Below are 247,465 nucleotides of genomic sequence, written 5' to 3'. Positions count from 1 at the left end.
TTACGTCACCTAAAGTGCCATTTTGAAGCCTCAAGATGAGCGTTTTTGCCGTTCCACCATCGTGAGAGGAGAGTTGGGTCTGATTGTGGCACTGAATGCTTGACTATCGATTCATGATTGACTCGTTTGCTAATGAGAAACCACTTTGAGACTGCAGTTTACCCCCCAATTTGAAACATAGTATGACCAAAATTTACAAAATAGATGTAACTTTTTAATTCACTGACCCAAAATTAATGACTGAGCCCATAAACTCATCAGGAAAGTGTTTAGAGGGCTCAAGTTAGAAAGCTGTTTTCACATAGACTTCTATAGGACTGGAAGCCTTTTTGCAAACACAGCTATCGCCATCTGGTGGTATTTAGATAGAATGCAGGTTTAAGACACTTCTGTATTGGCTTCATTTTTCAGACCTGAAGCTACTAGCCCGTCTAATGCTTCCTGTATCTGGGAGCCAATACTCATGTGGCCATTAGAGGAACTGCAGTTAATTTTTCAGCTTGAGAGAAGTTGTTGATTGAAACAAACCAAGTAAACAGCAACAGGAATAACTCAATAGTTAAGAATAAAATCACCTTAAATTTTTAAAAAGAAATATTACAAACACATTCTTATAAAATACGTCTTCAACAATAACTTGAAAGGGTTTATTGATGCAGAAAGCTGGACTTTCTCTTGCAAGTTGTTTCCTTCCTGACGATCTCAGGCTGCGGACTAGTTGGTAAGGGGACAACAGCTTATATTCTGGGGTGAGGGCATGATATAATAATAAAAACACTGTTTAGACAGAAGCTGTGGAATTCAAATTTAGACAATTCTCGAAATATATTTAACTGTATTGCACAATTCCAGTCTGTATGCCAGCCCTTACATGTTTTTCCCATTAGAGCCAGTCTTTAAAGTCAAGCAACAGTCAGTGGAAAAAAAATCAAATCCAAAAAAAATCAAAAACACCCACAACACAATAAATTCATATAAAAAATGTCTATTTTAGATGATTTTACAACAAAACCAGACGAATGCACCCAAACAGGCTATGTTTGACAAGCGTAAGTCCCTGGATCTGTGACTAAGTTCACATATCACTGAGAAGTTCCTTCCATGAAAAATATCCCATCAAACTTCAGCTTAAGGTTCGTCGTGTCTGTGCAAATCTGTCATTTTCAAACGGTTAACAGCAGTAAAATCTGATTTAATGCCACTGCCTCGCCCGAACAGTCACCCCCGTCAGTGTCTGCGGTGAGCCTCTGTCCTAAAGAAGCTGTTCCATAAACTCATTATATTCATATCACTTTATGGAAAAATAAATCAGCAGCAGTAGTGGGGTGAGTGGTATCTATAAAATGTGTGCTCGAACACGCCAGCCATGAATGAGGTCATAAAGAGTGTGTCGGAGGAAGGGCCCCCCAGGGTTTAGCGTAACCGTATTTCACCTCAAACAGGAAAAATCTGACAGAAAACTCAGCGGGTAGCTGACAAGAAGCTGCGCTGTTTTTATCTTCGTAACATAATGACATAACTCAGCTCTCAAGTGAATCAGTCCACTGTCTTCTCATACATCGGTTCACCTGATAAACAGTGACACGCATTAATATATGCAGAATGGATTAGATAGTTTGACGGATTGGAAATTATCCTGTTTCCTTCTTTGCTTGACAGATGAGATGACTCATAACACCTTCATGGCATAAATATATATTTGAATATGAATCTGCTGCATGCAAAGACAGGTTAGATTAAGGTTTGAAGGTTAGTCAACAATCTTAAAAATATGATCAAATAAATGAAATGATTAATGGAGAAAACAAAAAGCTAAGAATAATCAGAATCCACCCAAAACCTTCAGCCCTCAGATAGCCATATGAAAAAGGGTTTTCATAGTTTTCCTCTTAATAAGAAGTGTGTGGTGGGTGATCTTGTCTCCTAATTCCTCCTGGAGATGCGTTAATACTGCAGTATTTATGTTTCTACTTCCCTGTGCCATTCTAGAAATCCAACATAGCATTGACACAGCCTCCAACTGTGACTGGCCAATTCTTACCCAGTTCAAGCTACTTCTTCCTCTGCCATCATTTCTCAAATCAGAGGTTCCCAAAGTGTGGGGCCCGCCCCCTAGGGGGGGACGCAGAGCTATTACAGGGTGGGCGTGGTATGAAAAGAAAAAAATCAAACAGAGAACGCTTGGACACTGCTGGCATAATGGACAGGTTTTTGACAGGGCTCCCACACAAACGCAAAGCAGGAGATGAAGCCAAATATGTTTCCAAAACAACTTCCTTCCAAGTCAAAGACTAGAAAATATGGTGAAGCATATCTTCCCTTTGGCTTCACCTGCACAAGTGCCAAGTGCGACATAATTCGATTTCCCTGCATCGGGAGCACTCGCTAATATCAGGCTGATCCTGCCGTCATTTCTTCCCCCTGTCCAAATCATGTTTTTAAACCCATTTTGCACAGAGAGGGATTTTTGAAAAATTAATTCATAGCAATGTTGAATATTATTACAGAGGAAAAAAAACAACTACACGTAAATAATTACACCATGACGCCTCTGCCTTTCTAAATGGAGGGACAGCAACTGCGTGTGTATGTAAGCGTGTAAAAACTGAAGGTAGTCAGATTAACAGTAACAGTATTTTGTCTCTATCTATTGTAGAAATTCATCTCAAGTAAACAATAATGTGGCGCACAGCATGACGTGAAAAAAGGCACATACCTATGATGTTGCGTGACGAACTCTGTATTCCACGTCCACACGTAAACGCACAAACTGAGTTTTCGATGATTCGAAACGCTGTTTACGTGTGGACGAAAGGCCCAAACGCATAGAAACAGCTGCGTTTTCAAAAATACCCGTGTAGGTGTGGACGTAGCGTAAAAGAGTTAATAGTTTATTTTATTGCTACCTGTAATTTATTGCAGTTTACTTTTATTTGTTTAATTGTTTACTAAATGTTTGAGGTGTGAAATAAACCGCAATGGCGTCTGAAAACAAAATATTTGTGTGTGTGGTTGAAGGATGTGATCTCGGAAGCTAAGCAGGGTTGTGCTTGGTTAGTACTTGGATGGGAGACTGCCTGGGAATACCAGGTGTTGAAGGATGTGTCTGTGCGGGGGGGTGAAGGTTTTTCTTGCAAAACAAACAAAGAACGAAATAATTTCATGTTTCTATGGTGAACGTAATTAAATCATCTAGCATCTGCATGAAATGCAGATGATGATTGCATGATTTATTCTTGTTGAAATGACATGATACAATCTAGTAAGAGTGATTAGTTATCTCACGGGTGTCAAACTTAATTGCACAGGGGGCCAAAACTCAAGGCACACTTTAGGTCGGGGGCCAAACAAGATAAACATTTTTTGAACACACTAAAACAATGTTTTTTAAACATAAATATTAACAAAAACAGACAGGAATATTATTCCAGAATAAATAAACTTAAAAAAATTAACTTTAACTTTAACTATTTTGCTCTCCATAAAAATATATCCTGTCAAAAATATGTAAGTTAGAAACATGAACATGCTGCCAAAAACCCCAGAAAAAAAATAAATGAAAGCATACACAAGGTTTGAGCCGCATGTAGACGGAGCAAAGTGCGCCGACTTTGTTCTACATTACTTGGCAATAGGGAAAGTGAGGCAGGTTGCACTGGCGCATTTGTGACAGCTTCACTTGAAATGCCTTCACCGCATCAAACATGCCATGTTAATGAACTGACAGATTTCCTTGCTTAGCTCAAAAACTCGATTGAGAACTTTTCCCCAACTCAGCCAACGGACCTCTGTATGATAAGGAATGTCAGCAAACTCTGAATCTATTTCCCACATACAAGACTGAAATTGACGGTGATTTAAACCTTTAGTTTAGATAAAATGTACGGTCTGCGTTACAGTGATCATTACATGCTCCATTTTTAGGACTTTACCACACAGCGTTTCCTGGTGTATGATGCAGTGATATGCTGATAACTCACTGGTACATTTCTCCTCCTGCATCTTTACTAGATCCTACATCCTACACAACACCAGCGCCCAATCTGTTGTCTCAGGGCAGTTTCATGTCGGTTACACTTTGAAATACGTTTTAAAAAAATGTCTTACGTAGTGATGATTAAACTTGCTTTCACAACAGCTTCACTTTGTGATTTTGCTCTGGTGACAAACGTCTGCTGAAATGTCAGATTCTTCTTTAGCTCATCTACCTTCTGTAGTTTCTGCTCTGCATTTCAGTTTTTCAGCTTATGTTTTGTCTCCTAGTGCCGTCTTAAATTAAATTCCTTAATTACAGCCACATTAGCTCCACAAATAAGATTCGGGTTTACCAGCAATGTCTGTAAACATATATTCAGCCTCCCGCCGCCGGTGCTGAAAGGCTCTGTTTTCAGAATCAACTTTTCTCTTCGCCATTGTGAGGGGCTAGGTAACAGAAGTTTGCTAATTGACGCGGGAATGTTCCCAGTTAGCCTAGCGTTTGGCAAGGAGGCTGCAGCGCCGCATTATGGGATCTGTAGTTTGTGTTTTATTAGCGCCTCATATCGCCGGGCCATGCATAACAATAATAATAAATCTATATAAAATGATCTTGCGGGCCGGATATAAATGTACGCCGGCCGGATGTGGCCCGCGGGGCTTGACTTTGACACATGTGAGTTACCTGGACTCACAAAATTCACAAGATCACATTAGATGTCAAACAGCAGGAAAATCGCTGGAGTTTTAAGAGGCAGACAACTACACCCACACCACGTGTATGCTATCGCTATTTATTGTGGTTTAACCTGTCAAGGACAAAAACGTACAGAAAATTCTGCATCAAGCCTTGTAATCATGGCTTTCCCAGTTTTGGTAAGCCTGGATTGACAGCGTGGTGGCATGATGGTTAGTGCTGTTGCCTCACAGCAAGAAGAGCCTGGGTTCAAATCCACAATTTGTCTGGTTTGCAGTGTGTAACTAGAAAAAGTTGCATTTCCTGTGTGAATGCCGTGTAGTGGAATCTGAAAAAAGCAGAAGACGGACAACCACCTGCTGAAAACTCTGTGTAGAAGTTGAAAACTGCTTTATTTGAAAGCCTACACTGAAGAGTGTCAAGAACTCAGGGAGAGTGCGAGGAGAGAAGATGTGCGGCAAGAGGCACAGATAGGATTCGAACCTGCGCCTCCTGGTCTCAAGATATAGCAGGCATTAGCAGAAGGAGCAGAACAGTTTAAAGTTTGAATGGTGAAAATCAGCTGAAAACTGAGGGAGGAGTTAACCAGCAAAGGTCTGAGTAACTAGAACACAGGTGTCGAACTCCAGGCTTCGAGGGCCGGTGTCCTGCAGGTTTTAGATGTGTCCTTGATCCAACACAGCTGATTTAAATCACTAAATTACCTCCTCAACATGTCTTGAAGTTCTCCAGCCACCTGGTAATGAACTAATCATTTGTTTCAGGTGTGTTGACCCAGGGTGAGATCTAAAACCTGCAGGACACCGGCCCTCGAGGCCTGGAGTTTGACAGCCCTGAACTAGAATAAGGTAGAATAAACTTTAAAGAGAAACAGGATCACTACATTCACACAATTAGAGTTAGGTTAATTGGTGATTCTAAATTACCCATGAATGTAAGCGCAAATGATTGTTTGTCTCTATGAAATCATCAACCCCCATATTGGTTCATTAAGCAAGACTAGCAGTAATTGCCTTGACTAACAAAGTATACTACGTTGATCCAATGTAATCTGATTACGTTAAACCACCAAATGTCAAATGTGTTGGTTTGACATGGTCAAAAATGGGTTATTGTACTTGGTTAAATCACGTGGAAATAGGTGCCATGATTAAAATGTGTTCATCCAACAACAGATTTTTTGGAGTGTACAATCACTTGTTTTACACTTTGATCGAGCATTTCCTGTAAATGTAAGTTTGGTGATTCATTTTATGTTTTCCTCTTTCTAACAGGTGTAAAATTTGTCAGAAGCTGTTGTGTCTTAAGTTTTAATTTCCTGTTTGGACAACCCAGATCTACATAAATGTTTCTTCCTGCAGCAAACAGTCCTAGTTATCCCTCTTGCTGTTTATGAAATTACAATCAAATGTAATTTAAAAGAAATGAGAAAATGCAATTATCACACACTGTAACACACCTCAAATTGAATTCACGAACTGATATCACATGGATTCGCAAGCGTAATGTGCTTTGATTTGGCAAGTTATTCCATTAAGCTGCGGCTACATGAGCTGAAATAATTGCTTTCTGCCTCTCTCTATCTCTCTCTCTTACACACACACACAGAGAAACACTATGTACGTTATACTCTTGGGGTGCCTGAATGAGCAGGGTCTAAATGGTTTTCCGACAGTATATTGGTGAGGGGGCATTTATCTCTTTCTTTTTAGCGTGGAAAGAATAACCTGTCTCGTTTGAGGCTCATTCGTCCATAAGCAGCAGCAGATTTAGTCAGACTGAGAGTGAATAACACCAGTGTTAATTCTCTGAATAATAATTTCAGGAGGGAAAAGAATGTGACAGGAAAGAATCTATGAATCAGCACAAAGGTGTTTTTAAAGCAGTAACTAAGTATGAAAGTAATCAGGGCTGGTAATCCAGCTTGACGGAGGACGGAGGAATGACTCAGAGGTTTTTTTGGTCAGGTGATGAGAATAGCAACCTCTCAAAGGAAGAAGAGGGTAGTATGAGCTCTAATGATGCACAAATCTACACATTATAGGGTATATAATGATGAACTCCAGACTTGCCCTTACTTTGGAATACTATTCTTGATTACTTTTAGTGCCCTAATTGTTGATACAAGACCCAACCCACACTTCCAGTTCGTTTTCTTTGTTCTCACTTTCTCACTGTAGGTATGGTGTAGGTGAAAGTCAGTGACTTAATAGATTCACCTCACAGGTACAAAAAAGGCCTCATGGGAGATTTAACCGTCATATACACCAGACCAAATTTCTACTTGTTGATTTAAATCCTTCCTGCCTCAAACATAAACATTTTATATCTTCACACAGACTTACAATCTTGTCATCACAAATCTGGCAAAGAACAATCAAACACGCACTGTAGATCCAAAAATAAAGGAAGTTACATCCAACTTTCATAGTTTTTAATATCCATTTTGTTAAATATAAACACATGAAAAAAGGTTAACCAAGATGACAATTCGACTCACCAATTCAACTCACAGTGTTTTAAATACACAGATATGGCAACAGTGAAGTATATAACAACACACCGTTTTGATTGCTGAAATACCTGAAGTGGTTTTCCAACAGTCATGAAAGAGATCAAGAGACGCTGAACACTAGTTGGCCCTTTTGCCTTCACTCTGCAGTCCATCTCTTCCAGACAGGTGGTTCTTCTTCAGTGTCCTCAAGAAAAAGAGGTGCTGATGACTCGACCGGAGGAAGACAAGAAAAACAGGAGAGAAAGAAGAGAGGTTAGATTTAAAGGTAAGTGGAATTTGATAAACTGTCAATTTAAAGCTTACATGTAAGTCCTCATGTTCTTAAGCCAGACATTGGATCTGTACATGTGACAATGTTTTTTGTAATATATTTTGAAACGGGCTGTAAAACAAACTCATGTAGAATAAATGTGCTATTTAAAGACTGCATGAAAATCCTCTGCACATTAGTGCAGGATAAACGGGTTAGTTTGCTCAAGTTAGTTGTTCAATTCAATTCAATTTTATTTATACAGCGCCCACTCACAACAACGGCTGCCTCAAGTCGCTTTATATTATAAGGGGGACCCTACAATAATACATATAGAGAAAAACATATAGACAGTGGAAAGGAAAAACTCCCTTTTAACAGGAAGAAACCACCAGAAGAACGAGGCTCAGGGAGGGGCGGCGATCTGCCGTGACCAGTTGGGGTGAGAGAAGGAAGACAGGACAAAAGACATGCTGTGGAAGAGAGCCAGAGATTAATAACAAGTGCGGTCTCAATCAAAAGTTTATGACCACTTGAAAAATGGTTAAAATAAAATAAATCATAATAATAAAAAATCATATTTTGCATGGTTGGAACTTAACAAAGTTGCAAGGAGAGCTTCAACATGCAACTAGAAGAATTGGGAGTGAGACAAAACATTGTTTTGAGCATGCAATTTAACAGCGCTTAAACTGAAACAGGCTGTTTTCAACCCAAGGTTGTCGAATAACTTTGAACTGTATCTCTTCTTAACTGTATAATGAAGCCTTTTTCTATAGCGTTATGTCTCTGAAATATATTCTGCTTCCCTTGGTCTAGCTGGCGCTTGGAGGCAGGGCAAGACATTGCATGTCTCTGCAGCTTTCAGCGCCAAAAACCAAGATGGGCATGAATCACTTCGAGCCCGGCTCCAGCATTATGAGAGGTTGCATAAGAATATCAGTGTTGTGCACAGAAGGTGGAATTGACATTTAAAAGAAAATGTTCATTATTTCAGTCTCACATCAATTTGTATCTCCTTTACATCACCGTATAAAGACATACCTGGAGAAAACTGGCCTTGAAGGTCAGTCTTTGACCGCTTCTCTCTGTATTATTTATGTATTATAGTTTTCAGTCACACTGTCTTACCTCAATATTTTTTTGACTTCTTTTACAGAGACTGCCTCTCTGGCTGATCCGTTCAAAGGTGACTTGGTCCCAGATACAGGCTCAAAATATTGAGATCAACCTGAGCAAGGTGAGCTCAAACACTTCATGAAGTAGCATGACAAGAAGATTAGGAATCAGAAGACCACTCAGTTTTGTTTGTATGCATCGTAAAGAAAGCACTGTTAAAATAACTGTGTATCAAAGATCTCATAGTCAAGCACACTCAGGGTGTGGCTGTTCAACATATTTATAGGTTTGTAGTTGATGATGCACATGTGCAGTTATAATAGATCTATGACGGCAAATAAAAACGCTATCTTTAAAAAGCCCTACTTGTGCCTGACCTTCCTTTATTTTGCCTCTGTGATATAAAAGCTGTCATATAAAAGCTGAAGCCCCACATAAACAGACCGTACATACCCAACCTGGCCCATCCTGTGTCTGAGATCGGAGCCATAGCTACTGTACAAAATTCTTTACACAATAACACATCACCAAGATCATTCATGTGATATTCCCCAAACACCTGTGGAAAAAAGATTCTCCATATATCCAGATTTTCTATGAATAACAGTATAGCTATTATTCCAGACTGCTGCATTATGTGGTGTGAAATTGTGCCTATAAATCAATTTCCAGTAGACAAGAACCTGTTGATGAAAGTCAGAGAAAGTGGTTGGCAATCTATGAGATTCAAAGTCAAAGCGTACTTAAAAGTCTATTCCTCCAGAATTTAAAAATATTACATGAGGCATAATGAACCAGAATGACTGTTTGCTATAAGGAAAGGACTTTAAGCTTTAAAACACCATGACATCAAAATAACTCGTTAGTTGTATAAAGTGCTTTGAGTGCTCAGATACAATAAAAAACAAAAAGCGCTATATGAGAACCAGACAATTTACCATAGATTAGCCAAGACAAACAGCACATCCTTGTCTTATCCCTTTTTGATTTCAAATATCGGACATGCTCCATGACCTAAAGCTACTGAGCTGTTGATACTGTTATATAGCATCCCAATTACCTGGTTTTAAGGAACGTGTGAATAAATCACTGTCGTCACGCAGATGAGAGGCTTTTTATTAATCTGCACGGATCAGGTAATACTGCTCTTCTTCTCACCTTCTGTCCCCACACACCTAACCTCCTTTAAGAATTCCTCCACCAATCACAGGGCAGGGAACAGAACGCTACCAGGTGCTACTCCGTACATGAACAGGTGTATTTTTTTCCATTACTGTCTTTGTTTGCCATATCTGTGCATCCTTCAAGTTTCCAAAAGCAGCTGTTAGATCAGCTTAGTACAATTCAATATGAGTCCTTAACTACTGCACTGCTGGTTCACAGAATGCAGGTGGTCGCCCTCTGGTGGACTGTGTGGGAACTGCATCTTGTAATTAGATTAACAAGAAAGACGCAAAGGAATAAAGCAGTGAGGTTTAAAATGTTGATGTTAATCTTCATTTTCTGACTTGTTTTTGATCCTGAACTTATATCTCATCTTAGCTGAAAAGAACTAAAATGGACCAGTGCCTGTGACATGCAAGAAGTAAAGCTGTTACTGGAGAATCATCCTTAACAAGCAAATCATCAGTGGAACAAAAAGAAAACAGAAGCAAATCCTTCATCTTTATCTGCTGTGATGATCAATATCTGAGCTACACAAACATAACAGCCACACAAGTAGGATGTTGTTGTTGTTTTTTTATTTAAAAGAAAGAATTACAATTTTTACATCATGAATTAGATCTTTTCTATTAATTCAGTAGTCAAAACATAATATAAATAAAACACACGGTTAAACATAATCAGCATTTTGATTGTAGCTTCGCTTTTAAATACATTTCATTAGCATTATCAGCTTTAAGAGTACAAAGATAATTCTGGAAGTCACCATTTCTATTGCTTACAATCTTTTTAAAGTCACTTTTACGAGTACAGACCAACTCTCCTCAAACAAGCTTAATCAACAGGAACACGAAAAAACATAGTAAAGGAGAAATAAAAGAGAATCTGATCAGGAATGTGTTCAAGTTAAAATACAGTCACGGCAGTTTTGAGCAGCTTCTGGCTCATACAAATTGAGAAGCTGAGTGATACTGTAAGAATGAACAGCAGCTGATTTTGTCTCCACTTTTTAAAAATCGGTACAGTCTGGTTCCCTTGGATGAAGACTCTCTGCTGCACTTGTGTTTAAACCCTCTCAGATCTATAAAAGTAGAATCTGTTACTTGTGCGGCATCACCATCACCTTCACTCCGGTCTCAGTCACTCATCAGGGCCTGATCAATCACCAAGAAGACAGGACAAAAGACATGCTGTGGAAGAGAGCCAGAGATTAATAACAAGTGCGGTCTCAATCAAAAGTTTATGACCACTTGAAAAATGGTTAAAATAAAATAAATCATAATAATAAAAAATCATATTTTGCATGGTTGGAACTTAACAAAGTTGCAAGGAGAGCTTCAACATGCAACTAGAAGAATTGGGAGTGAGACAAAACATTGTTTTGAGCATGCAATTTAACAGCGCTTAAACTGAAACAGGCTGTTTTCAACCCAAGGTTGTCGAATAACTTTGAACTGTATCTCTTCTTAACTGTATAATGAAGCCTTTTTCTATAGCGTTATGTCTCTGAAATATATTCTGCTTCCCTTGGTCTAGCTGGCGCTTGGAGGCAGGGCAAGACATTGCATGTCTCTGCAGCTTTCAGCGCCAAAAACCAAGATGGGCATGAATCACTTCGAGCCCGGCTCCAGCATTATGAGAGGTTGCATAAGAATATCAGTGTTGTGCACAGAAGGTGGAATTGACATTTAAAAGAAAATGTTCATTATTTCAGTCTCACATCAATTTGTATCTCCTTTACATCACCGTATAAAGACATACCTGGAGAAAACTGGCCTTGAAGGTCAGTCTTTGACCGCTTCTCTCTGTATTATTTATGTATTATAGTTTTCAGTCACACTGTCTTACCTCAATATTTTTTTGACTTCTTTTACAGAGACTGCCTCTCTGGCTGATCCGTTCAAAGGTGACTTGGTCCCAGATACAGGCTCAAAATATTGAGATCAACCTGAGCAAGGTGAGCTCAAACACTTCATGAAGTAGCATGACAAGAAGATTAGGAATCAGAAGACCACTCAGTTTTGTTTGTATGCATCGTAAAGAAAGCACTGTTAAAATAACTGTGTATCAAAGATCTCATAGTCAAGCACACTCAGGGTGTGGCTGTTCAACATATTTATAGGTTTGTAGTTGATGATGCACATGTGCAGTTATAATAGATCTATGACGGCAAATAAAAACGCTATCTTTAAAAAGCCCTACTTGTGCCTGACCTTCCTTTATTTTGCCTCTGTGATATAAAAGCTGTCATATAAAAGCTGAAGCCCCACATAAACAGACCGTACATACCCAACCTGGCCCATCCTGTGTCTGAGATCGGAGCCATAGCTACTGTACAAAATTCTTTACACAATAACACATCACCAAGATCATTCATGTGATATTCCCCAAACACCTGTGGAAAAAAGATTCTCCATATATCCAGATTTTCTATGAATAACAGTATAGCTATTATTCCAGACTGCTGCATTATGTGGTGTGAAATTGTGCCTATAAATCAATTTCCAGTAGACAAGAACCTGTTGATGAAAGTCAGAGAAAGTGGTTGGCAATCTATGAGATTCAAAGTCAAAGCGTACTTAAAAGTCTATTCCTCCAGAATTTAAAAATATTACATGAGGCATAATGAACCAGAATGACTGTTTGCTATAAGGAAAGGACTTTAAGCTTTAAAACACCATGACATCAAAATAACTCGTTAGTTGTATAAAGTGCTTTGAGTGCTCAGATACAATAAAAAACAAAAAGCGCTATATGAGAACCAGACAATTTACCATAGATTAGCCAAGACAAACAGCACATCCTTGTCTTATCCCTTTTTGATTTCAAATATCGGACATGCTCCATGACCTAAAGCTACTGAGCTGTTGATACTGTTATATAGCATCCCAATTACCTGGTTTTAAGGAACGTGTGAATAAATCACTGTCGTCACGCAGATGAGAGGCTTTTTATTAATCTGCACGGATCAGGTAATACTGCTCTTCTTCTCACCTTCTGTCCCCACACACCTAACCTCCTTTAAGAATTCCTCCACCAATCACAGGGCAGGGAACAGAACGCTACCAGGTGCTACTCCGTACATGAACAGGTGTATTTTTTTCCATTACTGTCTTTGTTTGCCATATCTGTGCATCCTTCAAGTTTCCAAAAGCAGCTGTTAGATCAGCTTAGTACAATTCAATATGAGTCCTTAACTACTGCACTGCTGGTTCACAGAATGCAGGTGGTCGCCCTCTGGTGGACTGTGTGGGAACTGCATCTTGTAATTAGATTAACAAGAAAGACGCAAAGGAATAAAGCAGTGAGGTTTAAAATGTTGATGTTAATCTTCATTTTCTGACTTGTTTTTGATCCTGAACTTATATCTCATCTTAGCTGAAAAGAACTAAAATGGACCAGTGCCTGTGACATGCAAGAAGTAAAGCTGTTACTGGAGAATCATCCTTAACAAGCAAATCATCAGTGGAACAAAAAGAAAACAGAAGCAAATCCTTCATCTTTATCTGCTGTGATGATCAATATCTGAGCTACACAAACATAACAGCCACACAAGTAGGATGTTGTTGTTGTTTTTTTATTTAAAAGAAAGAATTACAATTTTTACATCATGAATTAGATCTTTTCTATTAATTCAGTAGTCAAAACATAATATAAATAAAACACACGGTTAAACATAATCAGCATTTTGATTGTAGCTTCGCTTTTAAATACATTTCATTAGCATTATCAGCTTTAAGAGTACAAAGATAATTCTGGAAGTCACCATTTCTATTGCTTACAATCTTTTTAAAGTCACTTTTACGAGTACAGACCAACTCTCCTCAAACAAGCTTAATCAACAGGAACACGAAAAAACATAGTAAAGGAGAAATAAAAGAGAATCTGATCAGGAATGTGTTCAAGTTAAAATACAGTCACGGCAGTTTTGAGCAGCTTCTGGCTCATACAAATTGAGAAGCTGAGTGATACTGTAAGAATGAACAGCAGCTGATTTTGTCTCCACTTTTTAAAAATCGGTACAGTCTGGTTCCCTTGGATGAAGACTCTCTGCTGCACTTGTGTTTAAACCCTCTCAGATCTATAAAAGTAGAATCTGTTACTTGTGCGGCATCACCATCACCTTCACTCCGGTCTCAGTCACTCATCAGGGCCTGATCAATCACCAATCATCGACTTTAAACCATTTTCAAAGAAAACAAACAGCTGCCATCACTAACACATTTCATAAGCAGCCTTTGAGTGTTACAGGTTCACGTTCTGCTGATTTTAAGGCACTGTGTGGTGAATCCACAGCTCAAAGTCTCTCATGATTTCTCAGCGTTACTGTTGTCTGTGGTTTGAGTCCCTGAGCTTTTGGAGTTTAACACTTGGAGATAAATGGCTGCAAGTTTCTGAACTCACTGTTGTGGGTCTCACTCACCAGGTGAGATCTCTGTTCACTTGGAGAGTGTCCAGTGCTGCCTTACTGACTGCATGTTAAGCCCATCACCCCCCACTGGCCTGCCCCTGATGCTGATGGGACACACCATTAGTGATCATTAGGGCTGCCACGATTAGTCGACTAGTCACAATTACGTCGACTATCAAAATCATCGAAGACTAATTTAACAGTTGACGCGTCGTTTGAAGCTTTGTAAGATCCCAAAAGACGCAGGAATAAGTAGTAGGATTTAAGAGTGTAATAACGGACTGAAACAGAAGATGGTAGCACTGCATGTACAAGGATGCCAGCTGCCGTTAAACCCCAAAGAAGAAGAAGTAGCTGTGCCCGCATTTGTAGTAGTGATGGGAATTGCGGCTCTTTTTAGAGAACCGGCTCTTTCGGCTCCGAACCGGCTCTTCAGGTTGTTTTGTTGCTTTAATTAATTTATTATTAACAATAATATAAAATTATGCACAAAAGGAATTACTAATGTAAAAAAAAGTGGTTTTATTTATATATGTTTATATATAAATATATACGGTGGCCCCTATAGACACAAACCACGTACAAACTCCAAAACACATTTCTAGCGTTAACTGAACTTCCAAAACAGAGCTACACAGATCACTTAAATTACACAATTGAAAGCATGTGTGTATTATTTGTGTATTTATACACAAGCACTCACCAACATGTTTGTCATGAAGTCTAATTCACTAGTGGTATTTTATTTTTGTTCACATTTCACAAAGATCTCAGCTGCTTGCTTGTTTATCACAGTTTGAGCCCAAAGACACATGCTCAAAGACTCCCTTCATTTACTCCAGCAGCATTTCATTTTACACTAGGGGCGATTCTAGGATCAGAGCTTTGTCCAGCCAGGCAAGATAAACTTTACTCGTCACGATGAGATTTCTTCCCTGTCTCTGTCAGTCCCTGCATCCCTAAATGTCTCCAGTTGTCCCGAGTTCTTTCTGACTGTCGCCTTGGTGCATTTAAACCCCTGTTCTGTCCGCGTCGTCTGTCATTTTCGTCTCCATGATCAGTCGTCATAATTTTACCATCTCTATTCAAGTCTACAAATTCCTTTATTAAATCATAAGATTATTAAATCCATCAAGTCTCTCTGTGCCTGGCTCATCATCACAAAACATGACATCACTGTTCTGTACATTTTAACACAATTTAATCCCCACATTTGTGAAACAAAAGCAAATCACCTGAAAAACACCTGAAAAATCTGTAACAAAACCATCAAATCTCATCAAGGTTATTTAAACGCTGCAAAAGAAGAATGGATTGGAATAAAAAAATGAATATCCTAACCCTAATTACTGGGGGAGAATAATGAATGATGCTCATAGTGAGTTAAAAGTAAACTGAGGGCATTTTTTGGACAGAGATTCACTTTTAATGTGTATGTATAATATAATACAGATACATAAAAATACACTCCAAAATAGAAGAGTCCCTAAAATGTACAAAATATTACTTTTAAAAAATTATTTTAAAAAAACGGAGGCAACTTTGGTACAATGTACACTATGTATGAAAAGATATTTATTACATTATTATTATTATATTATATTATTTTTTATTTTATTTTAACCTATTTCACCTCACCTTGAGGTTGGAAAATCTGTCTATCGCTTTTTGGTGGTCAACTCTCACAAACAGTTTAGCAGTTTCTGTTTTGCTGTCACTAGTCATTGTCAGTCCAAAGAGGGAGAGAGGAAAGAGGGGAACATGAGGAGAAAGTGCAAGGTCAGGAAGCACCAGGTAAGAAAACAGACAAGGAACAGTGACAGGCAAAACAGAAATTGCTAAACTGTGTATGAGAGTTGACCACCAAAAGTATTTGCCAACTTCAAGGTGAGGCGACACAGGTTAAAATGAAAGGAATAAATCAGCAGAGCCATAGTAGTATCTGCAGTAAAGATATTTTCATACATTGTACCATGGGCAAAGTTGCCTCCATTTTTATAATTTGTTTTATCAACAATTTGTACATTTCAAGGACTCTATTTTTGGAGTCTATTTTCATATATCTGTATTGTATTATACATACAGTGTAGCTTGTCATCACCAGTGTGTGAATGTGTGTGTGAATGGGTGGATGACTGGATGTGTAAAATGCTTGGGGGTCCTTAGGGACTAGTAAAGCGCTATACAAATACAGGCCATTTACCATTTACCATACACATTAAAAGTGAATCTCTGTCCAAAAAATGCACTCAGTTTACTTCTTACTCACTATGATCACCATTCATCATTTTCCCCCAGTAAAGTAATTAAGGTTAGGATGTGTGTTTTTCTGTTGTTGTTGTTTTAATTCCAATCCATTCATCTTTTGCAGCATTTAAATAACCTTGATCAGATTTGATGGTTTTGTTACAGACTTTTAAAAAAAGTGTTTTGCTTTTCTTTCACAAATGTGGGGATTAAATTGTGTTAAAATGTACAAAACAATGATGTCATGTTTTGTGACGAGGACTCAGGCACAGAGAGACTTGATGAATTTAAGAATGATTATGATTTAATAAAGAAATTTGCAGACTTGCATAGAGATGGTAAAATTATGACGACTGATAACAGAGATGAAGACAACAGACGATGAGGCCAGGGAGGAACAGGGGTTTAAATGCACCAAGGAGACAGCCAGAGGGAACTCAGGACAACTGGAGACATTTAAGGATGCAGGGACTGACAGAGACAGGGAAGAAGTCTCATCGTGACGAGTAAAGTTTATCTTACCTGGCTGAGCAGCTCTGGGTGCTCAGCACCCCGAAAGCTCTGATCCTAGAATCGCCCCTGCTGTACACATTTCAATCGGAGCAACAGGACGGTCAAATGTCGCTGATTTCACAGAGCAGGACGGATTGTAAGGTAGCAAAAACCATCGGAAAACACGTTTTCAACACTGCAGGTTGCCTTGGTGTAATGTTTTACAGCTAAGAAGAAACATGGTCTGACTCCTACTACTAAATAAAGAGTAGGGGAGACCGGGGATAGTTGTAACATTTTTGACATTTCTGTCTGTAAATTGGAGCTCTTTTAAGGTAGTGGATTCAAAATGTAATGCAAAGTATTTACATGTCTCTGCTATTAAATAGTGCAGCTATTTTCTCTGCAGCACAATTACCCATTGCATGGTATGGCCTCAAACACAAAGAGTGAAATGTTACAATTAACCCCATAGTCTGGGTTAGTTGTAACATATCCTGGGGTGAAATGTAACACAATGAAATAAGGGTACAGACAAAACATTGACATGTAATCTTTGTTTATTCAACACATGAATGCACTTAGAGCCATTTATGTAGCTATGTGTGTGTGTGACAGAATGCAGAAATCTAGCTTTTGAACATATTCCAACCCCCCAAAAAAGACAAATTATGGAATTTTCTGCAACTGAATATTTCATTAATTTTGGTTGGTCTTCCTTGAGTTTGGCCTCATTGGCTCAGTGGGCATTATAACCTACAACTCTTGCACCAATTTTGAACATAACAATGAAGCTGAAAAAATGTAGTTGTTCACCAGCATCGCAATTCCATTACTGTTTATCATGGCTTACCTTGGTGTGGTTTGCAAAGTGCTTCAGAAAGATGAGGAAATCTGTTTCTTGCACCCATCCAGATTCATTTCCACTACCAATACTTCCTACTGGTCCATCTCTGACACAGTGGTCTGCATAATGTATGTGTGGGAACACAAACAGTGGAGGAATTGTGTTGCCAATGGCATTAACCGCATATACAAAAGTGACCAGTGAACCTCTCTCTGCTGATGTCGTTGCCCCAACTTGTTTAATATAAGTTAAAGTAATAGTGTGGTAAGTTTAACATCTGCATTATTGTTACAACTGACCCAGACTGTTGCTGTTACAACTGACCCAGACTCCTATAGCCATGAACTAGCTAACATTACAGCCAACGGCTAAAACATTAGCACTAAATACCTACACAGAATATATCTCCATAGACATACAAATAACATAATTTAAGTTTGATGAGTTTAACTGCAAAGCAGATAATGCTATTAGAAATCGAAATAAAGTAGAAAAACTTACTTTTTGGCATACAAATTACTTTTTTTCATGTTAAATTGTCTGTGTTTGACAAAATGTGCTGATTTTTCACACGTGATAGCAGAACTGAATTGGGCATGCACAGGATGAGTCACATCATTTGAAACTTAGCCCTGATTGGAGAAATTGGAAGTGTTACAACTGACCCACGTTACAACTATCCCCGGTCTCCCCTAACTGCATTTTAAATGCAGCTAACATGTCCTGTTTTAAGCCAGGCACTCACCCCTCCGCTCCGCTGCGTCTCAGCCACGATCGCTCTGCTAATTCGGATTGAGGATTGAACCATTTAACATATAATATTGTTCTATTTTTGGTGCCTATAGACCTTGAGAATTTTAGTTTTGCAAACTTGAAAATTTGATGTGGGAAGTTTTATTCTTCCTGTAAAATGTTGGCTAAATCTTACAATAAAATACAATTTGTTTAGGTGAGATCTTACCTTTTGACTGTCACCGGACTTTTTTACGGTGTGGTTGTCGTCAGGTTTCCGCGTGACAGCAGACTTTCAAGGCGTGTGTTACAACCAGCAGCGCGTCTAGCCGGGCCCAAGCGGATAAATGAAGAGCGCGCACCCCGCGTTAGGTGTCGCGCGCAGAGACGGAGGAGAGGCAGAGTTGATGTTCGAATCTGTTGTTTAAAAGTATACAAGAAGCCGTGGAGCCGATGACGACACAGAACGTGCACGGTGACGTTTAATGACAATCTTTTGTTTTCTTTGATGTACCTAAACCCTTAAGTAGCGGTTCATTTGCGTATTGTTTATTGTATATCATTGTATAGTACTGTTACTGTTGGAGTGATACAGCATTTAAAAAGCAAAAATGAGTTCAAAACTTAAGAAAGAAAGGGATGTTAATATCTTGAAAAAGACTGTTAACCGTTTAAAAGGCAAATCTCAAAAAGAAAAAAACGCGTATGCCAGCCAGTTTGACCAAAGACTGCAACCAATGATCGATGAAGTTGAAAAGCTTAAAACAGAGCTTGAATACTTAAAAAAACAGCACACAATCAAGAACAAGAAGAATCAAGAACGGATCGAGGATCTAACTAAAGAAAACAAAGAACTTTGGCAGATTAATAAGATGCTGTCTTCTGTTGGGGACGACAGGACCAGTATCTGTGACAGGTTAAACTCGATAAAAGATTACCACGAAGCTCTCATAAAGTTCCGCGCAGAGACGGAGAAAACTCTGGCTGAACTTAATAGGAAACATGAAGAAGATGTTGAAGTGCTGCAAGCACTGCTGGAAACGGAAAAAGAAAAATTTGCGCGTCAGCAGTTTCACAACAGCCAAGTCGTTGACTTACTGGTGAAACGCCACAAAGAGGAGAAAAATCAGATGCAGCAATTTTATGACGAAAATGCATCAAAACTCACAGACAAAGCTTATGCTGCAGAAACAACGTTAAAAATCGTCATAGGCATTTATGATAAATATATTGCAAAGCTTGAGAAGAAAATGGAAATTGGCAAAACTGTGACAATCAATGCAATCAAAGAACGTGAGGAGGAACATCAATCCTCGCAGTTTTGGATCGAGGGCCTTTTGACACATAATGCAAAGTTACAGGACGAAAACGAATTAATGGGTAAAACTGTGAAAGATTTAACAGACGAGAAAGATCAAATGGGGAAGACCATCGACGAAAAAACGGCCCAGCAAATGGCGATGAAACAAAAATGTCAGAGAAACATTAGGGCTCTGGCCTTTGAAAAGAAAATGAAGGCTATGGTCGAAAAAGTAGTTGTTTCTCTGACAAAGAAAAATGAAGACCTAAAAAAGGGCATAAGCAAAGAGAAGGAAGAACACAGAAAGACAGCAGTGGACAGGTATAAAGTGAAAACGGCACACAATCAGGCACTGGCTGAAAATATCTCGCTGGAAGAGCAACTGCGCTCCACAATAAAGCAAACAGAAATATTCACACAAAAAACGAATTGCCTGGAAAAGAAAGAGCGCCACTTCCAAGAGGAATTGTACCAGTGCGCTTTGTCCTTTGAAAAGGCATTTCCACATGCAGGTCACTTCATAGAAAAAGAAAAGGTGGAATTTAGGGATGTGTTCCTCAACTTGAAAAAGAAATACGTAGACGGTGTGGAAGGCATCCCCTTTGTTGGAATAACGAAGGAGTTTCTTGAAAAACAGCTGAACTGTCTACGTACCAGATGCAAGGATCTAGAGGGAGCTTTACTAGATAAAAAACGGGAGCTGGAATCATTTGAAAGGAAGTACAATAATATGGTAAAGTCTTCCGAATACGCTTTATTCAAACAAAAACAGGAGCTCATTGGACCAGTGAACCAGATGATCAAAAAGACTTGCAATGAAGAAAAATAGATAGGTCATCTAAAATCTAGAGTGAAAGACGTTCAACTGGAGCTTAAATTAGAAAAACAGAAAGGCCAAAAGCTCGCATCGTTGGTCCATAGAAGCGTGATGGGGAGATGTTATGAGGAGACTCCGACTCCGTCTCAGATCTTTCCACAGATTAAACCTCATCCACCTCCAGTGCAAACTAAATTAATTCAAGTGCCTCCAAAACACCCTGGAAGACGTGTAAGAAGGCCTTCCCCAGTGTATCCCCCTGTAGAGTCTCCATTAACACCACCTTTCCTCAATTCTGATGATGGATTACCATCCATCTTAAGTTGCAGTCCGTTTGGCCTCTCAGGACCACCGTACTAACCTGACAAAAAAAGAAAAGAAAAAATGAATGAATAAATAAAAATCCAATTTAAAAAAAACTTCTGATTTCTGTTGTGTTTTATTCTGTTGTATGAAAGGACTTATATTGCAAGGTAAAATCCCCAATATATCAAAGCAGAAATCCCAGCAAATCATTTCACACTTGCTAGAATTCCAAAAACGTCCAAATCTTTTGTGTCTGTGTGAGTTTTTGATACAATTTTATATCAGCTTCAAAAGAAACCGAGCGATAAAGTTTTTCTCTTGAGTTCTGCATCTCCCTGCCCTTTTACAGCATTTTTGTTTTGGTGGCTGAGTGGCAATTTAGAAAGCTAGCATGTGATTGACAGTTTCCCATTGGCTGAAAGAAAAGATTTAAATTAAGTTTGACAAAACTTTATCTGGTTTACGATGTTTGTCTGTAGATCATAATTTATGCTGCTAGTTTGGTGAGTTAAAGTTTATGACGCACTCATCTGATAATTCATCGAGATAACTTTTGACTTCTTTATTATTATAATTATTATTATAATTTAAAGGAACCTATTAGATCTTTTTTGTAATGAAAATCAATCAATAGTAATTGTCAATAGAATGAAAGTCAAAATGGAATTTCTTTACAGATTTGTCATCTGCTCTTAAGGATTTACGTATTACACGATTTATGACTCATTACATTTTGGTTATGATTTATAATGTATTCATAAAAATTTATTATAAACCCTGTATTGAATTAAGTAGCAGAATGAAACTTTTGCAAATAAATTAAGTTTCAAAATTGAAGCACAGACTTCATATTCAGCTACTCAGCACCCTTACCGTAATCTCGGTAATAAAGTAGCAACCTTATCTGTATGTCGTATGTGTATTTTGACTTTTGTTGCCACAATGCCAGGTTTCTCTTGGAAATGAGATTTTTAGGTTTAAAAAAAGGTTTAATAAAAAACAAATTCAAGGTGACTTTGGTAATTGCACTCAACAGACCAGCTTTTCTGACTTGACTTGACCTTTCTGGACTACACAGCCGGGGCTGAGCAGCCGCCTCCTTCTCAAAAATGCATGTGCTTTTTTCCAGCTCGCTCCCGGCTTGTAACCAGCACGCTCTGCCACATCATGTGCCAGAACCTTTTATTTAGAAAAAAAGGGCGCTTGGGGGATCCAAGAGGAAAGAGGCAGGTGCTCAAGCCCCCTCCACCCCCTCTATACGTGCCTGTACAGACTCCACTATGTTATCACTGGTGGTGTGCACAAAGTGTCCACCAATAGCTCATATTTTAAATACCTCACCTCTGACAAAGACCTAAAACGCTGGCTGTCAGCGTGCACACTTCCCAGGTTGGATATCAGCTGGAGGAGAAAGATAAATTGTGGAGTAAGTTTGATGAAGTGGTAGAGAGTGACCACAGTGGTAAGAGAAGGTTGATGGAGGTAGCATAGGATGACAGGTTGATGTATCATGGTGGGGATATGTATGAGCATGTGGATTCAAGAAAATCAGAAATAAATTCAAACTTGTGCACACAGTCATTAAAGATGTATGCTCTTCCTCCCTAAGAAAAGAACAGTTGAGAGAAATCATTAAAACTCCAAAAATGACCCTGACATTCATGCGCATGATGGATGTAAACATCTGTCCACAGCTTAAGGTTATGTAATAACCAAACCCAGTGAGGAAAAGGGGGAAATAAGTAGCTTAACTTAGTTAAGCTACTTAAGTATAAAAGTTGATAATGACACTGGGGCTGCCATATTTTAATACACATTCTGCAGTTAACCTTCATTTTCCTTATTCTCAATGACACCTCTGTTCATTTCATCATATTGTTCCTGCCCCCACTGCACCAGTTCTCTAAAACAAACCACTTTGTGATTTATATCAAATAAAACAAAAAGAAATCACCAATGTTTTTATGCGTTTTTACATCTAATATATTTACTTATATTAGTAATCAGACTGTAGTGAAGAGGATTTAGGTAGGAGGTTGTATATAAAAAAAGAGAAATGACCTATTTTTGAAGTATCTTTATGACTTATCATGATTGTACTCATATTGTCATCAGTCCAGTCCTTTTTCATCACTTCAAGTAAGTTCATAGAAGTGTGAGGTTATATTTTTTAACAATTTCTGCTGCCCTCTTGGCTAGATCGATCTTGAAAAACACTTTTAAATGTTAATGACACTTTTTACCCAGATAAATAAAGGATATGTAAAAGTCACTTGTCATTTCTGGCTCTACATTACTTGATATTCTTCATGAGAGATATGATTGACCCACTTTTTGACAGATTTGAGGTCAAGTCATTTACAACAGCTTAAATTTCTGCAATCATTTTTTGGCAAATACCGGGAATCGCAGGTCGCACACTGGCACGGATAAGCAGCAGAGGTGCGTCTATTTGTTTTTATAGAAAATTTTTATTCAACATACATTTTCCAGCAAAAAGGCAATATACAGGAATAGTTGTCGTACACTGCTGCTACACTGAGGATTTTAAAGTGGAAAAGATCAAATTAAGGTGTGATTCTGCAGGTCATCTCTGTACTGCACTTCTTAACAAGACAAACCAATGCAGTTAGTTTTTAAAAGAAAAACAATCCAAATGTAACAGAGGGGGAAAAAACCTGTCAATGTGACCTCTCTTTGGAGCTTTGTTGAAATGATCCAACCCTAGCCAGGGGCGCGGGTGGGACATGCTACCTGCACAGGAAGACACATCAGAGAGGCCATTAGGAGGAGTGACAGCGCCACCTGCAGTACAGAAATCACATGAACAGTAACAGGAGCAGTGGAAGTATTTCTGCAGCCCGCGTGACATCGACATTGCAAACTACAATGCAAAAGTTTTGCAATTTCTTTTGCAATTTATGACTGCGTTATTTTACGTACTCTTGTTTTTTACGTTATGATCAATCCTGTCCTGCTCAACAATTTTAGAAAGGTATCTAAGGAAGCTAAAGTTGAATCTTATGGAGGAATGTTCACATTCTCTAGGTCGAGATCATGAATATTTATAACACTTATAGATTTATAATGCTTTTAATTCAGCACTATCAGAATATTTGTATGAAGGTTTGTAATTTGATTAAAAGAAATACACTTGTATTTCCTCTTCAAGTATTATTATTATATTTCTAACCTAGAAGATGATGCTAAAAGAAAAAAAAAGTTCCATACATGTCAAAGCAATTAAAAAAAAAAACTTAAGTATGTTCTGTAAAAATTATAAAAAGAAAAAGAAAAAATATTGGGGGGAAAAGACAAAAAGGCGTATTTCTAATATCACAGTAAATCGAAATAGAACATAATACAATCATTAAAATAATGTATGTATCTGTGTGGGAATTTGAATAAGATGGTACTGATTTAATTACACTTTGAATCTCTGTGTCTGGAAAATTACAGAAAAATTAACAATTTTTTCCCATTAATCGTTCTTAGTGACACTGATGCTGTTACATCCAACCCTTTGCTACAACCAGTTGAAAGGAAAGAGCAGAACGGAAAGAAAAGGAGTCCTACAAGGCTGTGTGGACTGACTAACACTAAAACTACCACTTCATCCAAACAAACAATAAAAAATAACCAAAACATCAAATCTCTTTCACCATGGATCAAACTCGCTCACACCTGTATGAACCTTTATTCCTCTCAGCGTCTTTCCCCACACACCAAACTTCCTTTCAGAATTCCTCCACTAATCACAAGGCAGAGAACAGAACGCTACTCCCTAGATGGATAGGTGTATTGTTTTTCCATTACTATCTACAGTCTTTGTTTGCTATATCTGTGTTTCCAAACCAGCTGTTAGCTTGGTACAATTGACTTCCTTATTTGCTGCACACCACAAAGTGCAGGTGGTGGCCTTCTGGTGGTCTATGTGGGAACTGAGAAGTGGTCTGCTGTCGTAAACTATAAAACTAGAAGGTTTTAGGATGTATAACAAAGCAATAAATAAGTAAACAGCTAAAAAGGTGCATAGTCTGTGTGGAGCGGTCAGGAAGCCGTCTGGACGTGGCCGCGCCATCTTCCAAATCATCAGTGGATCAAAAAGAAAACAGACAGAAGCAAATCCTTCATCTTTATCTGCTGCGATGATCATTGGTGTGGCTAAAGGTCTGCGTGTCTGCAGAAGGTTTCTCACATTTCAAAATGAGTGAAGTGTGGAAATATCTGAGCTACACAAACATAACAGCCACACAAATAGGATGTTTGGGGGCTTTTTATTTAAAAACTGCGATACAAATTTTTCATGTCATGACTTAGATATTTTCTATTAATTCAGTAGTCAAAACATAATAATGATTAAACACATGGTAAAATATAATCAGCATTTTGATTGTAGCATTGCAATTAAATACAAGTATGTCATTAGCATTATCAGCTTTAACAGCGCCAACATAATTCTGAAAGTCACCATTTTTATTGCTTGGAATCTTTTTAAAGTCACGTTTACAAATACAGACAAACTCTCCACAAACAAACTTACTCAACAAAAAAAACAACAACAACAAAGTAAAGCAAAAATAAAAAGAGAATCTGATCAAGAATGTGTTCAAGTTAAAATACAATCACAGCAGTTTTACAGCTTTGAGCGGCTTCTGGCTCACACAAATTGAGAAGCTGAGCTGTAAGAACGAAAAGCAGCTGATTTTGTCTCCACCTTTTAAAGCTTTTTAAATTATGTACAGTCTGGTTCTCTTGGATGAAGACTCATAAGCTGCCTTTGAGTGTTACAGGTTCGTGTTCTGCTGATTTTAAGGCACTGTGTGGTGAATCCCAAAGTCTCTCATGGTTTGCTGTTTTCTGTCTGTGGTTTGAGTCCCTGAGCTTTTGGAGTTTAACACTTGGTGATGATCACTAACCAGGTGAGACTCACAGTAGTTCACTGTGAGAGTGTCCATTGCTGCTTTACTGACTGACCCCAACCGGTCGTAGCAGATGGCCGCCCCTCCCTGAGCCTGGTTCTGCTGGAGGTTTCTTCCTGTTAAAAGGGAGTTTTTCCTTCCCACTGTCCCCAAAGTGCTTGCTCATAGGGGGTCATATGATTCTTGGGGGTTTTCTCTGTATTTATTATTGTAGGATCTACTGTACAATATAAAGTGCCTTGAGGCGACTGTTGTTGTGATTTGGCGCTATATAAATAAAATTGAATTGAATTGCATGTTAAGCCCATCACCCCCCACTGACCTGCCCCTGGTGCTGATGGGACACAGCATTAGTGATCATACAGCAGGACGATAAGATGGTCAGACTGTGGAGACAATCGCTCAGCACTAACATCCCCTTAAATGTCTTCTTGTACCTCAGTTTACAGTTTATTAAGCTACATCTGCGGCAAATAGATAACTCAGTTTTTTGTTTTTTTTTTAAAAAGAAACACTCCTTCTCCTTTTAGCTGAAAGGTTAGATCGATATGCCTGAAACTACCTGCTGTAAAAAAGGACTTTGTGTTTGCAATCTGCAGCCAATCCAGAGCATTATGATGATTAAACCAAAAGATTCATCCATAAAATACTGAGAATTTTACACCTCACACATACTGTATGTCAAAATAAATGCTAAATATGAAATCCATCATTATTCTCACCTCTCTGCCATCTTCTAATGTACTTTATAGCTACAAACAGAACTGCAGTACTCAGAGCTCCACCACAAAATGCTGCTACAACCACACCCACTCCACAGCAGTTCTCAGCTGTTTTCTCTGAAACACATTGAACAAAAAGTTAATGCAGCACAGAACAGTAGACAGAACTACTGTTAAACAGAGTCTATTTAAAACCTGAAAATTCCACCAAGGATGAGAACAGAAGAAGAAATCTTACCACAGTGAGGCACGTAGATCTCATCATCAGTCACATGGCTAATCTCCAGCTGTGTGGCTACACAGCGGAAGACGTTGGTGTCTGTCTTGGTCACAGCGATGAGGAGGGTGACGTAATAGCGGTCTCCTCTGTACGACACCTGCGGCTCCTCAGCTGGAAGGATGTTTCCATCGCTGTCCTTCCACTCCACCGAAGGTTTTGGAAAAGCACCTGGAACCTCACACTTCAGCAGCGCCCCGTCCTCCGTGATGTTCAGGATCCCAACAAAAGGCTTTGGAGCTGCACCTGTGAGCACAGCATGAAGCTACAGCTGCAGCACAAGGTCACGGAGACTAATATACTGTTATATTATATACTCTGTAATGTTATTGTAGTTTTCTTCCATGAAGGTGGATGAAAACAAAATCAGTTTATGAAATTTTCCTTAAATTAATCACCATAAAAAACTAACTCACAGTCAATTAAACCAAATAAATTAAACAACAGTACTATAGTACAGTACTACAGTATACTGCAGTTACAGTACTGTTACAGGTGAGTGTTATCACATGACCGTAACCCACAGCGTCTCAGACTAAAGACAGAGGTGGAGAAATCAACAGGCTGACGATGTCACTGATGTTTACATCTGCCTGTGTGCTACAACTCTGCACCCAGAGGCTGTGCACCATTCACTCATTTACACACAGAACTCTGAATAAAGCTTCAAATTCAGGTGTCACAGAGAGACAAGGCCACACAACAACCTGTTCAGATTCTTCATGTTGCTGCTAACTGTGAGCTGTTCTGATTTGCAGATCTCACAAACCCATATTTCATTCCCAGAAGAACCCAGATTTGATCATTTTGAATTTGATGGCAGTTCCAGAAAATCTGAAAAAATCTCTGTGGGCAAGGGACCTCAATAGAGTAACATATTGTCCAGTCACAGGCCTCTTATACTGTACTTCTCCAAGATCATGCTAAACTGCACACTGGATCTATTAAAAAAAAACATGGCTTCGTAGTGGCAGAGTCTGAATACTGAACTTGGCAACATGCGGTGCAGATGTTTCACCAACATTCCTGTCACAAAGTCCAGCACATGCTATTTATGGACCGCTGTTAAAAGAAGAGAGAATGCTGCACAAGGTAAACCTGATGCTGTCCTTCCATTTTGGAGACATGTTGCTGCCATCAAATTAAAAAAGACCCCTTTTTCTTCTCCTAAAATATAATTTTTTTGTCAGTTTAAACATCTGATATATTTTCTGTGTTCTATTCTGAATGAAATATTTAATGAGACCTGAAAGTCGTGGTATTTTATTTTTATTCACATTTAACACACACTAGGGGTATAGATCAAAAACAGGGTTCAACACCGTTTCTCCTGATCTGTGTTTAACAGCAGAGCATCACAGACTCTGATTTACTGAACTGTTTATGCTGTTCAGTATCAACACTTCTCAAATGATGCTCAGGCCTGCAGAGCTGCAGCACACGTCACGGATATAAACATGACATCATCACTCACCTGTGACATCACCTGATTGGTCCTTAAAGACACGTTCTGAAAGGCAACAACAACACGTTTTCACTCTGCATCATCAGCTTATCTCCTGCTGTTTGCTTCGTAGTTACATTTGTACAATCTAACAGTGAGAGCCACCACATCATAAGTGCAGAACTCAGTTATTGCATTATTGGAGTGAGTAAAGCAGCGATCTTAGTCGTGTTTTCAGGATGTTTTCAAAAATGAAAAACTCACCAACGATGAGTTTAATGTTGAAACTTTGTTGCTTTGGGTGAAGATGTGGAATAATACAGGAGTATTCTCCACTGTCGACCAGCTTGGTGTTTCTGATGACTATGGAGGCGTTACCAAGCTTCAACTCTTCTGGGAAATATGAGACCCGACCTTTGAACTGCTCGTCTTGTCCCGGACGTCCGTTATTGTATTCGTCGCCAGCAGAGTACAGGAACACCTCCTTCTGACCATCTTTCTTCCAGTCAAAGACCTCATGTTGAAGGCTCAGCTTGGTGCTGAGGGAGCAGGGTAAGATGGCATCTCTTCCTTCTGGGACCAAAACTGTGACAACTCCCCATCCTGAAGGATGAAGCATGTTTTAATTCTTATGTTTCAATAAGTCAAAAGTCCTAAATCGCATGTACGTAACCTCCATTACTCTAAAAGCACAGTTTATAAATATGAAAAAGATTTATTCACTGATTTCATGTCATACTTTGTGAAATGAAAAATAATCTAATAATAGAATAATAAAATAAACCAATAATCTTTAAGCATATTTGCACTGCACAAGACACTAAATAATGTGGATTGCACAACACTGGACATTATATTCCTCATTTCCAGTTAATTCTTGTACAGCTGCTGTTATTGTGTGTATTTTATCTTATTCTTTCCCAGTTAAATTTACCCTTCATTCTAATTTGTGTTGTACAGTTATCTCATTCTTAACTTAATTTTTATATTTTATTTTATTCCTTCCTGGTTAAATTTACCCTTTTTAATTTTCATATTTATTTCCTATCTTATTCATAGCCTTTTCTTTTTTTTTCTTTAGGTCAAGAGCAGTTGTCTAAGCATTTCACTGCATATCATACTGTGTATGACTGTGTATGTGACAAATAAAAAAATTTGAATTTGAATTTGAATTTGAAATGACCATGAGACTCGTTTAGTTTTGGTTTTGACAGGTCAGTGTGTCACAATCATCACACATTTTACACTTTTTAATATTGTGTGTTTTACTTGTGTTTACACAAGTCACTCATTAGACCTACAACCTAGACCAATGTCTAAAAGACGTTTTTCAAAAGTAAAAAAGTAGATCCAAGATAATCCCACTTTTTTAATATAAAACAATATTTAAAAAAAAAAACGATTCAATTTGTCGTCACAAAATTGAAAAAAAAATTTAAATCTACTCTTGAAGAGCAGCAGAGTCAGTCGTTAAAAAGATGCTTTTTGCGTTTTTCAGTTTGATGTAATTTCACTTTTTTTCTCAGTCACCTGGTTACCCAGCATGCCTCAGTGGTATAAATTTGTAATATGACATTTGTGTCTGTGGTTCTCCCTCATTCAAGACACAGCAGACTTGAGTGCAGAGGGTTGTTTGTTTGTTTGTTTGTTTGTTTGTTTGTTTGTTTGTTTGTTTCCACTGGCCAAGGGATGAGTTTCCTTCCTCTGACAGAAAGTATTTTTCTATAGTGGAAATACACAGGACTGATACAGTAAACTCTTAATTCACTTAATTCACAGTTAAATTTGTCCAGTTGTATATACTTCTATTATTACTACTACCAATACTACAACAACTAATAATAATAATAATAATAATAATAATAATAATAATAAGAATAATAATAATAAGAAGAAGAAGAAGAAGAAGAAGAAGAAGAAGAAGAAGAACCACTATCCTCTCTTTTCTCCCTAAAACAATAAAGAGAGCTGAGAAACGTTGGAAACTATAAAATCACACATATTGTTGTGGTTGATTAGCTGTTATAGTTTGTTCTTACCTATGCTGCTTCTTCTGACGTACAGTTTTCATTGTGGTTGAAAAGAAATGTTAAACCGCGAGTGAATTTAAGTAGTACAGACTTTACTTTGTTTTGGTCCACAGAAGTGCCACCACCTGTAGGTTGGAAAGGCAAAAACGTCCTCTTTCTGGCACTGTGGAGTACCAGAAACTGATACAGTAAACTCTTAATTCACTTAAAAACTCTTAATTTCTGGACACTGTGGAGTACCAGAAACTGATACAGTAAACTCTTAATTCACTTAAAAACTCTTAATTTCTGGACACTGTGGAGTGCCAGAAAGAGGTTCTGTGATATCCTAGGATTAAGGAACCACGGAGACCATGTTTAACTCACAGTTACTTCTTTATTAAGAGAACCGGGGCATGCGCCCCACAGACTGAAAACTCTCCAACAACTGTTGCCCCCTGGTGGATAAATACATAACAGGTTCTATCCAATAATCTGAATAATCCAGATTCCCTTATCTTTTATATTCTGGATTTATAAAATTAAAATTACACATTCGTAACATTTAGATTAACAGCACTGTATAAATTTAGCTGAAAATAAAATTTATGATTTTTATTTTGGCCAGCACAGGTGTCACTTTTGGCTTCCGACCAAATCGTCTGAGATTTTCCCTGGTGTGGAACATCTTGTATTTTTTAATAATACTTTGTACTGTAGCCACTGGAACTTGAAAACACTTAGATATGGCCTTGTAGCCCTTTCATGACTTTTGAGCAGCCACAATGCACAGCTGCAGGTCCTCACTGAGAGCTGAGAAATGTTTTTTTCCACAATAATGCCTCTTGTACATTGTCTTATTATCTTTCGGGAGACACTTATGTCATTTCCAGTCAAAACAAAACTTGCTGGTTGAATAAAAGTAATTTTAAGTCAAAATTTGCCATGGGTATGAATAATTATGAGCTTGACTGTGTTTAATCATCATGTTTGAAGTACAGTTTTTCACTTCTGGTCAAGAGAAATAGCGCCCCCAATAGGTGTTCATTGTAAGAGGGAAGTGCTTTGCATCTGCATCTTTGCTTATGTTATGTACTTATGTGCTCTCTTGGAAATTAGATTTTTATTCTCAGTTAGTTTTTTTTTACCTAGATAAATAAAGGACTAATAAAACAAACAAACAAACAAACAAACAAACAAACAAAAACTGTCTTTTGAGTAATCCAGATTCCCCATTTTCCTCTACGATCTTTTATATTCTGGACTTGTAAAATCAAAATGACACATTTAAAACATTCAAATTTACACCACAGTATAAATTCTGCCGAAAATCGTATCCGTGATTTTTATTTTAAATTTCTCCGATCGCTAAATGAATGCAGTTATTAGGCTAAGTCTTCTTACCGTTTTCATGTCCTTTCGCAGACGCAGTTACAAGAATAAGGCAGAAATACAGAAACTCCTGAATTTTCATCTTTTTAACAAGTCCATACAGTAAGATGCACATTTCACGAACTGGCGGCTTGCTCTGAAAACTCGCTGAGTAAATGACTGGGCGCTGAAAGTGTGGAACGAGTTCTCCTGCAGTGACTCAACTCGCGCTGGCTCCGTCGTCCCATCAGAGAGTTAATAAGAATCAAGATGTCTCTCTCAAGCCGGATGTTACTTTCTGTTTGGAAGAGTGAGATCTCTTTTTAACATCACATAGACGCGCTGCAAGTGCATGGTGTGGGGCGGGGTGGCAGTGACGCACTGCAAGTGTTCCTCTGCCCCACACCCACATTAAGATCTTTTATTGTGGAAAGGGTTGTTGGAAAGATCTTTTATTGTGAAAGGAGTTGTTGGAAAGATCCTGGCTGTGTCCGCACAGCGACCGCACGCTTTTTTTTTTTTTTAACTTTATTGAGAACATGTATACAGAACATGTATACAACCAGAACAAAATTAACATATGCCAGGGGGTCTAATACAAAGAATTACATACATTCAAATAATTTGTAATTAATAGTAATAGTTTTCATAGCCTTTTTGTTAAGTGATCCACGAATCAATTTTATGTAACATAAAACATCATTATAGTAATGTTTAAAATTAGGCTTTTGGTTACTGTATTTGCATTTGTGAAAATAAAATTTAGCTAAGATAACTAACAAGTTTATTATAAAGTAAACATCTTTTTTTTTTCTTGCCTTCGAAAGAAACAAAATATAACATTTTCCCATTTCACAGTAAAGTCTTTATAGAGATGTCCAGCAATGAATATACTGAAGTCTTTCCAAAATGTTCTAGCGTATGAACAGATCCTGAGGTGCTGCACAGTGTCAGGATGGCTTCCACAAAATCCACAGTTCACATTTATGTCCCTTTTGAACTTTGTCATATAATGATTAGCAGGATAAAATTTATGCAGTATTTTAAATGAGACTTCCTTCACTTTATTCGTTACCAGATACTTGTTTGGAATTGTCCATACTCTTTTCCAGTTAATGTCACTGACAAAGGAATTCCAATAAGAGACCACATGTGCAATAGTTAGAGATTCTGTCTGGAACAAAGCACAAATATTCTTATTACTTTTACTATGGTTTGTTAGACAGATTCTTCCTATGTGTGAATCCAAAGGGTTGGGGAGAAAAACAGATGATATGCAAGGTTGAATACCTTTAAAAAGTATTATAATACCTGTAGGTATTGCATCAAATAATATGGCATATTCTTTGGGTGTGGCTGGAAATGTATAGGTGTTTAAGAATTCTAAAATAAGACATAAGCTGCCCATTAGGATTAAACAGCTGATTCCTTGCTATCTGGGCCTCACTGTGTTTAACTACCATAATAATTCTTAGGGTACTGAGTGCATGCTTAATTAACATACTACTCCATTGCTATGTTTGACAAGCTGAAGTTGTCGGGTCACCTCCTAAATCAACCATCTTTTACAGGTGTTTTGTGCCAGAAAGGGAGTGTCCACTGAAGACTGAAAATATTGAATCTCTACGCCTTGCCATTGATCCCTCTTGTGCCTTCATCTAGACAAGAGACATTAACTTAACCACTCTCACATGCTCTGTACCTACATCACCTTCCCTGACAGTCGTAGCTTGGCTCATCTGAGGGTGAAATTATAAGAATGTGTTATTTTGCAAAGTGCTCTCCGGGTTTCCTAAATAAAATATGGCATTGAGGTCATTTCTTTTGAATTAATCCCTTCTTCTGAAATATAAGAACCTCTCCTGGTTTTAATGGCACTTTGGATTTACTTACTTTCTGTTCCACTCCCAACCCCAAATAGATGCTGACAAGCTGACACAGTAACATGGAAGAGGGAAAGAAGCTGGAAATGACTACTACAAATAAACCTAATGCCTAACAATGAAAAATGTAAAATAAGAACAATAATAATAATAAAGATAAAAGATGAAGTAACAAAGTTTTTAGTTTTTAGTTTATTCCAAATGATCATCCAGATGTCTGTGACATGTGATGACAAACACCATAATGGAAGGCCTTTGTCATCACATGCTTAAACTCATCATATATTTTTGCATATGCTGAACAGGCAGTCAGACATGCTGTAACTGTGGGGTAGAAAACTGCATGAACACCATACGGCAGGGGTCTCAAACTCTAGTCCTCGAGGGCCGCTGTCCTGCAACTTTTCCATGTGTCCCTGTTGCAACACACCTAATAGGTCGTTAGCAAATATAGAACTTGACTACATGCTGAGTTGGCAATTCAGCCATTTGATTCATGTTACAGCAGCTCATGAGTAAATGAACATGGTGCAATAAAAGTATTTTTAGAAGTATGTTTCCAAATACATACATTTACTTAAATTTACTTGAGTGGGGTTAGGGGTTGCCGCCTCAGCATGCAGTCAAGTTCTATACTCTTGCTAATGACCTACTAATTGTATTCAGGTGTGTTGCACCAGGGACCATGTGTCCCTGGTGCAATGACATGACACCGGCTCATGACACCGGCTCTTGAGGACTGGAGTTTAAGACCCCTGTCATACGAAATATGACAGGTGTGGTTGAACTGCATGAAGACTCTGAAGTTTCTCTTCTCTTCTGGCAGGACAGGAATGTAGCCTTGTCATGTGAGCCACCGTAAGGATGTACTTAGAGTAGAACTGGACTGTCACCGGCCTCAGGCTCTTCACCTTTTCAAAGACAAAGCAGTCAATTAGATAAAATATTAGATATTGTTTACCTGTAAATGCACAAAGAGAATTTAGAAATGTGATTATTGTCAAGAGTGAACAAGCACTGATAGTGTAATCTACAGCTGTAGCCAAACATTTAGAGAATAAGAAGTGTTGTTTGTTTAGTTACAAAGTTTGCTGTTTCAGTGATAGTTATATCACTTCAAACAGAGGTGATCCAGTAATGCTGCACTAATGAATTAGACTAACTATTCACTTTAGCTAAAGTTATTAAGTTAGCTAAAGAGTTGGAATGCTGTGTAAGACATAAATAAAGCTAAAATACAAAGGTTTGGACACCGTTTTGCATGTTTCCCTACTGTAGGGGTCTCTGCAAGCATACAGGGCTCTGAGAGGGTACAAGATGACAACTTGGGAATTCTACTAGAAACAGTTGATCATATTTGTTTGTCAAAGCTGACTTAATATATTCTGAGGTAAGTTGATCTATAGTGTTACATCATATTCTATAAGGATGTTATGTGGTTTGACCCATTTAGCAGAAGTCAGCCTGTTTAAGGCTCTGATATCTATTCTGTATGACTGAAAGCAGTTGTGACATGGTCTGATTTTCTCACCCAATAAAGGAATATTTCATATATCAGTCTACTCTTCATTCTGTCAGAAACAGTTATCACAGCTCATACATTTTCTTTTTACACATATATGTAAGCATTGAGCCAAATGTAATAATGCCAACATAATAAACGAACAACATTTGTCTCTTATATATGATACACCTGTATATAAACTGTCACAGATACTTGTCTTTGAGTGAAGATTTAAGGTGATAGCAAATATAAATAACTGCAACTTGAATGTTTACTGAAGCTCAGTATTTGACACAGAGTTCAAGTTCAATGCTGTAATAACTAATAATGATTAATATAATATTAGCCATATTATATTTACATTACCAAAGTGAGATGACTTTAGTCTCATGAACAACATTAGCTAATTGTTATTTACTAACTAATACTAAAATGACTGTTCAGTACAGAAATGAAGCCCAACAATCATTTTTTACTGTCCTGTGGTCTCAGCCTCAGATACTTATCAAATCACACAAAGCTCATGTTGACACAAACAAACAAATGAACAAAATATGTTCTCCTTCATTTCTGTCACACAAAGCTGTATGAAACGTTTCCAGCGTTTGGTTTGGGCAGCGCGACGGAGGCTAGACCGTCCCATTTCACAAGCCTACAAGCCTCGCACTTCCGGCCTTAGCGGTCTTTGAGTACGCGGCCCTTGAGGACCGTTAAGGCTGCAGACCCTGAATTGGGATACAGCCATGGTTACCAACCAGGAACAGCGCACTCTGTCTGCCTTTTTTAGAAAATGATTTCTGTGATGTTAATGTTCATCATGTGACTGATACAAGCCATATCGTTTTATTAAGAAAAAATGTGATTAATAGTGTGATTAATATTTAAATGTTATTGTTGAGGGGCTCAGGCAGGACTCCACAAGCACACGCACATAAAAACAATACCTGAAGAAGAGGGAACTTGAGGGATCCAAGAGGAAAGAGGCAGGTGCTCAAGCCCCCTCCCCATCTGCCCATGCCCGCACAGACTCCACTGTGCGGGCATGTGAGCCATTTTACACACCACTGGTGGTGTGTAAAAAGTGATCACTAATAGCTCCTATTTTAAATATCTCACCTTTGACACAGACCTAAAACGCTTGCTCTCAACTTATATGCCTCACAGGTTGGATATCAGGTGGAGGAGAAAGATGAATTGTGGAGTAAGTTTGATGAAGTAGAGTGACCACAGTGGTGAGTGAAGTAGACTTCAGTGGACATGCATGAAGGGAACAGAGGCAAACATATGCTGCTTCTTCCCCGATCCTCTCACCCCACTGCCCTGTCCCAATAAAAGAAATGAGTACATCAGAGGGACAGCTCAGGTTGAGCACTATGGAGACAAACAGTCTCCTCATCATATTTCTAATATCCTCAATGACACCTCTGTTCATTTCATCATATTGTTCCTGCCCCCACTGCACCAGTTCTCTAAAACAAACCATTTTGTGATTTATATCAAATAAAACAAAAAGAAATAGACCAATGTTTTTATGCGTTTTTACATCTAATATCTTTACTTATATTAGTAATCAGACTGTAGTGAACAGGATTTAGGTAGGAGGTTGTATATAAAAAAAGAGAAATGACCTATTTTTGAAGTATCTTTATGACTTTTCATGATTGTACTCATATTGTCATCAGTCCAGTCCTTTTTCATCACTTCAAGTAAGTTCATAGAAGTGTGAGGTTATATTTTTTAACAATTTCTGCTGCCCTCTTGGCTAGATCGATCTTGAAAAACACTTTTAAATGTTAATGACACTTTTTACCCAGAAAAAAATAAAGGATATGTAAAAGTCACTTGTCATTTCTGGCTCTACATTACTTGATATTCTTCATGAGAGATATGATTGACCCACTTTTTGACAGATTTGAGGTCAAGTCATTTATAACAGCTTAAATTTCTGCAATCATTTTTTGGCAAATACCGGGAATCGCAGGTCGCACACTGGCACGGATAAGCAGCAGAGGTGCGTCTATTTGTTTTTATAGAAAATTTTTATTCAACATACATTTTCCAGCAAAAAGGCAATATACAGGAATAGTTGTCGTACACTGCTGCTACACTGAGGATTTTAAAGTGGAAAAGATCAAATTAAGGTGTGATTCTGCAGGTCATCTCTGTACTGCACTTCTTAACAAGACAAACCAATGCAGTTAGTTTTTAAAAGAAAAACAATCCAAATGTAACAGAGGGGGAAAAAACCTGTCAATGGTACATCAGGAACGCAAAACAAACAAACAAACAAAAAAGAAACCTACACACAAGAAATATGAACACCTGGCTCCTTCTGTACCCAACAACAAAGGCGTGTGTTTCTCTTAAATTTTACACGTTCATATTTTTAAATATACAATTCTTAAATGTTGTCTGTACAGAGCCAGCTATGCGCTATTAGGGGTGCATTCCATCTGTGCTTTAAAAGAAAGAGAAGAAAACAAAACCTGAAATTAACAAAAGAAAAAAGAAATTCATAGGGCTTAAAGTGTTTCTTACAATGCTGGTTTTTTGTCTCCAAACAATCCTCAAACCAGTGGGGCTCTAAGTGTCTGCAGCTCCCTACCAAGCACAGCGCAGTTACTGCTTCCAACCACCAGGGGGCGACAGATTCAATCAAGAAAGAAGAGAGGTTGCAGCTTGTGTGTGTGTGTGTGTGTGTGTTTGTTTTACAAGAGGAATGACTGAGAGGGGGGGGGGGGACAAACCTTTAGCAACCCCCCAGAAAACTAAAAAGGAAGTCATCAGGGAGGTAACACATATCTGTGCGTGTCTGTGTGTGAATGTTACCGAGCAACTCACAATCAGAAAAAAAAGTACTTTTGCCAGACCTGAGAAACTTCTAAGATTAATTTCCAACGTTCAAGAGGAAATACAGACAAATCGTATTTTTCCCCATTTATTTTAAACAGATTCTGTTTTGCAGATTTTTTTGTTTTTAATAATACAAGGTTTGCAGAAAGAGACAAAAAAATTAATTTTTTCCTCCAACCAAACTAAGTGGAAAAGAGAACTTGAGTGTAAACTTGGAAATACTGATTTTTGTTGCTCTATAGGGATGGGAGCAGAAAATATAAGGAAACCTCATCATAAGAGCAAACCAGAGAACTTCAGGGTGGACGCCAGCCCGCAGCTGCTTTTGCAAAAATTATTAATAATTTTAAAACGACTGCATGTCTCCATCATTTTCTGCGAGTCAGTCCTCCAAACAGCACACTCATTGACCTCTGCGCACAGCAGTGTGACGCCCCTTTGAACAACTTTATTTAAAAACAACCCCACAAAAATTGTGAAGGGGAAAAAAAAGCTGTAAATGAGGTGGAAGTGAGAACTAAGCCTAGAAGTTCATATTTATATATGAAAATATTTATATATAGCATACATATTATATGCTATACTGTGTTGTGATTCCTCTTAATTTTTTTTTTTAAACCATAAAATCCAATTACACGTCTCCCATTTCTGAACAGGCAACAAAAAGCAGTCAACAGGCAGACAAGCCAGAAAAAATAACCGAACAGCCTCAAACGTGGAGGGAGACGATTTTTAAAAAAGGGGGAAAAAAGGGAAAAGAAATAAAATGTACAACAAAATAAACAGTCAGTGGTTGGTGCGGTTTATTTTGTGGTTGAATAATCCATCAGCTGCAGCAAGATCCCAATCACTGAAGACATAGTGCCGGTGTAGAGCTGTAGAGGTGTCCAGGCAGGGTGAAGTGATGAACACACACACTCTCTCTCAGTCTTTCTCACGCACAATCACACACACACACGGTTGTTGGTTACAGTCTGTGGTTATGGTTTGTTAAAGTAGGTAGGGATGAAGGCGGAGCAGGAGAGGATGAGGAGGACCAGGGGAGAAGGTGGGGGTGGGGGCTGCTTTAGTTGTGGATCTTGATTGCTTTCTCCAGGTAGGTGTAGCGACCTCTCTTTGGAGCTTTGTTGAAATGATCCAACCCTAGCCAGGGGCGCGGGTGGGACATGTTACCTGCACAGGAAGACACATCAGAGAGGCCATTAGGAGGAGTGACAGCGCCACCTGCAGTACAGAAATCACATGAAGAGTAACAGGAGCAGTGGGAGTATTTCTGTAGCCCGCGTGACATCGACATTAATCTCAGGTGTCGCTGACACACCGGCCAATATTAGGAACGTGTAGAAAATAAAGTCCAGTTTTAATGATTCTGGTGACTGGTTGGGCTACACACATCAAAACTATCGACTGCAGGGGAGCTTTTGGCCATTTTGATGCAGTTACATTACAAATAAGAACCAATCACTGCTGCAGTGAACAAAACACCAGAGGTGCCGTGTCACACTTGTAGAAGAATCACTGGAAAGGCAGTGTGGTAAATACTAGAAATACACTTGCCAGCCGCTTTGTTAGGTACACCTGTGTAACTGTTTGCACACACACACACACACACACACACAGATCTAATTAGTCAATCACATGACAGCAACTCAGTGCATTTTGCCATGCAGACATGATGAAGGTGACCTGCTGAGGTTCAAATTCAAAATCAGGGAAGAAAGGTGATTTAAGGGACTTTGAATGTAGCATGGTTGTTGGTTTCAGACTGAGTGCTTCAGAAACTGTTGATTTGGTGGGATTTTTCCACACAACCATCGCTGGGGTTTACAGAGGACGGTCCGAAAAAGTAAACAGGGGAGCAGTTCTCTCTCAAATAAGCACTCGTTACATCCAAGGTTACAGAAGAGCATCTCTGATTGTCATAGCCTGAAACAGATGGGCTACAGCAGCAGAAGACCAGCCCAGGTGGCACTCCTGTCAGCTAAGAACAGGAAACTGAGACTACAATTTGTAAAGGTTTGCAAAATTTGGACCACAAAAGATCAAACAGTCTTGTCTGAAGTTGATTTCTGCTGTGACATTCAGATGGTATAATGTGGCAAAAACAGAATGAAAGCATGGATCCATTCTGCCTTTTATCTACACCTCAGGCTGTTGGTGGGGGTTTAGTGGTGTGGGGGATATTAGTACCAAATTAGCATCATTTAAACACCACAGCCTCGCCAAGTATTGCTGCCGACCATGTTTATAACCATGTACTCGTCTTCTAATGGCTACTTCCAGCAGGACAGCAAATTATGTCACAAAACTCAAATCACCTCGAACCACTTTACTGAATGTGACGATGAGTTCACTTTACTCAAATAACTCCCACAGTCACCAGATCTCAGTCCAGTAGAGCACCTTTGGGATGTGGTGGAACGGGAGATTCACATCATGGATGTGCAGCCCACAAATCTGCAGCAGCTGTGTGAAGCTGTCATGTCAATGTATCTGAGGAATATCTCCAGCACCTTGTTGAATCTGTGCCATAAAGAATGAAGGCAACTCTGATGGCAAAAGCAGATCCGACCCAGTACTAACACAAGGTGTACCTAACAAGGTGACCAGTGAGTGTACATAAAAGGTCTTTAAAGTTCATTATTAGGTGGATAAACTTGTATAAATATGAGCAGCCGTGACATTGAAGTGGTGGATGACGAGGCACTGTCACAGTTTCATGCTTATGTTTTATTTTTGTGTTTGGCTCTAGCCTGGTGTCGTTCAATCGGTGCAGTATCAGTAACAGCAGCAGTTACACTGGTATCGCTCCCAGTAGCACCGCAGGCAGTAAATACCTGGCTGTGGTTCAAAGTCCTTCAGGTTGACCTCGTACTCATCCTCATTGATGTACTGATGCCGACCCATCATCACAATTGCAAACTTGAACTGAAAACACAGAGACAGATATCTGATGGTTAACTACCCCCCTTGTTAACACTTTAATTATTTCAGCATCAGGAGAACGCTGTTTAAGAAGAAGCAAACCAACGACGACTTACCTTCTCAAACTCTTTCTCCTGGATGTCCAGCATGGTCTGGATCCTCCTCATCACCTCCCGAAACGACTCACCCTGCACAGAGGAGAATGGGACGGCAGTGAGTCAAGAGGAAATAAAATAAATAATAATCCCCACATTATGTGGTACAAGTAAACAAAAAACACACACCTGTCTGATCTTGAGCAAGAAGGGAATCCCAAAGGTGCCAAAGACCTCCTTATGGAAGTGAGCAACAGGGATTAGCATTTCAGTGTCCTTATCCAAGTCCACCTGGTCCAAAGGAATCTCCTGAAAAGCCAAGCAGCACAAGAGAGATGAAGGAAGAAAATAAGCCATTGACTATAAAATTTAAAAATAAACCAACTGTTTTTACCGACACCTGGTGGTCAAAGTTTTTAACGTGATGTAATGACGCAAGAGCTACAGAGAAAACTGAGCCAGAAGCTTGGTATTTAACCTTTAACAAGCATGAAGAAGTAATACTTCTACTGCTAACTGACTGGCTGCGAGGGCAAAAATACAGTGTCGGCCTGACGGCGTGTTAAGTGGAAGTTAAGCGGCTAACATAAAATAAACGACACGGTGAAACGCGCTGCACAGGCAACGCCTCGCATAAACACTCACCTCTATTCTGAAGGTGCGGCTGGCAGCAGGAGATAAACATTCTAGCAGCTCGTCCTCCTGGTGAACTCCGATGATTTTATAGCTTACTATCTCTAACAGCCTGCAGAGGGAGAACGAGGGAGGAGGCATTAACGCTCTGCAGGAGATTCTCAAATGCAGCAAAATCTGATTCGGACATCACACCAGGGAAAACAAGAAATTCAACAAAACTAAAGGGAAAGGTGCCAGTGCAGTCACAGAGAGCAGGTTTACAGAATGAAATGGGGCTGTGCAGGCTGCGGTTGCTGTGAGTGTTGTAATTGTCAGACTATAATTTTGTGAAAAGTGTTTATAAAAAAAAAAAAAAAGGAGAAGCAGCACACATTTTGCACGTGGTTAGGATTAGATAAAAAAACAAATCAAAGGGGTTAAACAAAAGCCAAAATGTTACCTGGATCAAGATCAGAGGAAAACTAAAGTGATAAACTTCACTACAGACGGTCTAGGCCACAACAACAAGCACTCAATCTCTAGTGATTTGCCCAGTGTCAAAGATAATGTTCAAAAAGCTAAAACGGACCATAGTGTGCTCGATTTTTTCATTTTAACTGAGTTTACCATCAGATGCAAACTCCCTGTACGGCAGAACAGCTGGAGCAGCTGTCAAAAAGTTCTGATTGCAACCACTGAGAGGAAGACAAGCAAGCCAAACGCAGATGGATACCTGAGCTTCTCAGAGCCATTTTCAGACAGCTCCACAGCCTTTTTACATTCTTCCAAAAGGTCCCGCACACAGCCGTGCTTGTCAGGGTAAAGAGTAATCTCCTGCAACACAAGAAACAGTTTCATGTCTATGGTTGAATCACAGAAACATTTTTCCTTATGTAAAGGTTTTTGGGTTTTTTGAGTGTCGTACCTCCTCTCTGAACTGGCTGTTGAGCCATATGGATTTAAAACTCCTCCTGTTCTCAAAGTCTGTTATCTTCATTTTTAACTGGGAATACATAATGGAGAAAAAGAGAGAGAGAAAAACAAAGTCACTCCTTTTGTGGACTCGTAGGATGTGGCCTTCGATTTTCTTCTGCTTATCTGGGGCCGGGTCACTGGGCCAGCAGCCTAAGCAGAGAAACCAAGACCTCCCTCTCCCCGAGCCACCTCCTCCAGCTCATCCAGGGGAACTCAAAAGCGTTCCCAGGCCAGTTGAGAAATGTGGTCTCCCCCGTGTGTTGTGGGTCTACCCTGTGTAACATGAACACCTCAATCTGACATCACAGTCAGATGCCCGAACCACCTCAACTAGCTCCTTTCAACATGGAGGAGCAGCGGCTCTATACCCGGTCCCTTTCAAATAGCTGAACCCCTCACCCTTTCTCTCAGGGAGAAATTAGCCAACCTTCAGAGAAAGCAAATTCTGCCTTTTGTATCTATGATCTAATTCTTTTGGTCACTACCCAAAGCTCGTGACGTAGGTGAGAGTAGGGACGTAGATCAAGATACAAATCCCCGTCGCTCATGAACAAGACACTGAGATAAGTCATCCACCTGAGGATGTAACTCGTTCCTGGTTTGCAGGAAAGATTTGAAATAAATAAAAAAATTCTCACAACCGTTTGTGTGTTAAAAGTTTAGGTAGTCAGAAAACATTTTTACCCCAATGACTTTGTTTTCTATCAGACAGCATTTTATATTTTATAACGGAGGAAAGACAAAAAGACATTTAAGATTACCAGAATTATTACCGGCACTATGAAACACTGAGCTCCTTTTCAGGGGAAACGCCAGTTATCTTACTTGAAAGAGAGAACAAAGAAACTTGAAATCCTGTACAGAAAAAGTAGACAAACCAGTCCTACCTGCTGGTAGTAGAGTTTCTTGGGCTGCCGAGGCTTGAAGAATTGCAGCAGGTCCCGCAGCGTTCCCTCATAGTTGTGTCTGAGAGGATTCCCTGGACCGTCCCTGTACCTGGCCACCACACCACCAGGCAGGGGGGGAGGACAACAAAGGGGAGGGAAGAAGGGTGGAAGGAGAAGAGAAAGAAAAATGGGAGGAAAAGAAGCAAAGAAGCAGAGGTGGAGGTGAACAGCAGAGCAAGACGAAAAAAAAAGAAGCACAGAGGGAGAGGGAAGAGTAGGAGGAAAAACAACAGAAGACAGGTGGAGGGGGGACAGGTTATGCAACATTTCTACTGACAACTGCAAGTAATCAAATCAAAGGCAAACCTGACAAAAGCTACGAGTCACAACACCATTCAAACGCAGTCTACACGTTCCTTTCTACATGTCAAACAGAATGACAGGATTTTGAGTTATTTAGGAAAAAACAGCCTTGAAACAACACTGCATTACTCATTAAACTACAGGCCGTCTTTAGCAGATTTTCCTGGCTCCAAATGAGCCTTCTGGGAGATGACTACGCACGTCGGCGAGATCGATCAACGTACAGTGAAGGTGATGAGTCAGTTATTTGGCCCAAATCCATGTGGTTTCCTGTTCTTTCTGACCATCAGATTAAGAAGCAACATAACACGATTCAGTAAATAAAACACCAAAAACAACAAAACTGGTCAGAAACATTTTGTCACAGTCCCTCTATGCAGGAAAAGCCTTTGTTTAGTATAACCTTTTTTTTGTCAAAACCACAAAAAAGGGATAATTATGCTACAGCAAAAGCATAATTACTCAGTTATGTGCAAAGCAAGAACTAAAATTCTCTCCCTTGTAGTTGACTTCATGTTCATTGTTGTTTCAAAGCCCTTAACTGCATTTTTCCTGACTATAAATGCCATATTTTGGCTTACAGTGAGAACAACGGCTTAAGAAGAAAAAAGAAAGAAAGACAATCGCTATTATGCACTGTTATTGTTACTACATTTACAAAGAATGCAGTGTGTTGTGTGTGTGGATGAGACAAGCCTCCTACCCCTGTGACTTGAAGAACTGCAGTAGCATGGGATCTGTGTTCAACCTCTGCGCTACAGTCTTAGCCACCTGACAAACACAAAAACAGACAGTTCATGACGGGCCTGTCAGATTTCACCTGTCAATCAAATTTCATGCTAGCAGGTGGAGGGGGTGGGGGGGCAGCAGAAATCCACTCCTGGATTAACAGTAGCAGCAAAAAATAAATAAATCAGTCTTCGTATAATGACTCGGCAGCTTCACGTGAGTATTTTTGAGTAAATCAATATTCATCCAAAGAACCTCAACCGATCGTACCTGAAAATAGTTCATGCGGTTCGACAGTGTGACCACAAAGCCGGGGTCATTGTGGATGGTCTTGTCGCAGAAAATGACGTCCACCCGGTGGTAGAGATCCCGGAAGTAGTCCTTGGCCGTAGGCAGCTCGCTGCTGTCGTTCTCTGGGTCGTCCCTGTGGTGTTGGAGAAAGGTTGGAAAGACAGTTTGAGGTACGGGTTGTGTTGTAATGACGGGAAAACAGAGATCAATGTGACAGAGATCAATGTGAGTGAAGTGAAGGTAGAGCTCAAGGACAGAAAGAGCAGGTCAAGAAGTAAATGAGGGCACAGACATAACAAGTAAAGCTAACAAGTTCTACAACAATTTCTCAACCAGAGCGTCATCAAAGAGAGACATTTAAAATAAAGGCAACGTGAAGTGTGTCGACCTCGGGAAGTTCTTATAATCTGGCAAAGCTCCCAATGTGAAACGCACCAAGATATCAATTTGGCAGATTTCTCAAAGCACAAAACAACTTCCCCCCCCCAAAACAACTTACTTCTGGAAGACAATGATGTCCCCGTCCATGAGCTCGTCCAGGGCCTTGTCCAGAGAGACATCATAGTCCTGTATCCGCTCTGTTAGATTGGGCTTTACTTCCTGTAACACACCAAGCATCGGGGGTTATGCAGTCAATTTATCTGCTAAGTGCAAGAGAGTATTTATTTTTGTGGCAGATGTATTAACACCAAGGTCTACATATGACAGTGTGCAAGTGTGCACAGGAGAGCCTGACACACAGCTTCTGTGCCAGATAGAGGAGCCTGAGAATGTGAGAGTGTGAGGTAGCAAGTGAGAAAGAGACAGGAGTGTGTCAGCGACTGGGCGTCACAGAAATAGATCACCTCATAGAGGATAAGGCTAGTTTCCTGCTGAAATCCTGCTCTCTCACACATGACTGGCAGCAGGTCTCCTGGTTAGAGGGCAAAAAGAGAAGCAGAGAAAAATCTCAAAATCTTTACGTTCACTGCAGACGAAGAATTCATACACTGCACCTTATGACAGGGTACTGAGGTTATAACAGAGTCACGCTTACTTATTTTGCAGGATATAGGTGTGTAGATATGTCCACAATAATTTAAGCTTCTGGTTTTGGGGTCATACATCTTCAAGAACAACATGACATCATCTAGAAGAGAAAAACAAAACAAAACAGGGCAAGGTGAAATCAGCAGCTATACAACACGCCTGCCAAAGAAGTGGTTGAGGAGCAGTATAGCTTCAATTTGCATAAATATTGTTCAACTGAAACACTAAACAAAGCACAAAACGCCACTTATGGTTCTGCATTTGTGTCTGTTGGTGCAGTTCTCCAGCTATGCAAAGGGAAAGATTGAGCGAACTGAGAAACAAAGAGATGCGTCCAAGCCTTTGCAGTTCTAGTATTTTTAACCTTCGGGTTCACTTAGTTCCACTATGAAAGTTGTTTTTCACAAACCACAAGGATCACCAACACCACGTAAACTACATTTGCGTTTTCCCCGCATGTTTCTGGCGTTGAGCCCAAGTGGCAGCAGGCAGCTACAACATCGCACTACAAACAGTAGCATGCCAGAGCCTTTAATCAGCAGCTAAACACAGTGTTAATAATCATAAACACTCAAAACAGACTCATTAACATTCAAACCGATCAGTAACTATGTTATTGAGTAACTAGTACTCTATGTTTATGACTGTGACCTCTAAGGCATTGTGTCGATTATTCTTATCTACACTGTACCAACGCAGGCAGCTATGTAAGTGGAATCAGAGACTGACACCTGAAGAACAGGTTTTCTACAAAAATAATATTTTAAAAGATTAGAAAAAAGAAAGCGCTAAGACTCAAAGTCTGATGATGAGCGCCGATGGATGGAGAACTTACGGTCTTTATCAAACTTGGGTAACGTGGCCCCACTGGCTGCCATCTCTGGATCTACAGTCTCCAAAAATATTGTCCAGGGGTTCTCATTGTCACTCAAGTCGATCATCTGAAACACAAAAATGTTCAAATCTTTAAAAAAAAAAAGAAAAAAAGAAAGTTTCTTATGTTACATTTAACTGAGTCATAAACTCAGGGGTGGTCCCAGGAATTAAAGTGACATAAAACTGATGCATTATATGGAAAACTTGTAAAGAAAAAAAGAGGATTTTTTTAAATTTAATTTAATTTTTTTTTAAAAGAGAGAGCTTTGACAGGTGATTCCATACATGGAGTAGTTATCCAGGGATTCAAATTAAACTCAATTTAGATAATGATTCATAAAAAAAATAATTCAGGGAGTGATAGTTCCTTCTAGAAGGACCTTGTTTTCCCTGGCAGTTATGCAGTGCACTATTAAGGGATAAAAGCACACCCATGCTCTAAATCTTGCATATTTTTGAACTGATCTTAGCACAGTTGTTCTGGTCCACTGGCAGCTTTCTTTCATTGTTTTAATGCAAAAACTGGCTAAAGTATACAGGAATTTTTGAAGATGTGTGTCACGGCGCAAACACCTACCGACTTGTTGCAATCGGCCTCGTAGTCGAGCATGGCAGGTCGCTTGGTTCCGTTGCTACGGGCCTGCATGGGCCATAGCCTCATCTGGTCCTGTGGAAAACCCTGCGGCACATCAATACACAAGTTTCAATTTGCGTATAAGATGTGGGAAAAGCAGAAACGTGTTGAGAAAAAGACATCAAGACTAAAATTTCCAACTGGTATTTACTGATCAACCGCAGGGAGCCAGAATTTAAGCAAGTGTGTGTACATGTGTGCTCCGCACTGACAAGCTAACAAACCCTCTCTTTCAGCCTGGGGTCAGAGCGTGAACCTGAGACGCAGCATGTGCGTGAATGCGGTTTCTTTCACAAATATTAAACTTCCACCTAGCACAAGTTACTTTGATGAAAGATAAGTTTACTGACTAAACATTTCATGCATCTTGAAATCTACAAACTAAAACTCTCCGCAGTTAATCTTAAATGGTTTATTTTATTCTTTAATAAAAAAAAGTTAGAAATTTCATCCAAATATCCATCACCATCAAAGAGCATACAGTCCCACAGATGCCTCACCATGGTCTGTGAGAGGTTCTGGACAAACTCTTGCAGCGTGGAGCTCTTCAGGACCTTGAAGACCGTGTACTTCACTTTCTCCTCGTCGTACATGTCGTTGCCCTGATGACCGCAAAACTGGTCCTCGGTCACCATCTGCCCAGAGAAGGAAGATGAACAGCATTAGTATAACTGGACCAAGAACCAAAGTGTGAAAAAAAGAGACTAAAGACTTCATGCAATGAAAACTCACTCCCCCACACCCAAGTTATCTCTAGATCTTGACAAAGCAAGAGCTTCATTCTTTGTATCCACACTGGTGGTGACATTTCACTGCAGCAGTCAGTAGCTAACAGCATCAAAAGTCTTTTAAGCTTTTGTCTAAGCAATCTGCTTGTCTCTCACACACACACACAAAAGAAATCATAATTATGTAGAGCTTTCTGTTTAGAGGGGTGCTCCACTGCTAAGACTTTTAATGAGGTGTCAGTTCTGATGGCTTACAGGCAAAGTGCAAAGCAAAGTTTCACACAGCCTCATTACAGCATTTAAATGTTACGCTTATCACCTCTTCAGAGGAAAATAATGAGCGTAATTAGCCTTTGTGCTGCTTTAATACTCGAACAAGTAAGTAAGTCAGAGCTGAAAAGGGTAAACCTTTATCATTTAACAAGCCATTTCCTCATTATCACTGACTGCTCTTCTCCCCATCTCAACCACACAGAGACCGCTAAACCAGAGCAAGAACACCTGCAGTTGTGCGTGCCGCTTGTAGGTTACACAGAGTCCAACAAAACACTCGAACACTTTGCTTGACAGAAAGAAGCAGCTTCCGTTTTCCGGCCCGTCGTTAGCCCGACGAGCCGATCCAACATAAATGTCTGAACGTCATCTACTCGTTTTAAAAAGGCAAAACAGTTCATTCTTATCGCGCTGAAATCCAGCATTCATCCACCTATGAAACATATATGCCTCGTCTAAAGGTGCACGATGTTATACTTTGCATAGCTTCTGACGAACTAAGCTGTTTCTGTCAGGCCTCTTATGGAGGTCGACTTTATTGGGTTCAAGTTCGAGCTTCAACAGAACAAATACACTGATTAATATGAATGAATAATCCTGCACCTTTACACACCTTAAGCAATAAACACCACACCATCCAGATTACAGTATGACGGCGTAAAACGGCACAGGCTGCTAGGTGTGGTGTTTCGACACAAATGTGGCTTTACCTGAAATCCACAAACACAGCTTCAATTTTCTCCTGTACTTCCTACACTGTAGGTTTCTCATGTGCTGTATACTAAATTATTCAGCCACCCAAGTATTTTGATCGCAAAGTATCAAAGCACCACAGAGCGCTTAAATAACCTCCGATTCCCTACCTGGACCTGCATGTAGAGGTGAGCCTCTTGGCGTTCCTTCCTTTTCTGTGCCTCCACCCTTTTCTCCTCCTGCAGACGCTCTACCAGTTGCTGGGGGATGTCCACATCGGTCATCGGCTGGAGCACCTCGCCTGAGTGCGGGTAAAACGGCAGAAGTGATCATTTAGTACAACAGTATTATTCAGTACAGTCACCTCCATGTGAAAGAGGAATTTTATTTGCACTCATCAGCTCAGAGGAACCCTTCATGTGTTGCTGGGACAGTTTCTCATACCGATGTTTTTTAAATGACGAGTGAAGAAGGACGGATGTTTACTTACTGAGCTTGGACTCACGGATGTAGACCAACATGTACGCGTTGGTGCAGTGGCGGACGGAGAGGTCATCGTCGTGTCCGCCGTAGTTGTGTTCTATGGCCTCCTCCTTGGTGCATCGTGACACTACGTCATCATCAAACTTGCACCACTGCAGAAAGAGACAGAATGATAGACGGAGACAGATGGTGATTGCAGGATGGGGTCGCAGCCAGAGATGAGGAAGCCAGAGGAGGATGAGGAGCAGAGGGGAGATAGGGGTGGGGCAACCACCAAGGATTGGAGTGGAGGGGATAAAAGAGAAAAACCAGAGAGCACTTAAGACAATCATTGTCACACAAACCCAAATGCAGAATTAAAGTAACATCACACTCATGTGTGCATATCAGAGGGGTTTACTCGATGAGTATGAGATTAAGAGTCTGACCTGAGCTGAGAGCTCGTGTTTACATCCAACTCTTTACACTAACACATCTTTTCTGACAGCGTTTATTCCACTAAACATCTAAATTGTGAAACATCCCTTTTCTGACATTAAGCGATATCGTCTCACCTGTCAGGAAGCTTGTGTGTTCTGTCATTTTCAGTATAATAATCACTGCAGACCTGGGAAGCACTTATTCTGACTCTCAACCCTTGAATCTTAATGCATGCAGCTGTATGTAATTAATAAACACTTAAGGTCAAGAGCCAAGATAACATAGCTCTGAATTCCTCCATAACATAAACTCATTTTTGTTTTTTACATTGAGTAGCATACAAACCCCAACAAATATGAATCCCAAAGCACACACCCCACAGCATTTTTGGTGAAAAGTGCAGAAAAAAAAATTGTTCTCACTATTGGATCCTTGACACTCACTTTGCCGTCTCCTTTGGGGTTAAGATAGACGACGTAGTGACCGCCATGGTTGTCCCCGCTGTGGACTAGCACAGCATGGAGGATGTAGTTGGCTGGGTCCTTTGAGTCTGGCTTCTGGAGGAACTCGTCCAGAGGCAACTGGTCTGGAAACTCAAATCTAATGAGCACAGAAAGATGGAGAGGCGTTAGAGACAAAGAAATTGAGAAGGAAAAAAAAAGGATGAGGTAAGCAGCAGTATTTTAAAAAATGGAAAGGTAGAAATAAAAAACAAAAAATATGAAAAAACAATGTGTAGATTAATACAAAAAAGGGTCAAATATCAGCCAAAAAGTAGCATAAAATGGAAGAAATCAAGAGTAAACTTGAGCATATTCAAAACTATTGTCATTCCACACCCACACCTGTGTCTCCGTGTACGTATACAAAGACCTCAGGATGCCAGTTGACTGTAGCATCATCACAAGGATGAGTCAGAGCTCATCGAAATGGCACAGCAGAAAGTTAGTACTTCTAAATGGTAGCGTTTGCTAAAAGTGTCACATTATTTCTGCTGGATTTTATTTTGAACACCATTAACTGTACACAGATTGATGGCACAGAAAACAATCTTGGTTCCTTTCTCACCGTCTGAATAAGCGAGGTCAGGGCAAGCTTTTCACGAGTGTAAAGCTCAAGTGACATTCCTCCTTTAACCTATGCTACAAAGGAGCAGACCTTCTCTAAAATTACATTCGAGCAGCACAGTTACTGTCTCATTGTGTGACGGGGAGTGATCTACTTTAAGCAGGGTGCGTTCTGCACAGTAATTCACAAGTAACCTTACTTCAAAAACTATTTTTAAAGCATCAGCTTGTTTTTTCCTTACCTGTCATTGATCTTGATGTTTTGGTCAGTCTGTGGGTCGTACATGAACCTCATCAGCTGCAGATGGAGGATCGGAGGGAAGGTAAGGAACTTCACTCCCTTTTCTGCTTCCTGCGACGCAAAACAAAAATGAGTCAGACATCTGGTGAGGACATCCCACTGACATTAATCCTGCCATTATAAACCCTTTCAGCTTTAGGCTGCTCATTTAAACCATATCAAAACAAGGCAGGTAAACAAGCTCCAGATCTTATTTTTAGAGCTACATATTTCTGTAGCTTGGCAAGAAAAACCGGAAACCTACTGATCCATTTGAGCACGTCTAATTTTTGGAACGCCAAATATTTTTTCACAATGACATATAAAAACTAACATTTTAGTCCAATTTGCTTCAATACCAACAGCATGAAAGCAACAAGAGCCAACAAATTGCATAAATACTTCACCTGCAGCCCGTGTTCTCCTGCGTCATATTTGTTGTCTCCATCTAACTGCTCGGTTGCCACATAATCTTTGAATGACTCAAAGACTGGAAAGAAGCAAAGATTATATTTAGAAAATCGCCGCTTTGATATGTGTGTGAAAATCATGATCATGCAGGACAAATGTGCCACTGATCAATAAAACACCACATTTATGCTACTCACTGTTCTTCTTTCCTTTTATGCTAAGCTGGATGTCATAGTAGTCCTCTATCCGCTCGGACCTGTAGTCCACATGCTTACACTGGATATATGACTGCAGAGTGACACACACACACACACGCAGAGTCAGACTATACGATATGAGAGGCGAGTCAGAAACATTATTTCTCATCGGGTCACGTCTTGATTTACCCTCAGTCTATTCTTAAACTGGCCTTGTTCCAGGCTACATCCTGTGCTGTGTTAGCCTACATCATGTCGCTGTGTTTACAGAATCTACTGTGCGAGACGTGCTGCAGAGACATTACTGAGCAAAATAAACACTATAAATCTCCCCTCATAAGAACAATATTGCACAAAAGATATGCAAAATATGACCATAACTAAAAGGGCGAGTCAGCTAAGAGGAGGAAGAGACGGAGAAAGAGAGATGACATACCACCATCTTTCCTCTGAAGAGCTTTGGGATTGTTCCCTCAACACAAGTGCCTTTCATTTTGTTCTCTACGTTGTCCAGGAGCTGCAGTGCACACACACACACACACACACACACACACACACACACACAGAAACAGTAAATACCGTCAGCTGTTGTCCACCGTGCATACAGGACCTTTTTAAATGTGTATAGGAAACTCACCACTCTGCACAGCTCCTGCACATCATGTTGCATGAAGCTATCTAGTGTTTCCCACCTGCACGTAAAAACACAAACTCAAGTAAAAGAATACGACCAACCGTCACAACACTTATTGTGAAATTCTGATGGTTGACCCACATGTCAAGCATGCAAGGATCTAATAGTTTTGCTTACAACACATAATATTCTAAGCAAGTCCTAACTTACCCAAAGGACTTCGTGAGCTTCTTGGTGCCAACCGGTTTGTCGCTGTGTTGCAGCTCGTAGAAAACCCTCTGCAGTGCCAGGGGGACGCTCTTAGAGGAGTCATCTCCTTCTGTGGGCATCATGTAGACCGCCTGGGAAGGATAAGGATGCTCCAGGATTACAACTTTTATATAAAACTAATCATCTTAGGCTGACTGGACTATTTTTGTGAAAACATTTACTATATTTAAACTCCAGATATGCTACTGGAAAATTTCAAGAAAGCACTTTGATCGTAGAATTAAAAGGGCCAGCATGGGAGCAATGAAACAAAAGCAGCAACTATAGTAGAACGTTACAAATAAATAAATAAATATGCATGTCATAAAAATATATATATTTTTCAATATGTAGACGATGATATTTGAAACTGTTTCAATGCTCATTTCCTCCAGTTTTAGTACTGATTACATTGACGCCTTCTAACCCTCCGACTGTTGACACACACTGCGGTGCCCACATAGCCTGGCCTATTCTCGCTCACAGCGTCGTCTTCTTCCCTTTACTCATCTCATTCGCCCTGGGTCAGTAGCATTTTCTTGGCAGTAGGAAGTTGGCAAGTGCAGAGCTTAACAACTGAGCTTGTTGGCTAAAGAAAACAGCAGGCGTGTCTATTGGAAATATTTCGCATTTGGGGGAAATAAACACAAGAAAGTCGATATACAAGATCCACTCATTTAACCAAGCACCTGAAAGGTGGAACTACTATATCAAGAATTAAGAGCTTTGTTTACCTCATGTCACATTACAACCTGGTTATTCTTACTTGGATGAAAAATTTAAAGCTTTATGACCTTATTGAAAGTGGTGCTGAGAATCAGGGGGTTTAAAGGTATTTTAAATAATCAAATCTATTATGCTTAGAACCCTATAACAGATAAGAAAAACAGCCACAGCCACACAGTCATTAGAAGCTACAAAACAAAACCTTACCCGTCGTAGCTGGTTGGTGAAGAAGAGTGTCTGTAGCAGGCTGTTCATGTAGCAGGTCGCTCCTTGGTTCTTAAGTCCAACATAGCCTGTGTGTTTCTTTGAATCCCAGCTGGTTACAGAGATGAAAAACTTCAGTTAGTTATAAATCATAAACCCTGAACAGAACAGAGAAAATGCACATGGGAAATAGTTTATAAAGACAAAAAGAAACGGCTCAAATAGAACACAACATACGCCACTCCGTGTGGGGCATCCGCCTGGACGTAGACTTCAAATGTAACTTTGTCGTCGTCGATGAAGCCCCTCTCTGGATCAGTCACATCCTGAAATGCATCATTGCAAAACAGTTAATCTTTTTAAGAATAGCAATTTGTAGTAATGAAAGAATACAATCAGGCCCAAACAAAAGGTTAACAAAGTGGTAACTGCTGAGCGAGAAGAAAAAAAGAACCCCACCAACACTCACAGCAAAAATATTCCACTGTTTCTTTGACAAAAGTAACAGTACATTAATTTCTGACAGGTTTATGTACTTACACTCCAGGACATAAAGTTGGAGAAACCCCAATCGTTCTCTTTGTGGAAGAACAGGTGACTGATCCTGCGGCTGAATGACTTCTCGTCGTCTTTGTGGTTAATGATCTTTAGCATGGCCTGTGCGTGGCAAGACCATGACCTGAAACACCAAAGACACGACACCTGAATACTAAAGAACTGTTTAAAAGTTGTATTATTTCCTCAGGAACATTTTGGCAGCACTGAAATCGGCACATTTAGAAAACTGCGTAGGCTGCGACGTTAAACATAGGAGAGCAGGACCAGCAACCTATGCAAACTTATGAGCCAAGTAAGCCATCCAACACTGTTCCACTTCAGCTACTGAAAAACATAAAACAGTGTTGTGCACGGTAACAGGATAAAGCATCAGATGCTAATTTTACATCCTTCCACACCATTAACCAAGATATACCCAAATCACCAACAGCATCTATGCATCTCTCAGAGTGGCGTTACAAACTGAATCAATCTATAAGCCTCACATTTACATCTGTGCCCTCCCACAACCTTCAGTTTACACACCAAAGATATATTATGAAGAGAAAATATAAACCCAAACACACAAGGGTATTTAAAAACAACAACCCCCACCAGGGAAATAGGGCTGACAACACATTTTCTAAATGAAGTTACGCAGCTGAGTTGCACAAAAAAAAGAAAAGGGGAAAAAAAGTGACATTCGATTGTGAAAAATGATATTTAATTGTGGGAACTGGCAGCTGTTTGTCTCAAGAGCAGCACAGAAAACAAAAGCTGAGTTGCCACCAGAGCAGTGGTTAAAACCAGCAGCTGTGACCCCGTTAATGCAGCAATACCCAACCGCAACACAGGACGGCTGGGTTGTAATTTTGGAGCACGAAAGCTGCTCTGGCAGGTATCCTTCTGTATAGGACACGAGTGAAGAAACAGAGCAGAATATTTAAAAGTGGTCTAATTGTGTAGTTAAGTTAACATTAAATACCAGAGCTTTGCTAGTCCCAGCTATTAAGCAGACTGGGAAAGAGGAAGATGCTGCTGAAAAACTAGACATATGGAAGAAGCTTTGACTGTCTAATATGAAGTCGAAAAGCACAGAAACGATGCAGCAGGATTGCCTCTTTACCTTTAATAAATCCAGTTCTAATCTAATTTCACCGGCTCCAAACTTGACTGTGTGCAGTCTTAACAAATATGTTTTCCCATTAGCAGCTGCATTTTGCAAAACAGCAATAAAAAGCATTTCCACTGCAGTCTCACAGTATGGGATAACTGCGCTGAGCTGCTGCGGTCCTGCCAGGTACCAGAGACGACCACAACCACTGTGCGTCAGGCCTCCTGGCTACACACTAAAACCTCACTTTCACTTCATTCACTCAGAACATCATATATCATATGAGATACTTGAGTTTTTACTGCAGCTTTGGCACATCTCAATTCGGGGCTCTAGGTAAACTACATCCCTCGAAGCAGTGTAGTGGATAAGACATCTCCAGGAAGTTCTTCACAGCACCACTAATCCCAACTTACAGTAGAAAAACCTACTGCAACTTTCAAAGCAGCAGAATTTCCAAGAGAGCATAAAGTGAGTTGATAATCACAGCTTATATCAAAAGGCCCACATCCCAAATTCCCTTTTACGTACGTGGAATCTGACTCTGCATTACACTGCAGGAAGAAGCCCACGCTCTTCTGGTGTGGTCGGTCAGGATAGAAGCGCGGCATCACCATTATCTTCCAGGGAAGGTTCCGGACAAAGCAGGACGGGCTGAGCACTGACTCGCTCAGGCGGCTGAAGCGCTCCACCACGAACCGGAAGGTCGCCTCCGACCGCCAGCTAGTGTCTGTGAGAAGACGGGAGGGTGACACGTTAAGAGGGGGATGAGAAGATTTGGTGTGTAACAAATTCCCTCTGATTCACTGAGAACTTTTAATTCGATACAGCACTTCTGCTTTATTTGCCCAGTGATCCAAATAATTGGGGTCAGAACTGTCATTATTCCTGAACACCTGCAATCCGACAACAGAAATTCGAGACAGAGTTCCACCCCACATGTTTTGGCAGTAGACGGTTGCTGCAGTCGAGCAGGGGTTAGCCTAAACTGCCCACTATGATGCAACAGTGGTGCAGCACGGTGCTGCGGCACCATTTGATTTTTATTGACCTCATAAGTTATGTTTAACTCACGCTAAAGAATGTAAAAGACATAATTACAAGTTACTTCAAACAACTTCTGAAAACTGGCAGAAGTAAAAGAGCTTACAATTAAATTAAGTTAGAGAAAATACCGTTTAAATTTAATTCATACACTGCCAATAAATAACAAGGACAAGAGTCTTTATGTTTTCCCACTGACAAGCTGTCAGCATTTGAGTTACTACATATAAAGACATTAACTTCAGGTGTAATTTCAACCAGGCGACCTACAGTTTCTTCTACTCGAAAAGCTTCAAAGAAACTAAAGCGTTTGCAGAGGTGCACATAATCCTCACCATCCTCCATGTCCTCCTCTGTATTGTTGTGTCCGTCTGCCATGGCCACGTTACCATTGATCACTGGGTTGGCGGGGATTCTTGGAGGATCATCTGTATCCCCAGCTACACAGGGAGAGATAAACAACATAATAAGGCTGCATGGATATGGCGTTCCTGGATAGATTAACATGCTAGAGACACTTTTTTTTTCTTTACTTGGGGTAAATGTGGCTGAAAACTCTGCATTCCCAACTCGCAGGTGTCAAAAGGTCAGGAACATGCGATCGAAAATCCCTCTAGGATTAATAAAGCGTGGCAAGTACTTTTATATGTTCATTTTATAATTTTAAACCAAAATAACAAATCTGGACAATGTGAGTAGACAGAGAAGTACAACTTAAGCGTCCTCTTATTCTCCCATTAATGCCATTTTTAGTTTCAGGTTTGGGTCACAACGGATTTTTTATATATATATATATATATATATATATATATATATATATATATATATAGTGGGGGATCCTTCTTTTACCTTTTTCTTCACTTTAATGGGAAAACCCTGCTGACACGGGATTTTAAGCCTCCTTTCTCAGTCTGTGTATGACAGAGTGAGAGCAACAGAAAGTGAATGTGTGAGTGTGTATGTGTGTGTATGAGCATAACAAAGGCCCAGCAACACCAACAGTAGGCTGGGTAATTACGGATACAATGTAGGATTAAGCAGCAAGTCATCATTCAGACAAAACACACGCGTACAGGGGGCAATAATTATCCCAGCTCGGCAGCTCGACGCACAGTCTAATTTACCAAAACACGCCGATGAGGGAATCAGATGCGCGCTGAATCGACTTCAAGGAGTGAGTGAAATCTGCCCGGATCCTGTGATGTCCCAAAATGGGTTGCTTTGTCACCTCGTCTCTCGCACAAAGTTTTGCGTGTGGCACTCCTCTGTGTCGGTCTACAGGTAACGCTGCTGACCGAATCCTCCAGGAGACTGACCTCATTTACCCAAGCAGATTACACCATGCTATTGGGCTCCGTCAGTCAGCTCCATGACAACCTTTTGTCCCGCCCACTGTGTCAATCTATGCTGAAATGTATTTATTAATGCCTCTGTCACCAAAAACTGCAACAGTAAGAGCTGGGTGTTTTACTTATGGGACAAAAATCCACAAAGAGCAAGACTGCAGAGCTTACCCCGACTGGCTTAAACTATAAAGAGAATAAAAATGAACCCCTGTGATTTAGCTGAAGTCTCACTATAGCTGCAGTAACCCTCAAGTGAAAAGTTTTTAGAGAAAAAAAATGCTAATCTTTTCTAATCTTATGAAGCTGAAATCCTTTGGACTAAAAGTAGCAAATGTTTGTCAATAATCACACTCAATCTTCTCCTCTAAAATACAAACTTTATGCTGAGCAAACAGAAAAAACACTCCAGATGTGTGGTTAACCCACACCAAAAAGGTTATAACTACACGGTTGATCTTGTTACAGTGACTTGGCACTAGGAGGCTACAATGCAGTTTGCTGCATCAGGCCACACTGTGTTCCTGTACTTTGAGCAAACTGGCCCAAAATGCCCATAAACAATATTAAGTCATCACCATTGTGCCAATTGTACCCCTTAGTCTTGTATTCCTGAGAACCTTTTGAATATAAAGGCATCAAGATTGTTCAATATTAATTTTTAGAGGGACCCATTTAAAAGTTTGGCCAGCCATGTGACAGCAACAGCCCTGCTTTTAAATTAGAGTGCGGAGACACACAAAAAAACAAAAAAAGGCAAAATGACTTAGCTATGCCAAATGAGTGATGGTGGGGCTGCAACTGCATGGCGCCTCATACCATAACGGAAATGGAGTGTGGGAGTGTGTGTGTGTGTGTGGTGCTTCAGAGAGAAGTCAGAAGCACCAGTGAACAGTTTGTTATGTCAACTTGTCTTCACTGTCCTTGTAAGGCTTCAGTGCACCTAAGGATAAGGTATGATAGGTGAACTACCAAATAAAAGAGGGGGTGGGGAAGTCCGCTAAATGCACCTGCTACTAGTGATTAGTGTTACAATGAATCATCACACAATGCGAATGTTACGCCTGGTCATTTCTTTATTTACTCCACAGCATGCATGTAACTGCTTAAGGTCATTTGTATGATACGTGCTCCCAAATAACAAGCAAAAGCGTGTGAAAACGTAGTAAAACTAAAAGGTTTGAATGACGCAGTGAAAGTGTCCACTGGTCCCTATACTCAGCCCCAAGTTGACATCAGTGTAAACTTAATAAAAATGCTGGTAATGCTGTGTGTGCAGGCTGCTTAAATGACCGCCTCGGACTCCAAACTGGACCCCCAAAACGAAAAAAAAAGAACAAGAAAAAAAAACCAGATCATTAAAAATGGCGAGCTCCATGCCTTTTGGTCTTCCATACAATGAAGCAGCAAATCCCCGCGCTGCTTCTGTGCGGGCCTGGCTTACCGCAGCGGCGACTACCGTTACTTGCCAGCGTTGCTCCACGTTTCACGTAACGACACTAAATACCAGGATATAAATTAACATAAAACGGAATAATGTACGCTTGGTGTTCCACATTGTTATTATTTCAGCAGGATAGCTAAAAATGTAGTATGTTAGCTAACACAGGATTGACGCATCTGCGTTCCCGTTAGCCACCTTAGCAAACACTAGCCACAGATTCACCTCAAGGCCTTTATTAGCCAACATTAGCTGGAGTCAAGAAGTACTAGCTATTGATGTAGATTTACTGTTAGAAGAATCATTTTACCCTCAGCTGCTAAATTATAATCGTGAGATAAAATTTAGACACAAGCTAAAAGCTCGGAGAAAAAAATTCAAGGCCCGGCTCTCGGGCAAAAGGCAAAATCTTAACGATGCAAAATACAAGCCACCATTTTGGAACGCCACACACCCCCTCCGTGCACTAGTTGGCTAGCTAGCTAGCATGCTAGCTAGAGAAAGAACGTAACGAGGTGCGCCTTGGAGCTAATTGACTAGCTCAATATTAGCAGCCGCGCTAGCACCGTTCTTCGCGTTTTACAAGGCGTAACGCGCAAAGTGGATGTTAGTGAAGCAGATACTCTGTTACAATATGGTAACATGTCAAACTTTGGAGATACACCTAACATATTTTTACCCAAATGGTCAACCGATCTCTTTAGCCATTTAGAAACCAGCATTTAATGTACGAGCAATCACACGATGCTAACGCACACGCTCTCTCTTTTAGAGGCTGAACCAACGTCACTTGTCGAACAACAACTAACGGACTAAAGTTTAACGTTATCAGTAAAAAATAAAATCATATATCACTACTTTATTCGCGGGAGAAGTGATGAACGCAGCTAGCGATAGCTGTCAAAATCACCTCAAAAGCCCACACAGCCAAGTCAGAGCAGAGAGATTAATTTACCTTAGCGTTGGATCCGTGTTAATTGCAACACTAAGCAGACTGTTTACAAACACTTGGGCCACGAACAAGCATCGGGCCCGGAATTCTGTGAGTGCAAGCGGATTCTAGACGGCGGTGATTTGGCAATCTCCAAGCAACAAGCCGACGAACTGTTTATTTGGAGATACGGTTGCCGATCAGAATGAATGATTTATGCGGCTAATCTGCGACAATGTGCGGGGAAAATGCCACCGGTTCTGGATAAACCTGCAAACAGCTGAATATCGCAAGCAAACGAAGATCGTTAAGGACTCGGTTTGCTTGTAACGCAAAATGAGGTCAGCTGAATACAAGTATGCTGCATCGGACGCACAATCAGCAAAAAAAACCAACCGGCTATCTCTGCTAGCTGCAGGCCTCCGTGTTTACCGAGATGTTGGGCTCCGTTAATGCGGATAAAATTCCGTGCATTTCTCGTGCAAATGTTAACTTATGGCACAAACCTGGTAAAAAAAAAAGATTAATAAAAAGTCCGTTCACTTTACTCGGGGCCATTACTTACCTTCCATCTCCATGTCCTCCGGTTCACTGAGCTGCTGCTCGCCGGCTTTCTGTTGCTGCTGCTGCTGCGTGTGGTGATGGTGGTTCATGTTGGCAGGCGGCGGTGTTGTTGTTGTAGGTGTGATGCGGTGTTCCCTGTTTTCTCTGTTGCCCTCGACCTTGTCCAGGGTCGACTCGGTGGGGAACCGGGTTCTGGACTGCTGGTGAGGTGTAGTGGGATGCGGAGGTGGGGACAGGTCGAGCCTTGGCGGCCGGGCCTGCTCTGTTGCGAACTCGGCCTTGTCCGCTGTCAGCGCCGGGGAGTGAGGAGGGGAGGTCGGCGGGGGAGCGGGTAGAGAAACGCGGACGTATTTGCTCGCTATTCGCCCAATCTCGGCGCCTTTGGTGGGTGCGAGTCGCTGGTTGACGGCAGGGGTTGCGATGGATGTAATTAGGGGAGGGCGGGGGGACTCCGAAATCGGAGGCCCGCTGAAATTAGCTAAATCAATCCGGGTCTACCCCGGGAAATGTGGGGCAATAAGAGAACTCTGAGCACGACCTGCACCGTCAGGTACAAATACCCTGTTTCAAGCTAGCGCTAAGCTACCTGACACTAGGCAGCCAAATGGTATTAAAGGTACGACAATGAAAACAAAGGCTCATTTGCTATACACACACATTCAACAACTTTGCCTGCGATATCCCCAGTCTGTGTGCTCCTCCGATTGTCCCTCGTCTGGGGGAGAGCGGAGGAAAAAGCTATCCATTCAAACCAGCTTCCCAATACGGAATAGCACTGATGTTAACGTTAATTTAGAAGTTCACGGAGACGAGAGTTTGCGCGGCCCGACATAAACCAAAATCCTCCAAACCGCCCTAACACGACAGACGACGAAACGCTGCAGCAGCTCGTTGCATTTCTAGCTATTCCCCTCGCTTCTCGTGAAGAATGTGCCCGGTCATACAACGCTAGCCTGAGCTGTGCGGCTCCCTCAACCCGCTCCTCCCGTTTGGTTTGTGATGTCTGAGGTAAATCTCAAAATGGCGGTCGCGCTTTTCTCTGAAATGTCACATCCGCATGGAGATCCAAACACGGGCCCATCCCCGAGCCAGCTTCTCCATCCACGCGAAATCACACAGGCCGGGTCGTGTGTGTATTAAAGGGAGAGGAAATATAAGAGCTAACGACAATTATTACACGAGTGGGATTGGTTTAATGGCTGTACGTGGCGTGACATTGATTTGAATGGGAGAAATCGCTGAGCTGTGGGGCTAAACTGTGTAAATACGTGGTAATAGCGTGTGTGTGACGTTTTACCCAGCAAGGTGACAAAACCAAAAGTTTTCATTGAGCACTTCTGAACAGATTTACTTAAAAAAAAATAAATAAATAAATCCGTGCTTTCAGAAACATTGTATGGACACACAACATGATTCAGCCAATAAAACTGTAAAACCACGTGGTTTTCACTGGCATTAAAGACAACCCATTTACACAAGCGGGACTTTTATTTTATAGTGAACACGAATATTTTTTTTCCAACTATTGTGCCTGCACAGCTGTGTTAAATTAACTTTTAATATCACACCATGGACAGCTCGAGTCATTACCAGTTATTTTATTTATTCAATTTTGTATTTTAATTTGTGTTTACCTGGTTATCAGTTTCATTCAAAATGTGTGTTAACTTTATGGACTTGGGTTTTCAAGAACTTGCGTGCACTTTCATGCTTGGATGCACTATATTACTCGAGATTTAACTAAAACAGGACAATTAAAAAAACTGAAATGGAAAAACAACAACAACTGCGCAATGTATTTAGAATATAATATCATATCCACCAAATAAAATCTACTGCCTTCCAAGGTTATTATAATAAGAAGTCCAAAGTAAACTCGATTCCAGTGAAACATTTTAGTTAACTAAAAGTATAAAATAAACTTTTGAAGAAAAGTAACTAAAATCACATTTTAAAAAATGAGGAAATATCCTTAGCTTTAATAGTTTGATTATAACAACAACAATACTACTACTACTAATAATAATAAAGACTCTTTGTTTATTCAGACTCTTGATGCCTGCAACAGTGGGTCAAATGAGTCAGATTTTCCTAGGTTGTGCCTGGCAGTTGCCCTTCATGCAATAGTAATGAAAAAAGACTAAAACTAACACTGAAACTAGTAAAAACTAAACTACAACATTTTCAAACAATAAAAACTAAACTAAAACAGGAAAATCAGCCGACGTGAACTAAATTGAATTTAAAACAAAAGTCAAAAACTAATTGGAAAATACAATACTATAGTAAAACTGCTGCCTTCCTGCTCTAAGACCATGTGATTTACTTAAGAGCTGATCGCCTGCCGGGTCAGGAACGCGTTAATAAAGTAAACGCACATTTTGGATTAATTTCCAGATTTTACTATTAACAAGTATCTTTTCCTTCTTCTTCTTTTGGCTGCTTGCTTCTCCATGTCACCTGTAACCCCCATCATTCTCCTCCACCCATCTTCCTTTGTGACAGATATGATATGCACCAACCTTCTGCATATCATCCTTCACAGCATCCACGAATCTTCTCTGAGGTTTTTCTCTTTTCCTCCAACATCTTCTATCCAAGGCATCCCAAACCCCCTCAGCCTTGGCTCTTTAACTTTGTCTTCTGTGCTCAATCTAGCATGTCCTCCTGATATACTCAACCAACCTATATTACAAACTATTACATTCTTTCAACAAATGAAAGAACATTGTCAAAAAGCAACAATATTTTTAATGCACACATAACTGTGTGGGACAATACGGGTTCCACTAATCATACATTCTTTTTTTTCTTGTAGCTGGTTCTTCTCAGAGCAGCAGGTCTGAAGAAGAGTTTCATGAAATGGCGCCATCTAGTGGACATATGTCAGTCCTACATTCAGCTTCGTCTAATGAACTTGAACGGGTTTAGAAAAGTCTATTTTTTGTTGTTGACGTATATATTTTAATATACTTACAATGCAACAGTTCATATATTATAAGTCTGTAACTTATGCCTAGATTAATAGGTGATAATTCGCTATATCTAATGCTATAGAAATGATCAACTATAATATAATATAATATAATATAATATAATATAATATAATATAATATAATATAATATAATATAATATAATATAATGTGTTTGCTCTCTGAGCTCTGTGTCTCTTGCTAGCTTAATAAATTTGCCAGCGAGCACTTAAAGTAAGTGAATTTTCACTGAGCTTCTTTTGTGTCAGCGGTGTGAGGGACGTGTCTGAAAGCCAATTAAACTGCGTGCACAGACCCAGAGCCCACCCTGCAGCGTTCATGTGGCCATTTGTCGCTGACATGTAGAGTAATGGGGCGGGAGGAAGTGCATAACAGGATAGTCTGTGGTGCATATATCCCGACGTCGGCAACTAGGAAAAATAGTTAGCTAGGTTTATGATGGCAGGAGTAGGTGGCGACGCAGTATCGTAGTACGAAATAGAAAAGAAAAAAAATAACAAAAACATAAAAGTACTCATGATTTCCCCTCATATAACTCTTTAGACGGCGTCGAAACGGCCATCTTTTCAAGCTAAAAATCGAATTTCCCTCGAGTTTTTGGCGTATTAAATGGAGGAGAAGAAGGAAGACGGCGACTCGGAGATACAGGAACACGGACCCGAGCACTGGTTCTCAAAATGGGAGCGACAGTGTTTGGCCGAAGCGGAGCAGAGGGAGCCGAGCGAGGAGGACGTCGACAACGAGCAGGATAAACTGTGGCATCTCTTCCAGAACTCCGCCACTGCCGTGGCACAGTTATACAAAGGTCCAGCCCAGCGCTCTCCTTTTTGCTTGTCCGTCTAACGGTGCCTGCATCCCCTTTGGCTTGTTTGTTAGCAGCCTGACTGTACGCCGAGCCCTATAAACTAACATTAACGGCAGTGTAGCTAGCTCTTTAGGAAACTCCTCGTCTAGCCGGGTACTGGGGAAACTATCGTTTACAGGTGAATTTTGCAATGCTACATTTTTTTTCTAGCTAGTCCGGGCTAGCTGGTGACAAAGAATTGTGAGCTATAACCTGGCGTTGTGTAGCTACACCGAGCACCAAATAGCAGTGGCCACATCGACGAAGCGATGAGGTAGTTCGAGTTAACGCGAATACTTTGACACTAAAGTTTGACAGCCGCTATCGTCAGGTTAGCCAGGCTAGTTACAAAATGGCGATGGCAACAACAATCGTAGCTACGCGACATTCCCAGATGACAGTCTGCTGTGTGCTGTCAGTGTTAACATCTGCTACACCGGTATCGATTGGTTGTAGACGTTGTCCCCCAAACGCGTTGAAATAAGAGCCCGCACATACGTGTCCACTGGCTTTGTTTTGTTTTTTTAAACAGCCGACTAGCTGGCGAGTTGAGCCGATGCGAAACGTTATAATCACAAGATGGCGAGGATAATATTGGTTTGTCTACAATCTGCTGTAGCTTGGCTCTTATCGGTCGGGATAAATCCCCGGCACGTAGAAACAGGAGTTTGGCTTAAGTCTTTACTAGTGTGTGTGTTTGACTGGGCTCTGCAACTTTACTGCTGAGAGGGCAGTTAAGTTCGTGTGTCGGCACTCTACTGCTAAACAAGCTGCTGCCAAGCTGGCCATCTAGCGCTGACTGCCAGTTATTTTTACGCCAAACCCTGTCCCCCTTGCAGTTGTAGATGCAAGACAAAATGGCGAATGAAAATGATCCTCAACTTCAACCCCTTTGCTGTCATTTGACCACCACTAGTATGGCACCATGGTATTTGCTTTAAATTACAAGTGTTTTAAATTATTCCTCTCTCACCTTCAGACAGAGTATGCCATCAGCAGGGCCTGTCATTGTGGGTGCCATTTCAGAACGCTGCTACAGCAGTCACCAACCTTTACAAAGGTAACCAACCACATCCTCCTCCATCCTTGTTCCTTGACTACCAGGTTCTACACTTCCTGTTGTGTCTGTGCGTTAAGCCAGCGGTGTAGACTCTGGCTGTAACTTTGTTAGTTTTGGGAAAAGTTTTTGATCTGTCCCCCCACGTGAAAAGGTAAACAGAAGTGGTTATTATCGCTGATCAACTCTGTGTTGATCGGCTTGTCACATGGTTTAAGGGACCAAAACCAAACAAAAAACGCACAGCACAATGTCAGATATTCACTAGTGAAACAAAGCCTGTCTCTTAGTAGAGCATCTCCACTTCTAAATACATAATAAATAGCGTACAACATGAGAAATGTTAAATAGAGATACATATTTGGTTGGCTTTGTTATATATAATAGTGAACAGCTGTTGTTGTCTTTCACTCTCACAGAGAGTGTCGAGGCCCATCAGAGAAGCTTCGATCGGGGCATCCAGATAGGACACCAACGTCGTAATAAGGTGGGTCTTGTTCCTCTTGCTTGTGACTAATTGTGACTTTACAGTTTCCTGTCATAGGCTGTCGTTTAGGAAACCAAAATTGGCTATGCACGACAGGGTCAATGAAGGATATTACAAAAAAAAAAAAGACTGGATCGGTGTTTGTTGATAACAGATGCCTGACTATAGAGCCTTCCCTACTCTAAGTGACCAACGTCTTTGCTGACATTTATGCTTTTACTGGTGCATTATGTGTTAATTACCATGCGGTTGTCTCCCAGTGTTTTTGCAGTGGCACACATGATAGAGAGAAATTAAAATGTTGGGACTTTCACCCTCCTGGGTCCCTTTTCATTGTTAAACAAAGAGTAAACATTTGTCCCTGTAGTTTTTCCACTTCTTTGTTGAAACTGTTGGAGTAGACCTGAGGGAATTGACTATCTCCCTCCAGGAATTTACAGACATTTGTGAGTCCTTATATTGATGCTGCGATTAATATTCCTTATGTTGAGATGATGAGTGTTATTCTTACTGATAAATTCAAAAAACGCAATGGAAAAAGTAGCTGGAAATGTAACCGTACTGAACAATCTCAACAGTCGCCGCCTGCTTCAAGCTGACGTGTAGTTAAATTTCTCAGGAGATGTGCGTCAGGTTGTGCTGTAGGGTTTCAGTATACGCTTCCTTTTGAAGCATAAATTCTCAGCTTTTTATAATGTGCATTGGATTACAGGACATGTTGGCCTGGGTGAAAAAGCGCCGGAGAACCATCCGCAGGGAGGATCTGATCAGCTTTTTATGCGGCAAAGCACCACCGCACAGAAGTAGCAGGGCCAACCCTCGGCTGGCCATGGTGGCCCCCAGCCGCGCTAATTCACCAGCAGAGACTGGCTCATCTGTAGAAGCGGACCTCCAGCCCTTCAGGGAGGCCATAGCACTGCATGGTGAGGACATTTAAGTGCAAGGCTGACTCGAATGCCAACTCCATACCAAAGAATCAGAATTGACTTACACCCCCTCAGTGGCAGCTACAACGTTAAATAACTTGTGTGTGTGTTATTTATGCTCGTAAACGTATGTGTGTGGCCTCCTGGTTCCTAACTTTGATAGATAAATGGTTAATGTACCACAGTGACTGTGAGATGAGGTCTTTCATAGGAGACCTTTTAAACAGGTCTGTCATGTCTGAGCATTACAGTGCTGTGTTTAAGGCCTCTCATGTGTTCACGAGAGAGGCCTTCTGTGTTTACGCTTGTGAGAGATTGGAGGCTTGTCCTTCTGCTACATGTGGCTCAGAGATAAGGGTATTTTTGTGAAAGCACTTTTTTTTTTTTTTTTCTCTCTTCCTTTTTTTCCCCCAGGTCAATTCCTGTCATTTGTGTTTGCAAGACACTATTTGACTAATCGAAAGACAGATTGTTTCCTATTACTCACCTTTCTATAATTAAGTTCCATTTGAATATGCTGGTATTTTTTGCTGTGCTGTACCACAAATAAATACTCAGAACTCGACGGGCGTCACATTGCGGGTGCATCTGAGGTCAGACTGGGTCAGATTACAGAAACGGAAGTCTGTGACATTTCACAGTTTGTCACCTGTTTGTATTTTGCTGTGATCATCAGACCTGATAGATTAACTTTAACTTGGTTGAAATTACGGACATGGTGATTAACTGCAAGCCTTCTCTTTTTGTATATCTCTGTCAGATTGGATCATGCACTATTGGTGTTTTTTTTTTTGTTTTGTTTTTTTAACATGAACAATGTGCTGAGTGTTTCATTCCTTTTTAAAATGATGAATTCAGCCTGAAATTATTTCATTTGTTGCATTAGAAATGAGAAAATGGCAATATTACTCAGTGCTGTCACCTTTCTCCTGAAATAGCTGCGTAATCAGGAGCTGATAGTTAGAGGAGCTTCCTTTTGAGGGGAACAGATGCTGATGTGATTTATTTATTTATTAATTTATTTTTTATGTTGACTTTTATGAAAAATGAGCTTGTCCATCAACCATTTAAAAGATAAAGTTGATTTTTTTTAAATTATTATTATTATTATTTTTTTTTTTTAATAAGCCTAATGGAAGCTTTCTTCTTATCAGAGGCTGTAAATGAGACGTAGACGTCTACCTGCTGCTAAACTTCCTGTTCTTTTGTCTCCTTCTTCAGGTCTGAGTGGTGCCATGGCGAGCATCAGCGTGCGCTCCGGTGCTCCGGGTTCTCCTACACATGTCAGTGGGAGTAGCAGTAACGGAGGTGGTGCGAGCGGAGGTGCTTCTTCCGGCTCTGGGCCGGTGTGCCGCAGCAGGCGTAACGGGCTCCAAGATGTCGACCTAAACACTTTCATCTCAGAGGAGATGGCGCTGCATCTGGACTCTACTGGCACCGCCTCTGCCGGAGGGGGGGGAGGAACCAGGAAACGAAACTCCACCCAATGTAGTGATGTCATCACAGACTCCCCAACGCACAAACGCAACAGGATGATTTGATCTGCCCCCTGCCTACATGCGAGGCGAGGGGATGGTGGGTGGGTTAGCCTTCAAAGCCAAGGCTAGGAGAGGGGGCGGGGGGGATGGATGGGCTCGTGTGGGACATGTGCAGATGTACAGACACGTGCACTCGGATGCTTCGGCTGAAGATGAAAACGAGGACTGAAAGCTCCCGAATTCTAGTCCTTGTCTCCTTTCCCAGCTCTTATACTACAAATCATCGATCTACAATCAAGAACACTTAACGAGTGGGCGTGAGTGTGCGCGCACGTGACCAGGAAGCCACATCGCACATTCCTCAAACACCGCCCTGGAAAGGAGACAACGAAGAAAGTTCCCGACTTATCCTGGGATCCACACAGTTCTTGAGGGGGGCAATAACGCTCCGTGCTGCTCGACAAGTAAAAGCCACTTTGATCTTTGACACATTTGTGCCCTTCCCTCCCTTAACCTCACTCATCCTCACCCGCCACCTTAATAAGGAAGTGAGGGCCATGATCAAATCGCTTCACTCAGTGGATTGTGTCGCTCGCCAAACGTTGGACCCGAGTCACCCCTGCGTTAACCCCACCCCCTTCTTTTTGTTACTTCATCATTGCAGCTCTTAGTTGGCGTAGCCTGTCAGTGGTGGAGCTAAATCGCCTAGTAGGAGTACGGGTGTGTGTTTGTGGCATCGCGCTGCCTCATCTGCCACTTTGTAAGCAGTTCAGTTTGTCTGGCTACTAGGTTGACGGCGTCTAACTACAACAGCAGGCTGTCAGTGTTTGGACATTCAGACTTTATTCTCTGCTAAGTGCTCTGCTTCTACGGTGGCTCGATTTGTACTTCAGGCCGTCACCTTTTCTTTGTTTTTAGTTGTTCAACCACCAGTGTTAAAATTCTAGGTTTGTTGCCACTGTTTGCAGCAGCTATAGCCAAGTTAATTTTCTGTTCTTTTTCCACTTTTTTTTTCCTGTTGTTGTTGCTGTTGAGGATAATGGAAAAGGAATTGTATTCTCTTTGTTTATGCAGCTTCTCCAACAGCCCCTTACCCCTCTGCTCTGGTCTTATTATGAAAGCAGCTGCTGTTTTCCCGTGGTCGTGGGATGATTCTGATGAGTTGCAATAAGGATTTTTTTGCACTTAGTTTTCACTTCTAACTCATGCAAATAAATCGGCTCTTCCATTTTTATTCCAGCTGTACCTTTGTCCGGCCCTAAACGTGCACACTTATGAGTTGTCCACACACTACATTCACCTCTTTTCTACAAATGGCGGCGCTGATCTAATCATGCATTTCAGCCAGGCGCCACAGCACCGCTCATCAAAATTAGAACCACTCGTGCTGATGGCAGTCGTCAGATTCTGTGTCCACCGTGCTTTTCAAGATGCTCGATAACATTTAGCCCTCTAACTTGATTAAAAACGTGGGCAGTTTCCCAGGAAAAACCGGCTCGGCGCCGCTTTTGTGGAATAGAGGTTTAAGTGTGGGGATGCTTAGAAATAAAACAGGAGCTCTCGCACTCACTTGATTTTTGTCACTTCTTCAAAATTATTTGAACATGTCGCAGAGACTGTTTGACATATGGTGTAAGATATTGGAAGAAAAAGCCGAACTTAATCTTTTAGGCTTTAGGAGTGGTGGCACGCTCAAAAACAACCACCAAACATGCCACCCAGCGCACACGAGGTAACTGGGCCAGCGTGTCGGATGGGAAGATGGATGCTGTCTGTATTTTGTGAAAGGGGTGTGTGCATTAATAAAATGTGGATGGGTTTGTTTTTTGTTTTGTTTTTTTAAACTTGGTACAGAACGAAGTAACATGGGGTTGAGTTTCATTCCTAAAATGGTTGTTTACTTCCAACATTCAGTGAGGGAGCAGAGCAGGAGACATTAATGGCACATGAGTCAATAAACGGGGTAAAACAAAGCAATATGAATCGGTTTGTTTTAGGATGTTAACGTGATGTTATCAGAGCTAAACCTGAGCATGTTTGTGGGTGTAAATGATTAAAGAAATCTTGAGTTGTCTCAGTATTAAACCAGCCCTGCCGTGTTAATGATACAGTGCGCTGTTCTACCTGTATTACGCACAGGAAGTGACCAGTGTGGTGTTAATGTTTCCTGCTTTCTTCTCCGTTTGTTCCTCATGTTGACTCCAGTTCTCTCCCTTTCACATTTTATGGCCTGTGAAGTGGCCTTTATTTAGTTGTATAAAGCATGCCAGTTTGGTTTTTTTATTTTTTTTTTGTTTTTTTAACTTAAATTCTGGTCACCGATTTCATTTTGCGTTTTCTTTTTTTGTGCTCTAGGTTGCCTTTTATATTCCTATGATTTCAGGCTTTTCAGTAGGAAAAAGAACCCGGGTGATGTTTGGCAATCTGTCAAAGTCCTGGATCTGTGAAACCGCTGAGACTCAAAATGTAAGCTTGGTATTGAACACCTCAGCTTTGCCTGCAGAGGGCGGAGGGGAGGTGGGGTTTAAGTGTCTGGTAAGCTGAGCTGCTTCAGCCATCACTGATTCAGTGAATAATCTTAACATAGGACCCAACCTTGATTCTTGAACAGACAAATGTGCCGTAAAGTCACATTTCAGGTCGTATGCAGTTAAACCTCTGGGTTTAAACTTTGGCAAAAAAAAAAAAAGTATTTAAATTTATTTTGTTTTAGGTGGTGTAGCTCCCGAGGACTGACTGGTCTGCTTGTCCACACGCTTTTCATTAAAGCAGAGGAATGCGTTTTGAAATGTTCTAGTTTTCTTCTCTTAGACGCTTTGGCTCGCTGTTCTGTGTCTAACACTCCACTTCGGCAGTATTGTTTCTGAGACGAAACGAGGTGTTCGGCTACAAACTAGTAGCTTCACCCGCCTGCTGTTTCTGTTGCACGTCATGTCATTTACAGGGAAGTGTGTGTGTTGACAGGAAAAGCACTTAAAGATTGAGCCTATCAAAGGATGTCTCCTTCCCAAAGGTTTGACTGAAGAGTTTGATAAGAGCAGGATTGTGTCGTCTTTGCAGTCCCACTGTTAAACCTGCGGAGTTGACCCCCGCTCCCCCTCCTCAGATCAGCTTGGGGTCACCCTGTGTTTTCTGTTTCTTCCCTGAGCCAGTCGCAGCCTTCATCCACATTGTTTCATCAGGGTGACTCATGCCACAAAGTCTCTGGAGCCAACACTATCATCAGCTGTTTCTTATTTGTTTAAAAAGGTAATAAATGGCTAATCTATATACTGAACATTTAATTGTTGGTATGATATATGTGGTTCACATTGTAAAGGAAATAAAACCATTGAATCGCAATCGGATCGGCTATGTTTCATTTTAAAAATAAGGACAGCGTTTTCAGAAAGAAGATGCTGTAAAATGGGAATAAAGACAAAACATAAACGTTAAAAACAGGCAGTAAGGCCTCTTTGTGCCATTTCCTGTTCTAAACAGTGTGTTCTGTTTTAGTCATGTTTCACAGCAGCACAGCTCTTCTGCTTCAGATGATCTTCACGTCAAACTCATTGCTACTTTTCCCTGTCATTTTGCAGTTCTTTAACTTCGTCAGTAAATAAGCAAAGTATCGAAACTGTTTTTTCTTCTCAAGCATAAATGAGGAGCAGGTTAACAGTATTAAAAGTTTGGAGACTTAGAAATGTTTCTGTTAACAAAGCTAACTTGTCATTTAGCTCACCAGGTTGAGCAGATGACTTGCATGCTGTGAGAAATACGCAGCTACCGGAGTTAAAGTCCATGCTGGGTCATTTCCTGAATCTCTTCCTGCTTTCTTGTTTTAATAAAGCAATAATGACCAGAGGCATCCCTGAAACTTCACGCCTAAAAAGCCACTGGATACAAACCACTACGGGCAGCCAGAGGACAGCGGTAGAATAAACATTTCTACTAGATCAGTGACATCAAATAAATGATTACATCATATAGAGACAACTTTGATCCTGAGTGGGCTGAACTAGTGAAAACCTAAAAACTTCACATTTAATTTGTGAGATATCTTAATATAAGAAAAATAAGGCAATATTCAACAGTGTGTCTCAGTTTTTATACATGACAAAAAAGGCCTTTCTTAATTTAAAACTAAAAAAAAAGTAGTTTTTATATTATAAACTGAAAAAGAGGAACTTGTCTGTAATGTAACCATTTATTGCTTAATTATGTTGTTGTAATATGAAAGAAAGCTGTAAAACTGACAGAAATACAGTCTAATATGTATGCTCTCCTTTGCATTTCCAAAGCAGTCCAGTGGGCCAGATTAGAGTCTTTGCTGGGCCAATCCTGGCACCCAGGCCTTAAGTTTGACACCCCTGTTAATAGATGACCAGCAGGAAACCTTTACAGATTCTAAATCAGCAGATTGCACATTCTCAGGAACATCAGTAAATAAATAACATTACTGTGGTAAAAAAACTATTATCTTATAATCCAAAGTAAATGATCCTAGATAAAGTTAACACCTTTGAGACGTTTGTAGGGTTTTCAGTCATTTACATTTATTCATATGCTTCACTATTTCAGATTTTGTCTCACAGAAAACGGCAGAAGCGAAGCAATGAGGGCCGTCCCCCAAACATAAAAACAATATTAAATACTTGAACAGTTTACAATGTCCAGCAAGGGACAAAAAAAAGCAAACAATGAAGAAAATTACAGCCATAGTAAAATGAATGTGTCTTCTGCTGATATGAATGATACACACATTCAGCCAACATCCTCAAAGGACTAGTGTTGCTACTGTTTGGTCCGTGGGTGTTCAATATTAAAAGCCGTGTTCTTGCGTCCTTCGTAGCTCCTCCACCTCTTCATCCTCATCTGCAGCTGCTCTCAGAGAGCCATCGGGTAAAGACGGCGATGATCAGAGGCCACACAGGGGGTCCACGAGTTTTTCTCCGTGATGCAGTGACAGGGCAAAGCATCAGAATGACATCTAACGGGATTTCATTTTATTTCTCAGAAATTTGGAGCTGCCAACACATGGTAGCTTTGTGCAACTGAATCTGACTTTAACACGTGATGTTTTTTTTCTTGGGAAATTAAACTCAAGGCCTCGGGTCGATGACAGATAAAAGGTGATCTCTTAAGAGTCTGATGAGAGCCCCCAACGTGTGGCTGGCTGAGAGTTTAAGAGTGCGACTCATATCTGGCTGAGGGGCATGAACTTCTGGTAGTAACTCTTGGTTACATCAATCATGAGGTCCTGTGTACACTCTGGGAGCTCTCCTGAAAACAGACCTGAGAGAGAGCGAGACAAACGCAGGTAAAGACCAGACAGCGAGGAGAACGAAGACAGAAAAGTAGAAAGATGCTGGTCTACTGATTAGTTGTGTGCGTTTTGCTCACCTGGGCATCCAGAGAAAACGGTGAAAGGTGGCACTACTGTCTCAGGAGGAAGCACGGTGTTGTCTAAGATCTTGCAGCAATCCTTTAGCACACAACGGCGACCCTGCACACATAATGGGAAAAAGAAATTTAAACATCATCAAACATCACAAAGTCATGCACTTTCATATCTCTCTCTCTATATCTATCTATATATATCTATATATATCTATATCTATATCTATATCTATCTATATATATCTATATCTATCTATATATATATATCTATCTATATATATATATCTATCTATATATATATCTATCTATCTATCTATATATATCTATCTATATATCTATATCTATCTATATCTATATCTATATATATCTATATCTATATATATATATATATATATATATATATATATATATATATATATATACATACATATATACACACACACACACATACATACACACACACATATACACACATAATGACTAATTTGTGATTAAGTGAAGTCCCCATTTCTGTGATCCAGATCAACAGTGTGAAAAAAAAATGCCAGCTTGTGTTTTTTGTTTATTAATTCAGCCTTCGACTGCCAGCAGAAGGTTGCATGACTGCCATGTGACTCGTTCACCACAGGCAATAAAGACATGCTTTCTGTCTATACCCCCGCCCCACCCCTTCACAGCGATGTCCTTTCACTGCCAGCTAGCTGTGTGCGTGTGTGAGATTTTATTTCACTCACTATGACACAGTTCTTCCCAATGTGGACGTAGGAACCAATCTGTGCTGCGTTGACCACGCAGTCCTCCTCAATGAAGACGTGGTCTCCAATGTGCAGCGGGAAGAAAGCCACCCTGCAGGGGGGGACAGGGCAGTGATGAGACAATATGCTTTTTCTACTTACCATATTCTCTCCTTTATTCATTTGTACAGTGACTTTAAATATATTTTGAGTGACAATAACTAAAAACAATCTCAAAGCATCTTCATCTTTATCTAGAACATAAAAGCACATGGCTGGCCTGAACGTGTGTCAAAAATACTTTACCCTTTGCTGAACTTTTTGAAAGGTGGTCGAATAACACTCCGGCTTTTCACCACGCAGTGTCTGCCCACCCTGACGTTAGCCAGGTCCCCCCTGATGATGCAGTCATTCATAACAATAGTCTGCAAGAGAGAACATCCAAAGACTAAGCTTTAGCACAGATGGACACTTTCTATTCACAGCGTCATTTCCAGGTGTGTGTTTTCCTTACTTTGCCGTTCAAGACTATGTTTTGACTCCCACATAGTACCGACTGTCTGCTCACTTTGTTGCCAGAAGCCTGAAATAAAACAACAACCACTGTTAATAATCGTGTCTGTGTCTGTCCACATAAATGAGCACAAACAACCGTCTCTGCTATCCGCCCAACGCCCCGTTCACTTTCTGCTTGGACAGATAGCAGGCTACGTTAGCTTAAGCAGCGGTGATTAAAATCCCACACAGTACCGTCTCAATGTACTCCGCTTTGTTGTACAGTATTTCAGACAACTCCATGGCTGGAAACCCGCTGAACTATCAAACGGCGTTTACTATTCTGCGATACTATCTAAAGCATCGATACGGATTTTCTCTATGGGAAGCTCCTTCTCCTTCTTCTCGTCTTCTGCGCAAGCCCGGACGTGACGCCATCAAATAACTTTATTTAAAATATCAGAAATCGAACAAAAAACAGACATAATAAATGTGCGCGTGTAAAGCTAAAATAATAATAATAATAATAATAATAATAATAATAATAATAATAATAATAATAATAATAATAATAATAAGTAAAGATTTTATAAACCCTGGAATAATTGTCTGTATATTTTGTGATAGTGTCAGGGATTTTTTCTTTTTTGCTGTTTTTCTTCTTTTTTAATGGTATGGACTAATCTTGTCTGACATTTTTAAAAAATAGGGAGCCACAAATTGGTTCTTTGAAAAAAAAACAACAACTTACAAATTGTATTATTATTTTATCACAGATATACATATCCATATGTAAGTTTTGTTGTGTTTTCTTTTTAACGAACCCTGAGACAAACAGAAAGGCGGCTCCTCTGTGAAACAGCTCCACGCCGTGGAGGATTGTGATAAAGACTCTGGAGTATCTTCAATGAGACTAAAGACACTGAGAGGGTTAAGCTGGGTTTAACTGAAGTGGTCGCATGAAAAGCTACATGCGCTGTGCAGCACTGATGAGCAAAGTTAAAAACAAGAGTTTTTTTAAGCAGCTGGAACATTTAGAGAGAGGAAGAGCACTTTGGTGTGATTGTGGACACTCGAGGGTTTTCGTCCAAGGATGTTATTCAGGCAGGTGGGACGGATGTAGAAGAAACAGGAGGATGAAAAGGACTGTCGCTCTTACAAACTGAAGTGTAATCTGCCTGAAACCCTGGAGACATTACTGCTACCTGGATCTAGCAATCAAGCAGTCAAAACTACCAGAGGAGTCAGAGAAAAGGCCGACACAGGGAAAAACACAGAAACACAGCTTAATCCATGTCAGAGAAACTGAGAATAAAAGTTTGTCTTTGTCCATTTTTATTGTCTAATTTGTGTAGACTTTATTATTTTTTATTTAACTTCATTTTAGCAGGAGCTCTTATTGTACACCTAAAGGGCTGAAAGCAACTTCTATACTTGTTTTTGTTTCATATGCACAATCAACGTGTTGTTTTATGAATGTGAAAGTTCATTTTTATTTTCCAGTTAAATCAAAGTCATTGGCAGTTTCTCAATGCCCATGTGCTCGTGGTGAGAAATGGACGGTGTTTAAATAGTTTTTTTAAAAAAAGCGCAGATAAAGCGACAAATTAGAAATAAACACAAGTTTGCACTGTGCGCATGCGCAACACGGAGCCCTTGACCCGCTTTTCTTCTTCTTCGCCTCGCACGCTGGTAGCTCTCAGTAACTGCTTTCCGTCATGGCGGCTCGTGTCCTGCAGCAGTGTGTTCGCTCCTTTGCTCGGCCCTCGCTGAGGCTTTGCTCCAGTAACCTCGCATTAAGAGTCACTGCCGTCCAGGCAGTGGCCGTCCACCGACCTCTCTCCTTCGCAGCAGACAGCCGGAGGACGCGGTGGCTCGTCCAGAGCCGGGTGAGTCTCCGGTAACATTGAACCATCGCGGCCTAGCCGCTGTGACCTACCGATGTCTTTCAGACCTGCGGGGCCAGCCTAGCCGGCTGAGAGTTCACGGTGTCACACGAGCAGCTTATTTCGCTTTGAACGACTCTGTGTTGTTGTGGCAGAGAAACACGAAACACGGAGGCGTTAGATTTTAAAAACGGGACAGCCATGTTTGCCCTGTTGGTTAGCTAGTTAGTTAGCAAAGTCGGTGATTTCATTGACAGACTTGTGTTGTTGCACTTGCAACTTCATTCTCTAACTCGGCATTGCACGGCTGATTCTGGCTAAACATCGGGTATTAATGTGCAGAAAGGTAAAAGACTGTTGTAGTGCGGATGTTACTGTGTATTACGATAAGTGTGTTTGTATAACACAGAAAAAATGTTACAGGTGTTTTAGCAAGCTGCGTGCAGAGTTGTAAGTGAACACTAATGCGCTGATAAATGCGTTTAATTGCAAATTTAGTCAAATGAAACCATAACGCAGTAATTACAGACGAGATAGTAAAATCAGCCACACATTAAAAGCTTCAGAAGCAGCGCAGATTTCTTCTTGGTCAAAGTTCCGTAAGATTTAAGTTTTATTTTGAAACTTGGATAAACTTTTTCAGCCTTTACATCTGTACTGTTGCAGTGTACTGGAAGATATTGCATCTTTTCACACTGTAATACACACTCACTTGAGGAAAGCTAATGTACAGGCTGCATGATCACAAACCCCCACTCCCCTCTGCACTAATAAACTCTTTCTTCTTCTTGGCAATCCTTAGATCCCCTCGGTGGGTGTGCTGTGCCGACAGTACGGAGACCTGCCCCCCCTCACTCTAGAAACCATCAAAGAACGAGTCATGTATGTACTCAAGCTCTACGACAAGATCAACCCAGAGAAGGTGAGAACAACAAGAGACCTTCAGTGAATTCCAGCTGAAACATGTATGAATATAATACATTCGCAGGCATCTGTGAGGGGAAATTAGGCAATCGTGACTCATCCCTGTCCAGAATGGGTCATGGAAATTGTTTTTGAAAAGTTTACTGATTTTAATGAAGTGAATTTAATAACAATTCGATTTTTAACTTGAAAAAACAATCTAAAATTAATACTATCATTCCTCATGTAGATTTGGTTTTGTTTTTATTTTAAAGCACCCTCAAATGCCTGTAGTGTTTGTAAGTTTTTGTATAAGTAAGCTTGAATTTCTAACCCTCGGGTTGGTTTCTGTTCCACAGCTGCAGACGAGCTCTCACTTCATGAAAGATTTGGGTTTGGACAGCTTGGACCAGGTGGAGATCATCATGGCCATGGAAGATGAGTTTGGTGAGAGCAAACCTCTTTATACTGCATAGAAAACTATTCCAAACTGTGGCTCTAGGCATTAAGTCAGCAAAAGAGATGTTTCTGACTCCTACGATGCCTGAAGTGCAGAATGTGACTGCTGTTGTACAGCCACAGTGGGAGTATGTGGATATGAAACATCAGTCTTGCAGTCTTCCTGCCTGTTGAGCGTCTGCAGTGTCAAAGTGCTGTCAAGTTTGTCTTCAGAGGGTAAATGCGACACTCTGTGTGGACGTCCCACATAAAGCAGGATATGCTCAGATTATATCCTGTGGTAGAAACACTGTAGTACACATCATTCTACAGCATTTATTTGTTGGATTTATTTTGAAAATTGATTGAGAAGGTTAATGAAGGTTGCAGTTTGTTGCTTTTTAATTTTTGACTTGTAATAATTCAGCTGATTTATATAATCTGTTTGGGAAGTAAATTTTAAACAGGGGTGGCTGTGGATCAGCAGATGGAGCAGGCATTCTGCTAATTGGTTGGTGGTTTGATCCGAAGCATCTTTGGGCAAGATACTAAACCCAAAACTTCAGTGTGTTTATTGGAACGTGAATGAGGCGTGCTGTATATACAGTGCTGTTGGTGCTTTGAGAGAGAAGAAGAGTGCTCTATAAGAATCAGTCCATTTAGCATGAGTGCTTGCAGGAGTGTCAGTGGTGACTTCTTAGTCAAATTGCAGATTTGATAACTACATCAGGACTAATGCACTTCCATACAAGGTCAGGTGTTCTTCAACAGGTTACAGGAAGTCCTTTCAGAGCCTTTATTTGTCTAAACCTATGATGTCCTGGGCGGGTCTGAAGTATGCTGAGAACAGGGTTCTTAGATCATTTTTGGCAGTTAGCAGAAAGTTTAAATCGGACTCAGAGGACTTTTTTTTTTCTTATTTTGATCAGTGAAGTTAATAGACTAACAGCTTTTAATATGTGTGACCTACAGTTGAGGACGTAGTACCAGCGAGATGTTTGTGACCATCTGTGCAGAAAGCTGCTTATTCGTCCAGCATTATCGATGCATGTCACATGGCTACTTTAGCACACGCCGTAACCAATAACTTGTTTGTGCCGCAGGCTTTGAGATCCCAGATGCAGAAGCAGAGAAGTTGATGACTCCTGAGGAGATCGTACAGTACATCGCAGACAAGAAAGACGTTTATGAGTAATATGCTCTGTAGCACACCAGAGGCAAGTCATCATCAGGCCCCGTTTTCTGTCTTTGGTCACACGTTGTTGTGTCGGTGCTCAATTTATATTCCTTTGTGCCCAGATAGGGTCACCTCCACCCACCCAACAGGAAGTTCTTGTAAAGCAGATGGGCGCCAAACAGTTTCCTACTTCAACTCGTGTCCATTATGGCGACGTTGGCTTCAGCTGTCTCGTGTTTGACTGTATTTAAATGAACATGTTCAGGAGAGCTTGGAGATAAAAAAAAAAAATCAATATTAAACAAGATTATATCACTGGTTTGATTTGTTCTCATTTCAGCTCTGCCCTGTGGTCCCATGTACAATTTGTCATTAATAGATCAATAAAGACACATTGTACACTTCTGTGTCTGCTGTTACTCCGCTTTGGGTCCAGTAAAAAGGAAGGACCCAGATTCAGCTGCAGTTCTTTTAGTTGATGTCTCCACTGGCTGGGATTTGCGATAACTATCAATCTATTTTCATTTCTCATCTACTTTGGGTTGTAGGTAGACTGAAGCTTGATGCTGGGAGGCTCACCTACACCACCTGCATCCACTACTGACCTGTCAAAGGAAAAAAGCTCCCAAAAATACAGCTTAAGTATATAAGCCTGTGGTTTCTAGACTGTATATAAAGCTGAAATAGCGCCACATCATTAATCAGTAAATACTTTAAACATACAAAGAGCTTTCATCTGCAGAACCAGAAGATTAACTTTAGCTCCATCCACCAGCAGCTCAAATAAATCTGTCTTCTCCAGGCCAGGGGTCTCCAACTCCAGTCCTCGAGAGCTACTGTCTGGAGACCCCCGTTGGGACTGGGACTGAAGTGTTTTTATTTCAGTACCCGACCTGAGCCCTAACAAATGCACCTTTACAAATATAAATAAAAAATGTAACCCTTTAAAACCTGGCCAATTAAATAATTGCCAGAAAATTCTATTGTGGGCTTTGTAAACCTGATGAAAAATGAAAATAAAGTAAAAAAAAAAAAAGTAATTTTATCATATTTGCTACATCGGGTATGTTTTTGTGGTGCAACTTTTTTTTTTAAAGGGAAAAAACAAAAATGTAGAAGTCTCAAAAACTTGTGTATAAAATATGATACTTTGGTTTAAAGGGTCAAAAATAAACTCACAACTAACACGTTTACACAATAATAAAATTAGCAAACCCAGCGTTGGAGTTTACCGAAACTGAATTCTTTCAATCTAAGACAGATTTCTATAAACCAGACCAAATTAAAAGCTTTTCTTTGAGTAACCAAAGCATTCAGAGGGCTTTAAAATCCTGATGTCACAGGAAACATAACCTTGTCTTGAGAGGTTGTCCAAGCAAACAAAAGCAGCAGCTACTTTCAGCTGCTCCCTCCTTTACAGCAGCATGTCTGCGTCTCCTGAAGTCAGAGATGTTGTTGGGAACACGAAGCAGAAGTTTTCAGTCACACGGAGAGAAATAAAGACTCTGGGAGGCGGCCGCTGTGTATTAGTCTTTTATTGAGGGTTGTACCCAAGTTATACAGCTTTGTATGCTGGCTGCAGAAGCCAGCGGGTTACAAACAGTAATTCAGTATACGAGTACAGCCAACAGAAGACCTACTACTCACTACTCTACACCTTAGTACAGATTCTCTTAAGAGCAGTAAAATCCAGAAAGAAATAAAGAGGGAAAAAAATACAGAACAAACCAAGCAACAAGGAAGGAGAATAAAAGGATTAAAATGAAACCAAACAAGTAGACAGCATCAGAGGAGACATTCATTATTAGAGCACACTGGAGTTGGTTTTTTATACCATTAATATCAGGCGACTTCGTTTATTTTGTCAATTTTTATACCCATACAAATAAAGATTGTCCTTCAAAAAGTGCAGATTCCACCGAAGTTTAAAGATAAAATCCTTTGATGACCCGAGGAAGACGTTTGAAAATAAAAAGGTACTTCCTGTTTTTGTTTGCAAGAGAGGAAGACGCCCCCTCGTTGATTATAGACACTGTACGATTATATTCTCATATATATATTTTATATATAGTTTCAACAGTCTCCCAAAGCGATGTGCATAATAGGTTTACAGGTGATCCAACTACACACTGGATTGATAGAATCTCTATAAAAAGAAAAAAAAGCACTGTAGTCGTGTAAAATTTGCAGTTTCACCGGCCTCGCTCGAGCTGCGAGAAAAATCGACAAAAATGGACTTTTGCAAATCTTAACCTGTCCTCCTCCTCCTGCTACAACTGGCCCACCGTTTGCTAGGTAATAAAGGTTTTTCAGTTTGTATTATTATTATTAGTAGCTGTACTAGCTGTACAATTTAACGATGGCACGACACGTTTGAGGAATATTAGTGGGAATCCCATTTCAGCGGTGTTTACTCATTTTTTTGGGAATTATTTTTTTGTTTTATTTAAAGACAGGGAAAAAAAGAAGAAGAAAAACCCAAGGTGGACATGTAAGCCTGGGTTCAAACACTCCACTGCATAGTCTCTCTGAGCGACACCCACCCTTTTCCCCCTGATAAACCCACCCTTCCCTCCCCACCCGCCCACATCTTTGTGCTGGTTAGACTAAAGCTTTTCAGGGTTTGTTTGTGTGTTCATACTAAATGTAAAACGACAAAAAAAAAAGAAAAAAAAGACAGCAGATTCTCACAGTTTTTGTATTTTTTCTTTTTTGTTTTTTTTTGTTTGTTTTTTTCTGTTTTTCCTGTCAAAAAAATAAGCCTTAGCGCTTTTTGATCGACTGTAGGAGCCGTCAGGTGTGTTATGATATAATATAGCATTTACTCACAGGATATTTAAGTCAAGAGAAACACAAAAAAGTCACATTATTTTTTTTCTTAAACATTAAAAAGTAGTAGAGTATCACCAGCCAGCTTCCCTCCTGCCCGCTACTTCCTTTTCCTTTCCTTCCCCTCGTCTGGCCCTGTCGGGAAGCTGCTTGGCAGCCCTGGGGATTGTACATTGCTCGTGGTGGTTTTCACTTTACTAAAAAGGTTTTCCTCACATCATCCTTTTGCAAATGACTTTTTTAATTTTTTTTTTTTTTTTTTTTAAATCTTCAAGCATTTAATATTGTCCAGCTTTTTAAGTACACGTATGCACACGTACACAACTACAACCAAACAACAACAATAAAGGATTTATCCCTTTCCTTCCCTCCCTCCTCGATTTGGCATGATGATGTATTCACTCACACACACACAAACACTCTCACAAACAGTCTCACGCAGGCTGACAGTAGATACAAATACGATTATGGAACCAAAACAGTAACAACATTATTGAGAGGCGTTTTCCAGACGTTGCTTGTCCCTTCTCTAACAGCACAGCAATGCTGCCACCTGAGCTGCTGATCTGGGGTCAGCCTTTGTCCCGGTAAAAAGTTAAAAGAAAAAAGGATACTGAGGATGGACAAAGCTGCTCTCAAATCAGCGCCAGGAACGACAGCGCTGCCAAAAATCAGAATGAACAAAGTGTAAAGTAATGTCATTGAGCAGTAAGGGAATATAGACAGTTTAGAGCCCACCCTCCCCTCCCCCCCGCCTCAGACCTCCTGTCAGTTATGAGTCTCCTCTCCCTGTAGTTAAGCTTAGGAGTTGGAGAGGAGGAGCTGATCCTGGATAAGCCGGCGAGGAGGCAAAAGTGCAACCCTTTATCCCTGAAAAGCCAGGAAGAAGCAGCCAATCGCGAGTCCCGTCCCCTCCTCGCCTCGTTTCAGTCAAGCGACACCACGGCAGCAGTGACTGCTGCTCAATTTCTCAAAAAACAAAAAAATTTACAAATTTTTTTGTTGCCCCTCATGCACATTTGAGGCTGCGCTGTCTTTTATACTTTTAAAAACCGTTTCAGCTACATTCAGGCCCAGCTCAGAGCCGGAGGTGCACCAACCAAGGGAGACCAATAAAGCACCATCTTCTCGAATCACAGTACACACACACGCGCGTGCGTGCGCGCGCACACACTCTACCCTGTCGAATACTCACAGGCGCACCTTTTCCATCAGAGAGACCTGAAAATCTAAACATCTGTCTCAGCTTTGCTTTCGGCCTTTTTCCTCTAGAATCCACCCAAGTGCAAAATCCAAGTCTCCTCAGTTCAACGTGTCAGACTAAAACTAACAACAACAACAAAAAAAAAGCTCAGATGTTCCACTTGATAACAACTGTTCAACACAACGACAACAAATACAAATAAGAGATATATGTAAGTATGTATTTATATATATATTTATAAGCAAAGAGATCTGGAATTAAGTAAACTAATTTTTTTGTATGATTGAATTATTTGGTAGAGAGCGGTTCAATACTGGCACACATCACTGTCAAGTCTGGCTAATACTCAAGGTTCTGTCTCACTGCATTTGCTTTGAAGTTGTTAAATATTCACGGGCTAAGCTTAAAAAATAAAAGACTAAAGCTTCTAGTACTTCTGAAATAAAAACCTACATGAGAGAAGAGAACTAGGGAGGAGGGGGGGGTGACACGCACAAACACGATGAAGAAAAGATAATTAAGGTCCATGGCTTCGCTAATGCTGACTCGTCGTTCATGCACCCCTCTGACACTTCTCTCCCCCCCCATGACCCTAACAAACAAATTGTGCATCAAAGTAACTAAACAGTCACTGGTAGATAAATCTGTTATTCTCTTGTTGTGAAGAAAAACGCCACTGGTGGATTTTACATTCACGCTGTTCTCACACAAAACCTCCACAATTCACATTCACACACACACACGTACGTCAGGAACTTCAGATGAATACCCCACCTTCCCCCCCTTTGCCCCAAAGGAAAGAAAATAAAACAGTACAATACAATCATATTCATTTTGTAAACAGGTAGAAGCCACTTGACTTGTTGCATCTTCGGACACAATTAGGATCAAGGCAATGAAATGTGGACGACTTTTTTTACTGTTAAAATATTTTCTTCAACCAAAACGAGAGTTTTTTTGTTGTTTTTTTTCTGACTTTTGTTTTTGTTTTTCTCTTCGTTCCATTTTTTTTCAAAACACCATTTGTGGCAATGAGAGAAATTTTAAAAAAAAGGAAAAGCGAGTAATGTTTGTTAAACAGCTAAAACATTGTGACACATGGTCGAAGAGGGAGTAAAAAATAAAAATAAACGCCTCTCAGTAGGCCATGTGAATGCGAGAGGCTACAGTATGCATAGATACAGAGTCGCCTTTCTCTTGGTTTATAAGTCTGACGAGACACGACGATTTCCCCGCTCACAGTCACGCGCTCACGCATTAAACGATCCCCACTCTTGATTTTTTTTTAAACATCAGTGGAGTGGAGGAGGAGGAAGAGTAGGAGGAGAGGGAATGCCGGGAGTGTCCTCGACCTCCCCCTCCCCGCACACCTCACCTCCCTCCCTCAAAAGACAGCATATTGAAAGCAGTGTGTTGAGCTTCTCCAGCTTAAAGCAGTTATTTGGCAGAGAGAAAGAGAGAAAGAGAGAACAAAAACAAAAACTTACAGACCTTTACATAGTTTTCAGTGCTAGAAGTTGTATTTTCCTTTCCTACAAGGAGTAGTAGTTTTTTTCTTTAATTCAAACTACAAGGGGGGAAAACTGGCTTGATTTCCTGAGAACCATTGCTGGTTATTTAGCAGACAAAAAGAGGAATAGTTCAAAATAACCAACGCCATGGCCAAAAAACACTGATCCGAATTCCCAGAGTTACAAAGCATCGTCTTCATCCTCAGTAAGAGTTGTTTGTTTTTTTTAAACTTTTTCTGTTTTTAAAAATTTTTTATCTTTTTTTTAAAAGCGTTTTTAAAATTTTTTTGTGCATTTTTTAAAATTTTATTCCATCTTCTCTTTAAAATGAAGAATGAACACACTTTCTGCCTCCCAAGTCTTGTAAACAAGAGGTTGCAGTGTGGCACCTCCAAAACATTGAAAGCCTATTCTGAAAGTGCTGTTCCCCCCCCTCCCTCCCACTAAAACCTGCCTGCCAGGGGGCTAATGAGAAAGGGAGGGAGGGGGAGGGGCTTGCTAGATATCCCCCGCCTCCCTATATTAGGGTGGGCGGGGCTTACTAGTCCCAGCTGCGGCTACAGTCCTTTGCACTGCAGAGCTCAACTTTCTTTAGTTTTAAAACAATTGGTGCAATACTTTTAATGTCACTTGAACTATCACCAGATAATCATCCTAAGTCAGGTTTAATTTTTTAACTATCTGTTGATCTTGAACTCCACGACAACGCAGTAAGGTAGGCGTGCCAAGGCAGAGAGGAGCGCACACGTACTCATTCACAGCTCGCGCGGACACACACATAGTAATTCTCACAAACACACACAGTAAGGACCTCAATGAGTAAACAGCTACACTGGAAAAAACTGGCTGCTCCCTCTATATTGCAGATTATACTGAGAAAAAAAACAACACATTCAGTGCAAAGTTAAAAAAGCTCATACTCCAACATTGTCAGCAAACAAATGCAAAAAAAAAAAGTAAAACAAAAATAAAATGTTAAAAAGAATTGGAATTCAAATAAACATGACGAATGAAACAAAAATATATATAATAATAATGAGCTCGATTGAAGCTTTTTTTCGGTCTGAAAGAGCACTACCTGGAGGCAAATATCCATCCGTTCACATTATAGAATTGGCCTGCATGATTCAAGTATTCCGACTGATATGTTTTTGGGCTAAAACAAAGTGGACATATGTGCAGAGAGAGAAACGTAACTTGTTTTCCACAGGGGAGACCCCGTTTTGTTGAATATCTTGTAAATGAGAAAGAGTCCAACTAGTGCCATTGCATTTATAGAACTACATTTGTGTCTCTATTCTGCTGATTATTGATAATTCTCTACTGACCCTTCCCCGAGCCTGTTTCACTGGCAGGCAGCTCACATGGAGTCCCCACCCCCTGTCAGGTGATCAACTGGGAGGAAGGAGGTGATTGGAGAAGGGCTGCTGATCCTCCCTGCCTCGGTGCCACTGGGGGTCCCCCACAGGCTACTGGAATAGTTGGGCCCACCCCAGAGGGAGGAGCTGTGGAGGTCGCTGCTGTTCCACTGGTTGGGTTCAGAAGCGCGGCTTGGAAAGGGGTGAGACTGATCCATTCTGCTCTGAGAGGAGCCGAGGGTCTGCCAGCCAGAGGAGGGAGTGGCCATTGACTGCCCTTGTGCAAAGAAACGGCTGATTTCCTCCTCGCTGGCAAACTCAGCCAGAATAGTAGTGTTCCCCAAAACACACCTGTAGAAACAGAGCAGGTTAGACTTTTTGTCTGTACACAACATCATATGGCTCTTTTTCCATCCATTTAAAAAGCCAACTGTCCACTACTGAAATTCCCCACTTAATTTTGGGAGTATTTTAGGGGGGTAATATGCCTGGAAGAATGCATGGGTTATCTGTAAAGGGGACATCTGACTGAGTGTCAAAAAAATCTGTGATTAATCTGTCTATGACAAGTTAATTTGGCATCAACAGCCTGTTTTTATTCAAGGTCATCTGCTCTAAGAGAAGCCGAATAAATAAAAGTAAGAAGTGCCCGTATTTGCGTGTGATAGTCTTACATGTGCAGGCTCTTCTGGGCCTTAGCGGCCTCATCCTTGGAGCTGTAGCATACCACAGCGTTACCATGTGGCAGGTTGAGGTGGAATGTGATCAGAGGGCCGTGCTGCATGCACAGAGTCCTCAATGTAGAGCCGTCAATCTGGAAGAAGGGGAAAGAAAAGTTGAGTTAAACAGGGGAAGTGATAAGAGGTGAAAAATATGTGAAAAACATGGAAGTAATGATTGTGATAACGTTAACAGAATGAAAGTACAACTACCTGAGGTGTGAGATTTTTCAGAACGAGCCACTGGGTTCTCCCTGAGCTGCTGCTGTCACCCCAACTGGAACCTGTCAATACATACACCATAGTCAATCATCAGCTGGGATAGGATGCTAAAGCTGGTTTTGTGGTCAAGTTGAGGCTGCACAGGAGAGGAGCCGTGCATTTTAAAATTTATCACAAGCTTCTCTATACAGTCTTGAAATCTTTTGAAAACAAACAAACAAACAAAAAAAAAAACAACAACCCCAAAGTCTGTTCTGCTCATTTCGCAGATGGAATTAAGGTTAAAGGATGTGCTTCTCTTACCAGGTGTGTATCTGGACTCAGCGGTGCTCCAGCCCCCCAGCCTCAGGGCAGAGCCATCCCAGCCAGAGGAGGCAGGGCTGGGCTTCTGGCTGGTTAGGCCAGGCGGTGGTCTGGAGGGGGCCGCCACAGACAGCGCCTTGGGAGGCAGGGGGACCTTCCAAAGCTCATGAGCTAGGGAGGAGTTTGACACACTGCTGCCGGGAGACCACTTTGACTCACTGGGTCTGGCTGCAAGGCGAGAGCAGAAAAACAAAACCCGTTTAACAAATTTTTTCAAGTTTACAATAAATAAATAAGGTAAAGAAAACATTTAAACTTCACTAAAGCAGAGCCAAACTACACACCTGAAGTGCTTTGTGCTGTACTGGTGAGGGAACCGCTGTGGCTGGAGGCACGAATGGATGACCAGGCACTGTTAGAAGGCATCGTGGTGTTCAGTGATGAGGATGGCCCTAGAAACATCAGCAGGAGGGGTCAGTGTGGGTCTGTGCTACCATTACAGTTATTGGGAGGGATCTGGCATGTGCGCAGCCTACCGTTGTTCCTGTCCCTGAGGTGGTCTGTGTCGCGGACGGTGTTGATGGAGAGGTTGTTGATGACACTGCCGGGGGTCACATAAGGGTCAGTCTCAGGGTCAATGTTGGGGTAACCTTTCCAAGGCTCCCCGGGCCGGAACTCTGAGAACAAAAAACACATGCAGACATCAGCAGGGTTCAAAGCAAACACTTCGGGGATTCTGGTGGATTTAAAGGTGTCTGTACCTGGGGGCCAGGTGACAGTGTTTCCATGGGGCGGGGGGGAGTTGGCACGAGGTGGCCAGCCATCGCCCACCGAGCCCATTGATTGGCCGGGAGGACTCAGGGGAGAGGGGCCAGGAGAAATTAAGTCATAGAAGGAGGAGTCCTCCAGACGCAGCCCAGACGACATAGCACCTGTGGGACAAACACAAACATATAAACCATTAAAGCCAGAGTTTAAAGTATGCAGTGAGAAAAAGTGTGGGGATGCTTTAGTCACTTTAAAAAACAATGTTTTTTTTCACTGTTTACATAGTAAACACCTCATGGATACCTCCCCCAGAAAGCCAAACAATACCACAGCATGCAGTGTGACAAACTATAAATGCTTTGTCTGTACCAGGTTTGCTGGTCTGCTCCGGAGGGTCGGTAGCCCAAAGTTTCTTCAGTCTGGACTGGGGTGGCTCTTTATAGCTCACTCCACCACCACCACCAACACCCATGTCCAGGGGTACATTCAGGTTAGAATTCAAGTCTGAGAAACAGGACAGAAGAGTACATGTCAACAGATAATCAAGAACACTCTGCATATTTTAAAAGGTAAAACTAAAATGTAATCCCCAAGATCTATCCTGCTCATGATCATCTTCTTACAAATCTGAGGTCTTAAGTGTAAAATAAAAAGTATCACCTCACTTCTCCACACAGTCAAACTAGTTTATGATTAGGGTGCCTAATCTGTAATAACAGCAGTAGCAGTTGACTTACTTAAAGGGAAGTTGCTGAAGGATCCAAGAGTGGCAGCATCCTTCAGCATCTCGGGGGTGCTGTGGGACATGTAGTTATCCAGGTACGGCTTGAGGGGCGCGGCCGGCTTCAGCAGCGAGGGGTCCATGTGTCGTGGTGGCTGCATCGGTGATGGAGAGGAACCAATTGGACGTGTCTAAGGACAGAAGGTGCACAGTTAGAGAAAGCAACTAAGGAGCTAACACCACTGGGACAACTAATGCAATTTAGTAGCACCCAGACACACACCTGTTCAGTCTGACGTCCCATAGGCATGGGTCTCTGGCTTTGAACCTTCTGCTGTTGCTGCTGGAGGAGAAGACGCTGCAGAGAAATAGAATAATGTAAACCCATCATGTTGATAATGTTACAGTTAGGAATTATGGCTCCATTTCTGTCATGTTATTTTCATGTTAAAACTAGAAATAAAAATCTAAAGCTATACACTTCTTTTCTGTCGGTATTCACCTGTAATTGGTTGATCTGGTTGATCTGGTTTAGCTGTGACAGCTGGTTGAGAACAGCCATCTGCTGAGGGCCAAACAGAGGGTTCAGACCGCCATTGCCTCCCGGGTACTTCAACAGGGATGAAGGAACCTGAACAACAACAATAATTTGGGACTGAGTGTTGGAAAACAATCAGGAGTAATAGAGACAAGAACTCACTCTGAGTGCGACCTTTTGTGCGTTTTATTTTTATGTGGGGTACCTGAGCGGGCAGGATGGGTGGAGGCACTTGATTACGAAGATTGGGTTGAGGAGGGGGCTGGGACTGGGGGCCACCTCGGCCCTGTGCTACGGTATTGCCGCCCAACATTGGGTTTACATTCTAATCGGGGGGGGGGGGGGGGGCAACAACAGAGAAGAAAAATGTAAAACAGTGTAGAAACAACCCTGATAAACAATGAGAATGAATCACACAAGGTTAGACGCTTGTGTGCAGTCAAAGCTTGCCATAAGAAAGACAAACAAAAAACCTCCCCCACCATTTGAATATCCCATGACGTCCACTAGAGGGCACACCATTACAACAAGACAGCTATTTTTATGGATGAGGCTCAGAGCCAACATCAGTTTCTCTGGAGCAGAGTTAAAGTGGGAATTCTCCACCACTATTACCACGGTTGTTGAAATATTCCAGCCATAAATAGAGCCCATGCTGTGCATAAACATAATTTTTAAACAGGCTACAATCGTTAAAGTTACTAATAAAGCAGCCTGCTGTGGGCATTTTCTTAACCATAACTGCCTGAAAAGGTAGTCACCCCCCAATCATCTCTCTCTGATGTCTTTGGTTAGGACTTCATCACACAGCTGTCCCACACCATAAGCAGTACTGCGGGAGAACAGAGCATCATTAACCCCCCAGCAATGCTTGGTGTACACTTTTCTGGTGGAAACACAGCTTTGTATTCTTTGCTGCTCAAAAGGAAGACTGCCACCGGTAGTCTTGCCCCTACTTAAAAGTAATGGCAAAGCTTTGGTATTACCCATGTGACCAGGAGAAAATCACTGATTTAATTCTTTCTTCGCATCAAGTGAAAAATCTTCATATCAAACAGGGAATTTCTAACGTCTCAAGATAACTCTCTCTTCATTCTTCTTCACTCACCTGCCCAGCAGCCCCAGAACTAGAGTGGGAAGCAGACGGCCCAGAATTGAGACAAGAGACAGACCGAGCAGAATTGGAGGGGGAAAGGCTCATGCTTTGATTGGAGGAGAGTTCATCAGAAGCTGGGATATCGTAAGCAGAGGGTGAAAGCTGCAGAAGCAAGGCCAGGTGCACAGCAGATGGACGGTAAGCACACAGGGACAGGAAGCACACCAGCAGCAAAAGAAGCACAGAGAGGGAAGAAGAAAAAGAAGAAAGTTAATTTTTTTTTTTTTTTCCGAAACCAAAGACAAGTTGAAGGTCGAGGAAAGAGAATCAAATGTGTAGAAACAAAGGAAATAATTGCAGGGAGTGGACAGTGTGGGGAGCAAAAGAGGTACGAGAAGAATGAGAAGCTAAAAATAAGGACGTGATGGTAGAAACGAGATAGCAGGATGAAATAAGAGTTAATAAGAAGGAGCACACTGTGCTAAAGGAAACGCAGCAAGCCAAACTGAGCGGGAACAGTTTGTACTGACATGTGCTTGCTTCTAGTGATAATGATACATGATGAGGAAAGAATCAAATAAAACACTAGTTTTAGACCAGCAAGCTGCACTGTATTAAAACCCCCACTGTGAGGCACTGTACAGCCAGAGGCACACTTCAATTCAATTTTATTTATATAGCGCCAAATCACAACAAATGTCGCCTCAAGGCGCTTCATAGATACAGAGAAAAGCCCAACAATCATATGACCCCCTATGAGCAAGCACTTTGGCGACAGTGGGAAGGAAAAACTCCCTTTTAACAGGAAGAAACCTCCGAAACCTTCATTCTACACCTACCCCACCATAACAGCAGACTAAGACATTGCCCGACCCTTTATGAGAATCAGTTATTTACCTCAAGCCTGCATATACAGCACAGCTCCGGAAAGAATACACCTTGTACATGTAACTCTGCTCATGCTTCTCCATACCTTGTCATAGTAAGAACTGCGATCCATGGTGGAGTCCTTGTGGAGGTGGTGCCGAGACCCAGAATTCTTCCCCATAACTCCATTGAAGTCCCCAATACTGCCCATGTCCATACGCTTGTCCTGCACCATCCCTGCTCCAGTCTTAATGGAGTCATCAGGGGAGTCCCTCTGCAAGAACGAAGCCAAGAAAATGTGATTATGGAGACGGAACAGCATAAATCTTGCATTCTTTGAATCAGGGCTTATTACATTTGAAAAACCAAACACTTCAGCATGCTTTAACGTACACATGAGTCATCTGTAGGGCTGTTCGATGTAACGAGATATATCGGATGACGATATAAAAACGTCTATTGTTTCATTTTACACTATCGTTTGTTTCGTGGTGTCGCAAAATAAACTGTTTTATGGCAATATTTTTTCATCGTTTTGATGGTCACTGTAGTGGCTATATTAATTTCTTAAAGTTCTCTCTTTCTCTTTTTATGCATTGTGGTTAGCAACAACGACGGTAACGCCATTGTGTGTCCGCTTGTTTATTTTCCACATAAACCTTTCACAACAAAGCTCAAGATCCTGTTGAGACTTTTCAAAATAAACGGAATCACGTGAAAGAGCAGATTATTTACGGATGAGAAGTAAAGCCGCCAGGTGCTAAAAAAAGAAACCTTAGACTCAAACGTTAGAACAGGCTTTTTCCTGCAGCACGCCGTGTAATAAATACAAAGAAAACGGCGGCCTTTACAACTTCTGTCTAAAAATGTAGTTTCTTGCATCTGTTAAAACACTCGACTCCAGCTACATGACGCGCAGCTGGAAACACTTCCCACAAGTCGAGCTGCCCGAGATTCACAGAATTTACAGAAAATGTTACATTTTTGTGATTTATATCGTTATCGGGACGATAGAATACTTATATCTGGATATGAGATTTTGGTCATATTGCACAGCCCTAGTCATCTGGTGGAAAACTAACTTAACGAGTGTCTCATAGTGAATGGAAAGCATTCCTCTGTACTTACAGCTTCTGTTTTTGCTTCCGAAACACTACTTTCATTAAGAAAGTTATCAATAGCTCCGTGTGTGCTAGAGGGACACAAACACAGGGAATATTTAACTGACTGATTAATAATATTTACAGAGAAGTTCATGCTGCTGAACTGGCCGATGAAGGGTTTCATCCAGGGATCATCCTGTTTGTTGACTGGTTTGTTCATCTGAAACAGAGTGGACAGAGGGGAGCACTGTTAGGACTGCTTTAAAAACTTCTAAAATAAATAAATAAATAAAACTCCCTCCCTTTATTAAATGGCCTCATTTCAAATAGAAAAAAAGTGCAAAGATGAGATAAATGTACCTTAGTAGAGCTTTTATGCTTGTAGTTCCAGCTGACTTGGTCATGGGATCTGCTGTCCTGTTGATTGTTGCTCCACATGCCGATCTCCACTTCCTCTTCCTGGTCCCAGCTATTTCCCATCTCGTCACTACACCATGTGTCCATGCGCTTGGGACCTGGAGCTATCATGACGGGAGGGAGAGATGTAGAAACTGATTATCAGCAAGTAAATTCACCTCTTTTCTGGCACACTTTAGTCACACCAGACTGCTTATTATTTACAGATGTTGCAATCAGATGTTTGTAGGGTTTGCTTTGTGCACATACCAGACTTATGCTGACTGCCCCATCCTGACCCAGACTCCCTGCTATCCCTGCCGTCACCCCAACTGTAGTTCTTGTCATTGGGCTTTCCCCAGGCAGACGTCCCGTTGTCCACAGTCACAGGCGGAGCAGCACTAGGCTCCCCCCATGATGAGGACTCCTTCTGTTGGGGGTATGGCTCACCCCAACCTGAAGGAACAAAGGAGATGATCACTATGAGGGTACAGTTTCTGTGGTTTAATCTACTTGATGTACTTAAACACTATTTAACATTTGTACAATTCCAATGTTAGGCCAGTGGGAAAGTGGGCTGCATCACATTAAAGGTGGCAAGACCCAACCTGTTTTCCAAATGTACAATAATGCTGCAATTCATGTAGATTTCCCCCCACTTAGCTGAAACTGGAGACCAGAGCAACACTCCCTGGGGAACCCTATATCCACTCACTTATGTAAGCAGTGTTTTTCTTCACGCTTGTGGATGTGCATGTGTCATTGCAGGACATTATACCCTTTGAAATGTAACAGAATGCATGCTCAAGAAAGTAACGTATGAGTTCAAAAGGCTCTTGTTACAGCCAACCACCCAGGCCCGTTACTTTCTCCCTGCACAGGAGACGTTTGGGGAGATGCCAGGGATACCTCCCTGTAAAAATAGGACAGATCATGGGGTGGCCTCTGGCACTGATATCCTGCAATTGACTTGGCTTGTTCACCACATATGCGCGTATACACACAAGAGGACAGACTGACACAAACAGGTAGATACATATAGCCACAAACGAGCACATCACACAAATACACACAAACTGCCAATCAATAACCCCCAATCTATCACTCCATCCTGTCCACTTGAGTGCATCAGCTGACTCAAGGACCCAGAGAAAATTTTAACCACAGTGTGTGTTTGCAAGTGTGTATGAATAAGTCTGAGCATCTGTTTTTGTTTGATTACATGTACATTTTGCAACACCATGAAAGTCTAATTTAGCTACATTTATTGATCATATCCTTTAAGTGACCCAGACTTTTTACTTCACTAGGTAATAACTGAAATTAAGATGAATCAAGACCCATAAATTAATTTTCTCAATGCAGTAGCTAGGGAGAGGGTCCCACCCTTCCCAGACATCCACTTAGCGCCGCCAGTTAGCTCACTAAACCAGAAACCTTGAATAACCCTAACAGCCCCCTCCTTTTCTCCTCCTCCGGCCCCTTCCACAGAATAGCTCTCCTACTCGTTTTAGTTTTCCCATCTCACATTGGAACCTGTCCTATTTCCAAGTCAGCAGACCATCTCCTGTGCTACTCACGGTCTCTCTAACTCTCTTTTCCTGAAACCTATCAAAAGCCTGTGTTTCTACAGCAAGCACAATTGGCGGGTGAAAAAGAAGAGGGGGGAGGGAATGGGAAAAAAAAGGCGAATGAGAGAAGAGAAAAATCGATGCTCTTAGCATTCCAAAGAGATGACTCAACTGGCTTTTCAAAAAGCCTTCAACACAGACAACACTGTAGGGAAAATGGGAGGGAATGACTGTACGTGTTTGGTCTCCAGCCATGCTTCTGTGTAAATTGGTGTATGCCTTTGTATACATTTGTGAGTGCGTGTATTCACACTGGCTTTGCTTGCACTTTCTCAACCCTTTTAGGACTTCATTTCTATCCATCTTAATCAGAGTCTGGGTTAGCCTTGTTCCTCTCTTACAGACTCCATGACGAGGTTTGCACTTCTACCATTTTAAATACTGCCCCAGGCTCCTGACGTAGGTGTTAAATCACATTAATATATTTTTTTAAAAACTCTTCAGCATGCTTTAACGTAGACAATCTGTGCAAGAATCTGCACAACATTTTGATGAGAAGTTTCCACTCTGGCTAAAATAAAGTGGAATATGTGATTAATAATACATGCTGTAACCTGGCAAACCACATTTTTGTGTGAATAGACGACACAATGAAAAAGTGCGAGTCTGTGGTGTACCGATGTTTCCACCTGTTTTAATGTTGTCTGGGCATGTGCATGCATTCTTCTATGCACAGTCCTTTCCTGTTTTCACAGTCAGGAATATAAAAGCCACAACCGTGCGTGAGTATTCATACGGTGTGCAAACATTATCCAACCTACCAGAACCGGAGCTTTTGTCCTGGTTAACATGCTGCATTGACATGTGGGTTGGGTGGGACTGGTGCTGAGGGGAGGGGCCCACAGCTTCCTGGTCTGGTTGACCAGTCCTGTTCCACATGTTGACAGACCCACCGCTGTATTTGCCTAGAAGGGAAAATAAATACAGTTTTATCAGCTGAATTTATTTATTTATTTATTTTTAAGTTGAAACAAAGCTAAAGTCTCCGTTTCAACTTGTGTCAAAAGTGCAGACTTGAAACTATAAATCAGTTTAAATTGTGCTAAACCAGACTTGCGGCAAATAATTCCCATGGCAACACATGGCATTTGGTTGTTTAGGAAGAAGGGAAAGGTGTGGGAGCGAAAGAGCTATATCGATTTCGAGTGTTGAAATGTGAGATTTCTGACATTTTGAGTGTTTGGAGTGTACAGTTAGTGTGCATGTTCTGTGCTTGGTGTGTAGTCTACTTGTTTGATTTTGTTGTGCGTCAAAACAATGAGGCAACTACTAAATGTCACAGATGCTTGCCAAAAAGCCACCAAAGGCAGATTGAAGATAAGACACACCCTGGAACTGGATGGGAAATGTTTCTTTTGGAGTGGCACAAATAATTTGTGTGGCATGTTTTTTTGACACCTGGTTGTTTTGTAAATAGTTGTACACAACAACAAATGCCTGAGACACTGCCTGCAATTTAATGCAAATAGTTGCATTGAATTTTGTTATTTGCAAAATTTGTACACAAGTTTTTGAAATTTACTGTTTATATTTGAATTTCAAGTCATAAAAACAGATAAACATGCTTGTGGTTATTACAGTAAAAAAACAAACAAACAAACAACTTTCTTACTTGGATTTTGTGTTTTTACTTGCGCTTTTAGGTCCAGGTTAGGATAGTGTCAAAAACAGAAAAACTACAGTTAGATGTGAGGTTTGATGAAAAGACTGATCACAAACAAGGGAAGTAAAACACTTTTAAAAGGTGAAATATAAATCTAACAATCAAAAGTAATCAGTCATCAATTATAGCCTCGAACCCAGCGGGTTGGGCAAACTTGCTGTAAAGTGAGTGTCTACCTGGGTCTCCCCAAGCTGCAGTTCCATCATCAATCTCCATTTTTCGGCGGATGGACTCTGGAGAAGGTTCTTCCCACCCAGTCGACACTTCCTCCTTCTGACCTACTGTGGGCATGGGGCCTCCCAGCCAGCCTGTGATACGAATAAATGAGTGAGTCATCAACCTTTGGTCCTTCCACTGAAAAGTCTTTTCTAAACAGTGTCAAATCTCTTCCAAAGTTAGCATTAGATGCGATAACTACCTGTGGGCTTGTTTTGACCATGGCTGCCTCTGGACATGTTGGATTCAGGACCTTTTCCCCACTCGTTAGAGGGTTTAGGATTGGGCTCACCCCAGTTCTGGGCTCCAGTGTTGTTCTTCGATGGCTCAGCCCAGCCCTGAGTGGTACTCTGAGGTTTGGGTTTGAGGACTGGCTCTCCCCAGGTGGAGCCTGGATTTGGAGTGCTCACGTCTGGAGTATTTGATCCACCGCTCCCCACCCAGGTGTTACTGCTGCTGGTGTTGGTACGGCTCGGCTCGCTCCAACATCCAGAACCAGACCGGTCACTGTCGCTATCCCAACCTACTGAGCCTGCGCTTTTTTGGGGCTCTCCCCAGTGGTTGTTGGAGCTTGGTCTGGTGGTTTCTCCACTGGCACCCCAGGTGTCACTTACATTTGCACTGCTGGAACCCCAGCCCTGCTGTGGTTTGGAGGTATTACTCCAGGTACTGGATCTAAAACAAACAAAAACATGGGTTTACCTGAAGCCTTTAAAAATATGCCAAGCTTTGAAGCTCCCTCGCTCTCTTTCTTGTATATTTATTTAATTTGATCAATTACCTGTCATCTTTGTTAATGTTGTTGCTCCAGGTGTTGCTGCTGCTGTTATTACCCTTGCAGCTGGCTCCATCATCCCAGCCGCTATGCCCAGCTCCTCCGTTCAGTGGGCTTTTGCTGTCCCAGCCAGAAGTTGGTTTCTGCTCTCCCCAGCCAGAACTTCCTGTATCTATGCCTGAGCTGCCTGGCCCACCACCCCAGCCTGCAAATACAGGAAAGATGCATCACTTTCTGTCCTTGTATTATCTAATTTTATTCTTAATAATATATATATATATATTTTTAAATTCATGCAAATTACCTCCAGATGTCTGGGAGGGAGCTGCCGGTGTCGTTTTGCCCCAGCCGGAGCTTCCACTACTAAGCTTTCTCTCATCTCCCCTGGTGCCCTGGTTCTGATTGTTATTTGGAGAATTGACATCCCAGGCAGTGTTCTGCCGTATGGGCGTCTGTCCCCATCCAGTGTTGGACAGGACCCTCGGGTCCACTTCAGCCCGGACCAGAAGTGATAGTACTGATGCAGGATTGGGACTTTTTCTGCTCCTTCCCCCCTTTGTCTGGATGCTCTCTCTGTCTGAGCTAGAACGGCCTCCGGAGCTCTCACCACTTCCCTCGCTTCCCCCAGAGCGACCCCAGCCTCCTGTGACACTCCCCAAGCCATGGCTTCCACTGCCTCCCACTGCTCCTCCCATTCCCATGGCGTCATCCTCCAGGCTTTTCCAGCCATTGTTAGAAGAGCTTCCTTTGTGACTTCCAGCATCTGACGGGTTGTTACTAGGCGTTGCGGAAGACGACGATGAGGACAAGGACACACTGCTCCCCCAGGGGCGAGGTATTGCTGCTGGGGGACCCATCGTCGTTTGGTTTCCATTTCCTGCTGTTTGGCCTGTAGAGCCAAGGATTTGATTTGAGCCAGTGCCACAGGACAAGTTGCTCTGGGGCTGGTTTGGGGTGTTGGTGGGCCCCTGGTCCCAGCGTGGGGCCCCAGTGTTATTGTGGTTATTATTACTCTTATAAGCAGCAGTAGAGGGGATTTGGGGGTTCACAGTGTCTGCATTTGGGGGGCCCTTGTCTACAGGGTAGGTAGCTGCGCCCCAAGGCGTACCGAATGCCCCACTGCCCCCCAATTCTCCTTGGGGGTGCTGGGGTGCTGACGAGGGGTTTCCATTGGCCAGCGGACCCCCGGTCCCTCCTCCAATGGAACCCCAAGAACAATCCCCGCTGAGTTGGGGTGAGGCGGTAGAGTTTGGTGGACTAGAGGTCATTGTGGCATTAGTAGTAGTAGTAGTAGTATTCATTGTGATAGTGTTATTTGGTCCATTGGATTCAGTGTTAAGGTTGGTAGGCTTTAGGCCACCATTTCCACTGTTGCTGCTTAATGTACCATTATTCACCTCGGTGTCTTGCATCATACTGCTGTTGTCTGGAGCTGCCATGCCGCCCCAGCCCAGCAAGGGGGCCTGCTGGGGAACCATACCTAGTTTGGAACCTATCCCCTGAGCCTGTAGAGGCCGTTGGCCCTGGGATGCTGGATTTGGGATTGAATTTTGTGGCCAGGCACCATGGTTGGCATTTGGGTTTAAAGTGTTTGGGTTTAACCCTCCATTGATGCAGGGGGTGCTTCCGCCAGTGGGGATCACATTGCTGCCTGAAGGGGTGCCCCATACACTGCCGTTATTGACAAGCTTGTTGTTGTGGTTGCTCATGTTATTGCTGCCAATACTGTTGGACCCAGCCATGGAGTACTGTGAGGGCTCAGACATGTTATTTCCATTATTTGCACTGCTGATGGTTTCCATACCTGCGCCAACCACCTGATGACTGTTGCCATTGCCATCTCCGTTCATTGAAACGTTGACCATCATGGCAGCATTCCCCAAAGAAGAGGTGGGGGAAGAAGTTGCAGATGACGAAGAAGCATTTGCTGACATCATCATCACCGTTGTAGCAGCAAGATTCCTCTCTGAGCCGATTGAGGAACTAGAGTCTGCGTCCATGCATTCTGATGCTGACTCGGGGTCTGATCCTGATCCACAGCCAGAAGAGGAAGAAGAGGATGAGCAAGAAAAAGATGAGGGAGGCCAGACGGAAGAGCTGGTTGAAGAAGGGTTATTGGGGGTGTCGGTGCTTCCGTCTACTAGGGCTTTGCCCCAGTTGCTGTTGCCGTCACTGCTGCAGGGAGAGCCAGACGACCAGGGGGGAGGCTCATACTGCGAATCCAAGCCAGGATGATCCAGACCTGGTGAGCGATTGGAAACAGAAGATATTGTTTGACCACAGAAAAAATAAAGTTAAAATCACAACATTAGTAACATTTACCAAATTTAAAAAACTGATGATAATTAAATCCCTCAAAGTTGCCTATATTTTTTTTTATTATTTATTTATTTTAATTTCCCTCCAAGCTTCAGCTGCCCTACTGTTCTGGATGTGCTCACTGCCAGGGCTGAGCTTGGACACAGCTGCCACCATTTTGTAACCACAGCAGGAGCCAAAAGCGTGCCAAAGCAATAAAACTTGGATTCAGTGAGGTGGAGGATGAGCATCAGCAGGAGAGAAGTGATGGAGGGAATAGGGGAGATGGCAACAGAGTGTGAAAAAAGGAAATATGGAGGAAGAAAGAGGGGAGCAGTTGGCAAAGGAAATGAAGTGGTGGCAACTTCAATTATTCAGACTTTTAAACCCTTTTCTCACCCAAAATATAATAAAAAAATAAAATTAGACCTGGCATGTTTCTATAATTAGACTGCATAGAAAAATGCTATACAGATTTCTGTACAAACACCCATTGAGTCTCAGATGTGAGTGGAAAAGCAACAGAAAGTAACTTTACTGTGCAAAGAAGTATCAAAGGAAAATTTTATTTAGACAGCCACAACCAGGCTACCACAGATTTTGCTCACTTTTTTTTTGCGATGGCACACGAGGCCCACGGCATCGGCTCAACGAGGCACCGTTTTACAATCTGAATCAGAGCTTACAACATTCTTCATTTAAAACAGCAGCTGCCCTTTTCTAGCCATGTTTCTTCACCAGATGCCTGAACCTAACCTGGTAATGTGCGAGTCTCTTTAACCACTTGGTCCCAACTTAAAAGTCTCTCACACATAAAATGGTTGCCAGCTCTCGCTGCTTATCGCATTTGCTTGCCAAGTCTTCTTTTCCACCCTTTGACACCCACTTTCTCTCTCATTCATCTCCCTCTCTGTCTCTCGTATGTTAGAAATAAAATTATCAGCCAAGGTCAAGTCAGACCGAGTCTAACTCATCTGATGACTGCTCAGAGACTAAAGAAGGTACTTGAAGGAGGACTGAATTGCAGAACACTGAGAGTATCAAAGAAGACCATGTGTAGTCACCTGTTTGATTAGGGGAGTGGCTGACGGAATCCCGAATGGGAGCCATGCCTGGAAACAGAGAGGAAAGACTGTCAAAAAGGCTGAGGGGCAGAAAACAGAGCAGAGAAAATGTTAGAAACAGTCATGGCAAAAAAAGGAAAAAAAAGAGAAGAGGCAAGCAAAGAGAAAAGAAAACAAGAGCGTGAAAGTAAGAGCTTAAAGACGAGTGCAGAGGGTTTAGTGGTGAGATGCTGTTTTCTGAATCTAAGTTAGCAGGTAAAGGTGGTTATCCAGCTCAAATGAATTAAAAACCAATTAAAACTCCCCATTCAGCATCTTAACAAAGATAAGCAATTATTTTTTATTTTTTTTTAAATAATACTCAGGATGTTTTCCTTTTAGCGCTGGTAACAGAATGACTGCCGACATCTAAGTAGCAACAAATAATCTTATAACATACATTTTTGTTGGATTATAACCATTTTTTAGAAATGAACCATCATTTGGGATGCAGATGAGGACAGCTGCCACTGTGAATCAATTATAGCCTCATACAAATTTCACAAATCCTCACTTTGGCAGAACAAGAGCTAAGACATCAGGAGCTATGAGCGAGAACATACCTACACATTAATGTTCAGTGCCATTTAAATATAACAGCATAATCGTTTTCTTGCTTTATTATCTTGTGTGTTAAGCAAGTCACATCTGCTCCCTTTTCCTTCTCTTCACAGGTTACCTATAAGTGCCGCTGGTGGCTGTGACACCTGGCTGGGCAGGAGGGCGTCCCCGGGCTGACTGGAGAACAGGTGACCTCTGGATCCCAGGTCGAAACAGGGGAGGTCAAACGTCAGAGCTCAGAGAGCACAGCCTCAAGGGTCTGAGGTGAAGAGGCAGGGCTTGTCAGAGCGGGCAGCAGGCTGATCAGCCCCCCTTGGCATCGCTGAGGACTGTACGTGTGTGCGTGTATGCAATGTGTGGGGAGGGGAAAAGGGGGGAGGTTGAGTAGAATAAGGACTCTGTCTTGACTTGGTATGCTCTGGCACTGCAGGAACAGAAAGAGAGAAGAGGAGAGAGAAAAAAAATATGTGAATGCTACAGGATATATCCATTTTAAATCATTTCAAAAAGAGTCAGCAACTGGTAGGGATGGGAACCGATTATCAATATATTGATATGATAAATTAGTCATTCAGATTTTATATCGATATCTATTTTTGATTGCCATTGGATTCTCATTGGCTCCTTTTTGAGAGTAACCACCATCGCAAAGCAGCAATAAAGAAATTCATGCACGTTAATTGCATGTTGTGGGTCAAATGTTTGTACATGTTTGTTGAGCTACTCTTTGTTGTGATCAGTGATGGAGTCATTACTCAAAAAAGTAATTTTTACACATATTACACAGAACACTTTTCTTTAAAGTAAAAAGTTTATTTATTTACTCCCAGGCAAAAGCAATTAGTTACACTACTTGTTACATTACTTTCACGTTACTCTGTAAAATAACAGAAACAGACCATCTCATATTTACCATTTAACAATATAAACCTGAGGCTCCAATCCCCCACATACACCGACAAAAATCCTTAATGAAGACACATCTCTAAGACCTTTCTCTGGGTTTTTGGCTAGCTTAGTGTTAGCATGCTTGGCAGATGCTTACAAAGAACTAAACTTGTGTTAGCAGCATAATGCGGTCGTTTCTGTCCGGGATGCAGTTTTCCACTCCATTATTTATCTTGTCCTGTTGTGCAATAAAAATAAGTGTCTGTATCTCTAGACTGCATCGCTATTTTCTGGAAACCGGTTTCCTACAAGAGCCTGTTCTCGATTCCCATGCCTACCAACCACTAAACCACAACGTGCTTAAGGCACATGATAACTACCAGAAATCCACTGCTCCTACAGTCAAAGCCTCAAGAGGTATCGTTCTGGTCAAGCACAGGTGTAGAGGAAACATGGTGGCTACCACTTTCCCTTGAGCCACTGTATTTATTTAAGGGATTGAACGAAGACTACTTTGTTTGGGTTCTGTGTCACTAACATATGAAGATGGCATTATCCTTTTCCTTTCTCCTGTCGAGAGACTATGGAGCAGGTGGAGTCAGCCAGGTTAGTCAGAAATCCACTACCAACAAGCAGACAAACACACACGCGCACCCTCTCTTGGTGAAGGGCGGGGTAGGGTGAACATCTACAGGGAAGACTAGATTAGGGTTATACAACAAGCTTAAAGCAGCTCTGCACTAGGACACCAAGGCAAGGAAAACCTCTTACCTCGAGCAAAGCAAAAGGACGAGTAAAGGGACAAATACAATACTAGACGTTGAGATATGGGGATACAAATAAAGCCAGAAATCAACAAAGGGGAGTGGGACATAGGCAACCTTCATTGAAAAAGGCCCAGTGCATTTGACAGGAATAAGTAAAGTGTGTGCGTGTCTCCTGACATTTTTCTTGGTGCAGGATAGAGTGCGTTAGCTTTCTGCCTGCTGCAAGCAGTATACAGGTCTATTTATAAATCTCCAGTTCAAATAGCAACCAGTCTGTTCACAAGCCAACATGATAAAAGAACAAACAAACCCATGTGTGCACACGAGCAAATGCGCTGGCAAAAATGAAGCAATGGAAATACGTTTTTACAATTTAAGTATTCACTGGCAGCTGGGGTGCTTTTTGTGGCGAGAATAACCTCAAATAAGATGCATCCTACAGCAATTCACACCAGGAAAAAGATTCAACCAGACCAGCAACCAGTGTTCTGAGACAACACGCTGACCAGAAACACTTAGAGGCTTAATCCCACCTTTATTAACTCTCAGCTCACTAGTTTAAACTGGGCACACAGCCAGCATCTAGACATACACCCTGCCAGAAGCTGCTTAAGCACCCTCTGGAACCAATCAAAAACACATACAACAATGATATCATGATTACCAAAACTCTTTCCTTTCTCCTTTCCCAGGAAAGTGACACAAAAATATTTTAAAGAGAGAGCGCTATCCAAAAGAGAGAACAAAGTTAAACAAAACAAGTCAGAGCAGAAATACAGAGCCTTTACTGTGGAATAGACCTGCTCCCTCCGGCAGCCATGGCACTCAAAGGGCAAGATCCTTCCAGCAAACTGAGCTGTTTACTTCCCTGAGTCTTGGCTCAACCTTCCTACATGGAAAGACTTCTGTCAACTCCGAAGCATCTGCTTCAAAGCAGGTATGCAGGGAAAACCGCTTATATCCTTATAAGGCAGTGAAATCCAAATTAATGACATTGAACATCACTAACTGAGCTACTAGAACAATATTTTATCTATATATCCATTTATAAATATATTTATATATAAATTACACAACTTTTCATCAGATTATCCACAGTGTTGTTCATGTGTACCAACATGTGCCTGGCTTTTGGTGTCCACACACGCTTAGATATACTCTGACAAAGCCTACCTACTTATCTGTGTAAGGTATGAAAGCACTTTGTGTTTTTCTGAAATGCACGTCACCATTTTCTTTGAGACAGCTCACACTGTTTTGAAATCAGCTACATTGTTGAGGCGAATAGTTGCAATGACTAATGTTGTATAAATTCTCAAGATAACATAATGTAACCAGATGAATGTATAAAAGATGCCTGAAGCTTCCACGCGTGAAAAGCGGCTCAACCTTTCATTCTTTTTTATGGTCACCAGGGGGCAATGCCAGAGATTGCAAAATAACTCCCAGCGCTATAGAAGTTTATAGAAGAAACAAGGTTTCTAATGCCTGAATTATCCTTCAGCGGAAAATCTACTTCATAATCCGGAATTTAACTGGAAGCCCATCTTAACCCTGCGCTGTAACCTTCCACGTAAAATCAGAAGCACTTCCCGAGAAATGCAACTGTACTTCAGGTCAGCGCAGTTCGCAATGACCGATTGGTGTGGAAATTTACAGCTTAAGGTTGAGAGGGGTGTCCAGATACATCATATATCACAGCGTCGATTTCCTGCTAAAGCATAATTCAGGCATAACTCTACCTATATAAAAACTGTTCTATAGCATTTTTACAGGAAGGAGGATTACCTGGTGTATGTTTACTAAATTAGCAGGTCAGTGTGCAGATTCACAGTCAGACCCCCCACCCCTCCCTCCTCTTCGTCATATCCATTTTTAAAAGACAAGGATAGCAACAGTAGAAACTTATCTCCAGGCTGCAAAACACAACTTTAGAAGTTAATGGGTGAGGTCATGGTAGCTACAGCCGATGTTTATACTGTCAAATTTAACAGATGTAACATTAGTAGGCATCTTGGTACCATTCCAACATTTGAGTCTGTTATGTTAATAAAAATAAAAAAACACCATCATGACAGTGGGTTTAAACTTAGTTGGTTCCAGTTACAAATAAAGACTGGGAGAAACTGGTGAGGCACCTTTACTATTGTGTAATACTTTCTGACTTTACATCTAAAAGATCTGTAGAATAATATAATATATGCACGCCTCTAAATCCAAACCCTTTAATGCCAAGTAATTTTCTAAACTTGCAGTTTTCACTTATTAAAATGGCCTTTTCCCACTGTACCCAGTTTTATTTTTACTGGAAAAAACAAAACGTCAGCATCACCAAGGTGTATAAGCTTTGTTACTGCTGCTGCTCAGAACATCAAGTACAGTTTGTTCCTATTTGCTTCCATCTGAGTAAGGCTTTTGTAGGGGCCCCTGGAGTTGGCATCAACTTAAGTGCTGCTATCACCTTACAGACAGAAAGTTAAGAGCGGAGGAGAGTTTAGGGACAAGATACAGGATTAGAAAGAACTGAATAACACAATGAAAACCTTTTTTTCCCTCAACGGTAAGGAGGAGAAAACAAAAGGCAGGAGAAGTGAAATTTGAGAGGCAGAAACCTGTCACTGAGGCTGATGGGCCAGGAATGCAGCTGCAGCTTCTAACATGTATAAGTAACTTCCTCAATTCAGTGGCACATGAATAGAGCACAGTGAACACGTTTGCTGCTTCACAGACAGAGTCAAATTAAACAATGTGAAAGAGACAATGAGGCCTTGAATGGAGAAGATCAGCAAAATCTACCAATTAATGCAAATACATTTAAAACATGAAGGAGAAAGGGATTAAAGCCAAGGGACATCTGAATATTTAAAAGCCTCCTTTTGTTCTTAATTTCTTTTTAAAAAGCAACACATTGTAATGAATCTGATGCTATTCGAAAGTCTTTTGTTTAATCCCAAATCGTTAAACTGCAGATGGGATAGTATAAATCTAAAACTAATAAAATGTTTTCCTGTAACATGTAAAACATTTAACTGGTTGTGAAATTCTGGAAGACCTAAATGTTAAGTCATCGCCAAAGTTCTGCATTTTTCTGACATGTTAGAGACGTTCATTAGCCTGAACGCATAGTTTTTTAGATGACTGCTCTGTGTTTAATTCGACTCTTGAGCGACTGTCAGCTCAACATTTCTTTTAACTAAAGGCCCTCTTCATGTGTCCTGCTGTTGCTATGCAACTGCAAATCTATTTGAAGCATGGTGCTTTGCTGCCAAAAGCGGACACATTTTTTAGACATCATCTGCATCCCAGTAAAGCACAACAGGCCCTCAGAAATAAAAGTTAAGATATTAATAGTTGCACTAAGAGGGTGGCGGGAGAGATACACACAGGTAGATATACATTGCAGGATGGATTCAACTATATAGCTTTGTCTAGTGTTAATAACTTGAGATGCACTAAAGGCTTTAGCACACTTCAATTCAATACTTAAGCAATTCTGCCAGTGTATATCATATATCATTAGCTCATTTGATATTTGCTTTTATCAAACATGACAGACTAGCAGCTATCTGAGCTGTGACATCATCTGTGACCTCGCTGATGGGCATGAATCTCTCTCCAGCTGATATTTTGTTTTGGATTTTGTTTTTGAGACCGTGCATCCTCATGTGGGGACATGACATTCTGGATTTTCTGCATCCTATACATTATTAAGCAATGCTGACCTTCTTGTTTTCTTCTAAAATAAAGGGATTGTCCCACCATACGAGGACATACTTTTAAGTGTCCAACAACTACATACCAAAGCAAAGACTACCTACTTAAAGATATAGTAGTTTATATATTTGCGGTCCAATCACAAATATGCAGTAGAGATGAAAATGCAAACCAAACAAGTGCTCGGGTCACGAGAGGTTATGATATGAGCACAAGTCTCTTTCACTCTTTAGAATTAGTATTGCTGAAAAGGGTCGATAGAGATCATTACTCCTGAGCTTTGAGTGGTGTTCAGTGTCCCAGGCATGCTCTGCATTATCAGATACAATGAGCTGAGATTTAATTACAGAACGATAATTTCATTCATCTTCTTGTTTAACAGCAGATGTAACATAAATACTACACGGTGCATTATTACAGACTGGAAAATTATTTTCCATTTGAAATCTGTGTTCAGGGATTATTTTCAGGTGAAATCCTCCCAAATTTCTTGGAGCTCAAAACTCTTCTGTTAGGGAAGACCCTGTTGTCGTGGCAACATTCTTCAAAACACTCCCAGTCCCTCTGGGCTTGTCCGAGCAAGATGACGCCAGTGCTGGGAGCACATGCCCTTGTCTCTCAACTCCCAACAGCCCTTGTTAATAAATAGCCTAGAGACCCAGCAAATGCAAGCGAGCAATCTGCATCTTTCCTGCTTCAATTCCCCCATTTGGCGTAAGGTAAGCATGACAGACGTGAGGTGAGGTGAGCATGAGAGGGACTGAGCAAATAAGTGCAGATGTGACTGAGTCGTGTTCGTCCATATTTTTTTCAAAACAACATGTAGTGTGTGAGATTGCCATGTGCAGCAGGAGTGTGTGCAGAAGCAGATAAGGACAGTCGTCACAATCCACTAGTACTTCAACTTTGGGAGGAGTTTGGAGGGGCACCCACTCTCATCAAGGTCAGACCAACAGCAAACTAAAACAGCTTCAGGTTTTGCATATGACTCAGTCATTCTGTCCATAATTTAGTCATCCAATTGATTTTACTCTAACATATCCACCCACACCCAGGGTTTATCTACACTACAAACAGCATAAAATTAGTCAACAGTGTTTGATTTTCCCTTTCAAGCTCATGTTTGAACCTCGGCAGTGAGGAGACTTTCTTCAGTCTTCTGGAAGCTCGGCATGATTTGCTTTATCATCTTGTGCCAAGTCGTGTCTCAAAACTAAACTCCTGCAGTGTTCTGAAACTGTAGGATCTTTGTCCATCTGGTGCAACAGCAGCCATTGCAATATACCAAAGAGCAATCATGGGCTTAATCATACCAATTACAATACTGCACTAGCATCTGGTTACATTTTCATGTCGATTATTACACAGGGTTTTTCCAGAGTTAAAATGGGCCTTTGGGAGCCACCAGACATGCAAACACGACTAGTTCATATTTAGTTAATTTAAAAAACTCTGTTAGCCTATATATTTTTCCTGTTATTTTTGGCTGCATTATAAACCAAAATGTATTTAAGCCTCAGTAAATCTGGTTAAAAACATTTAGTCACAGTACTGGTGATTTTTTTGGGGGGGGAAACCAAAAACCACTGTTGTGGGTGGCACAATTTAAAAAAAAAAAAAAAATCTATCTATCTATGCAGTAAAAAGCCTGTCATGAGAACTGGAAAGTGCTTAAGGTACGCAGTCAAACCACTAAACACAGGGTTACACACAATTAGCCCAAGCAACATGAGCACATGGCTAATTAGCATAACATTACATAAAGGCACTACCCAAGCTATTTTTCCCCAACCATTACAAAATAGTACAACCTATATTTAGCTTCACAACACACATACACAAAACTATAACACAAGACCTTGTCATTTATATTGTCATTTCAGCGATGTTACACCCCTGATATTTGGTGATTAACCTGGCAAGTCAGGGCCAGTCATCCTACAGACTCCAGTTACAGCAAGGCAATGTGCTCAAAGTGAGTCCCCCCTCTCTGTGTCATCAACGCATGGCCTTTATTTAGGAACAACAAGTGGCGGCACCTTTACAGAGCATGCCATTACAGAGCTTAAATTCTGAACTAAATACTTTTTGTACTGCATCTACTATACAAAGAAACAGAGGGAACTACATATCCAGGATGGCAGAGGGGAGTGAAAACTAATAGAGAGAGACGCACTGATAAAGTGATAGTCAAGGTCACAGACTGACACTATCAAACTTCCTGCCTACAGTAGCCATGACAGTAGTTTTACTTGTAACAGTAGTAGACCCGTACTAACAGGAGTCAGTGGAAACTAAAAGCAATTCAAATGGAAAACACACCGACGTCACAAGTCAAAGTACACCAGCACTGTCACTGGAGTAAAGCACTACACAGCAAGGACAGAAAAACCTTTAGAACCCAGAGCAGGCAGGGAAATGTGGGGGAAATAAGGCTAAAATTTAATTATTAACTTTGAAACAATTTTAGAAATGAACAGCAAGTGGGTTAGATCTTGTCTGAGCTGATATTTGCTTATTTCTATTATCTCCTGACAGGAGACAACCACACAGAACTGCAGCACTCGGGGTTGTGAAACTATTAAGTTTATGGTGAACCTTTTCTACTATCTGAAGTAGAATTCTGTTGATATGCAATATCAATCATACTACGCATAATTGCATTGGGTGCTTAGGAAAAATTTGCCTATTGAGCACAGAGAGCTTGCTTCTTTTTAATGGTACATTGCTCAATACAGATAAATGTCTCTATGCGAGCTTTCAGAAGAAGCAGGCACTGATAAATCACACATGGGCTCCTAACAGAGAACATACTTCTGCAATATCAAATCAATACAAATTGGCCTGGCAGTGGGAAACTGCAATACTTTCAGTGGAAATGTCTCGTAATTTTACAGATATCCTTTATACAAATGAATGATTAAGCAGACGGTAAATAAATTATCAGCTGGTTTTGGTTATTTTTATTTTGAAATCAATTTTTTAAAAAAAGGAAAGAATTCCTGACACCATGCCTCACCTTTTGTCCAGTCCTGTACCTTATCCTCCTTCCTTTTCACACTCTCCGTCTCTCTCTCTCTTCCATCCACTGTTCTTCCCTCTGTGGGTGTGTTCCCTGTCGACAACAAAAGACATTGTTTCTCTGTCAATGATTTATTTAACACAAAAAAGGGTTATTTTATTACACAAAAATCTATAATCCCAGGTTCCCAAATGTACAAATAACAAAACTGTCATCCTTAGTTTTATATCACTTCAAAAGGATCATCTAAAAATAGAAACCCTGATGTTGGGACATCTTTTAATTAGTATAGTTTGTGTTGTAGTTTTGTAGTCAGCCTGGTTTCCTGCTCAGCGAGTGTTAAGTTAAGCAGCACTGGCCCTGGTGGGTGTGCCATTTAGGCCGCAGGAGAAAGCTACAGGCTTCAGTCTAATCCAATAATGAGATTAGCGCACAGCACTTACCTCCGCTTTACACAGACGGGCACACACAAACAAGACCGATGCATTGATATACAATATAGTTTGGCACCTCGTTTCCGATTTAATCGCAAATTTTTAAAAAAGTGAAATCTGTAAAATAATTTAAAAAGCATTAAATCACCATGTTTACTAAAAGAAAATTTTAAATTGTAGATTTTCAGTTAAAGTATGTCACATTTACAGTGATGCCAAGCCCATTAAGGTATATTTTGTAATGTAATTTTTTGTATATATATATATATGATAGTTCAGTGACTGCTAACCAGCCACCACCACCTTCCAGTCTTGTGTCCCATGGTTGGACGTATTCCAATGCCACGGTCTTACACTGCAGTTGCTGACTGTAGCGTCCTACTGCAAGCCTGGGCCGCTCTAACCAGAAGCTGCAGCAGAAACTGGTACTGCTCTGCTGTAGCTTTCTGAGACTGCAAACCAAACCGTCTACCTTCCCCAGATGCGGTCCAACACGTTGGCGCTGGAGCTTTTCCATACAATGACACACTCATTGGAGATGTGACTGGTTCATTCTCCTTTATTTACTCTTGCCACGTATAGGCTATATGGTGTTATTTAATGTATGAAAGCGTGGGCGCACATGCACCTAGCCGCGCTACTACTGAGACCGATTCTGTGGCAAACACTGCTACTGCTGGGAGCAGAATCTGATCTGTATAACATCTTCATGACATGCACACAGTGTTGAGTGTTTTAGAGGCTGGTGTGGAATTACACTAGTCTGAACGGCATGTATTCATCTTGTACATGACAGAACTTCAAATCCTAAATGTGAGACTTCTCCTGAACTTTTCTTTTTAGCACATTTAAATGAAATCAATTGTCTACTCTAACCTTTTCTAATCAAGTTAACTGACCTAAGGATTTTGAGGGGGGTTGTGTTTGCTCCCATCTTCACCCACAACCCCTTCCTCTCTGCTCCCACACTTCCCCCTCTCCTTCCTTCACTTATTTCTAACCATCAAGTGCTTCAGCAGATGGCTCTAGGTTCAATAACAACAGCAGCAGCGGCGCATGGTGGGGGCCCTCCTGGAGAGCACACATAGACCCTACAGACAGCATCTGTTTATGAATGGGCCAACAATTGCCCATCCCCCCCGACGGCTACAGCTGACAGAGGGAGGCGGCGCGACAAGTCACCGAATCAGAAGAAGAGATAAAGAAGAACAGGCAGTCAGAAGAAGAGGAGGGAAAGAAAAAGGCAAAAAGTTTGAACAAGATGTTTTATTAACATAGCAAAGACAACACAGACTGCATTCAAAGGCTGACACATTACCACAGAAACATTTCCTAAATGTTGTTCATTTTATTTGACCAATAGTGTAGAAACACGAGCCAAGCGAGGATTTAACAAAAAAAGAAAAACAAACATCTTATTTCTGACTTTAACAAAACTGCAGCATTCTTCGGTTAGATCAGTCTTCCACAACAACTGCTGAGAAAATACCCTAATGTGTCATAAATTGCACCTCTTCCTTACTTCAGCACACTGACCACGTGCTTTCAGTTTCCTTTAATGAGTCTGTTAATGTAAAACTGTAATAAATCAGGACAGCTACAGGAGAATCATCCTCCTGTTGTTTTTGTCATCGGTCCATCTTTATAAAGTTAATCATATGCAAACTGCAACTGGAATGATTTTAGGTGCTTGAAGAATGTTTTAAACTCTGTTTAATAAAGAAATTACTGGAAGGCTGTGAATAAGCCAGTCCAACTCGTTCTGACTTGAAGGACTTCATACGCTATAATAAAACCACAATGTCAGGATTCTTTTGAGTCTGAAAAGATCAACATTTACTTTGTTTTGTCCACAAAATACACTTTAGAGCTATTTTCATTCTGTGCCACAAACAATTTCAGACAGAAAAGGCTCTAATTTTTACTGTAACGTACACGTCAGCCGACTGCTGAAGCAGGACTGCTCTCCCAAAATATCTGACCTCTAAATATGGTCTTTTTTTGTTTTTTTCCCTTCAAGTGGATAAGATAAGTTGGAGAGCTCATTCCATTAATAAGCACACACTTTTCGTTTTTTCCATATTGAGAAAAACAAAGGAAGGAAGCCAAGAGATTAAAAAGTAGCAGTCAGATGAAAAGATGTACAAAACTGCAATAGCTGTAATTCAGTAACTAAAACAGATACACGTTTTATTTAACTACGGAAATGTACACAAGACAGTGGAAGTGTTTTTTTTTTTTAGTTTTTACTACATGTCCTTATTCAACTTCCATTTCATGAATTTCTCTGTTAACCATAAGAGGAAGTGCTACATTGAGTTGTTTTCAAAGGATGAAAGCCACTTTTACTCCTGTGAGCTTCACTGTAAAGCACAAATTTTGCTGCCACCCACTTGCCCTCACAGTGAACTCCTTCACGCCTGCTATCAAATAAAGCTGTAACACTAAAAATAATCAAACTATATCTGGGTTTTTGAGGAGGAAGAGATCAAAAATTGGATTTTAGCTTTAGACTACTGCATCCTAATATATGGAAGTCGTCACGCAGTAAAGCTGGAGTAGACAGTATTGAGTGCATGTGAAGCCTTAAAACAGCAGAGATGAATCCGAGCACACACCCACACCTCTGTCCCTTAAGAACAAAAGCCAGAAGGTGGTCGCGTGGCTAATTTACATGGACATCATTTGCATCAATTTGCATTAGTATGTTCTCACAGAGGCTCGACACTGGAGGCTCCCTGCAGGAAAACCATCACTCAATTAGGGAATGAAAATGAGCAAGTCTCCATCACAAACAGGCCAACTGCAGAGGCTTTGTGAGGGGGCCGGTGTGGCACTTCCAGCCAAGCTGATTTAAATCTGTAGTTTTATGCAGTCAAAATGAGGCCGGGTTCATTTCAGGTCAGGGTAACTTGAGAGAGAGGAATATGATATTAAATCAAGCTGCTGGTAACGGGAGGGCGAGTTTCAGATTTAAGGGTTGTTTTTCATTGTAATCAGGCAAATATTTAAGTTTAAAATGAGAAAAACTGAGTTCTTGCCTTTTTTGGAAATAGGTGAAATCAGTAAAACTGATCATTTCTAACTAATATATTAAGTTAAGGAATTTGGTTAGGAAGTTTTAAAAGCTCAAAGTGAGTCTAAAAATAAAATGAGACCCGCGGTTTTATAAAAACACTGTCTCGTTTCTAATAACCTACAATGCAAGTTATACTAGTGTGACTCAAACTTCACTGATGCAGCTCAACAGCTTGTTTATGTAAAACTGTCTTTGAGTGGCTGCCACCCTGTCTGAGCCTGCACGCGTCAAATTCATGAAATGCTCCGTTTCGGTCCTTTCGCTTCTCATGACCATCTACAGGTGTGGCTTTATTGCTCAGAGGTCCAATGGTCAACTACCTGAGCTTCCACCACTACAGCAACAATGTAGCAATGTTGCAACCTCATGGGACTTCATAGCTCTGCCATATTAAATTCCAAACATGACAGTCTAAACTTGGCCATTTCAGCAGTGACTCATTTTGAGCGCTCCCGCTTTAACACTTCTTAAACCTCTTGTGAAACTCTTTTAGACAACAGTGAAACATATTTATAGAATAACTTGGATAAGGGACCCAGACAGCCAAAAATAAAGAGAAGCGAGACAGCAGATCCAAAGGAAATAACACTACTCACAACCAATTACACATTGTGTTAAGATTACAAATACAAAAAAGGATAAATGCAGTGAGGTGGACTTATAAATATCCCAGACTTGTATGGGATGTCTGTGTATAGAAACTCTCTCAGTCGAGTTATGCTCATACATAACTAAGGGGCTCTAAAGTGAAAGTGCTTCACAGTCTTTATTCAGTCTTTCCTTGAGGGATGTAATCCCCACCGGAGCCTCAAAAGTATCAACTGTTCATACTCCTCCTTTTCTTTCTAGAAAGAAAGATCCAACACCAGCTGTAAACTTGAGGCTATTGTTCAGGACATTGAAGCAAAACTGCCTTGACAAACACTCCTCAGTTGTCAAGTTAAAAGTTGACACCATTTTAAAGACGCTTAACAGGATCTTCGGTCCATGTAGATTCATTCAAATGAGCTTATATTTAAGTGGATGAATTATTTCCACTTCCATGCCTTCAGTAGGAGTCACTCCCACATACACAGCTGGAAAATATGCTTCATTGCTGGGAAAATGTGAAACATCATCAACAAGCTTTAGCAACCATCTCCAAACAATCCACCTAACAAAGCTATGAGACCATTGTGGAGGGTGGAGAATTTACAGTGTAAATGTAAAACAAGACGCCCCCAAACAAGACCTCAACCTAAAAAACAGAAAACATGAAGCACGGCCACTGGGACGCATTGATGACCACCAGTTGTGGTCCACAGCTCTATTGTGTGTCTGCATGTAGACCAGCACAATGAGCTGCACAAACACCTCTCCACACACAAAACATCGGGACTCTGGCTTCTCATTTAGCGATTTTAAAACAGCAAAGCTTACTCAGCACAATGCGGCCTAGACCAACCCAGACCCTCCAATTCAATTCAAACGGAACTGCATGTGCTTGCATAAGCAGGAGCTGCCCATCCAGTGTCCCCCTGACCCACCCACCCATGCACAACCCGCTAATATCCCACCACACAGAGGTAGGACCTGTGTCATCCAAAGAGAAGTGCCTAGAAAGCCGACTAACCGTCACCCTTGCATTTGTACACTGAAACGCTGCGTTCTAAAAAAAAAAAGAAAGAAAAAAAGAAGAAAGAAAGAAGAAGAAAATGGAAAAAAAAATGAAAAAGCTAAAAGCACTTGTGTGATGGTCAGTGAACAGAGAGGCATTTACACTCACTTGCTGTGAATTCTGTTGACATTATACAAGACTTTGGGCCAGCAGTCTGAACAGACAATTAATGTCTGTTTAGATATACAGGTCCTTTATTTAGTGTCAAGAAACATGCAGGGATACACTGCAACCGTGAAAACAGCCCAATTCCCGCAATAAGTACACTTAAGAGGCCACACCTCCTAATCTTGGAATCCAGATGTTTCAGTCTCATTTCAACAGGCACATAAAAATCACGCACCTAGCTAGGGCTGTGCGATATGACCAAAATCTCATATCCCAATATAAAACATCTATCGTCCGATAACGATATAAATCACAAAACATTGAATATTTTCTGTAAATTCTGTGAATCTCGGGTAGGTGAAGTGTTTCCAGCTGGGCGTCGTGTACCTGGAGTCGAGTGTTTTAACCGATGCATGAAACTACACATTTTTAGACATAGGTTGTAACGGGCCGCTGTTTTCTTTGTGAGTATTTATTACACGGCGTGCTCTGGGGAAAAGCCTGTTCTAACGTTTGAGTCTAAGGTTTATTTATTACTTTTTCACGTGATTCGGTTTATTTTGAAAAGTCTCACCAGGATCTTGAGCTTTATTGTGAAAGGCTTATGTGGAAAATAAACAAGCGGACATGCGATGGTCTTACCGTCGTTGTTGCTAACGACAACCCATAAAAACAGGCGCTTGTCCGTCTGTAGTGTAATAAAATATTGCCGTAAACAGTTTATTTTGCGACACCAAACGATAGCGTAAAATGAAACGATAGACGTTTTTATATCGTCATCTGATATATATCGTTATACAGGGTAAAACCTTCATGAAAGTAGCATTTAAAGCGCCACCAAATCTAGTTTTAGATTATGTTTTGAGGGATTTTTTTGGCATTTTGTGTGTACATCTAATGGCAAAGGTAGACTAATAGGATACATTAGCTATGGCTGTAGCATTTGTAATCTAGTGCTTGGGCCTAGCACAACTGGTTCAGTTTTGCACCTTTGATCCAGGAGGACGATATTTCGTCCCACTGTATATTGTTGAGATGGCTATAAAACTATATTTGACTTGCACCGATGTCATGTCTCATTTTCCCTAAAAAGAGGTTTTGGATAGTAAGGCACTGATTATGGTTCCCATTTGCAAGTTCACACTGACTGATGTCAATTTTGTCATCAGACGGCAACTATGAGGGTCTATGAGTATGCCTGAAGATTTTTATTACTATTATTTTTATTTTATTTTTTAAACAGACCACATAGAGTTGTCCTTGAAGTATACATGACAATACAGCAACTGCACATGCACCCAGACAGTGGACTTTAACTAACATGACAGAGAAGACCACTCAAATGTTGTCTCTCATTGTTGTCGGGGAGAAGGCATAAGTTTACACTGTGTCTGTTTTCACAGTTATTTTACTGCTAATTTACAGATTTTGGTAAGATGAGGTTTTCAGGGGGAAAAAAAGGAAAAAGAAATATTTCTTGCTTTCAAATTTCACCACTTCGCCTGCTATACCAGTGCTGGTGTGAAGATTTCGCCTGAGTGGTGACACCTACAGTTCAGCAAAATACTGCTGCAGGTAGTCACCCCATCTACATTGGTGTAAAAGGTACGGCGCTGTGGCAATGTCGCAGTTTGTGTGCAAATGCGACCAACACAACAACCATAAATGGGCATTTCTACTTCAGCTTCTTTCATGAGTTAACCTTGAGCACTCCACATGTTTGATGGGCAAATAAATAGCAGACCTGAACAGGATCAAAAATTCTCCTGTTAAGCTTTTGAACTGTCCTCATTTTCAGGCACTGTTTCGAGACACCCATTAATGTGTTTATATAGGGTATAAACGGTATTACACACAACATAAAACCATTCAACAGCACCATAAACTGAGAAAACACATTCAAAGAACACCCATTTATTTTCCATGCTTTCAAAATCCAAAGATCTTTATGATGTCGTTTTTATTGCAGGGCTATTATAATATACTTTACTGCAATTGAATATGAAATGTGTGTCTAAAGGTGCCACACTGACCTGTTAAGATGCTTCAGTTTCTTTGGTGGCAACAGCTTCCAATTCCGAATCTATGAAAGAGAGAGAGGAGAGATAAGAAAAGCCTAATCACTTGCACGCCATAGCCATAAAATAAACCCCCCAGCGACTGATAAAATCTAACCTGGATATGTGTGCTGTGTGTGTGTTACAATTTGTTTATTATCAGTAAAGCAACAGCTTTAAAAGACAACATTAGGACGCTACCACAACAGGTCTGCGTCAGCCCTGAAAATGCAAACATTATTCAATTAAAGCCACAAACTTCAAACGACTATTTGGCACTAATCATATGAAAAGCATTTCAACTAGCTGATGTTGAAATGCAGGTCGAGCTGCATAACAAGGCGATGCATGGCCAGCCCCCCTCCCTCCGCCGCTCCACGAAGCTGGGGCCCCACAGGAGAACATGTGAAAAAAGACAAACACACAAATTGTGTGTGGGTGTGCGCGCGCCTGTAGGTCAAAGTTGCACCTCGGGTCCTGATCGGCCATTATCTCAGCTGTTGCCCGACTTGCAGCTTAACCAACATGGCTTCTCTCGAGCCTGGTATTTTTCCAGTGCAACTCAAAACAACATCCCCGGCAGGGCATCAGATCACAGTCGATTCAGTTAAATCATAAAATGCTACTGTGCTGTTTGCAGTCTCGTCGTCGCAGTTGTAAAGCAAGGGGAATGCGACTGCAAAACCAGCAGAGCTCAGGTCTACACTGGATTAGCTAACCAGCTGCTTTTGTCTGTCCACCGACAGAGGGGGTTAAAGGTTCCGATTGTAGCACAACTTTGCAGGTTTACCATTCCCCCCCACAATGTCAAATCAAAATTATTTATAACCACCCAGTTTCGGTTAATTTAGGTCACGGAGAAACCTGTGCAGAATATGCAAGTTCCTAAAATGCAAAACAACCCGTCCCGGTTACCGACGAGTAACCTGCGTCGTCAGATTAGCTCAGGTGCTAAAGCTAACGCTACGAAGCGGCTAGTTAACTTACACGGTCGTATTTCAGATGTAGCAATTATGGAAAAGCTTTTGTAACAAACGGAAATTGTCCAGAAGCAATACCATAGAACCAAATGCTTACGCACAGCTGGCAAACTAGGGTTAATAAGTGCTACTAGTAGTTAGCGTTAGCACAAGGTTAAGCCGCCTACAAAGGCAAATGTTTGCCTGAAAGATTCTACGAAATGTTTTAGCCATCTACAGGCAAACATCAGCATTTATTTTTTTCCGTCGACGTTTTTACAAATTCAGCAAAATCGAGTCCCAAACGCCAGGAGTTAGAAAAGCTACCCCAGCTTAATCACTGCTAACTAAACAACAGCGTTTGCTCAACTTATCTCCACCAGCCGCCGTCGCTCTCCTAACTACCTACGCTAGCTCGACACAAACAAACGGTCGTCTGAGCACGAAAACAGCACAAAAACATCCGTACCTCATTGAAGTATAAAGTGCAACAGAGTGGAAAGGAAAGCCGACTGTAAGGCTAAAGAAATTCAACGCGTTTGCAGCATCTACGAGGGGAGGCATTCATCCTGCGTGATCGCCATTTTCTTCACTCGCCGCTGGCTGGCTAACCTTCTTTCGCTCGGCTCTCTGGTTTCCCCGTCGCTCTCTCTCTCTCTCTGCACACACACATCTCACCGTGTGTGTATGTGTGTGTTTGGAGGAGGGGCAGGAAACCCATTCACCACTTCCTCTGACTGAGAAGCCAAAACACAGTCAGATTGAGCTGATACAAAAAGAAACTCCGGTGTAAAAAGTATGCAAATGGTAACCAGGCCACGATAAGCAATGAATTCCCCGCAAATAAAACATCCAGCGAGAAATCTAGGCACACGCACCACAGATGCAAAGTGTAAAGTGTAGGATTTGTTTTGCTTGACTGATTAATTTAGTCTAAATTTAGGATTCATGGAGATATACATGTGATTATAAAGACACCAACTATTAAAGGTTATCCAGACAGGGAACAAAAAAAAGAAGAAGAAAAAAATCAAAGTTTAGCAGTAAAATTGTGAAACTATACGGAAGGCACAGCAGATTCCTGGCTACTACTTGCTTGCATTTCGTGACATTTAATAGTTTAAATGCTACTTTTGAAAGTAGTTGTATTAAAGTTTTTGAGGAAGATTTCTGACACCTTTGCTTGTTTTTACCCCATGGTTATCAAGTTATTTCTTTGTTATTCTTTGTTAATTTCTCACACTGACCCTTAATTTCTTTTAGTAGATAATCATCTGGAATCAGAACATCTTTGGCACTTATACAATAAATGGCTTAATTATTAATATGCGCATTAGCCTAACACCATCTTTTTAATATATGAGACAAGCTGCGTTTTGTTTTAATGTAGCGCCAGACCAAAACCTGTAATTCCACGAAAGCTCACACAAGATAGGCCATCTTAGAAACCTAATGCTCTACGTGTTTCCTTGTAGCTGTATGCAGAATAGAAAGTGAAAATATCTATCGACCAGACAAAATAAAGAATGTGGAGAATCTCAGTATCTCTTTCTCTCTCCGTGTTTTCGCTTTGGTATTCAAGAAAACAACAAAGAAACAGGAAGAAAAAATTAAAAAAAGGGGGGGGGGGGCGGAAAGAATGGAGAGAGATGGCCAAACTGCAGAGAAACAAATACAGTGTGGAATCTGCCAACGCTTCACCATGAAACAAAAGCGGCCGCTGCACGCGAGAGACCAGCAGCGCGTGCGTGCAAAGCAATGACCATTGACCCACCGATGGCAAAAACAAGCCCCAGCCTTGTGCACAGATTACTGCCCTTATCTGTGTGTTTCACTCCGAGGCAGAGTGAGAGGCAGAGTTCGCCTTCCGCCAAGTAATGATTTTATCAAAGACAACAAGATTAGATTATACTGCATATAAACACTGGGTAAGCTCTGAACACTGGGCGGTGGGCTGTTGGCAAAGAACTGCCCAAGCCTGGGCTATTCGATGAATTCCTGCTACTGATGCTGTAGTACTACTGTAATTCTACTGCTACTGACTGTCTGTAGAACTATTAAATATCTTACAAAATACCACTCACTTTCACCGTTGATTAATCTTTAATTTCTAGTTGAAGATTTCAGAAAACATTTTTTAACCACGAGTTCCTTTAAACTTCACATGTGTTTCGTTTTGTTTTGTGTCCTGCCTTCTTCTCCTCACCTCCAACTGATCACAGAAAATTGGCTAGAGGGTTCTTCATGTTAAAAGGGAGTTTTTCCTTCCTGCTGTTGCAAAATGCTTGCTCAGAGGGGGTCGTTTAATTGCTGCTGCTGCTGCTGTTATTTGATGCTATATAAACACCACTGAATTCAAGTGAATTAACAAGTCTTCACAGAGCGAATGCAAGCTTGATAGCATGTTTCTATTTTAGTAGCTGGAAATTTGGGAGACTACAGGATGTAGTGACATTAAAGCTGGGGCATTTTGACTCATGCATGCTATCAGGCCCTGTAATGTCATGCTTTTTTTCTTTATTTTAAGCAAATACAGTCATATTGAAAGTTTTGGCAGTGAACAGCAACAGTGAAACTGCACCCAAAACTGTATGTCAGCGTTTGGTGAGGAAAACTTCTTTCTTGTTTTCCTTCATAAACGCCTCTGTTTCTAACCTTCAAATTAGGCCAAACGTGGCAGAGCCAGTTAAAAGAAACTAGGTCAAACTAATGTTTGGGACAAACATTCATGACATTAAGCTGGTAAGCCAGGGAGAGTCATAAGATGAACAAAGCGAGATTTAACAAAAAAAAGCAAATAAAGACTGAATAAAATAACGTAACTCGATGTTGATCAGATATGTGTCAGTGAAAAGGGTTTTATTTTATGTCCAAATCATAAGAAGTACTGCATTAAAATAGCAAAAAAAAAAAAGCTTTTGTGTTAATAAATGATGACGCTTTAATTTTAACACGCAGCTAAGGGTGTGCTTGTGTGTTTGAACAGTTTCAAAGAGGCATTGAAGTCACCTTGACAGACAGAGCAGTGTATACAGAGAGGCCGAGGTTTAATCATTCACACACAAGTTCAAATGCAGGAAACAGACCCTATTGGCTTGGGTAAACAACGCCAGCTTTGATAAATTTACGCAATTCTGTACAAGTATATGCAATCCTCAAAATCTGCTCATATACATGGATACATTATACGGTTTTGGGGGGCCATGGGGGTTATAACGGATTCTAAGTTGCTCAGTTTGCCTTTTTAGTGGATTTAACTCGGCCACATCCAGACTGAGCGCACACGCACACCAGTCAGAGTGATCAATTGCAGCTGCAGGAGTGAGGGAGCTTGCACAAACGGGGAGACCATTGTTCTGCAGAGAAAGGATGGGGCAAAGAAAATTGGACTGAAATGTGAATGTGTGGGAGGAAGAGGGAAAGTGAGCATGGAGAAGCAGGGGGACGTAAAGTTCGCGAGGAGAGGAGGGAGAGATTATGTGGCGGGGGTGAGAGTGCGCGCGCGAGAGCCAGACTGACAGACAGAAGAAGGTCAGAAAAGAGATTTGCATGTCAAGTAGTAATAGGCTTGTCCCGAGTACAGCCGTGTATACTGCTAAGCTGCAGTGCTCATAGTGCTATAGTGTGTGCATGTAGACATGCAGGAGATTATTACTACAGCCTAAACTAACTGTCACTATCACAATCACATTTGTATTTTAGTCTGACGATCGTGTTTCTGAAACTTGTGTTTGTTTTATTGTTTTTTTTTAAATATATATATATACATATATACAGATAGATATACAGACAGACAGACAGATAGATAGATATAGATATATCAGCTGGGGAAAATTGTATTTACTGATAGAAAAGACTATTTTTGTACAGCTTACAAATTAGCTGTACTGGAAACTGTGTTTTCACTCGGAGTGCAGCAGAAGTTGAAACTACAGTAGCTACAATCTGAATGATGACAGAAAACCACCTTGACATCTTTGACATATTGCACTGACACTTTTCTTTTATTATTATTATTTTTTTAATTAGAATTATCTAAGCTGAAATAAATCCAAAGTAAAATACTGGAGTGACTGGAAGAACTGAATACAGAATTTTGAAAAAGAAGAAGTCCAGTTTCAAAACTTTTAAGTCTGGCGTGGGACCTTTGATACATGTCCTTACAGGCCTCTCTCTTTCTACCTTGATCTCTGAACTGTGAGCTGATTGCATAGAGCTGCCAGAATAAAGTGTTCAAAAAAATCTGATTTTTGCTTCATCCAATGTAAGGCTTTCTGTCTATTACTCATCGCTCTCTGTCTCGGCTCTCCGGCAGGGTACCAGCTCTGAAATGAATTTGTTGAGGCTAAAATTACACCTGGTCTTCAACCAATTACCTGAACATTCATCCTCCCCTTCAAGCTCTCAGAGCGCTCACGCAGACATGCAAACACACACACACAACACAACGATCTGAATACCAACCTAATCCATCAACTGTTTTGCCGCTTCACACAGATGACTTTCATTTACCCTTGCAGACTTTTGCATGCACAACACACAAGACACAGGTTATTGTGCAATATATAAAAGCAGGTACTTCTACATTATTTCCAGGCGATCTTTCCATTTTTGTCCCAACAATCCATCACCAGGCCCTAAATATGCAGATAGTCCTGATAAGTGTGCTGGATGACAGTATAAAACATTCAAATGTATCCCATTTATTTAAATTCCCCCTCATTTATATTCATATCACTGATCCAAAGCTGGCCTCTGTCCTTTACTGCCGCAGGAACTCATGCAGATCAGTGGTCACAGGAAATAGTGATTGACTCGTCTTATTGTCATTCATCTGGTGTACATGCTTTCTGTGCAGAGAGAGGGGACACAGGACCGAGATACAAACACTGTTGTAAACTTTGCCATATACATCTGCACACACATACAAAGTCCAGGGCTCTTGAACTTTGCGTACCTTTTATACGCACACAAAAAAACTTAAAAAACTGACTGAAAGCAAGGGAAACACAAAAGCATTGTATGGCCTGTTTACTGTTTACAACCTGCCCTATGTCTATAAATCACTCAATCTCACTCAAGTAGATAAAGAAAAAGACACCACTACACTATATTTACCTGTTAATGAGGTTAAGTGTCATTTTATAAGTCATGTCACAGCTGAGCTGAATAAAAGGTTAATCATTTTTGCATTTCCTTAAAAATAAGTGTTCCCCAAGTGGTTGCCAAGTGGTTGCAGGCTTGTCATCTTCTATGCAAACTACAGAGAACTCCCATATTTAATTTATAATTTCAGCATACTTTAAAACAGCATAATGTCTAACTATCAATATTAAGTCAGTAATGCTTTACAAAATTTACACTGTAGTAAAACTGATGCAGAAAGTGAAGCTGGTGCGTGCTTTACATACCTGGATGTTTTGCAAAATTTGTGAGAGCCTTGTTCCTCTTAAAATGAATTCTATAATCTCCTTACTTTAGCAGTTACTTCTGAAATTAGAGACGTTCCCATTGTCCTTAGGCTTCAATCAACAGGCCCAGGCTGAGTCAGCAGGAACTAGTAGAAAACTCCTGGTTAGCGACTGTAGGGCAACCACTGGTTGCTAGAGAAAAATAAGTGTTCCCCAAATGGTTGCCAAGTGGTTGCAGGCAGTCAACCAGTCCCTAAGCTTATGCGACTGAGGTATTAGATGTTTAATGCCAATTATGACATGGTATCATGGAATCAGACCAAACTAGGATAATTATGGTTTATTATCAGGTTTAAAAAAGCTTATTGGGAATGTGATAGCACCAATGTTGTGAACATGCAGCTTAAACCACTGATGTGCTTACAAGGTTCACAGAGAATACATGCTTAGATCAATATCTAAAATTTGTATTAGAGTTCTTGAAAGTACAGAACTTATAGATTTAAACTACAGATACAACATATGAGTTCCTACTAACCCCATCATTCTGCTACTCTTACAGAACATCAAAGGACGATCGCAGAGATTCACTCATTCACAAACACATTCACTTTAACCATCATCTATCACGCACTGGGCTCAGTATCTCGCCCAAGCGCATTTTGACATTGATTGGTAGACGACCCGCTCCAACTCCCGAGCCACAGCTGCATGAAAACAAAGGCGCAGTGAAATGAATGTCAACAGCTGAGATATATTATGTTATTAATGAACAGTCAATTCTCCTAGCGAACACCTTGTATAGTGGAGAAACTGGCTGGTGTCAAGAGCTGAGCAGCTTTGATGAAACCTCGATGTGAATGATGAGTGTGGTGCTCCTGGTCAGCAATGGTGAACGCTTATCCTGCATTTTAGATACCTCAGAAGTTGGATGTCGGAACTGGGGAGTAATGTCACTCCCAAGTTTGATGTGTTGTAATAGTAAGTGAAAAAAGCTAGAAAAATCAGGATTTGTTTTGTTTCTTAGCAAAGATTAGCTTGCTGTGTGACTAGCAATACAGCATAACTGGGGGGTGGGTTTGCTACAGCACATTCATAGATACAGCCTGGTCAGTCCTCTGCATTTGGCTTATTTAGTGAGTTACAAATACCCAAAAATGGCAGTACAGACTAATAGGTTTACAGTTTTACTACTGTTTACGTTCAGTGCCACCATCTTAGATTTTTAACTTGATAGAGCTGCTCCCACAAACCAAGGAAATCCGAGTTGAGGGAACATTCCAGATTAAAATTCTGATTGAGAAATTCCAACTTCCGTCTTAATCTGGAAACTGCCAGTATTCCTTTTATGCCTAGTACAAAACTCCTCCTTTAACACCCCCTTGCTTCTCTGCTGTAGTAGTTGTAGTTGTCGACTTTAACACTGAAAATTTAACTTAATTTTTGTTTTTACAGAAAAGGAAACAAAGGAACTTTTAATCAATTGCTAAAAAGAGTTGGATGGGTTAAATGGAAGGAGTTGGCTAGTCATGTAAAGTCATTGTTTAGATCCTCTATTAGGGCACGATTCAGTGTGTGGCATGCAGGTTAAGCTGAAAACCATTGTCACGGATAGAGTCACTGCTGGTCTTTTGTTAATGCTGACAGAGAGAAAACGAGTCTGTGAAACTGCACTTCAAAGTGTGAATGACAAAGAGGAGAATGATGTGATGGGAGGGGGGAAAGTGACAGACGTAGTAGATAAAGGCGGGGGGGGGGGGGGGGCAAGAGAGCTGCAAAGAGCTCATTATGAGGGTAAATGATTTTAACTCTTTGAACACTGTTAGAGAAAGCTAATCCAACTCTGCTCTTTATTATGCACTGCTCTGTTGGAGAATGTAACCTTGTGGACCCTACAAAACCATAAACCCCTCAACAACCATTTTTTAAGCTCTAAAAGTCCCCAGAATAAAGAAATGTTTTCACTGTGATGATTGGCATCTGCGCACACTCCTCCAACCCCCATTCAGGGCCAGTCCAAGCAGTCCGAAGTGTGTGTGTGTGTGTGGGCTCAGAATATTCCAGCGCATGGTGAGGGGGGGGGGGGGGGGTCTGTGTGCACACTGTCCTGGCACGCTGCCAGTCTCTTGGTCTCTCATTACCACTGTGCGTATGTGTGTGTGTTTGTGTGTGTGTGTGTGTGTGTGTGCGAGTGTGTGTGTATAAGTGTGTATGTGTGTGTTTAAGTGTGCAACGGGAGCCTGTCAGCGTGACGGGCATTACCATGGCAACACCAGAGCAGGTTCCAGATGCAGTGCATCATATTTCTGCAGGACGGTGCACAAGCATACGCACACGCGCACTCCCATTAAATTGGCAGAAGACCTTTGGTTAGCCATGCAGATTAGTTTTATCGTGATGGACCAACTCATTTAAATATTCATTCCTCCTTTTATTCTCTTCGCTCTGAGACGGATGGTCGGCCGCCAGGATCCGGTGATCAGCACTGACCCACACAGACGCACAGTGCAGGTGATCTTTTACTTAGAAACCCTTGTCTTGGGGGAACATCAGTTTTTATGTCCTCTACGACCCAAATTCCACCCAAAAAGTTGGGATGCTGCTTAAAATGTAAATTGAGCTGAGATATTGTAACATTTTAAGAAAAAGAAAAAAATCAGCTCAGTTTGAATTTGATGGCTGGAACATTCATGTCTTAAAAAAATGTTTTCCACTGTGTAACATCCTCTACTCTTAATAATAGCCTGTAAACATCTGGGAACTGAGGAGACCAGCTGCTGGACCTTTCAGAGGATTGCTGTCCCATCTTTGTCTGCATGATGCTCCAAATGTTTTCTGTTGGTAAGGTCTGGAGTGCTGGCAGGCCAGTTCGGCACCTGGACTCTTCCACTGCAAAGCCATGCTGCTGTTATAGCTGCCGTCTACAGTTTAGCATCATCTTGCTGAAATATGCAAGATGCCATCTTGATGGAAGCATATGTTGCTCTAAAACCTGTATAAACCTTTCAGTGTCCATCTGCCGGTTGCCTGGTCCAAAGGCACTAATGTACCCCCAAACCATCAGAGATGAAGCCTTTTAGACTGAGTGACTCAGATTGATGTTTTCTTCTCCAAAAATAATTTCTAATTTCTATTCCTCTGACCACAGAACAGTTTTCCACTTTGGCTCAGTGCATTTTAAATGAGCTTTGGCTCAGAGATGATGGATCGTGTTCACATATGGCTTCTTCTTCTTTGCATGATAGAGCTGTAAACTGCATTTGTGTCTGGCACAGTGAACTGTGTTCACAGACAATGATTTCTGGAAGTGATTTCCATGTTTTTTTAAAGCAGTACTGTCTGTGGCTTTTGTTTTTGGCTTTGTCCCTTGCACACAGAGATTTCTCCAGATTCTCTGAATCTTTTATCTTTTAATGTTGATAATGAGATATTCATAGTCTTCACTTTTTTTTTTGTCTTGAGGAACATTATTCAGAAATTATTCCACAATTTGTATACACCTTTTTTCCAGATTGGTGAACCTCCGCCTCTCTAAGATGCTCTTTGGTACACCCAGTCACGTTACTGATCTGTTGCCAATTAACTCCTCCAGCTTTTCCTTTAAGTATCAGCCTTTTGTTACCCCTAACTTTTTTAGACCATTTAAAAAAGAGATCATACTTCTCATGAAATAGTAAAATATCTCAGTTCAAATATCTGATCTGTTCACTGTGTTCCATCACAACTGAGTTTGTCTTTACATGTCAGCTTAGCAGTTTGGCAGCTGTTTATTATTTGCTCCCTGGCAAAGCGTTAGAGGAGCTGAAAGACAAAGCTCATAGCTGCCTGTTTAACATGAAGTTGCCAGCAGTCTAAGCAAAAAGAACTAAACTGGACTAAAGATTAAACATTAGCAGCTGAACTTCAGAGCTTCTGTTAGATATACTTTTTACTCCAGAGAGAGCAGGCCAGTTATTTCCCCTTACCAACTCCTGGCTACAGCTTCTTATTTATTGTACCGACACGGTATTGACCTTTTTCCTCAAACTCTCAGAAAAAATAATGTCCTTCATGAATCACTCTATGGGGGATTGTTATTTTAAACTTAACCGAGATGAGGCTTGTGGGTTTACTGGTTTGAAAGTGAAATGACTCATCCATGAGAAACTGCTTTGATTAAATAAAAAAAAGAAATACAGTGTGGTTGTAATGAACAATATCTCCCATTTCATTCCAGCCTTTTCTTTTCATTCTTCGTCAGTTCACCCCGTCCTATTTTACCCCCTTTCCTCCATCTTGAGTAGCCTTACAACAAAACCTCATTATTCACATTATTAATCCTCCACACTGTGAAGGCCCCTGTGTATGTGTGTGTGTGACAATAAAAGTTTGTGTGTAGAAGAGGAGGGAGGATATGTAGAAGTTTGAATCATTGAGTGTGTGTGTGTGTGTGTGACCTGACAGTAATTCTATGCCACTATGAATAAGTCATGCAGACAGAAACTCTACACACACACACACACACACACACACACACACACACTCAAAGTGAGAAAGATCTCTGATGAAGATTTACAGGTATTTTTTCTGGGTGTTGTTTATCTTCTCAAAATGACTAATTAAAAGACTTATTAGTATCTATATTTAGATCATGACAGTTGAAATGATTAGCCCTGTGAGTGTACAGGTAAAACATGATTCTAAGCAATTAGAAAAAGACAGAGGAAACAGACTAACGCAGATACAGCAAATATACTTTGTGCATAAGGCTTGTGGATATACAGGGTTTTCTATAATCTAATGTCAGATCTAACATAATTCTTACAAATCATTTTGAAATAATTTGGCTTGAAGAAAAAAGACAAAAAAAGGTTACATTGTAATAATGTAACCATGATTTTTGAAAAGAACCCACCTTCTGAAACAACGCTCCAGAAGCACAACACTGAACTAGTGCAGTATCTTCTAAACGTGTAAGATCACCTAAACAAGCAAACAGTTCACTGAAATAGTTTCATCCTCCATAAACTTACTCTTTAGTCTTGCTGTAAGTAGGGATGGGTACCGGTATCCGGTGCCATTATGGCACCGGTTCTGACATAAACGGTAGTAACCAGACCGAAAAGCAGCGCACATTTCGGTGCTTTTTTTTTTTTCCTGAGATGTCATACACTTTGGATTCTAGCCAATCATTTTACCTTTGCAAGCGTAGTAGGCGGGCCCAGGTACGTACGTTTTTTTAGAGCAGAGCTACAGATTAAAAATGCCCAAGGCGAAGCGTCAAAAGTCTGGCTGTACTTCACAGCAAAAGATGCAAACTCAGCAGCCTGCAACAAGTGCTTTAAGGTGATACTGTGATACTGTGATACTGTGCAAAGGAGGTAACACCTCGAATCTGATGAAACACCTGGCGACGCATAGCGTTTTTTTAAAAGCCGAGAAATGCACCGTATTTGATAGCTTGCTGCAGGACCTCACACTGAGCACATCTACTGTGGGTGTGGTGCCTGTTATCGGTCCCGGAGTTAGCAACATGAACCCAAAGAGTAGAGTCCTGGCCTGTAGTCCTGCCAGTGTAGCAGAAATGATGACGGATGATGATTGAAGCAGCAGCCATTCTTTTCTGGGCAAGTAGCTTAATGTTGTTCATGTGTAATTTACGTTGAGTAGGCTAACCACATTATTAAATTAATGCATGTAAGGTGAACTAGCAAACACCGTCGTAGTTACATGCGGCTGTCTTCTTGTTTGATGGCAGATACTCCCTTCACCCTGGCCAAAAAGGCTAAAATGACCAAAGAAAAAGTGGGAAACAGCTAAACATGAGAGGTTTTTGGACAAAGTTGGTGTGTTTTTTCCATTGTTTAAGCACTGCTTCCAGCCAAGAGTGATACCATATATGCCCTATAGCTGCAGAAAAGGCTAACATTGTTATCTTTTTACAAAAAACAGCTAAACATAAGAGGTTTTTGGACAAAGTTTGTGTTCTTGATTCTTTAAGCACTGGTTCGAGCACCGTTTAAGCACCGGCACCGTTTCAAAAGTACCGGTTTGGTACTGGTATCGGATAAAACCTAAACGATACCCATCCCTAGCTGTAAGAAGGAAACATCACAGCACATGGTGAGCAGTATCTAAAAAGCACCCACTTTATTAGGTACAGATTGTTAGTACTGAACCCATTTTTTCCTTCAGAACTGCATTAATTCTTTGTCTCATAGCGTTCCTCTGAGATTTATGATCACATCGCACAACTGCTAGATTTGTTGGCTGCACATCCATGATTTAAATCTCCTGCTGCTCCACATCCCAAAGGTGCTCTATTGGATTGAGTTTTGGCGACTGTCGAGGCCACTTGAGTACAGATCACTTACAGTCACTCTGTATGTTTAACGTGTTTGAGTTTTGTGACGTGATGTGCTATCCTGTTAGAAGCGGCTATTAGAAGATGGGTACACTGTAGTCATAAAGTCATAATCATTCATTTGAACTACGCTCACTTGCTACTAAGGGATCCAAAGTGTGCCAAGAAAATATTCCCCACACCACTACACCGATAGATCCATGCTGACCATATCGTCTTAACGTCACAGCAGAAATTGAGACTCATCAGACCAGGTGAAATTTTTCTAACCTTCTATTGTCCAATTTTGGTGACCCCATGCAAACAGTTTTCGTTTCTGTGTGGTCTTCTGCTGCTGTAGCCGGTCGGTTGTGTGTTCAGAGATGCTCTTCTGCATACCTTGATTGTAATAAGTGATTATTTGAGTTGCTTTTGTTTTCCTCTGACCTCTACAAACACTACAAACACTAATTTTAACATCATGTCGTCTGTTAGCAAACTGAAAAAAAGGGACTGGCCAGCTCTTGGATTTATGTAAGCATATTGCGTTTTTTTTTTTAACACAAGTGTCTCATGCTTTAAAGTTAAGTGTAACTCTATAGTGTAGAAACTACATAATATGCAGAGCAGGTAGATTAAATTGTTCATATCATGTTCGAGTGAAGTAAGTCAATAATATAGCAATGTTAAATCTCGTGACACTGCACGGGATTTCAGTCTCACACGCTTTGGATTGTGGTTTCAGGAAGGCATCCATCTCAGTCAAGTCGAGCAGCCGCCTCTACTTTTTTTGGTATACTGAAAAAAGTAAATTGGGGGTTTGTTACATTAAAAAAGTCTAACTTGTAATTTGAACACAATAATTTCATGTTTCTATGAATGTAATTGAATCATGAAGGATCTGTATGAAATTCAACAACTTAATTTGTTCTTGTTGAGATGACATGATACAATCTAGTAAGAGTGGTTAGCTGCTGGACTGATGAAAATCACAAGATCGCACGAGATGTCAAACTGCAGGAAAATCACTGGAGTTATAAGAGGCAGACAATGACACACGCACCAGGTGTATACTATTGCTTTTTACTGTGGTTTAACCTGTCAAGCACAAAAACATGGATTGGCGGTATGGTGGTTGGTGCTGTTGCTACACACCAAGAGGGTCCTGGGTTCAAATCCACAATATGGCTAGTTTGCAGTGGTTTCTCTCTGAGTTTTCTGGTTTCCTCTCACAGTTAAAAGTCATGGCAGTTATTTGAGTTAGGTTAATTGGTGATTCTAAATTACCCGTGAATGTGAACGCAAATGGTTGTTTGTTTCTATGTGATAGACTGGTGAGCTGTCCAGCGTGTACTCTGCCTTGTAATCTATCAATTCAGGGTTATTTCCCAGCCCCCCCTGCAACCAGGATAAAGGTAGAGGGATGGTAGTTGTTGTAGATCCATTCAATTTTTATGGTAACCAGACTGTAGACTTTGTTGAACATTATGTAATATGAAGACAACATGTAGTATTTAAGTGACCAAGTAGTATTGGGGTAAAAGTTATTGAATAGTGTTGAAATAAAATGACAAAATTGTAAAGGATTAAAATATTCCAAGAGCTCAACTTACTTCATCTAAACATGTTTCAATCGTGTTTTATGAACACAAAATGCACAGGTTTGTGAATATGAAAAAGTTGTGTTGATTTAACTCAGTTGTTTACATTTCTGCCAAAGCAAAACATTTGTGTGCAACCAATGTCCACTACTGAATCAAGTAAATCCAACATGGCCTTTTTTTCAGTGCAGGGTCGCGCACAGGCTTCTAGCTTGGGCTCAGTTTGAGCATGAAGAATCTACAGTCCCGACCCCCCAGTTTATGATTAACTGTAAGATGAAGAACAGAAGCGAGCAGAGAGTGTGAAAGTGGTCTGACACATTTGTGTGCTTGTTTATTATTATTTTTAAATATAAAAAGCACATGAAGATGAGAACTTCCACAGCTAAGCTAAAATTAGTGACCAGGTTGACGACAGAGAGGTTTCTGTCAGTCAGGCTCAAGATGGAGCGTTCCTGAGGAGCTGACTGAGGTCTCCACCTGACTGGTTGGTAAAGAAATTGTGTAGGAGGTGTTGTGACACTGAACCTGAGACCTGTCAGAGATTTGTGTTTATTTATGATTCAGTAAACATTTCTGTGAATATGAACCCTGAGCTGTGAGAATCAGAATTTATAATAGGACGTTATATTAAAGGTATTGATGCTTTACACGAATAATGTTGATATAAATCGAGACCTGACTGGCAGATATGTACATAGAGTAGAAAGCTTTCTAATGTGTGTGCGTCTATGTGTGTGTTGCTTTTTCCAGCTTGGCAGCTTTCTGGCTTGATGCCAAACGGCAGTTGGTAATTTCACCAGAAACAAAAGACCAGAAATGACAGTCGAGAGTGAGACAGAGGCAAAAAAGAAAGAGAAGAAAAGAAAAACAGTGCATGAGGAAGGGAGAATTACAGGGGGAAGGGACTGTGCGGGTTTCACATCTCAGTGAGCACAGAGGACAAAATGAGTGCAGATTAGAAATGGAGACTGAAAGCGACAGAAAATAAGACACGGAGGAGAGAGGGTGAGATGAAGGTGAGGGTTTGTTAAGTTTACAATTTAAGCTGCTGAACTGAAAGAGGAGGAGAAGAGGGAGTTATTCATTTTCACTTGCGTTTGGAAATGCTACAAAAAGCACACCGATTCATGTAAGATTAATGAGCTGTTAAATTCCAGCATCGCTTTGATGATAGCTGTGTTTGCTATAAAGAAAAAAAGAAATGGCCCTGACCATGGTGCCCACTCAAGTGCTACATGATTCTGAGCAAAATATCCTGAACTGGCATAAAAGAGGTATGGGTCGTCTGTCTCTTTGTGAAGGAGTGTCGACCTGTTCAGGGTGCCTCTCGCTCATCATCTGCGAGGAAAGGCTGGAACGGTAAACAACACAAAGGCCTCAAATACAGTGACAGCCCAGAGCGGCCCATCATCTGTATATACTAAAACATCAGACACAGATCAATGCACTAATCGACTAATCACGGCATGTGGCCTGAACACTGGATCCTTGTGAAAACCTCATTCGCAAAGTGGACACGTCCCTTTGGATGTGTCACTTCTCATGTCTGTATATTTTGCTTCCAAGGATCCAGACATTCTTGTGATTGTTTTTAAGGCTTTCTGAAGGTCTTTTAAAGGTTTTCGTTGGACATCGACTGCTTTTCACTCACTTACAGTCTTGTCCTTGTACTTGACCATTTTCAGAGGCTTTTGTTTCTTAGGTTGCTCAACACGGACCTATGACTCATTCGGGCATGAAAAAGGCACCTAACTCAGAGGCTGCACCAGTGCTGTGTTTACACGTAACAGATAATTTAGCAAAGAAACAATTCTGAATTGTATTGTAAACTGTAAAATTGTAATTTATGCATTTTGTTACTGGCAGCCTGTTGTGAAATCATATAATTGGTTCCCATATTTGTAGTTGAATTATTTTTAAAAACCCAAAGACGACAGTTTGACAGGCATAAAAATTGCATTTTTGCACCAACAAAGTGAATCCCATACAGCTGTTAGCCGAAAATTTGGTCACTCCGGAGGTCAACATCCAGAAAGCAGAAGATCTATGGAGGAGAGGCACACTTGCGCTTTTATTCCACTATTACCTACTCAGCTCGACTTGACTTGGTTTCAGTCATTTTCTATTACAATTAAGTATAACTTACTGTGCAAGGGATCATTATAGATCTCATGGCTGAAAGTGTAGCCACATGCTTGTGATACAAACACAAGACTACAATGGAGGACGTTGAGGGGGGATGGCATACCTGCTGCTCACTCTATGGCTTTTTGTCAGTCTCGGGAGGACTGTTGGGTTTTGTGTAGGTTTCAAAAAAGGGGGGGTTGACTTTTCATGAAGGAGATGCTCTCATGACTCATCGAGTGACGCCAATGATTGGCCAATCAGTGGCATGCAGTCTGTTGATGTCACATTTTCGGAACATATTTTTCAGATTGCTTGGAATCCCGGCTGAGGAGTTACTTAAAAAAAATACCTGGTACCAGGTATATTACCTAATGGAAAACCCCTAAAAACTGAGTTGAATTGAGCCGACCCGAGTAGCTACTAGTGAAAAAGGCCAATAGTGTCAGCAAAGACTAACCCCAACCATGAACTGCTCCTTCCATGGTATGATCTTCGCTTCAAGGTCATACAAGGTCAACAGTGGCATGGTGCTGGGCTTATGGTCTGCGCATTGGTTATGCTGTACACCAACTCTGACCGAGTTGCCCTGACAGCTTAGTTTAAGGTAGATTAATGCACATTAGCTATGCGCTGCCTCCCAGTGTTATTCCAGCCAAGGACAAAAAAGGTCAGAAAATAGTATAAACTGCTATATTATATTATAAAAGAAAATATTCCTGTTGAATACAAACACACCAAAATGTTTAATAAAAAAACCCAATGTCCTCTGTGTGTGTGTGAGAGAGAAAGCACATGATTGTGTGTGTGTGTGTGTGTGTGTGTGTGTGTGTGTATGAGAGAGAGAGAGAGAAAGCACATGATTGTGTGTGTGTCATAATGTTTTTGGACCATCTTTATTCTGATGACAAGACGGCACGCCAATTTACATAATTCCCACAACCTCCCTACTTCATCCCCTCCACAAGATAATGAGGTGTTGCCATGGACATACAAATTAAACAGAGTGCTGCACACTCACCCAATCAGGAGTACAGAGGAATGTACACATTAAACACACACACAAACACACACACACACACACACACACACATTACACTCAGGGGAAGAGCCTTTCACACTGGGTGATTTCTTTCAAGTGCACACACACACACACACACACACACACACACACACACACACACACACACACACACACACACACACACACACACACACACACAAGCACCTAAAAATGGATGACAAGGGAGAACTCACAACACAAACTTTGGAGACTAGCCTGAACCTCTTCTATCTCTCTACAATCAGGAAGGAGAACACGTTGTACCTCAAAACTTGTGTTGTGCTCTGTTGTGAGCGCACACTGCCCCTCTCTCACTCTCTCACACTCACACAAACACACACAACCATAAATAAGGTGTCTAGACAGCACAGTTGTCAGTCTGCCCTCTGGTGTGTTGAACATACAAATCAACAACGTGACAAAAGACGGGGGGGGGTGGTGGTTAATGCATATGCATGATGTGTGTACTCCTTCAGGAAAGACTGATTCATCCGATTACCTCGCCTTGCTGGGCCTTACACACACACACACACACACACACACACACACACACACACACACACACACACACACACACCTAAAGGTATTTAAACAGTCACCTGCTATTTTCAACTCTTCCTATCTTCCTCTTCCTTTCACGTGCACTTTTCAAACCATATTCTGCCTTTAAAAGAGTGCAGGCAGCGATCAACATCGGTGGCTGTTCTAAACTTTTAGGTCAATATGCTCAAGAAGGTGTTCTTGTGTGCTCGGAAAAAGAAATGTACATTTAAGCATTCAATAAAAGCTCCAAAGCAACTGATATCTTAACCATGAGGAGATATCATTTTGCATTAACTTTTTGATTCATCCACTGAGCATCTACTGGTTCTAGTTTGTTATAATAAAACAAATTCAGCAATTCCACTCATCCCTGAGCTGTGAATATTCGAAGGCATCCTGAGAGCAAAACAGAAGCATTTTCATTAATTAAACCACGATATTCAATCATTTTTAAAGCAGCTTCAGTAACTCTGCATATCTGGGCTCAGTTTTCTGCATTTCTGTTTATATCAAAGCCCATGAACACATGACGATAAGTAGCATTAACACAACAGGGGTGGGAAAATAGCTCCAGTTTGCAAGTGTACCATGAATAAAAAAGTTCTTTCACAAAGCAAACTTGTGCACCTTTGAAAAACTTCAGCAGGTATTTATTACTGATGGGATGAAGCATGCAAAACAACATGTATTCTACATGCACTGCTCACATAGTCACACACTCTTGAATCAAAAGTGAGACCTTTGCACCGAAGGTCTCTGTGCATGCGTGTGAGGAGAAGAAAGGAGAGGTGGGATTTAAATCTCTTATTTAACTCAACAGGGCAACACCAGCTCTCGGCCAAGGGACCCACACACACACACACACACACACACACACACACACACACAGACACACACACACACACACACACAGAGTCTGGGTAGCCTGAGACTCTCATTGTTATTCTGCACACAGCTCTGGTCACAGATGGGGCCAGGCAGGAACGCAGACACACAAACACACACAAACACTTGCGCAAGCACAGGACACATTATAAATGACAAATAGCATACAGGCTTTACTCACAGAAATGTGCATGTACGCATAATTGCACACGGTGTTGCGCACAAATGCATTCCCCTACTGACGGCAAAAAAAATCTGCCTTCATTAAACAGACAGAGGAAGGCACAACTAACCGATAAAAATAGAAAGTACAGACACATCAATTGAGAACTTTTAATGAACCGCCCTGACAGCCACATGTGTATTTTTGATTTATGCTTAACCTTTCACCACCATAAATCCATATGAAGGACAAGAGGGTCATCTGAGTGATAGTTTGTTTTGGGGTTTTTTAAGCTGCAACTCTCCACTAGAGGCTATCAAACATGATGCCAGCGACTGGAAAAAGCACAGCTTCACCGACAGGAAAGTCCTGTAATAGCTGAAAGAAACCCTCTGTGCTCCTATCTTCTGGAGGCCAGTTGATCAGCGGCAACCTGTGAGGAGTCAAAGGGCCCACTCACTGTCTGTGTGTGCGTTTGTGTGATAATGAGCCTGAGTCCTTGTGCAAAGGCACAGAATTGCTGACAGTTTTTTGGAGCAGCTGACCAACCTCTCACCCCCCAGATATCATCGGTGTTTCCTCCACAATGCTCTACTTATTCCTTTCCTTCTCGTACAAAGTTCACTTAACAGCAAACCGCTTATGAATGATGTGCTTTCTTCTTGATTATGTGATCACGCACAGTAGATTAGAGCAGCTTGAGAGTTTCTGCTACTTTAAACACAGTACCATAATGCTTTGGTTTTGTTGTTTTCCTTTACTCTGGAAGGGACTAACAGACTGTGTTATTGATATAAACAACATACATATTTATCTCTGTCAGACTTTTCAGATTAGATTATGCACTATATTGTCAAAAATATCAGCCTTTACAAACATATGACCTTGAGTGAGATCACATTCTTAATCTATAGAGTTTATTATGATGTCGCCCCAGCGGATGCAGATATAAGTTCTACAAGGTTTAAGAGTGTTTATGGGAATTTTTGACCTTTCTTCCAGAAGCACATTTGTGAGGTCAGACACTGATGTTGGATGAGAAACCCCGGGTCTCCAGTCTAATTCATCCCAAAGATGTTCTGTTGGGTTGAAGTCAGGAGTCTGTGCAGGCCAGTCAAGTTCTTCCACACCAAACTTGCTCATTCATGTCTTTATGGACTGTGCAGGAAGGGACCATCCCCAAACTGTTTACACAAAGTTGAGACCATGAAATTGTCTAAAACGTCTTGGTATGCTGAAGCATTGGGAGTTCATTTCACTGAAACTAAGCGGCAAAACCCAACTATGAATAATAACCCCACACCGTTTAGAGTTGTAGTCAAGACCGCCTAAACCGAGCCAAGACAAGACCAAGACCGAGACCGAGACCAAGTCGAGATGAGACCAAGACAAGACCAAGACCAAAGTCCGTCGAGACCAAGACAAGACCAAGACCGAGACCAAGTCGAGACGAGACCAAGACAAGACCAAGACCACGTAAAAGTGGTCTCGAGACCGAGACCAAGACTGGTCTTGAGACATCCAACTCTAACGCCGTAATCATCCCTTCACCAAACCTTACACTTGGTGGAGTACCGTTCTCCTGGCAAACCCTGACTCGTCCATCAGATTGCCAGATGGAGAAGTGCGATTCTTCAATTCAGAGAACACGTCTCCACTGCTCTACAGTCCAGTGGCAGCATGCTTTACATCACTGCATCCAATGCAAAGTATCCGATGCTTTGCACATAAAACCTTGAACATGATAAAACCTGAACATGAAAAACCTTGAAACATGGAGGCATGGAAACATAACATGAACTCAAAAGAATAAATGAAAACTCACAGACTATATACAGACGGGAGGTGATCAGGGGAAGTGTAAACACACAGGGAAATAGCTGATACAAATGAAGATGACGCCAAAGGGAAGCAAAATTAAACACAATGAACATGGAACATGAGACTGTCAAAATAAAACAGAAAGGTCGAGGACTAAGACACACAGACTTGACATGGTGATAGTTAAGGAGAGGATGAGACGGGAACACGGAAGAGAGGGAGCGAGAACAAGAGGGACACGATGGGAGAGAAAGGGAGACAAATAAATCACACAAAGGACGAGAGAGACTTAAACGCAGGGGACTTGACAGACTCGCACGCTGAAGACACGACACCCTAACCCACGTAATGGGGAAGACACAGACATGGGAGGAACCAAGACAGATAAGGAAACAGAACTCAATATCAACAGAACTCACTGAAGCCTAAACTATACAAACAACACAAAGAACATCATAATACAAAAAGGCATGAAACTCAAAATGCTGGGTCAAAAGACTCCATGACACTACCACTTAAAAGCCCGTCCACTTTGTTATAGAGCTCCTGAGAGCGACCCATTCATTCACTGATGTTTGCAGAAGCAGTCTGCATGCCTAGGTGCATGAGTTTATACACCTGTAGCCATGGAAGTGATTTGAACACCTGAATTCAATGATTTGAATAGATGAACAAATACTTTCGGCATTATAGTTTATAAAACCTATACGTTTATGCATTGTCCTACAGGGTGACAACAATAGCCCATCACCCATTTACAGCTGAGAGGTAAAAAACAACAACACTTATTTGTATGAGCCACTTGCCTGTATCAGAAATATCCCACACTCTTACTTCGCGTTTGCCCCATCCAACCTTGAAAGATAGGAAACTTGCTTCCTCACGCCTTAAAAAACCCCATCTGTAGGTCAACATGATGTCCTTGTTGTCTTACCAATGTGCACAAAATATTTATAATCTGTGTACCACTTCTGTATAAGATACATGCCATGTATTTATTAAATGAAAGTCACTTTTTTTTAAGTTAAAACTGACCTTTTTCCTCATTTTTAGTCACGAGTTCAGTGACAATGTTCAAATTAAACATGGCAAGTGTTTCAAATAATGAGGAATCCCACAGGTCTTTTCTACTTGGAGGTATCCTTGAAGTTAATGACTTATATTTCTAATATGATCCACAAAGACACACAGCATGAAGCAAAGGAGTCAGTTTTGTCTGTAGGTTTGATTAACTGTCTGTGTGCTGCAGTAATGATGTTTAATTCAAATATTATGTTAAATAAATGTTGTGTTATCGGGCCACAAGTTGTACTGAAAGGAGGTGTTTTGTTGTTTAGGAGTGTGGTTTGTTTTATGTTTCTTATGATGTTGTAAGCTACTTTTGCTTGTCTTTGGTCTGTTGTTGACCCCTTGGTTCAGCCTCTGCTGTAGAGAACAAAGAAGTTATGCATTCAAAGTTGCAGTGATGCGTAAAAAACAATTTTTTTTTACATCTTTGATTATTTTTTGGTGCGTCTTCCTCTTTGCGCTGAACTCCGCTGAAGTTCCCTTTTCTGCTTAAGCTGACATTTCAACCAATAAGCATTCTTCCTGCACAGTGTCATCGCTGTGGGTCTACACACTGTTAGTTTTTTGGATTCTTCAAAATCTCTCTGCAAAGATGAAGACTTATCCAAAGTCTGTTTTAAAGGTAGGGTGGCTATAAAAGCTTGGTTTCCCACATGTAAAGGACCTATGATGGAAGTTATGGAGTTGCAAATGAGCACAACTTAGCAGGGATACATTCAGAGATGTATCCTTTCTAGTTGGCACAGTGGCTGCAATTTTGTGTTACTGCCTTCCATAAATATAGAGATTATTTATGAGACTTAAAACGATATTAAAACTAAAATAAAACTCGACAAAGACACTGAACATTTTGCTTGGCAGTTCATTTAAAACAGCAAATTCCAGGAAAATCCTCACACTGCAGAGGCAATGAAGTATTACGAGAATTATAACATCACGCTGACTGCAAAGAGTGAATGTTTCACTTTTTTGCTTCATCTTCGCTTCGCTTTGTTTCTAAAAACTATTTATTTGCATTTCTCTGCTTAGTAAAGACTCGGTCTTAATTACATGAAAGTGAAGGCTGGCAGTGGGTCCTCTGCTCAATAGGCACATCCGTGTAACGCCACAAACAAGTGTTTACAGCTGCCGATGAACCAAAACAAGCCAATCTGTATACACCAACACACACACACACACGGGTACGCACAGCCTGGTCTTCATCCGGCAGTGCTGGCACAGCGCCCTGAGACGTCGGCACTCATCGCGGGCACAAAGGAGGGCAGGAAGCGCAGACGAAAGACAGAAAGAAACAAAGAAAAACAGCCAAAACAAAAAGAAAAGAAGCGCAGCAGACGGCGGGACGACGGAGAACTCAAGACTGCTGAGAAATAAATGTGAAAAAAAAAGCGTACCTCGGCTCTGATCCACGCCACGCTGGGAGAGGAGGAGCAGGATGTTGCTCTTGATTGCTACAGGGTCCACCTGTCTGTCTGTCTGTCTGTCCTTCTGCCTGCCTGGAGAGTTGTCTGTGTGTCTGTCTGGCATCAGCACCTCTAAGTCTGTCTCATGTCTCATTTTTTATGAGCCTTTATGCGCCGGTCACTTTCCTTTTTTCCTTACATCTTACTCTGCCACCCACTTTTTTGCTGCGTCTGTGTGAATCCTTGTGCGTCTGTCTTTTTGTCTCTCTCACCGTGCTGCTCTGTTTTTGTCTTTCTCACTGTCTGATGTGTCTCTCTGTGCATATGTCAGAGCGTCTGCTTTCTTCACGCACTGATGCAGTCTCACACCCCCCATTTTTGCAGACAAACCTGCACATTTTATATTTGGCGGTTAAAAAAACGATGCACTGAAGTTTGAGGGTTAATAAATGCAAACGCAGATGTTGCACACATGACAGCAGCCACCTTGGAGGTCATGCAGCAGCACACAACAAGCCAACAGAAGAGGACGTCTTCTCTTATGAAAGTATTTCAGATTATCGACCGTCCTCGGGTGTCCTTGCATCCCTCCATCAGAAGCTTGGACTCAAGCCAAGTTGGGCACCCCCCACCCACACCCACACGATCTCCACTGTTCAATCCCAGCATGCCTTGGCACAACACTGGGTGATTACTCTCACAGCGGTAAAACAGAAGAGATGGAAAGAAAGACAGAGAGCCTGGATCTCTGCCATGTCTTTCCTTGTAGTGAGCTAATGAAGCAAGAAATGCTTGGATAGACTTCAACCATCAACACACACACACACACACACACACACACACACACACACACACACACACACACATACGGTGAGCACAACAGCCCTCGCCAGCATAGACATCATGCATATTGAGCATGTCTTTCATATTTGTTCTAACAAGAAAACCCAACATGGCGGACAACCACCAACCTGTCCAAACAGCGACTTCGCTAGCATGCCTTTGTTCTCCATGAAACTGTGTTTGGCTCCTGCTTTGATTCAAGTGCTTTTTAAAGGGAGGGTTGTTGTGCAATTAGAAAGTAAAGTTGTGGGGGGAAATAGTATTTGTTGTGTTCAGTGTGAGCATCTTTACCTGGTAATGTAGGCAAAGTAGACAGATGAGTGGAGGGGAAGCGAGTCTCTGGTCAGGTGACTGAGAGTTTAGCTACTTGGAACTGGAGCGGGCAGTGGCGCGGGCAGTGGCGTGTCCAGCGGGGGGGCCTGGGGGGGGGGGGCACAGGCCACCCCCCCAACCAGACTGGCCACCCCAGGTGCCACCCCGAAGCTAAAACAGTAAAATTGAATGAAATATCAAATGTACGATTATGGTTTCACAGTGAAGCTCAGATATCCGAGGGTAAGTGAATGCCGCACCGGTTTCTGCACTATGAGCATCATGTTAGCAAAGGTAGGAGAGCCAAGCACGAAAGACAGCACCGCAGAAAACATTTTTTCAGCGAAAGATTAACAAGTTAACATAGCTGGACTAGCCATCGGACATTTGCACGGTGGGCTGATGACTTATTTATTTATTTATTTAGTAACGGCATGAACAATGAAAGGTGGTGGATTGGCCAGATGCTGGCCGATGTGTAAAAATAACTCAGTTGTTTGGTGGTGGCTATGGCGGAGCTTCCACAGAGGCAACAGGTGGATGAGGGAAGGGGAGGCAGGAGGAGGAGAGACCAGAGGCAGCCGCTGGTCCGACTATCAGGTGAACTGAACTTCAGGTAAGAAGTTATGACCTGCAGTCTATCTGGGTCAGATATAAACCAAGTTTAGGTGGAGTTTATTTTCGTTGTGCTGACTTTTTACAGTCAGTTACAATAACTCGTACTGCGTGAGCTAGCATGACGGAGTTTCTATACAGCTGTTAGGTTGCTATGATGTTACTGATAGTGAAGTTTATTTTATTCATAAGGTTAGTTAGTAGAGTTGCCAACGGCTCCTTAAAAAATGGAATGGTCCCTCATTCAGAGAAAATATTATGCGTTTGGTATTGAGCTGAGAAGAGACGCAGTTTGTCCCGTACTTTAGCTAGAATGAAAAAAGACACAAAGCTGGAGTTATTCTGCGTGTTTACGCTGCACAGCTGTCTCTTCTTCTCTCATTCTCCCCCTCCCTCCCCTGTTGCTACTTCAATCATGAAACTGATCAATGATCAGCTGATCGGCTTTTCTCTCTTGTTTATTTATCGCCCACTTTGCGCCAGAAACAGGAAACTAGCGAATGTCGCGCTAAACAACAGCAGCACGTTTAAGCTTGATCAGCTGTTGTTACAATTTATTTAATATTAATTTCTAGTATCAGCTGATGTTTGCTGGAGCCACAGCTGTAAAAGCTGCTGGTCATGATATCGGTTTGGATATGTGGTGAGATGGAAACATGAGGATGAAACCAGGAGATGTCCTTACTGAATCATCAGAGCTGAACAGGTGATGGAGAAACAGGTTTACCTTTTAGGTGACATGAATGAGTTGAAGGGAAGTTATGAACTGTTTCTGAGAGACAAATAACACCAGGATCCTTTTCTAAGTAGCTGACAGCTGGTAACTGTGCAGGGGCGGGTCTAGCAAAGTGTTGCCAGGGGGCCAGGTAGGGCATCAACAGGGAGAGGGGGGCACAAAGACATACTTTTCTTTCTTATTCTCATTTAAAATATCTAGCTTTTATTAAATAATTATCTGAAGTTTTTATCTGACGTAAAATGTATAGAAATCATACATATACCAACAAGACAGTGTACATCACTGTCACAACAGCATTTGTTTTCATTCAAAGGCTTTATGGCTTTAATACCTGGTGGGCCGGTCTGTAGTGAAAATGCCCAATTTTTGTCCCAGTCCAGCCCTGCAGGTTAATACTGGCAGTGTCACCATGCCAGCTGACTGTATTTCATCATCAGCCAGTGTTGTTCTTCATACATCAATATTACCAAAGTTTACCATAAGGCAGCATAGAAAGTATTTACTTGCTTTCAGGTTTCATTCAAATGTTAGTCTTTTCATTTGTTTCCCCACTTTTTTCCTGTTTCAAAATCAAACACCAGTTTGTGAGAAGATTATCTTCTCTTTTTAATAGGCATTGATTTTGCATTGGCTAATTTGGCAATTGTATGTTAAAAATGTTTGTATTTTAATATTCAAAAATGTTTTTGCCCAAAACACATGTGCACTACACGTCAGTAAAAATACTATGCAAATATTGATGTCCTTGACTGCTGAATAAACACTGACTGATTGTATCTCTTGTACTTTATCAACGCAGTATCTAACAACTTTGCACCGTAGTGGTTAAAATCTCATTCTAATAAGAGTTAAAAGCGCATTCGGTTATTAGGTTTATAGGGTTATTGAATTATGGTTAACGGTTGGTAGAATTGTTTTTAACATTATCTGCCAATTACATCTGCTACCCTTCTCCAAATCTATGCCCCTACCTGGCCCCCCCAACAAAAATTTTCTAGACACGCCACTGGATGGGTTCAACATTTCTTTTGAGTTCCATGTAACAATCCCTAACTCTGTAATTAAAGAACGCGCCATTTAATCTTGGCTGGCTAAAATGGGGTGGCTGCCGTTCAGGATTTAGCACAAGTCAGCTTTTGATCAGAAAGTTTTCTGGTTTGATCCCTGGCTGCTCCAATCTGCAGGCGAAATATCCTTGGACAAGATTGTAATCCCAAGTTGCTTTCTGATGCATCCGTTGGAGTGTGAATGCTTTATAGAGTTTGTGAAACAGTGTTGGTGTGTGGTCAGATCGTTTTGTATTTGTGTGTGGATTGAAGCATGTGCCTGAAAGCACATCAATCACTGCACATATTTTTAAAATCTTAGTTTAAATAAAGTTTTTGATTATTTATTATAAAAAAGAGATGATATATATATATATATATATATATATATATATATATATATATATATATATATATATATATATATATATATATATATATATATGTATATATACTGGGTACTCCACCAGCTAACATGTCAGTTAATTTGACACATAACACCAGTTAGTTCTTCCTTTTGGAAGAACTAACTTCCTTTTGGAAGAACTAACATCACCTGGGCTGAGGCAGTCCAGGTAATTTCAACAGTTTTTTGTTTTTAAAGTTTAGATATAAAGAAAAAAAGAAAAGTAACATTTGTCACTCTCTATCTTCATGATGGAAGATTCATTTTCATCTCATAAGTGTTAGCAACAGTTCTAGAAAAGGAGACAGGTTTGTTCCAGTGTGCAGAAATGTTATTACAAATGTTCAAACTACTGCACTGTAAAATCTAATTAGTTTCCAGAACTCAAAAAACTATGCAAACTCGTTACCTCCAAAAAAATTGAGTAAAGTTTACTTAAGATGACTGTTAAGACAACTTATTCATTGCAAGTATGCTGTACTAAGAATAACTTGATGTTCCTGAAGGTGCATTATGAATTGTTTACCCACTGACAAACATTTTGAGTTCTACTAAATTAAAAAACAATTTGTGGTAACCTGATTATGATTTAAAAAGAATGATTAACAACACTTCTTGTAATGGTGTTAAAATCAGCCCAGTGTTTATTTTCAAATGCAAAAAGGAAACTAAACTGCCGCCATGGCAACTATGACACGTTTAGAATCTTATGACCACTTTGTCCTTTGATCCTTTGATCCTAAAGAATCCTTAAACAGGGGTGAGACACAACCACTTTTAGTCCGTTATTCGCAGCATTTATGTTCGTAGCGTTCAAACATTCGCCAGAGAAATCTTTTAAAACATTTGGATTCTTTTGAGAGTGACAGTTTACAGATTCAAACATGTCTCAGATAAAAAAAATAAAGAAATACTTGAAGAGAACGAACACCTGAAAATAAACCAGAGAGACTTGCAGTGCCAACTCCAAGAAATGGAGGAGAAATACAGAGCGCTGCAGATAAAGCTTGATGAAAGCCCGCACACAAAGGAAGACTTTCTTCAAGAAAAAAGGCTACAGGAGATAAAACAGAAGGAAATGGATTTCAAGCTTCAGGACATGGAGAAACACAACAAAGGCTTGCAAATCAAGCTTAATGAAGCTCTCCAAAAAAATAAAGAGCTCCTCCATGAAAAAGATCAACAGGACATGAAGCAGAACAAACTCCAAGGCATGGAGGAAAAATACAAAGCGCTTCAGGTAAAGCTTGATAAAACACTGAACAAAAATAAGGAGTTGCTTCAAGAACAAAAGCAACAAGAAATTAAACAGAAACAAATGGACTGCAAGCTTGAAGACGTGCAGGAAAAATACACAGCGCAGAAAATAAAGCTTGATAAAGCTCTGCAGAGAAATAAAGATTTCCTTCAAGAGAAAGAACAGCAAGACATGAAACAGAAACATCTGGATTGCAAGCTTCAGGACATCCAGAAACACAACGAAGGCTTGCAAGTAATGCTTGATGAAGCTCTGCAAAAGAATAAAGAAATCCTTGAAGAGAAAGACAAACTGGACATTAACCAGAGAGACATGCAGTGCCAACTCCAAGAAATGGAGGAGAAAAACAGAGCGCTGCAGGTAAAGCTTGATGAAAGACCGCACACAAAGGAAGACTTTCTTCAAGAAAAAAGGCTACAGGAGATAAAACAGAAGGAAATGGATTTCAAGCTTCAGGACATGGAGAAACACAACAAAGGCTTGCAAATAAAGCTTAATGAAGCTCTCCAAAAAAATAAAGAGCTCCTCCATGAAAAAGATCAACAGGACATGAAGCAGAACAAACTCCAAGGCATGGAGGAAAAATACAAAGCGCTTCAGGTAAAGCTTGATAAAACACTGAACAAAAATAAGGAGTTGCTTCAAGAACAAAAGCAACAAGAAATTAAACAAAAACAGATGGACTGCAAGCTTGAAGACGTGCAGGAAAAATACACAGCACAGAAAATAAAGCTTGATAAAGCTCTGCAGAGAAATAAAGATTTCCTTCAAGAGAAAGAACAGCAAGACATGAAACAGAAACATCTGGATTGCAAGCTTCAGAACATCGAGAAACACAACGAAGGCTTGCAAGTAATGCTTGATGAAGCTCTGCAAAAGAATAAAGAAATCCTTGAAGAGAAAGACAAACTGGACATTAACCAGAGAGACATGCAAGGTGTGCAGGAACAATACGGAGCGCTGCAGGCAAAGCTTGATGAAACACTGCACAAATATCAAGAGCTGCTTCAAGACCAAGAACAACAGGAGATAAAGCAGAAAGAAGACAAAGAAATTCTTCAGGACTTTGAGAGGGTTAGGCTTGAAGAAAGGCTTGAAGACAAACAAGCCAAATTAGAAGAAGTGGAAAAAAACATGCAAGAAACTTGAGCAGGAGAATGCAGAGACAATCGATCAGCTGAGAACCCTCATCCTAGAGAAAAAAGTGCTCGTGGAAAAGCTCGTGGAAAAGAAGAAAAAACGCTTCCGCTTCTTCTGGAGGAGGAACACTCCTGCTTTTTCTTCTTTTTCTACTTTTTCTACTGCTGATGTCACCTCGTCTTCCTCCACCTCTGTTCCATCTTAATTTTCACCTCTCCTCTCCCTTTCTCTCCCTTTCTCTCCTGACACCTCTCCCTCACCAATCTCCCTTTTAACACCTGTCCCATCTCTCCCCCCCCACCCTCTCTTTTCACCCTCACCCCCCAACCAGTCCCGACAGTTGACTGCCCCCTCTAGAGCCTGGTTCTGTCATAGGTTTCTTCCTTTATAGGGAGTTTTTCCTATCCACTGTCGCACCTAGTGCTTGCTCAGAGGGGATTGTTGGGGTTTTCTCTCCTCTATCTCTTTCCTTCTTTCTATCCCTTTCCTTTCCCTTCTTCTTTACAACCCCCCCCCCCCCCCCCCCCCCCACACACACACACTTTCTATTTCCCAAATTAATAATAATCAATTGGCAAAATTTTAAAAAGTCAGATCAATGTCTTCATTCAAGAATGAATTGTCTTTGTCACGGGGTCATGTGTATTTTGTGTTTTCCTCGGGCTGGTGATCCTTCCAGTCGTTGAGCCCAGGAGTCCAGATTTTTAGTGTTTTAATCACATTTAGTGTTACATTTTAGATCACAACAATAGGATATCCACAATTTAGGATTCAGGCATTTGTTCTTTTCAATATTGTAATCATTCTATGATTGCAGGTGTTTAGAGTTAATTCGTTGATTCAGATGATTAGGTTAATAGCTCGTTTAGAGAACCTTTTCATGATATGCTAAATTTTTGAGATAGGAATTTTGGGTTTCATGAGCTGTATGCCAAAATCATCAATATTAAAACAATGAAACTTGAACTACTTCAGTTGTGTGTAATGAATCTAAAATATATGAAAGTCTAATGTTTATCAGTACATTACAGAAAATAATGAACTTGATCACAATATGCAAATTTTTTGAGAAGGACCTGTACACTTTGACACACATTGGAACTGTTAGCTAAAGGAAGAGTTACTGAATTTTACAGGAAAAAATATCATTAATATGTCCCAACTTCATGGAACAAAGATATAAGAAAGTGAGGACAGGGCAGAGGTATTTGCATGATCAGCAAGAGCCATTTCATAAACTGGAATTCAAGGCTCACGTGTAAATTATATTGTAAACCAGAAGCACTCCACCACAGTAGTTCACTCTCTGGGCAGTATTTACTTTTAAGTGAAAAGCATTATATTCTGTTTATATTCATTGTGCTTTCTTTGTTCTTTTTAATCATACTAGAAGTTTGTAGTGCAGTAAAAATCTGATCAAGGTAGCCGGACAGGTTTTCACTTACACAAGCATTACACAGTATTCATTTGTAAATAACCGGACACGAAAAACTAGAGATAAAAAATGTGATATAATATTATACTGCGGTGTCTTTCGAACAAACTAGGCAGCTTATTGTCTTTCTCTTGATGATACTTTCTTTTTTATTTTTTTTTATGGCTCAAACTATTTGTTATGAAAGCAAAACAAACAAACTGATGTTGTATAAATTGATTCAGGATTATTTACTTCGAGTCCAGAAATCATAGCTGTCTCATCAGATCCAGTTGTGACATTAGCTATAGTTTCCGCGGAGGGTACTTGGTTCTGTATGACAGCCCAGTTTTTAGGTTGAATTCAAGTGCTTGAGTACAGCCTGATAATTAGAGGCCTGCCAACTGTTTGCTGATGAACTTTTGTCTGTAAAAGTACAGACAGCTTTAGAAGACACAGGACACGAGATGGGTTCAGTGGCGTGTCCAGCGGGGTGGCCTAGGGGGGCACAGGCCACCCCCCCAACCAGACTGGCCACCCCAGGTGCCACCCCGAAGCTAAAACACTAAAATTGAATGAAATATTAAATGTACGATTATGGTTTCACAGTGAAGCTCAGATATCTGAGGGTAAGTGAATGCAGCACCGGCTTCTGCACTATGAGCATCATGTTAGCAAAGGTAGGAGAGCCAAGCACGAAAGACAGCACCGCAGAAAACATTTTTTCAGCGAAAGATTAACAAGTTAACATAGCTGGACTAGCCATCGGACATTTGCACGGTGGGCTGATGACTTATTTATTTATTTATTTATTTAGTAACGGCATGAACAATGAGAGGTGGTGGATTGGCCAGATGCTGGCCGATTTGTAAAAATAACTCAGTTGTTTGGTGGTGGCTATGGCGGAGCTTCCACAGAGGCAACAGGTGGATGAGGGAAGGGGAGGCAGGAGGAGGAGAGACCCGAGGCAGCCGCTGGTCCGACTATCAGGTGAACTGAACTTCAGGTAAGAAGTTATGACCTGCAGTCTATCTGGGTCAGATATAAACCAAGTTTAGGTGGAGTTTATTTTCGTTGTGCTGACTTTTTTACAGTCAGTTACAATAACTCATACTGCGTGAGCTAGCATGACGGAGTTTCTATACAGCTGTTCGGTTGCTATGATGTTACTGATAGTGAAGTTTATTTTATTCATAAGGTTAGTTAGTAGAGTTGCCAACGGCTCCTTAAAAAATGGAATGGTCTATAATATGTCTAATATAATAATTGGTGACGATTTTAACTGCTATTTTGATCCTGTTTCTGATAGATCGTCTACAAAAACAGCCCCCACTACTAGATCCACGGCAGTTTTGAACAATCTGGTAAAATCACTCAACATGGTATACGTTTGGAGGCTTCAGCATCCAAATGACAGGCAATATTCCTTTTTTTCACCTGTACATTGTAGCTTTACCAGAATAGATTACTTTGTTACAGATTCTAGACTATTACCCAGTATTATCAGCTCTGCTTATCATCAAATCGTGATTTCTGATCATGCCCCACTTACCATGAAAATAGATTTTAATTTACAGCCTCGAATTTTCAATGGGAAATTCAATTCTACCCTTCTGTCAGACAAAACTTTCTCCACTTATGTTTCCACTGAGATTTCAGATTTCTTAAAACATAACGACAACGGTGAGGTCTCTGATTTTCTTTGGGAATCTTTTAAGGCAGTATTGCGTGACAAGATCATCTCCTTTCAAACATTTTCGAAAAGAACTAGATTAAATCGTCTGTCCCAAATTGAGTCTGAATTATCAACATTAGAGGAGGCACTTCGCCAATCTGATACTGAGGCCATATCTAATGCTATTCTAAAACTAAAACTCGAATACAATCATATTTTGGGAACCCAAGTCGGTAGCGATATTATTAAAGAGAAACAAAGACACTTTGAGTTGGAAGATAAACCCCATAAATTACTTGCCAGACAATTAAAAGATGTGCAAGCCCATCGCACCATACACAAAATTGCCTCCTCTACCGGTGAATTAATTACTGATCCTAAGATGATTAATGACAGATTTGTTGAGTTTTTCAGCACACGATACTCTTCTAAATCGAACGCCACTGACTTTGAGCTTTTTAGCTTTCTTAACTCTCTGAGTATTCCAACCCTTACGGAATCTGCCACCCAAGCACTTGAAGCTGACTTCAGCATCACAGAAGTCAAAGCTGCTATCCTTTCTTTCCCTAGCGGTAAAGCCTGCGGACCGGATGGGTTCAACATAGAATTTTATAAAGCCCATATTGATATAATCGCTCCACTTTTACTCAGAATGGTGAACTGCTCTATTGCACGGGGCTCTTTCCCTGATAGCATATATGATGCCCACATTTGTCTTCTCCCTAAGAAGGACAGAGACCCCACCAATGTGACTTCATATCGCCCACTTAGTTTATTAAACTGTGATCAAAAAATCATTGCAAAAGTCTTGTCTTCACGCCTTAATAAAGTTTTGGGCACTTTAATTCAACACGATCAAACTGGGTTTATCCCAGACAGATTTGCTTTCTCTAATACCCGTCGTCTATTGAATTGTATGGAACAAACTCTCCAAATTCAGCTGTTATTTCATTAGATGCACAACAAGCTTTCGATCAAATTGAGTGGAAGTACCTGTTTGCTGCACTTGAGAAATTTGGCTTTGGTAGTAATTTTACAACTTTGGTATGTATGCTTTATGCACGGCCAAGATCATCGGTACTGACAAATTTTGATAGATCACATCCGTTTCTACTCCACCGGGGGACTAGGCAGGGTTGCTGTTTATCTCCACTGCTCTTTGTTCTAGCTATGGAGCCTCTGGCCATTGCAGTTAGAAGCAGCTCTGATATTGTAGGTATATCCTGTGGTCCTGTCAAATCCACTATAACTCTATATGCAGATGATGTGGCTCTAACACTGTCTGATGCCAGGCTCTCTTTGCCTCCCCTGCTTCATCTCATTAACAAATTTGGACAACTCTCTGGTTTCACAATTAATTGGGACAAGTCCATTTTTATGCCATTGGCAGATGGGCTCGACTCTAGCTTCATCTCTAGCTTACTAGTGATGGGTTGTTCGCGAACGAAATGGCTCTTAGAGCCGGCTCTTTGACGTGAACGACGCGAGCCGGCTCCTTATCGCGAGCCGTCACGTGTTTTTTTCTTTCTTTCTCTCACCCTCTCTCTCACCCTCTCTCTCGCACTTTTTCCGCTTCACTCCGCACACGAGCCTTGTGCTTTACGCTGGGCAGAGGGGGGAGGGGCGGGTAGTTACACTCAGTATCACAGGAACAGAGCCAGAGGGAGAGAGAGAGAAAGAGAAAGAGAACCAGGGACAACAACGTCACATTAGAAAGGTATAGTAATCATCCACAACTATTTTTGGTTGCAGATGATAAAGGATTCAGAAAGTTTATTCATGCGCGCCCATATGACAGAGAATATGCATCTTCTTTTTGTTTTCATATTTTAATTTATATTTAATTGTGTTGTGGTTTGCAGTGTTTTGTGTTGTTTCACTTTAAATTTGTAAAAGGAAAAAGCTGAAAATTTAAATAGTTAAAATTTGAAATGTGAATAGTTGATTTTTTGTATTATATGATTTATTTATTACATTTTGTATGTGCTTTGCCCCTAGAGACAAAGCACATACAAACTTCAAATCACGTACAAACACGTACAAACTCCGAAGCACGTACAAACACATACAAACTCCAAAGCACGTAAAAACTCAGAAGCATGTAAAAACTCAAAACACGTACAAAAGACAACAGAAGCGCTCCAGGATGCTGGGCGCAGTGTTGAGCTTTTGTTACCTAGTGGCTACACAAGCCAGCAAGTACCAACGACCGGATTTGGTGTGTGGTAGTAACAGGTAAATGAACTTTTTTTTAAAATTATTTGAATATATATGAGTGCCTGTGTATATATACACAAACAATACACACATGCTTTCAATTGTGTAATTAATTTAAGTGATCTAGTAGCTCTGCTTTGGAAGTTCAGTTCATGCTAGAAATGTGTTTTGGAGTTTGTACGTGTTTTGTCTCTAGGGGCCACCGCATATATTTATATATAAACATATATAAATAAAATCACTTTTTTTTTACGTTAGTAATTCCTTTTGTGCATAATTTTATATTATTGTTAATAATAAATTAATTAAAGCAACAAAACAACCTGAAGAGCCAGTTCGGAGCCGAAAGAGCCGGCTCTTTTTAGTGAGCCGAACCGAAAGAGCCGGATCTCTAAAAAGAGCCGGAAATCCCATCACTATAGCTTACCTTTTAAAACCACCAGCAGTCACTTTAAATACCTAGGTATTAACATTCCCAGAAACCGTAAGCTGCTATTTAAATTGAACTTTCAGATACTTATTGATAGTATTAAAGCTAAGATAGATAAATGGACTCTTCTCCCACTTTCTTTAATTGGACGTGTCAATATTATTAAAATGGTAGTACTTCCTAAATTTATTCATCTTTTCCAAAACATACCCATTTTTCTCACCTCATCCTTTTTTTAAAACTATCGACTCTATCATTTTGTCTTTCATCTGGGCAAATAAACCCCATAGAATTTCAAAGGCACACTTGCAGAAACCCTCCTCTGAGGGCGGATTAGGCCTCCCAGTTTTCAGGCACTACTATTGGGCTTGCAATGCCAGAACGTGGGTTTTCTGGAACAGTGTTTCAGCTGTTCCTGCTGTTCAGAAGGGAGGCGGTCCTTCTTGGCCTTTGATAGAGGCACACAATGCTAAATCAATTTTTGGTACATCACTTGATGGTATTCTGTTTTCTAAGCCCAACATACCTACTAAACTTTTAAGTAATGATTTTGTCCTAGGTCATTCTCTTAGGATCTTAAAGCAAGTTAGGGGTGCTTTGTGCCTTCCAGACCTATCCATTTTTGCTCCCATAACTGAGAACCTTTCTTTTTCACCTGGCTTGATGGACCCTGTGTTTAAGCATTGGTCAGCATTAGGTCTTCACACTATTATTCTGATTTCTGATTTGATATGTTTATTGATTAGCATTCAAATATCTCAGTGAAGACAGAACAAAGATTTACCACAAAGCAAGAAAGCATGAGACAAGGCTAATCAAAAGGTATTGGCTGAAGCATTTGCTTATTACGCCAACCCTTTTAATAAAAGATCTTTTAGCATGCAGCTCCTGTACACAGGGCTCGAAGCAAATAATAAAATTCAATTCAATTCAATTTCATTTATATAGCGCCAAATCACAACAAATGTCGCCTCAAGGCGCTTCATAGATACAGAGAGAAAAGCCCAACAATCATATGACCCCCTATGAGCAAGCACTTTGGCGACAGTGGGAAGGAAAAACTCCCTTTTAACAGGAAGAAACCTCCGGCAGAACCCGGCTCAGGGAGGGGCGGCCATCTGCTGCGACCGGTTGGGGTGAGAGAAGGCAAACGGATCTCTACATCGACAATTGTTTTGCTTCATTTGCTCAGCTGCAATCAAAATTTATGCTCCCCTCTGCTCATTTATTTAGATACTTACAAATTAGGAATTTTGTTAAACACTCTTTTACCCATCTGGATAAGCCCCCTGCTCATAGTGACTTTTATGATTATTTGATTAAAAATCCCACTTCCAATCATCTAATCAGCCAATTTACTACACTTCTTACACTTATACCACCTACTAACCACATCAAGGATGCTTGGGTTAAGGACTTGGAAGTAGACATATCGGATGCTTTGTGGGCCAATGGGTTGAAGAAGATTAAAGAATGCTCTGTTAATGCCAGACTACAACTTATACAGTTCAAGGTCCTTCATCATTTGCATTTTTCTAAAACAAAGCTATGCAGCATTTTTCCGTCTATTTCGTCTTTGTGTGACAGATGCAAAGCAATGATTGGAACCGTTGGTCACCTTTTCTGGTCTTGCCCCACACTCAGGAGTTTCTGGGCAGAGATATTTAATATGTATAACCGGATTTATGACTTAAAATTAGAGCCGGATGGTGTACTTGCAGTGCTAGGCTGCTCCCTAACCTCATTGGCACTCAGACGTCCTCTTCAGAAAGCCTTAATGTTTGGCATGATTGTAGCTAAAAGACTTATTCTTAGAGCCTGGAAATCACCATCTCCTCCATTGTTCAGGGTTTGGCTACGTGAGATGATTGCTTGTTTGTATATTGAAGAGGTTCGTTATCGTTTGGCTGACACCCATTTTAAGTTTGTCGAAATCTGGGGCCCTTTTCTCAATCATATTAATGGGAATTTAACATAAACTTTAACCCATTTGACTGCACTTTGTGTTTGTGTGAAACTGCACCTCTGCCGGACCCTGATTCCTTCCTGGACATGTTTCACACATCATCTGGTCTTGGTGAACTCTCTGTTGCCCTGTCTAAACTCACACAGAAGATCATCTTTTTTGGACATTGGTGTTTCTTTTGAACTTTTGATTTGTACTGGCTAACTGGTGTATTTTTATTTATTTATTTATTTTGTTTTTATTTTTTTCCTTTTCTTTCCTGTTTTCCTGTTTGGGGTCTTTTTTTTGTTGTGTTTGGTTTCTGTTTTTTCTTTTTTTTTTCTGTGCTTAAATGTTATTGTTTTTGAATCTTATGTCCTTTGTCTGGTGTGACGTTATGTAACTTTGAACTTAAAATCTTATAAATAAACATTAAAAAAAAAATAAAAATGGAATGGTCCCTCATTCAGAGAAAATATTATGCGTTTGGTATTGAGCTGAGAAGAGACGCAGTTTGTCCCGTACTTTAGCTAGAATGAAAAAAGACACAAAGCTGGAGTTATTCTGTGTGTTTACGCTGCACAGCTGTCTCTTCTTCTCTCATTCTCCCCCTCCCTCCCCTGTTGCTACTTCAATCATGAAACTGATCAATGATCACCTGATCGGCTTTTCTCTCTTGTTTATTTATCGCCCACTTTGCGCCAGAAACAGGAAACTAGCGAATGTCGCGCTAAACAACAGCAGCACGTTTAAGCTTGATCAGCTGTTGTTAGAATTTATTTAATATTAATTTCTAGTATCAGCTGATGTTTGCTGGAGCCACAGCTGTAAAAGCTGCTGGTCATGATATCGGTTTGGATATGTGGTGAGATGGAAACATGAGGATGAAACCAGGAGATGTCCTTACTGAATCATCAGAGCTGAACAGGTGATGGAGAAACAGGTTTACCTTTTAGGTGACATGAATGAGTTGAAGGGAAGTTATGAACTGTTTCTGAGAGACAAATAACACCAGGATCCTTTTCTAAGTAGCTGACAGCTGGTAACTGTGCAGGGGCGGGTCTAGCAAAGTGTTGCCAGGGGGCCAGGTAGGGCATCAACAGGGAGAGGGGGGCACAAAGACATACTTTTCTTTCTTATTCTCATTTAAAATATCTAACTTTTATTAAATAATTATCTGAAGTTTTTATCTGACGTAAAATGTATAGAAATCATACATATACCAACAAGACAGTGTACATCACTGTCACAACAGCATTTGTTTTCATTCAAAGGCTTTATGGCTTTAATACCTGTTGGGCCGGTCTGTAGTGAAAATGCCCAATTTTTTGTCCCAGTCCAGCCCTGCAGGTTAATACTGGCAGTGTCACCATGCCAGCTGACTGTATTTCATCATCAGCCAGTGTTGTTCTTCATACATCAATATTACCAAAGTTTACCATAAGGCAGCATATAAAGTATTTACTTGCTTTCAGGTTTCATTCAAATGTTAGTCTTTTCATTTGTTTCCCCACTTTTTTCCTGTTTCAAAATCAAACACCAGTTTGTGAGAAGATTATCTTCTTTTTTTAATAGGCATTGGTTTTGCATTGGCTAATTTGGCAATTGTATGTTAAAAATGTTCGTATTTTAATATTCAAAAATGTTTTTTCCTGAAACACATGTGCACTACACGTCAGTAAAAATACTATGCAAATATTGATGTCCTTGACTGCTGAATAAACACTGACTGATTGTATCTCTTGTACTTTATCAACGCAGTATCTAACAACTTTGCACCGTAGTGGTTAAAATCTCATTCTAATAAGAGTTAAAAGCGCATTCGGTTATTAGGTTTATAGGGTTATTGAATTATGGTTAACGGTTGGTAGAATTGTTTTTAACATTATCTGCCAATTACATCTGCCACCCTTCTCCAAATCTATGCCCCTACCTGGCCCCCCCAACAAAAATTTTCTAGACACGCCACTGGATGGGTTCAACATTTCTTTTGAGTTCCATGTAACAATCCCTAACTCTGTAATTAAAGAACGCGCCATTTAATCTTGGCTGGCTAAAATGGGGTGGCTGCCGTTCAGGATTTAGCACAAGTCAGCTTTTGATCAGAACGTTTTCTGGTTTGATCCCTGGCTGCTCCAATCTGCAGGCGAAATATCCTTGGACAAGATTGTAATCCCAAGTTGCTTTCTGATGCATCCGTTGGAGTGTGAATGCTTTATAGAGTTTGTGAAACAGTGTTGGTGTGTGGTCAGATCGTTTTGTATTTGTGTGTGGATTGAAGCATGTGCCTGAAAGCACATCGATCACTGCACATATTTTTAAAATCTTAGTTTAAATAAAGTTTTTGATTATTTATTATAAAAAAGAGATGATATATATATATATATATATATATATATATATATATATATATATATATAATATATATATATATATATATATATATATATATATATATATATATATATATATATACTGGGTACTCCACCAGCTAACATGTCAGTTAATTTGACACATAACACCAGTTAGTTCTTCCTTTTGGAAGAACTAACTTCCTTTTGGAAGAACTAACATCACCTGGGCTGAGGCAGTCCAGGTAATTTCAACAGTTTTTTGTTTTTAAAGTTTAGATATAAAGAAAAAAAGAAAAGTAACATTTGTCACTCTCTATCTTCATGATGGAAGATTCATTTTCATCTCATAAGTGTTAGCAACAGTTCTAGAAAAGGAGACAGGTTTGTTCCAGTGTGCAGAAATGTTATTACAAATGTTCAAACTACTGCACTGTAAAATCTAATTAGTTCCCAGAACTCAAAAAACTATGCAAACTCGTTACCTCCAAAAAAATTGAGTAAAGTTTACTTAAGATGACTGTTAAGACAACTTATTCATTGCAAGTATGCTATACTAAGAATAACTTGATGTTCCTGAAGGTGCATTATGAATTGTTTACCCACTGACAAACATTTTGAGTTCTACTAAATTAAAAAACAATTTGTGGTAACCTGATTATGATTTAAAAAGAATGATTAACAACACTTCTTGTAATGGTGTTAAAATCAGCCCAGTGTTTATTTTCAAATGCAAAAAGGAAACTAAACTGCCGCCATGGCAACTATGACACGTTTAGAATCTTATGACCACTTTGTCCTTTGATCCTTTGATCCTAAAGAATCCTTAAAACAGGGGTGAGACACAACCACTTTTAGTCCGTTATTCGCAGCATTTATGTTCGTAGCGTTCAAACATTCGCCAGAGAAATCTTTTAAAACATTTGGATTCTTTTGAGAGTGACAGTTTACAGATTCAAACATGTCTCAGATAAAAAAAAATAAAGAAATCCTTGAAGAGAACGAACACCTGAAAATAAACCAGAGAGACTTGCAGTGCCAACTCCAAGAAATGGAGGAGAAATACAGAGCGCTGCAGATAAAGCTTGATGAAAGCCCGCACACAAAGGAAGACTTTCTTCAAGAAAAAAGGCTACAGGAGATAAAACAGAAGGAAATGGATTTCAAGCTTCAGGACATGGAGAAACACAACAAAGGCTTGCAAATCAAGCTTAATGAAGCTCTGCAAAAAAATAAAGAGCTCCTCCATGAAAAAGATCAACAGGACATGAAGCAGAACAAACTCCAAGGCATGGAGGAAAAATACAAAGCGCTTCAGGTAAAGCTTGATAAAACACTGAATAAAAATAAGGAGTTGCTTCAAGAACAAAAGCAACAAGAAATTAAACAGAAACAAATGGACTGCAAGCTTGAAGACGTGCAGGAAAAATACACAGCGCAGAAAATAAAGCTTGATAAAGCTCTGCAGAGAAATAAAGATTTCCTTCAAGAGAAAGAACAGCAAGACATGAAACAGAAACATCTGGATTGCAAGCTTCAGGACATCGAGAAACACAACGAAGGCTTGCAAGTAATGCTTGATGAAGCTCTGCAAAAGAATAAAGAAATCCTTGAAGAGAAATACAAACTGGACATTAACCAGAGAGACATGCAGTGCCAACTCCAAGAAATGGAGGAGAAAAACAGAGCGCTGCAGGTAAAGCTTGATGAAAGGCCGCACACAAAGGAAGACTTTCTTCAAGAAAAAAGGCTACAGGAGATAAAACAGAAGGAAATGGATTGCAAGCTTCAGAACATCGAGAAACACAACAAAGGCTTGCAAGTAATGCTTGATGAAGCTCTGCAAAAGAATAAAGAAATCCTTGAAGAGAAGGAAAATCTGGACATGAAAGAAAGGCTTGAAGACAAACAAGCCAAATTAGAAGAAGTGGAGAAAACATGCAAGAAACTTGAGCAGGAGAATGCAGAGACAATCGATCAGCTGAGAACTCTCATCCTAGAGAAAAAAGTGCTCGTGGAAAAGCTTGTGGAAAAGAAGAAAAAACGCTTCCGCTTCTTCTGGAGGAGGAACACTCCTGCTTTTTCTTCTTTTTCTACTTTTTCTACTGCTGATGTCACCTCGTCTTCCTCCACCTCTGTTCCATCTTAATTTTCACCTCTCCTCTCCCTTTCTCTCCTGACACCTCTCCCTCACCAATCTCCCTTTAACTCCTAGCACCTGTCCCATCTCCCCCCCCCCTCTCTTTTCACCCTCACCCCCCAACCAGTCCCGACAGTTGACTGCCCCCTCTAGAGCCTGGTTCTGTCATAGGTTTCTTCCTTTATAGGGAGTTTTTCCTATCCCACTGTCGCACCTAGTGCTTGCTCAGAGGGGATTGTTGGGGTTTCTCTCCTCTATCTCTTTCCTTCTTTCTATCCCTTTCCTTTCCCTTCTTCTTTACAACCCCCCCCCCCCCCCCCCCCCCCCACACACACACTTTCTATTTCCCAAATTAATAATAATCAATTGGCAAAATTTTAAAAAGTCAGATCAATGTCTTCATTCAAGAATGAATTGTCTTTGTCACGGGGTCATGTGTATTTTGTGTTTTCCTCGGGCTGGTGATCCTTCCAGTCGTTGAGCCCAGGAGTCCAGATTTTTAGTGTTTTAATCACATTTAGTGTTACATTTTAGATCACAACAATAGGATATCCACAATTTAGGATTCAGGCATTTGTTCTTTTCAATATTGTAATCATTCTATGATTGCAGGTGTTTAGAGTTAATTCGTTGATTCAGATGATTAGGTTAATAGCTCGTTTAGAGAACCTTTTCATGATATGCTAAATTTTTGAGATAGGAATTTTGGGTTTTCATGAGCTGTATGCCAAAATCATCAATATTAAAACAATGAAAGGCTTGAACTACTTCAGTTGTGTGTAATGAATCTAAAATATATGAAAGTCTAATGTTTATCAGTACATTACAGAAAATAATGAACTTGATCACAATATGCAAATTTTTTGAGAAGGACCTGTACACTTTGACACACATTGGAACTGTTAGCTAAAGGAAGAGTTACTGAATTTTACAGGAAAAAATATCATTAATATGTCCCAACTTCATGGAACAAAGATATAAGAAAGTGAGGACAGGGCAGAGGTATTTGCATGATCAGCAAGAGCCATTTCATAAACTGGAATTCAAGGCTCACGTGTAAATTATATTGTAAACCAGAAGCCACTCCACCACAGTAGTTCACTCTCTGGGCAGTATTTACTTTTAAGTGAAAAGCATTATATTCTGTTTATATTCATTGTGCTTTCTTTGTTCTTTTTAATCATACTAGAAGTTTGTAGTGCAGTAAAAATCTGATCAAGGTAGCCGGACAGGTTTTCACTTACACAAGCATTACACAGTATTCATTTGTAAATAACCGGACACGAAAAACTAGAGATAAAAAATGTGATATAATATTATACTGCGGTGTCTTTCGAACAAACTAGGCAGCTTATTGTCTTTCTCTTGATGATACTTTCTTTTTTATTTTTTTTTATGGCTCAAACTATTTGTTATGAAAGCAAAACAAACAAACTGATGTTGTATAAATTGATTCAGGATTATTTACTTCGAGTCCAGAAATCATAGCTGTCTCATCAGATCCAGTTGTGACATTAGCTATAGTTTCCGCGGAGGGTACTTGGTTCTGTATGACAGCCCAGTTTTTAGGTTGAATTCAAGTGCTTGAGTACAGCCTGATAATTAGAGGCCTGCCAACTGTTTGCTGATGAACTTTTGTCTGTAAAAGTACAGACAGCTTTAGAAGACACAGGACACGAGATGGGTTCAGTGGCGTGTCCAGCGGGGTGGCCTAGGGGGGCACAGGCCACCCCCCAACCAGACTGGCCACCCCAGGTGCCACCCCGAAGCTAAAACACTAAAATTGAATGAAATATTAAATGTACGATTATGGTTTCACAGTGAAGCTCAGATATCTGAGGGTAAGTGAATGCAGCACCGGCTTCTGCACTATGAGCATCATGTTAGCAAAGGTAGGAGAGCCAAGCACGAAAGACAGCACCGCAGAAAACATTTTTTCAGCGAAAGATTAACAAGTTAACATAGCTGGACTAGCCATCGGACATTTGCACGGTGGGCTGATGACTTATTTATTTATTTATTTATTTAGTAACGGCATGAACAATGAGAGGTGGTGGATTGGCCAGATGCTGGCCGATTTGTAAAAATAACTCAGTTGTTTGGTGGTGGCTATGGCGGAGCTTCCACAGAGGCAACAGGTGGATGAGGGAAGGGGAGGCAGGAGGAGGAGAGACCCGAGGCAGCCGCTGGTCCGACTATCAGGTGAACTGAACTTCAGGTAAGAAGTTATGACCTGCAGTCTATCTGGGTCAGATATAAACCAAGTTTAGGTGGAGTTTATTTTCGTTGTGCTGACTTTTTACAGTCAGTTACAATAACTCATACTGCGTGAGCTAGCATGACGGAGTTTCTATACAGCTGTTAGGTTGCTATGATGTTACTGATAGTGAAGTTTATTTTATTCATAAGGTTAGTTAGTAGAGTTGCCAACGGCTCCTTAAAAAATGGAATGGTCTATAATATGTCTAATATAATAATTGGTGACGATTTTAACTGCTATTTTGATCCTGTTTCTGATAGATCGTCTACAAAAACAGCCCCCACTACTAGATCCACGGCAGTTTTGAACAATCTGGTAAAATCACTCAACATGGTATACGTTTGGAGGCTTCAGCATCCAAATGACAGGCAATATTCCTTTTTTTCACCTGTACATCGTAGCTTTACCAGAATAGATTACTTTGTTACAGATTCTAGACTATTACCCAGTATTATCAGCTCTGCTTATCATCAAATCGTGATTTCTGATCATGCCCCACTTACCATGAAAATAGATTTTAATTTACAGCCTCGAATTTTCAATGGGAAATTCAATTCTACCCTTCTGTCAGACAAAACTTTCTCCACTTATGTTTCCACTGAGATTTCAGATTTCTTAAAACATAACGACAATGGTGAGGTCTCTGATTTTCTTTGGGAATCTTTTAAGGCAGTATTGCGTGACAAGATCATCTCCTTTCAAACATTTTTGAAAAGAACTAGATTAAATCGTCTGTCCCAAATTGAGTCTGAATTATCAACATTAGAGGAGGCACTTCGCCAATCTGATACTGAGGCCATATCTAATGCTATTCTAAAACTAAAACTCGAATACAATCATATTTTGGGAACCCAAGTCGGTAGCGATATTATTAAAGAGAAACAAAGACACTTTGAGTTGGAAGATAAACCCCATAAATTACTTGCCAGACAATTAAAAGATGTGCAAGCCCATCGCACCATACACAAAATTGCCTCCTCTACCGGTGAATTAATTACTGATCCTAAGATGATTAATGACAGATTTGTTGAGTTTTTCAGCACACGATACTCTTCTAAATCGAACGCCACTGACTTTGAGCTTTTTAGCTTTCTTAACTCTCTGAGTATTCCAACCCTTACGGAATCTGCCACCCAAGCACTTGAAGCTGACTTCAGCATCACAGAAGTCAAAGCTGCTATCCTTTTTTTCCCTAGCGGTAAAGCCTGCGGACCGGATGGGTTCAACATAGAATTTTATAAAGCCCATATTGATATAATCGCTCCACTTTTACTCAGAATGGTGAACTGCTCTATTGCACGGGGCTCTTTCCCTGATAGCATATATGATGCCCACATTTGTCTTCTCCCTAAGAAGGACAGAGACCCCACCAATGTGACTTCATATCGCCCACTTAGTTTATTAAACTGTGATCAAAAAATCATTGCAAAAGTCTTGTCTTCACGCCTTAATAAAGTTTTGGGCACTTTAATTCAACACGATCAAACTGGGTTTATCCCAGACAGATTTGCTTTCTCTAATACCCGTCGTCTATTGAATTGTATGGAACAAACTCTCCAAATTCAGCTGTTATTTCATTAGATGCACAACAAGCTTTCGATCAAATTGAGTGGAAGTACCTGTTTGCTGCACTTGAGAAATTTGGCTTTGGTAGTAATTTTACAACTTTGGTACGTATGCTTTATGCACGGCCAAGATCATCGGTACTGACAAATTTTGATAGATCACATCCGTTTCTACTCCACCGGGGGACTAGGCAGGGTTGCTGTTTATCTCCACTGCTCTTTGTTCTAGCTATGGAGCCTCTGGCCATTGCAGTTAGAAGCAGCTCTGATATTGTAGGTATATCCTGTGGTCCTGTCAAATCCACTATAACTCTATATGCAGATGATGTGGCTCTAACACTGTCTGATGCCAGGCTCTCTTTGCCTCCCCTGCTTCATCTCATTAACAAATTTGGACAACTCTCTGGTTTCACAATTAATTGGGACAAGTCCATTTTTATGCCATTGGCAGATGGGCTCGACTCTAGCTTCATCTCTAGCTTACTAGTGATGGGTTGTTCGCGAACGAAATGGCTCTTAGAGCCGGCTCTTTGACGTGAACGACGCGAGCCGGCTCCTTATCGCGAGCCGTCACGTGTTTTTTTCTTTCTTTCTCTCACCCTCTCTCTCACCCTCTCTCTCGCACTTTTTCCGCTTCACTCCGCACACGAGCCTTGTGCTTTACGCTGGGCAGAGGGGGGAGGGGCGGTAGTTACACTCAGTATCACAGGAACAGAGCCAGAGGGAGAGAGAGAGAAAGAGAAAGAGAACCAGGGACAACAACGTCACATTAGAAAGGTATAGTAATCATCCACAACTATTTTTGGTTGCAGATGATAAAGGATTCAGAAAGTTTATTCATGCGCGCCCATATGACAGAGAATATGCATCTTCTTTTTGTTTTCATATTTTAATTTATATTTAATTGTGTTGTGGTTTGCAGTGTTTTGTGTTGTTTCACTTTAAATTTGTAAAAGGAAAAAGCTGAAAATTTAAATAGTTAAAATTTGAAATGTGAATAGTTGATTTTTGTATTATATGATTTATTTATTACATTTTGTATGTGCTTTGCCCCTAGAGACAAAGCACATACAAACTTCAAATCACGTACAAACACGTACAAACTCCGAAGCACGTACAAACACATACAAACTCCAAAGCACGTAAAAACTCAGAAGCATGTAAAAACTCAAAACACGTACAAAAGACAACAGAAGCGCTCCAGGATGCTGGGCGCAGTGTTGAGCTTTTGTTACCTAGTGGCTACACAAGCCAGCAAGTACCAACGACCGGATTTGGTGTGTGGTAGTAACAGGTAAATGAACTTTTTTTTAAAATTATTTGAATATATATGAGTGCCTGTGTATATATACACAAACAATACACACATGCTTTCAATTGTGTAATTAATTTAAGTGATCTAGTAGCTCTGCTTTGGAAGTTCAGTTCATGCTAGAAATGTGTTTTGGAGTTTGTACGTGTTTTGTCTCTAGGGGCCACCGCATATATTTATATATAAACATATATAAATAAAACCACTTTTTTTTTACGTTAGTAATTCCTTTTGTGCATAATTTTATATTATTGTTAATAATAAATTAATTAAAGCAACAAAACAACCTGAAGAGCCAGTTCGGAGCCGAAAGAGCCGGCTCTTTTTAGTGAGCCGAACCGAAAGAGCCGGATCTCTAAAAAGAGCCGGAAATCCCATCACTATAGCTTACCTTTTAAAACCACCAGCAGTCACTTTAAATACCTAGGTATTAACATTCCCAGAAACCGTAAGCTGCTATTTAAATTGAACTTTCAGATACTTATTGATAGTATTAAAGCTAAGATAGATAAATGGACTCTTCTCCCACTTTCTTTAATTGGACGTGTCAATATTATTAAAATGGTAGTACTTCCTAAATTTATTCATCTTTTCCAAAACATACCCATTTTTCTCACCTCATCCTTTTTTTAAAACTATCGACTCTATCATTTTGTCTTTCATCTGGGCAAATAAACCCCATAGAATTTCAAAGGCACACTTGCAGAAACCCTCCTCTGAGGGCGGATTAGGCCTCCCAGTTTTCAGGCACTACTATTGGGCTTGCAATGCCAGAACGTGGGTTTTCTGGAACAGTGTTTCAGCTGTTCCTGCTGTTCAGAAGGGAGGCGGTCCTTCTTGGCCTTTGATAGAGGCACACAATGCTAAATCAATTTTTGGTACATCACTTGATGGTATTCTGTTTTCTAAGCCCAACATACCTACTAAACTTTTAAGTAATGATTTTGTCCTAGGTCATTCTCTTAGGATCTTAAAGCAAGTTAGGGGTGCTTTGTGCCTTCCAGACCTATCCATTTTTGCTCCCATAACTGAGAACCTTTCTTTTTCACCTGGCTTGATGGACCCTGTGTTTAAGCATTGGTCAGCATTAGGTCTTCACACTATTAAGGATCTCTACATCGACAATTGTTTTGCTTCATTTGCTCAGCTGCAATCAAAATTTATGCTCCCCTCTGCTCATTTATTTAGATACTTACAAATTAGGAATTTTGTTAAACACTCTTTTACCCATCTGGATAAGCCCCCTGCTCATAGTGACTTTTATGATTATTTGATTAAAAATCCCACTTCCAATCATCTAATCAGCCAATTTACTACACTTCTTACACTTATACCACCTACTAACCACATCAAGGATGCTTGGGTTAAGGACTTGGAAGTAGACATATCGGATGCTTTGTGGGCCAATGGGTTGAAGAAGATTAAAGAATGCTCTTTTAATGCCAGACTACAACTTATACAGTTCAAGGTCCTTCATCATTTGCATTTTTCTAAAACAAAGCTATGCAGCATTTTTCCGTCTATTTCGTCTTTGTGTGACAGATGCAAAGCAATGATTGGAACCGTTGGTCACCTTTTCTGGTCTTGCCCCACACTCAGGAGTTTCTGGGCAGAGATATTTAATATGTATAACCGGATTTATGACTTAAAATTAGAGCCGGATGGTGTACTTGCAGTGCTAGGCTGCTCCCTAACCTCATTGGCACTCAGACGTCCTCTTCAGAAAGCCTTAATGTTTGGCATGATTGTAGCTAAAAGACTTATTCTTAGAGCCTGGAAATCACCATCTCCTCCATTGTTCAGGGTTTGGCTACGTGAGATGATTGCTTGTTTGTATATTGAAGAGGTTCGTTATCGTTTGGCTGACACCCATTTTAAGTTTGTCGAAATCTGGGGCCCTTTTCTCAATCATATTAATGGGAATTTAACATAAACTTTAACCCATTTGACTGCACTTTGTGTTTGTGTGAAACTGCACCTCTGCCGGACCCTGATTCCTTCCTGGACATGTTTCACACATCATCTGGTCTTGGTGAACTCTCTGTTGCCCTGTCTAAACTCACACAGAAGATCATCTTTTTTGGACATTGGTGTTTCTTTTGAACTTTTGATTTGTACTGGCTAACTGGTGTATTTTTATTTATTTATTTATTTTGTTTTTATTTTTTTCCTTTTCTTTCCTGTTTTCCTGTTTGGGGTCTTTTTTTTGTTGTGTTTGGTTTCTGTTTTTTCTTTTTTTTTCTGTGCTTAAATGTTATTGTTTTTGAATCTTATGTCCTTTGTCTGGTGTGACGTTATGTAACTTTGAACTTAAAATCTTATAAATAAACATTAAAAAAAAATAAAAATGGAATGGTCCCTCATTCAGAGAAAATATTATGCGTTTGGTATTGAGCTGAGAAGAGATGCAGTTTGTCCCGTACTTTAGCTAGAATGAAAAAAGACACAAAGCTGGAGTTATTCTGTGTGTTTACGCTGCACAGCTGTCTCTTCTTCTCTCATTCTCCCCCTCCCTCCCCTGTTGCTACTTCAATCATGAAACTGATCAATGATCACCTGATCGGCTTTTCTCTCTTGTTTATTTATCGCCCACTTTGCGCCAGAAACAGGAAACTAGCGAATGTCGCGCTAAACAACAGCAGCACGTTTAAGCTTGATCAGCTGTTGTTAGAATTTATTTAATATTAATTTCTAGTATCAGCTGATGTTTGCTGGAGCCACAGCTATAAAAGCTGCTGGTCATGATATCGGTTTGGATATGTGGTGAGATGGAAACATGAGGATGAAACCAGGAGATGTCCTTACTGAATCATCAGAGCTGAACAGGTGATGGAGAAACAGGTTTACCTTTTAGGTGACATGAATGAGTTGAAGGGAAGTTATGAACTGTTTCTGAGAGACAAATAACACCAGGATCCTTTTCTAAGTAGCTGACAGCTGGTAACTGTGCAGGGGCGGGTCTAGCAAAGTGTTGCCAGGGGGCCAGGTAGGGCATCAACAGGGAGAGGGGGGCACAAAGACATACTTTTCTTTCTTATTCTCATTTAAAATATCTAGCTTTTATTAAATAATTATCTGAAGTTTTTATCTGACGTAAAATGTATAGAAATCATACATATACCAACAAGACAGTGTACATCACTGTCACAACAGCATTTGTTTTCATTCAAAGGCTTTATGGCTTTAATACCTGTTGGGCCGGTCTGTAGTGAAAATGCCCAATTTTTTGTCCCAGTCCAGCCCTGCAGGTTAATACTGGCAGTGTCACCATGCCAGCTGACTGTATTTCATCATCAGCCAGTGTTGTTCTTCATACATCAATATTACCAAAGTTTACCATAAGGCAGCATATAAAGTATTTACTTGCTTTCAGGTTTCATTCAAATGTTAGTCTTTTCATTTGTTTCCCCACTTTTTTCCTGTTTCAAAATCAAACACCAGTTTGTGAGAAGATTATCTTCTTTTTTTAATAGGCATTGGTTTTGCATTGGCTAATTTGGCAATTGTATGTTAAAAATGTTCGTATTTTAATATTCAAAAATGTTTTTTCCTGAAACACATGTGCACTACACGTCAGTAAAAATACTATGCAAATATTGATGTCCTTGACTGCTGAATAAACACTGACTGATTGTATCTCTTGTACTTTATCAACGCAGTATCTAACAACTTTGCACCGTAGTGGTTAAAATCTCATTCTAATAAGAGTTAAAAGCGCATTCGGTTATTAGGTTTATAGGGTTATTGAATTATGGTTAACGGTTGGTAGAATTGTTTTTAACATTATCTGCCAATTACATCTGCCACCCTTCTCCAAATCTATGCCCCTACCTGGCCCCCCCAACAAAAATTTTCTATACACGCCACTGGATGGGTTCAACATTTCTTTTGAATTCCATGTAACAATCCCTAACTCTGTAATTAAAGAATGCGCCATTTAATCTTGGCTGGCTAAAATGGGGTGGCTGCCGTTCAGGATTTAGCACAAGTCAGCTTTTGATCAGAAAGTTTTCTGGTTTGATCCCTGGCTGCTCCAATCTGCAGGCGAAATATCCTTGGACAAGATTGTAATCCCAAGTTGCTTTCTGATGCATCCGTTGGAGTGTGAATGCTTTATAGAGTTTGTGAAACAGTGTTGGTGTGTGGTCAGATCGTTTTGTATTTGTGTGTGGATTGAAGCATGTGCCTGAAAGCACATCAATCACTGCACATATTTTTAAAATCTTAGTTTAAATAAAGTTTTTGATTATTTATTATAAAAAAGAGATGATATATATATATATATATATATATATATATATATATATATATATACACTGGGTACTCCACCAGCTAACATGTCAGTTAATTTGACACATAACACCAGTTAGTTCTTCCTTTTGGAAGAACTAACATCACCTGGGCTGAGGCAGTCCAGGTAATTTCAACAGTTTTTTGTTTTTAAAGTTTAGATATAAAGAAAAAAAGAAAAGTAACATTTGTCACTCTCTATCTTCATGATGGAAGATTCATTTTCATCTCATAAGTGTTAGCAACAGTTCTAGAAAAGGAGACAGGTTTGTTCCAGTGTGCAGAAATGTTATTACAAATGTTCAAACTACTGCACTGTAAAATCTAATTAGTTCCCAGAACTCAAAAAACTATGCAAACTCGTTACCTCCAAAATAAATTGAGTAAAGTTTACTTAAGATGACTGTTAAGACAACTTATTCATTGCAAGTATGCTGTACTAAGAATAACTTGATGTTCCTGAAGGTGCATTATGAATTGTTTACCCACTGACAAACATTTTGAGTTCTACTAAATTAAAAAACAATTTGTGGTAACCTGATTATGATTTAAAAAGAATGATTAACAACACTTCTTGTAATGGTGTTAAAATCAGCCCAGTGTTTATTTTCAAATGCAAAAAGGAAACTAAACTGCCGCCATGGCAACTATGACACGTTTAGAATCTTATGACCACTTTGTCCTTTGATCCTAAAGAATCCTTAAACAGGGGTGAGACACAACCACTTTTAGTCCGTTATTCGCAGCATTTATGTTCGTAGCGTTCAAACATTCGCCAGAGAAATCTTTTAAAACATTTGGATCCTTTTGAGAGTGACAGTTTACAGATTCAAACATGTCTCAGATAAAAAAAAATAAAGAAATCCTTGAAGAGAACGAACACCTGAAAATAAACCAGAGAGACTTGCAGTGCCAACTCCAAGAAATGGAGGAGAAATACAGAGCGCTGCAGATAAAGCTTGATGAAAGCCCGCACACAAAGGAAGACTTTCTTCAAGAAAAAAGGCTACAGGAGATAAAACAGAAGGAAATGGATTTCAAGCTTCAGGACATGGAGAAACACAACAAAGGCTTGCAAATCAAGCTTAATGAAGCTCTGCAAAAAAATAAAGAGCTCCTCCATGAAAAAGATCAACAGGACATGAAGCAGAACAAACTCCAAGGCATGGAGGAAAAATACAAAGCGCTTCAGGTAAAGCTTGATAAAACACTGAACAAAAATAAGGAGTTGCTTCAAGAACAAAAGCAACAAGAAATTAAACAGAAACAAATGGACTGCAAGCTTGAAGACGTGCAGGAAAAATACACAGCGCAGAAAATAAAGCTTGATAAAGCTCTGCAGAGAAATAAAGATTTCCTTCAAGAGAAAGAACAGCAAGACATGAAACAGAAACATCTGGATTGCAAGCTTCAGAACATCGAGAAACACAACGAAGGCTTGCAAGTAATGCTTGATGAAGCTCTGCAAAAGAATAAAGAAATCCTTGAAGAGAACGAACACCTGAAAATAAACCAGAGAGACATGCAGTGCCAACTCCAAGAAATGGAGGAGAAAAAAGGAGCGCTGCAGGTAAAGCTTGATGAAAGACCGCACACAAAGGAAGACTTTCTTCAAGAAAAAAGGCTACAGGAGATAAAACAGAAGGAAATGGATTTCAAGCTTCAGGACATGGAGAAACACAACAAAGGCTTGCAAATCAAGCTTAATGAAGCTCTCCAAAAAAATAAAGAGCTCCTCCATGAAAAAGATCAACAGGACATGAAGCAGAACAAACTCCAAGGCATGGAGGAAAAATACAAAGCGCTTCAGGTAAAGCTTGATAAAACACTGAACAAAAATAAGGAGTTGCTTCAAGAACAAAAGCAACAAGAAATTAAACAGAAACAAATGGACTGCAAGCTTGAAGACGTGCAGGAAAAATACACAGCGCAGAAAATAAAGCTTGATAAAGCTCTGCAGAGAAATAAAGATTTCCTTCAAGAGAAAGAACAGCAAGACATGAAACAGAAACATCTGGATTGCAAGCTTCAGAACATCGAGAAACACAACGAAGGCTTGCAAGTAATGCTTGATGAAGCTCTGCAAAAGAATAAAGAAATCCTTGAAGAGAAAGACAAACTGGACATTAACCAGAGAGACATGCAAGGTGTGCAGGAACAATACGGAGCGCTGCAGGCAAAGCTTGATGAAACACTGCACAAATATCAAGAGCTGCTTCAAGACCAAGAACAACAGGAGATAAAGCAGAAAGAAGACAAAGAAATTCTTCAGGACTTTGAGAGGGTTAGGCTTGAAGAAAGGCTTGAAGACAAACAAGCCAAATTAGAAGAAGTGGAAAAAACATGCAAGAAACTTGAGCAGGAGAATGCAGAGACAATCGATCAGCTGAGAACCCTCATCCTAGAGAAAAAAGTGCTCGTGGAAAAGCTCGTGGAAAAGAAGAAAAAACGCTTCCGCTTCTTCTGGAGGAGGAACACTCCTGCTTTTTCTTCTTTTTCTACTTTTTCTACTGCTGATGTCACCTCGTCTTCCTCCACCTCTGTTCCATCTTAATTTTCACCTCTCCTCTCCCTTTCTCTCCTGACACCTCTCCCTCACCAATCTCCCTTTAACTCCTAACACCTGTCCCATCTCTCCCCCCCCCCCCCTCTTTCACCCTCACCCCCCAACCAGTCCCGACAGTTGACTGCCCCCTCTAGAGCCTGATTCTGTCATAGGTTTCTTCCTTTATAGGGAGTTTTTCCTATCCACTGTCGCACCTAGTGCTTGCTCAGAGGGGATTGTTGGGGTTTTCTCTCCTCTATCTCTTTCCTTCTTTCTATCCCTTTCCTTTCCCTTCTTCTTTACAACCCCCCCCCCCCCCCCACACACACACACACACACTTTCTATTTCCCAAATTAATAATAAACAATTGGCAAAATTTTAAAAAGTCAGATCAATGTCTTCATTCAAGAATGAATTGTCTTTGTCACGGGGTCATGTGTATTTTGTGTTTTCCTCGGGCTGGTGATCCTTCCAGTCGTTGAGCCCAGGAGTCCAGATTTTTAGTGTTTTAATCACATTTAGTGTTACATTTTAGATCACAACAATAGGATATCCACAATTTAGGATTCAGGCATTTGTTCTTTTCAATATTGTAATCATTCTATGATTGCAGGTGTTTAGAGTTAATTCGTTGATTCAGATGATTAGGTTAATAGCTCGTTTAGAGAACCTTTTCATGATATGCTAAATTTTTGAGATAGGAATTTTGGGTTTTCATGAGTTGTATGCCAAAATCATCAATATTAAAACAATGAAAGGCTTGAACTACTTCAGTTGTGTGTAATGAATCTAAAATATATGAAAGTCTAATGTTTATCAGTACATTACAGAAAATAATGAACTTGATCACAATATGCAAATTTTTTGAGAAGGACCTGTACACTTTGACACACATTGGAACTGTTAGCTAAAGGAAGAGTTACTGAATTTTACAGGAAAAAATATCATTAATATGTCCCAACTTCATGGAACAAAGATATAAGAAAGTGAGGACAGGGCAGAGGTATTTGCATGATCAGCAAGAGCCATTTCATAAACTGGAATTCAAGGCTCACGTGTAAATTATATCGTAAACCAGAAGCACTCCACCACAGTAGTTCACTCTCTGGGCAGTATTTACTTTTAAGTGAAAAGCATTATATTCTGTTTATATTCATTGTGCTTTCTTTGTTCTTTTTAATCATACTAGAAGTTTGTAGTGCAGTAAAAATCTGATCAAGGTAGCCGGACAGGTTTTCACTTACACAAGCATTACACAGATAAAAAATGTGATATAATATTATACTGCGGTGTCTTTCGAACAAACTAGGCAGCTTATTGTCTTTCTCTTGATGATACTTTCTTTTTTATGGCTCAAACTATTTGTTATGAAAGCAAAACAAACAAACTGATGTTGTATAAATTGATTCAGGATTATTTACTTCGAGTCCAGAAATCATAGCTGTCTCATCAGATCCAGTTGTGACATTAGCTATAGTTTCCGCGGAGGGTACTTGGTTCTGTATGACAGCCCAGTTTTTAGGTTGAATTCAAGTGCTTGAGTACAGCCTGATAATTAGAGGCCTGCCAACTGTTTGCTGATGAACTTTTGTCTGTAAAAGTACAGACAGCTTTAGAAGACACAGGACACGAGATGGGTTCAGTGGCGTGTCCAGCGGGGTGGCCTAGGGGGGCACAGGCCACCCCCCCAACCAGACTGGCCACCCCAGGTGCCACCCCGAAGCTAAAACACTAAAATTGAATGAAATATTAAATGTACGATTATGGTTTCACAGTGAAGCTCAGATATCTGAGGGTAAGTGAATGCAGCACCGGCTTCTGCACTATGAGCATCATGTTAGCAAAGGTAGGAGAGCCAAGCACGAAAGACAGCACCGCAGAAAACATTTTTTCAGCGAAAGATTAACAAGTTAACATAGCTGGACTAGCCATCGGACAGTGTAGCTATGGGGGCTGATGACTTTTCAAAAATATTAAAACTGAAATTGTTTTATTAACTTGGAAAATAATCTGAAATAAAAAAAATACAGAGGAAATGTTAGTTTTAGTATTTGTTTGGTAAACGTTATTACAACCTGCATGACGAGGCTTGGATGGTTTAAATAAACTATTAAAACTAAGTTTTTATTCTAACGATTGTGCTTATTTTCCTAAATCTTGTCTATCACATACGCTCTTCATGTAATATTATTCTGAGAAAAGAAAAAAAAAAAAAACTAAAGCAAACACTGAAACTAATAAAACAAAACAAAAAAATTCAAATAATCAAGAGTAAACTGAATTATGAAAATTCATTCTGAATAAAATTAGACTGAATAAAACACAGAAACTCAAATTGAAATCTCAATCCCTGAAAGACACGTAAAATTCCTTTGGGATGTTTCAGGAAGTGCATTCATGGTTCAGCCAAATCAGGATGTCAACACATAACTCTGAAAAGTGGCATTCCACATAATGTTTACTGTATCTACTTTAAATATATTTTACATCGAGTATACAACCTGCTATTCAGCTATTTAAGCAGGATTATAAAATTGAGGGACATTGGCCTGCAGGATTTTCAGAATAGTACATAAATAGCTGCTGTTTATTATATGTTGGTTGGTAGCTTGATCTATTATAATAGAATTTAGCTGCAAAAATAATAATGCTTTAAGGTAACGATGCAATAGAAAGTCAAATCCAAAGTGCATTGAAGTAGATGTACTGTATATTAAGCCTGGAGTTACCACTTGTGCTCACTAGTAGTACCAGCAGACACCCAGACAGAAACACAAGATTTTAGATTTTTTTTAAATTATTATTTATTTCCCTCAAAACAGGAAAAACTAAAGTTGCCTCTACTAAATCATTCATCTATCCAGCAGTTTTTAGATTAAACATAAAAGAAATTATAAATAAACAAAATACAACACAGAGGTTAAATCCTAAATATTCACAGTAGGCTGTGCATTTTAAATGCTCACAATCTTTTTCTCAGTAATCCAAACACACCCCTGTGCAAGGCTAGGCAAATTATTGACTGACTATTCAAAATGTAAGATTTCCATCCATAGCAGATTCATGTGAATTGTAACTGCTGGCAGTCCTGAGCAAGTTGTAAACAAGTGCAAAAATCCTTCAAGTCAAAATAATTCAAGAGCGTTAAGGTTCGCCGTGTGATTTCAGTCACATTCATTTTTTTTTGATTTTGTATAAAGTGCCATTTCTTCACAATTTTATACGAGGATTGCGAATGCTATAAATGAATTATGAAGATCTTAACGTGATACAAAACGTATCCTGGAGCAAAAATTTAACAAAAGTAACAACAACAACAACAACAAAAAAACTAAATCCAGGCACCTGTTGGTCAGAGAAAATAAAACATCATTCAAGTAAATTTAACTTCATTTTTAGAGTTGAGGTGACACATCCGAGTGGAGATCAGTGGTTTTCCTTTCGTTTCCACCTGTCGGCCCCCTCTCCTCCGCTAGCTTCTGCGCCATCTCTTCTTTTCTTGGACTTCTTGTGTTTGTGTTTCTTCAGCTCTCCGTCCTGCGGCTGCTCCGGGGTCGCCTGCCTTTTCTCTTTTTTCTGCCTTTTTTGTTTCCTCTCCTTCTCTGTCCTCTTTTCGTCTTTGCTGTTCCCCTGGCTCGCTGACGAGCCGACGCTGCTGCTTCGGCTGCTGAGCATCTCCCCTTCCTCCAGATCCCTCCCTCTACCAAACCAGTTTTCTACTCCATCCACTTTATAATCAGCCTCATGCTCCCACCAGGCACCTCCTCCCTGCACAGCCATCATCCCTCGATGTTCTCTCCCCTCTTTGCCTTCTTTGACGAATTTCTGAGCCTTGTTTGGTTTCCGCTCTTCTTTTCCAGCTTCTCTCTGCATTAACCCCAAATGAGGGGAATCTCTTTGAGAGTATCCAGGAGATTCAAAGGGGAGCAGGTCTCTGCCTTTACCCCGGCTGTGGGAGTGGTGTGTCCCTGGAGCTCTGTCTTTATTTCGATCACTCCCTGATGAATCTTGGTGGTTACTGTGGTAGTGGCTGTAGTTTTTATCTTTGTATCTGAGATTTAGTGATGGGTCTCTGTGTGTTTTCTGTGCATCTTTTTCAAGCAGGTTGGGTTCCTTGCTTATCGTGTTGCTTTCCCTGTTTCTGGCACTGGTGAATTTCTTGCTGGGACAGGATGAACTCTTGTTGCTACCCTGGCTGCCCCCGTATTGCAGATCTGTCCTATCTGCATTGTGTGATGTTGAGAAGGAGTAAAACTGAGAGGAGGTGGGGAGAGAGGCACTGCGTTTTTGCTCTTTGTCCCCGTCTCTCCTGCTTCCGTCCTCTCTTGTTTGTTCTTTTGACCTTTTCCTCTCTTGTTGCCTCTCTCTGTTCCTCTGCCTGTCCATCTCTCTCCTCGTCTCCCTGCCTGCATCTGCAGATGTGGTGCTTACAGCTCCGTCTTTGCCACTAGAGGGAGCCACACTTCTGTGTGACCAGGAGCAAGCAGAGTCTCTCTCTTTCTCCCTGCGCCTCTCTCCCTGCTGTTCCTCATCACCCTCGGCTTTGTTGGTCACTGACGGTTGAGGCAGAGTCAAAGAAACATGGTCAGTGTGAACTCTGGCTTTTCCTTCATCCTCCTCATCATCTCTCTCCCATGTTGATTGGGGTGCCTGGGAAATAAAAGTAAAAATACAATGTGACTCAGATGTCATGACTTAGTAAGTCATAGTCATAGTAGCTTAAGCATCATTAGTTATATTAATCTCTGGCACTCTTCCTCATGTAATCAGTTGTCCTGTCTCCTTCCATTAACTCACAACTGGTTGTAACAGGTGACTGTTAAAAGGGAGTTTTTCCTTTTTGAGTTTCTTTTTTTTCACTGCCACCGAGTGCTTGTTCACAGGGGGTTATCTAATTAGGGCTTTCTTTCTACTATTGTAGGGTCTTTACCTTACAGTATGAAGTGCCTGGAGGTAACTCTTGTTGTCATTCAGCACTATATGAATAAAACTGAATTGAATTGAGTGACAGAATGGTGGCACAGTGGTTGCCTGATACCAAGATCCTATATGTGAATCCACCATCTGGCCGGGGCCTCACTATGATGAGTTTGTATTCCGGTTCTCCGGCTTCCCCCCGCAGTCCAAAGACATGCAGTTAGTAGGGTTCTACATTGGATGGATGGATGAACTTAGGTGGTGGATGCTTATATAACCTGGGCTGACATACACACCTGAACGTGTACCAGCTCCTTCCATCTTTCTTGGGTGTATTTCTCCAACGTTTTTACCCCTGTCCTCCTCTGACGACTCTCTTCTTCACGGCTGCCCAACACACATGCACAAGATTAAACATCACAGGTAATCTAATAAAAGAAGATACACAGCTGCAACACTAGATCTCTTTAGTCTTTAATTGCATCCTAGGATGTTCTTTAGTCTTTGTAGATCCCTGCGGAGAAAATTACGTTCTGTGTTTTATGTGTTAGGAGCAGTGAGCAGCCACCCTGCAGAGACTAACTCGAGTAACAAGCCAGTGACTCAATTGACGACATGAGGAAAATTAAACTAGCATATTTTAACAGTGAGGAAAATCTGAGATCCAAGAATGCATGTGAATGTTAGACAAGGTGCTTGCTGTGAAGATGTGATAAACAAATAGCAGCCGAGCTGGTGGGAAAAATAAAGATAAAATGATTAAGACTGCAAATTCTGTGCAGCTCTGATAGGAAAATATTTCCCTGACTGTTAAAGACCAATCCAGGGTATTATGTTCTTATATTAGAGGTAAAACAGTGTTGAACTTAATTTACTTGTTAATTGTCTAATGTAAAAAAAATAACTATAGTAATCTAAATGGCTGTTCAGATAAATTATGGGTTTTCTACCTGCTTCCACTTTTTCCAGTGAAAGGAAATACTGTTGTTCTTCGTTTAGGAACAGTTTAAACTGAATACACATGTTTAGGTTCAGCAGTGTTCAGACAGGAAAAAAAGACATGACGATGTCACCACAACTTGTAACAACTTGGTAAGGTCTGGTAATGTACTTTGATCTAGACTTTGAGAAACGCAATCATATTTTATTATCAGATCAGATCAGATAAGATTAGATTAGATTATTATTTAATCTAAACATTTCTTGGAAAATGCAGCTACAAAGATTAAAATGAAAACAGTTGAGAGAAAAAAAATGAAAGCAGTAATGTTCTGACCTGCCATCACCCAGCTTGGTGTTAGGTCCATCTTGGTGGCCTTCATTTTTGCTCCTTGATGAGCTGAACCTCAGTGTACCTTCCTCCCTCGTCATCATCTCGACACCTTCCTTTAGCTCCTCCTTCCACGCTTCTCTGTTTTCTTGCTCCTTCTGCGAGTCTCCCATCTCTTGATCTTTGTCGTCATCTCTCAAACTCTCTTCTTCCCCCTTTCCTGTCTCACTCTCCTCCACTCCTGTGAGCGCACAGTGCCATAAGTCTACTTCCCCCTCGTCTTCATCGTCTTTTCTTTCTCTGGTGTCTTCCTCCTCTCCTGCAATCGCTCCCTTCTCATCTCTGAAGGTAAATTTGTCCCACGTCAGCCTTTTTTCTCCCTCACCTTGTATCAGTTTGTCTTCAGAACGGTCTTCCTGGTTTCTACTGGATTCCTTTTCATTTAGTTCACCTCTGTTGACCCTCTGTGCCTCTTCTCTATTTTCAGGGTAATGGATGTTTTCCTGCGCCTTCCCTGTAACCTCGTGTTTTCCATTGTTCTCCTCTGTCCTTTTGCCATCCAGGTTGATGTTGATGCTTATCTTCATCTGCGGTTTCACCTTCATCCCTTCCTCCCAGATGTCTTTCGCTGTCAGAGGCCATGTTTTCTTCTCTGACTTCTTCTCTGTTTTTTGCTTCTCTTTGTCAAGTGGTTTCAGGAATTCACTAAGACGGTTTTCAGGCTTCTCTGCTGTTTTCGTTTTCAGGTGTTTGCCACTTTGCATCTCACCAGAAAGACTACCATCCCTTTCATTCTTCACCAGATCCTCATTCTTTCTTTTCCTATTCTTCTCTGATCTAGAGTCAGTAGTTCTGCTGCCTCCAGGGTTTTTTTCTCGCTCTTTGCTCGTCCCGTCTAGCTCTTTGTTGGGTTTTGCTTTGTGCTGTCTCTTCCCATCACTAAAGTCTAAATCTTTGCCTCTTTTCCAGCATTCCTCTCCTTCTGAATTTCTTTCTATGAATTTTCTTTCAGGTTGGTCTTGTTTCAGGACAGTTTGGTCTGAATCTTTCTGTACTGGAGTACTATGCTTGCAGGCCTTTGGTTCACTGCTGTGCTTCCTCTTGTCCTTTCTGCTGTCATCTCTAGAGCTTTCAGCATGAGGGGGCGACGTCTCCTGTCCATTGTCTTCAGGTTGTTTCTTCTTCTTCTTTTGTTCATGTTTCAGTGGGCTCGACTCCTCCAGTTTTTTCAGTGGCTTATTGTCTGTACTCGGTCCTTGCAGTTTCATTTCCGTGCTACTCTTTGAAAGCGCGACTTGTTTATGTCTTGACTTCTCATTGCACCTCTCAGTAGATGCTCTTGGCTGAGCTCTGTCTTCAGATGGCGTGGAGCGACCGTCACTGGATGACTGAGATGGAGGTGATCGGCTGTCATTAGCCTTATAAGACATAGAGGAACTGCTGTCACTGCATGACTGAGACGGCGTGGAGCGACCCTCGCTTGAAGAGTGAGATAGGGGAGAGCGACTGTCACTGGATGACTCCGACGAGGGGGAGCAGCCATCCATCTCAACAGGGCATCTATCTTGTGGTTGGTAGCGAGAGTTTAAGCTGGCTTGCGATTGATTTCTGCTTCTGTCTGTGCTCACCCACTGAGGGGGAGGAGGAGGAGGAGGAAGACTGAGTAGGGGAACAGGCAGCTGGTGGAGCTGGTGATAGCTGCTGAAATATTTCTCATACCACTCTTTGTACTCATTCTTCCACTGTAGGTAGCACTCCCTGTCCAGCTCCAGGCTGTTTGCTTGACTTGTGCACGTGTTTCTGGAAATACTGTCCTCAGAGCGTGCCGCTTCCTTCCCTGAGCGTTCTCCCCGCTTCCTGGAGTGGTTGCTGCTTGAAGATGACTTCTTGCTAAGATGGCGACTGTGATGGCGGTCCTTTCTGCCTGATAGAGACTTGGACCTGGAATGACGAGCCCTTCGAGGTGAAGACGACGAGGACGGTGTAGGTGAGCGCGAGCGTTTATAACCGTAGGTATAAGAACTAGGCTGGCGAGAGCGTGTGTGCAGGTCTCGCTGATGAGAGTAGGGAGAGCGGTGTCTAAAGAAGAAGAAGAAAAACACAAGACAGTTCTCACTGTATGGAAAATACATGGTTATTGGTTGGTGGGTGTTATTAGGTGGTTGTGGAGGAGTGGGTCGCTCACTAACAAGAAGGCCCCTTCAGTCTGTACCCTTGGGCAAGTTACTAAACCCCAAGTTACCCCTGAGGTATGTGTTGGAGTGTTTGTGTGTGTGTGAGTATTAGAAGGTGGAAACAATGGACAGCTACAGGTACTCTGGCATTTACCTGAATGACAGACGTGACTGGAGGACCAAGAGTAATGCTGTGAACAGGAAGGGAATGAGCAGACTCTACTTTGTCAGAAAGCTCATCAGAGCTTTCGGACAAAGTAGAAGAGAGTACAAGAGATCTGAGATCTTCTACCAGCCTGTGGTACTGATAGAAGATCTCCATCATCATCATGAGCGGTACTGCTATTGTCTTCTGCTCTCCACCACAAACAACCCATCTCACCCACTCCAGTCTACACTACTGAAGCAGGGAAGCTCTTCTTCCCTCAAACTAATTCAACCCCACGTCCATAAAGAATGCTTGAGGAAATCATTCCTACTGTTCTCTTAGGTTTATACTGTACATACTATTTTTTTTAATGACATTTGTACTACTCTACATTTGTACTAAATGTTTTTATATTATTTATTTACTCCACAAATGTAATGTGAATTTTCAGGTTTTTAAACATAACAATGCTGTTGGTTTTTTTTTGCTCTGTATTTTTCCTGCATGTTTTTAGTATACAAGTCAGTTTCTGTCAGTCCTGAAGATTTTCAATTCAGGATGAAGCAAAACAGCAAAATGCCAAATACTGTAAATAACATTTCTGTAAAAGGGCCACAAAATACCTTGATCTGCTTCTGGAGCGAGAGCGAGACTCAGAGCGACTTGAAGAGTGAGAGTAGGAGCAAGAGGCCTTGGTTGTGGAAGACTTTGAATGTGAAGAGGAGCGTCTGTAGCCAGATGCTCTTTGAGGTGACCTGAGTGACAAAAAGTGACATGTAAAGATATAAAATATATATTTTATGTTCAGTTTATCATGTACATCTATAGAATAGTATAAACATAATGCTGTAAGCAGGTACAGACCTCTCTTTTTTCTTTCTCTGATACTTGTACCACTCCTGGGGAATGAGGCGAGGGATGGGGGAGGAGGTGGTAGTAGAGGAGCAAAGGGATGGGATAGGGGTACCCTGGGGGGCTGGAAGAGTCCAGATGGGTGTGGCAGGTGGGTATCCAGGAGGGTAAGTGCTGTGCGACTGTTGAGCTGATAAGTACGTGTGAAAAAGTGGGGAGGGAAAAAGAGGTGGTGGAGTATTTGAATATGAAGAGGAGGATGATGTGGAGGGCATGGTAGAAAGCTGCTGGGTATTAGATTCAGTCTTTCCTCCAGCGAGACAAACCAAAGATGAAGAAGAGCTATAAGGAAGGTACATGAAAGGTAAAAGATGTCAGTGTTTAAAGAGTGGAAAAAGGAAAATACAAACCCCTAACTCAGAAACACACACTACCGACCTCTCCAAGCTGACTGAGGATTCAGGGTATACTGAGGTTGGACCTGTTGATTCAAAGAAAAAGTGGGTTTTTTTTCCCTCATTATTTCCTGATTTTAGTGACATTACTGGTGTCTAAACACAAGGTTAACAGTAGGGAATAGATTATCACACACTGATAATGTTTATTAGTCACTCACCTGAGCAGGAGTGTTGATTCTCTTGACTGACGCTACCTGTCAGAGGCTGCTCTGCTGCTGGAGTGTCATCATCCTAAACAGACACAAATGCCACAAGATTTCATTAAAAAACACAAGCAAAAAAACATTATTAATGAGTGAGAATGACTATTCCTGTATGAATGTCCTCACCGGTGTTATGGGCTGTGACGGTGGATCAGTCGGATCTTTGTTTGAAACTTTTCCAGACAGGGCAGCACCTGCTGAGTCACTGCACATCTTTCCTTCAATCTCACTGAGTAAATACATCACAGTCAGCACAACATGATCACAATCATTTAAATTCTCCTCATTCTTTCCTCTTTAGCAACACTGCAAAGCTGTAGCTACAGTAAAATTACTCCAAAGTGTTCTTTTTTATAAATAGCAGCGCCAGCTATTTTAATTTTGATTTTAAATTGGAAATACAGTAGTTAAATTCACAGTTTATCGTTAGACAACGAGCGTTACTTCATTGTCAGGCAACACTAGGAGCTCCCAAACAGCTTTAAGTGTGTTTTCACTGCTGTCTGGCTGGAGTGGGACATCTTCAACATCCTCAAATATTATGAAGATCGTCCACAATGTGGATGTAGATATACCCATGTAAAAATCAGTGTAATATTATACATACTTCTCAGATATTTCTAGCTGGTTTTCTGGAGGCTGGAGGGATGTGCCTGCTGTGTCATTCTTAGAGGCCGGGTCTGTAGTTGCAGGTTGAACCTCAGAGACTTGAGACTGTGGTGGTGTATTTGCAGTCTTTAGATGATCCAGAAGAGAGTCCTGAACAGGGGGTATACCAAGAAAACATTGCAGAGATCAAAATCCAGTGGAACAAACAAGGGAGCATGAATGCTAAGGAAGATCTTTCTAAAACAGAATCCCAAAGCTTAAATTATTATTTGTAATGATGGCTAATTTAATGGGCTGATCTACAGAATTAAATTAAATTAGATGGTTTTTTTACGATTGCTGTGCCACACATAAGACGAGCTAACTTATAGAGCAAGTTAACAGCAAATGGTGAAAAAACAGAGGTATTTTACTCTTGCAACAGCAGTAGAAAACAAGGTTTTCTTAGTTTTTAGTAACTTTCTAAGTTTACCACAAATAGATCTTAATTGAATCGAGTCCTCACCAGCTCTGTCGCTCTCTTTGTATTTTGTCTCTCAGGTTAAACAGCTTTTGGATAGCTTTTTATTGCTTGTTAACATAAGTGCAATAAAACTTAATATGCTGTTGTGAACTTTATTACCATTGTTTTCTCAACAATTTCTTCTTGTGTGCTACACTCCTTATACGATACAGTGCACACACAATAAAACTAGAAACCGGGTAAGAAGAAACTATCATGACTGCAAATTAAAGGAAACTGCAAGAGTTTTAAAAATGATTTTAGTCATAAATATGAATTTAGCATTTCATATTCGTTTCATTTGTCCCTTTAAAAAAAAATAAAGTTAAGGGATGATGTTAAATTAAGTCTAATGTTGCCTCTTCTTTACAGTGATAAAGGTTATTAATTTAATAATAGTACTGGAACTTCTTTTCAGTAGATACCCAAAGCCAAGGTGTCTGTATCAATATCAGGCCTGAGAAAGTTGGATCGCTGCACCTCATTTGGGAAACATTTCATTAAAGCCAATAAACGAAACCAATAATTTACAATAGAGGAATATAGTACATTAGGACTGTGCGATATGGCAAAATATATCAAGTGATGATATTAAAATGTCTATTGTTCCTTTAGATGATGCTTTGCAATAGTCACCACGGCACCACAGGAAGGACCAGCCAAAAAACATCTGGGTTCTCATTCCTAAACGAGGAGCTAGAGCCATCAGGTGCTCAAAATAAACCCCAGAAGAAGAAAATAGTGGCCATTACAACTTACATTTGTAAATATATAGAAAATATATAGAAGCTCTTATGTGACTGCGTGGAGTCCTTTAGTGTGTGTTGCTACAGGTTAACGTAAGGCTGATATTGATATGTTAAAAAGTACTTTTGATTTGGTTATTATATAAAACATTCACTGAATTTACAGAAAATGCACTATACTGTGATTTATATCATTATCAGGATAACAGATGACTTATATCAGGATATGAGACATGTGTACATGCATGTTTCTTCTTTGGGTAAATACAGAATGTTGCAGAGACCTACCAAAGGTCTTATCCTGAAAAGAAAACAGTAATTATATTATTTGCAGGTTCTTTATTTTTCCTGCCTGCCAGGTGAAACATATTATTAAAAGGCTCACCTGCTGGCTTTGGGATGACTGCTGAGGTTTCTGTGGCTGGCTCTGCATGGGCAGAGGGGGCGGGGTAGGGACAGAGGGGGCTGGAGTTAGATTTTGAGACTGGGATGTGGCTGGTTTTCTTTTCAAGCTTTTGTCTTGTCCTTGTTCTTTCTTAAAACTGTTGACAGCCTGTGGTGGGAGAAAAATGGATGGAGACCAAAGTGAATGCTGAATACTGAATCTTCTGGTGTGACGTTACAGATCAACAATACAACATCAACTGTACCTTGAAAAAGAAAGCATTATTACAAACATTTAATCTATAATATATAATTATTATCACTCTGTCAATTCACCTGTCTGAGAAATTTATTGGCTATCAAGGTGTCAGGAGAGACTTCTGATTGGTCACAGGTGGGACAGATATGGTACTCTGATTCCAACAAGGCAGTGCGAATACCTGAGTGAGAGAAAAGGAGATTAAAGAACAACCAGAGCACTGTTTATTTGTACAATAATGTGACACAGTCCTACTTCACTGTTGAGTACAGACTGTACATGCACTTGTGTTTCTGCTGCTTTTGGTAGGCAATATTAGCACATTTTTGCTGATATCTGTGATACACTTAAACATTTCTACAATTTTGTACTTTGTGTAATTACATTTTTGAGTTAGTAAGAACTGGATATATAGATATATTAGGTTCAGGTGATTAGATGTTTAAACTATTAATTTATCTTATGTGTGTGTCGCAGACACCCACATTCATCACAGTAGCTGTTTCCACAGCAGGGTATGACCACGGCATCAGCCAGCAGTTCATTACAGATCAGACAGAGGAGCTCGCCAGGTATGGGATCATCCTGGTCTTCAGACTCGGGCTCCTGTGCAAGGAAGGGAGGTTTCTCCTTCTTGCCAATAGCATATGCCTCTCTATGGACAGAAAAAAGTACATGCACATTTACTTTTGTGTCCAACCCACTGTCATTATTGCATTTTTCTGTTGCGCTGTCTTATGTTTGTATCGTTCTGTTCTGTCTGGTGTTGCACTGTCTTTGTTTTGGGTTTTTTTGCAATTCCTGCAATTTTTTTTCACACTTGCACTTTATGTATACCTGTGTTGATTGTCTTTTATATGTAGCACCATTGTCTTGGAGGAACGTTGTCTCGCTTCAGTGTGTACTGTACCGCTGCACATGGTTGAAATGACAATAAAGCCTCTTGACTTTTATTTATTAACAGGATGCTTTTAACTAGATTTACTTCAACTGGGTACCTTTAAGAGAAGGCTGTTAATTTGACATTTGACTTAAAAAATGGCTACTAATAAGCCAAAAGTATAGAGCATGGACTGAAAAGGAGGATATCTATCTATCTATATAAAATACAGCTCTCTTTCAAATAACGACTCGTTACAACAGCGGTATGCAGAAGAGCATCTCTGAATGCACAACATATCCAACCTACCTGCCACTCCTGTCAGCTGAGAACATGAAACTGAGACCAAAGTTCACACAAGCTAACCCAAATTATAAAATGGAAGGCTGGAAAAATGTTCCCTGTTCTGATGAGTCTTGATTTCCGCAGCAATATTTGAATGACAGGGTCAGACCTTAAACTTAACAGCTTGAAAGCTGCCTTGTGTAAACAGTTCAGGGTGGTGGTGTATTAAGTGAGCTTTGTTTAAGTATAGTTGCTTTGTTCCATATTATTGCTGACCATGTCTGTCATGACCACAGTGTACCCATTTTTTGATGGCTTCTTCCAGTAGGATAATCCACCTTGTCACAAAGCTCAAATGAACTTAAACAGTTTTCTTAGCCATGACAATGAGCTCACACAATCCAGTAAAACACCTCTGGCATGTGGTCAAACAGCAGATTCACATCATGGAAGTGCATTCGACTGATCTGCAACCTAATGTGATGCTGTCATGTCAACGCGGACAAATCTCTGAGGAATGTTTCCAGTACCTGGTTCAATCTATGCCACGAATAATAAATGCATTTCTGAAGGCAAACTCTAAGAAAAAGTGTAAATAAATGCATTTCCTGACTGTCAAACAAAAGAAACATTAATAAACACACACAGTAACACTTTAATTTACACTCACGCATCTATGGCAGGGATTGCATAGCGCCCACAGTTGGTCAGCTTGGCGCCTTTTATGTTGGGATCATCCACTTCGACCATGAAGGAACGTGGGATGCCCGTGCTCTTCTTTATCCTCACAGGTGCCTCAGAGTTTTTATCCTGCTGTCAAAGACAGAAACATCTACATTTAAAGGCACACATTCCAGCTTTATATTCAAAAATAATAATTTCTTGTTTGGTAGACTAGCTTTGCATGATTGATATGTTAAATAAATCCTCAGCCATGAATCCTCTAGCTGAAACAAGATACTCTGATTGCCTCATCCTTGCAAACTGAAGGTTTGAAAAGCAGATGGGTGAAGCCAGAGGTATCTCATTAAGATGACCATATTAGGATAACTCGCTGACGTAATATGGAGCCAATAGAAAAAGAAACTGCACATGTGCTCATCTCATTATCTGGAACCTTGGCCGTTTTTAATATGTTGGCTAAATAATAAATATAACAGAAATCCAGGAAAAGCATTACAGATATCTGAAGTACACGTGAATACGCAAACACTATCAGCACTCAAAGAAATTATACATATCTACATTCTATACTCACCCAGGTTTATTTTTCAATTCACGATTTGTACAAGTAGCTAAGTCACTTAACAGATACATTATGGCCTTACCCCGCTGGAAGGACAGTTCCTGATGTGGTGTCCTGGATTTCCACAGCGATAACAGGTGTAATTCGCAGAAAGGACATTGCTGGGTTTTGTGTTTAAACTGGAGAATAATAGGAAGAGCCGAGTGAGAATGTGTAATGTAAAAAAGAACATTAACCAATAAAGAAGGAAGACGTAAAGAGAGATATGAGAACACGAGAAGAGTTTAAGAGATGGAAACTCGACAGTGTGAGGATACATGACTCACTTCATGGGGTCATAGATGGACTGATTTATCATAACTTTGATCTTATCCTCCTCTGATGCATCCACATCAACCAGGTTAGCCATCTGCATCTAAATGCATGATGCGCAGCATACACAAAGACGTCGGGTGAGGATCAGTGTTCAGCTTGGACTGAAGCATGTAAACCAAGATAAACGTGCATAACAGAAATAGAAAATAGCATTACCTTGGAGAAAAAGGACAAGGCTCTTGTCGAACTGTGATCATCCATCTGTTAGAATTAAACACAAAAAAAGTTTCATAAAAGTAATCGTGACGGCCGCCCCCGGTTACCCAGCTCGTGGAAAAAGATTAAAATTGTTTTATTTTAAATGTCTGAAAATAAAGTTTGAGGTTTGACATGCAAGCATACACAAAACAAGACATTTGAGCTACAAACCTTTACCCCAAACTGGGCTAAACCACAATTCACAAAGTTTTAGTTGTGATTTCGTAAAACAAACTGAAAGTAACGCGTGTCATTTAAATGAACATAAAATTTGCATCAGCATCCATCTGTGATTTTCAGTGTGACTGATCACTGTCCACACAGCTCACACTGCATTTCTCCAAACTCTTGAATTTAAAATGTAAAGAAAACTTTACAAAGCATCCTGGGAATGTACACTTGTCCAGCCAGCGTTTTTTTTTATTATTATTGTCTGAGCATCTATTTATGTTATCCTCCTCTACTGTGCTGGAACAGAGGAGCAAAGAAAGAAATCCAAACTGCACGTGTGACAGAGGCTGTGAATTGTTGGACAGAAAAAACCTGTTTAACAGGTTCTGGTGTAGTAGCCTTTAAATGGAAACACTGTAGAAACACGCATGCAGAAACGCGCATGGCCCCAAGAGGATTAATCCTGTGAGCTTTACCAGCTTGAAACTGAGACTTTTTGCTAAGACCAGAATGTCTCTGTTGGACTGTTGTGAAAGTTTTGTGCAGGTTTCAGAGCTGTAACTGCTTTAACAAATCTTTAGCCTCATGTAGATCAGTAGTTTGATTTGTACAAATATTTGGCTGATAGGCCAGAAAGCATGCCAAATAGGTATATTAAACTAAGATAAAGACAAAACATCCCTGAAGTGAGCCTTTAGCTGAAGCTCCTACTATACAGAGAAATTAAATACACCAGCATGGGAGTATCCTCATTACTTCAAAAAGATATGCAACATTCACAAAAAAAGAAAAGAAAAATGTTCAAGGTTATGAAGGTCAAAAGATGGTACTCTGAAACATCTGTTTGTTTCGCTCTGATATCATCATTTAAGCTCATCAGCTGTAATAATTTATACTCAAGTTATGTTATACAGGAGCTGCTGATGTGAAGTGTTGTGGCTACAATTCTTTGTTAATGTAACACATTTTTGTAAACATCTAAAAAGTCCAAATTCACACTTACAGCACTTACAATGTAATTTATAGCTAAAGCCGCCACTTAAACCTTAACGTTAATGTCACATTTAAAATGCAGCATGCAAATCAGAAAGAAACACCTGACTGAACTACATGATATTGTTAATGTGAATTTCAGGTGATGTCTTTTTGGTCTGCAGCTCTCTGTCTCTACAGCTTTGATTCCCAATACCAGTATTGTGCAAGCCGCCCAGCACGAGGAATCCAGTATAAAATGGGTGGAGTGGCCCTATAAGCTTGTTAAATGGCCAGTGATTCCATTGTCTTTTCTCTGTGTAGAAGTGTGTATTAGCGTCACTCTCCACAGTGAAGAAACACATACTCAGTACATAACACAGCTTGATATAAATAACTTTATTGGTAGAAAAAAAACAACAACACAAAATTTAAAAGTCTGTCCAAGTCGGTCCAACAGACTCAAAAGACTAAGAAGCGTGGCAGACACTTCTCCTACTGAGAAACCAAAGAGAGAAATCAGGTCAGTGCACACCAGTTAAGACTGCAGCAAGTGAAAGCTTGACTTTACCATCTTTAACTGAATTACACACAAGACCGCACTATAGTGTTTTAGAATGAAATACTTACAATGCACAGCTTGGTGTTATGAGCTTCTTTTGTTCTTGTTATAGATCAGAGAATAAGCTTTTTTAGCTCTGTTACTTTAGCAGTCGATGGCATGTATTACTTAAAGGCGTGTAACATGACATGGCTATACAACTCTAAATCGGCATATTTCTTCACTTGAAGGGTGTCTTCTAATAACGCTGTCTATTACACCAAGGCAGTGATTTCAATAACGGTGGTTCTAAGTTAATCACATTATAAATACTCAGTAAGAATTTGAAACTTTACAGCAGCCTGATAAATTAAAGTTATGCAGTATTTGCCCAGAGTTGATAGAATTTAGACCATAAAAAGTGCTAAAGTGGCTTCTGGATGAGGCACAACTGGGCAGTGCCAGCATCATTAAACAGTTGGGTTTATCAGCTGTGAATAGCTGGCCTGCATGATAATGTTTGACCCACCCGCGCAGCTCCACCTCCCACAGACAGATACTGAACAATCTTCAACAATGGACGCTGACTGGTGACACAGCAGCTTGATAACATAACAGCTGAGAATATTTATTTAATATAAGTGAGCACATACGACCTGTTTAATTGTAAACTTTTTTCTTTTTAAATGTTTTTTTTTTAGTCAGTTATCTTCAAGCACTTAAATTGTTATACTGCGATTGTAAAATACTTGATTCCCATCAGCTTTGATCCATTTTGTCTGCTTAATTAAAGAAAACGATGCATGTCACATGTATTCGATGTATTATTATTCTTTGTTATAAAATGCAGCATGCCATTTTTAAAAGACACAGCCTTTAAAAAAAAAAAAAAAAAAAAAAGTGTGTGTTTTGTGGAGCTGAAGGCAAAGTGCTGTGGGATGTGTTTTGGCTACATACTGCTCTGCTGGCTCCAAAGGCGTGGTAAAGCTGGACCTCTGATCGCTCACTGAAAAATAACAAAAAAAAAAAACATTTTTAAACCTCCTCTACGACGGTGTGAGGCACAGATTTTTTTTTTCCCTGACAGAAGTCAGTTGTCCATATCCAAACAGTCTTTGATGTGAATTAAAGAGCACTTTTAAAAGCTGCTTCGGTGAAAGTGGTGGATAATGAAATCTACAACGGAGTGCTTTCTTTTGTTCAGAAAAGTGCAGACAAAGCAGGCAAATCAGGTTACAGCAGCGTGCATTAAACAGATCAAGAAGATATCTTCCCGCAGTGACCTTAAAATAAGATTTCTGTGTTTTTCCATACAGAGCATTCCCTGCCGAGGTGCACAGCAGGGACAGTGGCACACAGACATAATTTTATATATCAAGAACAACAACCCTGAAAGCTGCCTACTTGATTTGCCTACTCACACTGCTGAAGCTCCACATTGGCCTAAAAACAAACAGAGCAGGAATGCAGAGTTTGTCCCCTGTGATTACATTGGAAATACCCCAGGAAGGCAGTTCTTGATGTCCACTCAACGAAAAGGGCAATTTCTGAAATGCCAGCAAAGCCAGTTGTTCACATGGGCACCTGAAAATATTCAGCCTTTTCAGTTTTGCCAGTTGTTCACAGGTGCCCATGTGAACAACTGGCAAAACTGAAAAGGCTGAATATTTTCTGTCTCTGAGAGACACATTGGGAGCGTTAACACACTCAGAAGAGTGCATCAGAAGAGCTAATACAAAGGTACAGAGAGTCTGAAGTTCAGTTCTTGTGTTGTTTAGATCTGATGGAACAGAAGACAGTGAATCACCTCATGGTTCAGGGTTCTTCCTGATATGTGGACTAAATCCTTGGTGTGGATCTCATGGGCGGAAAGCTAAACTGATATTGTTAAACTTCTATGAACCCCCATTCCTCCAAAATTTGGATGCTGTGTAAAATGTAACAACATGTAGAAGAAGTGTCTAAAGATACAACTTATTTCTATTTGGTTCAAATGATTATTTTCCCAAGTCGTCTTATGTGTAGACAACACTGAATCATCCCTTGAGTTCTGTGCCTTTTTAAGCTTGAATGATTCATAGGTCAGCATTAAGGGGCTTACCAAAGCAAAACCACACCTCTAAGAATGATCAAGGATGAGGCCTGGACTGAAAATGAGTAAAAAAGCAGCCAATGTCCAAAGAAAAGCATTGAAAGACTTTCAGAAAGCCTTGAGAACTATTGCTGAACACAACTTTAAATTAAATAAATAAATAAAAGTCTGGCTCCTGGGAAGTAAAATATACAGAAATGATACGATTTGGGAAAGTGTTATATGAAATGAATAAGCGCCTTGAGGCAACTGTTGTGATATGGCGCTATATAAATAAAATCAAATTGAAATTTAATTGAAAGATGTCAACATTGACAATTATTTTGTTTGAAAATATCCTCATATTGAATTAACAACAAAATGTTCACACAAAGTTAGAACTGGGACATTTTTTAAGTCTCTGGGAACTATTAACCTGCATTTGTACATGCAGCAATGAACCACATGCCCAACAATAGTTTTCTTGAGCACATGCAGTCAGTTCCACTCCCTCATCTAGAGATTTTGCTAGATTAGAAAAATCTTTTAATTACATTAATTACAGAAGGTGACAAAATCCTAATTTTTTTTGTATATCTTATGTTGAGAAATACTGTTGAGAAAACTATTGGCCAAAGCATAGCACGCCTTTCATTACAGAATATTTTCTAAATTAGATACACTTTATATTTGTTTGAACAATGTTTAATAAAAACAAGGTATGAATGATCACTGCAGTCTGTTTTTATTTACATTTTAAAAAGTGTCCAAGCTCTTTTTAGAAACATAATTAGAAATGATTGTGATTTATTGTTGTTTTTTTGTTTGTTATTGCTTTTTTGAGGATAAACAAGTCCCCTCATGCAGGTGGAGAGCTCATTTTCTGCTTTTAATCTTGTTGGCAGTGTTACGCCACCAATTAGCCCTAATTCCTCTCACCAGTCTGTAGGGTGCTGACACGGCTAGTCACATGACCGCCAGTCTGTTCCAGCGAGGTCCTGCTTTCCAAGCATAAAACCCCCAACACTGCTGGTTCTACTGCGTAAGCCTGACCAGTGATTTGGGTAACCACTGAGTTTGTCACCATGTAGTTTCCTCAGAGTATCTTCTCATGGTCATGTCATGCAAAATACTCAAAACTGAAATGGCTTCTACCTGCAAACCAGTGCTTTTCATGAACCACAGCAAAAGCTTTACAGTCAATGACAAAATACAGCAAATTAAGATTATTTTTCTTATTAAAATTCTTGTTTTTTGGGGGGTTGATTTTTTGAGGTCAAGGTAGACTCTTATTAGCTTAACTGAATCTTTAGCTAGTATCCACTGCTACCCCTGGCTCTTGATAAGTCCTCTTGCAGTGAAACCTCAAAACTGTAGGTAAAGCTTTGGATTCCAGGTTGTAGCTTGCTGAGGCAGGGTGGAGCCTTTGCTATGGCAGGGACTAATAACCGTGCAGGAAATCAGATGGCAACTCCAAAAATATAGACTTACTTGTTGTGGGTCTTGCTGCTCGAGCTGGGGATCCTTCTGATGATGACAGATGAACCTTTGGGGATCAGACTGCCACTGTCAGTGTACTCTGAGAGGGAGAGATGAAGATAGTGAGGCTTTAAGAGTAATGATTAGCTCACCAGAAAGAATCTTAACTGGAATCTTACAAAAAGAAAGAAGATAAAGAGCATAAGATTAGGTCTCAACTTGACTGACAAGCCCAATAGGTAATAATGTAAAGTCTAATGTAAAGTGCTGGGATTGCAACAAAGATAGATTTATCCATTTGTGAAAAATGTCTGTCTCAACAGTCAGCTTCCCCAGGTGACATTTTGTCTGACCAAAACACCATAATCCAAAGATTTTCATTTATCATACTACCACCACACCACCACAAAAGATACCCTTTAAAAAAAACAAAGACAAACAAAACTAAAAAACTACCCATAATTCCAAACGCCTCCACCCACCAGGAGCAGGTGAACTGGAGAATACGGTCCTGGGTCAGTATCCCATACAAACTGGCTTGAGGTGTTGTGACAAAGACAAAGTCCACCCAAGAAGTTGATATAAATTAAAAATAATTTATTAAACACATTTTTATTTTCTGTCCTTTTCCAGCATTGAGCCCTCATAACTTCATGAAAAGCTTCTGATTGCTTGATGACATGCTCTGTTACCTGAGCCACAGCCGCCCCACAATAGCCAAACAGCCCAATGAACTTGTATCACCCTTATGTGCAATATTCACAACAAAACTTTTGTTCATGCCACAGTATATAACAGCAAATACTCTAATAACTCATTCATGTGCATGTGCATCTGGGAGCTCTTAAGCATATGGTAATGAATAAAGAGGTGCTCCTGTTCCACCTTTGCTATTTTTAACTCAGGCTTCCCCAGAGACTTGCACATGCACTGACAGGGCTCACCCACCACCACCGTCAGGCCTCACGATTAAAAGCATGAGGCGTAAAAGCGGCAGGAATGTGGCCCATTCATTAGGCCCTTTTGTCCTAGCTTGACTTTTCTGGACCCCCCACTCCCTGCCCTGTTTAACCTGAAAGAGGTGACGCAACGCTTACCTCTGTCTCCAAACAGCTGTGATAGCAGGGCCACGCGCTTTCCGACAAAGTTGAAGACGTTGACTTCAGTTTAAACAAGCTCGTTATCAGTGCACACTCATGTTTTATTACCTTCTTTGGTCTGCGCGTTTATGATCTGCAGGTCGCAGTCCCCGGCTCGGAGCTTCTCCCTGCCCATGATCTGCCTCTTCAGCTCATTCAGCGTGATGTGCACGCCATCAAAAACCACCGTGTCGTAGCTGAGTCTGGAGGAGAATTTATAATGAATGTGAGGCATGATGAGAAAAAAAACCTCCCTCAGTCCAAAGTTGACTAAAAACCGATAGCTGACAGCTTTTCTGCGATGCCAGGAAGCCTGCACTGTGCCAGTTGCTATGGGACTACAAAGTTAGCTAGCTGACGTTAGCAGCCGGTGCACCGAGCGATAGCGGTTCAGTGCTAACAGGCTGAAGCGTCAATTAACAAGTGCCTCACAAAAAGTGGCTTTTACGGGATGACATGACCCGACGTCTGCTCTGACAGCCGCAGAAATTCAAATAAGAGCGCCTTCAGTCGGTTTCGAGTCTATTTTGAACTTTTATTCGCAATAACGTTGCTCTCGATCTCGAGGAGTTCGCTGACAGAAACCACCAGCTGTTTCCACCAGCAACGGCTCGTCAGCACAGGGCGCGCTCCAGCTGATGCCGCGTTCACGTGACACCCCGCAACTTCCGAGCCTCCAACTTTACGCCAGCTCATTCAGCCGTGCGTGGTGATTATAGAGCTAACAAATCGCACATTTTCCTAACGCTTTCAACGCATCCAAATAAAACGCTTCTAATTGCGCAATACCAAAGTAAGTATTGCGCAGATAGCAACAAGGGGAGAAATAGTGCAGCAAACTCTTCGTTTCGTCCGTTAAATCGTTAAGAAAGGCATTTAAAAAAACAAAAAAAACAAAAAAACACATCAAATCACTCTTTGCAGAATGTAGTTATTCTAACCAGTGCATATGTAATTTCACCAATGTCATGTTTTGTTGTTAAATAATTAAACATTTCTTTAATTATAATATTATCTGTAAAATCTTTGCCGTGAAATATCCTGGCACAATTCTTAGTGAGGACGGCGACAATTTAAGCCTGCTACATCATGTCTAATCATAACTATGTTTTGTAGCTGATGAAGATTGCTTATAATTGCTGAGTGAGACAGTGTCTTGAGGTTAGAATTTCAGATTTGTCTTTTTTTTTTAACGCTCCTATGAGCACTTGTCATTTATTTGGGTCTGTCGTGTCTTTCTCAACTAGTTTTGCCATCCAAAATATTTGATTTGATAACTTAAAATCTCGAGTTATTTTCTTAATTTCTAGTTATTTTTTCTGAAATTTGAGATAATAAACCAAAATTTGAACTTTTTAAAATGTATTTGTTTGTTGTCTTGTGGCAGGAACAAGCATCCATACATTAAAGGGTGAGTCCGTGTTCTTGTTGTTTCTTAGCGTTGAAGGGCTGTTTTTGCCTTGTCACTTGAAGGCAGCACGTTGCTTCCTTACAGTAGTTCACCTGTTTTTGGCCTAAGGGAGTGTCAGAGGCAGAAAATTGCACGATCACTTGTCCAATTCTTTTTTTCCTCCCTTCTTTTTAGTTGTTTTTCCTTTCTTCCTTCTTCTTCTTCTTTTCTGTAAATTAGGTCCCCTTTCAACATAACCAATATCTCCATTAAACAAAAACAAAGAAATAAACAAACGACAAAAAAAAAAAAAAAAAACAACAACAAGGAAGTAACACAGAGGATGGAAAAAAATCACATTATTTATATCAAGTAAGACTACACATCAGGCACCGTTGGGTTAGTGTACAGTATAAATAATCCACTAGAGGGACACAAAGCACCATTTATGATGCTTTCCTGTTGGCTGAATTTTAGTATGGTGCAGTATGAAGTCAGTCTAAAAGGTTCAGTTTTGACTCATTTGGAGCAACTGTCAAAGTAAAACATGCTTCTTTTTTTGCCCCGTGTTTTTAGTAGATGTAAATTTTAAGGTGTTTTTGGCGTGACAGCTCCATATTCAATATCCCTTCTTCAGTGCATCCACTATCCTATTTGCACTCTTTAACTTCGTCTCCAAACCGCTCACCCTGCGATGTCCTTCTGTCTCCCATAGTGGAGCTCCTTCTTCTCCATCAACACTGTTACAGAAAGCATCACATCTGTAGTGCTCTTTTTCAGCCTGAAGCCACATTTCTGTTCACTGATCGTGACCCATCATCTAAATCTAGTTTCAGAAACTCTTTCCCATAAATCTCATTAGCTTTAGCCCTCTGTACAACTCTGCACGTCACCCTTCTTTTTGAAAATGAGTACCAGTACACCTTCATTCCTCAGACATCCTCTAAATGCCCAGGATTGTCTTAGAAATTCCATTCTGGTGAAAAAGTCCATTGCCCTGTCCTTCCCCTTCTTTCCCTGTGTTTGCATGGTCCTGGGTTCGCCAGGATTCCCTGTATTAGCTCTGTGATATACCGGTGAGCAGGGTGTTTCCTGCCTCTGGGCCTGTGACAGCTTTTCCTGAATTGGAAAAGCTGTTAAGAAAATGTGTGGATGTACAGGCTCACTGGCTGGTGACTGCAGTTTCATGTTTAGGGTTCAGCTAATCTTTAAAAAAAAAATTGAAACTAGTTCTGCCGCACTAACAGCAATGATGTAAATAGGAAGGAGGTGAGGAACCAAGAACTGAGGAAACAAGTATGGCTTAGGAAGCAGGGCCTGTGACATCATCGCCACAGGTTGGTGGCAGGGGACAGCCGTGCACCGACACACAGTGCTGGACTGCAAGCTGATTGGTTGGACTCAGATAAATGAAGGCAGAGAAAGGAGAGATGAGAGAGGAGTGCTTCTGCACTCGGTCCTCTTTCTTCCTTCAGCCTCTCGTTCTGTTCCTTTCTCTCCAGCCTGCTCTGCTCAGAGGAGGGATTTGCCCTATCTTCCCTGGCTTAGCATACCATTGTGAAAGCAGTGGGAGGATGGAGAGATGCAGAAAGAAAAAAGAGGGGGAGAGGATGAAAGGGAAACAGCTGCTGCCTTTAAACTGATGTTCTTCTTATCGTGATATAATACAGGATATGTTCAGTGACTCAGCCATCAAAGAGCTGCTTGGAAACAATTATATCCTCTGCTTTATGTGCGTGTGTGATTATGCATATTTAAATTGTAGGCATATGTTTTATTTAAATATGAATTTGTTTATAGTGTCTGTGTACGGAAATCTATTTCAACTAGAAGAAAAGGAGGCATTAGATGCAATCATCTGCACCACGACACAAAATTATAGTTTGATACAGTGAATCATCAAAGTATCACAATCAGTACTTTTATTGTTGCTGGAACGCCAGCAGGTTCTAATTTTTCTGTCTGACATACATTATATAGGTTCTTGTCACATGTATAATTATGCGTCTGGTCTATAGTAACAATATGGCCAGTCTGTTTATAGGCTGAGATGAAAATCTGATTGGTGGTTAAGTGAGCACTAATGAGACTGAGTGTGCCACCAGCCCTTGTTGACAGTTTAAACACCACTTCTGCGAATTTGAAAAGTACCGTGGGGTTTTCATCTCATTGTATTATTTCAGATTATTCCTTTCTGGCCTGGTTGTTTAAGTTAAAGCCTTAGAGCAGTGGTGTCAAACATAAGGTCAGAGTCGGCCTTGCAAAGACCCACCAGACAGCTTTGGAAAATGTGAATGAGCGCTTATAGATTTTAACCTTTCATAAGTTTTACAGCTTTTCCTATCAATAATGATTCCCCCCCCATACTACACTAAAGTAATGAAGTTTCACTGGTCCATCCAACGTAAGATCAATGTGAGCTCTGTGTGGCCCCTGATGTAAAATGAGTTTGACATCCCTGGCTTAGAAGATCCCGCTGGTTTGAGCCAGGAAAGCTGTTTGTTGTTGCTTCCAGCCTTTCCTTTATGGAAAACTGTGGGAGATTTCCAAAAGAGATATCTGGCTGAAACCCCTTAAACAATAAATACGGGAGATACTTCAGGTAGGGGTAGCCAATGCCTTGATGATACTAATCAAAGCCAAGCGAAGGCTAGATTTTCTTTGGTTCAAATGTATTAAAATGAATAACACTGGTTTTTGTGATGCCCAACTTGCCTCTTTTGTCTACAGTCCAAATAAATGTAATTACATGTAAACTGTCTGTGTCATTTTGCTGCAAAAGTACAATGTAAAATGTTACATTTAATAAAATGTGGTCAAATGAAATTCATATATTTATAGTACACATTCAGTTTATCCTTCCTCTCGTGTTAGGGTCGGCACCGACCCATTTTAAATTTCAAATGCATAAAAAAAATCACAAACATTTGTTTATTGTATCAAGGCTTTTTGACTTTGTCAGGAACCTCTATTTATACAAAATAAAACAAAAAAAATATTTTCACTAAATTATAAAATGCCCTAGTTGAAATTATGACCTTTGTGTTGTTAGGGTCGGTTTCGACCCAGGTATAATATTATGAGTATAAAGCAATAATTAAAGCCAAAACTGAAATCATAAGTGCACTGTCAGCTAAAACATTGACAGCAAGCTCCTCTCCTAATTATATGAGCTTTAGGGGATTCTGATTTTGTGTGTTTTTTGCAGTATACCTGCACAAAAACAAAACACAATAAAGACGGGACATATCAAGACATGTGAGGTGAATTCACTCATTTGAGTGGCCATTTGACTTCCAGAGTGCACATTTACAATTTGCAGCATACAAAAATGAGAAGAAGATTCACAGTGAGCCAAGTTCTGCATCATATTTTTGGTGAAAATGAAGGAGAGGACACAGAGCAGCATAGCGATTCAGATGGGCAGGTTTCTAGGAGAAAGACAATGTGGACTATCATCCAGAAGACACATCTGATCATTTTCTGGGCAACGATGTCACTTCACACATTTGATTCAGGAGTCCTCAGATTTGACAACACAGAGACCAGACCGAGGTCTGACAAGCTTGCTCCCATCAGGGATGTCTGGGAGAGATGGGTGTAGCTTCTTCCCCTGATGTTCATCCCAGGGCCAGAGGTGACAGTGGATGAACGTCTTGTCCACTTTTCGAGGAAAATGCGGCAATACATACCCAGTAAGCCAGGGAAATACGGCAGAAAAATCTGGGAAGCCTGTGATGCAAAAACCAACTATGGCTGGAATGTACAGATTTACACAGGCAAAGCTACGAGTGGCACCCCTGAGAAGAAACAATGAAAATGTGTGGTCCTCGATGTGACCACTGGACTGCAGGATCACAATATCAGCTGTAATATTTTATTTTATTTTTTACCAGATATGACCTCGGACAAGAACTTCACAAAGGTGTAGCTGTATCATTGGGAAGTGATAAAAAGCCCACAATTACCCACGACTATAACCAAAAGAAAGGAGGAGTGGACTTTTTCTTTTTTTCAGTTTATATTAAAGGTCTACTGCTAAAAAACAACAAAATTTTTTGTCTTTTCTTGATGTAAATATCTATGGGTCGAAATTGACCCGTAACACCATAGATGTCATTTTAGTAATTAATCTTAAAATGAAAAAAATCAATAAAACAGATTTATTTAAGAGATGTGTCCTATACCCCTCAGTAATAGTCAGGTAACACAAAAACCTTTTATTTATTAATATGATTCTCTTGAGGTTAATTTTACAATTTTTTTTAATTGAAATCGAGGGGTATAGTGACAAAAAAAGACCCACAGGCCCACACCAAAAGTATTAAAACCAACACTTTCATGGATAAGGAAGCCTAACAAGATAACCAAGAGATGAGAAACAAATTGGATGATCACTTATTGTTTTTAGTGTATTTTATAACTGATTTAATTCACGGGTCAAAACCGACCCGTTAACATAAGAGATGATAACAGAAAGCTAACACAAGAGGAGGGTTAAACCAAGCACATTTTCATCATTGGTTAATTATTTGAATAAATAAACCTTTTATCTTATATATTGCAGTTGGATTGTATTCAAACGAATGCTCCATGTTTATCGGTGTAGAGGGTTTGATGAGTTTAATAAAATAAAAGGGTCTGAGGATGAAGAATCCTTTTTTGATAGTATAAGTTGTCTTGAAACTGGAAATGCCTAAACCTCAACCCAACAACGACTGTTGCATGGAGTTGGCCACTCACCTGGGCTAATAAACGCAACGCACAAGTCTAAACTAAGCTCAGGTTTCATGACAAAAACACTGCATTGTTAAAAATAATGGATGTGATGAAAAACTGCAAACTACTTGTTTACATAGGAAGGTATGAGTCTTTCTAAGCTATCTGTAATTTTTTATTTCAGGGGATAAGCCCAATGAGGAGTCTCTAAATTGTTCAGCTTTAGCTGGTGAACAGTCCAGAACCTAAAGATGTCTATTTCTCTTTACTAAATCAGGAAAAAAGCAGCAATTATTTGCATTGGTGAATTTCGGATTTTTTCCATGGAGTGAATCCCTCGTTACTCATCTGTTTTCTATATCCTCACTATAAAAGAGGCCCATGCTTTGTGCCTTATTGCAGATGGAGAGAAAACATACTCTTTGGACCAAAGTGCAAAAAAAGCACCAGTTTCTTCTTTTTTTGCCATCCTCTTTCGTTCCTTGGTATCATTGATTCTCCTAATCGTCCCTCCACCGATATCTTCAACCGTTGATGCTTTCCTCCCCTCCTCCCCTCCTCCCCTCCTCCTCTTGTCTTTCTGCTTGAGCAGAACTCACAGCTCTGAGCCTTTTTTCACGCTTCAGATGGCCATGGTGTTACTACACTCAAGCAGCACACACACACACACACACACACACACACACACACACACACACACACACACACACACACACACACACACACACACACACACGTGAACATATGAGGCTGCACTCTTTGTCAGTGACAATGACTCTGAGTGCTCCTCACTCACAGCTTGACCTTCTCTGAAAGCTGAATCGTCTCTCTCTCGAACTCAACATTTACCCACTCAGTCTGCAGCTGAGCGCGAGTTAAAGCTGGATGCCAGTCTACGAACACTGGACTGACATTACATGACTGAGAAAAGCATTTCAGTGGATTGGTAGCCATTATAGCCACATGGCTCTTGGGATGCTAGTGTCAGGACTCTGATGCTTTACACCAAACTGAACTATCTCAGCATTTACTGGAGGAGTTACAACAACCCCTGTTGCAGGCATGCATCTTTGTGATGATCCCCTGACATATTTCGTCGAGCCACCAGGCTGAAATTTGTGGTTTCATTTGGGAAATACTGTAAAACAACCTTTCAAGATAATCTTTTGACTCAATCACTGTCAAAATGTCAATTTAATCAATATTTTTATTTCAAATCAAGTGTTTGCAAAGCTAATCTTTAAATGCAAAGATAATGTCATAGGTAAATCCTCTACAAAGCTGCTTGCAGACTCTTATTATGGGCATATAATTGATATTTTTGAGTTCCAGAGTAACATTTGGAACATGGAACACATTACTATATCTACACCTGTCCAACTGCTTGTTAGTACAAATATCTCATCAGCCAATTACATGGCAGGAACTCAGTGTATCTAGGCATGTAGCCACAGCCAGGGCGACCTGCTGACGTTAAAAGCAACCATCAGAATGTGGAAGAAAGGTGATTTAAGTGACTTAGAATGTGACATGGTTGTTTCTTTGTTTCTTCTTCACAGTTTGGGCCCTTAGTACCAACTGAGCATTGTTTAAATGCCACCGTCTATGTGAGTATTGTTGCTCACCACGTCCATCCCTTTATAACCAGTGTACCCAATTTATGATGTTGGTTGTCAGTAGGATAACAAACCATGTCACAAAACTCAAATCATCTCAAATTGGCTTCTTGAACATGACAATGAGTTCACTGTACTCAAGTGACCCGGTGTTGCTCCTGGTGTGCCGTATAAAACACAGGATAGAAAATATGAGCTCAAATAACAAGTTTAACAGTGTGGGTTAGGTTAGTTAAATACTCGTCCATGAGTGAATTAACACTCACTCAGTCACTGGATGCATGTATCGAGACAGACAAACAGGCAACCAGACAGACAGAGAGATAAATAATTAGGACATCAAAGCTGGCAGCTATTCTCCCTCAGAGCCTCATTCAGTCACAAACAGCTGTTATAGGGGTGCCCAAGTGGGACACAAACATTCACTCACAAACACTCGTACTTGTGTGTGATGTTCGGCACTTGCCTGGAACATTACTAAACAAAAACCTGGTACAGAAACCTTCAGTGTTCAGACAAAAAATATATTTGTCACAAATTTCTGTTTTATTTTTAGGAGGAAAGACACTACTGACTGCCACTGCGCTATGAAATAATCTGATGTGGGGCTCCTGCTGGCAAATGCTCAGTGTCTTTATGGGCTATTAGCATAACGGGGGCATTTTCTGTTATTGGGCTACTGGAGCTGAAGAAAGCAATTACGATAGTAGCATTGTGCTCAGTGGGAGGGTGGGGTTTTAAAACGGAACAATGTGGCAGTGGGGTAAAATAGCTGCGAGGATCACGAAGAAAAAAACACTGTGCCAAGATGAAAACAGGAAAAAAGAAAATGCAATAATGAAACATAGGTGACGGTCATAAAATCTCTTTGAAACAGAGGAGATGAGCAGCGTGACAGGCTGACAAAAAGGCTCATATGGAGGCAGTTTGGAGGAACAAAAGCAGAGTGGCATTCAATCGTAGTGTGGCACGGAGACTCTCGTAATCCCGTCATCCATTTGAATCGATAAAACCAAGACGTGGAGAGCCATCTCTTGACGTCAGAGTCATGAATATTTATGTGGTGAATCCAAACTCTGTGCTAAAGCCTTCCTCCACGTATTACATACATACTTACTGCCCTCCTTTCAAGTTATATTTAGATGCTATATAATATGACATCTATCAGAAACTAGGGTAAATACACAGCATGCGCTGTAAGTAAACCAAGTAAATCGTTTCACAGTTGTCAGTCACATTGAAGACACAAGGAAGAAACAAGCATAAGCCACGTAAACTTAAAAGGGAGCTTTTAAGTTTCCAGCTCCATAATTGAATTCTTTTACAGTAGAATCCATTTTCCAGAATTCATATATGATCTTTATGTAATCTTTGTTTTAGCTCTTCTTTGTTTAAGCTAGCTAACTTCTGATTGGCTGCTCTTCACAAACAGAAGATCTAAACAGAAGATGGGTGGGACTTCTGTGTTCTCAGCAAATGTGCCTGAGACAACTATTTTAGGTATATTCAGGGTTAAAGAGGGATGGAAATATCTGGAACTGTGCTCTTGTGTCTGCTCAGTTAATGAGTTATTAATCTGATAGGGAAGGTAATGAATGTCATTACTAAATGAGGTTATTTTTTTGTGTGGTGCAAAAAGGAAGCACTTGCTCACTAAAAATAAGAAGATTATGAGATCCCACCTTCAGCATTCCCCTCTTTCCTTCTCTTCCGTGTAATACGTTCATGGCGCAGAGGTAAAGTTGTGGTTGTGGTAGTTCGCAATCTAGCTGGTGCCACAGAGGAGGAGAGGGTGTAAACAGAGTAGCATTTTTTTTTGAGTTTCAGATAATTTCAAATGGAACAAGTATCGCCAAACACAAGCTGTTTCTGTGCAGTTTCACAAAATGTGTAACAAAATGTAGAGTTGCTGTATTTCCCAGGGAGAGAAACGTTTATGTGCCATGCGGAGACAAATGGAGAAGGATCTAAAGGACACAGGTAATTTTAAAAGGTAAACACTGCTCAGCAAATGAAATTTTATATATAGGAATTTTAATATATAATAAAATAAAATAAGTCATTTTAGTGTTTTTACCTCAGATATTAGATCTATAGATGATGTTTTTATGAAACATCTTATACTTTGTATACAAATTTTGTTTTATTTGAGGGTTGCATACACATTAAGTAAGTTTAGTGCAGCTGCACTGGTTAGTTTGCATTGTGATAAATGTTACAGTTATGCTGGACTGGTTGTTTGTAGGTTATTGTTACTAGGTTACATCAAAGATAGGAGATGTCAATTTCTATTTAAGATGATGATGCTGATTAGATTCACTCACTGAATTCTTAATATTCTTAATAGTGTCTACAGGCTCGGAAGTCAACTCTTCATGGTTAGATCCACAAAGAGCAGTGAATATCAGAGTAGCACCTCAGGTCAACCAATCACAGCCTGTATACAACGGAAAATCTAAAAAAAAAAAAGGTCATGAAACAAATTATTTGACCTGATTTTAGTGTTCCTCCATCTGCCAACTCCCACTCCTGGGTACATCTAGTCTTATTGACTGAAACAGTTTTTAGAACACTCAACACATGAGCTTCACTTTTACTTGCACAAACACTGAACTTATTAATCTGAGAGTTTGACCAGAAAAAATATGACAGACACATTACCAAGAACCTGGCCCCCTTCAACGTGCAGTGCTATAAAAGCGAGCTCTACTTAATTTTAAAAGAAATACACTTTGTATAACTCTACTTCAAAATAACTTGCAAATACCAGCCTATCAATGTAAATAAGAACTTCTTAATGTTAATTCTTAATGTCAAGGGTAGGCAACTCCAGGCTCAAGTGCCGGTGTCCTGCAGGTTTTAGATATCTCCCTGGGTCAACACACCTGAATCAAATGATTAGTTCATTACCAGCCTCTAGAGAACTTCAAGACATGTTGAGGAAGTCATTTAGCCATTTGAATCAACTGTGTTGGATCAAGGATGCATCTTAAACCTGCAGGACACTGGACCCTTGAGGCCTGGAGTTTCCTACCCCTGATGTAGGTCATTGAATAGTGTTAAATAAATAATAATAATAATAATTTTTGGGTAATGAAAAAGCATACTTCTAACATGCACAATAAACAAATGTCTTAGCCTTTTTGTGCTGACTGTCACGTCTGTTTTTTATAGCCTATAGCACAGTTAAACAACACAAGATAACCCAAAGTGCTTTAAACATGGGCACATTCATGTCCCGGGTACCCATAAAACCCAGTTTCAAAATACATGAAAAGCCCAAAGATGAGTTTTTACCATAGAGTAGAAATAAGCTGTTAGTTTATATTTTCCCAGTGTAGTTAGTCCGCTGTTCATCTGCAACCTGCAAATAAAGCTGTTTACTTTGAGTTCAACTTCGCCTCACTGAATCCTGCATTTTGGGTCCTTCCTCCTTGCCTGTCGGTACACAGCCATGACAAACACACACAAAGAGAACAAAACAAACACTCAGTCACAATTAACTAGGGAGTAAAGATGTGTTTTCAGACAAGATTTAAAAATGTTGAGTGTTGGAGAGATCCTAATTTGAAGAGGCAGACTGTATTAAAGTTTAGTTTAAGATCTGGTCTCCTCTGTGTTTTAGTCTGCCTCTAGGAACAATCAGAAGCAGCTTATCAGCTGACTGAAGAGTTCTACTTGGAGTACTTTTTGTTAAAAGATCAGAGAGGTACGAAGGAGCTAATCCATTCAGAGACTTAAAAACAAGCAAAATCTTAAAATCAATTCCAGAGCGTACTGGAAGCCAGTGTAAACGAGCCAAGAATGGGGAAATATGGTGATGGTTACCTGTCAAGAGTCGGGCTGCAGCATTCTGAACAAGCTGAAGACGACAAAGCGGAGCCGGGCTGATACCAAAATAAAGACTATTACAGTAATCAAGCCTGGATGAAATAAATGGATGAACCACTTTCTCGAAGTAAACAGATGATTAAATGTTCTTAATTTTTGCAAGGGCCCTGAGCTGGAAGAAGCTGGCTTTGACAACAGAATTTATTTGTTTCACAAATGAAAAACTGACATCAAAGAACACCCCCAGAGTTTTGGCAAAGGGAGTTCTGGACTTTTCCAGATTCCAGATCACCCTTAAGAGAAAAACGAGGGTCAGAAGGTCTATATAGTACAATCTCTGTGTAGCATTAAAGTACAAGAAATTTAATGCTAACCATGATTTAATAATGTCATAGAGGCGGTCTAAAACTTTTAAAATTATTTTTAAGAGGAAAGTAGATTTGAGAATCATCGACATAACAGTGAAATGAGATTCCATATTTTCTGAAAATAGAACCTAATGGGAGCATGTAAAGGGAAAAAAGTACTGGGCCAAGGATAGATCCTTGAGGGACATGCAAGCGGGGTGGATGTGGATGAAGAGCCACCAAACCTGGCAGAAAAACGTCTGTCAGTTAAATAAGATCTAAACTATTCAAGTGCAGTGCATATTTACTAGGTATTGGATCTATACCAAAATTTGCAGTATCACACAAGACTAACGGACAAACTTTTTCTTGAAACTTTAGCCATTTAAAAAATAAGTGAAATTAGAAGACTACAATCAGTTAACTAAATAACTGACTGCATTTCCAGCACTCCTCAACTTGGAGGTAGAAAATGATTTGCCAAGATGTTCAGGTTCCAGGATCTCAGCCAGTTGCCTCACTGGACTGTCAGCAAGGACCTTCAGGTCTTGTTTGGGTATTATCCACCCATAGATATACACACACATGTATTCATGCAGTCCTAGAGGAATTTCTCTCTTTTTCACCTTCAATCACCCCAAACTCTAAAAATCCTCCAGTCACCTAATTAACTTTTTCTTTCTCTCTCCCATTTCCCCTCTCAACTCTCATCTTCCTCCCAACCTTCCTCTTTCTCACCATCATTCAGGCATCTGTGGGGTGGCTGTGGAGATAAGCAGAGACTTTATCTGTCAGAAAGCCAATTCAGAATGGTTGACACAGCACATCTGATACACATCTCATGTGTCCTGTGTGTGTATGTGTGCACGTTTAGAGGGGAGTGTGTTACAGAACTGATCAAACTGGCTTGCATTAACAATTAAGGGAGTTTGAAATATAAAAAGAGACAACAATTTAAAAAATACCAGCCCGTTTGTAGACATGTGACCACTAACCACGTGGCATTAACTAGTCAGTCATTTTGGACACGTGACAAACACGGGGACAGTGTAGAATAAGTGAATAAGGCCCCCAGTCAAATACCTGTTGTTAGGGAAAAATCTGTATTCCCCAACTGATAGGCAAAAACTTTCTTATGATTACTAGCATATTGCTGCGGTCATAGTTTGAATGGAACTGACAGACTTGTCTACAACAGCGTCCAGTTACTCTCTGAGCTTTAGTGAAACAGTGTAAAGTGTGTTTCCTTCAAAACCTTTGTAGGTGAATCTCCTCCAGTTTCAGTTTGTGTAACACTTTATCAAGTTGTACTATGGCTAGTATGTAGAGGATATTTGCAGACTAACATGAAAAATTACTGGCAACCATGGCTGTATGCTAGCAATCAAAGCAATTACAGCTCTTTCTTCATCCAGTGAAAGCCAGCAACCTACACAAACTACTGCCAGCCACCTGGGCAGTACTTGTTTCTCAAGCAACCAGTGACTGTAGCACATGAGAAAATTGAATTGCCAGTTTACATCCATTCAGTAAATTACTGCCATCTTGTGACTGCAATTAGCTTCTGTCAGTAGAAGCTAGCTTAACTTGGAGCCACTGGAATACATAGCTTCTGTCATTTTAGTGGATGTGACCCATGGACACAGGTTGAATCTTGCCAAGCTGAGTGGCTCGGTTCAAGCATTGTGGATAAGCCTGTTGCCTTGGACATGAGACTAGTTTGATATCACGTGCCTTGGGCAACACGTGTTAGCCAAGATGAGTCAGAGCTTATTATTCATAAAAACTTGACTAATTTGACTAAAAAGAGATTCAGGTGATGGACTGAGGACATAACTCGTATGATTCTGTGTTTGATAAAATGGGCGGTTTGCAGACTCTACCAGTATCTTCACATTAGCGTGTATCAGAAACTAGCTAACCAAATGGTGTAGCTGGGTTGTTCTGAGCTCATAGAAAAGCTATTTTTTTGTGTGTGTGTGTGTGTGTGTGTGTGTGTGTGTGGGGGGGGGGGGGGTTATGTCACAGGACAGCCAGCCTATAAACATCTGACTTTTAAAATCACTGTGGATTAAACAGAGTATAGCCTTAAACATCTGCAAGTTTCTAAAACTAATAACGTTTCACAATTCCTTATCCAGGGTGTAGTGGAGAGACGTAAAGACGTCTATGCTGACTGCAAGATGCAGGACGCTGTCAGCATATATAACACAATAAAAGACAAGCAGCATGAAACAATGTTTTTGAAGCTGATCCAATTTGTTTTGTTGGTGTTTTAAAAATTATGAGCTTCTTTTCTGTAAAAACCACATTATTGTGGGAGAAAGAACAGGATGCAACAGCAAATCAGTCACATGGTACACACAGTCGAAAACAAAATGAACTCACCACAGGCACTTTGAAAAGGTGACTCTTTATTTTCTAATATTATGATGTATATAATATCCTTCATATAGGTAATCATATTTATACCACGTAAGTAAAAGTGTGCTTTTAATCACAGCATGTGTCCGTGTCAGACTGCTGTTAGTTGGAGGTTTACATTATAAAGTATACAGTGAAAATGGCTGGCATCTGTGTGTATGTGTGTGTGTTTGTTGGTATGTGTGTGTGTGTGTGTGTGTGTGTGTGAGAATGATGCAGTCAGTGTTCCTGTGTATAGAAAGACAAATGTGAGTGCCAGCATGTTTCTGCATGCATGTGTGTGTGTATATTTGTTTGTAGAGGACTAATTATCTCATGATAGGGCTCAGAGGTATGGAGCAAGATAAAAAGCTGCCCGCTGACACTGATTTACACAATCTTTAACACTTAAACCTATTACCATCATGCTTTTAGTGTTACTTTTTATGCTACTTGAAGTTTCAGCTGTACATTTGACTTTATGCTTTCATGACTGCTGCAAGAAAACACCCAGAATCTCCAGTGTTAACCCTAAAGACACACAGAGTAACAGCTGATTGTTGCTAGTCCTCCTTATAGTTATCAACTGCTTCATCTTGAAGCAAAATGCTACAATGCCTCTAAGATACACTCCCTGAAAACAACTTTATGCTGGCCACCGCCGTACTCACAATATACATATGAACAGACAATATTTCTGGATTGTTTGCTCTGTCTTTGTGGCAAATTTTGTTGCTCTGTTCAGAAATTAATAAACTAACTGACAAATCCATAAGAAATAAAATAAAATATCAGACTCTAATCCTGAGTTTGTGCTCTGACATTTTTTTCTAACAGTCCTCGGGTCAGTTTGAAATGGATAAAGTCAGGTTACATTTATTTACCACCAAAAACTGTCGGTGTATCTCAGTTCAGACACTTCCATCTGCTTACCAGCGTAATGTGAGGATGCTAGTGTTGCTAGTGGTTTAATCCCTGGTTTGATCCCGGGAGGAGACACATGTCCCTTATGGGAGCTGGCATAAAAAATAAAAATCTACTCACTGTGGGCAACCCCTGTGAATAAAAGAGCAGCTGAAAGTAACTTCTTCTTCTTTTTAGAGTTGTATCAAAAATACTGGATCGCTAGCTGCTGCTTTTTTTAGTCTCTGTCTTTCTGCAATAATAAATTCTTCAGATTCTTCTACAGAATTCAAGAAGTTAACAAAACATTAAAACATGCCACAACAAGTGCAATATCTGTTAATTAATACTGGCGTGTGTGCTAAGTACGCAGGACATAGCTTTCTCACATTAGCTTAAAAGAATTCTGGGTCTTTGTGCGAAGCAGGCTAACCAGCATCACGACCGCTACTGGACAGACGTTCCCACTCAAATGTTTTGCTTAATTTAAACTGTAGGTGCACAGAAATATGTAATTTGAGGCACAGCGCAACAGTTTACGGCCATGCTAGCCACTTTCTGCGGGGTTTTTGTTGTCTGCTTGAGTATTTCTTTACATTCTTGTAAGACTTTCACGTGACACTGAAGTGGTCTGGTCTCTGGGTAATGACGGTCATATCAGGGACAGAGAGGTGATGGCTGTAACAACCTGACGCATTAAGTCCAGGGTGCAGCAAAGGAGGCAGATTTTAGATGTACAAATCGCTTTTTAAAAGGTTACGGTTATACTAGTCTGTGGACAAGGAGAAGACGTGTGCATTGAAATACTATTTTTACTTCACCTCTATTTTACGTCCTGTATACGGTTTGCTGGGTATTTAAGTAAAATACCCAGCAAACAAATAACTTACTTAATCTTGAAGGATGAAGGAAATCTAATAGCAACTGTTGATTTAATGTTTTTTACAGTCTGAAATGAAATAGTGCTAACTGGCTTTGCCAATCACAGAGTTATGCAGCAAACGTGGCAAAAAGCCCACAGCCAGTGCACTGTCACACTGGTTTCATACACTGAGTAGCCTGACTCTACCCATTACAACATGGCTCAGTAAAAACTCAAGGCCAATTTAGACTCTATGGTGCGTGGCTTTCTCATAGAGAAACCTGTGTAGTAATCCAATACAAGTATGTCACATTAAGTGTTGTAGATTTTTCCCTGCGAGTCTTCTGTAAATCTCAGTAAAAACAGTCACAATCTTTTCGTTTAAGGGCACAGTCTGATTTCACTTGTTCAGGAAGAGAAAAAACATGTTTTGTTGCCACTTTCAAAAGAAATTTCAGCAAGAAAGAGCCTGAATATTCCTGATGCAGAGCGAAACTCTCCAAGCTTGGTAAAACACGGTACCGTTTTGGGCCTTTCATCCTTGGTCAGTCAACCGTGCCAGCCACAGATATATTCTGTAAACTACGTAAACAGCACTGTCTGAATGCAGGGCTTGAGGCAAAACCGTTAAAAGCACATTTTAATCGCTCCGTATTCCCTGTCAAAATAATTCATGTGAAATATAGGACACGTACAAAATCTCTCTTCCTAAAAGGCTAAAGGTTGGCACAAACCCCCCCCCCCCCCCCCAAAATAAAACAGGGAAACAGGCCCAATAGTCACCAAGACTGGAATAATTCTTGTAATAATGGTTGCTATTCTTTATCTATCAATAGATTATGTTTAGAAAACTTAAAACAACAACTACCATGTCCGCAATCCATAAACTGCCACCGCCGTCAACAATGCTTGAAGTTAAAGTGAAATCATTTGGGGGAGGGAATCTGGTAAGTGAAACTTCCTAAAGGACACATTTTAAAAAGCCTAACAATTTTACAAGTAAGTCTTTCAGAGCAAAAACAGTGTGTTTCCCCAAATTTATGGGACATTTGGGAACACGAGGAACAGCAGGCAAAATCAGCTTGTGCTGATTCAGGACCAGGTGTCACTAGAGACTCAATAGATCATAGTCTATCCCCAAGCCCCCTCTGCTGATCCTAAACCAGCTGCACAGACAGAGACGGCAATGTAAGAAAAACAAGATCCAAATTAAAAAGTATAATAAAAATGTTTCCGCCAGAGCCGACTGAATCCAGAACAGTCCTATTAGCTTGTATGGCTGCGTCTGCTGAGGAATGATCGGGGCAGTTAGCTCTAAAACTGATCCCGGTCCAACCATTAAAGGTCGCGAGGATGCAGAGGAGGTTATACTGGACGCCCCATGGCTGATCTTGGAGCTGTCTGAAGGCAGGACAGGCAGGCACTGGGTGCATGGGTGAGGAGAGGCTAACTGCACACACGCACACAAACACGCACAATGTAAATATTAACACACACAAACATGCAGGCACATAACTCCACCTGTAAGCCCTCCTCACACAGTGACCTTAAATGCGTTAGTGTGTGTTGGTGTGTGTGTTGCGAGTGCAAAGTGTAGAGTGCTTATAGCAAGTGTTTGTCTCTGAACTACTTCTTCAAAACATTTTTTTTCTGGTCCTCCGTGGTTGATTAGCTGGCTCAGTGTACTGAAGTCCCATCGAGGAGCGACACAACAGCGACGCAGTGGTAACAGTTTGTCATTTTCTTCCAAAGAAACACCAAACATGACACAGTGATAGTTGTTTTTGTTTTTTTTAACCCAGAACAGAACATTTCTCTCTGTGCCACACCGGGCAAAGCTGAAGCTGTGAGCATGTATGTGTGTATGTGATCATTAACGAGGCTACATCGTTGTGTGCTGTGTTCTTGTGCTCCTATACTCATGAGGACCAATAATCCCAAAGCTTCAATTTCTATTTCAAGTTAAAGTTTAAGTGTGCAAAAGTTTGATTACGCTGTTCGGTCACAACTGATATCAGCTGATTACCTTTGATGATGATGGCATTATTTTGATGAGCTTACATGATGCGGATGTTTATTTCTGTCCAGTTTTGTTTTTGATTCTGCAGCACATCCTAAAGATTGTCAATCATCTTGGATCATCATGCCTGTGCCGTGAGGAAAGAAAGGAATCATTGTTGGTCATTCATTTTAATCACGTCATCAACTGACCCCCCATTTCTTGGCGGGGTACATAAGGTTGCTGAACCTAGATCAGACCGACTGAATCAACCCCAGATGTAAAGTAAAGGCTGGATCTATCTTACCCTGATGCATAAATCACTCTGTAACACGGTAAATCTGGACTCATCAGACCACATGACCTTTTTCCATTCCTCCAGAGTCTGATCTATATGCTTCTGAGCAAACTGAAACCTTTTATTCACTAACTAGCCTCACTAATACATGCTTTTCACAGCTGTTTAGTTCTCTTGTGCGTGTTTAAATACCCTTACTTTTGCTATTAACATAGCCGTGAATTCTATGATTGGATAACAATCATTCTGGGGGTTTTCCGACCATATTTTTCCTGGAAGTCGATGCCTCATTGTTTCAGGTTTTAAATAATGCATTGGGCAGTTTTTAACCCTGTTTTTATTCTTTAATTAACAGTCATTACGTCTTCCAAACTCGTGAAACTGGAGGGTTTACTGATGCTTGTAGCCTGCTATCTGAGGCAGTCTTCTCCTGTGCAAGTGCAAACAACAAAAACTAGCATTGAAGCTTTGGGTAAAAGTCCTCAAAAGTAGAGGAATTTATATGTATAGCTACTTGGAATGCATGTATCTGCGTGGTGTGTGTGCGTGTGTGTGCGCTGCAGTGCTGAGTGTCCTGCTGGCAAATTGTAAAGTGACCTCTGGCACCGGTGAGGTGAGGTTTATGTCCATGAGCGATCGTCCGACTGCTCCACTCCTCCTAATGTCCCTCCTGTCAGAAACTTCAGATGTGATTAAAACAACACAACCTCACAATCACATCAAAGTAGAAAATGAAACTAGAATAATAGAATATTAGAAAGACTACAACCCCTGCTTCCCAACTCCGCCCCCCTGCAATCAACCCTCCCCAGCCCCGCCCCAATGAATAGATTACTATAATATGTGACAGAGTTTATCATCCTCTGCACAGTGGCACCTTTAGAATAGAATAGAATATTTTTTTTTACTAATAATATATCAGAGTATCAAAGCTTTATGAAGAAGAGATAGACAGCGGCCTAGTCTCAAAAAGCACCCTGTGCTCTACTGAAGTAAACATCATTACAGCGCGGGCTAACGGGCCCGCGCGCCCTTGTAAGGCGTCTTTTGTGTAGCAGTCGAGTATCCCTACAGAGTATAGAGATTAGGGTGCCATTTGAGACTACAGCAAATGTAAGCACTGGAAGCAAATGGATATGGCATGCATGGTTTGAATGGTCAACGCTGACATGGCTCATGGATGGCAGTTCTGAACTTCGACCCTAAGCAGACCCCTCGAGGTCTGAGCCGATGAGAGCTACGAAGCTACCGCTACCGTTGAGTCAGTAAATCCTACGCGGATTAGAGTACTTACAACTGCAAACCTAAAGCTAACCTGGAGGTCGTGATACATAGAAAACATCTGGAGTAATATTTGGCACCAGGCATATTTTGCTAATTTATGTTTGAATCTTAAGCAACTGAAATAACTCTTAAATATGCTACCTTTGCTTAAGGCAATAGTCTTCATCTCTAATTACGTCACAAAATTACTCATCTAACCTAAAGTCAAAAAAAAGTGGCAGAGTAGAAGAGCGTAGTCTGATTTTCCTCTACTTCAGCTTCTCTTTTACACAAAGCGTGCTGTATTAGCGGTTAGCTTGTTCAACAACGATTGTTTCTGTGCAAATGTACTTTGCTTTTTCTCCCCCTCCCTCCCACGTTACACCCTTAAAATGAAATTGCTGCAGTGCTGAGCATAAAAAGCCCTTGTGTGCTCCTGTCCTTTCAAATTAAAAGCCCTTGCTTGGAGAAAAGTAGGGTTTTTTTTCCCCTTTCACAGCCCATGACAAAAGCTGATGCCCCTAGTTGCAGTTGCAAAATTAATATTTACATGTAGAGGACAGTAACAATGCACGTTTGTCCCTTTAAGCTCCCTTTATGGCGTCGGAGACAGGAGATAAAACAGCAGCATCATAAATTAAACAGTGTGTGCGAGGTTTAAAACATATTTTATTATCAGAGTAATGACTGTCAGAGTAGTAGCTTGACAGTGTCGGGTTGGTGTTGTTTCATGTCGACTTTATACAAAACAGTGCAATGGCTGTTTATGGGAAGGTAAAAGAACAATAACTGAAAAAATAAAAAAAAAAGCATTTTTTTTTTCCTCTTTTGAGTTTCACACTTACTTGTTACTCACAGTCCCAGAAACAGGTTGAGAAAAATGGTGTGACTAGATACTCATGCTCAGGTTTCACAACCCTCCCTGTCTCCTCTCTGTAGATTTTATGGCTGCGTTGCCTTTTTTCTCACAGTGTCAAATTCTGTCGCCTCGTGTCGTGAGATAGAAGATTACTGAGTAAAGTGAATAATTCAGCTTGTTTTCTTAATGTTTTAGAATATGCCTCCTTTTACTAAAAGGCTGGAATACTTCAGAATTACAGTAGTTGCCACTGCTTACAAATGCACAGATGCAGCATTAGATTGTTGGGAAACCAAGTGGACTGACTGTGTAAATATTAGGCATATAGTAGTAAATCAGGGGCTTTATCCCAATAGTTTTTTGTGCTGCTTTTCCTGCAGAAAAGTAAGGCCATTACACACCAAGCATGCTGCAAAAAAACAAAATGAAATTCTAGATCTTTCAGATGCGAATTTGTCGTTGTAGGTATATGCCGCATTTTTGCAAAAGCCGCATTTTTGCAAAAAACGTCCTCAAAAAAGACGCATCAAGCCACAATGAACTGGTCCTGATCACCATCTAGTTGTATGTCTGAAAAGAAACAGTACTGTTTTACTATTTCTGTTTATTTTTATCATTGTATGTTCAGTACTTGTGTTTCAGTATGTTCAGTAAGTGCGTTTTGAGCTACAAGCGCACTTGTTGCCACATGCAGTGGTCTGATTGGTCAGATCTGTTAATTCGAATGCAAAAAATCTGAAAAAATTGTGCTTGATTCCATAAATTAGATCCAAATTCGTCTTGCAAAATTATGTGGTAGCTGTGAACGCCTGCATTGAGAATAGGCGAGTATTTTTAACAAACAAAATATTGGTGCAAATTTTACATGTCCGGTGTGTAAAGGCCATTAGTCTGAAAGGCGTCCAAACACTGCTGCTCAGTCAGATGCACACAAAGTGTTCTCCGGTGCCTCGATGCGTGGATCGCAGCAGTATTTGACACTGGTCCTCTTAAGGCTGGAGAGGTGGCAGTGGAGTAAGTAACTAGTTTGTCAGCCAGTATGTGTGTGAGCAGTGGAGATGAAGAGCAATGAGGAGGCTGTGAGTGACTTAAATAAATAATACAATTGGATATCCTCCAATTCCATCTCCCGCTGCTTAATTTGTGTGCTACATACGAACAGTTTCCTCCTATTGGAGACGTCTACTTTAGCTTGTGTTTACTCCTGCGGCTGTAAATCTGACAGGTTTTAATATTAAATCAGAAATGTGTTCACCAAGAGGTAGTGGGCAAACAAACGGTGCTGCCTTAAAGCCTATTCACAGCTCAGTGGTCTCCCCTCCACAGTACCCTGAACCAACAACCTCCAGAAAACCTAACTAGTCTCCAAAAACGCCACCAATGGAAGACAGGAGCTAAATCTAGTGGAGAGGATGGGCAGGGTGAGAGGATGTGTGGAGGTGTGGCTACACAGAAAAAGGTGAGAGGTGACACATGGATGCAGACAGACAGCTTGGCAGACAGACCACCTCTTTTTAGGTTTTAGGTGAAAAAATAAATAAATCAAGAGGTGGCAGAAAAAACAGAAGGAAGCACCAATGGATCTTACGTTACCATCTATAAGAGATTCTTTAGGTTGTTGAGTCAGACCTTTTCTACCCAGCCTGCAACAGCTAATCCGCAGTTTCTTCTTTACTCATTGAAACCGGCAGGCAGGTTTAACCACTGACCTGGAATCAGAGCAATGAGGGGAAATGTGACCAGGGAAGAGCTCAATTCATTTTCAGTTCAGTCGTGAAGCGAGCTTTCCGATCGATCAGTATGAAAGTTTATATACAAAATGTATAGAAAATGATAACTGCTTCCACAAATGCACTGGTTTCAATGGGCAAACCGATCTTCAGTTTATAATTTGAATCTAGCTGAACTGAAAAGGAATCAGAACCCACGACAAGGTGCTGACGTCTTCACATTTACTGTAATCAGAGGGTCAGCTGGGAGCTCTAAGGCCAGTCCCCTTCCCTGACCCGACTCTGCTGCTATCCAAAAGGTCAGGAGGACAGAGGTTCACACAAAGTCTGTCACCCCTTCTCCTCAAATTCACATTGAAGTTTTTTTTGTGGCGCTTTTGTTTTTTTGTTGTCGTTTTTTTTTTAAAGAGAAGTTGCCCCAAACAGAAAAAACACTTAATATATTTTACATTTCCACTAATTCCCATTTCTCCTGTGAGGAAAAAGCCTGAAAATCAATTTATGAACATAAAACTCATGAACATAAACCGAATGTGCCTTGATATATAAGGAGTTACAAGTATTACTACAGTGATATGTGCTGGGGCTGGGAACAACTTCTCTATTAAAACCAACCCTGCTGCACGCACTCTCACAGGGCTCAGGATTCACAGTTCGAAGGCTAAAAGTTCACAGTTCACAGTCGAAGTTTAGCAACCCCCCCTTCCCACCCCAAAACCCTGTGTGTCCCCTGCTTTTGCTTTCACTCCCTCCCCCCCGCATTTCTCATCCTTCTCCTCTTTGATACTCTGATTGGGGCGATATCTGTAGCCATCACCTTTCAGACAGGTGTGGTTCTGCGGTTGGGGTCCTTGCTGTAGTCTTTAGTGAGCGTGCTGCTCTGGAGGAAATCCCTCTCCGAGTTAAGCAGCCCGCCTAAGCCGCCAACAGGTTTGCTGCCGGCATTACCGGCCTCTCGTGGGTTCAGCGTGTACATGGGCATCTCGGAGGCGGCGGGCCCTGTGTAGCCACCTTTCCCCAGTGGCGAGGCATCGCGGCTGGGAGCCTCTGAAGAGCGAACGCTGGAGCGGCGCCGGAAACGGTAGCGATAGGAGGGGATGCGGCTAAAGGCGGACTTCTTGATGAGCTCAGTGCGGGACTTGGCCCGGAGCTTGCGGTGCTTCTCAATGAACATGTGCACAGCCAGCACACCCACCATTTCCGCCATAATGAAGGAGAGGGCGCCGAAGTAAAAAGACCAGCCATAGGAGTAGGACTTCTTGCTGTCACTCTGGCCTGGGTCGCCAGAGTTGGCTGAGATATAGACAATAATTCCAATGATGTTACTGAGGCCTGGACAGACATAAAGAAAGAGAAACTGTGAGAGCCACAAACTAACAAAAATAACACAACTACAGTATATTAAGAGATGGTCATGGTACCTGTGTATTGGACCCAAGGTTTAGAGCGTTCATGATTTATTTCTGGGTTTGTGACCTGATTTATGTTAAGTTATTTAGTCATTTGAATATATTATTAGATTTTGTCTTTGTTTCTAGTTCTTGCTTTCTTGGTTGATGAGGTTAGTCCCCTTTCCTGTCCAGCCTGTCCTCGTCTCGTCTCGGTGTTTCCTGTATGAAGTCTGTCCTTTCTCCATGTTTGTTCACTTTTCTCTCGTTGTGTAAATTCTGCATTCCTATGGTCTTTTACTTCCTGTTTTATTTCGACGGACTCTTGTCCTTTGTGTGTTAACTTCAGTTTTCCTTCCACTTGTCTAATTGGTTAGATTCAGTTCAGCTGTGTGTTTTTCCCCAATCTGCCCTCGTCTCCTCTTAAACCCTCAGTTTGCTTGCTTCTTTATTGTGTCCTCCCTTGTGTTGAGTGTCCTGTGTTTTTTCTGTAGTTCCTAGTTTGTAAGTCCCTGGCTTTTGCCTTTCCTGAGTTTTGTGTTTTGGTATTTTGATCCTATGAGTTCTAGAAATATTAGGTTCAAAACCTACCTGCTGCCTGATATATCATCTAATGTATTTTTTTTCTTTCAGGCACACAACATAATCAGATTTCACTACTTGATATGTATAGTTACTTATTTACTTGTTTACCCTCTGCTCAGATAAGCTTTTTTGTGTTCCAACACATGTGGTCAACAGGGAAGTTGCCCTCTGGTGGACAAACTGTGCCAAATCAGCCATTGTAAATAACAGATACCGCTAGAATAACAAATAGCTGATCAGCCGATAGTTTCAGCCCATCGATAAATTGGTTAGGCTCTAGTGAGCAGTGTGCAGTAATTGAATACTTTAATTTCAAAACCTCAGTAACTGAGGCTCTTCTAACACAGGGTTTGTTGGCTTAAAAAAAAACAACTCTAAAATGTCCCTTCCCTTTATCCTTTACAGCACCGTCAGAGGAAACGAATCAGATCATGTAGACACTCAAACAGGTCCAGTTCCATTTATCTGTTAGTGCATGAACGTTGTAAACAACATGAACAATTTTGTATCTTAACTTACAACACCACAACCTTTTTTTTTTATAGTGATTTTTGTCTGTTATCTTCATTTATTAAAGCAAGGTGTGTGGTGAAGCTACTGTGGGATATCTCTTATTTGAAATGTTTTTGTTGGCTATTGTGTTGTCATTTTGTGCCACTGCATGAGCCTGTACTGTGTTATTGCTGACCAGTTTGTTCAGCGATTTCATTTGTAATGTTTCCAGCTGCATCTTTAGTCCTGTCTGGTGGACATGGTGCATTTTTCTGCAAAAGACAGTCGCATTTGTTAAAAACTAATGAAAATACAATTTTTCTGTGACTAATAACCTTTTCAATGCAATTAAAGTGAATTTACCAAACCTTAACATGCGAGTTAGATAAAAAGATGCTTAGTTAAAACTAATAATGTTGCACAGATTTAGCGATTTTGTTTTTTTCCCGCACATCTCAGGTCTTTAATTACAATTCTGGCCACCGACGAGACAATCGAGATAAGACGATTATCTGCGTTCTGTTTTGCAACAATGCCCCCGTTTTATATTGTGCTACATAATAAATTCAACCAATGTTGTTTACAGCAGTGCCTTTACTTTAATTTGCTTTAAATTGATTTTTTTTAAACTCCTATTCAACGTTTAAGGAAATCCATTGTTAAAAAAGACAAGGGTCCAATAAATGCATCAGTAAAGGTTAATGAGTGTTTTTAATAATTCCGATTACAAAACCGACCAATAATAATCACCTTGCAAGACCCCAGGAGATCCCGGGAACGTCACCAGGATCATTACAGTACGGATACGTAAGTACAAGGGTGTGTGCAAAGATGCTTTGCTGCGTCCCAATGAAAGACTCTATAGGTGTGTGTGTTTGCACTCTCACACCCTCACAGTGCATCACAGTGGCATCATGGCATTCTTGTTGATTGATTAATCAGCTACTGTGTCCCATATCCACACTTTGGTGCCTCTCATGGGCTCTTCTGTGTGCTTTAGATGCTCAATGGGCTCCTCAACAAATATCTGAATGCTGTGCCTCCTCCGTTTAGAGTCGGCCCACAGTGACACAGCTGCACACACTCAGACACATGTGGCTCACACAGACAGCCGCCTTGTTGTTATCTCAAGCTCCTTTCACCAGGTCAGAGAATGTAAGGCATTTGGCTGGTACTGTATTTAAATTAAAAAAATGTGGTATGAGGTGCTGAATTTGTGAATTAGTAAGTGTGTTTTCATCTATGCTGTTCTGATGACTGACGATCACTGTAGCTAAATTCCTAAGAGGAAAGAGGACACACATGGACGCGCAGAGACACTCGCAGTGATGACTAACCTGCTGAGACGAAGAAGATTCCTGCGCTGAGGATGACGTTGTGTCGGCTTCGGTAAAACTCACTGGCAGCCACGCAGAGCCCACCCAGAAACAGCAGACCCACACTCATGATGGGGAAAAGACTGGAGGCACGCACAGCACCTGCACATACACACAAAGAGTGGAAACGCGTTCATAACAGGTGCAAACTTTTTATTTTGCCGTGTAAAGACGTCGCCTTTCAGATCCATCAGAAACTGATGAAGGATCATTTGTGCTGGAAGAACAGTAGCTCCACCATTACGTCATCAGAATCACTGGTGCGCATCACTTCTGTGCTGGAGGATGGAGGATGGAGATGCAAGGGGAAGAAAAAAAGAAAGGAAAAAAAGGTTCCACTTTACACGCGCGAGGCAGTGGGCTGCTAAATGCTCGACTGAACCTGAATTCTGAACATGTTAAAGCATTCAGAGGATTTGCTAGAGAGAGCAAGGGAGAGAGACCGAGAGACGGACGGAGAAGGGGGAAAAAAATGGACAAGACCCAAGACAGATGGAGAGTCACGCTGACATATGCGAGGCAAAATAATGAATGTGAAAGTGAGGCTTCAGTGGGAGTGAAATATTTGTCATATGTGTGCAGGATGCGATAACATATTGAGGAATATTTGCAAACAGCTTGTTGCGCAGAACTGAGATTCGGGCTATTTTGAGACACCGAATATATGAGGAGAGCCCATGCATCAGAGTTTTATCATATACGGTTGTGTCTTCACAAAAAGACTAAAAGTAAACGAAGCAGATCATTGTCGTTTTTTTTCTCCATCTGTTTTCTTTATGTTTGTTGTTTCTTGCGTGGCAAAACATTCCCGCCGTGACCGAGAGCTGCAGATATTGCACGTACAGACTCCGCCCCTATGGCCCACAACCCTGGGCTGCATGAAATGCTGGTCACTAGGTCTCTGCTCCTTATTGGCTTATCAGCTCTGAGGACTGTGATCTAATTGGCTCCCTCTGGGGATGTTGCTCTGTGTTCAGTGGAGCAATGAAAAAGAGGCACAGGCTGAATCCATTCCCCTTCTTTTCTATTGTTGTTTTCCACCTTTGCTCCTAGAATAAACTGAGAGCTCACTTCTCTGTGTTTTCTACTAAATACTCTCTCTTTATCTTTTTATCCTCTTTTTTTCTTATAATCCTTTTTAACCTCATGAAGGCCTTTTTTAGGTTCAATTTCTTAACTACTTGCCATTAGTTTGTGTTTCTTCATTATGTAGTGTTATGGAACGCCATTAAGGTCATAATTTGTTTTGTTGTTCCTGCTATTAGACATTTTAATATTGCCAGCTGCTGTTTATAAACACTGTTCTGGGTACATAATTATACCAGCTGGCATAGAAATGCCAGTCACAATAATTATTGAGTTTTTTTGTTTTTTTTTTAAGAAACTTTACCCATTCCCCATTATCCTTTGGATGAGAAGAGTGATAAAGAATACTAAGTCTTTTTCTTTATATTTCCTTATGTTTTGCTTCAGAGGTGCCAGACTTCTTGTTGTTCTTTTTGTTTGTTAAGCTACTTAACAGTGACCTATGAAACATTCAAACATAAAAAAAGCCAAATTACATTTTTTATAGGCATACAATACTATTTTTGCACCAACAAGGTGATCCCCAAAGGTTTATTAGCTGATACATTTTAGCATGGTGTGGAGCTCGGCCTGAAATCTGAGGTAAATGGACAAATGGATGACAAATGAAGAAGTGGGAGGCCCCCCAAAAATATCTACACCAGATATAATCACCCTATTAGAGCACTTCACTCTCGCTCTGCAGAACTACTTGTTGTTCCCAGAGTATTTAAAAGTAGAATGGGAGGGAGAGCCTTCAGTTTTCAGGCCCCTCTTCTGTGGAACCAGCTTCCAGTTTGGATTCAGGAGACAGACACTATCTCTACTTTTAAGATTAGGCTTAAAACTTTCCTTTTTGCTAAAGCATATAGTTAGGGCTGGACCAGGTGACCCTGAATCCTCCCTAAGTTATGCTGCAATAGACGTAGGCTGCCGGGGGATTCCCATGATGCATTGAGTTTTTCCTTTCCAGTCACCTTTCTCACTCACTATGTGTTAATAGACCTCTCTGCATTGAATCATATCTGTTATTAACCTCTGTCTCTCTTCCACAGCATGTCTTTTATCCTGTCTTCCTTCTCTCACCCCAACCGGTCACAGCAGATGGCCGCCCCTCCCTGAGCCTGGTTCTGGCGGAGGTTTCTTCCTGTTAAAAGGGAGTTTTTCCTTCCCACTGTCGCCAAAGTGCTTGCTCATAGGGGGTCATATGATTGTTGGGTTTTTCTCTGTATCTATGAAGCACATTGAGGCGACTTTTGTTGTGATTTGGCGCTATATAAATAAAATTGAATTGAATTGAATTGAATAAACAGTATCTGAAAGTCATATTCTTAAGAAATGGAAAATATCCACACTTGACACAGGACCTGAGACAGAGATGTGGCCTTTCAGTGGATCCTGTTATTGTTTGTCAAAGCGAAAGAATTGTCAACTTTTGAACCACCATGCAATACCATCTGTAAATTGCTAGACTGGCAACAGATTCAATTTTCAGCACAATCACAATCACAGTGCCAAGGCAGTACAAGCATACCAGGATAGATAAAACACAATAAAACAAATCAATCATGGAATGGCCTCCCCAGAGCCCAGGCCTCAACAATACTGAAACAGTGTGGGATTACCTTGATGCTAGCATGGTGGCTCAGCTGTTAGCTAACTTTTGCCTCACAGCAAGAGAGTACTGGTTTCAAACCAGTAAAGGGACATGCTCCATGGAGTTTGATTGTTTTCTTCATGCTCACACTCAGGTTTCTCCTGCAGTCAAAAAAGCATGCAAGGTGAATGCTGCTCTTGGCCTTGACCTTGTCTTGCCAAGCAGATTTGTAGTCTCAAGAGACCTATTTAATGGTTAAGGCAGGATTAGAGGTTTATTGCCTAACAATAATGTGATAGCTGGAATATTTCAGTGCAAGTTTGTGTGGCGAGGCAAAGTAGCAGGCCACCATCAAAGGAAAACCTTCAGGGGTTCAATCACATGCCTTTTAACTGTAATCAAAACAGTATGCATAAGTACTGTGCACATAAGGTGAGCTGTTAAACGCCTAAACAGTGCTCCATACAAGAAATGACAAAATAACTAACTGGTGTTATTTTAACTGTATTTGTAACACCTCCAGTGTTCAGCTGCTTACAGACTACTGCTTTCTCTTCCCCAGAGAAAAAAGGTTAGTGGGAATATCCCACTCCTAGAAGAAAGATTAACTGTCAGTGTTTTGTGATTTTTAATTAGTTACATTTAATTAAAAAAAGCCATTGTTCTGTACTCTTTCCTCTACATTAGTCTTAAGTTGCTACTACAAAATAGTGGATGGAACTAACTTTGTGATCCTTAACCATACTACCCCTGTAGTTTGTCCTGCAGATGGGGCTAGAGAGGGGGGCACAGTAATGTTCATGATTGCCTCACACCCACATCATGCTTGTGTGCTGTTTCTAAAGCAGACTTTACAAAATGATTCTCATTTCAAGCCGATATGAAACATTGTTGTCACACACCTAACAATGGAATTGGCTTTACATCGCTTGGGAACATACGATGTGTTGAAATAACAAAAAAAACAAGTTTAGTTAATAGTCAGACAGTTCTACTCTAAATATGGTAACACTGGCCAGTAAAAGCCTAGTTGTGAATGCACAGTGCAGTGTGTGCTCATATCAGACTCACGTAGGAGGTATTCAGCTGCGTCTGCTTCATAGTCAGCATCTTCTGGGAAGTGATCAATTTTCTTACACACACCTCTGAATGTTCCTGGAGAAGAAACACACATCAGTTTAGATAGTATAGTAGTAGTTTATTTTGAACAACACAGACATGAAAAGTTGTTTTGTTTGATAAATACTCATTTTCGGATGTATCTCATATACACGGGCAACTCTGTGGTACTGTCCGATCAGTTCTGCAGCATCTTTCTGAATATAAGCAGAGAGTATAGCCCTGCACACTCTACAATTCATCCTGCCGCGTGTATCATTCGCCACAGATGCCCACCACGTTTGACAGATGATGCGATATTGTTCAGATCATGCTGTTTCTCCCTTTTTCTTCTTCTCCACACTTTTCTAATCTTACTAGTACAAGTTAAAGATGTTTTCTGTAAAAGCCCAAGTGTGACTAGTGGATTGCACCTTGTAAACCCTCTGTATTTTTGATTCATTAAGGCATTATAGAGTTTTGATTGATTGTACACACCTCCTCAAGTGTTCTTGACTTGGTCAGATGTTGTTTTTTTATCCATGGAAATAATTCTGTCAACATGGTTTTTAGTTGTATTTTTTTAGTCTTTTGGTGTTGCTGAGCTGCTCAGTGCTCCTTTTAAAGAATGTACCAGATTGTTTATTTGACCACTTCTAAATGTTTGCTGTTTCTCTGAAAGGTTGGTAGGATCTTTTCTTTTAAGATCAGATCTTTTATAAGCCTCATTTGTCATGGCATAGTGAGAGAACAGGCCTCACCTGGACACGATTCTAGTCAGTCAGTTGTTCAATTACTTTTGAGCCTCTTAAAAATGTGGGACTGTGTTTAAAAATGGCTCAGTTAATGTGATGCTCATGTTAAAAACTCCTTGAACTACATCTAAATCAGGTTACCTCTTGATTATTTGACTGTGGTGGTGCAAAGAGGCAAAACTAAATTCTATGTACGCACACACATGTTGTCAGAGGTATATTTAGAAGAGAAAAGAGTGATGTCACTGTTTAGTAGTGTTCCAGCAAATGTATTTCACAAACTACTTAGCAGCTTACCCTGAAGATGCTGCTTAGCTCTGCACCACCATCTGCTCAGCCCACACACATCCTACTACTGAGAGTCTTACAGGCTTACAAGGAGTCAGACCTAAATTATCCCAAGCATCTTTTGCTGTATATTCTCACACACATTAATAGGACCCTTTATTCTATCCACACACTCACTATTTGATGCACATTCCCATCAGTCACAGGTGTACATGTGCTGACCAGGTATCAACAGCATAGCAGGAGCATACAGTGAGGGTCAGCACAAGGTTAGGATAACCTTTTCAACAACTGCTTTCTATCATTTTTAACCACTTCTTCTTGAAAGCGTAAATGTCATTGCCAATGGTCACATTATTTGACTGACTTGACATCCAATATAAATTTTGGGAGATGGAGCATGTGCACTTCCTGTAAGCAGATGTGAAAGTATATCGACAGGCAGAGAGAGAGAGATGATAGATGATGCAGGGCAGAGCTGTAGCCTTCAGGCTGTGTATGGGAAACACTAATGAAAAGCCTTATCACACCCAGCACGCACAAACGCACACCGTTTCAATGTAAAAGACAAAAATGCACAACGGCTAAAGTAAAGACATCAAATGAACACACACGCGCACCGAGCTCATTAAAATGATACATGAACACTATCAATCATGCATGCAAATAAAAGCCCCGTGTATTTAGATTGCTTATATGAGTGCATGCTGGTTCGTCCATGTGTGACTGAGAGTGTGTGCGCGTTTCATGCAGAGAGTGACTCATCCTCCTCAACACACCGACTCACAGAGACACACAAACACACCCACCAGTAAACTCTGTGTGTGCGCGCTCGTGTAGGACCGTGTTTCTATGTGCATGCACGTGCACGCCCGTGTGAAACTACACTGCATGCAGCCTCCTTCCCACCCATCATTCAGTCCCATTCACACATGGTCAACACCACGGGGGCTATGAAAGAGAGCGACACTGAGGAGGGATGAAGGGGAGCAGCAGAGAAAGAGAGATGAAGAAGGATGAAGAGAGAGGAAGTGCGGGCTGAAAGAGGTTTGGTGGTAAAACGGCACGGGAGAATTAGAGAGAAATAGGAGGATAGAGGCTGGCAATGAACAAAATAAACGACTCGAGCTAATTGCTTCTTTGCACATGAAGAGGCTTTTTCCAGCACCCACACTCAGAAAGTCATTCATAAATTGATTCATCCAACTCATGCAGTAGGGGATGGAAACTAACATCTGACTGTGAAACTGATTGACTTTTATAGTCTTTTATATCTCCATTTATTAAGATAATCATCTGCAAAAAACACGTGAATCAAACTTTGTTATACATCATTCTTAAGGCAATATACCACCACAAATGTATGCATACTATCACCTCAGCACACCCTCTTAATCCAAAGTGCAACACGTCCACAAATACATACTTCAACAGAAACTATTTGGTGGTTTGAATTTTCTCCTATACACCGAGCCCTTTTTCTGCTCCCCTCACCAGCCTCCATCCTGTTTGACAGTGTTGAGTATGAGCAAAATAAGCTTTTGTATTTCCAGATCACACAACCCATTGCTGGGAAAATACTACAGCTGGCAATTTGAAGATTATAATTTAGGCTCCACTCACAGAATTCCGGAGACTCTTTAGTGAATCTCCAGCAACCATTGCTCGCTGGACAAAAATGTGCGTTCCACGACTAGTTGGAGAGTTTCTGGCAGTTGCTAGTTATAATTGGTTGAAAAGAGGTACCATGCTACACCAAATTGCTTTGGTTGATAGCAGGTTACCCTGCTTGCCTAAAGCATGTTTTTCCAGGTGTCACCACTGCCCAGCTTCTAGTTAATGAATCTTTGAAGGCAGCAATCTGCTAGCAAACAAAGCAGTAACAAGAAGGTAAATGATGGAGCACTTTCTTTGCAACCAGGAATTTGGAGCACCCACTTTCCAACCTGTTGGAGAACACACATTTTTCCTTAGCAACTAGAGATTGCCAGGGGTCACCAGCTGGCCTCTACTGAGGCCTTGTTTATCAAAAACTATTTTTATAGCCACCTACGCATTAAACAGCTAAGATAAAATGCATAATATTTTTAATCAACGAGTCGCAGTACACCGAGTTGCAGTATATAGTATATAGTCTTTGATAACCAAAACAAGCATAGCTTACATTTTATAATTCAAATCATGTATTAATGAATCAAGCAAGAAGATATTCAGAATTATGTGCATAACCAACAGGCTTACTGGCACCCAGGTAATCACTGAGATATTCAAATGCTTGAATTGAAACCGAAGGGAGAATTCCAAAACTCCACACATGGCGACTGTCCCAACCATAAAGAGTCAATCAGCTGCCCCGAACCATGTTTTTTTGGAACCAGGAAACACGTGAACCGGCACTGTTTTTCTGTAATAAAGAATTCACAGCGCTGTCAATGATTTATTGTGACATTTTCAAGGTGCCCTCAATCCACCAAGAAAGTACACACTGTATTCTGTTCAACTTTTTGATTTGTAAGATTATTAAATTGCATTTTTCTGCCTAACCAATGAAGCCGTGTCCATTATTAATGTAGTAATGATGCAGGCGAGTATATATGAGTTTTCTTGGTTTACTGTATCCATAAAGTGATGGATGCATTATATTACTCAGTGGTCTGGTGGGAGTAGCCGCTGATCATGTCAGCAGCATTTTTTTCAGCTTGGACCGGTGACTCTTCGTGTCCTAGTGAGCACTGGGATTAAAGCTTTCTCCCCATTCACTTAGATAATGACCGAACTATCTGCCTGTGTATTGCAAAGATAGCTGCCAAATGGTGAGACTTGCTTCAGGAAGGACTTTGATAATATCACCAAATGCCACTTAAAAAACAAATTTCCTAACAATACAGTTACTCATGTAGAAGTACATGGCCATCTATCTTTAGTACTTTAGATCAGTGGTGTAATTGGGAAAGACCGTGTCCTCAGTGGTGTGACTCAGCAATTTGTTCTATGCCATATGTTTTTATGGCAGTAATAAAATATTTTCCTTTTTGGGATTTAGGCACACTGGATGAGTTTGTTGACAGTGAGAAATAAAAATGATTAATGCGGATGGTTTACATGGATGTTACAGGTGGAGTGGAAGGTAACCGGAAAATCGGCTGCTGATGCTGTAAAGCGTCATCAGTCAGAGCTGCTTTGTGTCAGGCGGCTGGGCAATTCATTATAGCTCCAGCCTTTTTAAGTGAACAGATTTGGATCAAACCATTATGATGAATAGGGCACTGAACGGCACAATAAAATTGGGGATGTACCAATATATTGGCTGATATCGGCTTTATTCAATGCTACCAGATGACACAGGCTGATAACATGTTGTCTGCAATCAATTTTGTGCTGGGTAGATTTTCAAATATACCCCTATGAAGAGCTGGAAGACATTTAGGTTAATTCTCTTATAATAAAGATTTCTTTCTTTCTCTGAAGCAAAGCGGAAATAAATAACAACAAAAACAAAAATAGCCTGGCTCACGGACATGTGGGAGGAGGGAACATAGATAGATGACCGCTTTTATCTCTCTCTGGGACAAAGAATCGAAATCACAACTGAGAAAACACAGTTAAAAAGCAGATGTGCACACATACACACACACACACACACACTTTGTTTTTGTACATGATGTCACACTATCCATTTTAAAAAACAAAGACATCTGCTAAAAATAACTTCAAGACTCGTGTGCTGGACCTTCAGGTTAGTTGAAGTTGCCATCACATCGCTAAATATCTAATATATCTTCAAAACGTGACACCATGCACAAAATGTGAACATGCTGCGATTAATAAAGAATGTTTGCTAAGCTGTGATCGATATGAAACTTCACCACAGAGGACAGGAAGTAGTCCTATTTGTAGTGCTATTTGTATAAGTAGACCATTTATAATGTTATGGTACTGCTGTGGTGGCTACCTTAAATGGATTAGTCAATTATAACTTCAGTTGAAAATAATCCCTATTCTTGATGTAATGCAAGCCAATAATGTACTAGTGATCTGATCTGTGCTCGGATTTATGGAAAAGTTTGTCAGGAATCCAGCAGCAGCAAAAAAGCACAACACCATATATTTTAAAAATCACAGGTTACTGCCTAAATTCATATTACAAATATGACCTTTTGCACAATTTGGATGAAGACCCATTGGATGATCACTGTGAATAAGTTTGATTAAGTACTGTGCAATACTGTGGAAGGACGAGCAATCCTTCTGAATTGTAGACTCTATGGAACAAGCTGATCGATCAGTCAGCCGAAGCGGCTAAAATAAATAAATAAACAAACTACAGATCATATTTCTCAAAGCATGCTGTTAAAATTCAGTATTGGAGTGCGAGATCTATTTTTAGAGGTATCATCCAGCAGCTATTACACAAACTGCTTCTTAAGGGATATCGCTTGGTGGTTTCCGCTTGGGTCAAAATGTGCTAACGGTCTGCTGTCTGGTTGCACTGCTGTTTTTAAAGATTTATGCCTTCAGGAGAAACAAATGGACTGTGAGCTTCTGACTGAAAATATGCAAGCGAGCGGGATTAACACACACTCAGAATGTTGTGAATTTCTCTGTGAGATTTGTAGCATCTATCAAAAACATATAACACTGTCATCCTTGTAGTAAGAGGTATGCTTCATCTTCACCAAAGATCTGTCTTGTTGAGATTTTTATTCGACTGAATGAATACACAGCTGAGAACACAGATTTATTGCTTTTGGAGCTGATCCAGGACTTCTCTGGTTGTAATTTCCAAACATGCTCAAAATAAGGGATGAACACTTTATTCCAAAACTTTAGAATAACAGGAAGAATTAAGTACTGCGTGTACTGTGGATGAGTAGTGCTGGTGTGTCTCTAAATGTGTACTTCACTACCTGCTTTTTTAATGATGCAGTAATAATGAAGGGGGAGGACGTTGAGCCAGTCTCCAACAGGAAAGTAAATAATCAAAACACATGGTGATTCCAGAGTGATTCCAAAATTTTGGCACATGAGGACTCGGACGCTCAAATACTGAAGCTGTCATGTCTAATATTTCACACTTTCCACGTCACCCTGTCAAGCACTAAGCAAACAAGTATGTGTTGTACACATTTTATTGCAGTGGAGAGTACTAAAACAAGGATCCAAACTGGGGAGCAGGTAGCTGTCAGACAATCTCGATGTGGATCTCTGTCAGTCAAACACGCTGTCTGGCCCTGTTACTGTAACTAAAACGTGTGTGTGTGTGTGTGTGCATGGGGCTATATGAGTCACATATTTTTAGCCTACAGTGATGTTTCAGTGATGTACCTCCAAATGCTGTATCAGTAAGTGAGTCAGTTGTCACAAACACTTATGTCAAGTGTCAAAACCAGCCTATGATCCCACACTCGCTTCTCTCTCTCTCTCTCTCTCTCTCTCGCTCTCTCTCTCTCTCTCACACACACACACACACACACACACACACGGCAGCACTCGATGCATTTAGGCATGCAGAAATAGTGAAGACCACCTTTGAACTTTGACATTCAAAGCAAGACTATGAATGGGGAGGAAAGTTGATTAAAGTAACTGAATGTGGCAGACAGCATCAACAATCCAAATTCAGAGATTTTACTGCACAGTCATCACTACGGTTACGGTCCAAAAAGAGACCATATCCAGTGAGGAGCAGTTCAGACTCTACTGCGCGCTACTTCTGTCTAAGCTAAGAACAGAAAACTGAGGCTACACATGCTCACCAAAATTAGGGCTACATGAGCCATTTATAATTTTACTGTCTGCCTGTGTAAACACCAGGACACTGGAAAAATGTTGCTCAGTCTGAAGAGTCGATTTATGCTGAAATATTTAGACGGTGGGGATTAACATCATGCGTGTGCAGCAGCAAATCCGCAGCAACCGTGTGACGCCATCATGTTATGGACCAAAATCCCCGAGGAATGTTTCCAGCACCTTGTTCATTTGAGTCAGTTCTCAAGACAAAAGGGTATCCCTGGTATTGGAAGGTGTGCCTAATGACATGGGGAGCTAGTATGCATGTCTCTTTCCTTGTCTGCACATTATTTGAATGACTACAAATGGTAATTTAGACTCACTACTGCTGTAGTCCTAAAGTTTAACCTGCACGGTTAATACTTTTGAAGTGGTCGGTTTGAGTATCGCCAAGCAGAAACAAAAAAAGTTAATAAGCTAATAAGCTATTCACTGTGGCCATTCCCCACAGAAGCAACTCGTAAAGAGCAAAAAACAAAACATTCAAATCTGCACCATGACACATTTGTAAAACATTAAAAAATCATAAAACAAACACTGGAAATGAACAAAGGTGTGTGGCATTTAAAGAAAAATCCAATGTGAGGCTCTCAGGTGGCTGCTTAAATTAAAGCCCCTCAGTTCAGGCTTAACAAATTGGCTTAGAAGAAAGAAAATCTTTCCGTCTCAGTTACAGAAGATTAATAAGATCATTAAAATAGAGCCACACATTTGTCTCACTATGTAAGGAGAGTGCGCTACTATTTTTTATTTTTTTTAATGTGACGTACATCTCATTTCTTTAAGTGTTTTCCTATTCATGAGATTTTACTCAAGCCGGCACACATCCAAATCTTTCCACGAAGGCGTTTGGATGATAGCCTTTTAATAAATATCTCTTTTCAAACCACAGCCGAGGCCACCTTTCTGGGACTCCAGCAGGCAACCATTTCCCTCATTCCTAAAGAGCACTTTCATTTATCCTTTCCCTGCATACCACAAGTGAAATTATATCCTTTGCCAGCTGGATATTACTTCTCTTTATTAGATGGGGCTCCTAAAATAATGGGACTACTTAGTATGCTTGAAAAGTTTGTACGTGCACTGACGATGGTACACTGGATCAATTATTGCTCGTGCAAGTGTTATATTGTATCTCCAGCAGTTATATTAATGTGGGGAAGCAGAAAAGAGTGCCAGGTCTTCTCAGTGTTATTTGCTACTGCGTACAAGGTGTTATGTTCCTACATTAGTTGCCTTCCAAAAGCTTAATTTCATTATAGTAAAGAAGGAGAGTTGGGTTGTTTTGAGGTCTGAGGACAGTGGGATAAAATTCAGTAGACTGGCCCCAGTCCAGTTGGCTATTTTATCAATTTCACACACAGATAATCATTTACCATATGTATTTTTTTTAATCATAAGCAGCTACAGACATCAATCTGAACATGGGGACACTGGCACGCCAGCTAATCTGTGAAGTCGTGCACGTGTGTGCTTGGGCAGTCAAGTGTAAGTGCATGGAGGAGACTGCGTGTTTTCAAATTTGCTGTTGCTTATTGTTTTTTCAGTCTAATAAACAGCACGGTAATGATCACAGACACACACAAACAAAAAAAGAATAGAACATAGAGACACACACATGCACACACACATGCGTAGTGGGAGCATCTATCAGGAGGCATTTCCCTCACAAAGGTCACAGTTGCTCGAGGGCAGCTGCAGGCACAGCCACAGCAAAGCATTATGGGACACAAACAGGAATGAGAGTTCAGAGTATGCATGATTGTCTGCCTGCGTGTGCGTCTTTGTGTGTTTTATCTGAGTCATGTGGTTGAGTTTCTCCTACAGGGCCCAGCATGCAACTGTTGTCACTTATGCATAAAACATATGAACATAAGCGCAAACCTGCACACCCCCTCTTGTATACCACGCATTCTTTAATACACACTGTAAAAATAATTACTACCTTAAAAAAAACTCTGGAGAATATCAGCATGTTACAGATGGAGCTGTTAAGATGGACACACACACACACACACACACACCTGAGAATTATTTATAATAGCTACTGAATTAAATTGTCAAATTATCTAATTTGCAAATCAAAGCATCGGACATTTTAATGCTTTAATTAAAACACAGCTATTCAATGCCGTATCAGTCTAGTTCTTGTGAACTAAAATATACTGAACATTGAACATAATCCACTCCTAAATAAATAAATAAAAATTTTGTGCCTCAAAAAAAGGTTGAAAAGGGGGACGCATACAAACAACAAGTCTGCGTAACCCCATGACTGTGACAAATGAGCCACAAGGTGGATGTTTGTCCTTGATCCAACTCTCACCCACGCAGAAACCCTGTATTCACAGAAGAGTCCAACACTGAAGTTGGCCACCCACTAAAAGACTAAAACTCAGTGTACGAGATCCCCGCAATAAAGCACAGATAACTTAAATAACACAATCCATACAAGTGTTGAGCAGAAAAGCACATTTATACACAATTTTTTAACAGGCAGAAAAAAGCTGAAGCTGGTGATAAACTGTCCTAAAAACTCCCTGAAAAGCCTTTAGTTAATCAAAAATGCTGCAGCAACAGTGTTGACATCTTATCTTAAAGACCCAATAGCACCGTACCACAAGACGCCTTGAGGTGACTGTAGTTGTGATTTGCACTATACAAATAAAACTAATTGAATTTAATGTGAATGATAAATTAAGGGGTACTCAATGTGTCAGCAACAAGCTAGGCCTGCCTTAAAATACAATCTAAAATATGTCATTTTTGACTCTAATGGGGACCATTAACATCCTGTTGCATTCACTAAGATGTGATTGACATAATCAGGAAAGTGCTTACAGAGGCCTAAAAGTGTCATTTTCCTAACCTGCATGCATTGCAATTCACAGAAAGGTCACTTAAGGCACACCTGCACTGCCCTTACCCTTTCAAACTGCAGATACATTACTGTTTCATACACAGTCTATTGTAAGAACTGTTAAGAAAAGCAAGGCAAGGAAAATATTTTGTAGTCAGGGTCAGGGGATATGTCTGCATTTCAGTTCAAACTAAAGCAGAACTTGTGAAATGGGTGATTAAAAACAAGAAGTGAGCTTTACTTGGAAGCATCTGGTGAATCTAAACCACAGGCAAGGTTATTATTATTTTTTAAACACAATACAATGTAAAAAAAAAACAAACCCCAAACGGGAAGCCAGGATGCTACAAGGCACAGATTAACAAACAGGCAAGTGAGACATGGTGAGCTGAGGTAGTATGAATACTGCAGGGCCTCATTAATGAGGCGAATGCAGGTGAGTGGAAAGGAAGGGCATTTGTGGTGACTCTTCAGACAGCAAATGGCAGGTGGAGAAAGTCATAATGTCTGGAATAACACTGGACTTCAGGCTTGTTTCAAAAGCAGAAGAAAATTAGAAAAGAATTTGTAAAGGATGTACGCTGGCATTAAAAGTAGCTATTGCATCCATGACGAGCAAATTACATACACTTACAGTCTAGCACATTTTATTTCCTAGAGGTGTCATCCTTGTGTTAATTTGCAAGTTGCTGATTTAGATTAGATGTTCACTATTTGAACAAACTTCAGAGCCTTTGAAATTCAGCCTCAAGATAATGAATTCTAGATTTTGCCATTTTGACGCTATGACTTAAAACTTTAAGCAATATCAATGGCTTGATTAATGGCTACAGTTATATATTGTTAGCAACGATTGCTGTGGGAATGGGGCATCAGTCAAAACCCCTGTCATCCACGTTTTGAACCTTGAAAACCACCACTCACTAGGGAAAAATATATATTCCTGGTGTGTCTGACTGGTTGGAAAGTGCTTCTGGAGGTTGGTGGCAGTCTCTAAGTGAAACTGGTAACAAAGAGGTATAGGCAACCGTGAAAGTGTGAAGGAAACCAGACTGTTTGCCCTCAAACAAAAAGCAGTGCCTGGTTGCAGCAGAAATGCAAGACAGGACACAGCCAGGAACCTTCAGCAACCACCAACCAACCAGGAAAGGAATATATTGTTTTCACCTAGCAACCAGTGGTTGCCAGGAGGTTGATGATTGGTCTCTAGGCCTGTGTGATTGAAGCACGAGTGATTAATTAAAACAAAAACAGGGAGCCATTCGTTTTTCCAGTATCTAAATGTGAACAAGACAAAAAAAAAAAGCTTAAGACCCAACACAGTAACATGACTTTGATTATGGTGCAAATGTGGCTAACTGGAACTCCTGAAATCCAACCTAAACTGGTCAAATAACTGAAATAATTTAGCTTTTTTAGATTGTAGATCATAAAACTATTTGGGATACAAAAAATGTAATTCATATGATCCTTTTTGGATAGCATCTACAGCCACGTTACTGCTCATTATGCTTACTGTCTGAATTTAGTGAGCTAGCATGCTACTTTTGGACAAAATCTGTGACCTGATTTTGGCAGTACATGGAAAGTCAGGGGACCATCAAAGCGATTATGGTCCATCCCAAGAGTAGCATGGCAATCCAACCGACAAAATGAGTAAATTCTCTGCCAAACATGTCAGCTCCACGGCTCAGCATGAAGGAAAGTCAAAGTAATTTGAACAGAATACATGAATGACTACTGGCTAACCTCATACCTAGATTTGTATTTCACAATAGGAAAGCTCTCATCCCTTTGAGTCTCTATAAAACATTTTAAAATGCAAACATAGGTCTTTTTTTTGTTAGACATCTGACAGATAACCATTTTTGTAGTTTCTATGGGGAGGACAGCCTTTGTCCCAAGCAAGCTGACCCCAATGAGTTGGCATGTGATCCAAAATCTGCATGTAAGTGGTCTGTGTAAACCTGGCCACACGTGTCCATGAACACACGCACTCACAATTTAAATGGTTTTGTCAACTAGATAACAGAGGAGGAGGGAGTGAGCAACGGACAGGAAAGAAAGTTGAAAAGCAGAGCAAATTGGACTGCTTGTTTCCTCGGAGCGCCTCTGACAGCTCAGTCTGGGTGACTGTGCCGCTTTCTTTCTCTCTCTCTTCCTCCTTCTCTCTGTGCCTCTGCCTCTCTCGCTCTCTCTGATTACCTTTTTGCAGGCGAAGGAAAGAGAAGCTGGGAGGGAAAGAGGAGGAGGAGGAGGCTAGTTTCCACGGTGATGGCTGATGAAAGAGAACGAGGCAGGTTCTGCTCGGTTGCACACCTCTTCTCTATCTCTCTCTTCTTCCCCCCTTCTTTCAGTCTGTCCCTACTCAAACAGCAAAGCCCCCCCCCCCCCCGAAAACATCTCTCTGTTCATGTTTCAAATCTTCTCATCGCTCCTCCTTCAATCTGCCTAGTTTTCTCTCACATTCACAAAACATTAATTCATCCCATTCCAGTTTTCCCTCTTATCTGTTATCGCTTTCATACATGGCTGTTTCAGGATTCCCTCCACGCAGCTAGCAAACATTACACTCACATGTTATTGTTATGTCTCATTTTAAATCCAGGACCATTAATGTGCTGCCACAACAGCCTTTGCTCTTCTGGGAAGACTTTCCTCGAGATTTCGGAGCCTGGCTCGAGTCCTTTCAGATGTTGTTGTTCAGCTGCCCTGAAACAAACTGCTGCCATGAGGCTGGAGACACCGTGTGGTCTAAAACTGCTCCCCGGGTGCCCAATGGCTGCCAACTGCTTCACAGAGTGAATGGGTTAAATGCAGAGAGGAATTTCCCCACGGGGGAATCAATAAAGGATCAATAAAGTATACATTATTATTATTATTATTATTAAAACAGTGTCATGCAATTACACACATCAGTTCTGATATGAAAATAAGATGGCTTGATTAAGTATAAACATTAAAAAGAAGATTTTTCTATACATATGACATGTAATGAAAGACAAATATATGCATGCTAGACTTAGAGTCATGGTTAAAGAACAAAAAAGACCCATCTTCTGTCAATTCTAAGGATTTACATATCGTGACTCAATTAAAAACACTCAGCTTCCAAGTCGACACACCTATAGTATTTTACAATTTACAAATCCCATGTCGCCTTGTTCTCAAGTTATTGCATTTGCAAGATTTTCAGAAAACTTGAACTTTGACCTTAAGGTTTAGTCGATACACCAAATGTATCAGTTTGAAGCTCCTACTCCTAAAAATGGGGCAAAATACAAAAGCAGTGGGTGTAAAAACTAAGACTATAATTCAATAGCTTTTAGCAGAAGTAAGTTATTTAGCGTAAGGATTTTCTTTATGACTTCATCATTCTCGCACATCTCTGTGGAAGACTTTTGCCCCGCTCTGTTTTACCGCGTTGCTTCAGTTCACTGAGATTTGCAGGCATTCGTTTATGCACAGTTCTCTCAAAGTCTCACTATTGCATCTCAAGTAGGTTGAGGTCCGGACTTTGACTGGCCTCCTGCAACACCTTGATTCTTCTTCAGCCATTCTGTTGCAGATTTGTTGCTGTGCTTTGGCTCACTGTCTTGTTGCATGACCCAGTTTTGCCCAAGCTTTAGCTGTCAGACAGGTCGCCTCACATCTGACTCTAAAATACTTTGGTATACAGAAGAGTTCATGGTCCAATCGATGACTTCGAAGTGCCCTGGTCCTGTGGCTGCAAAAAAAGCTTGAATCACCATGCCTTCACCACCATGCTTACATTTAGTGGTAGGCGTTCGTGCTGATATGCTGTTTGGTTTGAAATTTAACATTTAACATACTAACTGAGGTCTGTAGAATCTCAGATTTTGCTTTTCTTAAGCATTGCAAGGTCTGACCTTGGGAATTTGGCAAAAATCTGTTTTGTTTTTTTTTCCCTTCTAACTGCATCTCTATTACACCTCCTTCCCTGTAGCTACTGGCACAATTGCTATCTTCCTTCAGTCCATCTCTCCCGACATTCTCTGATTTATCATTTTTACTTTCCAGATGCAGTAAAACTTTTCATCTTCTACTAGATCTCCTCCCTTCATCCTTTAGCCTACCTTCCCTTATTATCCCCCTCCCTTGATACCTTCTTTAGAAACACAGAAAAATGTCCTGCGGGTCTGTCTGAAACCCTCCTTCCTTTTAAGCCCTGGAGCCTTTATTTTACATTCTCTTCCAAGCTTTTCAGCTGTGTACAAACTCTCCTTTTGTGCTATTAATTCCATCACAGCTGTGATTAAATATCTGTTTCCCGATGATGTCTGTCTCTCCAAGATGTTGCTTTTATCCTGCACATCGCCACATCTGGCTTTCTTCTACCATCTTTTAAAATTCCCACATACAGGAGGAAATTTACAGTTTCCTCCTGTATGTGGGTCTCTTTATGGATCAAGGACTGCAGTATTAACAGCAACATTGTGAATAAAGGGAGAAAATTTTGACCACACGCTACAGTTTTCCTATACACAGGGGTGTGTCTAAAAGGGGAACATGGTGACATCAGCCCCTGAGATATTGAGCAACTTCTCTTCTACATTTAGTTACTAACAGTCAGCATAAGATAATTATTATTTGGTCAATTTAAATTTATTAGTTAGGATTTTTTCAGATTGCATGGGAGCACATTTGCAGTGGGTGAAAACCCCTCTCCAAACTGAAATGTGTAGGCAGACAGAAACATTTGCGAGACCATGAATTAAACTTTAAACGAGAGCCCGAGAGTTGCATTTCTAAGACCAATACCATACAGATATTTGGTCATTTAAAAATCTGATATATCGACTGATATTTTTTTCTTTCGAGCAGATAAAAAAGGAAGAAAAAAGATTTCCCTAATAATTGTCATGCATTTATGAGTCCTTGCTAAGATAACATAACAGTGCAGTTTAAAAAGAATCTTCTATTGTGGCAAGTCATAGATTATGTGTATACACCCGACTTTGCTTGATCAGCTGGTTGTTGTGTTTGTGACGTTCCAAACATGTATGTTGCAAACAGGGAAGTTGCACAGTGCCCTCTAGTGGACAAAGTATGCAATGTCAACATTCATAACATGGCTTAAGTGTCGTTCCCCCTTTTCTTCTATACTTTTTAAATTTTCATTTATTGGAGGATAAATGAAAGTTATTTTCTTGATGCGCATTTTTTGGGCAAAGAGTTATATTTCTCGCAATAATATCGTCCTGTTTATCGATCAGTTGGGCTATTCTTTGTATTTAGTATTTTGATGCTAATACTGCTGTTTAGTATTAGTATATATTACTGTTCGTAACGAACAAAAATACCTTCTCCACAGCTATGCAAACCAGTTATTTAATCCAAAATACATTTCAAGTTCTTGTGCAGCACCAATTTACATGGAAAACCATCTGCATTAAGTTGCAGAGCACTGCACAAGAGCCTGATGATCTTGCATACCCACTCCCCTCCCCCTGTAAATGGAGCTTCCAGGACGTAAGCAATGGTAACAAATGGTAATGGGTACATGCAAAAGTAGTTGACTTTTCTTTTAAAGGACACATATGAAGGTTTTTTTGGTTTAAAAATACAAACTCTAAAAATGTCTGGATAGATATTAAAATATAAATCATAAAATATACACCTCCCCTTTTCTTTTGTCTTTTTTGCCTCTCTCTTTGTTTTTTTCCTTGAACATCTTGCTTCTTTCTCTTTTATATACCTGTCCCCTTCTCTCAGTATTACCCTCCTTAACGATTCCTCTTACCTCCTCTGTCTTTATCGCTGTCCCTCTCAGTCAGGTGATTGCTTTTATCCCAGACATGGTCAAACACCCCACATATTTAATTAATGCTTATCTCCCTATGCTGTGACCTCATTTTCACTCTGTCCTTCAATCCTCAACCCCCACCTGAATCTTTAAACCTTCTCGCCTCCTTCCTGCAGCCACCTGAGCGATCACTGCTACCTCCGTCTCTGTTTGAAACCCTATTCCTTCATTCTGTTACCGATGTGATCATCTAAATCCACGTTGTGGTCACACACTCCCGAGAGATTCACCTGAAACTGAGGGCACGTGCAGCTCATCCATCACTTTTCACTTGCTGCTCTTCTCCACCCCTCTCCCCTGCTTCATTCATGTGCACTGTGGTTTCTCTTCATTCATGTTTTGTCTGTTCTCTAAAGGAGTTTTTCTTGTGCTCATTTATTCTATCGCAGCACCTCTTTAGAGAAATCCCAACGTCACCACACACTGCTGGTCCCTGTTAACATCTGGTATTAGCAAGTGCATGTAAATATTCATCCTTTTACAGGCCTTTGTATTTATGCCAGAATCTAGAAAACATCCCTGTTATTTAAATTCTATAAGAACTCTACATTCCTGTGTGCTAAATTACAAGCAACCCATTAAAAATTCCTCTAGAACTCACTTTATGAACGCTGTTGTTGTTAAATGTTAATGCTTATTATGCTATTTCCCTGCTCTTTTCTTTTGGGCTTTCCTTTTAGCTGTTTGCTTATCTAAAATTGCAGTTTGCTGATGCCTTGCATTGAGGCCGCATTACCGAAACACTGTCCTGAATCTTAATTTATAATTTAGCAATGAAGAGCTGGCATATTATTTTTTAACAAATACAGTGCATCTGAAATCAAGGCAAACAAAACTATACCATTCAAGAATTCTTGCTATATGCAGAAAAAGGCCTAGTCTTTTAACGTTTTTTCAGGCAGCTTAAGACGGGGATTAATTATACACATGCTGACCTCATTATTTGAACCACTGGACAGGTTTAAAATGAGCATCCATCACTGTAATAATGTATGTGACACAAAATAAAAGCAAAACAGGTTCCATTTAGAAGCGGAGAATACGTGCATGTGCAGGCGCATTTACGCCTAGTTAGTTGCATTTAAAAATCAGTGAAAACTTTAGAATAAGACTACCTGCTCGCTACTACTTATATGCTAATTATTGCCTTAAAGTAAATATTTCTTTTAATTAATGTCTCTTTTTGCCTTGTGCCCATTTTCACTGCTAAATAAAACTGTAAATGCTGCACATCATGTATGTGTAACTGCTCTGTGTGTTCGCCTCCACTGTAAGAACACTGCATATATGAGGCTTCACTACTTTACTGTCTAAGTCACTCACACGCTCCCTGTTGTCGGACACAGTACAGGTTGCTAGTACACACATCCGCTTCCTGTCAGCTTATGGGGCAGCTATGAATTATAAAAGCATGGCTACCAGTGTGTTGCCACTGTGCTAAGTGGATATAAGATGGACAGAATGACAAAAGAGATAAGAGAGCTTCTTCGCTTAAGTAAAGCAGTTGTTAAAGGCGTGCATGAAGGAGTATATGTGCAAATGATGTTTCGTTGTCTGAGCCTGTGTGTGTGTGTGTGTGTGAATGCACTGACATTGTGCTGACATTGTGTTAACTTGGCATCCTGCTCCCACAGCTGTGCCTATGTGGAGGATTGGGAATATCCTGGAATTTGTCTGTTTATTCATTCAATAACATGTGCGTGTTGCTGTGTGCATAAACGTACAGCAGCATACCTGCACCATCTGGTGCTGTAACCCCCCCCCCCACACACACACACACACTTTGACGTGTTGACAGTGTCAAAGTCCTTGTTCAAGTTTCAGATTTTTCCTTTTTAAGTTCACTTCAGTTGTCTATTAATTGGAACACTGGTGGGTCAATCCCAGGCTGCTCCAACCAGCATGTCAGAAGTATCGTTGGGCAAGATACTGAACCCCAAGTTGCCTCTGATGCATCCATCAGACTGTTGGCATATGTGAACGTTAGGTTAAAACTGCTTAGGCATAGAAAAAGCACTTGCATGAATGGGTGAATGAGGCTTTATTAAAAAAGGCTTTGAGTGCTCAAATTCAGTAGAAAATAACTATGTAAGAGCCAATCCATACAGCCAAAAGGCTTTAGCGAGCCAATCAAACCCTGTGATCAAGGCACACTCTTCTGTGTGGTGCTAAATACGATGGATGTGCAGCCAAATGCCTTGAGAGTTTCTAGAAAAAGTCCAAATTAACAAGAAAATCACTCAGAGTTTTTAAAGGGAGAAATGCTGCAAATAAGGACTTGAAAAAGTAAGAAGCAGCGAGGTGATTTATATGAATTTTAATTTGAATCATATTTACTACATCTGGCTTTTTACATTTTTTGGGCAATTAATTTCCTTAAATGTATTGTACAATTTATTATGTTTTTTCAGTGAGAAAAAACAGTCACACTGATGTAGAAGTCTCAAAAACCCATACATCAAAATGATAGACTAGATGTTAAAGGCCTAGCTCACTTCATCTGATTTTGGGCAATAACAAGGTCTAAGTCACATTCTTGGAACCAAAACTTTTTCAAGACATTGTCAATTCTTCCAGCTGATAACGAAGTTAGATTAGATGTTTGATTAGATGTTAGATTAGATTAGCCATTGTTGTCTCTGGGGAAATTTTCCTTGGACAAGTGAGGGAAACATGTAAGATAACACACACAAACAAACACTCATTTACAGTTTCACTTATTACCATTACCATACCATGTTGGCACTCATGTAAACCAGCTACAGTGAACACAACAGCTGTTAATGGGGCAATCGTGGCTCAAGAGTTGGGAGTTCGCCTTGTAATCGGAAGGTTGCCGGTTCGAGCCCCGGCTTGGACAGTCTCGGTTGTTGTGTCCTTGGGCAAGACACTTCACCCGTTGCCTACTGGTGGTAGGCAACGCCAACAGAGGGCCCGGTGGCGCCAGTGTCCGGCAGCCTCGCCTCTGTCAGTGCGCCCCAGGGTGGCTGTGGCTACAATGTAGCTGCCATCACCTGTGTGTGAATGGGTGGATGACTGGATATGTAAAGCGCTTTGGGGTCCGTAGGGACTAGTAAAGCGCTATATAAATACAGGCCATTTACCATTTGTTAGCCTAGCTTGCCATCCCGTATTCCCGTAAAAACAGCCTATTTAAACCGCTGATATCTAAATGTTCAATATGAATTTGTGTGATACTGTTACATCAGTCAAATGTTGGTCAGTGTCACACAAAGAAGAGTCATCTGACTTCTTTTTCAGTGATGTAGTAGCTGATTGTCACTGACATTATTCCTCCTGTGTTTTGTCGAATGGGAAATATGTTTATCTGGCTTTTGGAGTATTGGGAGTTCCCCATTATCTAAATGTAGATTGCTTGTGAATTGTAAAGTTCACTGCATCGCCATGAAGATGAAGTCTAACGTGTCACTAATGCAAAGGGGAAATCCAACAGCTGCCCCATGTCATCAAGGTCAATGCTACAGCCTATGACAGGGGTGGGCAATTCCAGGCCCCGAGGGCCGGTGTCCTGCAGGTTTTAGATCTCACCTTGGGTCAATACACCTTGATCACATGATTAGTTCATTACCAGGCCTCTGGAGAACTTCAGGACATGTTGAGGAGCTAATTTAGCCATTTAAATCAGCTGTGTTGGTTCAAGGACACATCTAAAACCTGCAGGGACACCGGCCCTCGAGGCCTGGAGTTGCCCACCCCTGGCCTATGAAATACACACTAGATCAGGCGTGTCCAACTCCAGTCCTCGAGAGCTACTGTCCTGCAGCTTTTTGATGTATCCCTACTCCAACACAGCTGAATCAAATGGTTGTCACCTCTTCAGCATGCCATCAAATTTGGCAAAGGCCTGATAACAAGCCATTCATTTGATTCAGGTGTGTCGGAACAAGAATGTGTCTAAAAGCTGCAGGACGGTAGCTCTCGAGGACTGGAGTTGGACCCCCCTGCTCTACATATAAGAGTCAAGAAGTCTGGATTCAGTGGAAAGACCAACTTCTCTTCAATGCCTGGTGTGGCCCTCTGTTCAAGGATGGTTGTTCACAGTGGACATAGATGGCCTCTCTCACTCCTCTTTTAAACAATCTGTCTTCTCTGTCCATAATGTGAACATTGGCATCCTCAAAAGAGTGACCTTTGTCCTTTAGATGCAGATGTACTGCTGAGTCTTGTCCTGTCAGGGTGGCTCTTCTATGTTTTGTGGTGAGTTTATGGAGTGGCTCTTTGGTTTCTCCAGTGTAGAGATCTGAGCATCCTCGCTGCACTGCACAGCATATTTTATGTTACTTAACTTGTGTTTAAGAGTTTTGTACTTGGAACGATCCAGAGCCATTGAATGGAAGAGTACAGATCATGGGGCCTCGCAGTATTTCTGAAAGTTAGCAACATACGCTAGCTTCGTTACAGAGTTACAGAAGCACAGTTTGAGGAGTTAAAAAACAATGCTGTATGTTATTAGCACACAGTCCAACTGCCAGCTAAGCACTTGCAGGAACTATTTCAATGCTACAACACCTGGCTGATAGGACTCTGACTTACTCAAGGGCTCTGGGCTGAACCAGAACTGAAAGGTGAAACATTTTCATGAAATTTAGAAATCCAATCACTTTCTTTCAAAACTCCCGAATGGCCTGGATGCTGAGAGCCCATGCAAAAACTCTCTGGCAAGAATTCAGTGAACCACCATTGCCTTTGGTTCCATAATCAACAGGTGCTCGCCAAATTCACACCCAGTTCCAGCGCCATTCAGGCCAAAACAAGCTTCTTCTATTTTTCCTCTAATCTGGAGCAACAGTGCAATCCACCTTCAAAGGAAAAACCTTTCCCATCATTACTGTGGTGGTGCCAGGGTGCACATGCCTGGTTCATGGTAGTGGTGCAGATGCCTGGCTAATAACGCTCTGTTTGCCCCTGTTAGTGCTTTATTTCTACCCAGAGCTATGCAGCGTGATGACAGCCACATCTACTCAGTTGCGATCTATTCTGCGGTGGAGGGTGAAGTCGAGAAGAGCAGCTTAAGAAGTGAGTTACAGGGATTATAGGCTGCTGTCACACTCTCATAGGCAAACACACAAACCTCCTCTGGTATTAAAAGGCAGACAGTAGGGGAGACAGGGCGTGTGCGTGTGGAAACAGCTACACGCACGAGCACTCACACACACAAACACACACGCGCCGGCCAGAAGCAGAGAGAGGAGAGACAGACAGGCAGCCAGTCAGACTGATCACGTACCTTCCAGACAGCAGGTTCGCCAGAGGCCGGAGTGCGTCATCACCTCCTCGTTCTTGCGGCTCGTGTCGTTGTCGCCGCTGCTCTTCACGCGGCACACCCCGCGCGAGTACAGCCAGTAGTCGGTACCGACGGCGATGGTCATGAGGCTGAAGGCGGCGAACGCGCCCACCGTCGTCACGAGCATCTGGACGCCGCGGTCACACATCAGCATCTTCATATATGCGGCTCCTGTTCGTCTTAATCTGTTTTCGTGTGTGTGTGTGTGTTTCCTTTCCTTTTCCCCTCCGCTCTTTTAGATTCACCCCTTTTATTTCCTTTATATCCCGCGAGACTTGGAGAGTCAGAGTGAGGGACACGCGCTCAAATAAATAATAAGAGCAATAACAACAACAACACGGGGAAGGTGGGTAAAGGTGGCGAGTTTGTGAGGAGGCTATGGAGAGAGAAATGAAGCTGGACCCGGCTGCCTGGTTCGCTGAGTTGACTTGAGGCTCGTGGCAAAGGGCGGGAAGGTAGGAGAGCGGCACGTCACTTTCTCGCGCATCAAAAACCGGTTCTCACCATCACCGTCCACATACAGAGGCGCGTGCACGCACCCACACAGCGTAGGATTAACGGCCAACGGTCGTCCCCAACTGCTGGCACTGCCCACACTCACTCAGAGTAAAAGTTAACGGCGGTAACGCATCCTGCCGTGTTATTCGTCCCGGGGTTAGGGGAGAGCTTCTTGTATTCGCCTCTCCGTCTGCTTTCCTTCTTAACTTATTAATCTGTGAAGCATTAGCAGCCAGGGTCTGTGTAGGGGGACTCCATCTTTAAAACAGCAAAACAGGGGATCATTTTGTCTGTAGCGATGTCACCCCCGCAGCGTGAATCTGTACTAAAGCATCACTCACCGCTTCTGTGACCGGTTCTCCTCTTCCCACAGTGTCTCTGACAGCAGGCCAGCGTCTGTTCACCTTCCCTTCCAGTGAATGAATGAATGCAAGAACGGTGAATAAAGACCATGTGTTATCTACGAAGCGGAGACTGACCGACATCCATCGCGTGTTTTCCGCTCCAGCTGTTGACACAGTGACATGTTTTATCTCCCTGGATGACCAATGTACGGGCTTTAGACACTAGTCCAAACCGTATCCGGTGAAATGCTCTATACAAGTTAAGTTGGTCCAAAAAGCACAACAAGAAAGGATTAATCAGATTTATCCTCCATAGAAGTCAGTGTAGAACCGCAACCGGGACACACCGACCGACGACAGTTACACCCGCTTGCGTTTGCTCCCAAGAAACGTGCCTGCTGGTAGGCGACAAATAATAAAAAATAAAAAATAAAAACAACAACAACAAGAAGAAGAAGACAGCCGTCGCCTCCTCCACTTCGTCCTCCTCTTCTTCTCCTTCCTCCTCCTCCTCCTCTCCGTCCAACCAACACAAACTAAAATTAACCGCGGGTCTCCTCAAACTCCGCCCGAGGCAGAGGCAGTCGGCTGGGATTGGGTTCCCCGGTGAAAGAGCCCTTCGGGAGCTAATAGTGTGCCTTCACTGCTGCAAGTCCCGCCCACCACCTTCTCTATAAAGCCAAGCCAGTTTCACTTGAAACACAAACACACACTGGTTCAAAAGTATTCCCACGTCTGCGCGACCCGGCTGGGTAGCAGGAATAGACCCCGCAGTAGAGAGTTAACAGAGGGTATGTATGGCAGGTCATTAGTGCCACACATACAGCGGTGATCAGGACAGATCAAAGCACGCTGGGCTTTGATTTGACCACGTTTCACTGTGAGTAGATATTGAGCTGTCCACACACACACACACACACACACACACACACACACACACACACACGAAGAATAAAAGGGAATAATTTGTGATAGCACAATAAAACGAACTTCATGTGTTCAAAGGCAGGGTTGCGTGTAGTTTTGTGGCTTGCTGTCCTTGGTGCTCATTTGAAACGCAGCGTCATCCCCCTCCTCCTCCTCCCCTCTCTGTTTTTCTGTTTTCTCCTCTCTCCTCCGCTAGCCGCGGCGCCAGCAGCTCCTGCGCCGCACTGATTAGTTAGAAAAGAGAGAGAGGGAGAGAGATTGGCAAGCGATGCATGGAGAATCGCGCTCTGGAGAGAAGCACAGACGCCACTTAAAGAGCCACGGACCGTTTTTAATGACTCCACTTCAGCGAGGATTCCACACGAGGCGGTCTGCTCTTCATACTTCACTTAACACACCGGAGTGCGTGTGCGCGTGACCGGGGGTGCAAGTATCATAGGTGTATACCTGAGTAACATGTGTACATATGGAAATCAGAGGGGGTTTTAAAGCTTGCTGTAGCCTGCCTAAACCGCAAGGAATGGAAACGTGGCTTCTTTTCTGGAGCCCATCCATCCATCCACTTAAGTGTTTAGGTGCCACAGCTCACTGACTGATTCCCTGACTCTATTAAAGGCTGAGGAATTAAAACAATCAAAAACAGAGAGACAGAAAAGTGAGCACAGAGCACAGAGAGCGGGGGGAGAAGGATTACAGATAAATAAATCCATGAACTGATCACCAGAGAGTGCAGTGACAGGTCCTATCATTCTTCTCACTTGCTCTTCCTCTGTGTATCTGTGTGTGTGTGTGTGTGTGTGTGTGTGTGTGTGTGTGTGTGTGTCCGAGGCCCTTGCTCGGCTGCGTTATCTCACAAGAAGACTCATTAACATAGAAATGACTTTAGGAAGAGAAGTACAGCGTTTCACCTCTGGTGAGAGACGGAAAGCAGGGAAGCCGAAGAGAGGAAGGAGGGCGAGAAAGGAGATGTCGAAGTGAGTTTGGATGGTGGCTGAGAAGAAAAGTGGAGAGATAAGGAAGAAAAAGAATGAAGGGTGGGCAAAAGGCAACGGAGGAGGCAACAAGTGAGGAAAGGACAGGTGGAAGAAGATGAAGAAAGGATATAGAAAAAGAAATGGTTGAATGGTGACATGTTGATGCAATCAGTTTACAGAATACAAGCAGCATTTTTCAGTCGATGAAATGTTCTTGTTTTTTGAGTAGAGCATAAAAGTTATAGAGCCAAAGTCTGACCAGTGGCACAGCGAGGGAACATTTTGTGCAGCCTGCAAGCGTGTCAAGAAAAGATGAAACACCAACAGTTCGTGTCATTCTATAAAGCAGCACAGAGAAAGACAGAGGGAGCATTTCTCTTCAGTTTCAGATCTTCTTTCTATCCATCATACATGGCTAACCCTTCCTAACATTAACGCATGGAGCTGGTGTCAACAAACACTGCCTCACTAATGGTTAAAAACGGTAAAATCAAGGCAGCACAAGATTCTCTGGGCAGGTTACGAACGCTACCTACAATTTTTTGGATGTTTGCGTTTTTCTTGTTCACATGAGCCCAAACTTTGAGTCCCCCCGTTGCAGAGAGTTGACTTTTAGATACCCGTTCGTTCATTTTCTTCTGCTTATGGAGTTCAACAGGGGTTAGCTGTCAAAAGGCGAGGGGCAGGGTATACCCAGGAGAGGTCGCCTGTGGATCAACCAGCTCCACACAGAGACAGACAATCACGAACATGCCCAGGACCTTCTTGTGACAAGGTTAACCACTGCACCCCTGAGCCACTCTCTTGGGTATATATTTTATTTAAAAAGGTTACTGAAAGAATGCAGCATTGGCAACATGTATATAAAATATACTTTCAGGTTTCCTACTCTGTGGTCATGAGGTATAAGTAAGGTAAGGTAAGTATATTTTATATAGAGAGGCACTACTACTAAGAATTAAACGCTGCAGCTGTGATATATTTATCACAGCAGGCACGTGTTTTAAAACTATCGACAACAGTAAATCTTAGGTTTCTTTCAGGATGTTCGCAGAAACACTAAAAAACTGCAGTCAGATTTCTTACCATGAGTAACACAGATTGTTGTAAGATCAGCATCACCTTGTGGCTTAATTTCCTCTCTTAAAACCCTTTTGCTCTCTTAGATACGGCATAAAGTGCAGACTACTGACAGGAACTTTTTATAACGACAAACTGTTAACTTCTAACCAAAGTGTGATTACAGTGATGCTGTTGGTAGGCAGCAGAGAGAGACAGCACTCGAGGAGGCCCTTGTGGAGAAAGG

The 247,465-nt window shown here is 40.7% G+C and overlaps 9 protein-coding genes across 22 annotated transcripts; 3 read left to right on the top strand and 6 right to left on the bottom strand.

Moving 5' to 3' along the window:
- Positions 1-18,703: 18,703 nt before the first annotated feature.
- On the top strand, positions 18,704-21,370 carry LOC146520394 (uncharacterized). Its single transcript, XM_085158104.1, has one exon. The coding sequence runs from the start codon at positions 19,061-19,063 to the stop codon at positions 20,576-20,578; it is 1,518 nt and encodes a 505-aa protein (XP_085014230.1). The 5' UTR covers positions 18,704-19,060; the 3' UTR covers positions 20,579-21,370.
- Positions 21,371-23,327: 1,957 nt separating this feature from the next.
- On the bottom strand, positions 23,328-31,912 carry LOC146520393 (butyrophilin-like protein 10). Of its 2 annotated transcripts, XM_085155682.1 has the most exons (5): positions 31,651-31,912; positions 28,502-28,840; positions 28,268-28,303; positions 26,755-27,039; positions 23,328-26,633 (listed from the first exon to the last, which is right to left on the bottom strand). In XM_085155682.1, exons 1-5 carry the CDS (start codon positions 31,751-31,753, stop codon positions 26,488-26,490), a joined length of 909 nt encoding a protein of 302 aa, XP_085011808.1. In that variant the 5' UTR covers positions 31,754-31,912; the 3' UTR covers positions 23,328-26,487. The 2 variants fall into 2 exon arrangements, with proteins under 2 accessions (XP_085011808.1, XP_085011809.1); XM_085155683.1 differs by lacking the exon at positions 28,268-28,303.
- A 5,112-nt stretch (positions 31,913-37,024) lies between these two features.
- usp7 (ubiquitin specific peptidase 7 (herpes virus-associated)) lies at positions 37,025-61,102 on the bottom strand. Of its 5 annotated transcripts, none has more exons than XM_085157102.1 (31): positions 60,617-61,102; positions 56,672-56,776; positions 55,824-56,022; positions 54,182-54,320; positions 53,879-53,967; positions 53,645-53,753; positions 52,673-52,803; positions 52,466-52,520; positions 52,265-52,345; positions 51,829-51,919; positions 51,628-51,710; positions 51,183-51,292; positions 50,296-50,473; positions 49,461-49,605; positions 49,141-49,271; positions 47,777-47,911; positions 47,220-47,321; positions 46,602-46,707; positions 45,774-45,866; positions 45,583-45,650; positions 45,237-45,337; positions 44,717-44,870; positions 44,421-44,488; positions 43,355-43,463; positions 42,418-42,495; positions 42,226-42,326; positions 41,523-41,622; positions 41,067-41,186; positions 40,899-40,970; positions 40,695-40,785; positions 37,025-39,030 (listed from the first exon to the last, which is right to left on the bottom strand). In XM_085157102.1, the coding sequence occupies exons 1-31, from the start codon at positions 60,702-60,704 to the stop codon at positions 38,924-38,926; spliced, it is 3,339 nt and encodes a 1,112-aa protein (XP_085013228.1). In that variant the 5' UTR covers positions 60,705-61,102; the 3' UTR covers positions 37,025-38,923. The 5 variants fall into 5 exon arrangements, with proteins under 5 accessions (XP_085013228.1, XP_085013223.1, XP_085013224.1 ...); XM_085157097.1 differs by having other exon boundaries at positions 43,355-43,457; positions 60,617-60,832; XM_085157098.1 differs by having other exon boundaries at positions 50,317-50,473; positions 60,617-60,832.
- A 2,858-nt stretch (positions 61,103-63,960) lies between these two features.
- On the top strand, positions 63,961-71,743 carry hapstr1a (HUWE1 associated protein modifying stress responses a). Its single transcript, XM_085157103.1, has 5 exons — positions 63,961-64,414; positions 65,433-65,513; positions 65,930-65,997; positions 66,710-66,920; positions 68,145-71,743. Exons 1-5 carry the CDS (start codon positions 64,219-64,221, stop codon positions 68,462-68,464), a joined length of 876 nt encoding a protein of 291 aa, XP_085013229.1. The 5' UTR covers positions 63,961-64,218; the 3' UTR covers positions 68,465-71,743.
- Positions 65,405-75,439, bottom strand: dctn5 (dynactin 5). Its single transcript, XM_085157104.1, has 6 exons — positions 75,265-75,439; positions 75,029-75,097; positions 74,821-74,939; positions 74,515-74,626; positions 73,784-73,886; positions 65,405-73,675 (listed from the first exon to the last, which is right to left on the bottom strand). Exons 1-6 carry the CDS (start codon positions 75,310-75,312, stop codon positions 73,578-73,580), a joined length of 549 nt encoding a protein of 182 aa, XP_085013230.1. The 5' UTR covers positions 75,313-75,439; the 3' UTR covers positions 65,405-73,577.
- A 1,226-nt stretch (positions 75,440-76,665) lies between these two features.
- ndufab1b (NADH:ubiquinone oxidoreductase subunit AB1b) lies at positions 76,666-79,728 on the top strand. Of its 3 annotated transcripts, none has more exons than XM_085158153.1 (5): positions 76,666-76,898; positions 77,698-77,817; positions 78,158-78,245; positions 79,340-79,457; positions 79,540-79,728. In XM_085158153.1, the coding sequence occupies exons 1-4, from the start codon at positions 76,728-76,730 to the stop codon at positions 79,429-79,431; spliced, it is 471 nt and encodes a 156-aa protein (XP_085014279.1). In that variant the 5' UTR covers positions 76,666-76,727; the 3' UTR covers positions 79,432-79,457; positions 79,540-79,728. The 3 variants fall into 3 exon arrangements, with proteins under 3 accessions (XP_085014279.1, XP_085014278.1, XP_085014277.1); XM_085158152.1 differs by having other exon boundaries at positions 76,667-76,898; positions 79,340-79,453; XM_085158151.1 differs by having other exon boundaries at positions 76,668-76,898; positions 79,340-79,453; positions 79,536-79,728.
- A 1,205-nt stretch (positions 79,729-80,933) lies between these two features.
- LOC146520388 (trinucleotide repeat-containing gene 6A protein-like) lies at positions 80,934-140,433 on the bottom strand. Of its 6 annotated transcripts, none has more exons than XM_085158133.1 (28): positions 140,379-140,433; positions 116,998-117,047; positions 109,684-109,779; positions 101,414-101,719; positions 100,696-100,743; positions 97,638-99,575; positions 97,340-97,538; positions 96,761-97,233; positions 96,519-96,650; positions 96,292-96,315; positions 95,441-95,584; positions 93,319-93,504; positions 93,013-93,173; positions 92,795-92,872; positions 91,656-91,823; positions 90,695-90,844; positions 89,792-89,911; positions 89,551-89,679; positions 89,332-89,406; positions 89,065-89,239; positions 88,697-88,831; positions 88,321-88,491; positions 88,096-88,236; positions 87,904-88,011; positions 87,560-87,787; positions 87,248-87,318; positions 86,990-87,129; positions 80,934-86,666 (listed from the first exon to the last, which is right to left on the bottom strand). In XM_085158133.1, exons 5-28 carry the CDS (start codon positions 100,739-100,741, stop codon positions 86,318-86,320), a joined length of 5,541 nt encoding a protein of 1,846 aa, XP_085014259.1. In that variant the 5' UTR covers positions 100,742-100,743; positions 101,414-101,719; positions 109,684-109,779; positions 116,998-117,047; positions 140,379-140,433; the 3' UTR covers positions 80,934-86,317. The 6 variants fall into 6 exon arrangements, with proteins under 6 accessions (XP_085014259.1, XP_085014258.1, XP_085014257.1 ...); XM_085158132.1 differs by lacking the exon at positions 140,379-140,433 and adding an exon at positions 118,593-118,661; XM_085158131.1 differs by lacking the exon at positions 140,379-140,433 and adding an exon at positions 118,450-118,586.
- A 32,696-nt stretch (positions 140,434-173,129) lies between these two features.
- On the bottom strand, positions 173,130-193,899 carry rbbp6 (retinoblastoma binding protein 6). 2 transcript variants are annotated; one of them, XM_085158139.1, is made up of 19 exons: positions 192,840-193,899; positions 191,644-191,731; positions 189,039-189,087; positions 186,356-186,400; positions 186,151-186,239; positions 185,907-186,003; positions 185,249-185,388; positions 183,899-184,068; positions 183,491-183,594; positions 183,156-183,323; positions 181,521-181,672; positions 181,040-181,142; positions 180,869-180,941; positions 180,691-180,733; positions 180,265-180,594; positions 180,024-180,155; positions 177,085-179,157; positions 176,105-176,195; positions 173,130-175,541 (listed from the first exon to the last, which is right to left on the bottom strand). In XM_085158139.1, the coding sequence occupies exons 1-19, from the start codon at positions 193,003-193,005 to the stop codon at positions 174,318-174,320; spliced, it is 5,337 nt and encodes a 1,778-aa protein (XP_085014265.1). In that variant the 5' UTR covers positions 193,006-193,899; the 3' UTR covers positions 173,130-174,317. The 2 variants fall into 2 exon arrangements, with proteins under 2 accessions (XP_085014265.1, XP_085014264.1); XM_085158138.1 differs by having other exon boundaries at positions 173,151-175,541; positions 185,249-185,391.
- A 16,720-nt stretch (positions 193,900-210,619) lies between these two features.
- On the bottom strand, positions 210,620-245,387 carry cacng3b (calcium channel, voltage-dependent, gamma subunit 3b). The gene is made up of 4 exons (XM_085158148.1): positions 243,360-245,387; positions 222,565-222,648; positions 218,793-218,933; positions 210,620-216,322 (listed from the first exon to the last, which is right to left on the bottom strand). The coding sequence occupies exons 1-4, from the start codon at positions 243,574-243,576 to the stop codon at positions 215,811-215,813; spliced, it is 954 nt and encodes a 317-aa protein (XP_085014274.1). The 5' UTR covers positions 243,577-245,387; the 3' UTR covers positions 210,620-215,810.
- Positions 245,388-247,465: the final 2,078 nt, after the last annotated feature.

This window comes from Neolamprologus multifasciatus, chromosome 4 (assembly GCF_963576455.1).
Source record: "Neolamprologus multifasciatus chromosome 4, fNeoMul1.2, whole genome shotgun sequence".
Taxonomy (NCBI): Eukaryota; Metazoa; Chordata; class Actinopteri; order Cichliformes; family Cichlidae; genus Neolamprologus; species Neolamprologus multifasciatus.
This window is presented reverse-complemented; position numbering and strand designations above follow the sequence as displayed.

Excerpts from the sequence above, each read along its gene's own strand:
- LOC146520394 (XM_085158104.1), top strand. The coding sequence starts at position 19,061 with ATGAGTTCAAAACTTAAGAAAGAAAGGGATGTTAATATCTTGAAAAAG.
- LOC146520393 (XM_085155682.1), bottom strand. The coding sequence starts at position 31,753 with ATGTGCATCTTACTGTATGGACTTGTTAAAAAGATGAAAATTCAGGAG. Across the intron at positions 28,304-28,501 it reads CAACATTAAACTCATCGTTG|AACGTGTCTTTAAGGACCAA; the intron begins GTGAGTTTTTCA and ends GTTGCCTTTCAG. Across the intron at positions 26,634-26,754 it reads GATCTACGTGCCTCACTGTG|AGAAAACAGCTGAGAACTGC; the intron begins GTAAGATTTCTT and ends AATGTGTTTCAG.
- usp7 (XM_085157102.1), bottom strand. The coding sequence starts at position 60,704 with ATGAACCACCATCACCACACGCAGCAGCAGCAGCAACAGAAAGCCGGC. Across the intron at positions 46,708-47,219 it reads AGGCCGATTGCAACAAGTCG|ATGATCGACTTGAGTGACAA; the intron begins GTAGGTGTTTGC and ends TTTGTGTTTCAG. Across the intron at positions 44,489-44,716 it reads ACCGCATGAACTATTTTCAG|GTGGCTAAGACTGTAGCGCA; the intron begins GTACGATCGGTT and ends TGTGTTTGTCAG.
- hapstr1a (XM_085157103.1), top strand. The coding sequence starts at position 64,219 with ATGGAGGAGAAGAAGGAAGACGGCGACTCGGAGATACAGGAACACGGA. Across the intron at positions 64,415-65,432 it reads CGTGGCACAGTTATACAAAG|ACAGAGTATGCCATCAGCAG; the intron begins GTCCAGCCCAGC and ends TCTCACCTTCAG. Across the intron at positions 65,514-65,929 it reads AGTCACCAACCTTTACAAAG|AGAGTGTCGAGGCCCATCAG; the intron begins GTAACCAACCAC and ends TCACTCTCACAG.
- dctn5 (XM_085157104.1), bottom strand. The coding sequence starts at position 75,312 with ATGGAGTTGTCTGAAATACTGTACAACAAAGCGGAGTACATTGAGACG. Across the intron at positions 75,098-75,264 it reads AAGCGGAGTACATTGAGACG|GCTTCTGGCAACAAAGTGAG; the intron begins GTACTGTGTGGG and ends GTTTTATTTCAG. Across the intron at positions 73,676-73,783 it reads CGTTTTCTCTGGATGCCCAG|GTCTGTTTTCAGGAGAGCTC; the intron begins GTGAGCAAAACG and ends GCTCTCTCTCAG.
- ndufab1b (XM_085158153.1), top strand. The coding sequence starts at position 76,728 with ATGGCGGCTCGTGTCCTGCAGCAGTGTGTTCGCTCCTTTGCTCGGCCC. Across the intron at positions 76,899-77,697 it reads GGTGGCTCGTCCAGAGCCGG|ATCCCCTCGGTGGGTGTGCT; the intron begins GTGAGTCTCCGG and ends GGCAATCCTTAG. Across the intron at positions 77,818-78,157 it reads ACAAGATCAACCCAGAGAAG|CTGCAGACGAGCTCTCACTT; the intron begins GTGAGAACAACA and ends TCTGTTCCACAG.
- LOC146520388 (XM_085158133.1), bottom strand. The coding sequence starts at position 100,741 with ATGGCTCCCATTCGGGATTCCGTCAGCCACTCCCCTAATCAAACAG. Across the intron at positions 92,873-93,012 it reads AGCATAAAAGCTCTACTAAG|ATGAACAAACCAGTCAACAA; the intron begins GTACATTTATCT and ends ACTCTGTTTCAG. Across the intron at positions 88,492-88,696 it reads GGAGCAGACCAGCAAACCTG|GTGCTATGTCGTCTGGGCTG; the intron begins GTACAGACAAAG and ends TTTGTCCCACAG.
- rbbp6 (XM_085158138.1), bottom strand. The coding sequence starts at position 193,005 with ATGCCTCACATTCATTATAAATTCTCCTCCAGACTCAGCTACGACACG. Across the intron at positions 186,401-189,038 it reads CCTTTGGAGCCAGCAGAGCA|ATGGATGATCACAGTTCGAC; the intron begins GTATGTAGCCAA and ends TAATTCTAACAG. Across the intron at positions 186,004-186,150 it reads TCCATCTATGACCCCATGAA|TTTAAACACAAAACCCAGCA; the intron begins GTGAGTCATGTA and ends ATTATTCTCCAG.
- cacng3b (XM_085158148.1), bottom strand. The coding sequence starts at position 243,576 with ATGAAGATGCTGATGTGTGACCGCGGCGTCCAGATGCTCGTGACGACG. Across the intron at positions 222,649-243,359 it reads GCGAACCTGCTGTCTGGAAG|GAACATTCAGAGGTGTGTGT; the intron begins GTACGTGATCAG and ends TTTCTTCTCCAG. Across the intron at positions 216,323-218,792 it reads AATCTTCTTCGTCTCAGCAG|GCCTCAGTAACATCATTGGA; the intron begins GTTAGTCATCAC and ends ATGTCTGTCCAG.